The sequence below is a fragment of the Zeugodacus cucurbitae genome, chromosome 4 (genome assembly GCF_028554725.1).
Source record: "Zeugodacus cucurbitae isolate PBARC_wt_2022May chromosome 4, idZeuCucr1.2, whole genome shotgun sequence".
In the NCBI taxonomy this organism is placed as follows: Eukaryota; Metazoa; Arthropoda; class Insecta; order Diptera; family Tephritidae; genus Zeugodacus; species Zeugodacus cucurbitae.
In genome coordinates, this window is record NC_071669.1 from 1,544,757 (window position 1) to 1,833,114 (window position 288,358).

The 288,358-nt window shown below is 36.2% G+C and overlaps 7 protein-coding genes across 17 annotated transcripts; 5 read left to right on the plus strand and 2 right to left on the minus strand.

Annotated features, from left to right (window-relative positions):
- The first annotated feature begins 30,471 nt into the window (after positions 1-30,471).
- LOC105218256 (ecdysone 20-monooxygenase) lies at positions 30,472-49,528 on the plus strand. Its single transcript, XM_011193750.3, has 8 exons — positions 30,472-31,026; positions 47,177-47,510; positions 47,598-47,796; positions 48,005-48,400; positions 48,473-48,647; positions 48,716-48,955; positions 49,029-49,241; positions 49,386-49,528. The coding sequence occupies exons 2-8, from the start codon at positions 47,192-47,194 to the stop codon at positions 49,494-49,496; spliced, it is 1,653 nt and encodes a 550-aa protein (XP_011192052.2). The 5' UTR covers positions 30,472-31,026; positions 47,177-47,191; the 3' UTR covers positions 49,497-49,528.
- A 2,329-nt stretch (positions 49,529-51,857) lies between these two features.
- Positions 51,858-62,271, plus strand: LOC105218516 (uncharacterized). 3 transcript variants are annotated; one of them, XM_011194272.3, is made up of 4 exons: positions 51,858-52,429; positions 61,287-61,393; positions 61,518-61,678; positions 61,774-62,271. In XM_011194272.3, exons 2-4 carry the CDS (start codon positions 61,304-61,306, stop codon positions 62,009-62,011), a joined length of 489 nt encoding a protein of 162 aa, XP_011192574.2. In that variant the 5' UTR covers positions 51,858-52,429; positions 61,287-61,303; the 3' UTR covers positions 62,012-62,271. The 3 variants fall into 3 exon arrangements, with proteins under 3 accessions (XP_011192574.2, XP_054085229.1, XP_054085228.1); XM_054229254.1 differs by lacking the exon at positions 51,858-52,429 and adding an exon at positions 58,500-58,648; XM_054229253.1 differs by lacking the exon at positions 51,858-52,429 and adding an exon at positions 60,974-61,145.
- A 673-nt stretch (positions 62,272-62,944) lies between these two features.
- Positions 62,945-67,566, plus strand: LOC105218439 (FK506-binding protein 5). Its single transcript, XM_011194061.3, has 6 exons — positions 62,945-63,215; positions 63,284-64,356; positions 64,418-64,649; positions 64,707-65,137; positions 65,225-67,109; positions 67,200-67,566. The coding sequence occupies exons 1-6, from the start codon at positions 63,101-63,103 to the stop codon at positions 67,295-67,297; spliced, it is 3,834 nt and encodes a 1,277-aa protein (XP_011192363.2). The 5' UTR covers positions 62,945-63,100; the 3' UTR covers positions 67,298-67,566.
- Positions 67,567-70,337: 2,771 nt separating this feature from the next.
- LOC105218316 (glypican-6) lies at positions 70,338-166,945 on the plus strand. Of its 2 annotated transcripts, none has more exons than XM_011193943.3 (8): positions 70,338-71,948; positions 153,666-153,830; positions 155,372-155,603; positions 158,679-158,835; positions 158,932-159,198; positions 164,029-164,609; positions 164,678-164,847; positions 164,921-166,945. In XM_011193943.3, the coding sequence occupies exons 1-8, from the start codon at positions 71,582-71,584 to the stop codon at positions 165,364-165,366; spliced, it is 2,385 nt and encodes a 794-aa protein (XP_011192245.2). In that variant the 5' UTR covers positions 70,338-71,581; the 3' UTR covers positions 165,367-166,945. The 2 variants fall into 2 exon arrangements, with proteins under 2 accessions (XP_011192245.2, XP_011192168.2); XM_011193866.3 differs by having other exon boundaries at positions 70,340-71,948; positions 164,918-166,945.
- Positions 166,946-168,373: 1,428 nt separating this feature from the next.
- On the minus strand, positions 168,374-169,344 carry LOC114803674 (single-pass membrane and coiled-coil domain-containing protein 4 homolog). 2 transcript variants are annotated; one of them, XM_029038750.2, is made up of 2 exons: positions 169,186-169,344; positions 168,374-169,125 (listed from the first exon to the last, which is right to left on the minus strand). In XM_029038750.2, the coding sequence occupies exon 2, from the start codon at positions 169,081-169,083 to the stop codon at positions 168,907-168,909; it is 177 nt and encodes a 58-aa protein (XP_028894583.1). In that variant the 5' UTR covers positions 169,084-169,125; positions 169,186-169,344; the 3' UTR covers positions 168,374-168,906. The 2 variants fall into 2 exon arrangements, with proteins under 2 accessions (XP_028894583.1, XP_028894589.1); XM_029038756.2 differs by having other exon boundaries at positions 168,374-169,112; positions 169,186-169,318.
- A 152-nt stretch (positions 169,345-169,496) lies between these two features.
- On the minus strand, positions 169,497-170,235 carry Tim14 (mitochondrial import inner membrane translocase subunit TIM14). Its single transcript, XM_011194386.3, has 3 exons — positions 170,108-170,235; positions 169,807-170,046; positions 169,497-169,743 (listed from the first exon to the last, which is right to left on the minus strand). The coding sequence occupies exons 1-3, from the start codon at positions 170,108-170,110 to the stop codon at positions 169,630-169,632; spliced, it is 357 nt and encodes a 118-aa protein (XP_011192688.2). The 5' UTR covers positions 170,111-170,235; the 3' UTR covers positions 169,497-169,629.
- Positions 170,236-179,362: 9,127 nt separating this feature from the next.
- Mob2_0 (MOB kinase activator-like 2) lies at positions 179,363-264,919 on the plus strand. 7 transcript variants are annotated; one of them, XM_011194505.3, is made up of 5 exons: positions 196,412-197,329; positions 224,306-225,817; positions 260,682-260,842; positions 262,658-262,754; positions 262,830-264,919. In XM_011194505.3, the coding sequence occupies exons 2-5, from the start codon at positions 224,772-224,774 to the stop codon at positions 263,944-263,946; spliced, it is 2,421 nt and encodes an 806-aa protein (XP_011192807.2). In that variant the 5' UTR covers positions 196,412-197,329; positions 224,306-224,771; the 3' UTR covers positions 263,947-264,919. The 7 variants fall into 7 exon arrangements, with proteins under 7 accessions (XP_028894568.1, XP_011192807.2, XP_011192976.2 ...); XM_011194674.3 differs by having other exon boundaries at positions 196,412-197,099; XM_054229389.1 differs by lacking the exon at positions 196,412-197,329 and adding an exon at positions 221,117-222,274.
- The last annotated feature ends 23,439 nt before the right edge of the window (positions 264,920-288,358 follow it).

Genomic DNA, 288,358 nt, shown 5'->3' on the forward strand with positions numbered 1-288,358 from the left:
TTTGAGTGCAGCTAATACAATTTGCTACTCATATACTTCGTACTGCTGCTCTTGTTGTTGCTGTTGTTCATTTTATTGTTCATTTTTACTCATGTTGAAGGGTTGTTCGACGTTTATTACGACTTTGGCTTGGTGGAGGCTTTGCCACACTCACTTTTCAATGTAGTTCGAGTAAGTAAATCAGTGGAGAAATCAGTGTTTGAAAATCACTATCAACAGCAGCAACAACAACAGCGACAACAATAAACAGCAAGCGCTTGGCAGTCAAGCAACGAGTTGGCTGGCTGACTGGCTGGTTGGGTTTGGAATTATATGGAATTGGCACAAAACGAATGGGAATTTTATTATGTACGTCATTAAAATACACTATTTCGGATTGGAGGAGCAAGCGAGGCGATTTGACGCAGTCGAGTGGAATATGTATGTGTCGGCAGGGTAAGAGGATGTGAGCGGGTTTAGTTTGAGGTGTTGGACAGTGTGTTTTACATATGGAAAAAGATAAAAATGTTTGATTTAAGAAAAATATGTGATATTTATTCGTTCGAATAAAGATTTTTTATAAAAAATTTTAATTAAAAATATAATTTATTTTATTGAGCACGCCTTGAAGTCGGTTTAAAGTAGCGGAAAACCACAAGACCGCACAAGATCTGTGATTAGCGGAAAAAGTTTTGATATTTTTTGAACTAGAGGAAGTTTTTATGATCTTTACCTAGCTAATCCTCTGTGCGAAGAACACAAAATCTTCATAAACTTCCAAAAAAACATACTAACAAATATTGGAATTGCACCATAGGGCCCTCTTTTTCTCTCTCTTCATTCCCAGTAATATTTTAAACCAAAACTATAGTCTAAAACGTCTTGCCAAACGAGGCGTAAAACTGTCATCCGAAAATATGATGAACGTAGATAGACCTATACACTGTCTATATGATGATCTAGACAGAAACTTTGTAAAGAAGTTCAAAGCGCGCTGGAAGAATATATCGGGATGCAAAACCACAAAAGTTATCTGCAAGGCGGTAGATAAGAAGTACACGAAATTTCTATTGGCGCTCGATAGAAGCAAATGTAGGAATAAGGTCGGCATACTCACTGGCGGCACACGCCTACAAGGCTGATAGATCGTGAATACTGCAGGAAATGTCAAGAGCAAGGCACCAGAGAAACAATGGAGCACCTCTTCTGTGAGTGTCCTGCATTATCAAGATTACGGCTTCAGCATTTGGGGGCTGCACATTACGTTAATCTGGAAGAGATTTCGTTGGTAAAGCCACAAAGCCTTTTGAAATTCGCAACAAGCGCTGGCATCCTAAAGGATGACTACTCCTCATTAACCAAGTGACGGCACTCCATCTGGTTTTACAAAGGACCAAAACTGGTCTATGTGTGGCGTTGTAGCCTGCCAGCGTAACCTAACCTAACCTATAGTCTAAAAACGTGAGTAATAGTTTTATTCAAGGCAGCAGTATTGTGTGTGAACTCTCCAAGTCAACCTCGAGTCCATAGATTACAAACAGGCTAATATTTCACACTAAGGAAACTGGTATTTATGGATCAAGGTACAGGGAGCCTTTAACTATTTGGATTTTATGAGCTCGAGGGTATATGGAGGTTATGTAATGCTTAAACAAAATGTTCAAAAATACGGCTACTTTCTTTTGTTATTCTAGACCGTATTGTTGTTGTTGTTGTTTTGAAGTATATATTATTTAATTAAATGATCCATCTATCTTTTTACTATAATTTATTTTGAAAATTGGGGTTCAACTAAAGTTATTTCCAAATTGCGTCCCACAGTACCAATACCCATATATACCTACTTATGAACCTACAAAGCGCACACACACACTCTACCAACAATCGCCTTCAATGAAGTGCCCCAAATGGTTTGTGGTGTGGAGTAGTAGCATATTACCAAAATAGTTGTTGTGCCGTTGCCTGCTAATGTGGCAACGATGAGCGCAAGCGGCAGATGGGTGTGTGTGTGTGTGCGAGCGAGAGCGAATGTGTGTTTATTTGTTTAAAATGTAATAAATATTAAGTGAATTGTGCAATTTTTTCACAAGGCACACGCAAATGCCAGCAGCGGCGGTGGAAAAAAAGTGGTGAACAAAAAATCAATTTGCTTGGTTTTTAATGAAGTTGATATAAACGAGTTGTATTGTTTGCCCTCGATTTTTTTGCTGTTGTTGTTGTTGTACACGCCATTAGTATTTTATGGCATTGCATTACGAATGATTAACAACTAATGGTGTACAGATAAATATTGATGCAGGTATGCAATATATATTGCGATAAATTATTATTTATTGAATCAAGAGGAATTATGAAACGCTGAAGGGAATGCAAGAAAATATGCTTACAAGGGTTAAGAAAAAATTATACTAAATTTATATACATATATGAGCACATAATACTGAATTTGCTGCTTTGCTTCCTTTTTTCAGTATAAATATATATTTTTCTTATATTTTATATTTCTTTTTGTTTGTATGTATGTACATTAATGTATGCAACTTGTTTATGAGTTCATTATAACTATAATAATTATTACATTATTTTTTCGCATTGCCGCATGCAGCAGACACGAACGTCGCATAATAAAAGCACAAAATAATCGACCAAGCGCTCCTACTCGCCGCTTTCATATTCATGCACAGGCACACACCCACCAATACACACATGTCTACAGCTACACCCTGACCAGCTTCGAAGCTGGCACAGCGCGGCACGACACGGCACGGTATGGTGTGACTCTCCATTTATTAATAAACTACATACAAAAATTTTAATTTACTCAACCAAAAAACATCAACAGGCAACAGCACAGACACACACCAACACACTCACGCCCAGCAACATTGCCTTCTTATTGGATTACTGCGAGCCGTGTGTGCAAGGAAATGGCAATTGAAACACGCTTTGGCCACACCTTTTTCGCTGGCGACGACATCTTGGACGCCATTGTTGAGCGCTGCCGGTTGGCAGAGAGAGAAAGCGTGCGCTCTGTGCAAGCAGTTGGCTGCAAACTCGTTCTTTGTTGGACTCGTTCGTTGTTGATTGAGTGTGGGAAATGAGCTGGAAAGACTACTCAAGCGATTGAGTGCTGTTTTGAGTGTAGTGTGTGGTGAAAGTGGTGACTTTTCGATATGGAGTATATGTTTTGAAGGAAGGCTGTTGGAAATTCATATGAAAGGGTTTTTGGGGATACTTATATACAACCATTAATGGAGTTCTGAGGAACAGAGGTTATAATTCAACATTACTTATACTAACGCTAGATCTCAGCTATCATAATTCGTAGGACAGACTAGTCTAATTCTCTTATGGGTTCTTAATTCTTTCAATTAAAGCTTAAATTTCTAGTATAGATAAGCTTCAATGAACTTATCTAATCGACGTGCGTTAAAAAAAAAACGGAAACATATTTATCTATTCGTCTACATTAAGGCTGTTGCCTTTAAAATAGTCCCCATTCGAAATTAAGCACTTATGCGAGTTCTTCTTCCAATCGTCGAAACACTTCTCTAACTCGTTTTTTAGCTTCTGGCTCTGTCAGCGATTTCATCGACTATTTAAGGTCCTCTTTATTTTTGGAAATAGAAAAAAGACACACGGAGTAATGTTTGGCGAATATGGAGGCTGGGGCATTGTTTTTGATCAAGAATTCACCAAGCTCAACAAAACACGTCTCAAATCTTAGCGGCTGATACAGGCAAAGATAGCAATGAATACTGTTTAAAATTTTACCGTACTTGAGGGGCATATCAACTAAATAAAAAAAATTGAGAATTGGACTTTTCGAAAAATTCCCGTTATTTTTTGAACACACCTCGTATGCTAATTATTGCTGTTCTATTGCCTATTAATTTCCAAATATGGAGTATTTTAGAGTAAGTTGATGATATATAAACATGTTTTCTTACGCATTTTTTGTGATATCAAAAGTTTGTAGAATGACTCACTAAGACAGACAACCAACACCAGTAAACATAAACTAAATGGCTTCCTCCAAAAACTATCTAATATCTTTTATAAACTCTAGCTTTTTGAGAAGACAAGAGAGTGCTGCCACAAAGTAAACCTCCATGTGTAAACAGGAAAACCAGTAGCCAAAAAGTTAATGGACGACCACTTAGCGTCGCGGAGCCACAATCACCAACCACCTGCGATCTTTTGAAATGGCTTCGAAATTTTTTTCAAATATTTAAATATATTCTTAAATTTGGGCAGCACACATCCATGAGTTTTAATTTCCTGTTTCATAAAGACAATGCAAACACATTTTATAAGCGTGCTAATGCGTTCTTGTTAGACGCGGCTTCAGCGTGTTTACTCAAGTCAAATAAGAGACGCTGGCGTTTAAAAGGATTTTTTCGATTTCATTTAACACTTTTACAACGGCAACTTCCGCCATTGAACTTGGGCAGTGCAGCTTGTCTGAAAGGCTTTGATTTCATTGGCGGCACAAAGAAAATGATGGAATCAATATTTGCTTATAAAATTATTATTTTTTTAACTACTAATGAATATGGAGGTAAACTTGAACATAAAAAATATATTTGAAAGGAAATAATGTGAAATTACAATATTTGTTCTGACTAAAGAATAAGCTTTCATTTTAATCTATTTTTTTTTTTTAATTCGTGTTTAAAGCAGAGGAAGCTTGTTTCATTGCATGGCGGCTCGTTTGAAGTATTTCTGCAATCGGCTAAATATCCGCTTACTTGATTATTCGTTAATTTACAATTGCACACAAATGAGCGAAAAACCTATGCGACCCTTCCTCGTGGCCAATAGTCAGCGGTAATTAACCTGATTTTACACGAAAGGCCGCCATCAACAATGGACACAAAGCCACCAGAAGCGCTTGCTGCAAAGCAAACTGAAGAAGCTACCGCAGACAATGAAGTCCCGTACGTTTCTTTTTTCCAGCTTATTGAGTGTGAAATGGGAACACGTAGTCGCATGTTAAAGCCGCGATTTAATGAGGAAATTTTCAGAAATAATTAATGATGGCGGCCAACAAGTGAATGCATATGTATGATCAACTCATATGCGAGGTGAAGAGAAGTTTGAAAATGATATGAGAATGGCGTGTAAAGAGCGTTCTTTTTTTTCGAAATAATTGAAACAGTGGCAATGGCAGGCATTGAAGGCAATTAATGGAATGAATAGAAAATAATAATAAAAAAATAATTAAATAAAAATATTTGTGGTTTCGTGCTGAGAAAAATATTTTTTATATCTCTGGCCCCTAATTAATAATTTATTTTCATATTCAACATGCAGAAATGCAGTATGTAGAATAGACTTAGTATATCGAAATAATGCAATCTCTTAGATCATTTTAATCACAGTAGAAAGAAAGAAATTCATAAGTTTTTGTTATAGAAAAGAGTTCTTCAATAACAAAAAGTGAAATTTAAGACATATTCTTTCCATTATATTGAACTATTTCGAAGATAAAATGACTCTTTATAAAACTTGTCCACTATTTTTTCTCATTAACTAGGACTTAGACCTTCCTTCCTTCCAAGAAAATATTCAAAATGAAATTTTTTTCAAAAATATAATATTAATATTGGTCTACAACTTTGCTTCCGTCGTTTTCCAATAGATGTCTCTAGGGTCAAGCTCTGCTCGATTAAATCGATTAAATCGTTTTATATCGATCTTGTGTCAACATTAACCCAACAAAATATTTGTAGAGATCTGTTTGCATCCCAAACTTATTTTCAACTATCAAAATGTCACTTTTTGAGCTGAATTCTCGACATTTGCGGGAAATTTAGCTTTTCTTTTTTAATTCCAAGAAAAGTGCGGCTGAGGCTCATCGACATTTCTAAATGTTTTTATACAAAAAAAAAATTAAATTTACAAAAAAACGACGGAAGCAAAGTTGTAGACCTAATAATATTTTTTTTTCAATTTTTTAAATTTTAAACTTTTAAAAATCTTCTTTTTTTAATTTTAGGAATCCTTAGATACCTTTATCAATAATGCAGTTCAAAAACTATCACCTTAAATGTCGAATTCCAGCCAAGAAAATTCAAATTCCTCATTTTAATGATGTTTACCTTTCTCTTTGTCTCTCCATATGTCTCGCTCTTTTCGAAGCCACATAATATTGCCCTTTGTTTGCCTAACTTACTAACAAGGCAAATTGTGTATTAATTGCGACTTTATGATTTCGAAGATTCATTTTTTATTTTATACACATTTTTTTTTTGTTGGAATTTTTGTTACTCCAATGCCATTAAGAGTAACTTGTTTTGAGCTGCTAACGATCTTTCACACCCATTCGCTAGACACACATAAAAGGTATTAACTGCTGGCCAAAGGCGACATAAGTCGCTTGGACGGTCGTAAATGCGTTTGATATGGCCAATTGCTTAATATGCGCAGACAACAGAAAGAAAAAAATACAAAATTAGAAAAAAAATAAAAAAAATTAAATCGAAAGAAAGGCTAAAATCATATATATAATATATGAATATATATGTATGTAAGCATGCAGCTGATGAGTGTTATAAAACAACCATCAGCACATCAACCATTTTGTGTTCATCAAATTAAAGATATTTTTTTTTACCTATTTATGCCTACATAATTTACAACATCGTTATTTCCATTACTCTTATGTGTGTGTGTGTATATATTATATGACATGCGGCATTTGCTGCATTTTCCGTAAATTTGTCCATTTCTAATCTAATCTTCACAACTGTTGTCTCAACTGTCAGTTTTTTTCCAATTTCCTCAGCATTGCTGCTGCCATTGTTATTGCTGTTGTTGTCTTGTATGGCATTTATGCTGGCTGAAAATTGCACCAACAAACCATAAATCAAATAATTTCGAGTTTGAATAAATTCACATCCTGTTGTGAAATCGTTCGGGTTTTATATTTTTACTCTCAAAAATTGAGTGATTTAAACGATTTTTGGGAGAAAAATGCGATAAGAATTTATATGAATTACAAGTGTATGCTGCTTTGGTAGGGTGTTCATGTTGAGATGCTTGCAGGTAAGGTTCAATTAAATTAATTGGAAACAAATTTTTTTAACCCTTCACTTAATAAAAAATATTTTAAATAGAAAAATGTCTCTAGTTTTATGAGGCTTATAAAGTGTACTCGCTGAGACTGAAGATCTAAGAAGACTTCAGACAATTTTTAAAAAAGCATTAAGGCTTTAGAAACCGAAAAAAGCGTTTTTTTGGCAATTTTTTTTGAAAGGGAAGGAACTGATTGCGGTAAACGGAATTTTAATTTTAAGACGATAGTGTACTATATTTAAGGCTTAAAAATCAATATTTATTATTAAAAAATATTGCAATTTTTTCAAAGTTGTAAGTATTTTTCTGGAGCGCCTGAAGTCTGCACTTGTAAATCGGTTCCGGTGATGGAGGTCGTGCGATGCATCTGACACAGTCGAACCAAATTTTTTTTAATTTTTATAAGTTTCTTTTCTTTATGAACTAAAAAAATACCCAACAAGTTATAAAATTCCAAATTTTTTCGAAGTTTGAAAAAAAAAATCAACTTTTTAAGAAAAAAACTGACTTTAAGTTGCAAAATAAGTAGTTTAAATAATACTTTTGTCCAACTTTTTTAGTTAAAATAGAAGATAATTTAATACTGAAGATCACTTTGGTTTCTTCGATCGGACATATACATATCTATTCGTATTGCTATCGCCGGCACCGTTTTCTAACACTTGTGAATATGAAAACTCGAGAAAACGCGCTTTAAAGTTTCTGCCTGAGCATTCGCACCTGCTCGACGCTCAGCCACTAAAACTGCTCTAGCTTCGAAAATATGTCGAATTGGTCTCTGGAATTTTAAAGACATATTCTTGGATAGTTTTGGAAAAGATTTAAAACAAAACAAAAAAATCTATTTTTTGAAGCCTGTAAAGCAGACTACTGCCTTAACCTTATTATAAAATATTATAATTTACCCAAATTTAGAAATCTTAAATAACAGGTCATCCGTCCATTTTTCATTTAAACCCAATTCCATATATATTTTCTATAACCACAAGTGGGTCCAAATAACTGGTTATTAAAACTCTGATAACTTGCATTTATAAACAAAAAATTTCACCGTTATTTGAAAAAGATTCCATTTAAGCAATCATCAAAGCTCAATAGTGGCATTCCAAACACGTATAAACAAATCATGGCTGCCATTTTTAACCCAATTCATTTATTTTACAAGCACTTCGGCGAAAATCAACGCCAAAAAAACTGTCAAATCAACAAATTGATTTCTAAGCGCGCAATCAATTAATCAAAAAAGCGCCAGCGATGAAGAATTGGTGAAAAAATTCAGAGCAAACAAAAGCATAAACAATACACACTCACACCTCTATGCAACATCGAGGCAGCTACGTGCCCCACGGATTGCAAATATTCCCTCATTGTTGTTGTTGTTGTTGCGAACGGATTGGCTCCAATTATCAATGCTGGACACGCAGGTACAATCAAACATTTATGACAGCGCGCAGACGGAACGGTGAGCAGCGAGGATGACAGCGACAGCCACAGCGGGTGAAGTGTGGAGCACTTTGGCTAATGCTAAACACACATGTATGATGTGGTGTTGTTGTTGATGTTCCATTTGGCCATAAAACATATTTTATGGCATCAGTTGTTGAATAAAAAAAAAACAAAATGCAACAACAACAAACACACGCACCGACACATAAGCCATGAAAGCAGTACGCCCCGCAAGGACTAAGGGGATATAAAACCCCGAATACGATAGAGCAATAACAAATCATAAGCAAAATAACAAGAAATCGTAAAAAATAACAAAAGCAACAACAACAGCAAAATATGCAGAAAAATATATGATGCCAATAAATGGCAATACTTCACATCACTCGGATAAACAAACAATTTATAACGAGTCAAAAGAATATGGATCAGTTTTGACAGGTCAGCGCACGCCCTGAACGCCCTGAACGCCCTGAAGAGAAGCAAACAACCATTCTGCCTGTCGCTGCAGAGCAAGCAACCCTTTTGCACTACCAATGTGTGTATGTGTGCATTTGACGGAGGTTCTCCCTGCCTTCGAGGTGGGCGTTAGTGGCATCACTGGCGGCGATTTCACACCTTTGTTTATTTGCTTAGTGCGTGACGTGTGTTGTTGGTGTTTTTGTAATATATATGTCTGTTGTTTGTAGTATCTTGCGAGCGAGAGCAGAATGTGGAAATCCAATCAAAACATTTTCGATATGTGTTGGACAGAAAATCCTCAAAAATTGGACATCAAATTTGATTTGATGAGAAAATAAGGCAATTTGCATTTTATTTAAACTTAAATTGTGTGAACTTCAGCTTAGTTTGCTTCTTCTAGCTGATTAGAATGGGCTATACACGAGTTTACAACAGTGATGCAGTTGTAGTGTAAACAAAAATCAACTTAACCTTTCTATTTATTTTAGTTAGGATTTCTTGGAACATTTTCGTATTGATTCCAGATCATCTAACTTGAAATAAACCCCTTTTTATTCAGAGATGCCTTATTATACCAGTTGGTCTATTTACTTATTATTATTATTAGTATTTTTTCAAGGGAAACTAAAACTATACCAGACACAGAACTTATGTTCGAAAAGAAGTAACCCTTAGTTTGCGGAACGTCTTTGAGTTTTTTATGATCTTAACAAGAATCAAAGGAGATAGATCAAGGCTTGCATGTATTTATAAATAGCTTTAGTAGTAAACTAAATCCATCCATTAATGGGGTATTCTGGTCTAGGATTTTGTAAAAATCGATTTTTTTTGCATATTTTGGAAGGATTTTTCAAAATTCGACTTATTTTCGGAGATACAGCCGATTTTGTGACGTGGCGTCCGAGCAGTCTTCTAAACTTTAAACGCGTTTTTCTCGAAACTACTTTTTTTTGAGGTGGTTGACATGATATCTCAAGTTCTACTGAACCGATTCCTTTAAAATTTGGTATATATCTTCTTTATACAATGCTCTATCGTGTCTGCCTTGGATTTCCAAAAATTTTGATTTGAAGTATTTTTAAAAAATTCGAAAAAGTCGAAAAAATCGGGTAAATTTGTTTTTTTTTTTAAGTCGACGCCATTTTCTAATTTTTTTTTAAATGGTTAACCCGATAACGACATCCTTACTAATGAAGAATCTTCTTGTTTTTTTTGGTTTAGATCTCTACAAGAGTTGAAATCACATCAACCAGGACGCACCGTTTTTTTTTTTGAAGCCCCCGCTTTTGGTTTTTATTCTTGCAATTTTTTTATATTATTGAAATCTCAATAAAAAACATAAAAAATGGATAGTAAAATGCTTTTATTATTTTATCTTAGTTTAAAAAATGCCTAAAATTCATGCGTCTAGACCAGAATATCCCCTTAACTATATCTCTTCATAGCTGTTAGTTTTTGTTGGAGCGCCGATTTCGATTTCAATAGCTTCTCTACTATGCCAATATCGATATTTTTATAGCCTCTTTAGACGAATTATACTTGTACAGTCATATATCACATCTACTATTAGTCAGATCGGTCTCCAGCTTTGCCCTTGGAATGCTTCCCATACCAAAAAAAGAGAGTCTCTGAGATAAAACCCATCCCCTTATATTCTATAGGATACGTCATCATATCTATTGAAATCAAATTGTTATTGCTTACACACTACTATATATATATAGGAACCTTTCCCTCTCTTATTCTCCTCATTTTCCTTTCGCTCAATATCATTATTTTTAACAATAAAATCACCTAAACGGTCTACCGAATCGCCCAAATCGAAAGCAAATAATAAACAATTACTTTGCGCTACAAAATCGGAAAGTTATGAGTATTTCAGCATGAACCATTACGGGCAGGGTGTCGAAGAACTTAAACCCCGTTACTAAATTTTGCCAAATGTTACACGAAATTTTATTTATTTTAATGCGATTTCATTTCTATTGATTGTTTTACGTCGAAAAAATGCCAAAAGAGCAAATAAACGGCGCATCAGTTGGGACCGACGGCTGCGGTCAATGGATGGACCCTTGTTATGAAGCCACAAAATGCAAAAATGAAAAAAAAAAAATACAAAAAAGAGTTACGAACCAACGGCAGCCCAACTGTAACCCTTTTGCTGTGAGAATACAAATAAGTATGTTTGAGTGCGTGTGTGCACCCTATAGTTTGCGCAATAAAAATGTGGAAAAGAAATCAAATTTGTAACGCACGTTTCGCACATTTTACAGCAACCAAAATCAAATACGGCCAAATTAAATTCAACGAAAAAAAATAACCTCAAATAAACCAATAAAAGGGTGCAGCAACAACACATTGACCGCAACAACAATAACAACAACAGCACTGAAGTTAGCTAAGTCAAACTGTAATTGAATTCGGTCATTTTGCTCTGGTCTATTGATAAGGTCATTTCGACGATTTAAGCGCTAACCCCTGCTCAAATGATATGATTGAAACTGTGTCGGAGTGCGCAAAAAAAGTGAAATCTTAATGGGGTGCAATGCACAGACGGCGACATTTTTTATGCCACAGACCGTCTTTTGCCTTGCCTTTGTTGCTATTGTTGTGCTACATTGATACCCCATTATGGATTTTATAACCCTTCAGCGGAAAACATATAGCGGAGCTCCATATGTGTATTGTCGACATTGTAAACTTCGGTTTCCATCAAATCGTTAAATCAAATGTTGGATTAACGCCGTTAACTGGGTGTTGACCACAGTGGACATATTGGGATTTGTCAGAAGGTAAGGTTGCAAGATTGTACCTCATTTGTTTTGGATATTTTTGACTAAAAATTGAATGTGATTTTATAGAAGAGATTAGATTTTAAGAAATCTGCCGACATACATATGAGTCTAGATACTAAATTTTGAGCCGAACATACCTGAGGAGATCCCGCGTTAGTATTAAACGGTTGAGAGATGGGTTTCTAGTCCGAACCGAGGTGCTGGAACCCATTTCCACTTAACACTACCATATAAGAAGAATCTATATTCGGGGATAGCGACTTATAGACGTGAGAAGAAGCACTACCCGAAGTTGTTTGGAGGCTAAAAAGCAGTTGAATGGTCAATATGGCTCAATTTGGTTCTCTTGGACATTTTTTTCAAAACTTAGCTCCTGAAACCAAATTTAGACTTCACTGGTCTAGGGGTCTACTATTGAAATTTATCGTAAGTTTAAGTTTCCTCGTTCTTTGACCTTATATTCGAGTATTGGGACACTAGTTTCATCATCTTTGACTGATTTCTCCGTTCAACAGCATGTTGTAGCCTCCACAATTCTCAACTGTCTCATAACTTTCTTTGAAACGGTTTACCTTCCAATAGATTTTTCATAATTTCAAATCGAAAATCACTCTCTCCCCTCCGCAGCATTTTTAATTAACTTAATGAAGTGAAAATCCAAATTCTGCCCCGCACTTTACTCAGACTTTCGAATTAAAAATCGAAAAAAGTAATATGCGACAAATAAGTGCCACCGCATTGCATTAATTAATTAGAAAAGTGCACGGCGCTACGCTTGCGAGAGAGCGAACGAGAGAAAGTGCGCCAATAAATAATGTCAAATAAAATTTTTGTCGAACAGTTGTCAGTGTGTCAGCTGCACGCTGCGGCGAATATAATTTATAAGCGAAAACAAAAATCTAATTAAATTGTATAAATCGAATTAACACCGCCCACACTGAGCAACAATGCCCAACAAAAGCAACAACAACACCACCCACACACAACAACTTTACAATAACAATTAAGACGAGCTGTGTACTGCGCCGGAGAAGCCAATAAAGCTAATAAAGTAGTTAGCGAGACTTTTTCCAGGGGGAAAAAACTCGAAAGTGAAATGCAAAACTGTATTTGGCCGCAAACATTTTAGCGCAAAGGTTTTTAATTTGGATAATAACGGTAATAAATTGCCAGTACACAATCGACCTTCTCAGCTGTATTAGCTTGAACACTTTCGTATGCTACTGCAAGTGAGTTGGCTAATATACAGACATACCCACATACATATTTACACAATACTTGCTAATAATAAAGTTTTCGAATATTCGCCGATTGCCTTTGTTGGTTGGTTGGTTCAATATTGAGTCGATAAAAATTCAATTACCATGGTAGCCTGCGCCGAATTGGTTTTCACATTTATTTCTGGAAAGGAAAATACTTGCAACTATAGCGATTCGGAAGTTTGGAAAGACAACAACAACAACAATAATAGTTCTATTTTAAACTGGACATATTTTCGGTGCTTTACTTCCGCCATTTTGTAGGCATTTTTTGACTAAAACTGGAAAAAAAATTGATATTGGGTTTTCTTAGGCTATGACGAATAACTCTGTCTGGTTAGAACCCATTAATAAGGTATTCATAACCTTCTAACCTAAAACAGTTCTGAGTACGTGTAAATTTGATTTGCTAAACCCACCTTCTGTTATTGATTCGCCTTCTTCTTCTTCTTGACTGGCGTAGAAACCACTTACGCGGTTATAGCCGGGTCCACAACAGCGCGCTACGCATCTCTCCTTTTGGCTGTTTGGCGCCAATTGGTAATACCAAGTGAAGACAGGTCCTTCTCCACTTGGTCTTTCCATCGGAGTGGAGGTCTCCCTCTTCCGCGGCTTCCACCAGCGGGTACCGCATCGAAAACTTTCAGAGTTGGGGCACTTTCGTCCATTCGAACAACATGACCCAGCCAGCGTAGCCGCTGTCTTTTTATTCGCTGGACTATGTCTATGTCGTCGAACAACACATACAGCTCATCATCCCATCTTCTGTGGTATTCGCCGTTGCCAATGTTTAAGGGACCATAAATCTTCCGCAAAACCTTTCTCTCGAAAACTACTAGTGCCGTCTCACCGGATGTTGACACCGTCCACGCTTCTGCACCATAAAGTAGGACGGGAATGATGAGGGACTTGTAGAGTTTAGTTTTTGTTCGCCGAGAGAGGACTTTACTTTTCAATTGCCTACTCAGTCCATAGTAGCACCTGTTGGCAAGAGTGATTGATTCGCCTTAGATACCAATAATTATGAGTGTCACGGGCCTTGTGGATGCCACCCATTACTCTGCATATTTTTATAAGTTCAGAAATGTAAGAGTATGTTCAAAATATAACGGGAATTCGTCGAAACAATTCTCAAAATCGATAGTTGGGTTAGACTTTGCTCTTTGACGGCCCTTTAGGGTTCTCTTTGTTTTTGGAAATAGCAAAAAGTCAAGCGGAGTCATGTCTGGCGAATATGGAAGCTGGGACATCGTTACAGTATTGTTTTTGGCCAGGAATTCACGAACAAGCCATGCTCATAGTAACAAGTCTAACCCTAGCGGGCCTATTTTGACAGTTGGACTCTCCAAACCCGTAAAACTTCCAATTCCCGTAATTTTTTTGAAAACACAAGGTAGATAAATATCATAAATATTAAAAATAATCTTTTCGGAAAAGTTTTCCAGTTTCTCTTCATAAAATAAGGACAGACCATGAGTCCATTAGAAATTCTATCTATGAAAAAAAAACCCAAAAAGAGGTCAAAACATCTGAAGCTTAATAACGAAATCAGCATATAAACTCAGTATATGGGTTCGTTCATGAAATTAATTCAAGCTATTTGCTACACTGTGCCCGGCATTGCCAAATCGAACTCAATCGAAAGTTCAAACACCATATCTACATCAGCACTGCGACAGTTTGAAAACTTCGCACTCGACAAACGACTACTGTGAAAGCTACTGCAGCCAAATACACACAGTCGACATCATTGTATTACCAATTTAACCCCCCGAAACACCCGCCAAGGTCCATATTGAAACCATTGAAAAGCTAGAAATCGCCAATAAAAGCCAGAAAAGGCAGCGCACAAAAATTAAAACATTTATTTTTTTTCTATTTGCAAGCAAAACATAGCGAGCAACTAACGCTAAGCGCAGAAACAACAAAAGCAATTGCAACAATAACGGTAATTACGTGGTGGTGGGGGTGTGGCGTGTAGAGAGTGTCAAAGAAATCGCAATCGATGGAAATAAAGTTTTTAAAAGCAATAAAAGCGAAATGTCGCATATTTTTATGACATTTGCGCGCGCGCCAGACCGAACAATGCCAACAACAAGCAACAACCAGCGTCGCAAACAAATAACCTCACTTTTTTTTGGGAAGCAACTCACCTTCATGGCAGCGCCAAATGTCAGCGATTGGCATGCCAAAGGCGCGCGACGCGAATTACGAATATTTTTTATTGCTGTTGTTGTTGTTGTTGCCATTGTTTTAGCGCAATAGTTGGAGATTTTCGACGCTTCGATTAGATTTTGTGATGTTTTTCGCGTTTTGTTCTGCCATTTGATTGTTCGTTTGCTGCAATTTTCTTCGATTTTATTGTGTTTGTGTATTTGTTGGTGTTGTTGTATGTTTATTTAACTTTTTTCTTTTGCGAGTGCCATTTTTGCCGCCATTTTAAAGTGGTGCTCAATGCCACTCGCGCCGCTGTCGCTTGCACACCTTCCATATTCGTTGTTGTTGTTGCTTCCTTTGTTGTTGTTTTTTATATGTTGTTCTTGTTTGCTTGCTTTGTTGTTGTTAGCAACGTCAATTTGAATTTGTTAGCAATTCGTGCCATGCAATCAAATTAGATTCGTTGCGGCAAATTTCTTTTGAACTCATTGCAACAACAACAGCAGCATCAGTGCTAAATGTAAAATGGCAAAAGTATGAAAAAATGGCAATAAAATAAAATGCAAAATAAGAAATCGGAAATTGGAAAATTACACAAATCGAATGACTAAATGAGCACGTTACAAGTGACTGAATTTGTTTATAAAGGAAATGAAGGTCTGTGTCCAAATGAGCAGACAAAAAATGTGAGAAAAGAGCATGGCCCATCAAAGCTATACGGTAATTTGAGGAATAATGAAGGAAGTGTTTCACTAGCATGAACTCTGGATTACGCCAGTCGAAGCTCAAAGTAATTAGCTCGAAGCTGATTCCTAATCCAACAGTTATGAACAATGGCAGTCAACTATATAGTTCCCTAAATCATACTTTCGTAAAATGAAGATGTGCTCTACAAGAGATCCCGACTTGACTGTGTACCATGTTATCTGTCTCTCTCTCTCTCTCTCGCTTTATAGGGGAGGGGTTTTGGTGTTAAAACACACCCTAAACTTAGAGAAAAATATATGTTTGTTGATATGGGTTTGGAATGAGGTTATGATTAAAAAAATCACATCAAATTATAAGCAATTACTATAAGTTACTAGATTTTTGTTGTTATTCATATAATTCGAACTTTCTTTACATTTGTACAAGCAGTATCGCTGAAGCTCAGTGATTAATTGAGGATTACACGGGATCTCACATTCCATGTTATATTTTCCTTGGCTTTTGAAAGAATTCTTCTGGTAATTAGGGTAAGCCAGATCAAAATCATCAAAAGATCAAGAGTTTCTCAATCTATGCCACATAAAACAAGTATCAATTAAAGCTAAATGGACAATAATGACCCTCTAGCCCTGAAAGCTTCTACTATGCAGCGCCACTACTAGCCAACTTAATGGTGCAATATTTTGGCCCTTTAATGGCAACACTTAATAACATAATTCAAACGCACAACGCTCTTTTTAAGCACACATACAGTTAGAAGCACATATGTACACCGCAGCGACGATGCAAGAAAAGCTTTTACCAAGCAAAAAATATAAAAGAAAATCGAAAAAAACGCGCAACGCATGCAATAGCAACAACTCACACCGCAGCGTCGTAAAATGCGCAACTCGCTCGGGCGTGATAAATGGGAGTGCGACGCAGCGCTTGGCACAAAATGAGCGACGGCATAAATGGCCGAAGCAACTGCTTGAGATTGAAGTACGAGTTGGTGGTTTGGAGTGAGATGGGAGCACTTACAAGCTCATATTTGCTAACAAGCTGCCAAATTATGTTTTACGCCTTGTTGTTGCTGGTTGTTGTTGTTGTGACACCACTTTGCTGCTTTGCGTTGCGTGTATGAGCAATCATAAAACAAAATAAACGCCTTTTAAGCAACAACGACAACAACAATAAATAAATAAAAGCGTAAAAAGTTTAAATGCGTCAAGCGTATGAGCGGAGTAAGGCGAAGAGTTGGCCAGCGCGAACACCAACAAGTAAAGTGGCAAAATGAAGCACAGTGGTTTTAATATAGACACACATACACGATGCCATATGTATACAGTGGCTGCAAAAAGGAAATATTCGTTGTTTTCGTTACAAGGGAAGAGTCTTCAGGTTCATTTACCACCTGAGCTCAGCCTAAAAAATTAAAAAAAAAATATTTAAAAAAAAATTGTTCTGAACATTACCTTAAGCTGCATCTTGTGGAATCAGGGTTTCAAGACCTTTACCTCTTAGAACCACACTCCTATTAATCAGGATCTCTAAACATAGTTTTGGTGTAATTGTAAAAACATGGCATGTCTCACGACCTACTGAACATAGAATGGTGGAAAAGGTGGTTAGAGGTTAGATAATTCTTATATAAATTCTTCAAAACTTATGAAATCATCTGTCCACATATTTTTGAAACACACTGTACACTCAGAAATTGAGATACTCGTACATCATTTAGCAAAAACTTTGGTTCACAGTTAGCAGCGTGTAAGTGTAAGTATATTTGTCTACAACCCTTCCCGTCCGCAATGTCGGTATGCCCGCAATATTATCGTGCATATTAAAAATGTACCCTCGCGGCTGGCGCTCGTCGTTGTAGCCGGTTGATGGCATAGCAAAGTCATTTACAAATATTTTAATTGCTCCCTCGATGAACATTTAAGAATAGCCAAAAATAATGATTCCAAGTAATGTGGGGTTTGGGGTACAGAGTGTTGGATTGGGTTAAAGTTCGAGAAAGATTAATTGAGTGGCACGGAGTGGAAAACAGAAAAACTGATGAATGAAAATCTCAAGTGTCAAATGAATTTTGGTAAATAATTTTATATTAAAACGCTTAGAAGTATATAAAAAAAAAATCAAAAATAATGGAATTTAAGGAAAATCTTATTAGGTCAACTTCTCTAAATTGCTAAAAAAAATTTCATCCTAACCTCCAACAAATATTAACACTCATACGAACTCATAAGTACCCCCCGCTAATAACGAACAATTCCGCATAAATAAACCATTTATTATTAAATATGTAACCTGATGCAGTAAAACCAAAATAAATGAGCATAAAATCCATTAAATAAGTAATATTAATTATTATGAGTGCTGTTACCGTTACACGCTTAAAACATGAATAAATCTACCCCCACCGGGAGAAAACTCAAACCACCTGCGGGCTCGGAAATATGCTCGCAAACAGGTTCATTTAATAATGGCGGAGATGGTGAGAGAAAGAGCGCTGGCATGAGCGACTGCTGGTTGGAATTGAGAAAGGGTTGCACGGCGGCTACACTGGGAGAAATTTTCGTAAGATTTAGAATAAAATTTATTAATTTGTTGCTTTGAAGAGTTGCAGAAGCGTGAGAGAATAGAAATTTGGAAGAAATCTTGAGACATTTAAATTTTTAAAGGTTCAATGGTTCCAAATACATCTAGAAAAATTGTATGCGGAGAAATATTAAAAAAAAAGATTCTTAAATTTAATTTAAAATCTTTATTTTTAATTAATAAATACTTAAAAAATCGTTTAAAGAGAAAAAAATGATTATCGAAAATTTTACTACTAAAAAATGTATTAAAAATTAAAATCCGTTATTTCCCAACAAAAAGAGATTTTTCGCCATGTACGAATTCCGTATCGCCTCATGCCTTTGATAGGACTCTTTATGCCTTGTCTGCCTAACGGCGCCACTTCGGCACACACCGTTACTTCCACCTTGTCGGTGATTATTGCCAGCATTCCAAGTTTTGTTGCTATTATTGTTGTTTTTGTATTGCGATTATAGTATCTTCGGTTCATGCGCTCATTTGGCAGCAATGCCAATCGTATTCAGTTATTGTTGTTGTTATTGCTTTTTATGCTCAATTAAAATGTTTTAATGAAAATAAATGCGCTTAATTAATAAACACACATTTTGCGGTAAATGCGAATTTGTACGAGGCGAGACGAAGCGAGGCGCGACGAAATGACGAAATGCACGGCGGCAACAAGCAGTTAACGGTAATGAAAGTGTTACGCACGCTCACTCTCTCTTCATGTGAGTGTGCCGGTGTCTGTGTGTCGGCTTGTTTTCGATTTTTCCTGCGGCAATCGCGCATTGTTAATGTTATTGTTGTTGTTATTATTATTACAATATACTTTTATTGTTTTGTGTTGCTGTCATTATTGTCATGCTGCCCGTTATTGCCGATTTAAATAAATGTCATTTCGACGAAGGCGGCGGCGGCAGCTGTTTATGTTTGCGGTTTGCAATGATTATACAACAAATGAATTCCCTCCCCGCCCCCAACGAAATTGATTGTTGCCGTGTTTTTTGTTAGTGTTTGGCATAAGTAATTTGTTTTTGTTTTTTTATTTTTATTTTTTTTATATTTTTTTTTTGGTTTTACAGTAATGGAAAAAATATATAAAATTGCTTTAAATTTATTTCATTAAAATGTGGTCCATATTCGCTGCATTTTCGGTAAAAGAAGGCCTTTTGAGGTGTGAAACAGTTTTATACAATTTTGGTGCCTACTTTTAGGAGCAGCCAACACATTTGCTTGATCACAGTGATGGCTGATGTCTAAAGGCGACTGTATAAAATCTTGAATTCTTTTAATCAGCGATAAATGAGATTATAACTGTTTATTAAAATAATAAAAAAAATATTTTTTTAAATTACACCATCCATATGAGTTCCATCAGTATTATGGTACCTCTGAGCCCGATCTTAATGCAACGTCGATCGTTGATTAAATTCAATGAAATTTTGAATTAGGCTTGGTTTCTCTTACATTTCATAATTCACTCTGTTGGACCTTTCAGATATGGTTGGCAGAGGAAGCTCCAAGAAAGAAGACGGGTCTAAAATATCCCAACCCTGACAATAATATTATCATATATACATATATGTACAGTTGTCTTCATAAACAGTGTTGATGTCATAATTGTTTGTGCGAAATAACTAGGTCTCAATCAAAAGGGTGCATGCCAACAAAATTTACAGTTATGAGCAGTAAACAACAATAATATCACAAATAAGAGACTCACACACACATCCGTCAAAATATGCACATTTATCAGCGTCATTTAAGAATCGTCTGGAAAATCGTGACCTAAGCAAAATCAAAAATGCAAATTCCGGCCGTCCGACCAAGCAACGGCCAGCCGAACGCCAATTGCTGACGTCTGTCGCCAGAAGCGCTTCCTGGTTCGAGGCAGCAGCACAGCGCCGCCGAAGGCATTAGAAAATTTTAGATACACTTGTTTCTGACTATCAGCATGCAGCAGGCGTAGACAACAACAACAACAGCAATACACACAACAGCATTTATATGCAAAGCAGTGGAGCGCGTGGTGCAGAGGCCAAGCGGCAGCGAGCGGCGTCCGTTTATTGCAGTCAATTGAATTTGCGGTCAAGCAGTTTGCGAGAATGCAAAAATAGAAAAACAGCAACAAAAAAAAAATTCAAAATAGCAAAAATGCACATAACTATGCGTGCGCCTTGGGATAGGGTGGTACGTGGCGTTTGACGGCGGCAAAGAAATCGACCAGTAGGCCTAGGTTCTGACTTTGGCTTTGAGCGCATTCGACGGCAGTGGAAAATGAGTAAGCAGCGCACTGGTATACGAGTATATGATTCAATATGAATGCTTACAGTGTGCGCAGAAGACCCTGTAGGGAAAATATTATATGAACTTGTGGAACGAAATATGATGAAATCGTTATTTTGTCTTCGTAGAAGTTGTGATGGTGATAAACTTAATTGAAATTATAATTATAAACGCTGTTGTTGTTGTTTTAAGAAATCAAGTCAAGATATTTTGAAGGAGAAAGCGCAAGTTTAATTGTCATCGTGGTCATCTAACGAGAGGCCAAAGAAAATAGTTGTTTAGAAATGGTCGGATCATTGAGCGAGGGGTGTTAGATGAGTCGGGTTCGTTGGGGATGCTAAGAGAGAGATTAGTGTCATAAGGCGACTGATTGCAAAAATAACACGTAAAAGATGTGTTCAAAAAATAACGGGAATTTTAAATTTTTTTTTTTGGTTTTGGAAGTGCAATTGTCAATAATTTTGTTTCATTATGTGGATACGATATATTTATACATACATACATGCCCCTGAAGTACGATAACTTTTCATGAATAAAAAATTTTTAACAAACGAAAATTCCCGTTATTTTTTGAACACACTTTGAATTGGTTAGATTGCGGTTTATTCTCGATAAGTAACTGTTCAAATGGAAGTTTATTAATGCAAATATACTCAAACCCCTCATATTTCCTAGAGGGTCTGCACCACACATTTGCACAAATCACAGCTAAGCAAATTGAAAACCAGCAATTACATAAACTATTTGCACATATTTGAATATACTATTTCCACGAACAAGTGCACTGCATGCCGAACGACGATGGCGAGCGAAATTTCGCAATTTCCTTAATATAACTTTCGATGGCGCTATTGAACTTAGAAGTGATCGCATTACACGACTGCAATGGACACCAAATGTACGATGATAATTGTGCAAAAGTGCAACAACAACAAAAAAGAAAGCATTTTATGTGTGTTCGGCTAAGTAACGGTGTATTGCGTTCAAATTACGCGATTCTTGGTATTTAAAGTTATTGGGCGTACGCCCATTTCTCACCCTACTTTCGAGCGGGCGTCGCGCCTGCGGCTAGACTAGAGACTGGCAATTATATATATGTATATATCGGTAGATATATATGTATATGAAAGTTGATATGTACATTCTTCAAATTTTGTAATTGACTCTGAGTTGAGTGCCGTGTTGTTGTTGTATGTGCTTAAGCAGCGCTTTGTTATATATTGTCATTTGAGTCGCTGCAATAATCGAGTAATCATGATGTGTACATTTGTTTATTTGCTTTTTTCCGATGCCAAATTATTAATAAATCAAAGTTTATTGCGCTCCGCTTGCTATTTTCGTGCGCCGTTTTGTTGTTGTTATACTTTGTACAACTCATTAGTTGGGGCTTATGTATACTGATATATGTACAAATGAACATATAAAATGTGTGTTTGTATGTAAAAGTGTATCAAATTAAATTCAACTGATCACTGCAATCGCTGACGTCAACGTCGGCGCCAACTGCATTGATAAACTGCAACAGTGAGGGCAGCTTGTCTTGTTTTTGCTATTTATTGTTGTTGTAATTATTAGCATGCCAACAGATTACGCTAGATTTTACAAAACTAACCCTGCTCTGCTTATTTTTTATAGATATTTTATTAGGTCATTAAAACGCAATCGCCCGTAGACGCCTTCGACCGTATTTTGTTTGACCCACTGTCTTGAAATCGGATTTTTATAACTATTTACTATATTTTGAAAGCCATAATCATCGAATTTCGTTAATTATTTAGTAACTGATACTTAAATCTCTTATCAACTTATGTAATCACTACCTATTTTAATATATAAAATCTATAAGAAACGTGTATTCAGTTCTCATGTGCGTTAGTTTAAATAAAATGATTAGCTTCAGTATATAAAACTGTAAATATTTTTCATTTACCTTTGTATATGTATTTGTATTTCATATTTCTATTTCAATTGTTTTTATTATTATTTATTATTTTTATTTACCTAACATCGTATCAGAACATTGACAATGGAACTGCACAAAGCATTCTAATCTAATTACTACAAGTTCGACTAATTTATTGCCCTAGGTCCTGGATGCCAAACGAGATAACGAAAAAAGTTGTTGGAAATTTTGTTTTCTCAAGCTTTTAGTGAAGAGGCGGCAACTATTTGAGAGTTCTGATGATGTTAATCGACAACTGAAGCATAAAAGTAGACTTATTGAGTATTTTAAATGATCTCGTGCTCAAATTCGGCACTCCGAAGAACAACGGAATAGAAAATAAGTAAGCTTTACAGGCTTCAAAAAATCGATTTCCTTGTTTTGTTTTAAATCTCTTCCAAAACTATCCAAGAATATGTCTTTAAAATTCCAGAGGCCAATACGACATATTTTTGAAGCTAGAGCAGTGTTAGTGGCCGACCGTCGAGCAGGTGCGAATACTCAGGCAGACTTTAAAGCGCGTTTTCTCGAGTTTTCATTTTCACAAGTGTTAGAAAACGGTGCCGGCGATAGCAAAAATAATACATATATGTCCGATCGAAAAAAACCAAAGTGATCTAGCTTCAGTATTAAATTATCTTATATTTGAACCAAAAAAGTTGGACAAAAGTATTATTTAAACTACATGTTTTGCAACTTAAAGTCAATTTTTTTCCTTAAAAAAGTTAATTTTTTTTCAAACTTCGAAAAAATTTGGAATTTTTTAACTTCTTCGGTATTTTTTTAGTTCATAAAGAAAAGAAACTTATAAAAATTAAAAAAATTAATTAAAAATTGGTTCGACTGTTTCAGATGCATCGCACCGATTTACAAATGCAGACTCCAGGCGCTCCAGAAAAATACTTACAACTTTGAAAAAAGTTCAATATTTTTTTATAATAAATATTATTTTTAAGCCTTAAATATAGTACACTATCGTCTTAAAATTCCGTTTACCGCAATCATTTTCTTCCCTTTCAAAAAAATTGCTAAAAAAACGCCTTTTTTCGGCTTCTAAAGCAGACTACTGCCTTAAGATAAATTCGAAAACGGTTAGGCTTCATAATGTTTATTTAGCTACTGCTTAGTGAATATACCAAACTTCATTATCAGTAAAAAATTAATAGTAAAATTTCGAATACTCCTCTGCTTCAGCATGAAACTCGATTAAAGCGCGAAAGCGCCGGTATTTGCGCATTAAACTATGAAAAGTTTATTTTTATATTATTTTATATAATTTTAATATTTATGTCCAAAAAATGCTGAAAATCATAATTTATTTGCTTGGCGCGTGCAAATGCGACCTTCAATTCTTAAAATAATGATAATGATTATATTTTTTAATCATCTCTAAAATACAAACTGAAATAAATGCAGCCGTGACCAAGGGAAGGGCAAATAATTCCACCATAAAAAAAACTATAAAAAATCTAAGCAATAATTACTAAGCCTAGAGTAATAAAATTTAAATTTTTTAAAACTAAAATATATAGATAATAAAAAAATAATAATAAGAACAAAAGCAAGCTAAAAATAAAATTTAAATAAACTAAAATATATAATAAAAATATAATAGTAATTAAAAAAATATTTGAAATTCTATACTCGATTTAATTATGAACATAAACAAATATTAAAAAGTCAATATAAAGTTATTTTTAAATAAAATAAAATTAAAATAAAATAATAATAATGATTGTCGATTAAATATGTATATACATAAAAAAATTAATAAAAAGCCAACAATTATAGACTTTAAAGAGCATCAACAAAAATATATACGTATATATGTACATATACCACGGAATTCATAAAAGCAAGCAACAACATTTCATTTATTCATATATTTAATTTAATCTCCACTCCATTGAATTTAAAATATTTCATTATTTTTACAAATCGCAGATAATTCGGCTGCGGCTGTCATCATTAGTTCACACCTCTTCGGTTGACATTTCAACCGAGCTGTCAGAGTAGGCAAATTGCGCCGAAACTGACACTGATATGCGTAATAAGTTCAAAAATGATACGAACTACTCCAAAACTTGCTTATCAAGCGCATCATAAAATGTTTGTAAATTATTACAAGTGTAATCACAACACTCACGCACAAATTGTAAACAAATTTTGACTTAATTTCGTTTTATTTTTTTTACTTTTGAGCCCCGTGGATTCATACAATTAACGCCGATAAGCGTGGAAAGTTTGTGTGTTTGCTCTGGCTTTTTTATTGTTGTTTTTGTATGTACTAGTAGCTTAACGGCCAGGCCACACACATGCAGTCAGTGCTTTTCGCTTTTTTATTACCGTTTACCAAGCTGGAAATGCCGTTGTGGCCATATCAGTCGCTGTTGTGTGCGAGCAATGGAAGCATTTTGGAGGTGAAGTTCAAGATCAGCGAGTGATTTTTGTTCATGGTAATTCTTTTTCAAATTTTTGTTTCATGATTTTTGTTGATGATTCTTTTTCAAATTTTTTATTAATGATTTTTGTTGGTAATTCATTTATTTTTTTTAATATTATTAATATATTATTATTATTATTTTTTCAAAACATTTTTCAAAAGATTTTAAATTGGAAAAATATTTGAATTAACGAAAAAAAGTCCAATCGAGGTGCAACTTAGTTCACCAGAGCGACAATAGACGAAGCAAGTCTTTATTTCAATCCAATTTTCAAATGATTCTATTCCAAGACATTGAGTTCACCCACACTCATTGAAGATACTCAAATACTGCATGCTTACATAAGTATTGAAGCCTTCAGAACACTCCCATACATGCCTTGACCCCAGCGAATGCCAGCCTCAACCGACCCCTTTCATTCATCATTTCAATAATGAGCTAATTAAATTATTAAGCCAAACAAATCATTTGCAAATGCACACACATACAGATACACCAACTAAACAGACACACAATACATACCGACACAACATCCATACAGACAGGCATACACACATCCCCACTCTCTGTTGTGGTTCACTTTTCAAATGTGCGTACCACTTTTCGCACTCTCTCACAGCGTACAACAACAACACACACTCTTCGTACGCGCCACATCACTGTGTGGTGTTCGAGTGGCCGAGTTAAACGGCGGCACATTTCCAGCACTGCGCCACTTCGCCACACCTCCTCAAGCAAAGCATCTCCATCAATTATATATAAAGTTTTGCTTTTGTTGTTGTAGCCCATTTTTTGTTTCATCTGCTAATAGAGTGCTCATTCACTATTCACAAACTCAACCCCGTCCACCTCCACCTGTCTTGCAACGCCGCTTCAGCGCCTCTGTCTCTGCAACAAGTTCCTCTGCGCCTTTACAAACGCACTGGAGATCCCTTATAATAAGCAATGAAAAGCTGCTGCACTTGTTTACAAATAACGAGTAAATCAACAAGGAACAACAACAACAAAAACACGCGAAAACAACAAGTGCAACATTTATGTAAGTAGCAGCAGCGACAAGATCAGCAACGTCATCTCAGCAACATTTCGCATAGCCAGCCAGTTGCTGCTGGCAACGTCGGTTTCTTCTTCGGCGGAGAGTCGCGTCAATTAAGTATTGCAAATTATTTTTACGAGCGTAATGCGAGAGGCATTTAACAGATACACATAACTGCTTACATAAAGAGATGTTTATATTATGATCTTTATACCCCATGCACAATTTCGATGGGTTAAAAAGCTTTATGGACTATATATTAAATTTAACCGAGCCCAAATATGTGCTCGATTACAATAAAGATAAAAAATACATATTCTAATCTCATGTCTAATTTTATATGGCCCTTTTTAAAGTTTCCCGGTACTTGCGCCTGAATGTAGGCAACAATGTATCATTAGAAATGTAAGGAGACACTGTGGTTTGATGTTAGGGATAGTCTGATGGTCAGAAACATGCTTTTACGGCTCTACGAATCTCAGTAAAATAGTATTCTCCAAACGATATTGGTCACTTCGCTGTCAAAAGTGTATCTCTCAGTACATATTGCCTACATTTAGGCGCTATTAGAAACATATACTTTTGAAAATTTATCAGAAAACGAAATTTTCGCCTAATATTTCGAGGAACAGTAATATAATTTCGTAAAAATAAATAAAAAAATAGAAAAATAATCACTGGTCATAAAAATCCCATTTCGCCTCAAACTTAGACACCTCCCTACGCATACTTTGTACTTCACTGTTAACTTTCAATTATTATTGTTTTATTACCACGATTTTTTTTTTGCTTTCGCTTGCCGCTGATCACGCTCGGCTTAAAATTACGACGCACCGTCATCGTGTGTTGAGCTGTAAGTGACGCTAATAAAATAAACACCCGCCCGTAAGGAGCATGTGTAATGAAATTATTGAATGTGTGTAAAATAAAGGGGAAGATAATGAAATGTGCAAAAAGCGAAATACAAAACACAAAAACAACGATATTAATTTTAATACGGAATTACTCGAACATGTAATTCTGACCCATTGAACTGAAGTGATGGGAGGCGTTGAAAGTGATTTGTATGAGGGATAGGGTATGATAGGGTAAATTTCTAGAGATTCTTTCGGCTAAAAGCAATTCAAAGAGATCGTTTTGTAATATATTTTTTATGAGAATATAATAAGAGAAGTCTTTGGAAAGCCTTAAGACCTTGCAATATAGACCAAGAGGTCTTAGCAAGTAAGAAACTCAGACTTCCGTACCAAACTTGTGATTTTACCTTGACTTTTACAACAACAATTTTTCGGAACTAACTTAAGATAGCAGAGCTATGTGAAAGAAATTTAAAATCAAGCGAGTTTCGTATTCATTTTTCCACCCCCTCTACCGCGTGTGGCACTGGCAACTGGCAACGGCAGAAGCCATTTAAATTAGGCCACTTCTCATAATTGCCAATTGTTTGGAGCGTCGGAGACGAGAGTGCTGTGTGTGTGTATCGAGCCGATTCGCGTAAATGCGTAGTGCCAATTCCAGAATTTCAAGGTCAACTTACTACGCAACTTATTTACAAGCCTCGACATAGGCAATATGCAAACACAGGAGTATGTATGTGTAGTAAGTATAACAGACCGTAAGACATATTCATATTGAACTTGGAATTGAACTTGAAACAATTACAGGCATGACAATTACCCATGTGACCTTGAGAAAATGGGAGACGCATGAATCTACTTACATACAAACATACAGACAGATTTTTATGTTGCACTTGAAGCAAAAAAATCAGCATAAACACATACATATGTATGTGTTGCAAGTTACACAGACCAGCGTTGCCACCAACACTGCACTGTCTGTCTGTCGGCGTGTTCGTCCGTATGTCTGTCTGTCAACGGAAACCAGTTCACCGGTTCAATTGCTGATCACAACACACAAAATATGTTTCGTTAATTCCTGCTACTGCGCTTGCTGTTGTTGTTGTTCATATTGTTGTTGTTGCTGTTGCAACTGACGCTGACGCTCGATACCTACTGCTCTAATTGATTTTTATTTCTTCTGTCTCACGCGATATGTAATCCCCAAAGAGAAGAGGCGCGCGGCAATCAAACAATAAAAACAAAAGCAACAACAACATCGGCAGCAGCAACAAAGTGTAAGCAACGCGAAGCTCCGCGGCGACGCCGAGTTAATTGTGAGATCCGTGGAAATTTAATTATTTATTCAGCGCGTCGAACGCGCATAATAATCACCCATTAAGTCTTAAGGCGCAAATGATAAGCAGCGCTGCCGCACACAGCCGCACAGCCGTTGATTGAGTCTGAGAAATATATGTATATCGGCGCGGCGGCGCAACATTGTGTAATAATCAATTGGGGCGGCATTGATTGTGTGGCGCGTTGTGTCGACGCTGTGCGCGTGAGCAGCAAGCCTGATTGGCGGCGGCGGTGCGGCGAATGCGAATCAAAACAAAGTAGTTGAAAACGGAAAACAAAAAATGCTTCTCACATACATATTTATTACGGAGCATAGGCGTGCGCACAGGAGGCGCCTGGTGTGTGAAGGAGGAAAAGGAAACATCAGCCAACAGGACCACCATCAGCTACGATATCGAGTGATTGCCGCGCTGACATGACCAATGAATAGTAATTACAGCGCACCAGCATACACAAGTATGTTGTTGCACATAAACACATACAAGCATGTCTGTCTGCTGAGAAGCGTTTGAAAGGAAAGTAGAGCAGTTGAGTTGTGCAATGATCGTGCAACCGATGTTGCCTTCTGCGCGTGAGTGAGTGCCACAGAGACCGCCATCAGCGCAGCGCTACAGTCACAACAACACATCATAACAACAATTATCAACAAGAAAACTGGTACTCAATGATTGCGACCAGCTGATTGAAAGCGCTAACTCACGCTATCAATGAAAATGGATAGTGGCCCGACGAATGGCGATGAGAAAAAGGGTGAGCATAATCCAAGGGGATAACAGTTTAATATTAAAGACAAAAAAATATTGTCGATTAGCAATATCTGAAGGATCTCACAGATTTAAGGGCAATCTTAAAGATCTTAGTATTGATACCTTTCTTACATTATAGCTTAGGTGAACCATAGTAAGCAGTTCTTTGTTCACTAACTCGAAAACTGTGTGTACTTCTCATATGGTTTATATTATTGAGTTTCGTGGAATCGAAGGCAATGGTAGGCAGCTTATTCAATCAATTTCAAAGTGGTTTTTCTATTCAATTTAGCCTCTACTTGATATGAACTATGCCTTTGAAGGCTCGCTCCTTTACCAAATATTATAATTTACTCCAAAAATGATATAAAAGTTTTGTAAATCAGTTTTCAAAGCTTTTCATTGAGCTTTCAGTGAAAGTTCCTACGGAAGACTTAAGTCATATGAATCCGGCAGCTTTGAAATGGGAATTTGTTTATTCTTATAAGAGACTGGAATCCGATAATCTCATTTTTCCCTAACTACATTCTCATTACTAACATTTTCATCGTTACTCTTGTTTATCAGAAAACTCTGAAAAAATCCACCGATTTTAAGTGAAATTGAATTAATTCATACTGTCAAGAACCCCCCATACATAGTCAATCTGAAAACCCAATAAGAACTCTCAAAAGAAACCAGCAATCGGAATTCCTTTCCCCATTCTCATTTTTCGTTTACCTTTTCGGATGCTAATAAGCGAAGTCTTATCACTCGGTTCGGCTTTAAATGTAAACAATCAAAAGCGTACATAATAACCAACATACAACAACAAAAATAAAAAATCAACAACTAATCAATTCAATCTCACTGCACACGCTGCAGCTCAGCTTCGATCCAAGCTTGAGATCTTAGCGATAACACTTTCATCTCAGCATCGCGCGCTCTCATTTCACTCACGCGTTCATATGCTGCTGCTCAGCACTGCACTTGCCGGCAATTGAGGTTGCATCCATAGAAGCAGCAACAACAAAACAAGCAGTGCGCAGTGACTTTGTTATTATTTCGAACTGATTATGATGTTACCGCGCCGCCCCACACTCACACACACTGTCAGCTGCACTTGCTTGTTTGTTTATATGCTTTTTGGGGGCTCCACTGCTCCACTGAGCAAACGGATTCAAACAGCTGTGCGCACGAACCACACAAGAGCGCTCGTCGCTGTTGTTCTTCTTTTTTTTGGGGGGGAGAACAGCGCGCGATGACGACGACGACGACGCCGTTCGCGCTCGGTTCTGATCGGAACAGATCGCTGTTCGCAGTTCTCGTGCGCGTAGTCGCTAGTCGGCGCTGCCGCCGTCGCCACAAAAGTAGACAGCAATACGCCGGCGAGCTGCAGTCTTTGAGAAGCGCGCGCATTTGAAGGTTTAGAAGGCGACTAGCGTCGTAACAAAGCAAGCGAGCGGAGCGATTACCTATAAGAACGGACGGTCCGGTCGGGTGGAGAATTAGAATTAGAATCTAATGTGTATACGGATATCAGTGTTGGAAATAATAATTATATTAAAATTACAAAGAATATCCTCAACGCCTAAGGCGTCTACAGCAAGAAAGTGATAAGAATTTCATTTGAAATTTAAAAGAGTAGTGTTTACTAACAAATATAGTTGGTTTCAAACCACGCAAATGAGGTGTGCAATAAATATATTTACAGTTATGCTTAAAATTGCGTGAGAAAATCTTTTAGTTTGTGTGAGAAAGGCTTTAATGCGCGTCTAACATAAAAGTGATAAGGATCCAAGATCCAGTGTGTGCAAATCGTTATACAGCATTTATGTACTCAGTGTGACAATTGTAGCAGCTGCTCTGTGTTGTTGCTGGTTTTAATGGTGTTACAAAAACAGTTGTAGCAGTAAAAATTCTCACGATCAAATAGTAAATAAGGTAAATAACAGCGAGTGCTGTTCAAACATTCATTCTAACCAAATTGAGAACTCATCAAGTACTGGGAACAACAATATTATAGAAAATAATAAAAAATCATTTTAAAAAATATTAAATTACGAAATAATTACAATTTTCATAAAAGGAGTTAAGTCAAATTTTAAGTTAAATAAAAAATAGTTAAAAAAAATATTTTTTTTTAATTTTAATAATTTAATAATTTAAAAAATAAATAAAAAAAATATTTTTTTTTTAATTTCTAAGGAAAAAATATTTTTTTTTTAATTTCACCAAAATTTCTTTTTCCTCTATTTCCCAAGATTTTATTACCTCCGTGTGAAATAGGACTTAAATTGAAAACATATGCTCTCCAAATTCCCTTTCTTTCTTTCTTTTTCTGCTTTACTTCCTAAAAAAAAATATGAATGTTTCATTAAACCCTAATGTATTCCATTCGAAAAAACACACACAGGATGCTGATAAAAACTCTTTCCCACAAATATTTTTGAGTTACCCGAAGATAAAAAGTGACCCTACACAAGATTTTTATTATTTTTGAGATGATATATGGCGCATTATAATCTAAATATCTTAATTTCCATGGATTTAATGCGCGATGAATGCAACTTCCTGAAATCTACAGAAATCTTCCAAGACATAACTAGTAGAAGATTTAAAAATGCCATGTGATATAAATTAAAGTCAAAAGAGTCGTAGTATCTTCAAATAAAATTACAACAAGTGCGTTAAAAATATTTGTCAAAGATTTAGAAATAATCTAGAGAGATATACAGTTTTCACAGCTGTAACTTTTTGTAGATTAAGTGAATTTATGACACTTTTTCCAACGTCATATTGCCATAAAAATTATCTTAATTCATATTTGCTCCATACTCCATACATACATAATTGAACAGAAGGTAGTAGAAGGAGATTCTCCTGTGCTCTCTGTCAGTGAACAGAAAAATATATCCGACTATAGATATACAGTTGAACATCATTAACTCGAATCACCACAATAACTTTGAGTTAGAGAGATTTCCGAGTCACGGAACGTAATTTGTATGAAATTTGACTTCTAATGCCAATTCAAGAGTTGGAGTTATGAAGAACTTCGAGTTACAGAACTTCGAGTTATGGAAGTTCAACTGTCTGTAGATATATACGATAGTTCTTTATATTAATGACACTGAAACATGATCGAGATCTCGTATTTATGATTTCCAGAAACTAAAGTATGTAAGATACCATGTGAAATTGGGCTTTCATGCCATAAACCTGCTGGTTTCATATTTCACCGTTTATCTCATCGATCGTTGCTGTATATATATTGTAGATTATACAGATCGTTCTAAAAAGTGGACGATTCTTTCTCGAAACTCCTTTATGTGTCAGAAACCTATAGTTAATTCCACCTAATATTGGATTCAAGACAATAACTTCGAAGATGAGTCTATAAATAAAACCTAACTTCCATTAGAAGCACTTTCTGAGCACACAGCTTATGTTTCTAACTTAACAAGCCTTGTAATGCATTAGAATACTTAACGAACCAGAAGTATACCAACCGACTGCTGCTTGATAATAGAATATAATAGAAGAAGCGGCTTAGACAAACAATTCTTCTAATGTCTAGTCTTGATTTTCAAGCGGATGCGCTCAGTGCGCAAATTATGTAAACAAAACTTAGAGAAAAATTAATATTTATTAGTAAAGTAAAATTGTCTATGCCACGCAATGGTTACGCCGATCGAGCGCAATCTCAGTAATCGCAGACTAGAGACTTAATTCTTCTATGTTTAAGTGTATGTGAGTGGTCTGTGTGTCTAACACCTGATGTGGAAAACTGAAGAAGAGTTACATATGGATATATAAGAATGAGAGTATGTGGAAAAAGAAAATGAAAATCACGTGCAGTTCACACACATATTCAACCAATAGATGTGAGTGTCTCTGTGTCTGTGTGTACGTGGAAAACTGCGATTATGAGCAAAATAGAAAAACATGGGTTTATTGCACCAGAAAATCAAATGAATGAATTTATTTATACACATTTTGCACATTTATGCATTTCTATTGTGGAATTTGTGAAATAAAACAACAATAACAAAAAAACAACAAGGCGATAGTGCAAAAAATTACAAAAAATATTAATATTTTTGGTTTGGACTTGAATTTTGCCAACAAAAAATAGAAAGAAGTGTTCTTACTATAACCGCAAACGTCGAAAATTCTGCTCAAAAAGTGACATTTTCAGTTTGAAAATAAGTTGGGGATGCAAACAGATCTCTACATATATTTTTTAGGGTTAATGTTGACACAAATGTCCAAATCGATATAAAACGATTTAATCGATTTAATCGACAGGTGCTTGACCGTAGAGACATCCCCGCAAATGTCAAAAATCCTGCTCAAAAAGTGACATTTTCAGTTGAGAGTAAGATTGGGATGCAAACAGATCTCTACAATTATATTGTTGGGTTAATGTTGACACAAATGTTCAAGATCGATATAAAACAAAATCGATTTCGATTCGAGACATCTATTGGAAAACGGCGGAAGCAGAGTTGTAGACCTAATATTTCAACTATATAATATAAGCAGCAACTTATTGCGCAATATTATATTAAAATGCTTTTACGTCAATAATAAAATGATAAAATTCGCTTTAAAAAGTCCCCAAAAATCTAAGCACTGTGGAACAAATCACATACAATTTATACAAATTATTTTACAGCCCCTAATTTACACACCTCACACACTCTCCAACCTTTATAATCGCAAATTAAATTGATGAAATGCAAATTTTCAGCAAATTCACGTTGGACAAGCTTAATTTCACAAGTATCTAGATTGCTTTGTGATAAGATTAGAATGACACGAGTTCTAGCACCTTCAAAAAACGCAATAAATTCTGCTTGCGATAAGACTTGGCGCATTTTATGCCTACGGAAGGTCTGTAAAGTCTACATACTTCATAATAAAGATATATATATTTAGAAGCAATAAAATGTTGAAAATAAACACGAAAGAAATTTGCAACAAAGTTTTTTTCAAGGTTAAGCGCAAATTTGATGATACTGCATGACTTTTAGAATTTGTCAGCAGTCTGTCAGCTGTCAGTTGTTTATCAAATTTATATCAATATTTGCTTAATGTCGCTAGATTTCACAATGTTTTAGTGTAAATTTACATGCGGTCTGGCTGACTTTAATATGAACATTATTTTCTTAAAAATAATTCTTTGAAAATATTACTTTCCTGCTTTATGCTCCACAGTAGAAATATACCATAGACTCTGTTCCTTCATAACATATGTAAATAATGTGATTACATAATGTTTGCTAATTTATTTATTTGCTTCCATTGCACTTATTCGCCCGAAGAATTGCGAAATACTGACTTTACATATTTTTTTCACAATTTTTCTTTTTTATTTTTAATATTTTTTCGAACTCGAAAGTATTTTTTATCAACAAAACTTGTACACGGATATGCTCAAGCTTTCGCATTTAATTATAGAATTCACGTGTGTTTATTTTTTAACAAAAAAAATTTAATTGTTGTGCATTTTTTCACAGGTACTTGTTGATAATGAAGTAATTCGATCTAAATGGGTCTGCAAATAAATCACTTGAAACAAAAACATCACGGAAATACGCCATTATATTACTTAATATACATATTTACCATAATTATATGTGTGTTTCGAGCATTTAGGCTCACAATTCACGGTGCTCATTAAGCGCCCCATGCGCGATTTATGAAAAAAAGAATATACAAATCTACATGTCAGCGCTTTATTTTGACAATGACTTTGCAAAAGAACTAAACGAAAAAAATGAAATCGAAGCAGTCTAAATAATGTCTGAGGTAATTAGCATTTCTGTTAAGTCATCTGTTAATTTGCGCCTACTGTAATGAGTATATCTAGCGAAGTGGTAATTCTAATTAGATAATATAGCGGCTGGGTGAGCGCTTAGTGACCGCTAGAGGCTCAAATTTTGCTAATTAAAATGATTGAATCGTATGTGATCCTTTGATTCGGCCAGTCTTTGAGTATGGATTGAACGTAAACTCTTACGGATTGAGCAATATTTAATTACAGTATTTGTATACGAAACTGTTACAGTACAATTCTGCCATAAAATCCAGTAGGAGGCCTTTATTCTCTTTCTCAATTTGTGCCCTATGCAGTTTCGATTTTATTTTCAGAAACTCATGAGACAGATTTGGTGTCGATCTTGTGATCCCTCATGAGATCATGGAACATATGAACAAAATATAGAAATAAAAATAAAAAAATATATATTTTAGATAGCATTAAAAAAGAATTCCTCGCCTCTTAAAATTAAAAAAAAAAACATTATTTTTTTCAACAATTTTCATAATTCAATATTCTTCAAAATTTACATAGCAGCACTACCTACCCTTATAAGCAATTTTATCAGAATCTCCGGACACTTCACTTCAAAATATAGTATTTTTTATTAAAAAACAATAAGAACTAAAAAAAAATATTAAAATTCATATACGAGCAGAACTGCGTAGAAGCAGCGCAGAATTCTTAAAATAGAATTTCGGCTTAAATGACGCCGCCGCACTGTAGGTCATAAAATATGGCCGAATATGGAAAGAAAAAACGCTTAAAGAATTATATAATTTCCACGTTAAGTGAAACCGAAGTCAGGTAATTTCGACAACAATAAAAATTGATGTCCAAATGAAGCGAGAGCGAAATGAAAGAAAGAACACGGGCACCGCATGGTTTCGCTGAATGCTTCGACGTTTTTTACTCGACTCCACGATTTTTCATTGCCACTGCAGCTGAGAAATAATGTGATCACCCGAAAGAAAGAATATATATCACAAATAATAAACAAACACGCAGAACCATTAAAAACACGAATAATACGAGAACAAACGCTCGGCGAATACCAAAAAACTGGTGTCCAAAAATGCTATTAATAAAACCGAAAAATGCTTGTTTAAAATTCTTGAGCGCAACGAAAGCTTGCCTCATTATTTATGTAAATGACTTTCTTGTTGCATACCCCCCTCGACTTGCCGACCAAACGATCGATCAGCCGAGCGGTCGACGCATATGCCCGCCCGCCGCACCGAGGCGATTAATCGTTGTTGCGCTGTTGGCCTGGCGGTTTCTTCGGGCTGAATGTAATTTCGTTTTTTATTAACCTTACTTTTTCTTTTCGTTACCCCCTTTTGGGTTGTTATTGTAGTTAATATATTCAAGGTTGTTGTTATTGTTGTTATAGTTTGTTGTTGATGATGTTATTTGTAGTTTGTGTCGCTGACACTGTCGTTGTGTTATAACCGAATTCTTGCTGGTTGTTCGAACGAAAATATGCGCAGGCGCACATGCGCTTTCTTCCTATTGCTACTGTAGTTGTTGTTGCTGTTGACTAAGTCAACAAGTTTGTGCGCTGTGCAAAGATTATGTCACAGCGCCGAGCTAGCGCACTGCCTGCGCCGCCGTCAGCGGTTTTGCAACTCATCGCACGCCAGAGCTCTTCAAACCCCCGGTAGACTGCCATTTCTAACAGCGCAAATCTCTTTTCTAACGCATAGCGAACGGCCCGTGGCTGTGGGAAAGTCTCGAGTCGCCGCTTAACGCTCGCTGGTGGCCATACTGCCACTGCCACTGTCACTGTCATTGCCATGGCCGAAGCTGACGCGCCACCGATCGCAGCGTTGCGACGTCGGCGTAGACACACTTAACCCCGCTTCGTGCCGTTGGAGCCACAGGCGGTTCATTGTCCGTCTACACCAATATCAGCGACGCAGAGTTAACGAGGTGGCAGCGAGCGTGCCCGAAGTCGACGCAGCAAATACAACAACAAAAGCGATTTGCGCAATCGACGTTCGCGTAAGAAGAAGAGGCGCTTCTAATGATTTGTCTATTTCGACTATTGTTTTTGTTGTTGCTGTATGTTTACTTGATTCCTGTTCCACTTCCATGAACAATATAGAAGACAAGCAGCGGCAGCCAGAAGACAAGCACAAACAAGCATATGATGAAGACGAAGAAGCCGTAGCAGCGGCAGCGAAGCATTAGAAATAGTGTGGCTGTAGCCTCAAGCCACTGCCAGCAACAATAACAAGAAGTTTGCTTAAATCGCTAGAACAGGAAGCCGCGACTGTTGGCCAACAACCACTTTCAAAAGTCCAAATAACAGCAACCAACACAGCCAGCAATGGCAACAGCAACAACAAACAACAACAACAGCTCAAGCGCTACCAAAAACCAACAGGAAAGTAGCAACAATTCTAACGTCGCAATAACAAACGACCATAGACAACAAGCTGGCAAATCAACAAGCAAACAAACAACCAGCCCCAACAACAACAATATCAACAGCAACAACAACACTGATAATTATCGCGAGTCGGCTTTCTGAACATTGAAAGTTGCCCATGTTGGCCTCAGCGCGCGGCTCTGCGGTGCGGCGCGGGCTCAGAATAATTCTCGATTTTAGCTGCTCTTGGCTTGGCTTTCTCAGATGCTACGGCTTTTACTTCTAACGCCATTCTAAGCTGCCGCTGCCGGCGCTGACACTGGCACTGGAAGCGCAGAAAAGTGAAAGACGTGGCCGCCGATCGACCGGCGGGTTGGCGAGACGCTGTTGGAGGGAAATCGCTGCTGCGCAAATGGTCATTGGAAGTGAGGAATCTTGATGTGCTGTCGGTGGGCAAGAAACGGCGTTTGCTGTTTGCCTGGAAGTTGTGTGTGAAAAACAAAATCGAATAGCTTTGCTTGTTATGCACACTGAAGCCAGTTGGTAGTTGGTTGCATATTCTTTGAAGAGTAATAAATAAAAAAAATAAAAATAAATAAAATATTGAAGTGAGAATTTTCGCATAAATAATTGAGGGAATTTAGACTTATTCGCAAGATTAATTTTAAATTGGAATAATACGTCAGTAGATTATAATTAGTTCTCATAATTCCGTTAGAGTTCTCACAAACACCGAGTTTACCACATAAAACTGTCAATTTTATTATTATCGATTAATGAATTAATCGATTTAATCGACCAGTACTTGACCCTAGAGACATCTATTGGAAAACGGCCGAAGCAAAGTTGTAGACCTAATACTTTCTCTGAAGAAGATGCAACTCTATTTTGGGTATAAAATCGAAGAATTGACCTTCTTTCGATTAATTTAATATTTCGATAGTTCAACAAAAACAATCAAAAACTGTCAAATCAAACTTAGAATTTCTTTAAACGAGAGCACTTTGCCTCGATGAAGCTTAAACTCGAGTTTATGACTGACTAAGCTAGGTAAACTCTCGTTAGATGAAGGTAAAAAATAATCGAGTAAGTCTCATCACTTATCGCGAAAGACAACGTTTGAGGTTCTTATTAAGCTTACTCCAGTGATTTAAGAAGTTTATTGAATAGGTATTTCACACAGTATCTTAATTTAGTCAAATAGCTAATTATCTGCTTATCTTTGTAGGGATTTTAGTACAATTTTCTAATATAATCGACTAAGGCAGCATGAAACACTTATATCGAGAAGGAGAGAAGGATAAAGGTTAGGTTGGATAAGGTTGTATGACTTTTCGCCAGGCAGAAACACATTTAGAGTATAAGTGCCAGTATTTTATGAAGCCAAGATCAATCTTGATTGGATATTAAGGCTCGACAAAGCGCCCTAAATCTTTACAAAAGTGAGATCCAAGAAGTTTTAGTCTTGATTCGCAAAAGCGGGGCATTGCAGAAGAAAGTATTGAGATGATTCCACTACGTCTTTTTTCAGGCAGGATTTTTAATATAACAAAGTGGATCTCGCTGGGACAATGGCCAGTTGGAACCTTTCCAACTCAGGAAATATGAACTTTACTGCATTGTGAACAAGAACGCGGTAATAACTCGCGGTGATAACCACTCCAAAGAGTAACAATTGTTTCAAAAGTGCTATCAGTTCGGTTATAAGAAAACCTGAATATTTATTCCCTTAAATAAAGTATACGAGTATATAGGTGCGTAATACTGAATGAGGACTATTTTAAAAGGCGGCAAAATCGAAGTAGATGGATGAAAAAATATTTTTAAAAAATCCCGTTATTTTTTGAAAGCCTTTTATGTTTCCTCGTTAGATACAATTGAATAGGTTATAGGTCATAAGACAAAGTACTTCTTCAAAAGTTCAATCTTCATCATTCATCTGTATGCTCTGTATGAATAGTTTTTGTTTAACACTTCACGCACAGGATCCAAATTGAACTTGAACTACTTCGCATTGCGTTAATTATCAGCGACTACTAAATCTCTGTACATACACACATAGACACGCATGTACATATTACTAAGCAAATTTCAATTTCAATGCCAAGTTTATTTGCGACAACAACGATAACAACAGCGAATAGATAATAACACAGAAAAAAATTTGCAAACCAACAAATGTGGCTACTTGATTGCTGCTAACACGTTAATTACACTAAGCGATAACGCGCAGAAAGAGATAAGGTTAGGCTAATAACCAACGGCCGACGAATCATGTGAAAATGGGCTCTCTAAGTAAATGTGTATGTGCTTTGTTAACGATGAAGTGTTTGTTTGACTGGCAAACAAAAAAAGACACAACAACAACAATTGTCAGAGAAGCAAGAAACCTTTTTTTATGAACTTTACTTATTTTTTTATAACCATTTACCGCTTATCAGCCTTCAAACCGGGTTGACCTTGAAATTTTTAAGAATTTTCGCGTGCGATGTTGAGGCTTGCGGCACATGTTTGAGTTGTTGTAGATAGCTATATTGTTGTAGTAACATAGCGTATCATATTATTCGCCACCACTGTACCGTTGCCTGCTGCTCGTGTGATTTGTTACCAATTTCAAATGGGTTTGCCAAAAAAATATGTTGCTAATTTTCGTTTTTGCTGCTGTTGCTATTGTTGTTGTTGCCGGATTTGTGAAAAGCATGTGTGAATGTCTGCCATTAACATAAATTAAATAAAGATTTGTGAGGAAAAAAATTCGCCAGCAAAGTTCGTTGAGCTTCGTCTCGCACGCTTTGCTTTTTAACTCAGCATATTTTATTCAGATTAATATTTATATTTATTGCCTCTTTTTTCAACTAATATCACTTTTGTTTGTTGTTGTTGTTGTTTCTGCGCATTCACACATTCATCTAATGGCAAGCAGCCGGTTTCGCAAATTACCAACTCAGTCAGTCAGTCGGTGAGTTGGACGCGCGGCATGCAGCTTTGGCGTTAATAATGCTTCCTCCCAGCAAACATAACAACAACAACAACAAGCATTAATAAATAAGTTAAGAGCAGCGAAAAAAATACAAAAATAAAATAAAAGAACGCTAATACATAATCAGTTGGCCGCAGTCGGTCGGAGCTTAAGGCACGCACGCCAACAGCAATAACATCAATGGGCATAACAACAACAATGCAACAAACAACGCGAACAGCAATCAATTAGAACAGGCAATAGTCGAGGCAGCGCGCGCAGTACGCAGCCACTGCCAAGCTGTCAATACCGGCTTTTCGGTAAGCGCGCGGAGCCGAAGCTGGAGCTAGGCTAATGCGGCGCGCTTGATGCCTTGCCGACCAACAAGCCGATCCACCGGCCGGTTGATTTGAGTTGAGTTGCGTTGCGTTGAGTCGACGACGGCAGCATCTAATGCGCATGCGCAGCGCTTAGCTGCTTCTAATGGACGCTACGCCGGTGGCTGACTAACCTAAGCTTGCTAATAACTGCCGCTGTTGTTATTGTTGTTGCGCTGGGCTTGATTATATTAATACGGGCAATTAAGAACAGGCTTTAATGCGCGTTGCAAACGGCGGCGTCACACACATCTAATGGCCTGCCGCTACTTGTTGCTGGGGCATAACGCTTCCGAAACTAATTAAAACCAAACCACAGCTGTATGAGTCTGCGAAGCCGCACGTCTTGCAAAGAAAGTGAATTTTGCGTCAACCGGTTGCTGTTTGCGGCCCTAAGGGTTTGGCTTATAAACTGCGCAGCTAATATGTGGCTAAGCAACCTCCACTTCGGCGCACGCGGATTATATAACACACCGAATGTGTGTTAGCCGAACGCACACAACAACGGGGGGGCTGTCGGCCCACTGACGACCAACCAAGCGTTTCTTATGCTGCTTCGTGCTGCTTCACACGCGTGTCTATTGCTTGACATTTCGGGCGGAAGTTCGCGCATTAAGCCGAAGAAGGAAGTGCTCGTCGCATTTATTCAAATGTGAAAATGAATTTTATCGGATAGGCCAATATGAACTTAAGCCAGCCAAGCGAAGTGAGGAAAAACGAGTTTCGCATGAATACTCATTATGATTCTATGGATTTGTCGACCACTTAATTAACGCACGCTTATGTGTTTGAATTGGCGCGAGTGGCGCTTAGAACTAGAGCTAAATTTAGACTCAAGGATAACCAGAAAACGATCAGGTTTGTTAAGCTTTTTATAGGTCTATGCAAATATCAATTTGCTTACGAATTTGCACTAATTTTGTTCTAACTCTGTATACTAAGTGTTAGAATATATTTTTCTATCCATCTTGTGCTATAAATTCGTTGATTTGTGATTTAAATAGTTGTGAAATTCAATATAGGCATATATTCTATATACAGGATGTGTTCAAAAAATAGCGGGAATTTCTTGTTCGTGAGTTCTCGGCGAAAAACAAAAATTTAATAAAGTCTCAGCCTCCATATTCGCCAGACATAGCTGCTTGTGACTTTTTCCTATTTCCAAATAAAAAGAGAACCTTAAAGTGTCGTCGTTTTATAAGCTTAGCAAGTTGAAATCGCTGAAGGATCCAAAACATATCAAAAAAATCGAGTTTGAGAAGCGTTTCGACGATTGGAAGAACCGCTAGCGAATGTGGGCTATTTTGAAGGTTATAACATTCATGTTGACGAATTAATAAATATTTTTTCAAAATACGAAAATTTCCGTTATTTCTTGAACACACCTCGCATATTTGAATAATTAAGAACGATCTTAAGATTGATTGTGATCATCTAAGATCTTCCTTTTCAAGTTCTTTACCTCTTCTTAACCATTTTTTGGTCCTCCTACGAAAATGTGAGGTTAACCAGTTTTTAAACTCTGTGTTGATCTTCTCTTCACTCAAAAACACCTCAGACTCCAAAATCCACCAGTAAAAAAAAACAACAATTTCATATTAAAACTGGGTGTGGCTCTTCAAAGTGATTTGATCGCTGAAATGATCACACGTGAGTTCTAATCTGCCAATATAATTCATTCCTTAGATGATTTTTTGGTGTTTCTAAAATTAGAACAAATCATTCCTATAAATACATACTATACACTTGTATAACATGTGTTCCTGTCACAGTCGGTGCGTCTATGTCTGAGAAACAAAAATAAAATGCGATCAGCATGTGATCTCTAGCCACAAATAGGCCATTCGTTCTATAGAGATTTTTTTCACAAGTACAAAAAGGATTCGCAGGCGGCGGCGCATTTCAGTGCGAGTCACGTGTTTGCGGTAGTCTCTCTTTTTTCCTTTTTTCGTGAGCGCTGATGCCGCCGCAGCGCATTACACAGCAATTTACAAGTAATTCACTAATAAGAATAACTAGATAGTAATATTAGTAAAAACTAAAACGCCAGCAAAAAAGAGAGAGCTTATCAACATAAATTACAATAAATCATACTACGTTTCATTCATTAATCCCGCGCAAGGCATATAATCTTCCCAACCAATCATATATGTATGCGTGTGTATGCAATTGTTTATGTGTGTATGTAGTGGTGTGTGTGTGTAAACATAAAAGCCACGAGATCGCTTTCTTCGCACGCCGAACTACGCCGTCGCTGATAAGCGCCTGACGATTGTCGTCATCGGCGCTAGCTTCCACACAATGCAAGTGGCCCACTGACATTGAAAACGCTGCATAAATACCGAGTGTGTGTGTGTTTGTCGGTGTAAGTGCATGACAGAAATAGATCTACTGAAGTGGAAAAGTGCTGATAAGCTTGTAAATATAAATAGTTTTAAGGAAGTTGTGTTTAAATATGTGCAGTAATAACTAAAAATAAAAGAAAAAAAAGAAATTATAAAATTTTATTAAAAATAAATTGGAAAAAATAAATTAAAATATTTTAAATTTAAAAAATATAATATTTAAAAAATAAATTTTTTTTTTTAGTAAAATCATTGCGAATAATATTAGAAAACATAACAAATTAAAAAAATAATTTTCAAAGGAAGTTTGGTTTAAATACGTGCAATATTGAAACTAATAATATTTGGTTAAAAACTTAATTTGAAAACTTTTAATTTAAATTATTTTCAAATTAAAAAAAATATATATGTTTCAATTTTATTAATACAAATATTCTAATTATAATATAATACTTGAAATAAATTGAAAAAATTTCATTATTTATTTGAAAAAAAAAAATTAATTAAAATACATATTTTTATATTTTCTTAATTTAAATATTGTTAAAACTATTTTTAAAAAATAATAGAAAATTAAAAAAAAATGTAAAAGGAAATTTTGTTTAAATATGTGCAGTAATAACTAAAAAAATATATGTTTTTAATAAATTGAAAAAAAACTCAATTATCTAAAGAAGTCATACAAATTAGTTTAAAATTTTTGTTCTTATTAAAGATAAATTGTGATAAATATAAAAAAAAATTGTTATAAAAAAATTAAAAATTAAAATTTTACAAATAAAATTTTATTTAAATATGTTACTGCACATAATACATTTAAAAAATTATACATTTGAAAAATAAAAATAATATTTTGTTAAAAAATTTTGTTAAAAAATTAATATTTTTTGGGAAAAAATTTACCAAATGACAATTAATGAGATATTAAAAAATAAATAATTAAAAATATATTTTTATTTTTTTTTCATAATACAAATTTTTTGAAAATTATTGTATTAAAAAAAACTAAACATTATAAATTTTTAAAATTAATTAAAAAAAAATTAATTAAATTATTTCCAATGTTAAAAAAATATTTAAAATAATATTTTTATATTTTATTAATTCAAAAATTTGTGAAAAATATTATAAAAAAAAACAATAATAAAATTAAAATATAAAACTTTACAAAAACTACAACGAATATACATTTTTTCAAATTTATGTATTAATTAATATTTTTAATCTGTTTTTCAACATTTCGTTGGGAAAAATTATTTATGCTTTTATTGCAATTTTATACTCCCCTCCCACTCATTCTTCCTTTTCAATCTGACTTGCAATTACATCAGATGCATGAATACACCTGTCACCAAAACCCTCTCCTCCAAACAACAACTATTTAACATTCGATTCTTCATGGAAGATTTATCGAAAATTCAAAGTCAATTCTAAAGGTTAACAACAAACAAATTACGGTAATTTTCCTGCCTAAAATGTCAACAACAGCAACAACAATAGCGAATCGCAATTATTTGCACCAACAAAATTATGCATATTCCCACACTCATTTGCACACACACACTCGCACTGAAAATATGCATAAATCAGCTGCGCTCGGCAGCAGTCTCGTGCCTTGTCGACGGTGGCATGACATCTACTCACTTCCTCTACAAGTGACTGTGTGTTTGCATGTGCCTACCAGCTTTTGATCACGTACAAATTCCTATTGATCACCGCGATCGCACACTGATCGTTCATACAAACACACACACATTGAGTTGCATTTGTATCACGAGTATGAGTGTATGCAAATTTGTACATTGGCCGGTGAAAGGTCTCTTTTAAAGCCCAATTATTGCTTTGGTGTAGATGCTGATGCAAGCAGCGCTCACTATAATTTCGTTCGATGATCGTTCTTTGTTTGTCAATTTGGTTTGGTGTGAAATTAAGTCACACATTTTCACGCAGTGGACACTCTTATTTTGGATGTCATGATATTTTCGCTTTTGCTTTAATTTTTGATACGATACTCATACTCACACAAGTCGCATGTGTATTTCCACCTTTCTTCTTTCTCATTTCGGATATGACCTATTTTAGTTTGTTTTTGTTTACATTTTTGCTTTTTATTGACATTTTTTTGGGTCTTTGACCTAAACATTGATTGGCTTCGCTGATTTAGAGAAAATTCGAGACCTTGAAATTTTCAAATTGGAAAATATTGTTTTGTAAATACCCTCTAATTTAATTTTTTGCAAGTTATTTTCGAATTCTGGCAAATTTATTTTTGAAATGGCTTTTGAAAATCTTGCTGAGCTCATACGACCTTTAGCTTTGAAATTGGAAACCTCTGCAATTAATTTTATGTTCTAATAAAAACTAATGTTTTAATAATGAAATTTTTTAATTTTAGAATTCATGTTATCGATGTCCTTGGGTACTAATTTTAGAGTCGAATATTTCGAAAATATTTGAAAATTATTTTTATTACAGGGCATTCTAAATCATAAGGGAAGATCATACATATTCTACTAGCAAATTGAAAAGAATTTGTAGAAGATTTCTTATTAGAAAAGTCTCTTCTAATCTATAATTTATAATTTGCTGGAATATTCATATTCAACTAAGTCTATATAAGAATTATTCACAAAAATTAAATGTATTTTCAAATTAGAGCTATTACATTAACGAAAAAATTTAATGAAAAAATCTCAAAACGATTAACCGCCCACTCTAATTGAGTCCAGCCCACTAAAGCGACACCTACCGAGTTATTGAGATACTGAAAAATATATTTTTGTATGCAAATTAAAAGCGCCTGTGCTCAGTTGATAGAAAATTAAATAACTTGTCAATTAAATTTTGCAAATTCACATTAGGGTAGTTCAGAAATATTGCGAATATATTTAATGATTTTTTCCAAATTTATCAAAAATTTAAAATTTTATATATGCTTTCAGAAAAACAAGCAATTCTTTAAAATTATTGCGCAATATTAAAAAATTATTGTGCAATATTTATCATGAATATTTATTTTTTGCCAAATAAACCAAAATTTTTAAATCATTGCAAATGCTTTCAGAAAACCCAGCAACATTTACAAATTATTGCGCAATATTTTTCGTGAAGTTTAGGTTTTTTTTTCAAATAACCAAAAATTAAGAATTATTACAAACGCTTTCAAAAAAAACTAGCAAAATTTTCAAAATATTGTGCAATATTTTTCATGATATTTTTGATATTTTTTTTCAAATAACCAAAAATTAAGAATTATTAGAAACGCTTTCAAAAAAACTATCAATATTTACACATTATTGCGCAATATTTTTCATGAATTATATTTTTTTAAATAATGTTGACATTAATTATTTTACTATTTTTTCACTTTCTCTTAATTAATTTTTGATACAAATAATGCAAAATATTCAGTTCTAAAATTTCTAAGGAATTAAATTTTTTATTGAAGCAAACTGTGAACCTCCCTAAAGTCGATATCGCTTTTTTGCGAGATTAGTGAACATTCATTCACACTTAACAGCAACCATTAACCACAACTAAACATCACAACAACAACAATTCCAATTGCAATATTTGCGTGAGATAATAAAATATGCAACAAATACCGGTTAGACGCGACGGCAAGCAATCAAGCAAAATCAGACTAAAACGGAGGCCTGACGACTCAAATACAAACACACAAACATTCGTAATTAAAATATGAATTGTGTGGCTGTAAGACAAGCAAAAGCGGTCGATGCAAATCGGCAATTTGATCGGCTTTGCTTAATTCATGAAATATGTGCTAAATATATTAGGCGAATATGTGCTAAAAATATCGCACTCTGTGGAGGGAGGGTTCAGGCGGGTTCACTAAATGGCTTGCAAATTGCATAAGCTGCGCCACTTTGCAGCCGAATTTGCGCGCTTAAATTGACCACGAGTGAGTTGGCGACTAGAATTAGATGCAAAAATTTGTTAGAGGTGCGGCCGGAGGAAACAAGTCTTAACCTCAACAAGTGCCGACAGCAATTGAGCGCCGAACTTGTACGTCTGCTTGAGCGGTTGGACACATTTTTTAAGTAGAGCACTTGCACAACCGCTCACCTACTGACTGACTTAATAACTGGGACACGCAGACACACATACAACCAAATTTATTTTTAGTATCCGAGTACTGAGATTTGCCTACTTTTATGTATTTCTGACCTATATCTCTTATCTTTCTTCCAGCGTGATCCCGCTCCCATGGTTATGGCCGTGATTCTATTGATCGCAATCGCTATACTTTTGGCTTTCTATTGCAACTTCGATTTGGGTAAATTCGCCAGCGCCCATCTGAAGCCGCTGCTGACGCGCTGTAGCGGACGTAATGGGAAGCTAGCCGCCATCGCCACCAGTTTGATCAATGGCAAGGATGATTTCTATCATGCCGCAGAGATCCCAAGGCCTCGCGGTGTCTGGGACATACCAGGGCCGCTGGCGATACCGTTTCTCGGCACGAAATGGGTATTCTTCGTCTTCTTTCGCAAATATAAAATGTCGCTGATGCACGAGATGTATGCGGGTGAGTATTAAGAGAATTTTCGAACTTACTTTCCTCGTTTAACTTTATTGCTGAAATCCTCTAACTGTGCTTCGTGTGTCCCCCCAGATTGGCATCGCAAATATGGTGAAATCGCTTTGGAAGTGCTGACCTCTGGCATACCGATTGTGCATTTATTCAATCGGAACGATCTGGAGAAGGTGTTGAAGTACCCCAGCCGTTATCCGTTTCGGCCGCCGACAGAAATCGTCGTGATGTATCGGCTATCGCGTCCCGATCGATATTCCAGTTTGGGTATTGTGAATGAGTAAGTATTTTAGGTATGTATTGTATGTATTGTAAGTATATAAGTGAAGAATATAGAATTCCCAATATTAGAAATTTTTTTGGTAATGGCTTGAGATTAGGTATTCTTTAGTTTCAAATTCTATATCAAATTCGAGGACTTTGCAAAATATCTATCTTCCTCTTTCTTATGCCAAATCACCATTGTATAACCTCCAACCACTTTTCAGACAAGGTCCCACCTGGCAGAAGCTACGCGCCTCGCTCACCTCTTACATCACCTCGCCGCGCATACTGTACAACTTCCTGCCCGCATTGAACGTGGTCTGCGATGATTTCATCGAACTCTTGCGCCAACAACGCGATCCCGACACACTCGAGGTGCGCAACTTCGAGGACATCGCCAATCTAATGGGTCTGGAAGCGGTCTGCACGCTTATGCTGGGGCGTCGTATGGGTTTTCTGGACAAAAGCGGTCAGCAACCGGAAAGAATATGCCAGCTGGCGGGTGCCGTGAAGCAACTTTTCATATCACAACGCGACTCCTACTACGGCATGGGACTGTGGAAGTATTTGCCGACGAAGACCTACCGCGAATTCGTGCGCGCCGAGGAGATTATCTATGAGTAAGTGTAAGAGAAAAGTGGCGTAGGTCAGCCGTGACAATGTTGACAGTTAAAGACTTGTACTGATTACAGTGTTATTTCCGAGATGGTCGAAATGGCACTGCAGGAGGACTACCTCACCTCGGCGAGTGATGAGAGTGAGGCGGCGCTGCGCAGTATATTCTTGAATATACTCGAACTAAAGGACCTAGATATACGTGATAAGAAATCGGCGATTGTCGACTTTATAGCGGCGGGCATTGAAACGGTCGGTATGCGCCAACCATAAACCGTAGACTTATTTGTGACATATTCTTTCTTTCTTTGTACTCACAGCTCGCCAACACAGTGCTCTTCGTGCTCAGCTCGGTGACCAATGATGAGCAGGCGATCGCTGGCATATTGGCCGACTTTTGTGAATACCGTAAGACGACTATAACGAAAGAGGCGATCGCCAAGGCGGACTACACCAAAGCTTGCGTACAGGAATCGTATCGCATTAGGCCCACGGCCTTCTGTTTGGCGCGCATACTCGAGGAGAATATGGAGTTGTCGGGCTATCATCTCAAAGCCGGCGTGAGTGACATTAGAGTGATTGTGGCAGTTTCGACATTTGTTTATTGTGTATTTGTTTTGTTTTATCTTTTAGACGGTGGTGCTTTGTCAGAACATGATTGCCTGCAACAATGACGCCAATTTCCCAAATGCCAAAGAATATCGGCCCGAACGTTGGCTCGACGAAGAGCGTCACTTTACGGTAAATGTGCCGAATTCGTGTATTGTCGTGCCGTTTGGCATCGGCAAGCGCACATGCCCGGGCAAGCGATTTGTCGAAATGGAGGTGATGCTGTTGTTGGCCAAGGTAGAGTGGGAATTATTTTATTAATAATAAATTTTTTTTTAATTTTTTTATAAATCTAATAGTTATGATTTTCATTCGAAAACTATTGTCTATGATCGTTATTTAATAATTTCTTTTAATCTCCAATTTTTTTGTCTCTTCTAGCTGCTGCTTGCCTTCGATATCAAATTCAAAGAGCCGTTGCAAACCGAATTTGAATTTTTGCTTGCGCCTAAAACGCCACTCACTTTAATCATGAGTGATCGCGTCTACTGAACGATCGCGCTGCACGAACACGAACACACACATCTTCAAGTGAGCGCCGCTTTGAGCGTCGCTTTTGTGTAATATTTGTAAATTGCGAAAAACTCTTTAAGAAATATTTTAAGTAATTTAATTGAAAAACTCAATGACGAAGGTTGTAAATACTTAAATTTTATTATACACACACATACATACATACATATACCTATATATATACATGAATAGTTACAATTGTGAGCATTTTTGCGTAACGAAAGACTGTCTTAATTTTAAATTGTATTTATAATTTTAACGAGGAAACGTTGCAATATTTACCCAAAAAAAATTAAATGAGAAATAAATAATAAAAGTGTAAATGTGTATATAAACACAAAAAAGGAGATTGTAATTGTAAAAAAGAAAAATTTTAAAAGCAAGCCAGATGAACTTTAAATGTTATAAAATATATTGTAGAATTTAATATAAAAAAATAAAAATATTTAAAAATTGTTAAACATAAATTCTTAAAATAAAAAAATTATATCAAAACATGAAAGTGCGTATTTATTGATTTTAAAATTAATTTTGCATATATACAGAATCCAATAATAATAATAAATAATAATAAAAAATAAAAAATAAATAATAAAAAATAAAAAATAAATAATAAAAAATATGTAATAAAAAATAAGTAGTAAATAATAAATAAAAAAAAAATAAAAAATAAATAATAAAAAATAAATAGTAAATAATAAATAATAAATAATAGATAATAAAAAATAAATAATAAATAATAGATAATAAAAAATAAATAATAAATAATAAAAAAATAAAAAAATAAAAAAATAAATAATAATAAATAATAAATAATAAAAAATAAAAAATAAATAGTAAAAAATTAAAAATAAAAAAGAAAAAATAAATAAAAAATAAATAATAAAAAATAAATAATAAAAATTAAATAATAAATAGTAAATAATAAATAATAAATAGTAAAAAATAAATAATAAGTAGTAAAAAAATAAATAATAAATAATAAAAAATAAACAATAAAAAATAAATAATAAATAATAAAAATATAAATAATATTAAATAATAAATAATAGAAATAAAAAATAAATAATAAAAAAAATAAATAATAAAAAATAAATAGTAAATAATAAAAAATAAAAAATAAATAATAAAAAATAAAAAATAAATAATAAAAAATAAAAAATAAATAATAAACAATAAATAATATATAATATATAATAAAAAATAAGAAATAAATAATAAAAAAATTACAAAAAATAAATAATAAATTGTAAATAATAAAAAATAAATAATTAATAAATAGTAAAAAATAAATAATAAATAATAAAAAAATAAATAATATTAAATAATAAATAATAGAAATAAAAAATAAATAATAAAAAAAATAAATAATAAAAAATAAATAGTAAATAATAAAAAATAAAAAATAAATAATAAAAAATAAAAAATAAATAATAAAAAATAAATAATAAATAGTAAAAAACAAATAATAAAAAATAAATTATATATAATAAAAAAATAAATAATATTAAATAATAAATAATAGAAATAAAAAATAAATAATAAAAAAAATAAATAATAAAAAATAAATAGTAAATAATAAAAAATAAAAAATAAATAATAAAAAATAAAAAATAAATAATAAAAAATAAAAAATAAATAATAAACAATAATTAATATATAATATATAATAAAAAATAAGAAATAAATAATAAAAAAATTACAAAAAATAAATAATAAATTGTAAATAATAAAAAATAAATAATTAAAAGTAAAAAATAAATAATAAATAATAAAAAAATAAATAATAAAAAATAAATAATAAATAGTAAAAAACAAATAATAAAAAATAAATTATATATAATAAAAAAAAGTAATTATAATACTATCTAATTACACCGAAAAGTAATTTGAAGCTTCTTTCCTCAACAACAAATTAATCAAAGCTTATAGTGTTTCTAATAAATCACTCTCCTGAGCTAATAACTGAAGCTCTTAACTGAAACACAGTAGCAAAAGAGCGTTACTACCAACTGAGAGCGCCAGTATAAGACAACTTCGAAAACGAATTCGAACTCATAGCAAAGCGAACGCGGCAACTGTACTACTCAGCATGCAGTCAACAGCGCCAGCGTCAATATAGTCACAAACCTGGTCTAAAAGCTGACACAACTAACACGAAATTGCCAAGTTGACTCAGCCGCCGCCGCCACAGCAAGTCAACAAAGCGAATTCGAACATAGGTGGCATTCGAAAAGGGCGTGTGTGTTCGCTTGGGAGAGCAAGCAACTCTTTACTTTTCGAACTAGCTGCTTACTAAGCGCTCACACTAAAGGCTTTGAGGGCTGACTAGCTACAACTGAGTTGTGGGCTATTCACATTCGGTGTTCGCAGTTCGAATTGTACGGTACGCTAGGCGCACAAGCGTGTTCATAACGGTTATAAAGAGCAGCAATTGTTGAGTGCAGAAAATTTGTAAATAAACAGAAGGCCTGAAGGGTTTTATTTTCGAACGAAAAACAAAAAAGATTCACGCGAGTAAAGCAAAAACAAAACGAAAAACGCTGACGTAGTCAAATTGAAAGTGCGCGCGCGGCGGTGTTTAAGTACTTTTGATAAAAAAATAATAAATAATAGTGAATCTTCGTCAGTGAATTTTGGAAAAAAACAAAAATTTTCAACAAAAAAATTTAAAAAATATCGAATTTTCGAAAATAAACCAAGTTCAGCATTTCAAAGTTTATTGCAAACACTCTGTGTTAATCAGCTAGTACATACTAAAGATTTTGTCGACTAACCAGCAGAACAACTAGCAGTCACGCTAATTATAGCGCACTTGTACAACAATAACAGCAACAACATACAAAAACACACACACACCCATTGTGTCTAAGCCGTTCTCACCACGTAACATTTTGTTGAAAATTTGAAATGTGTGTAAATAATAATGTTAATAATTCGAAAATAAGTAGTATTAGCGCAAAATTCTTAAACAAATATTTACAGTTTTACTATGTAGTTGTGAGTTTACTAATCATTTGCATGCGCTTAACAAGTTGTTAATGCATTATATAAACACTGTTTGAGACGTTGTTGTAAAACCTGTTTAACAACGATTTTCTAGCGACGAGTGTAACGTGAGGATTCCACGATTCAAAGTTTTTTTTATTTATCTATTATCTTATTAAGACAGGGAGACAGTTTAATGTGCTGATGACGAGCTTAATACAACGCTGGGTCTTTAGAAGCGGGGGAGAGGGGGTGTACAAAATTAATTACGTGCGATAAATATGGATTTTTAACGCCATATAAGCGAAATAAAAATATTATTTGTTAGCTGTGAATATTCAAGCTTAGCTTTAATTTGAATTTATATGCATATTTTTTGTTGAAAAAATAAAATTTTTCATAATAAAAATCTTGTCAAAATTTTAATACTGCTACCCGATTTAATTTCAGTAATTCGAAACATGTTTTGAGAAATAAATATTTTCAGTAATATTTTCAATTTTTATTTTTTTTATAAAAATCGTATTTTGAGTTCGTTGTTTCAAGAGATAAAGCTTCATATTTGTGCTTGTTTTAACATTTCTTCCATGTTCTGAAGTAAAAAAGTTCGAAGCACAGCTTCCACCTATTACAAAAACAACATATAACAGCCCCACCCCAAGCTGTACACAAGACACAGCTATGCTTCATCAAATTCGTTGCGTGAATAATCGAACAACTAAATCGTCTGTTAGTTACTTAAGTACAGTGAGTGCTGAAAGTCTATTGGCGAGACAAAAAAAAAATCTCTAAAAAATTTTACATACTTGGTGTGTTCAAAAAATAACGGGAATTTTTAAATTTATTTTTTTTTTAATTTTTAAATAAAAACGGGAATATTTAAATAAAAAAGTCCAGTTTTCATTTTTTTAACACAAGAATTTTACATACTTGGTGTGTTCAAAAAATAACGGGAATTTTTAAATAAAAAAAGTTCAGTTTTCATTTTTTTTTTGAACACAAAAATTTTACTTGGTGTGTTCAAAAATTAACGGGAATTTTTAAATTAATTTTTTTTTTTTTTAATAAAAACGGGAATTTTTAAATAAAAAAAGTCCAGTTTTCATTTTTTTTAACACAAAAATACTACTCAACTAACCAAACAACTCTAGTAACAAAAGCCAACAACAACAATAAATTGATTGTTTAATCAACTCTGCAACGTTGGTTGGCTTCATCTGCATATTGAAGATCGCATAACTCTTTGCTTAGACATATTATATATGTACACCAACAAATAACTTTATTGTTGTTTTTTCAATTCCTCGTATTACCACATCAGTTTGCTTTTTGCTCAGTTCATTGATATTTTTCTTTTTATAGGTTCTGTTATGCTTCTCTGTTCGCCTTAATTGTCTTTGATGATTCATAATGGGTTGAGTTATTTGATAATTGAAAGTGTATTTACTTGAGAAAATACTACGAAATACACATATGAAATAATAGTGGAAATTACGAAGAAAAAGGTGGAGAGCAAAGGTTCTCATACAAAGTTGCACTATCAACTGACTTGCTGCCTACTGGCCGAATACAACCCCCAAGTAATATTACCTACTTATACACACATCTATACCATACAGAATTCGTACTATGTACACACTCGCCTATCACATGACACCATTACTTTTTGCCTCATTTACCCCATTGTAATGTTGATTCACGTGCTTTTTGTCTTGTTTATATTACATGTCCTTGCTGGTCCTCGCCACCTACTCTGCACGGCTGTCACTCACGTTTCCTATCGCTTCGCCAACGCCAATTAGGTTAACCGTAAAATAATGACTTTGACATTGAAGTCCAGCCTTTTGTTTACATATTTTTCATTGCACTGTCTGTCGTTTTTCGCGCTGAATTTCACTTGACAACCCGAAAAGGCTATTACTTCGTGGAAAAGCTTGGCAGTTGATTAACTGAAATGGGTAGTTAATAGGCGAGTTATGTTAGGGTGTGTCGCAGCGCTTTCAAACGTAATTTCTAATTGCAGTTGTGTTTATAAGCGTGCAAGCATTGACTAGCTGGCTAATTTTCCCACACACCCACTTAAGCATTCTACTATTGAAGTTTATCAAGCTCGTGAAAGTTATCGTTATTATTGTTGGCATTGTTCGCTGGAAGTGTGTGGGAATTTGCAATGTGTTAATTTTGCGCTGAGAACTAGGCCTTATGCCAAAGCGGGTCACCACACCCTACATGATCGTATGTGGGTTAAACGTATGTGTGTTCACAGTGCTAGCAGAGGAAATCAACTACTAAATTTATTGACATTATTGCGATACGCTAAAGATATTCACGAAGAGTTCTAGAAAGTTTCATATACACTTATGATTCCAAATTAATAGCTTTAAACTGGGTTAAACTAGTTCGAAACCCTTTAAGACAATAAACCCTCGAGATTTTTAGAATTTTAATTGAAGCTAATTTAGTAATGGAAGTATTGGAAGGATTATGTAAAAATCTAATGGAATCAATACTTAAATATTCATTTTCTTCATGTTCTCTGTAGACTCTTTCCTCAAATAGCAGAAAATTGAGGCAGTTTCTGATATCTGTGTCATATAAATACTCTTAGAAGTGAATGATGAAGAGATCCAGTTCTATACGTCAAAACTTGATATTTTGCCCAGTACCAGAGAAGTACTTGGAAGCCAGAAATGCTTCGTAATTGACAACTTTTATCTTTAATTCTATTTATTATGTATGTTCGAATGCTCTTCTAAGGCTCATACATACAGAACTTTCTACAAAGTCAAGCTCGGAGAATATATATTTTATATAAAAACTTAGATGAATATCTGTTTCTATTGCGTGCCTCAGCATAAACAACAACATATAGGCATATATATAAATATATAGTTTATACTCTTAGTACAACCTCAAAACAATAGCGTTAAATAAGTAGTTGAAATTAATCAGCAATGCTTTGACCTCTTTGCTGATAAACAACACGACGCGGCTGCCGTTTGCGTTGCTTTTAGCGTCTGTTGACCTGCTTTGTTATTTTTTTATTTTCATGCCACTTTTGCGAATTTGTATTTTGCTCGCATTTTTCTACTGAAGGCGTGTTTCCACTTCCTTTCCTTTTCTCTTTTTTTATTTTTTCCTTGTTGTTGCTGTAGTTTTTATTTTTTGCTGTTCGCTGCAGCACGTGAACTGTCCACAATGCGCCTGCATGTGGTGTGGCAGCTTTTTCCATCAGATTTAAGTGTTTTTTTTTTATTTTTACATAAGCAGCGCCGCTGTGGTTTGCTGCATTAGACACGCGAAACTGGTTTATTACAATTGCAGATATTTCTTATTTTACTCTTCACACACGACTTCTTGGTAGCTGCAATATCGGATTATACACTTGTTTGTATGTATATATGTGTGTATTTATGTTGCAACATGTTTTTTTAGCTGTCATTCGTTGCTATTTTTTAATTGTTCGCTGATTTCTTACACATGCACTTGCCTACACACACATTTACTTTCGTATGAGAATAGCTGTGCATTCGTAATGACAGGAAATTGAAGCAATTATTCGCGCGCCTGACATATTAGATGAAATTGCTAATTCGTGTGTTTCAAAGTGATTTCAGAAATTCACAGAAAATAATTCAATTTAAAATAGAAATTAGTAGAAATTTAATTAATTTTTTTTATATTGGTCTGGCTTTCTTATTTGAAGGACCAGACGGATTATTAGTTGCAGTTTATTTATCAGCAATTCTTTATCGGTTTAAAAGAAATCTATATACTCAAAGAACTTTTCAAAATAATCATCAGAAATTTCTCTTGCTTTTATTATTGAAGGAAGTCCTTATCAAGTTCAGAGATATACCTTTTTGAACGAAAAATTATAAATCTTATATGACTAATCCAAATTGTAAGACGCATTACTTTTCTTTAATGAATCAGTGGGAAGTTATCTTCCAATCGCTCACGTGGAACAATAGTTTCAAGCATCATACTATAAGTTATTATTTGACGCCTTTATTACTGAGACCCAAATCCCATCGTATACGATTCAAAACTGATTGGACCCCCCAAAAATCAACACAAATCCTCTAAAACCAACAAGGTTCCCAAAACATATGCCTTTCTCTCTTCAATTATCTGACAGAGAGAATTAGAGATCATATATTCCCCCCTTCCACCATACAACCATTCAAAATTTTTGTAAACAAAAGACTTAAGCAACAAACTCGCACACCCAAAAAATCGAAATACCATAAAAGTCTGGCCAAATAAGGACAAGCTGGTGCTGTCGCACGTTTTTTACCATTAAAGTAATGTAAACAGAGAGACATGAAGAACGCGCAACTGGGCGCACGTTTAAGTAAGCTAGACACGTCTATTCGTTGCTACAGGGGTTAATGAAAAATAGGCTTAGCTTGTCTTAAAAGCAGTGATATTGGCTTTAAATCAAAAACAGAGTTCGTGAGTGCTTCGCCCGCACGTATGCACGAGTTGACCAAATTCATACAAATCACATGGCGCGTCTTAATACGAACGTGCTGAAGTGCGACAAGTCAATGGCCGTTTTATAAGGCTTCTCGACACACTCGTTTTGTAATTGTTTGACTTACAAGAGGTTTCAATTTAAAGGCAGTTGTAATAAAGTATAGCAGGGTGAATGTTTAAAAATATTTATAAAATGTATTTAAAAATTTCTTCAAAAGAATATAAGTTAGCTTGTTTACTTACTGCGCATTTTACACATTCTTTCTCGAGCAGCAGAAACAGGTGTGGCTTGTGGCAGAGATTTTCAAGCTTCGCATTGGAAGCGCTTGGCTGTGCGCAGTACAAGCTGCATTGATTAACATCGAGCTCGAGTAATTCGAATTGTATATCTCACATTTCGAAATCAATTTCGAAAGTCGAACATCGAAAATGAGTCAACTCACTCGTCTTTAACTAGCTAGAGCTTCAGTGTTACGCTCTTTATTTGGCGCTCCGCATTTCCATGCTCACATTTCCTGCACATTCCTTTCACTCTGTCTGCCGTTCGGCACTCTTCGCGCTTTCGAACAGCGTACGCTTTACTGTTTTGTTGTAGGCAAGCCTATAGCTTGGCACTCAGACACTGCCGCTGGTTTGTTTACATTTTTTATTTACCAACAAATTTTCGAACTGGTAACTGGAAACTCGTTTTGGCGCCTTTAGCCACAACACAACAAACAATGCCTCAGCGGCTCGCTTTCGTTTTGGCCTTTTTTCCACCATCTCTTTTTCGTCGTGTATTTTATGACCTGTTTTGTGCGACACGCCAAGCTTTGTCGTCATCACTAAACAACACTCGTTCAATCACCTGGAAATGTGTGGAAAAAATAAAGTTTATTACAGTTACTCAGTTAATTGAAAGGCATGTGAACAAAAATGCGCTCCAAAAGAAAAAAAAAGTAAGAAGTATTTGACTCAAAAGTAGTTTTTTTTGGCTAGCAACACGCGAACGTTGCTTGTGGTCAAGTGCGCCTGCATAATGTGTGGTAGTTTAATTACTTTATGGCTCACGCGATTAATAATTAATATTTTTATTTGTTCCCTTTATTCAATTCCTGGTAATGGACAACGCTTTATAGCACATCATATATATACATATATGTACATACTGCATGTTGGTAAAATCATGGTCAGCAATATTTGTTTACATTGCCTTGTTGCTTGCCTCGGTCGGTCATTGTAATGTTATTACAACAAACATTTAGTTATGCAAACAGGTCAAGCGTAAAGCATTTGCTAGCACGCATACTGAATTGGGCTAGAATTGTGTGGGCGGTCAAATGGTTGGTAACTCAACCAAATAATTATTAACAATTACAAAATTTATTCGGTCGGTATTGAAAGAAATATTTGTTCAGAACTGAATATCACTGAATGGCTATCAAAAATTAGAAATATGCTGATTAGATCTGCTTTTGACATAGGTCTAGCTGATTTAGCAAAGCTCGGAAGATGAGGAGCAGACGATTATCAATCAATCAGTGAACGACGCTGCTGATATGGCCTATCTTATGAGAACGCGGTGTAAATGAACGCTGACCACCGCTTCTACCGTTCATTTCTACCCTACCGTACCACGGATATCGACCCGATACGGATTCTTCTTCTTGATTAAAAAACAAGTAAGGAAGCGCTAAGTTCGGTTGTGACGGAACATTTTATAATCTCGCAATTTATTTATTTAATATTATATAATAAACAATTTGACCCACATATTCGCCATATATATGGTATAAAGTCCATTGAAATTGGAAACTCTAATATTAGGTTAGAAGCACCGAGGTTCTCATGTTCGATATATGGGGCTTAGAAAACCTATTGTCCGATTTCGGCGATTTTTAGAAAGGGCTGCCATACTATAAATGCAGTATTTATGCACAGTTCTGTTCTGTTGGTATTGGTTGAGTTGTTACGGAGATATGGTTTTCGACCCATAAGTGGGCGGAGCCACACCCACTTAAAATTTTGTATACCAATTTGGGTGGAGCCCTTCTGTACCTTCTTTATAATGAAATTTTTCCATTTTTTTGACTATATAAGGAAATGCCTGAAAAACGACTCCTGAGAATTTCGTTGATATAGCTGTAGTAGTTTGCGAGATATGCACAAAAAACTTAGTAGGGGGGAGTACATGCAAATATGCCCCTTCCTAGAACTTCCGGACGGACGGACAGACAGACATCCGGATTTGAACTCGACTCGTCATCCTGATCACTTTGGTATATAACCCTATATCTAACTCGTTTAGTTTGGGGTGTTACAAACAACCGTTATGTGAACAAAACATAATACTCTCTTTAGCAACTTTATTGCTAGCAACATTGTTACGAAAGTATAATAAACTTTAATATATTTGAAATATAAAATCACTGTCCAATACTATTATGTATGAGACCAATATGCAATTCTTTTACTTCGAATGAGAGCATTTGATAATACAGATCTGAGAAAACATTCCCATATTTGTTGTGTAACGTTTATTGAAGAATTTATGAGGATTTCTTATACCTTATCATTGAAAAATATCTCCAAACTTATTAAATAATTTACAACTGAGTAAAGAAAATGAGACCCATCAGCGACTTCTCGACTGATATTAGAAACCACTTAGGTTAACACCGTAATTTTTACCAAACTGATGAAGGAATTTTCAAGCTTTATCAAAGCCTGCAGTATTTGAATATAATGTTCAGACCGAGTCCACGATTTTATTTGTGTAGAATATTGATATTAATATATTGAAGTTGGTTCGAGATTCTCATTTTGTTTATGGAGCTTCTATGATTTTTTCCAACAAATATAAGCAAATGACAGCCCCAGAAAGCTAAACTGCGTCCAAATATGTGATGGAGTTTATCAATAGATTTTATTGATGATACCTGAAAACTGTGTCGAAGTTAGGTTATGGGAATGGAACCTTCCCTTCATTTACTACCTTATCGTTTTCATTTAAGCAGGTTGTTTTAGCTAATTACTTGTATAAAAACATAATTATGTGTGTGTAAAAGTAAATTATTTGTTGTGAACCCTCTCAGGTGTTTTGAACAGTTGTCTGAGGTCAACTTATTGCTGCAAATGCGAAGTTGTCAGGCACTGGGCAGTAATGCACCATATTGCGTCGCGTGCAAAACATGTTTCATACAAGCTTTCATTTACGAGTGCTAGTACAAACTGGGCTCAAGCCAAGTCAGGAGAAAGTGGTTGTCGTTGGGTCTGAAAAAGTCGTCAATTATGTATGACTGAGTATGCGAAAATCTTGTTGTGGTTCATTTTTATACAGGAGTGTATGTTTGGCATATGTTCAATATAAATTTTCCACTTTCCAATATGTTTTCATTAAAAGAGCCAAATATTAATAAATTGTAAAAGATTTTGATTAGAAACAATCAAATAGGGTATTTATCCGAAAAGGAAGAGAATAGTGTGGCTAGGCTGCAACAAATCATTGCAAACACATTAAATATTTTATCAACTTGAACTCAAGCCTCAAAAATGAGGTGCTGGGATCAGACAGTTGTTCAACAAAACTCTATCTGTGGACATACATAAACACCAATCATTATAAACGAGTATTTAGTAACTATGTAACTCGTTAAACGAGTATTTAATAACTATGTATTACAAAACCTCAGCATAAACTATTTGAACTTGACATGTGTACAAAAATTAATGTAAATCACATCACACTCTCATTGTGTCATCGCCTACAAAAGAGGTTGTATACCGGGTAATGTCATCACTCCATGCATGAGTACGTTTTCCAAGTGCTGCCAACACTAGACGACTGAGGGAGTGTGTTACAGTATCATTAAACCATATGATGGCACATAATATCGTTAAATGTTTACGCAATACAAAAGTCTATTCTAATGTACGTTTCTAACCTTATTTGTCACTAAACTTCATTTGTTTTTTATGGGAATTTATTTCTATATATAAAAATGTGTAGATTTTAACTTACAATTACACATATTGAACAATAAATGATCGCTGCTTCAGATAGTTTGGCTCAAGTTCGGTTCATAATAAGAACACTTACACGTCAGTGACACAGAAAAGCATTCATTCGAAAAGAAAACTCTTAAAAAGCTACCAAAATGAGTTATCTACGTTCAATAGGTAATGGGAACTGCAGCCAAATGCTTTTAGAATGTCATAACGTGACCCCATTCAATTTTTTATTATATATGCCCATATTAATAGAATCTATTAATTGTTATTGCCATGTAGTAATCGGTCTTGCACTAATTCACTCCACAGAAATTTCACGAGTAGAGATGACGCCGGCGGAGGACTCCACCTACACGACAAGTAGCGGCTCGAAGCGTGCGAGCTATTCGTTGATGGGCATCAAGTTGCTTGAACTGGTAAGCCACATATATGTATAAGCCACTGTGTGCTTTATCCCCACTCGTTTAATACGCTTAATTGAATTTAAAAATTACTTCACTCATTCGCTTATAATTATGCTTGTTCACTGCTTCATTTCAGGCGCTGGTCATCACTTGCATCGGCCTCATCGATGAGCCATCCACACACTCACATCTCCGCATATTCATAACGCCGCGCGTTGTCGCCCTCTGCTATGTAACCTTTGGCAGTCTCATCATTTATACTTCAATTTACTTAATTATGGCATTGTTCGGTGATGTGTGCGTATACCCTCCTTACTATCACCCCTCTCGTCCACCGCATTGGTTTAATGTACATTTTTTCTTTTTATTTCTTTCATGTTCGGCTTGCTTAGCACATCTTGGCGCACGTCGACACTGTGGTCCATCATTGGCTTCATACTGCTCGTTGCGGTGACGGCGCTACTCTTCCGCGATTGGTCCACCACAAAGGAACGCAATTATTGGCATCCGAATATGCAACGTCTTGACCTAGTGCTGGCCGCCGCTTCAGTCTCGTTGGTAACCACACTCATCTACTTGGTGGATTTGTTGGCCACAATACGTTTTGGCGTCAGTGGTGAACTGGAGTAATCGATTTGGAAACAGCGTCTAAAAGGAGTATACCCACATTGAGACGATTATCGATGTCTTCGGTCTCGAGATCTACATAAATGCTGTAATATTTACAGAGCATCAACGCAAATTTGTTTATAACATGTTTTCTATTAATGATTTTTACGAAAAATAACGGCAATAATATGATTTTCAATGCATAGGTTTAAGCTCAAAGTAATACTTCGTTGGTGTTTATACTTATTTAAATAGAAATATAATGCTAATGCTAAGCGCAATCGAATATTTAATATGCCATGAGAAATTTGCATTTCTTTAAATGTACAAAAACACAGTTATAATTATTAATATTGTATAAGTGCGGAAACGAAACATCATTTTATTCAAAGCGATTTGCTTACAAATTAATTGTAAAAGTTAAATAAATAGTAATTTTTTAATACAACAGTAATTGAATGGTTATAATGATTCAATTAGTTGAAAAAAATTTCCAAAAGACACTCAAGACTTTCTAGATATACTTAAGACTACGATAATTACTTGCAAAAATTTAAAATTAAAAAAAAGTCACCCCTTTGAATATTTGAAATAATCTAACCCTTCTTAATAGATTCATTAAAGAAACGTCTTATAAAGGTAGAGATAGAGAGGAAGATATATTATGCTCTTATTGAGGCTCTAACCAAAAAAATTTGCTTCCAGGCAAAGTTGTCCAATTTCTCTTAATTTTATAATGGAACATTCATTATAAAGAAGATAATAAACATCATCCACAAAGTACCAATCTCTATTAGCTCTTTAGGAGCTTTCCATCTTTTGAAAAATGCCATCAAATTCCTATTGGGTCATCCGCTTCATTTTATTATATTTATCAGCTACACGAATGCAACTCTGCATGCGCCCAAACATATCTGATTTTCTCCGTAAATTCTCCGTAAATGAGAAATGTCAAATGTCAAAATACAAAACAAAGAATAACCGCCGAAAACAGAAACGAGGTGGAGGAAAAATTGTCAGGAAAAGAAGAAAAAAGCACGCATTTCATGAAATTAATTTACCGAAAGTAGAAAAAACGCTACAACAATAGCAGCCACATAGCTGAACACGATGAGTGCAGGTGACAACGCGAATGCGGCGCTCAACGCTGCGCTGGAGCAATACTTCGGCCACAGCAGCTTCAAATCAGACTTGCAACGAAGTGCTATAAAATGTGCTGTGGAAAGTAAGTGTTTGCCAAATATGAGTTTAACCGATAGTGTCTATACTTCTAATGTGTATTATTTAATGTAGAAAAGCGCGACATATTCGTCTCAATGCCCACCGGTTCCGGCAAGTCGCTGTGCTACCAGCTGCCGGGTGTGCTGTGCGAAAATCAAATAACCATAGTCTTTTCGCCATTATTGGCGCTAATCAAAGATCAAATTGATCACTTGGGTAAGCTTAAGATACGCGCCGATTCATTGAATTCCAAGATGTCAAATAAAGAACGTGACGCGGTGATCAGTGATCTGAAAGCCATGCGGCCGAGCATACGCTTTCTATATATCACGCCCGAGCAGGCGGCCACACAGTTCTTTCAAGATCTCTTGCAAACGTTGGTGAAACACAATAAGATCGCCTATTTTGCCGTCGATGAGGCGCATTGTGTCTCGCAATGGGGACACGATTTCCGACCAGACTATCTTAAACTTTGTACGCTGCGCAGGAAATATGACAATATCGTTTGGATGGCGTTGACAGCGACAGCATCAAGACATGTGCGTGAGGATATTTTTAAGCATTTAGCGCTCAAGCACCCGGTTGCCAAGTTTACAACGCCCAGTTTTCGGAAGAATCTCTTCTATGATGTAGTGTTTAAGAACTCTATTGAGGATGATTTCCAACATTTAGCCGCATTTGCATTGCATTGCTTCGGCGATGCGAACGAATTCAAAGCTGTGCCCGCGCCCAAGAGAGGATGTGGCATTGTGTACTGCCGTACGCGTGAACACGTGGAACGTGTCGCATATGGTATTTCGAAGCAAGGTGTGGGCGCTGTGGCATATCATGCGGGCCTTAAAGGCGCAGAGCGCATACAGGTGCAAGAGCAATGGATGAACGGTGAATACCCTGTGATATGTGCAACCAACAGTTTTGGCATGGGTGTGGATAAGCCGTCAGTGCGATTCGTTATACATTGGGATGTGCCACAAAATGTGGCGGCCTACTATCAGGAGTCGGGCCGCGCTGGACGCGACGGGCTACAATCGTACTGTCGGTTGTATTATGGGCGTGAAGATGTGAAATCCATACAATTTCTACTGCAAAGCGATGTGAATAAAACGAAGAATTCCACATGCTCTGGAAAGCAGGAGCTTGCGCAGGTTAGCTTAACAATTAGTCATAGGGAAAGTATTAATAAATTGTCTTATTGTTTGTGTGTAGCGTGCTGTGAAGAATTTCGATGAAATCGTTAGCTTCTGTGAGAGTCTGCGTTGTCGCCATAAACTCTTCTCCGATTACTTTGGTGATCCGCCACCAGACTGCAATGGGCAATGTGACGTGTGTAAGCACCCGAAGAAAATCGAAAAGGCTTTAGAAATGTTTCACAAACTCTGTATGGACGGACGTTTCAAATCTGGTGTCTCATTGGAAGATAGTGCCGATTTGTATGAAGGTAACAGGTCTTGACTCAGGTCCATACAATTGAATTTATTTATAAATAATTTTGCAGGTGGACGCGCGGGTGCCAAAAGATTAAAAGACGACTACGGCGATTCTGACGACGACAGCTCTGTAAGTCACGACCAATTGGCGAAGAAAGCGAAGCGCGACACTGAAAATTTCATACGAAAGCAATTTCAACTGCGCAAACAATTGAATGCGGCGCGTGAAGTGGAGAAGGAGGGCAAATCACAGATAACGCGTGTCAAGCATGCACCATCGTCGGGTGTCAAAGTTTCCGGACTTACGACGGCCATACGTGAGAACTATCTCAGCGCAATTGTCAGTGCGCTGAAGCTAAATGTTGAACAATGCAAGGAAGATGATCCGCGTAGGGATCTGCGCCATCGTGATTTTGAAGCCATTGCCATAGACATAGAATATGAATGCTTTTCGAGGGTGAAGGTGACCAACATGTATCGACATGCCTTGGCAAAGGAGGTAAGCGTACTGAACCGATTGTTGTTGTTGTGTTACAAGTTCTCCTAATCAAATTGCTATTAACTAAAACCGAAAATCCTCCAACAGCTTGCAGCCATTCGCCAGCAAACGAACAAAGAGCTTCTCATGCCGATATTAAGAGCCTATGTAGCACGTCCGGAAACAAGTCAGCAGAGCGTCTGGACGGGCGGTAGTGTTGAGTACTTTGAGCGAAAATTAAAGGAGTTGGAAGATTCGCGACCATCATCGCCCAGTGTAACAGCCAAGAACAACTCAACGAAAGATCTTCCTAAAGCGCTGCGTCACAAAAAGAGTTACAAACAGGACACTGCCAAGCAGACAACCATTGGTAGTTTTTTCGAGAAGAATAAGAGAATTAAAAGCGAAGGCGATAACTGTTCACCGGTAAGCAGCAGTGGAGAGAGCCAAGAGTTGGAAGGTAATGAAAACGGGAATATTAAGCAAGAGCGCGAGGAGAGTATGGATGTGGAAAATACAGAGACCAACGAGGAGAAGCAAGATCAAATTGAAAGAACACCCGTTAAAGAAGAAGATGCTTATGATCCCGACAAAGACGACACCTTAAAAAATGATTCCCCAAACTTACAAATAGATGATGATCTCGAGGACATAAGTGACAAGGATATCAACTCCAATGAATTTAAAATGAGCGAAGATGAGGAGAAGCATGATGCTGACAAAAATGGAAAGAGCCGCTTGGATAAGCGTACTGTCAAACCGGCGGACACGAAAATGGATTCGCTGTTTGGCAACGACGATTGGGATGATCCAGCTGAAGAGATGTTGGAGAACTCAATTAAGTCTACAACTAAGAAAGATGATGGCAAAATAAAGACACTTTTCGGTGATGAATCAGACATTTCAACTACGAACAAATCAGATAGCTCCAGAACAGACACCAGGCACGAAGATGAAGAGTACTACGACGTGCAAGCACATCACAAACGCAAACACAGAACGTCACACTACAGCAAGTCCAAGGAGAAATCGCCAACGCATAGTTATAAAAACGCGGTCAGTTACGAAGCATACTATCAGTCTGCGTCCAGCTCAACATCACACCATCACAAATCATCCATAAGTTCCACATTAACCTCACACCAATACAAATCGGACTCTTCGTCTGCCAGTTCATCTTCGCGTCGCAAACACAAACACAAGCACCACTCCAAGCATAAGCACAAGGACGAAGATTTGGACGAACTGGAAATATACGAGAATTCGTCGGCCACCAAATGCAAATACCAGGACGCCTTTGAGGATTCGGTCAAGTATGAGAAATCGGTGAAAGAGAAGCTCAAAGCACTACGTGCCGAATGGCAAGAGTTTGAAAGCGAATCGGATAAGAAACGTGAGGAGTCGGGAGATTCATTAGATGAGTTGGAACTACTTGCTTTAAGCAAGAAGAAAATAGAAGACGAGCTAAAAGCTTTAGAAGAGATAGAAAGAAAAGCAGCGGCAGATAAAGCTGCTGCACAGAAAAAGGCAATCAAAAATGACGAGGAAACAGCTGCGAACAACGACACAAAACCAACCGAAAAGGAAATACTTTCAAAGAACACAATCGGCGCCACATTAAAGACGGAAGATGCATCTAAACAGTCGGACTGGCATGCAACCAAGCGCAAGAAAGAGTCCGAAAGTGATATGAACGGTAGTAAACCTACATTCGCATTGCCGAAAAACAACAAAAATGCTGAAAATTCCAACACCAATGAAAGTGGCGCTAAAGGCAGCGAATATCGAAAACCAACGCAAAGGCCAGAAACTAATTCGAAACACTCCTCAAATGAAAGACAAGCGCGCCTTAATGCTGCTAAACATAAAACAGATGTGAGTAAATCTGTCGTTGAGCTACTAAATCCCTACTACAAAAAGAAGATCACTTCAAAGGAGCTCTTCAAAACATTGGCCAAAAGAATAACAACTCGTGTTTGTGACGGCAAATTGGGTGAGTTACGTGGCATTTGTGATTTTCAATTTGAAATTATAGCTTTTACATGCTTATGAAATATATTAATTATTTCATTCTTGTTTTCAGAGCCATCACACTGCAAGTCATACATACGAGACACGTTTCTCACCATCAATATGGTCGCAACGGAAGCGGACCTAGACAAATACTTTCCGCTCACTTGAACAAACGGCTGTTACAATGCTAAGCAATAGTAGATTTCGTTGTACTAGTCTCTCGGCTGGCCGAAGTCTCAAACATAACTTTGTTGAAAACTATTTCACGACTTTTCCATATAAAATTTGAACTATTCGCTGGAAGTCAACTAAAATGGTTTACAGTTTTCGATTTACTTGTAATGGCAAATCTGAATTTATTTTGCCATAATTGCCATGAAGTATGGAATTAATTTATAAAGCAAATCCCAAATCTATTACCTACATACATACATATGTATGTATATTTTTCTAATAGGTATACTTACTCTAAGCTTCTTTCTTGCTAAATGCTCAATAAGAAAGTACATTTTAAACTCTTTGTGACCAGTTATGATAAAGAATGAATTATATTTTTAATTTTCCGCTGGCTGTAAGTGGCTTATGTTTCCTATAATTTTGTTTTTGCAAAGACATTACATACATGTATTAGAATGTAAGACAGTATTTAATTAATATATATATATATATATATATATATCGTGCATATCCACACAATGCACTTAATTAACCACATGTAAATATTAAAATGCAGTAACATTATTAATATAAATAAATACGCGAATATGGACAAGTGCTATATTTTAACAACAAATAAAGTGAGTTTACTTTCTGCTGGGGATCAGTAGAAAAAGATGGACTGAGGTTGCCAACACAGTGGTAACCAGAGCGGATGAGAATTATTAAACGGCTAATGATTGTTAACAACAGGCGCAGTGTCTTCTGTTCATACTCAATTTAAAATCTTTTGTTCATACTCAATTTAAAACCAGCGTACCTCGCACTGCAGAGCTGTTTTTGCTTTGGGACTGTCTTCAAATCTAACCTATATGTTAACTTGTTGAGTATAATCGACTCTTCAATATTGCAGCTATTGAAAAGGCAAACACAAGCGATGCTGCACAGTAAATATAATAAATATTAATTAGCATTTCCAACCAAAATTTCGATAACAAATAACTTTTCTACCCTCCTTTCCTTGGGTACAAGCAGACGTGCACTTACCTTACCAACTTTGCTGCTGAGATCACCTGATTCACATATTATATTTTCACACTTACATTTAATTAAAGGAACTTTTGCATATTCAACCACATTATTACATATTTAATAGATATATATAGCTAATATTTTCACATAATTACTTTACACTTACAGCAGCACAAGAACAAACGCACAAATTTCACTTTTAATATAAACACTTCACACCCACGACCGATTTTGCTCTTTAATATGTTGAATACTATTATAATGCACATATTATAAGAACAGATATTTATATATTTGCAAATAAGCCAATTAATTTATAATTTTCACTATTCGTTGAGAAAACTTTGCTCGCGTGAAAAGGAAGCGGTACTAATGGCGGCGGAACTTGACAGACTACAGGGTGTAACCATGTAAAAGAGAAATAATAAAATTTAGATACAAAAAAAATAAATGTTTTATTTATTTATTTTGAAAAATATATTAAAAAACAATACCAAATTCGTAGTAAAATTATTTTATATATTAATTTTAAATATTCTAAATAATTTATTCATTTAATAAACTTATTTTTATGCTTAAATCTTTTTAATAATTTTCAAGTGTACAGCGACATCTGTGTGTGAATTTCGAAGCGAAAAATATATTTGTGGATTTTTTGACTGTATGCCTTTAAAATTAAATGAAATCTATTAATTATAAATAAAACTATGATTAATTAGCCGATTATATTGCTTTTAGACTTTAATAGTATATATAAATTGAACTGAATATATTTATTGTTTGCTTAAAATATTTCGTTGCCAAATGCAGCCATGGGTCTGTCAAATATCCGGCGCCATTATTGTCGCTTCCTAGCTCGCGTCGTCGAAAGTTAATAGCTCTGCTCTGCGGTGAATGAAAAACATTAATTTATTAAAAAATCTTGCCGGAAAATGTGAAAAAGTTGCATAATAAGTTAGCAGAGCACGGTTCGCAGTCGGAATAAATGAAATACAAACGTTGGCGCTGGTGTAAATGTAATATAATAAGCATGTGAATTGCATAGTCGGCATTGAAAGTGCTTGCAGGTTATGAAGCAGATTCTAATTGTGCAGAAATTAAGATAAAGTATTTGGAAATGGTAATGTGGAATGGGAAGCATTAAATTTCAATCGTTGCTTTAAGCAAAAATTGATAAAAATTCAAATTTGTGAAATGGTGCCGCAAATAATCATACTTACAAACATAATCATATTTGCACATATATATACACATATAAGTACCTTCACATATGAGGTTTGGACATACATATGCATGTACATATTGAAATTCCCTCATTTACATTACACTAACAGCGATGTTATTTAGCAGCATGTTTATTAAAAGGGTGTTCAATGAAGTGATTCACATTTTTCACATTTCTGAAAAATAAAGGTAAATGAAATAAATATATTTATTTTAATATAATTTAATTAATAATAATTTAATTTAGACCAAAAAGCCGTGAAATTGCAACAATAATCAGTAAATCACTTAATTCAACAATAAATCAAAACTAATCAAAATGGATTTATGCACATCTTTACTAAAATATACAACTCAGCAGCTTGCATTCAGGTGAAGAAGACGAACAAAAAGCAGAGCAGCAAACAACATCGAACATGTTCGAGCACAACGACATGTTGTTGTAGTTGTGACTGCGTGTATCTGAAAGATACGCACAATGCCGACGATAACAAATGGATAAAACAACAACAAATTAAACACAATTTCCACATGCCAGTGAAATGCAGACATATATGTATAGGTGAGGGAGCACATACATACATAGGTCTGTGTGTGTTTGTGTGCGAGCGAGTTACATTTGTATCTTGTCGTTTGCAACAAAATAACTCCGGTTTTCGCTGTTTGTTTTGCTGCTGCTGCTCGCTGCTGTCGCGCTGCCGCCTGTCTGCCTATAATTGTGTGTGTGTGTGGATTTCATATGGTTTTCGTTTTGGGGGAAAATGAAATTCATTGAGGTCCAGCCGGTTGGTTCGCTCATCGCTCAACGCTCATTCGTTGTTCTCTGGTCGCGCGGTGCGGTTGTGCGATATACTTCGTAGTTGTAGTGGTGCGCCAACAACCAGTCTACCTGCCGAACGCAATTTTCGTCGCTTCAAATTCAATTCAGAGTGTGTTTTTTAGCCATTAATGAATCTACATATATGTATGAAATAGAAATTATACAGTGTGTGTTCGTAAAATATTAAATTTTAACGGATTATCGAAAGCATTGTTGCAATTATATTTGAAAAAAAAAAAAATATCTACGAACGGACGTGTGTGTGTGTTTTTAGCTACGTTTTAAGTTAGTGATTTCCGCAGTTTAAAAAAATTATAAAAATTCCATGCAGTTGTGAAACACTCTCGAAAATTAAACATTCTCGTGTGCTCATAAAAACGTGACATTTTGCATTTATTGTAATATTATTATGCCATAATTTTTTCTTTAAACGCTACACCTCTCACTCCCTCGAAACACAGTTAAAACTCGCTAAGTGTGCCTTTAATCATAACACCAACTCACTAAGTAACCGTGCAATCCAGCCAGCCAGCCAGCCAACAACCGTTGTACACCTCAAAACCTCCCTCTTGCTCAGCACATACGCCCGTAGAAAGCACTGCCTGCAGCCCTCCGCACAGGCCACACGAATTACATGTGTTCATATATGCAGCGGCGACGTCGTTAACCTTGTTGCTGCCATAGCAAACCGGCAAACAGCACGAAAAGTAGCAAATTTCGGAAAAAAATAAAAATTTTTTGTTTACACTGAACCAACCCGCCGGAAAGCCCCGCGGCGCGCTCCCAGTACACATCGTCAACGTTACAGCCGGCATTTCGGTTAGACACTTTTGCGTGCGTTCAATATTTATTTGCAAATAATGATGCAACATTCATATTAACAACAACTACAACAACAACAACCAAGTGTAGTGTCAATACAAAGCAATAACAATTAGCGTATTCGCGAGACTAGGGTGTTGTCGATACAAGTGCGCGTGTATAAGTGTGTTAAAATCATACGCAAACACAGACGAGAAGACACCAAAAAAGCAGTGTAGAAAGATAAAAAACGAAAATCAAAAATAGAAAAAAAATCAGCGTTACGCATACAGTAGCAAGAGCAATAAATAGCAGCTCACAAGTTTTGCTGATAAAAGTGTCGAAGTCAGCCGCGCTAACTCTAACACAATCAGCCACATTTTCAAGAAGTTCGTGAATTTGACGCGTCTCACAGCATTATGCAACGTCTCAGCAGAACTTTAAGTGCTGCTCCCAGCAAAGCGATGATCTCCAAAGCCCAGCAGCGCGCACGGTCTGCAGCCGCTTCTAAAAAATATTTTCATTTCGATTTCTGCACATACGCGTTGTTGTCGTATCTAATTGTATTGCTGTTCTGTGTGGGTGTCCATGCAGAAGGTTTCACCAACGCAAGAGGTTATACCAACGTGACCGATGATTTGCTGGACATCGAAATACCACACCCACACGCCTTGTCTGCAGAATCATCGGTCATCGATCAGTTTATGCCGAACTGCACAAAAGTGGCACCTGTCTTCAAGGCGCGCGGCATCGATCAGGGAGAGTTGCCACTCAAGCCCAATAATGGTGAGTACACACTTTGAATTTACGCAATATTAAGTATGGATTAAGTCATAGTTAGTTAGGAGGGGTCTAAAAAATGGAAAAATTGTTGGTTAACTGTTATTCTACAAATTTGGTCAAATGTCAATAATTTCATTATTACTGCTGAGGAATTCTTTACTGTAGTTCGTTAGTTTACGTCACTATTTCGTGATCTATTCCACCTGAATGACAATTAGTTGATAACAAGACACCTTGAACCAGTTGACAAGCAATGTCACTGCGCAGCGTTGTCTTTAAAGAGTCTTTAAAGCGTAGCGCCAAGCAACTTTTGTATGAAAAATGTGATTTTGAGGAGTTAATGCCCAAACGATGAGACATTTGCGCGGTTAACAGTAAAGAGAACTCGGCAGGGCTTAAATTTATGCGAATCAAAACAGTTTTGACAGCGCTGCGCGAGTTGTTTTCGCATTGATAAGGCGTGTAATAAAAAATTATCAAAGCATTCAATCGGCATTTCTTCATAAATTCATCACTTGCGCTTAGATATTTGGCAACGCGCCAAAAACGCCGAAAAAACAAGTGAATATTTACTACAACAACAATCAGTTAGCGCGCGTCAGTCGCCAATTATTTTGCTTTTAGCAAACAGTAAATGCTTATAATCCACGCTATAAAGTAAAGCGAAAGCAGATTTATAGCCGCTGGCAGCGCAACGCTTTGATCTTAGCGCCGCTGACAAGCGTTTACTCGCTTTTGTTGTTGTTGTTGTTTCAGTTTTCTTCAATTATATCGGCACTTAAAATCAAGTCAATTTATCTATAACATGCCATATCACCTGACCGCACTTAGCACGTCGTATAAAATCGCGATAGCAGTTAAACGCATACATACATATTTACAACGGTATATATGTATAGTTATATTAAGATAATAGCAAAGTGTGCAAAGCGCTGCTGCTGCTGCTGCTGCAAGGCCACTCATGCGCGTAAATACAAAGTCAACGTCAAAAGCATTTTGATTATTATTATTATTATGGCCAACTGTATCGTTGTGTGACTTAAATACATATTTATTGAATATCGCGGATAATGCTAGATTATTGAGATTTGTTGAAAGGCGCAAATTTGAATTTGAAAATTAGATTTTTGTATTTTATTTTTTATTTATTAAACATTTTATTGAATATTTTCTGTATACTCAAAGTAAGTCCATGGATTGGAACTTTTGAAGTTGAGTTGTGGAATGCAGTGTTTAGTTAAGGTTTCTATGAGCCTTAGAAACAGTTATAAGTCGCTGAGTTTGTACTTTATAGACCTAACGTAGTCAGCTAACCTGCAAAAATGACTAAAAGTTCTCTTATATAAAACTTAAGAAGGTTTGGCGCTTCCTTTATGGATACACCTCCAGTTTTTCATATCTCTGACACACTGCGCAAGGACATAGTCAAAAATAAGTATTTCCTTGGCATTTGAAGGTATTGGTATGATTGCAAACTGAATTAAGGCAGGTAGTCTGCTATAGAAGCCAAAAAAAAGCGTTTTTTACCTTTTTTTTTTGAAAGGGAAGGAAATAATTGCGGTAAACAGAATTTTAAGACGATAGTGTACAGTATTTAAACCTTAAAAACCAATATTTATTATTAAAAAATATTGAAATTTTCAATTTCAAAGTTGTAAGTATTTTTCTGGAGCGCCTGGAGTCTGCACTTGTAAATCGCTGCCGGTGATGGAGGTCGTGCGATGCATCTGAAACAGTCCAACCAAATTTATTTTTTAATTTTTATAAGTTTATTTTCTTTATGAACTAAAAAAATACCGAAGAAATTATAAAATTCCAAATTTTTTCAAAAGTTGAAAAAATTCACTATTTTAAGAAAATAAAAAATTGACTTTAAGTTGCAAACAAGTAGTTTAAATAATACTTTTGTCCAACTTTTTTAGTTCAAAGAGATGATAATTTAATACTAAAGCTAGATCACTTTGGTTTTTTTCGATCGGACATACATGTATTCGTTTTGCTATCGTCGGCACCGTTTTCTAACACTTGTGAAAATGAAAACTCGAGAAAACGCGCTTCGCACCTGCTCGACGCTCGGCCACTAAAACTGCTCTAGCTTCGAAAATATGTCGAATTGGCCTCTAGAATTTTAAAGACATATTCTTGGATAGTTTTGGAAGAGATCTAAAACAAAACAAAAAAATCGATTTTTTGAAGCCTGTAAAGCAGATTACTACCTTAATATTTAACGAGTTGAAAGCTTATAGCTAAGGAACAATTACTGACCTGCCCGAAATAACAGGAAAAAATATAAATAAATACATAGCTTAAGCGAATATGTCAAATTTACATGATTTTTGTTGTCGCAACAAGAGCAATTACATACTCAATTGCTTATTTTTCATATTCAGAAAAAAATTAAAAAAAAAAAAATCCCATAAAACTCAACTCCGTTAACAGTGATGTGCCAATGTAAGCAAAAATAAATCAACAACTTTACGAGGTACTAAACGAGATAAACGTAAGCACATGCATATACCTGCCTAATGAAGCCACTATGAGTAAATATAATATATATGTATATATATATATATATCTATGAAAGTATGTTCGTCGTTGTCGGTGCGCAAATGGCTGACTTGAGTTATAAACAAAATATAGGAAATATTGTACATATTTACACAGTGTTGGCTACAACTGGGACACAGCAGTGCATAATATTTACATATATACATAGTATATATGCATGTGTGTGTTAACATGCCTCACTTTGACGTTTGCTAGTTGATAAAAAATATATTTTTCATAAAAAAAAGACTATTGACTAACAATAAAGATAGTTGTAGATAATTATAAAGTAAACAAGAAAATGCGACAAAATTAAATTGCAGTTACAAACAAACAAACAAACATACATACAAACAGTTTATAGTATAATATACTACTTAAGCACTCGTAACAGTTTTCGTTTTTCGCACAGAAATAATCAATAACAAATACAAGTCTATAAGCTGATAAAAAGCTATTGAAACATCATTGTAGTAATCAGCTTTTGGTAGTGCGCTGACATACAATATTATATCGCTGGAGAGCGCGCAGATTTCATTAGCAGCAGCAACAGCGCACATATTTGTATTGCAAAAAGTAAATAATATTGGCAAAAACAACAATTCATTTATTGTTTATTTACAAACGGTGGTCAACTGCAGTGTTTAGGTTAGCGAAAGCAATACAATTTGCTTGAAAGTTTAGATTAGCTTGTACTCATTACACATTGAGTGGTGCAATGCATAAAAATATAGCCAATTCGTGGAATATTGGCATGATTTCAGCTTCTAATAATAATATTGATTTTGATATATATTTTTTTTTATAATTTACAAGAATAATATTACTACATTTCTTCAGTTGGGAACTCATATAAGGCAAAACCCTTGACTCACTGTTTATGAACAGCCAAAGCTCATGTTCACAATTGCTTGCTTCTAAAATACAGTTGAACTTCGCTAATCACTATAATCTACAAAAAAACTACGAGTTAGAGAGATTTCGAGTTATGGTATGTATTTTATATGAAATTTGGCTTCTATTGGCAAATCAAGAGTTCGAGTTATGGAGAAGTCCGAGTTATGGAAGCTCGACTTATGAAAGTTCGACTTATGGAAGTTCAACTGTAATTTATATCTTTGGCCAGCTTATATCAGCTAACAACAATTCGTTCTTCAAATATTTTTTGATTTTTTATCTTTCACTTTCCACTTAAATTAGAAATTCTTCACTTTAATCCTTCATTATATTTACAATGCAATTATTATATGCTGCCTGGCTTTAGCGCGATGTCATTAAGGGATTTCATCAAAAGCCAAAAGTTGTGTCGGCAAAGCTTTGAGTTGTTGGTGGTGAAAAAGTGTCAGCAGGGGAGTTGTTAAGCCATTAAAGAGTTATTAATTAACTATAAAAATTAAAAAGAAATGTTGGGAGAAGTAATGAAATTTGGCGACAATAAAAAACTAGTTACCAACTGGTTATGAACTAGTTATTTTTGGATAAAATTAAAGAAAAAGAAAATTAATTTGGACAAAATTAAAAAAAAAAGAAAATTAATTTGAACAAAGTTTAAGAATTTTTTAAAATAATATTTAGATATATCTTTTTTGTATTATATATCTTTTATTATATATATTTTTTAATATACTGTGCTGTAATCAGTTTTAACTCTTTAAAAAGAGAAGCATTTTTTTTAATATATTTTGCTGAAAAGAGTTTTTTACCCTTTAAAAAAATAAAATATTTTTTTCCTACTCTTGAAAAAATTATCAATTATTACAAGCCTGAAGCTTCTCCATCTATCTATACATCCATTCATCATGATTCTGTTTGTTTATTAATCGCTACTTCGCGTTTTCGTCAAGTCTTCGCGGTACAAAATTTAAAATTTAAAATTCTAATTCTATATTTGCTTTACAAAAACAAAAAAAAAAAAAGCAAATACATCAACTAATTACTAGTAATTAGCATTTTTCAATGGGCATTATGTTTTCATTCAGTTGCTTAATGACTTGTCGAACTACATAATTATATGGACACACTACTGACATGTAAATTTAGACAAGCACATGCTATGAATATATACATATGTATGTACATATATAAATAGAGTTACATGTATGTATTTTACATGAATGAGCAATAAGCCCATAAGTATGTGGGCATATGTGACTTTTTGTTGTAGTTACATTATACACATGCGCGCAAACATTATCTATTTGGTTTGCTTTCAGCATAATTAGCATTTGTGAAATATAAATGTAAACATAACCATAAAAATATTAATAACCAATTCGTATGCAAAATGCTGTTAGGCATGCAAAGGCACGAATTTTGTGCAAATATTGTGGTTTGCTTTCATTTGTTGTTGTTTTTGCATATCTAAGTGTTTGTTGGTGGTTTGTTATCACTTTTTCTAAGTGTTTTTAAAGTTATATGGCATGCTTGAGTGGTCTATTCGGTTGCTTAAAATTTGTAATTTATCACAAATGGCGTGACAAAAAATATGGCTGACATCAAAAATGGTATGACATATCTAAGTTTAAAATACCAAAAATTAAAATTTACATGACATAAAAAAATGGCATGACATAAAATATGGCGTGACATCAAAAATGGTGTGAAAACTTAAATTTTAAAATTTCAAAAATTAAAATTGACTCTATATAAAAATTGGCGTGACATAGAAAGTGGCATGACATAAAAAATGTCAGGACATAAAAAATGACAAACATCAAAAATGGTGCGAAAAATTAATTTCAAATTTCAAAAATTAAAACTATTCTTGCAAGAAATTACAAGACATAAGAAATGGCATGATATAAAAAATGCCATGACATTGAAAATTACGTGAAATCAAAAATGACGTGAAATATTAAATTCTAAATATTTTCATTTAAATTTTCAAAAATTAAATATACGCTAACATAAAAAATGGCATAACATTAAATTGACTGACATAAACAAATTTCATAACATAAGCAAAACAGAAAATTAAAAATATTACATTATATCATACCATTAGACCATCGCTAAAAAATATATACGCTATATAAAACCGCAACGCTCCCCACCTGCCATTAGCAACTTCCTCATAAGTGAATTTACTAAATAAACATGAAGCCACTAGTAGAAGTCTACAACAACTTCATGCAAATTAATGCGAAATATGCAGACATCTCTAGGCACTAAATGGACCTCTGCGAAATGATTAGAGCGATTAGTAGTGACTCGATTGAGCTTGCACTTGTTTACATGCACCCGAGGCTGGGCTAGTACATATTATATACGCTTGAACGCGGCATAATGAGCGTGAATGCCGATTTATATTGACGCATTTGATATTCACCTGCAGGCGCTGCACTCTGCTGAAAAGCAGCTGGGAATTTTGATATTTCAAATGAACGCCATGCCTCGCTTTCGGCTTAAGCTTTCATACGAATTCAAATTCAGATTCAGTGGCGAGTGTGTGAATTATTTTTCGGTGAAATTAATTATGCACACCACTGCCAGCAGCAACCATATATACATACATATTTATGCACATATATTGAATTAAAATTTTGGTAAATACGCGCTAACAAAGCAGCTTTTAATTAATTAACACCTGAGGGCAGCATGTGATTTACGCTCGCTTTGAAGAGCTTACTAAATATAGTTTTCTTTTAGTTGGAATATTTTAATAAATGAAATGGTGAATTTATAATGAATATGCATGGATATTTAGTTGTGTGTGTTTGTATCTAAGCAACAATGCGTGAAAGTGTTGGTGAGCTGTTGTGGCCCAAAATTAAATTAAAATAAAAAAAATTAAATTAAATTAAATTAAATTAAATTAAATTAAATTAAATTAAATAAAATTAAATAAAATAAAAATAAAATAAAATAAAATAAAATTGAAATAAATTAAAATAAAATAAAAATAAAATAAAATAAAATAAAATTAAATTAAATTAAATTAAATTAAAATAAAATTAAATTAAATTAAAATAAATTAAATTAAATTAAATTAAATTAAATTAAATTAAAATAAATTAAAATAAAATAAAATTGAAATAAATTAAAATAAAATAAAAATAAAATAAAATAAAATAAAATTGAAATAAATTAAAATAAAATAAAAATAAAATAAAATAAAATAAAATAAAATAAAATAAAATAAAATAAAATAAAATAAAATAAAATTAAATTAAATTAAATTAAAATAAAATATAATTAAATAAAATTAAATTAATTAAAATAAAATAAAATAAAATAAAGTAAAATAAAATAAAATAAAATAAAATAAAATAAAATAAAATAAAATAAAATAAAATAAAATAAAATAAAATAAAATAACATAAAATAACATAAAATAAAATAAAATAAAATAAAATAAAATAATATAAAATAAAATAAAATAAAAAAATAATATTAAAATTAATCAAATTAAATTAAATAATTAAAATATGAATATTTTTTGCAATAAATTATTATTTTTATATCTCTTTTTAATTTATTTTTATTAATACATTTTTTATATACTTATTTTTTATTTAATTTTTATTAACTTAAGACTTTTGTGGTAATTTTTCATTGCAGTAAAAAATTTATTAAAATATTTTTTCATAAAACTTTAGTATTTTTGCCACCTTAATGCATTGCTATCTATTATTTGCAAAAAAAATTTAAATTCCTCACATTTTTCACACACGTTCCAATCTTCTCCCGCATTCCTTTAATAAACCAATTTTCTTCACATCTTCACATCCGTAAATTAATTTAAGCCCTTAAGCCTGCTAATCGCATTCTGCGTGCGTTCTCCGGGCAACCGGGCCCGTCGCGTGTAGTCGTCGCTAGTGCCATGAATTTCGCTTATAATTTTATTACTCAATTTCGTGCGCATAAAACGCTGAAAATGTTGTATAAAAATTAAAATTTAATAACCGCTAATCTGCATATGAGCTGACACATGCAACACACGCACGCACACACATACACTTGGGTTGATGTGTGTAAAATATGAGAGCAAAGGAATGCAAAAAGCGCACTAAATAGACACTTGCCGCCACGCAGGAGGCAGCGATGAGTCGCAAGCAGCAAGCTGGCTGTTGGCAACAAAGTTGAATTTAAACGCCAACAGCAGGCAATTGCTGGCGATGCACTTCTTTCTACTGCCTCTGCTTCTGCTTCTTCTTTCAGTTCTTTGTTCTGCACTTTTTTATTTTTTTTTTTCGCGTTTAATGAATCACGCACCAAGAGCTATGGATACACTCATTTAAACGCCAACTTCATTACAGCTGCGAAACAACACTCTGCAGAACAGGAATTGCAGGGGACGAACACACACACATACAGGCATGTGATTTGTGTGTGTTTGTGTGCGAAATCCAGGCGAATTCCTTGCAAATCAACTGCTGTGTAGTGAGACGATAACAAAAATCCCTATTCATAGTTCATTGCAAACGAAAGCGGTGCGGCGGAGGGAGGGGAGCGTGGTTGTTGCTGCTGGCTCCACATTGCTGCAGCAACAACAACAACAACAACTTGTTCAACACAAAGCAAACAGAATTTTGTCGCCCAGCAACAAACAAATGCAGTCAGGCATGCATACAAGCAACATGCAACAACACCAACGCCAACTCCGGCCAACTTGCCACTGCAACGTATCCATTAACAAGTTTTTGCATGGCTGGCGAGAAGTCCAAAAACAACAAAAAACAACTATAAAAAATCGAAATTAAAAAACATAAAAGCAGTCCAAATCGACGCCAGCAAATGAAGTTCAACGCGAACTCATTTCGGCTCATTGTGGCATTCCACTTTCAGTTGTTGTTGTTGTTGTGTCCATATTCTTTGTGCGCCACTTGTAGTGCCTTTGTGCCCTTAAATCGTTGCCGCTCACTTTTGCTCGCGACACGCTCTTTGTCTGCCAACGACTTTCCATAAATGCAACGGCGCAAATTATGCGGGTCTTGGAGAGCGCTCCGCAATGCGCTCAGTGGGTTAACACCGAAAGAACAACAAAGAATTTTGTGTTTAAAGGGAGCACTGTAGAATCCACGAAATTCCTTGGGCAGGCTGTGAGGTAGAAAAATGTTGTCACACCACTTCCAGCCACAAGCAGGTTGCTAGCTGCCTCTGCTGGGCGATAAGACGGTGCGCACATTACTAATGAGCGAATCAGTTTCAATTCAAGCATGTCGCAGAGGGAAAGGGTGGTTCTTTTACGGTGCATTAGCTGGTGACACCTGTGATTTTCTAATGAAAATGTGAGGAACGTGAAAGGAGGCGACCACAGCAATGAGGAAATTACAGTGCGTCTCTAGATGAAGTGTGCCCGTAAACCTTCTTATAAAAGTCAGAAAAGCGAGAGTTTTCATATTTCCACTCTATTAACGATTACTGGGTTCTGAACTATCCAGGCTGGTTTCGATAGTCCGATGAGACTTAGACTGAGAACGCTCCAAACTTAAGTCCACTTGTTAGAAATGGTCACCTATTGATGTGGCCGAGGGTGTATCCAGTAAATCGTCCTCAATTGTATATAACCCATATCATATCTAGTCCGGAGGATCCCTTCGATAATAGTACCACCGATCTCCTAAAAAGATCCTTACCAACAACTCTATTAGCAACTTTCAATAATCTACATGAGTCATTTACTTCGTAGCATGTAAGATTTATTCCATCTCAAAAAATCGCGATACGAAAACACCAAGCAAATAATTCAACGAAGCTCTGAGTCTCCCTTAACAGACATCGCCAACAAACAAATGAACTCCTTAAGCTTTTTTATTAGCCAGTCACTGAGACATGATTATCGCAACATAAGTACACGAAACACCTACTTCGGACTCAATCGCGATCATCTGCAGAGAGCAGGAGAGCCAGAGCGCATAAGCAACAATGCGCTCAGCACAATCGCTGCAGTGAGTTCATTAGTTGAGCTCTGCCATGATACCTGTTCTCAAGTCGCCTTATCATCGTCATCATCATTACACGTCGAAGGTACTGTGGCAAGCATTTAAGGCTATACAAGCATGTTGCAACACGTTTTCCTGCTCAGCTCACTTTGGGTATCTCCCAATCTTGGCCACTTGGCCAAGACGATCATATGTTGCCACATGTGTAATGGTACCTGTTCTGCGCTGCACCATTCGCATCATGTGCGCATTATTGCTGTGCTAATCGCTTTTGGCCAACACACTGACTTGCAACATTTCAGCACCTTTGTTGTATACCACGCGATTTGGCTCTTCATGCTCTCTAGTTGCTAGTTTCTGTTGCCTTTCACGGCTACATGCAACATTCTGCTCTTGCCACCATTCCGCTTGCTCGCTCGCTGCCTAAGCGTGTGCTAATACTCACACAACTCATTCCTTGAAGCCACTCTGCACTGTTGATTTCCCGTTTTATTGCCAAAGTCTGTTGTTGCTGCGGCGTGTCGCAACCTTGACGCTGTTATCTGCTTGCTACATTTGCTGGGCGCCTGTTAACTGGCCTCTGTTATTTGTGCTAATGCTGATTTAGTTGGACGTTGGCCAAGTTGGCTGGTGCATGTGTCCACGGGATTCGTGTTGGGTCTGTGTCTGCTTGCAACACAGCAGTCCTCCAGCAAACGTTGTAATGTGTTGTTGTAATTTTAATTGTATTTTTATTTGTTTTCGTATTTGTCTTTGATAGCACTTTGGTCCGAGTTGAGCACATTTTTTATCATTTCGCCTTCACAATCGTGCTTGTCGCTGCTTATCTGCTCTGCTCGCTCGACACGGCTCATCCATTGTCGAGCGTCCACCATCGTCCACAGTTAGTCGGTGTGCTGTGACCGTCCTTTTTTGGTTTATTTGCACTTCATTTTCTCTCCTTAAACAATTTTCTTGTTATTTCTAAATATTCTTTTCGTGTTCTTTTGCTTGGCTCTTCAGCAAACTACAAACTAGTTTACCTGTCCGAAGCATGTGCATCCGCATGGTTTACCTGTGGTCCGATTCTTCGCTCAGCCAACAGCATAACATTCGTCACTTCATTCGCCCCTTCGTCGGTTCGTCGGCTTGTCGCTTCGTCCGTCTTTCTGCTTGCATATATATTTATGTCTGCAATCAAGATTCTTGCTTATCTCCCACCATTCAGCATGTACTTGTTGTCTACGGCAACTGCTTTTCATGGCTTAACGTCCGCCCGTATCGTCAGTCTCACATGGAAATGAGAAATTCTTGTACTTTTCCTTAACTCATTCGCATCTTCATGGCGTTCACAGGCCGAGCGTCAAACGCCTAAACTTCCACAGTTAACTCACATTCGGTATGCATTTATGGGCTCCACACATACACCCAAACCCCAATGTCCGTCCATATGCAGTTCGTCTCTCTTTGGACTCGCCAGCTCGCAGTCTGCGCTGTCGGCATATCTTCCCATGTATCTACAGCTGTGTAAGTGGATTTGGTGTTGTCTGCATTCCACGCTACCTCGACGTCCTACTACCTGTAGATAGCTCGGGCTGTGTGTAGCCCTTTAATGCCTACTTCGTTGGATTTATGTTTGCCGTTGATATTAATCATGGTGTCATTGAAATCGTTTAAATTATTCAGGCACTCCACAAGACTCAAACACACACACACAGCCAGCCAGCTAGGCGATGAAGCGCGCAACCCAAGGGCCGACCTGCCAGCGAGCCAGCGAGCCAACAAGTCAGCTCGATCGAGTCGCGCACGGTCCGATAGTGTAGTTAGATTATGGTATTGGATTTGGTGCGATTGGAAGATACTTAGCTGCATACTCACCTTTCATGTGGATGTGTGCGCGGTCGCAATGAATGGCGATTCAAGTTGCTAAACGAGTAATTGTCCGTCCAATGAGAAAAAAGTGGTTCGGTAGAGTCTGCAGCAGGCCAAGCGGTCGGTTGGAGTGAGTCATAAATATGGTATGAATGATTTAAGATTTGGTAAACTCTGGCGCTTTTTATGTACTTCCCTGTGTTATTGTTGTTGTGTGTTAGGGTTGGCGGCGGTTTCGTGGATTAATAATAGATTAAACGAACTATTTTGTTACGGTGTTCATTCATTTGTAGGTATTTTTATAGTTTAATTGTGGACTCGAAGTAATTTATGAATAGCAAATTGAGTCTGATTGCCTTTGAAGTGTGTTTGACTCTATTTTTATTAGCTGATGGGAAGGTATTTGTGGATAAGTGAGGAATGTGGGTAAAGCGAAATCGATGAAAAGGCGATCTAGCAACTGATTTTGTTTAAGCAAGCTTGTTAGATCTGTTCAGATTAAGGTGACTCAATTAGAAAGTCTTTGGAAAGCACTGAGCACTAAACTCCGCTGGATGAGTGTCCGGTAGCGCTATGAATCTCTTAAGAAATATATAACATCTTCGACTCAGAGAAACTGAAGTGTAGGGTTCGTGGATCCTATCAAAGTCCGAGACCCGTTCTCTTGATTGTGATGTCTTTGAAAAGCTCTGAGCTCTGAACTCCGCTTGAAATATTTCCTGAAGCGCAATGAGTCTATTAAGAAATCTTAACCGTTCCGATTCAGAAACCCAGAGCTCAAGTGTTCCCTCCGTGAGATCTTAGTCCAAGAGCCATTCTCTCCTTGCTGGTTCTGGCTCTCTTGAAGTTTGCAGATACTTCTTAATCCATTCCCCTTCTTACACATTCGCAATAGAAGCTTCCTTTGCGCTAAACCATAGCGGTTTATCCGTCTCCTTGATAAAACTCATTAATTCAAAGTTGCCACAATCAGCAAAGCTGCGAATATTTCATTGCAACACAGTGAGCAAGCATCCAGCGAACTGCTGGCAAAGTGTTTTCATGAGTTTTGCAGCGTTTGCCAATTTCAGTGTGACCCTCAGTGGTTATAATACCCCGCGCCACAATTTCCTTACGCCAACTGCAATTGCCCGCAACCAAAAATAACAAAGCGACACAATTATGGGCTGCGAATCCCATTGCGAATGGAATTTCATTGTACTGTAAACACAAAGAAACATTTTGCTGACGCCGCTATCTTTCACACTTGCCACAAGCAGCACACGACGAGGCGGCTGATGATGGGAAACAGTATGGTACAGCGAAGCTGTGGCGGACAGTGGTTGGTCAGTGAGCGCGACGTCGCGTCGACCGAACGTGGAGAGCTCCCCTGAGGTAAGGCGACTTTGCAAATACTGTTGAGTATAAAAGTAGCGAACGGCCAAAGTACAATATGCGGAATTGTTGGACTTAAACCAAAACTCTTTCGTCCTCGTCGTCTCAGCTGACCAGTCTCTCCAGCTCAGTGCTTTGGCGTTGGCACTACCGCACATACTGTTGCTGGAGACGGTGTTGTTGGCGGCGGTGTTGGCTGCAGTGGTGTTGCTGGCGGCCCATTAATCATTTTCACGACGTTGCTTCGTTTAGGCGGCAGCAGCAGAAGAGTTAACAGCCTGGCCGACATTGCCGGTTGCCCTTGTGGCCACCGGTCGTGCCCTGTGTGCCGTGATTTTGGTCTTCATGCGCCGCTATTATTATTCCAGTGGCGTGCCTGGTAAGTAGTGTCGGGCTCTTGGCGCTTGACGCGGCTTCCACTCTTCGTGCATACAAATGTGTTTGTGTCTGTGCAGCTCCATTAAAGAAATTTTCATTCTTCGACTTTCTTACCGACTACGCTCTACACACTCTGCATATTTGTGCTTTATTTTTTCTTCTAATATTTGTTTTGCCTCACTTTTGTTGTTGTCGCCACTTCAAATGCCACCCTCACGTGAAGTACAAAACAAGCGATAAACTGAATGAACAAGCCGCCTTCCTTAGTTGCAGCTCCTTTTTTGTGCTCTCTTCTTTTACGCGCCCTTCCAAGTTGACTTACTTTGCGCCCAGCCGCATTTTGTGCTCAATATATGCTGACGCTCGGGCATTTGCTCCGTTACCACAGTGGGCGCTTTGGTTTAGACGAGTTTATGTATGTATTTGTAAGTTATTCAGCTATGTTGTGGTAGCGAAAACGGTATAGAAGATGAGAAGAAATTGGTAAACAAAGTAAGAAATCATGAAATTCCTCAGTAACATTCACTGTGGTTTGAGATTTCTTTCTGCTCCCCACTACTTTCTTTTTCGAAAGCGTTGCGTCTTCGTCCTTCTCAAATACATATATAATGAAGATAAAGTGAACGCGGCTTGGCGCTTTGCGTCGACGGTTGGCTTCTACTTCCTCTGACACCTGAAGACCGGGCACCTTTTCATCTAGTATGAATCCGGTGTGTAGTCGTTATGTAAATATTTGTAAGCTTCTGCTACTGCAATAACGTCTGAATTCCGTGTCTTCTGTTGGTACCCCTCTGGTCGCGAGGTGCTCGTATGCGTTAGTTGGGTCATGACTATTTCTTGGTTGTTGTGTCTATCGCAGAAGCTCCTACTTATGCTTAATGACTTAGTTGTTGTTGTCATTAACTTTACTGTTATTTTGGGTTTTTGTTGTTTTTTTATATTGAGCTTGGCAGCTATTAGTTGGTCAGTCAATTTAAAACTACTTAGTTTTGGTTGCTAATTTAAAATCCGATCACGTGCAACAATTATAACTGTTGTTTGTAACGGTTTTAAGATGATTAATTGATTTTCGTATGTTTTTGTCTATTGAGAAATTTATGAACTTATCCGATTGTTGGAAATTTAAATTGGATTGTAATTACTGTTGAATTAGTATTTCCCACGATATGAGAGGAGAAATATCGCTCTAAGGGGTCGGGTTACGAAAATTGAAAGTATGGTACTCTCTCTTTCAGTTTCAAAACTCATTTTTTTTTCGAAATTTGACTTAACCTTAGATTTGAAATATACTATTTAATGACGATAGTATCATAGTGAGCTTAAGGATTACTCCAATATCTTAATGACTGCTTTATAGATAGAGATCTTAGTTCATAGTTGACATAATTCAAGCATAGTTATTGAAAATGTGGTGCTTCTAAGGGAGATATTGAAAATATTTCTGGCAGATCTTTCTCATTATATTCAAGATCGAGTTCAAAACGTAAAATATCCTACTAAGATGGTCTCAATATAACTCATTTCGAAAAGACACTTGAGAATAAGTAGGGGTAGTAGTCGAATTCGGGATCTTGAGACTATAAAATTTACTGATCAATCTAGACAAAGAAGAGTGAAGAAAAGAGGGTAAATATAGACAAAAGAGAGTGAAGAAAGGAGCGCGGTGCCTGATCTAGCTTTAAACATAATCCATGAAATAAGATAATTGATACATTGAAGACTTCTTCAACTTCAAAACAAAGATGAAAGTCTTCTCACGAAACGGGAAATGCGTGTTCATCATCCACGCAATTATCGCGTGCGAAATATCACAGCAAATAATTTTTGGCATTTGGCGACTTATGAAAAAATAATGAAGTACACACCTACAACTGGCAACACCTTAAAAAAATTCAAAGAAAAACAAAGCCAAACAGTTCACCAAAAACACACAGGCAAAACAAACGGCAAAACCGATGTTGACCAGCGTCCAAAATAAACGAAAATGTGACCTGCTGTTCGGACAGACGAACTAAAATAACAAACCAGTTAGTCAAACAAATAAACAACAAAAACAAAAAAGTGACAATTTCTTTCATGTTCATTGAAGACACAAGAGAGGGAGAGATAGAGAGAGAGCTAGTAGAAGGAACCTTGTGAACAAAGACGACTACTAAGAATGAATCACGCTGTGCGAAGACGCCGCCACCCCGTCATTACCACCAACACAGCGAGTCGCAGCGACGAACGAACGGACACACAATAAAAACAATAAGAAACAATCAAAAAATATTGAGAGCATAAAGAACCGAAACAATCTAATTGCCGACGTCGTTTGGGGGTACAAAGGGCATGGCAGGCTGCGGACTGCGGTGTGTAGCTTGAGTACCCGAGAAGAAATGGCTGGAATTTAGTAGAGTGCATTGAGGCTGAGTTGCAGCGATTACAGCGTAGTCATTTCATATGCAACAGATGACCTATTATTGCATCGCATTTCAATGCTGAAGTGGTCATAAAAAACAACAAAGAAAAGGGGGAAAATATTAAACATCACTGTGGTGTAGGCAATAGCCGAAGTGTCAGTGGCTAGAAGCTCGAAAAAGGTCAAACAGCGGCCACTTAAAACTAAATATGGCTGGATAGTTGAATAAACAACAACTTGAGCGACGCTGTACTTGTTGCAACAACACCGAGTAGAGGTGGCACTGGCGTTGCGTTGTTGAGTGCAATAAGCACGAATAATGACAATTAGATAGTTGCGTCTGCGGAGTTAATACTACGACCAACAGCAACGACAGACGACTGACAACGCGTCAGCGGCTCTGCGCGCTAATGCGGACATGGTCAGGGACCACTTCAGACTACTTGTGTGGTCCCGCGTCGCGCGTACTCATTTCTAAAAATGGATAAGCAAAATGCCGATTTCGCTTCTTTCTCGTTTCTTTTTTTTCGAACTGCCGAAGAGCCACGTCCAAGCAAGGCAAGTGGATGCCAAAGCGAGTAGTCGCGCCTCGGAGAATGCAGTCCGCGTGCAAAGAAATATGAAAAAGAGTTGAACATAGTCATTGCTAGTTGAATTGTCTTGCTGATCTTTATGACTTCGCTCTGCGCAGCCTTGGTTCAGTAAAGGCAAAACTTTGCTTATGGTTGCTCCTGCACGGCTCGCCTGACATTCCTAGGTAGACATCACGCATTGTCTAAGGCGGTTTGGGGTGAGGTGACTGGCGGCGCGCTTAAATGCCTCCACAAGTGTCACTGGCGTCGACGGCAGCAATTGCAACACTGCACTTTGACGTCTTACATGTTCTCAGGCAGTCTGCAACTGCACCTTCTTCTTCTTTCTGCTTTCTGCCTCATCATGTTAACTGCAAATGTTTGGTGCGACTGACACGAGTTTCCATTTTGTACGCTTTAACACCTTGACATGCCCAGCCACCAATTGAAGCAGCAGTCTTTCGGTTGACTGTTGTGGCTGTCTGGCTTTCCAAAGCGGTTTGTCATTGCGGTCGTGCTGTATTTGTCCTTCGGTTGCCTTATTTGTGGGTTGTTAGAAGTTGGCTGTCTGGAGTGGTTAGCAGGCACATTGGGTTCTTCAATCGATTATTAAGGTAATTTGTGGAGCTCTCAGTGCGATTTGGTCTTTCTTCTAATTTGGTACTTTTGTTTTTCTGGACAGTTCTGGTAGTCTGCTTGGCAAATCGAGGCAGTTCAAGTCTACACTTGGAATTTATGTCTGCTTAGATTTGCTAGGCTAATAAAAGGCTAAGCAGCGTTAAGTTAGTTGCGCTTGAAATATTTTAGGTTATGTTGAGGACTAAGTAGTGTTAACTTAGCTGCGGTTGAAGCATTTTAGTTTAGGTTGAGGTTTGCGGTAAATTAGTAACAAAAAATCGTAAAAATAAAGAAATTAATGTTTTAACTCTTTTTAAGTAAGGCAGTACAATTATTAAAAAAAAAAATATTAATAAAAATGTTAGTGTCTTCAACATCTTGATGAATTCAGTTTTCACTTTTTACAATAAAATCCATGCGCTTAAGCCCCGACTAATGCGCTCATCATGCATTTTATTCAATTTCTCATGCGATAAACACTTAAATATTTACTACTCAATTTCGTGCTATCGCCGCTTAAGCCGCTTTAAGTGACTAAACAAAGCGCGATAACAACAGAAAGCAATCAGCGTTTATCGAATACGGTTTTCTCCAGCAGACCTAGCTGTTAATTTATTTTATGGCCAATATAAAGAGTAAATTGGGAAAATGCAGCAGGTAGAGTAGACAAACAACAAACAACTAATGGGCGAGTGTCATCAATTAACGTGCACACAAAAGCAACAACAACAACACAAACTACCAATTACAAAAAAAGTGGAAAACTAATCAAGGCCTTAGACAAAATGTGAAGTTGAAAAAAAAATCATAGAAAATCTCAACAACTTTTGGTGTGTCTCAGCTGCGCCTGCGCCACTTGATAGGCGCGACAAATCTAAAATATTGCCAGCGCATAAATTTCAATAACTTCTAAGCGCACCTTTGTTGCTGTAAATGGTAAATGGTGAATAGATATTGTAAGTTGTCGGCCAAGATTGACAGGTTGGTCCAAACTGTCGGCTACCGGAAATTTGAGCTGATGCGCGAACACATCACTTATGTGCCCACTCACTTACGCGAACGTCAAGCTGAAGCACATAAATATCAGTTGCAAGCAAGTGTATACTGGCTGCTGTGCGCCGATGAGTAGTGGCGATTGTGTAGGCCGCGGAAAAGGCGGTAATTAATACGCCTATCAAAAAATAAATAAAAAAAACTGTAAAAAAAAACAACAACAAATAGATGAAGTGTGTACATAGAAAAAAGTCAATCAAATTAAAAATGACGCGCCTCATGTTGGCAAATGGAAATATATGTAGACAAGCGGTAGCAGAGGTCGCAGAGCTACATAAGCTTATATGTAAATATGTATGTCTAGCAGAGATGCCAACACTGTGCCATTGTGGCGCTCCAAACGCGCCTTAGACATGCGTGCGTGCGCCAGCGAAACAACCCACACGTGACGCCTGCGCGCCGCTGCTGATGAGGTGGCAGCGAACTCATAAAATCTATTTAAAAGTTATAAAATTACAACAACAAAAGGCGTAGCTATAAATGAATAAAAAACGACGTGACAAGCGCCGTTGACTGACTGTCTAGTGTGTATATTATATATTTGGTGGAATCAACGACTTTTGGCGCAGCGTAAAATCGAAATAAGCGTTTAAAATGCTTATACTCGTAAGTGGCGGTTGTAGCGTCTTGTAGCCAGCCGCTTTATGGCAGAGGCGTTATGCAGGCATTAGCTTGGATTAGTGACTGCCTACGCACGCCAGTTTTATTTTTGGTGATGTCTCTTACGAATTTGTCAAAGGAAATTACACGGTTTAACAGCATGAAATGGTTTTGGGGGGAAACAAAAGACTTAAGCAACGAACTTCACAGTGTTTTATTGAAATTATTTAAAAATTGAAGCAGATTTTGCTTTAATTTGAGAATATTATTGGTTTGTAATTTACCGTTATTTTAGAATTAAAAAAAAAAATTTATAGAAAAATTTTAGAATTTTTTATAGATTTTTTTATAGAAAAAAATATAAAATGATAAAAAATATTAAATTAGAAAAATTAAAAAATAAATAAATAAAAAAGTCAAATATTCAAAATTTAAAAAAATATATTTTTCTCTACTATTTTAACACAATTTTTGAAACATTTTAAAATATTTTCTAATTAATTTTTTCCTTGTTTTTTGCAGGTATGTATTTTATATATGGAAAATTGTACTCTGAAGGTTATCAAATATGTGTTTGGCAATAATTTTACAATCGATAAGTATATATATTTTCATTAATAATCTATAATTTTATAATTTTGGTATTCCAAATCTCATTGAAAGGAATAATTATGTATAGTGAAGGTCTAAGTTACTGAATTCAGCCGGCTTTGAGTGCTAAATTTGATAGATTTGTCAATTTTTAAAGGAATTCTGTAGCCAAGTGGTCAAGATTTAGTATCTAAAAATGCTCTACATTATAAAGTGCCTCTCAATAAAGTGAATTTTCATGAAACAACAACAATTTTAGTACAAGATAAAGTTAAAAAATAATAATTTTTCATCATTTATACTACCAAAATAGCCCACTGTGCCATTTATCGCCTCATTTTATGTTACTTCGCTTGCTTATTACAAGCATATTATTTTGTAAAAGCGCACGTTGCATGTATTTTCCACTTGATCGAATTCGATATGCGGCGCATATTGTGTTTCCTGCCTCAAAGCGATTTGGACCGTACACCCACACACGAACAAACAAACAAAGCCGTAATAAAACTGAAATTGGCAAATAATGCAAAAACCAAATTGCGAAACGGACGCAAGCAGACATGTTAAATACTAAAGAGTATATTTTTAGAAACATATGTACATGTATGAATGTGCCACAGCTGTTGCAAAAAATATCAGTTTTTCCGGAGTGAGAGAGATCCACAACACAGATATAGCCAAAATGCAGTTGTTCGCAGTTAGCTAAGCGCAAAATTGCTTTGCTTTGACTATTGTGTTGCACGACAACAGCATGTTGCACGTGCAACATAACGCAAAAATAGCGCACTCAAAACACATGTGAACGCCTTGTTGCAGATGACAATCATATCTATGAAATCTACATTTTCACTACCCATATTAGCTTCGAGTGTTAGGCGCAGCGAGACAATTGCCGAAGATTTGCAATGCATTTTCGGTAGGTCCAACGCTTAAGCAGCCACCAATAAGTAGGGTCGAGAACGAGCACAAATACTTAAATAAACACATGTGAGTCCAGGTAAAGGCCGGCATTAGAGATGTTTTGTCGAACTCTTCAGCTGCTGCCACAATAGCGCACACATATGGGATTAGCAAACTGACATGCGCGCCGTGATTGAGTTAGAGATTAGGCTTAAGCGCACTTAACTGCACCCTCGGCACGCATTTAGTGGTAAGCAATTTGCAATTTGCGAAAAATGTCCTTTCGTGCAATAATAGAGCAGTGTGTGGACGCCCAGTTGACACAAATGAGTGGTGATTTAAAGAGGTTCTCCGCTGTTGTCTAAATGCATTTTGATGTCCTTCATCATCGGCCTATTTTGTGGCACTTAATTGCTTTCTTTCTTACTTTCTGTTGAAGTAATTTTAAGCCTAATTGTCTGCTGCTTGAAGTGGGTTTAAGAAGAGGAGGGCCTAACGGTGTTGGCATCTCATTTGAGATCTACAGCTATTCTCTGGATATTTTTTTTTTTGTTTTTGAGGCCATTATACTGCCTATTTCTTCTCTTCTTCTTTTAATAAAGTCGATTTCTTAAATAAATTTGTTGTAATTAAGTACCTCGCTCGCACAGTTATTTAAGTTATTTAACGCCCGTGGCTTTATAATAAGCCACCCATGCTGTTATCTGCCGTCAGCAATCTAAATCACACGCTTCGGCATGCCAACACCTCCAATCAAGCCGAGCTCGGGCTGAAGATAGCACTCATACATTGGAACCTCTAAAAAACTTTGCTATCTTCATTCAGGCATCTGACGGAAGGCGGCACTCTTTAGTGCCAGCGCGTCATGTGACCTAATTAATTCACAATCAAGAGAGAAATAAAAGTTATTAAAATAATTTCGGTACGGCCCCACTGTGAACGGTCATCAACCAAAACACACGCACACCTTAACCTTTCAGCAAGGCGTGGAGGTCAGCGCAACAGGCACGTAGTTTGGGCAGAGGCTAAATGCTGTGCTGAATTCCAAGCAGCCTCTTGCACCTTCAAAACGATTTTTGAAATTTACCTTTGCGGTCAAACAGCTGGTGTTCGCGCTCTTCTTCTTCTTCTTCTGCTTTCTGCGCTTACCAACGCGCATCGATGCATTTAAGCGTATTTAATTCATTTTCCGCTGCTAATTTCCCATTTGCCATGGCAACGCCGCCACTGCGACGAGTTGTCGAAATGTGAGCAACAAAAGTACTGTTATATATTGCATGAAAGCACAACAAAATCATGAAACAAGCGAAAGCAGAAGAGCATTAATGAAAATAACAAAAGCAACAACAAGCGTAAATATCGAAAACAACAAAAATGCAGCCACTGATTACTCATAAATGCTGGCACTTAAAACACTTCAGTGTTGTTGTTGTTGTTATTGTTGCTTTTTACTGATTTATTATACTATATGCGTTTGTGCGTACATTTGTTGTTGTAACACTGTAGTGCTCAACGCACGTGTGCACCACATTCCACAACAAACACACACACACAGACAGACACTCACCTTCCTCTGCACTGCAACAACAACAACAACTTTGAGAAAAATTAAAAAGAATACAACAATGAAAGCCAGTCAGCAAAGAATTACGCAGAAAAAAGTTCAAAAAGTGCCAAGAAAAAAGTGTTTAAAGTTAAAAGTCAAAACCATCGAAGCGTGAGAACATTTAAGCGTCCAACTCGTAAGTGGCAACAATAACAAAACAACAAAAAACTAGAACTTTAAGCACCTCGGTACACAACAAGCGGCGCAAGAGCGGTTAATGGCGCTGTGTGAATATGGCGCTTTGAAGAATTTCCAAGCATGACCACACTTTGGACTTTGGTGTTCTGAGAAATTGGCAACACTTAAAAAGAAAACGCATTTCATTGAATGAAAATAAACAGAACAGCGATTTTTCTAGTTCGTAATAAGTTAGGTTAGGTTACAAGTTTCGATATAAAAAGTGAGGAAATTCTTGGAGCTTCTGTAGAAAAACAAAATTGATAGAATAGTGGAAAATCGTATGTCAATAGCCTGCTAAGAAATCAGTCCCGAGGATTGTCTAGTTTGAGATCTTAAGTTATGAGTTGAACTTCTATTATAAAGATATTTTATGACTTCGGAGCGGTGATTCTGAAATGATAATCACAATTAAAGAGAAAGGGTTCCTAATTATTATCATTTAAGTGACTTTTTGTCGAGCTCCGAGCTCTGAATTGTATTGAAGAAATCCATAATCATGTTTATAAGAGATAAGATACAATTAACACAGTCTGTATCATCCTATAATGATATCAATCCTATTTTATGCCTTCAATCTTTCATTAACCCAAAAAAATACCAAAACCAACACTTGACTTCTGCGTAATTAAGGATATCCGATTTTCATAAATTTACTCAAAATTCAAGTTAGGGACAATGGTACTATCCCAGAATTCTCACCAACTTCCCAAAAGAGGCGACGCCAGGCAAAGCAAACAATCATGAAAGACAAATAAATTGTCACTAAACGAGTCTGAATGAGCTTCAGCAAAGATTCGAGAGATGAACGCAGAAGATAAGCGCACAGAAAGGACTAAGTCAATGACCAAGCGATATGCCGTTTTGCGGATACACAAATTGTACACAAAGGAAGCGAGACAAATCAAGAAAGAGACACAAGGACAAAATGACACAGAATTCGCAGCGGCGCGGGATGCACAAATGGTTAGACGTTTCCGGTTCGATGTTTTAGTGAAGCGAGAGCCTCGATAAATTGCCTAAAAAGTGCTGAACTAGCGTAACGGTAAATGACAACACGAAAAGTATGAACATAAGGTCAGCGTGTGCTGGACAAAGGCGCTAACAAACGGTTTACAATTACAAAGATAACAACAACAACGAAAAAAGCGATAAATGAACGCCAAGCTGGGAATCACAAGCACAGGAAGTGAGAAAAAAGCAGAAAAAAATTTAACGAAAATGAATGAGAAAGTAAAATCAATTGAAGAAGAGGACACTTTGCGACGAGCAACAACAACAATACAACAAAGTAAGGTTGAAAAAAACTAATTTACAACAAAAAAATTAGTACGATAAAACCGTACAAAAACTAATCAAACAAGGGTTAACAACTGCAGCGAGGCAAAGCATGGCTTCAATGGCAAACAAATAGACACCGACGGGTGTGTGTCTACTGTTGTAGTAGAGACATTGCGGGTGGCGGCTCAAATATGAAATCGAAAACCCATACGCAAATATTAAACAATGTGACGAAGCAGAAATTACAAAATAAACAAAAACAAACAACTGGCGACGATAATAAAAGTCAAACAAAAGACAAAGTGAATGAGTGGGGAACAGAGTGTTGGAAATGTGAATGAAATGACGACCGAGCGGGTAGCTGTTGACTAAAAAGGAAGAGTCAAAGTTTCAGTTAAATTGAATTTTAAGGCAAACAAAGCACATTTATACATGTGAGGATATATAAATGATTATAGATAAGTTGAATATGTAGAGAAAAATATACGAATATCGAACTTCGAAATTTCGATCTCCTACATACAGCTGTAAACTTCGAATTTTCGATCTTCGAATTTTATGACTTTCACAACAAAATAATATATTATTTATTTTATATACATGGGGGGAAAAATATGTAGGGAAAAATATTCGAATATCGAACTACGAAATTTCGATCTCCTACATACAGCTATGAATATATTTAGGATTATAAATAAGTTGAATATGAAGGGAAAAATATTTAAATCTCGATCTTCGAATTTTCGAACTTTAAATTTTCGAAATTAAATTTTTCGAACTTCGAATTTTAAAACTTTCCCAATAAAATAATATAGATTTATTTTGCCAATTTTTCTAGATGCCAATTTATAAATAGTTGCAATCACGTTATCTCAAAGTTAAGTCGATGATTCACGAAAGTTGTTAAGAAACAGAAGGGATTGGAAGTAAATAGTTATTAACTTGGTTTGTCGAAAATATACTTTTTTCTTACTGGGTTCTCTCAAAGCTTTTTTGAGTACGCTGTTGTTTGTAACAACAACTGACAAAGAAAAGTTCGTCTGCGTGCATCAATTGAAGTTGGCTGTGAAACTTTGTCAACATTGCTGTCGCGCCATTTGGCATTTGTTTCATTCGCAAAGCAAATAGCAACATGAAAATGCAAACAAAAGTGCACACATATATTCATACATACATATATGTATGAAATCGACCAAAGAGATATGAAATGCATGCGCGCTGTTTGCTTATCTTCTTTTTTGTTAGATCCATAGAAGGATATGTTGCAAGAACAGACTTCCATATGAGCGTGTATCAACATATCTCATGCGATATGTATGGGTGTGTGCCTGTTCTTGCAACGCAATGAGCCATTGAGTGATTTTGAACTTTGCCGACAGGTAGAAATCAAAGAAAAAACATTTCCACCTCACTGCATTTCATTTATTAATGACACACCATAATAATAACAACAAAAACAAAAACAACGAGTAAGGCAAACACTCACATCCTTTGTAAGCAGCAAAGGATGAGCGGAATGTTATACAAATGTAACTGAAAAATGGAAATTAATTTGGGAAAAAACGTCGAAAAATCTGTGCAACAAATAAATAAATAGAAAACAAGTTATAAGTGAGTTGAAAACAAAGCGAAAATGCCGCCACGTGATTGCAGCGCTTGATCATGCATAGCATAGAAGAGAAGGATACGCCAAGCAACGAGAGAGTGGATGGTGGGGAGAACTTCTAGAAGAGGCAGCGAAACTCAGGTTGTTGCAAGCTACAAAGTATGCGTGTGGCAACTTGAATAGCAATGATGAACCTTGTTGTTGTTGTATTATTGACAATTCATCAAATAAATGTTATACAATTTGTATTGATAGACATTTTTGAAGTGCTTTATGGATGATGGAAGACGAGGAGATCTGCGTAATCAAAGCAAATTGTATTAAATTGAATTGCTTTGCGTCCACACGCAAGCATAGCGACTCAGTTAAACGCATATTTGCAGAAATCTATAAAATCTCTTTATCTTCCGTGCACTTGCAACAGTTCAACAGTTATTGCAACAGTCTGTAGCAGCTTATAGTACATGCCACAACGCCAACAACAAACACATGCGCGTTCAAGTGTCCTTTGTTTCCACACAAGCATATATATATATATGTACATTTATTTTATTTAAGCCTCTGCAACGGCACATACACTCGTGTCCTCCAGACTGTCTAACGCTATTATATTTCCACCACATCTACCTGTCGCACACTTGAATGCATATCAAGCACTGCTCAGCTTGGCAATGATCAACGCACCAGCACTTACTCATTTCACTTTTGCCATTCTTTTGTAGCTCGTAGCCTGTAGCTGCCACAACTGCCTGCAACAACAACGCACATATCATGGAGAGAACGCTTTGCATTTGTTGGATTTATGCTTCTTATCCGCCGCTCATCCTCATAATTTACAGTTTCGCCTTTATCTGCTTTAAGTACTACTACTAGTACAGCCTCCAACTACCTACCTTGCTCTGCACATAACCTCACATTCGCCAGGGATTGTCTGTTCGTCGCTTTGTTGTGTTGCCAAGTGTTAAGTCGTTTTGCTTTTTATTACCTTTTATTGCATTCCGTCGGTGTCGGTCGCCGCCCTGTCCCCTGCCGTATTATGTTACCTTATCTTGCTTCTGAAACGACAATTGCTTTGCCATATTTTTGTCCTGTTTTTTGCCTCGATCGTCTTACCTGTAGTGCCTGCAACAGTCTTGCCTTTCCATTTCATTGCACTTGGCAATTGTTTTCTTTTTATTTCATTTCATTTTCATTGAGAAAATATTTTCATCTTCATTGTTTGGGAATTTTGCGTAATCCCTCTTCGGTTTTTTTTTCTATTTTTGTTTGGCTATAATATTTCATATATTTATTTCCTTTATCCCATATTATTTACTCTCCCCTCAAATGCATTGCCCCAGCTGCTTGTCATTTGTCTAGTCTATTTTCTTAAGAATTGTAAGTGTATGCAATTTCGCAATGTGTAGTCAAGTGTCACTGAGTCTTAAGAAAATATCAATTCAGGCTATTTTCGTTACTTTCCCTTCACAATGATTGTGATTTGTTTCCGTTTCTTTGTCAAAATATTTTGCCATTTATTGGCGATATTATATTGGTTTCAAAAGGGATTTCAAATGCACAAAAGTAATCTTAGACGGGCAATTAAAATTACTTTAGGTGAGTCTCTTTTCGAAAACTCACTTTGTGGGACTGAATTTGAGTTGGTTTTAGTTTCCAATGATGGGAAAATAAAGGAGCTCTCTTTATGTAATTACCTATATTTTTTGTAGAATCTTCTTCAGAAGCAAATATGATTATATATGTATAGCTATAGCTTCTTTAGTTTATTCCCTCAGCTTTCGATCTTATGTTATATTGTCTCATATTCTTTTAATAATGTTCTGTCTCTCTCAGTTTCAAGCTCTATATACTCTCTGTAAACTATCAAAAGCTTGTCTGAATCAATGGTATCTCAAAAACAAGCTTTTTTCAGTTGTTTTAACCTCGAACATCAGGTGTTGCACCATACTTAAATCAATTACTTTGGCACCAACAATAAAAAGTATTGAAACTGCATTTTAATAACACCCAAAAGGAACCCTCAAAACCAATCACCGAAAAAGTGGACGAACTTGGAATTAATGCGAGCAATAAATGGGGCCCTGAGGCTTACAATCTAAATAATCATTGCTCCAGTTAAAGCAATATATGTATGTTCGATTCCACTCAAAAAGCGCTTTGGCGCACTGCCTGCCAGCGAGTCGAGCGCCCATTCAATTATTTGTCCGGCTACCACTTCCCTGTCGCGGCTTTCGAAAAATGCCAAAAAGCACAGCAGCATTCCAACTCGGTTTCATTACCGTTATAAAACGCATGTTTCGCGCTCGTGTTTCGGCGATTTTTCGCGATTATTTTATTGCGCCTTCATTTGTTTCATTCATATTCGCCTTTTTGAGCCGATTTCCAGCCAAACTGCCGATTTGCGGGCGCATTCAAAATCACTTTAACTTAAAAAACTGCACGTATGCGCAGAACACACAAAGAGTAAAAAGTACGCGGAATGTACGCGCAAAAGTGGCTATTAAATGCGCCATCAGCGCGCACGTCATTCCCACAAAGCTAAAGCCAGCCAATCAAGCATGTCAGCGGCCGGCCGCCTGAACAGCAGCGCGCTCTGCCTTGCAGTTGCAACAGCTGCGGCGCGTAGCAAGTGCGCACACCGAAAACATTACCGCGTTGATTAAAGGCGTTAGCGCGCACTGCCGACGCGCATGCGCCACAAGCAGCGCCGCGCGTCGCTCTCAGGCTGACTTTAAGAAATGTCCAATGAGCGCGCGCGCGGTGTTTCTGCGCACTTTTGCGGCCTTTCATCATTTTTCGCATATTTATTTTGCTGCTTTTGTTGTTGTTCACTTGTTTTTGTGGAATGACTTTTTACTTAGCTTCAGTTTGAGTGCTTTTTTGTGTGCAACTTATGCGCGTGACATCCAATTTGGCCGCTCGCTATTCGCTGTCGGCTTTCACATGACCATGTGCGCTGCAGAAAGTGCCCTACTTTTGCCTTTCAACTGCATTCTTTAAAAGTACTGCTCTGCAACTGTGATTTTTTTCTGCGCGCATGCAGGCAGCGAGGAGAGCTCAACTGTACATCAGAGGAATTCCAGCAATTCTAAATACCATCAAGCGGCTTCACAAGTACGCGGTAGAGCTGCTACTCCTCAGCGCCATGCCACATGAGGCACACAAAAATACTTATTTCTTTCTTTATCAAGCAGCGGCAATTCATTGAAATACATTTCGAGTTGGATTTTGTCACTTTGGACTCAACTTTGCCACTCAGCTTCCGCTTGCCGCATTTTCCCTTACCCTCACCGCTTTATTTGTGGCAAGCGCATTTTTTACGGTTTCCCACATTCCTACCTTATCGGCGCAAACGGCGTCCTTATCTTTATTAAATCTTCATACATGCAACACTGCGGCGCGCTCCCATTTGTTTCGGCAAACATTTGAAGAGTGAAGAACTTTCCGTTTGCCGACAAGTTGGCAGTCGGCTGCCGGCATTTGTCTTTAATTTCTGTTGATTTTCCACAGTTCGACGTTGAACGCTGTTTAGTTTATGTTTTCCAGATACCAGTTAATTTTTTCAGTTTGCCACTTGGTTGGCCAATTGGTCTCAACGACGTTGCCTCGGCTTGTTTGCCAAGCGCATATAGCGCGGCCTTGTTGTTGCTTGTGTTTGTGGCATGCCGCATTTTTCATGGCACTTTGTGTTTTTTTCCCTTTCCCTAATATTTATGTACCTCTATTTGTGGCAGCAACTCCGGGGGCATTTGCGGCCGCGGCGGCACTTCACTTTATGGCTGTGTCAATATCCGTTTTTTAGTGCGCCTTTAAAATTTTGGCGTTTGCAGTTGAGTATTAAACAGTTAGTTAAGTAGTTAGCTTGGTCCACGTTAGAGAGATTATCTTTGCGTGAGATATTTTTCAGATTTTTACTGTCATACAAGGTTTCTTAGACTATCAGCATTAAAAAGTAATGCTTAAGACAGACCTAGTGAGAGACTATTAAAGCATAATATACTAGAGAACGTAAGTGAGTAAGTGGGTACTTCTCCACTTTTTCGAACCCACGTATGCAAGATTGCGACCTTGTCCTTAGTTTTTTCTAACGCAACCTGTCGAAAATCTTCAGATTTCATACTCGAAAGTTCTCAGATTGTAAATAAATATTTGAAAAGCTTTAAAGCTCAAAACATCTCAAATTTTATATGAAAAGCTCTTAAGTTCAATTCCAGCTTATAAAACCGGTTACTCATGCTGTCCATTAACACTTCTTTGTAATCTTCAACGTGTGAACGCAGTTTTATTGCTGATATACAAGTGTTCTTTCATTCTAAAAAGTTCCATCGAAGTTCCTGGAGCAATAAAAATTTCGTAGCCACTCCGAAACAAAAGTAATGAATGGCTCTGTGAGCCCATAAAAGATTTACGCTTAATTATTAACCATTATTTTGTGAATGAAAACCAAAAAAAAAAAAACAGATTGAAATCAACAACAAAAATCTAAGACAAAACAAACGAAAGGCCATAAACAGCAAACAAACCATTAAAAGTGGCGTAAAAGGTAGAAGCCGAAAAGGCAAAATTACCGATATTTCTACGAGCTCCTCTGGACTAGTAGCGAGCGGGTTGCTCGCGTTCTTGGCGGCTATTAAAATTTGATGTTTGATTAAAAGTTCTGCAAGAACAACAAACTGCCGACGTTGGCGCAAGCGCTGACGAGTGTCATAAAACAAAGCGGCTCAAAATACACACGCATTGTTGTTGTAGCTAATTGATAGTGTTGTTGAAATGAATTGTGCGCATGCACGCGAGGCAGCGGTACTACGCTGAGGGTACAAGACGAAATCAGCGCCGCCAAGTTCAGTTAAATTATGTTTGGACACACTACAAGACAGATTTGGAGCACCCAAATGAGGACCGAACTTATGTCGAGCGGAAGACATTTGTACGAAATCTTACCGCTGCATGTCTAACGGCAATTAACCGGCAAAAGAGCGTGCAATTATGCGGTTAAAGGCACAAATAAATATATAAATAATACAAATTAGAAGTCTATAAATTTGAGTTATGCGCCCACGTTGGAATTTCGGCCGGCCTCGGGAGGTCACAGTTGCGCGGAGCAAATGAAGACAAAGCGGCAATTGTTTTCTTGAGCGCCTAACATTAGTGGAAAATAATGTAAATAAATGAAAGCTAATGTGAGGTTAAAAGTAAATAAGAGTGAAAACCAACAACAACAACAATAATAATGTAAAACAAACGTGAAATCGTCAGGTGCTTTGAGAAGTTGCCGTACACGGCATTCTACAAATATTATTCTAAGCAGTTGTTGTTGTTGTTACTAGTGTTGTTTAGCTTGTTCTTTGACGCTGCATTTGTTTTTCCAACCGTCTAACGGATGCTGTGTTACCGCAGTTAATTTGTTTGTTTAGCATCTCCACTGGTAGTGTTTGCCAGTTGGCGGCACTTCATATTTGCTTGGACTTCGGCCGCAAGTTGCTGCGGTTTGTTTGCGTGTGCCACGCAAACCTGTGGCACTGTGGCATGCCGCAAATGTCTGTTCGTGTGTACTCGTACAAGTGTGCCAAAAACCTAAAACAACACGCCGAGATTTATTTTTTTGTAAATTTAAACAAATTTGGTATGCGTCGCGATGACAAGGCGGTCAGGAGTCCCAAGGGACCCACAGAGAAACTTTCAATTTACTGTGTAAGGCCACACAGGTGACCTCCAGACAACTGGTTTTACAAGGCGGTTGAGTAAAAGGAGTACTTTTGAATTGGAGAAACCTACACTTCGATGTGAGCAGTCACAACAGAGTTGCCACACTTCTGAAAAAAAAACTTTTAAAGAAACTGGAGTCTTAAATGAGGATGTCAGGTTGTCCAAATTAGACACTACTAATGAGGTTAGGCATAAAATGAGGTTAGGTCAAAATGGTGAATCTATAACGGTACAGATATATTGTTTATATACAAAACTGTCGTTTTTCCTGCAGAAACATTGGATATCTAAGCTGCCCTCGAGAGCTTATAAGCTCAAAATTTTGAGCTTTAAAGCTTTAAAGACTTCAGAAGATAGTGAGGTCAAAATGATTGATCTATTCCCGTTCTTTCTATAGAAATTTACGTTATCTGAGCGCCGCCGGAATCTTATAAGTTAAACAGTTTGAGCTTTAAAGCTTTAAAGACTTCATATTCCACAACATTCTACTTCTAATATTGAAGATCTCTCTGTATGATATGACACATCAGTATGCACGCTCAGCTAAGTAAAAGTGTCAAGTGTGTACTCTTGCCGTTTGCTGCTCACTTCTGGTTGCACTTTCAATTAGTGGCAAACAGTCAGTTCGTTGCACGGCAGTGTTGCAAGTGAGGCAACAACCATTTCTGGGAAGCTGTGAATCAAAATAATCTCAAAACATACTCGAAAATCTAAACGGAAGATATCTCTTGCACCAATAGCAGCTATAAGTGCACTTGTGGGTTCAGATATGCTTTTCAACTCAAAAATGTTACGCAGAAAATCAGTTGAGCGATGTGGTTGATATTTTGCTGGCTCTATGCGTTCAACTGAAGGATTTTATAGTATTTTTACTGCTTCCAAGCATCGAGTTGCCATAACACCATCCTTCCAAAGCAAATTTCAGATTTTTTTTTCGACGAAGTAGTTCCGAACTAGTTACTTTAGGAGTAGTTTGAGAATTTTAAAATTTTAGCCCCAAAAATCAATTTCAGAATTTGGTCTTCAGGAAAGTAGTTTCGAACTAGTTACTTTAGGTGTAGTTGCCTACTATTACACTAAAAAAAGTTAAAAAGTTCCTCCGCGTTTCATGCACTTTTTTAACTTGTGTACTTATGTACTTTTGTAATTACACGCGTGTACTTTGTACTTTGTGCCTTGCCAACATTTATAAATAATTATGCGCGCATGACACTAACGAGGCGTCTAATGGCGTCTGCTAAGCAATGTTAATAGTAGTCTTACCAACATCTCCAACTGCAATTGCAGCGATGTACGGCATGCCATGGCGTCGGTTGGCGCGCATTGTTCGTCGGCTTTGTCTCGCGCAGATCGTTTGTCGTTTGTCACGCATGAAAATGTCACTCAATTAACGTCACAAATTTTTTGTGAATTGATTGTGATTGCCTACAGCAACACCAGCAACAACAACAACAAGCGAACTGTAAGCAATTGCACGCTCGTTGGAACGCAATTTGGATGCTTTACAGGCGTTTGCGCTGGGGAATGGCAATCAGCCTTAAGGTATTGCACGCCCTGATGCGCTAACTGTAGAAGAAAACAACAAGTAATTGGTGAAGAAAACAACAAATAAATAAAGAAGAACGCTTTGCTTTCCTCTTTGTAAGTCACACACTCTCAGTTTGTGTTGCAAGCAATATTTTGTTGAGTTTATGTTGCCTCTAAACGGTTTTTTAATAAATTCAAATCGATTTGCTGTATGTTTTTGTTGTGTAAACAAATGTTCATTTGTAATATTATACATTCTTCCTCATTTGCTTCACGCTCTTCCCGCAGCGCTGTTGTGGCAGGTTCCCATGCATTGTCGCAACACACAACAACATTAAATGTCAGTCAGTCAGTTTGCTCCTTTTGAAATGTCAATCATCGTTTGCCTCGCCGTCGCCCATTCGTATGTTAATGTTAATTGCCGCTTTGGCATTATTAGCGCTCATTTTGGTGCAAAGGTGCTATAAAACTGACACGATTTGGCCCTATTAAATGTTTATGGACACTTTTTATTTGTTAATTTTTCAATTGTCCACCAGTTGCACGTCGCATTAGTGTGCTCAGGCGTGTAAATATTTATGCTCTGTGTCAATTTCTTTTGTTACTTACTGAGTCATAATTGAGGAGCTGACATTGAGTGCAAGAAATTGTATCGAATTTCATGGAAAATTAGGCTTTGAGTTGTTGGAATTTATGGAATGCTGTGCTTTTGTGTTCAAATCACGATCAGAAGATAGAAGATAGATAAAAAAATTTATTTTTTTTTTACTTTTTTAGTATTAGTAGTGGACTATAGGTCTATATGTGGCCGTGAGAGACTAGATTTTTACTCAAAAATAATGAAATAATTTATAAAATATAATTAAAAATGTCATAAGCCAAGTCATAAGCCGCGATCCATTTTGATCGGAAATTGCGTTATTATATAAGAGATCAGTGCAAAAGTGTCTATAAAATATGTTCTGGAAACACAAATTCCTTAATAGATCAAAAGTAAAGGTCGGATAGTACCAAAAATCTATAAAGTCCAAAATAAATTGCTGACATCTTTCAATAATCGATCGTATGTGATCGATGCCTGTCACAAAGAAGTCTACAATGTGGACCTTGTACAAATATGATTCGAAAATTGGAATATTAGGTCTGCAACTTTGCCAAAATCCTATGACTCTACGGTCAAGGACTGATCGATTTAATCATTTTATATGGATCTTGGACATTTTTTGTCAACAATAACTCAATAAAATGTTTGTAGAGATCTGTTTGCATTCTAAACTTATTCTCAACTGAAAATGTCACTTTTTGAGCCGAATTCTCGACATTTGCGAGAAATTTTGCTTTTATTTTTTAATTCCACGAAAAGTGCGGCTGAGGCTCATCGAATACTTTCGGATACGTACGGTGAGGCTGTCCTAAGTAAAATAAAAAGCCTTAAAATTTCATAAAAAACCGTGGAAGCAAAGTTGTGGACCTAATACGATCAAAGATTTGACTCAAATCTAAGCGCAAAAAATAATAAATATTTTTAAAAATTTATATTTTTTGTTAAAAATGATCAGAAATGATCTTCCAAAACCCAAAACAACAAAAAAAAATTCAATACAAAAATATCACTTGAACATCTCTGCCTCATTAGCAGCAATTCGTACTAGGAATGCAGTGATTTCCTCCCATTGCCTGCAAATATTTGCAGACGATCAATGAAACGCCACAGAAATCAAGTCACCTTGAGCGCGCGCGCACTCACTTGGCATGAATGCTATCCTAGGAAATAGCTGCAATCGCGCTTCATGCTTTTTGCACTGGTACTTCATGCGACTTGTAACTGCTGCATTGTGGAATGCGCCAACATCCGTTCGGCCGCCTACTGGCCGCCCAACGAAGCTCGAACTCTCGTTTGGACCCACTCGTCGTGTGATAAGTAAATATACACAGATCGTACGAGTGTAGTGCGCATGCGTAGAGCTGTGACTTTTTCAGTTGTTGTTGTTGTTGCTATGGCGCTGGAATGTGAAGTTGCAACAATTCGCACAACGAACGCCAACCGCCAACGATGCGTGGCCGACGCGTTGCGCTGTGCGCGAATGCCCGGAGGGCTGGTTACGCATACGCGAACACACACGAGCGCGAAATCGATGCGCTGAAGAGCAGCAGAAGGTAATAAAATCGGAATGAGAACGAATGCGAAGGTATGAAGCGGCGTGGAGTTGATAGTCACTATGCTGGTGAGGTGGTTATTGGTGTTTTAGTAGTTGTTGTTGTTGGTAGTGAAACATATTCAACAACTGCACGAGGAATTTAAAGTTCGCATATTTTTATCGCATCGCACAATCAAATATTTTGCTTTCTCACGCTATGCGCGACGACCCAACGCTGTGGCGGCAGCAGCGGCAGCAATCGCAGTAACAACAACAACAGTAACAAGAGCAGTGTGAAAGGCAGTTGGTTGTTGCTAGGGCCAATGTTGCCGTGTGAGCAAAAAAGAGTGCATTGTTAAAGGTGGAAATGGATATGACATGCCTTTGTTGTTGTTGTTGTTTTGGTTGTTGTAGTGATGCCTACTTCTTATCTCTGCGTTTCTCATTTGTGCCCATTTGCTAAATCGGTACAAGGTCTCACTGCCTTGCTTGCGACTCCACTCTCCCTCTTTTACGCGCACATGATGTGAAACCAATAACAACAACAACAACAATGAGTAAGAAATACAATCAGTGGCAACAATAAGCGTCGTGCAACATATCGTGGCAACAAACGTAGTGGCTGTTTGCGCGACAAAATCAGACCAACTTTGTCATGATTTCTCTACCACCGTTGTTTTTTTTTGTTGTTGTTGCATGCCACAAATGTGTGCACCAGCATTTAAACAAGATTCACAAATTTGCACTTTGCGAAAAGGAGTAAAATAATGAAAAATTGCTGCACAGCACTGATGAGAGGAGATCGGTAAGCGAGAGAGAGGGAGAAGGCAGCTGAAGTGTTTGGCGCTTCATATTCATTCACATACAACAACAACCAACAACAAAGCAGCTGAAATATGCAATACTTCGAGTGTGTGTGTGTGTGTTGCAAGTTGCCTCAAGTGCAACCAACGCGTATTTTATGCAAAGGCATGTGCCACACGCAAATACACACCCTTGAATCCTTGTTTCGTATGCGAAGAGGGGGGCATGCGCGACATTTCAAGTGCGCGAAAATGGATTAAAAATTACAGCTGCGCGCCGCACAGCTGGTTGTTGAATGCCAATATTTCATGCCACATGTCATTAGTAAACGAAGCTTTGCTGGTATGCCGCTGTATTGAAGTAGCTGCCACACGCACACTCAGAAAGAGTAAATATGTATGTGTAAGTGCGCTTTTTTGTTGCTGCATCAATTTAAGCGCGCCACATATGCAATTGACAATTTGCGCTGTTGCAACAATACATGTGCCACTTGTGCCACACATACTGCCACCGCTCTTGTTATTCTCAATGTGTATGTATGCGTGCTGCCACACCTATTTAAGCACACGCCACACGCGCACACTTATATGAAAATGTCATGCCACCAAATGTTGCAAGCACTTGCATGTATACAAAAAATGTGTATATAAGCACTTCAATGTCACAGTTCAGCGCTGTTGTATGCCGCGAATTGGGGACAGGTGGTTGCAACATGCATTTTTCTTTTCTTTTCATTGCTTCGCATTACTTCATATTTATTGTTGTTTATGTCACTGGCATCTTTACAAATCTGTGTACTTGTTATTTGTAAAGCCATAAAATTGTTTTTTTTTGTTATTCTTTTCTTTGTTGTTGTTGCATGGTTGCATATTGTTGCTGCTGCTCCTTGTTGCCACCATACGCGCTCACATGCGTGCCACAGCACATTTTATAAATTACAAATACCCACATCCGACTTGCCACCAGCCAGTGCCATCAATCCGTTAGCATGCTGCACCCATCAGTCATCAGTCATTCTTCATACGTTGCAAGCTTCGCAATGACAAAAGACAATGCCGCAGAGGAGTAAGCAGAAATTGTAATCCTGCCATTGCTGAGCACTCTTCAAGCAGCTCGTATCTCCACCTCTCGCGCTCTTTCTCCAGCTTGTTGCAAGTTTAACGCCGCCTCACATGTACTTAGCAAGCAGCAATTCACCTGCCGGCAGCAGCATGTAAATTAGTTACAAAATACAAAAAGCTGAGTGCTTTCACGGCGGCTCACAAACAAGCTGCCTCCGCGCTGCCTTGACACGCCCTCACCAGCGCCTTTGTCTTCGCAATTTCGCATCAGCTGCGACTGCGACTGCGTCGGCAGGATATGCATCCTTTAACGACTTACAGCTGTGCAAGATGATGTATTTAGTGCTTTTAAGTGCGTAGCGCGCAAACAGATGCCAGCAATCAAAGGCGAAAAGCCGCTGCACAGCGCACCATGCATTGCAAATGCCAACACACAATGGCAAAGGGCGACACATCCGCATCGTTTGATGCACACCTTCCTACGTCCGCGCGCCGTTCGTGTGTTGACTGTGATTTGCAAATGCCCCAACACCCGCCCTCATCGTCTTTATGCATGCTTTATAGGCTTTCTCCTGCATTTCGTTTCTTTTCTTTTTTGCTTTTATTTACGCTTTGAAAACGCACTCTTCACGCAATCTTAGTCATTCGCTTGCGTAATTACTTTTGCATTCGTGCATCCTCGCTTTTAAGCAAATTGAAATGATCTCATTAAGGTGCAACTAAGCAGCGCGTTTTTCTAAATAAAAAGCGTGTAAAATCACATGACGAAAATTACGGAGCTCGGCTATAGAAATGTAGAAAAAAAAATTGAAGAAGTAGAAGAAAGGTCTTCTTACTACCACTTTGTATGCGTCGCTGTTGCATAAAAGCTCGAGGCACTTAACATTTTAATATCAAAGTCATTAACGTGCTGGAATTTGACGCTGAAGATGCTTTCTTAAAGTGAATGCTGTAATATCATATGACGGTATTTAAAATTATCTGAGTATAAAAGATAGGGAATTATGCTCGCTAGAAGACAGCTTTAATGTACTTTACTAAAATGCAACACTGTTGTCAAGACTTTGAGCACTATTCTCTCAGTCAACTCTTTAGTTTCCCAACTAGCACTGAAGTGATCTATCATAATAGCAACTGAAGGCATATATCCTCTCATTACAAAGCCTATCTTCATTTAATCTACAGATTATCCAATGTTTTTATATAAGAACCTTTTATATTATTGAGTAAAGTCTTTATAGATCACCTTGATATTAATGTGAAAGTTAGCTGAGTTCTCAAATCGTTCATTGATTCGACATAAGATAAAAACAGTCTGATCAATCCCTAAAGCTTCACTGATTCATGACTTTAAGATCTCATTTCTTGCTTAGATGACGGTTTAAGAAAGTTCGTTTCTTGCTTAGATGCGTTTAAGAGAGTTTTTAGAGAGTTTTAGATTGCGTTTATTGCTCATATAAGGTGCTGAACATTTTGCCAGACACATCAGAGCCCTCGATCGTCTCGATCGATACATTGAATGAGTTTCGCGAATAAAGTGGATGAGTTTCATGACTTACAATTTAAGAAAGTTCGTTTCTTGCTTAGATGAGTTTAGAGAGAGCCTAACACTACAGGTATTGCTCATATATATGAGGTTTGTTGCGGAACATTTTTAAGACCGATCAGATCGCTTGATCTTCTCGAGCTTGAGTCTTTTGACTTTCGGTTTAAGAATTTCGTTTCTTGCTTAGATGAGTTTAGAGAGCATTTTTCCAGACCTATCAGATCGCTCGATCGTCTCGATCAATAAAGTGGATAAGTTTCATGACTTACGGTTTAAGAAAGTTCGTTTCTTGCTTCGTGAGTTTTAGAGAGCGCTGAGATTGCGTGTATTGCTCATTTATAAGTAGCTTTGTTGAGCACTTTTCCAGACCCAGCAGATCGCTCGATCGTCACGATCAATAAATTGGATGAGTTTCATGACTTACGGTCATCGTTTCTGGCTTAGATGAGTTTTAGAGAGCGTTGTTTTTTTATTGAGCATTTTTTGAGATCGTTCAGATCACTCGATCGTCTCGATCAATAAATGATGATCGTTTCATTCAATAAATTGGTTGAATCTTATGACTTCCGCTTTAAGTCAAACCGGAAACTTTTGTTTAATTTATGCTTAACAGTGTTTATTTCCCTTTCCACTGACATGCTTTGATACACAATCCGCAAATTAAAACATACAGTAAACTAATAAGAATTAAAGATTTGGAGAGAAATTCAATTATATTCTCGTACTAAGTATTTTCATATTGTATACACTAAGTAGCTGACATTCAAAGCATTATCACAAATCGCCAGAAAATACTGTCATTTAATCACAAAACAAATCTATGCGCTGTGAAGACACTTGAAATCAAGCCTACGAGCTGCATGTAAACACGCATTTCCTGTAAGCCCACTCGATGGGTCATATACCATTCTTACTCACTTTGTGGCATTATTTACACGCTATCAACTAATTCACACACTTTCATATATATGCATGTCTGCATATATGTATGTATGTCTGTATTTCAGTTGTCATTTTTATTCAATATTTACATAGCATTTGATTTATTAGCCTCAGCATTTCCGTAACAACCATTTATTTATCAATACAGCGTTTATTGATTTTGTACTCACCAGCAGAGAAAAAGAAAAAATTGGAAATTTCTAATCTTATCTATCTACTACAGTGGCTGATAGCTGAATGGGAAGCTCAATGAGTAATGCATGGAAATACAATTTCTGTTATTATAAAGTTTATAAAAATAGTGTGCAGTGTTCTGAAATGCTTTCATTTTCGATTTTTTTTATTTGCTTTACACTCGTTATTTAGTTATTTTATAGACTGGCAGCGCACAGATTAGATTTCACTGGAAAATCGTGCAACAATCGGTCCAATCTAAGTCACATTGTTGCCGTCGGAGTATCATACTATTAGTGAACCATTCATGATTTCGTCATATCGGCTGAAGTGTAATTAATACAATTAACTGTAATAATGGCATTACTACCGTCCACTCCAGCTTGTCTGACTATATACTATATCTTTATATACTTTTTTGTTTTTATACCCCTAACAGTGTTATTAAGTTTGTCACGAAGTTTGTAACACCCAGAAGGAAGCGTCGGAGGCCCTATAAAGTATATATATAAATGATCAGTATGTTGAACTGAGTCGATTTCACCATGTCCGTCTGTCTGTCCGTCCGTCTGTATATATACGAATTAGTCCTTCAGCTTTTAAGATATCGTTTTGAAATTTTGCAGATGTTATTTTCTCTTCAAGAAGCTGCTCATTTGTCGGAACTGCCGATATCGGACCACTATATCATATAGCTGCCATACAAACTGAACTTGTACTAGGGCTTGTATGGAAAAGTTCCGCATTTTACTACATATCTTCACGAAATTTGGTGTGAGTTATTGCTCATAGAAATAATTTAATCTCCGAAAAAATTGTTCAGATCGGTTCACTATAGCATATAGCTGCCATACAAACCGAACGATCGGAATCAATGGCTTGTATGGAAAATTTTCGCATTTGACGTGGTATCTTCACGAAATTTGACATGGATTACTGCTTAAGGTAATAATATAATCTCCGAAGAAATTGTTCAGATCGGTTAACTATATAACCTTAATGTTTCTAGCAAGCAACACGGCTAAAAAGAATTAGTAAAATATTTTCTTTGCTTTTTACTTACTTTTTCTTACGTCTTTAGATTTGCTTAAACACATAGTTACTAAAAGAAATGCACCTGTGAAGGGTATATTAGCTTCGGTACAGCCGAAGTTGACGTTTTTTCTTGTTATTATCACATTTTAGTCTTTAGTTATCAAGATCATTCTACGCTGCTCTGCGATCATTTCACGTTTATCGTGTGTGTCATTCGTTGCGCTTCGTAAACAATGCAACCCTGCTTTGTGTATGTATATTGACTTCATTTAGCCCCATTTGAGCTTATTCGTCACAGTGCTTAGCTCACCTAGCAGCTGGCACTCGCTTCAATACTCACACAGGCATTCCAAATATGTTGCATGCAACTCACAATTTGTTGGCCTTAATGCTGCAGCGTGTGTGGCACATATAATTAGCGCGTTTTACTAAATATGAAACGCAGTGTTCGCCCACTCACTACAAGCAGTCATTATCATATTTGCCATTGTTTGAGTAAGAAAAAATTAAAGCAGCTCTGCTTCTGCCACAATTTGCTCGAGTTCTCTGCATTGTTGTTTATAGTTTCCCAGATTTATTTCAAATTTTTTTCTTCTTCTTTTCCTTGTTTGTTCTTCGGCAATGCTAGTAACGCCTTTTCCTGGTATTCAAATGCACAAACGTTTTCCTTTCATTGTTTCACCTTTAATTCTTTGCTGCTGCTGCTTCTTCTTCTACTTTTTTGTATTTTTTTCATTTTTTTCCTTGCCAAGTCCGCCCTGGCATCCGTTGCTCTCATTGTCATTGTGTTGTTACAGATTTGAAGTGCTTGGCATTGTTTCAACGAGTCGGCGGCACCTTTTGCTGTAGCGCACACATATTGAATCACACATACATAAATATATATGAACACCTAACCTCGCTGTGCTACTATTTTTTCCTTGTATTAGACTGCATGTGAATTGTAGATTTTCCATTTGCTCCACGCACAATCCAATCCAGCCACGATTGCTTTGATATCCCTACACTCACACATACATACTCACACTCTAACTGAGACAGCGTTGTCTACATTCTTCAGAGCGTTCGCATCCTGTGATTGCATGTAATTTCTCAATACAATGTGATTCGCTTCATTGACTTGCCTATTTATTACGTCAGTTATAGGACATACATACATATACAGATGTTAGCTAGAATTTTTATTGTTTAGTATTTGTTGCATGCCACAATGTGTTTTACTCCTGCGGAAATAGATTTTTATAGCTGGTGATATATCAATAGCTACGCATACTTCATTAGCAGGCGTTGTTGTTGGCGTTTTTATTTTGTTGTTGTTTATTGCTTTGTTGTGCGCTCCAGTAGGTGGCGTCCATTTGGCATTTAATCGCCCAGCCGTCACCCATCATTATTTCGTATTAGTAATGCGTGTACGAGGTAATTGTATATGCAACCCGATTCGCTCCTTGAACTCACACCTTTCAGGTTATGCTTGAATTATAAACACGGTGAGCTCATAAATTTACTGAGGTATTGTGTAGTAAACTGAATAAATATGTATGAAAGGATATGAAAGGATATTATTGACGCTATAATAGTCGCCATTAGCAGATGATTAGTCTCTAAAGGGTGACTCTCACCTTTACACGAGGACTCTATTATAATTTTAGGGGCGGGTTTTATAAAATATTCTCACAGAAGATTTCAATATATAATTTGAGAGCATAGTTTTTGGGAAGACTCCGTATTTGGACCGAAGAATATGTACGACATGAATTTGAACGAATGCATAAATATTGCTTTTTTCAAAAAACTGAAATTCCCGTTATTTTTTGAACACATCTCGAAATGTGTTATATAGACAAATTTTTCTGGTTCACTATATATTAAATGCATATATTTCCAACAAAGAATCATCATCATTCTATTAATCGCTAGGGTGTAGAACATCATACCTATTAACTTCTAATACAATTCTAAAAACAGTAATCAGCTGACTGTCAAATATTCACCACAGCTAAGTTCAAGCAACACAGCTGATTTGTCAGTCTATCAGCCATACTAACAGTTACTATTGGATATATTGAAGGGTAGTGAAAAAAGAATGTTATCTGAGTACAACGAGGTCCAGAGTCTTTGAGAATCTCTTTATAGAGAGAATACTAGACAGGTGAGTGTCATCTGAGAACCCCGAGGTCTAGAGTCTTTGAGAATCTCATTATAGAGATAATACTAGATAGGTGACAACCTCGAATTCCAGAATAATTCCTAACAAATCCTGCATAAAATAGACTCGACTCTTAGATAAAGCAATTTCCTGCCAACTGCCAACTAGAGACATATAAATGGATAATAGATACTTGCAACACACAGGCGCGCAGGCTAAATTACTATGATAAACGTAATTACGAAAATAAATTACAAAACCGAGCAAGTTATTGACATTCCGATGTCTGTTGAATTTTCGTGGGCAAAAAGCGCCAGGTGGCAACGGCTGCAACACGCAAAATAAGCGAAATAAACGAGCTCGAGTTCTGGTTTATGCAAATTTATTGCTTGTGTTGCCAGCGGCGAACGGCGTAGCAACTAAGCTGCCGAACTGTGTGTGTGAGAAGGCTTGTGCATTAGTGTGACAAGCGAAATGTCGTCTTCGTGATGCTGATGGAGAAGCACCAGTGCCATGCCTACAAGCCTGCAGGCTACAAGACGACATGGTGGACACATGCCACACGCATCATTTATGTAAATACGTACGAGTACATGTGAGCTAACAACCTGCCGCATGCAACATGCTGCAAGTTCCTGTTTAAATGACAGCACACCAAGGTTGCGTGCAGGAAGATGTGTGTGTGGGGGAGAGTGGGGGACAAATAAAGAAATAGCAAAGAGGAGAACAGAAAGCGCACTTGGTGACAACGCGCTGCGCATGTTGGTGAGCTCCGCCGAGCAATTGCAGCAGTGGAGTTGGTGGCGGTGTCGCACAGCAGGCACAGGAAATGGCATAGAGCCGCTGCTGTGCTATGTGGCATGCAAATTTATGCAACACAAGCGCTAGGAATGCGCACGCAACACGGCAAAGAAGTGGAAAAATCGCAGAACACGCTGAAAGAATGGTAAGAATGGCGCAGCGAATCGACAAAAAGAGACATCAAAGTGAATACGATTAACGCTCGTAACCGTGATTATTTATGAACCGCCGTCGTCGCCGAACTGCCTGCCACCAGCGCCAACGATGGCGCACAGTCGAGCCAACCAACCAGCGAGTTGGCCAGTCAGCCGTGCTGAAGACCAAGTTTGCCCGTCGGCAGCTGTCGGCATTGCGACCCACCAAGTTTATGCGGTTGAACGCAGCGACCTCTACACTACGCTACCGCGTTACCTGTTCCAGGTCGCCGTTTTTTGTTTTTCATTCCACAGCGGCGCATGGACATATGCAAATTTTTGTCATTTACAACATTCTGCTGTCAGCGCCAGCGCTGCCGCGTCGCCGAAGCATCCATCTAATAATTAATATGTGAAAAATACTGGTAACTTGTAGTTGTTGTTGGTCGGAGCAAGCAAAGCAATTTAGAGATTTGAATAAAAGCGGAGTCATATTTAAAAGGTTGCGGAACTAATTCAGGGACGTTGGCTTTCGGGTGCGCGGGGGAAGAAAGGAGGGATATATGCAGTCCAAAGAATTGTAGCTCAAAAGCTTGCATGCATATTACAGGCGATATTATTCATACCACCGAGGTCCATGCACTGAGCCAGATTTATAGAGCGATTACAGCGCGTTGAATAATAATAATATATGTACAGATGCCTGCTTTATAGTTGGCAAGCCGTTTAGCTACACTTGTCTATCTTCATTAAAGTCCGTCCATCCAACTGTCTGTCTGTCTGTCCGCCTGACTGTGTGCTGCATGTTGCTGCTGAATACTGCGCCGACAGTTAGCACAGTTAGAGATTAGAAATGTTGGAGATTCATTGAGATTACACTTGTATTTTTAAGCGCTTAGAAAAGCTTATTTCAAAAGCTGTGATATATGAGTGCCGTGCATGTCAGCAGTTGGCGGCGGCGGAGTTGAAAAGTAAGCGCTCTCTTTTCAATTAAAACTTTAGCCATGCATTTGGGTTGGGTTGGTCGGGGTTAAGCGCCGTGTTGTGCATCGTAAAAAATTAAAGCATGACGATTGTGCAATTGTAGCGGAATTTCCATAGAATTGCTTAATATCAGCAATAAAAAGAGAATATTTAAGCGATATACTCGTATGTGCCGGAGATTAGATAGTGGCTGGGTTGCGAAAGCGTTGGAAATAGCAGGGTTTGCTCATGGAAGTGAGTTATATGGAATTTGTTTAAGTACTACTGGTTATAAATCAGTGTTGAAAGTTGTGAAAAGACTGTATATTATCTACTAAGACACTTTATCACGCAATCTACTTAAGCTGAGCTAATCCTTAACTTATTCACACTCATTTTATAGAGAAAATGATCTTGTGTAATCTAAGGGGTCTTGTCTGTGGAATTCTTGAATCATAGCTATTCTAAAAGTCATATGTGGTTTGACAGCTGTCAAAACCATTCTGAAAACACTGATTACTGATTCCGTCTAACTTTTTCTCAATATCTATCATTACTAGGCCTTTCTTCACCAAAATAAAACGATCATCACTTTAAAAATTAATTAAATTTTCTAATTTTTTGCTTTCTTCTCTCTTTCCAGGTATGTACAATGTAACTTAGTGGACTTAACCTCAATATTTCAGTAGTGAAAATTTCTTTTGACACTTGGTGAGTTATATTGTGAGAACATATGGGTTAGGTGAAGGGCTTGAAAGCTTAAAGACTTGCTATAAACGAAAATTAATTGCATTTTAAAGAGTCTATAAAGGCAGGGAAGCATAAATTATACAACGTTTGTTGACTAAAGAAGATTTATTTAGAGAAAAGTAAATATACAAATCGGCTGCAATTCATATTAAGCAAGCATAAAACTAAATAAACAAAGGTTTACATAAAAATATACTAAAATTCCCGAAGATTCCGCGCCACTTGCTATTAACCCAAACTCAGGCATTCCTGAAGTGCAGCACGAAAAGTCAACACTTGAGCATTTTTGATAGCCCTGCATAGCTATAGATTAAGTTGCATGTTGATTTTCTTAATTTGTGAATTTTCTTGAATGTGCCCCCGTGGTTGCTGCTGTCTTCGAAGAGGCTTCCATATTGTTAACAAATCCATTGGGGCGTTAATTAATTAACTACCAAATAATGAGTGTTCAAATGTGGAAGGCGAAGAAACGCTTGAGCGCAAATACAACAATTTACATATAAACATGTTGTTGTTGTTGTTGCAATGCCAATGTATATTTATACAAGACAATAAAGAAATGAAAAAAATGTAGAATTTCACAAAAATAAATATCTTCAACATTTCAACACGAAAATTGTGTGCACACACAAATGATAAATAAAAAAGCAACAACAATCAAAGCTAAAAACACAACAACAACAATAATAAAACGAGTCAGTAAAACAAACATTACTTCACGTTGTTTGTTGTACGTTTTGTTGTTGGCACTGTTTACATACCGCACATCATCATCATTGCTGGCAATAAAACTAACAACAGCAGCAACAACAACAACAACAACTTAAATGCGTCAACAGCAAAACTATGAGCAAACGGATATGAGCGCCTCATAGCAACAACAAATTTAAATTTAAGCGTATTTGCTTTTTTATTGTTATTGTAGTTGTTGTTGTTGTTTGCATGTCTACCTGCCTCCAGCTATAAATGAAGATCGTATATGCTGTTGCTATTTATAAATTGCCCACATTGCAGCTAAACTGTGCGCCTACCCAATCGCTATGGCTTCATCGCCCAACAACCGCCAACACTCTTCGCGCCTCTCCGCAGCCTATAGCTGCATATGCCACAACAGCAACAACAATGTGCCAGCAACAGCATTGCCAACGTTTGTGCACACTGTGTGCGCTCCAAAAAGTGTTAATGGTTTTAATCGGATTTTAAATCTTTCATTAACAAAAGCAAAAAAAAGCCAACAAGAACAACAATCGAACTGTGTGTGTTGAGAAGAAAATTATAAAAATATTTTCGTTACTAACAGCAGCTATTGAGCCGAAACTGGCTGGCTGACCAACTCCATAGCTTCCCAGCACAGCGGCAGGTGAAGCCAATCGGCAGCTCAGATCACCGCCGCCGTCGCCGCTGCTCGTTGTAATACACCAATAATGCGGCACAAATTTGCCATGTCATATCCTACAGCAATATTCGGCTTATTAAGCTTATCATGCTTATACAAAAACAACAAAAATAACAAATAAAACATGAACACCGAGACAGGCAGCCAGGTAAGTCAGGCTTGGTTGCTTGGTCTCACACGGTCTCATCGCTACAACCAGCCTGCCGTAGTGGCAACATGCCTCCGACAACTTAATTTTCTCTCATTCACCTTTTTTCATTGGCTCACATACAATACCAACAAACACAGCCGAGCGATATCTAAATCTTCTCAATTTCATTAGCGCTATTATTGGCGTTGTTGTTGTTGCTATTTGGTTATTATTGCCACATAATTCGTATTGTTGTCGATATTATGCTGTTCCTCTGCACTTACATTCACTTTTTCTCCATTTTTGTTGTTGTTGTTGTAATTTCATAAATGAATAGCCCATTAATTGCCGACATTTTAATACACCGAAATGCCTGTATGAGAAGTTTGAGAAAAAATTCAATATCACGTCCGGCGCATTCTTCACTGTCGCCACTCTCCTCTACTCTTTCCCAACTCTCCGTGGCTTGGCATATTTTCTTTTTGCCTTCATCGTAATTATTATTACTTATCTTCATTTTTATTATGCCCCGTACTCTTTGGTATGCGCTAATAGCGAAATTATTTACGCTTTAATGAGATTTCGAGTGCGACTGCGAGTTAGTTAGTTGACCTGAATCCGCTGAGTGCCACTCACTTAGCTGGCTAAATGACAAATTACGGCTGAGAAAGTTGAAAGAATAATGAATTTCGAAAATAATTACGATATTTAATGAGTCAGATGGTGACTGGGAATATATAACACTCTTTGATATATAAGAAGCTTGAAACTCTCGAAAAATTTGTGGGAACACCTACCTGGTCCAAAGTCGCCCAGCAGTCTTTCGAGTTTATGCATAGAATTTTAGAAATAACTAGAGATTAATTGTACAACTCTTACTCGAGGTCTCTTAGAACAACTATAGACTGTTTTGGAGGCTCAGTGTTCCATGATTTTGCTAGGTTTTTAAGTAAAAACTGTGGAACTTTATATAGATCGCACTCGTAACCATTTGCGATTATATGAAGCTCTGAGCTCCTTCCTTTAGATCCAACTAGTAAGCTCTAGAATCATGAAATCATCATTTAATGGCGTTTAGAAACCAGAAGCTTCTCCAAAGTGTTCGAAACGTAACCTCGAATCTTTTTGATTGAATATCTGAATACCTCCGAAAAATCAAATGGCTACAGACGAAGCGTCCTCAATTCAGATACATACGCCTTTAGTTTGACGAAAGTATCTCAAATCGCCGCATAATCTTCCCACTCAGTATCGCCCAGTTCATCAACACTTTAGATTATCGCAGTACTCTCGGAGCGCCTCGCCAAAGCTGACAATTAACAAGTCATCCATTTACGCGCTGCTTATTCGTGGCTGAAAAAAGTGGTTTGAGTAGTGGCTCAGCTGATATGGCGATAAGCCAAGCGGGTATACGCTGTCTATTGACTTGGCTGCTTGCCGCGACGCAACAGGATACGCGAGCCCACTCGCTCTCCGCGCGCGGTATTTGGATTGCTATGCGAGCCCGCAAACAACTAATTCAGCCGGTATGTCGGCACGCTCCAACCTCCAGCTGCTTCATGACTCCACCTATTGTTGACCACACCAACAGTAGGAGGCTTTCAGCGCAGCAGATGCTCGGCATTATTTCGCAACGCGCCATTCAAGCGATCGCCAATTGTGTGTGCGGCGATTGATTGCTGGTTACAAAGTCCGCCTGGGCAGCTGCGACTCTTCTCTTCTTTCTAACTCCTGCCGTTTACGCTGCACTCCTTTATTATTGTAAATTTATTGTCGTTTGTGTTTGCTAAGCCACCAATTGATTGGGCAATTTGGTGCGAATTGCCGCTCGCGTCTGTGGGTTTATTAAATGAGAGTGCCGGCGAAATATTTGTCTTCATTGAATAATTGTTATTGACTAATTGACTGAAATTCTGCTGATGAGTGCTGTTGAAGCTGGTGATTTGACTTTGTGTTGGCTTCAGCGGATGAAAGTCAAATTTATTTAAATGGAAGTGAGCGCAAATTGGCACTGATACTTTTGAATTAAATCAGGAAAATATTGGCTGTCGATTTAATAAATTTTTTAAATAAACAAAAAATTTATAAGAAAAATTAGTTTATTGAAAATACCGTTATTCAATTTTTGGCATCACTCACCATTATAGCCACCATTTTATCACTTGCAATCCGCTTTAAAAGTGTCACCGCTAATCCTAGCTAACCGCAAACTACTGCCGCATAGCAACCTGCCACATGTCACAACAACAGCAGTACAAAAAAGTGAGTTACCGCTTTTGCTGCGTCAACTCACCACATTCCAGTGGACGATAATGCGGTGCAACGCAAGCTCTTGGTGGCTTACTGCAGTCTTTGTGGTAAGCTGCAGTGGTCAGCATAAGCTACATGCAACTCTGTGTATGTATGCTTACACAAATTATGCTTTGCGCGCTCATTCTTTCCCAGCGTCAAGTGGCCGAGTGGCTTGCGCTGCCCGGTTATTGTGCTGAGTTGCTGCATACTTTAATGAAATTTCGCATTTTTTTCATTACAAAGCTGCCACAATGAGCTGCCAGGAATATTTCATACGCGCCGGCGACAATTTGTGGCTGCCACACACAGCTCGCCTGCCTTACGCTGTCAACACCTTGCCGGCTTGCCGAGTTTTAATGAGTCAGCGGCGAGTCTGTAATTTTGTTGTAATTTTAATTTGCTGCTGCCGCTTCGCCAGTCACTTAGCTCGGCGTGTTGCAAGCTGTGGAAAATCTGTAAATTTTTAATTTTTGCTAAATATTTCTTGTGCTCATGTTTTATTGTTGTCACTAACGGTATGTCTGCCTTTTACTACCACTTGCTGGCTTGCCTCATGCCACATATTACTTGCCAAATTATACAACTTTACCAACGCGCTTCTACTTTCTCTAAGTGCAACAATGTGGCAAGTTGACAGCCAAGTTGCACACTGTACGCGCTTCCACGCCACACCACCCACGCGCTGCGCATTAGTACGCTTTTAATTAGTTGTTTATCGCGTTGGCAACGCGCTAATTAGCTGTGTCGTCTGCCACAGCGTGTGTCAGCGACAATCTCAAGCTGTGCGCAACACCTTCGCCGACCGCCGCCGCTGTGCATCCGCTCGCTGAAGCGCTTTTGATTTGTAAGATTTATTAAATAAATTCGCATATTGAATCCACTTGCGCGCGCCAATTCAGACATTTCCTGCTACGCACATATATCTTGCTATATATTTACAACACCAATCTGTATTTCTATAAGTACTTTCAACGCTTGCGTTCATTCACACATGCTTTCAAGCGCTCAATTATTCATGCATTCATACATATTTGTGGCACTTGTGCGCCACTTGTGCCATAAACATTAACGGCTCTCAATTAAAAATTTAAGTGCACAAACGCGGTCCGCATGAATGCCGAGCTTAAAAATAAAATAAAATAAAATTATGAATTTAATTTAAATAGCTAAAAGGCAATAAATAATAAAAATTATTGAGTGAGTTGTGGAAATCTTGTAGTTGTTATGAATCAGTGACAGCAGCACTTGAGCGCCATAAATGCGAGCAGTCACTTGAGTATAGGGTATATACTTATATACTATAATATTGCAGACGACATTCAATATCAGCAAATCTGCTAAAGGAGTTCATATATAGACACAGAAATTTATACAGCCGGACTTACATAAAGGTATAAATTATCTGAGGATCCAAATAAGAGACTCTTTTTGATCATGATCAATTCGATTTATTGATTTCTGTCGAACGATTGCAGTGTAGTCTGAATTTATAAGGAAACATATATATTATATACAAAGTAAATGAAATCTTGGACCTAAATTTGGTAACAATGGATCCTTCTACAAAAATTGTTGAGCTCCAAATGAAAATTTTCGGGTTCCCGATTTTTAATTATCTACAGAAAAATTGAAAAAAATTATTTTAATATTCAGCTCTGAGTAGAGAAATTGACAGAAAGTGAAGGAGAGTATATTTAAAGAAACTTTTCGCTATGATGACGTCACAATAGCATACTTTTTTGACAGATGTTGTCAAGATGGTGATATGGAGAAACAGCGGCTATTGCAAAACAGATTTGATTGTTAAAGATGCTTAAAAAGATCTCATGGGAGGATAAGAACACGAAATAGAAGATAGAATTTGAGCAAAGAAAAGAGATTTCGAAAATTCCACAACAGTTAGCTCGAGGAGAAGGTTACTCAAATAGCATTCCTAATTTGTCATGCCTCACGACAGATTATTTTAGCAGAATATTGCTCAAAGGTCATAAATGTTTCGAGGTCTCAACTGGTGGCCTCTTCAACACTACAGTAGTGCCTAATGTCTGCTCCACCTTCAGTCAAATTTCCTTTCTGGCATCACCTCTTCATACACCAGCCATCTCCATACGCCTGCTGTGACACTCCGCTGCATGCTGTCATAAATTAAATACACATAATTGTTTTTGTTGTTGTAATCTAAATTTTCATTAGTCCAAAAATAGCATGCCATGTTGACATACGCTTTAAATTCAAATCGCCTAAATCCCTCGGAAGCAATGAAAGATCAGCGCTGTGATGCCAACAATTTGTAGCGTAATCGATGTGCAACAACCTAATGCCACCGCATAAATAAAGCTTTCGACACAGTATTATGTGTGGCCGAGTGTGTATGTGTGCATAATTTTGTATATTTAACCCAGTCATATTGGGTCCATAAAGAGTTTAGCGACCAAAAGTCAGACAGGCGAGGCGCGATGGCCGTCAGTGAAGCGTTGCTTTATGCGCTGATGAGAGCCGCAAAACATACAGACATACAAACTATGTTTGTTAGCATGTATTTGAACTGATGTGCACTCATCTGGGCCGCCATCAAAAGGCAGAGTTTGCACATTTCAACTACAGCTGTCTGCGGCACCGCTGCTCGCTTGTCCATTTCAGCGAGTATTTTTAGTTTTTTACATATATTTGTATATATATGTGAGTGTTATCGAAATTAAAATCAGCAAAGCCACACAATATGATGAGCGCAATAACGAGTCTTTATATGGACAGCAACCAATTTTTGCCACCGCGGCAACAACAGTAGCAACATATGTGTTTATTTCAATCAACTTTTGTTGTAACAGTATTTGTTGTTGTTGTTACAAAATTTACATTTAACAGTTTTAATTCGCGTTGAGCGCCACTGACAGCGCCGCTGCTTGGAGGGACTTGCGAATAACGGTATATCATTTATATCATGTTAAGACATCCCCAGATATTTAGCGCAAACTCTTTCGAAATTCCCTGCACAGCTCTTTAGAAGACCGTCGAAGCAGTTGTCCCACTAATTGTACCGTTAGCGGATACTCCATATATTGCTCGGCGCATAACTTTATTAACCATTTTTTTTTGTCAATTTATTATCTGTCTGCCAACACCTTTATCCACCACTTGTGGCCAGCATAGTTCGCGCTGAGTGTTGTTCTACTCACACTTGAGCGCTTTGTTATTTTTCAATTGTCACCGCCGTCACATTAAAATCTTTTCAGATTTCATTAAAATGCGCATAACAATTCATTGCTGCTCTTATTATTGTTGTGCGCGCTCATTTTTTCGGCGTTTTGTTGTTGTTAGCACTTTTTTTTACTTTTTTACCTCCAAACGGCGCGGCGCGGCGCGTTGACAATTTTGATGTTTTTGCGCGCAATCCATAAATCTCAGCGACGCGCCGCGCACTTTGCTGTGACCAAATGGTCGGCGCTCCTTAAGAATCGAGGCAGCAGCGAACGCCACTTGCATGTCTGTCCATCTGTCTGTGCGCGCCGCCAGCATTCACAGCTACGCGCGCGCGGCGCACACCGCACACTTTCGCATTCGCGGCGCAACGTTTAGTCCCCCCCAAAAAAAGCAAATGTCATGCGCATAAACAGATTTAAATGAGATAAACTCAGCGCGGAGGTACCGTGCGCCCGCATCAGTCGCAGCGCCACCGCGCGCGCTCACATTTCGCAATTGTATTATTTATCCAAAGCACGTACCGCTCTCGAACGGCGGCTGGCAAATGACTAACAGCCGCAGCAATCAGTCTGTCAGTCATCGCTGACTGTCACAAAACTTCATTTGTGGTGTTGTTGTTGTGCAGCTGCTGATTGCTGACTGCTGATATATTTGCCTTGTTGTTGGGATTTTGTCAGACTCAGTCGCGTTGTTGCTGCAGCTTTTTATAGTCCTGCTATTTATAGTCGGATATGTGGCGGTATGAGTGTTCCAACTGCTTGACATTTGATTGCTGACTGTGTTTGCTTTGCCACCGTCAATTAAGTGTGTCAGAAATTGAAATTCTAGATTTTCGTAAGAGATTTTTAGATTAGCGCGTTCTGCAGCGCTTTACGCCAGCGCGCGCTATGCCGCGCATACTTAATGAGCTAAGCGCGCGTTGGGGGCGAAGACGCAAGGGTGTGATGACAAGTGCGTGTCTTCAATTAGTGTGGAAGTGGGCTCTTTTTCTTGTGTTTAACTTAAGCAGCTTGCGCTTAAGTGTGTTCTACAATGAATAATTTTTGCTGAAGAACGCCGGATCTGGATATCTAAATATGTGGGCGTGTGTTTGTAGAACGCATTAAAGTTTCTTAAAAACTTATTGACTTAAACTATTTAAGTTTTTTATATAGTTTTAGACACTTGTTGTGGAGGAAGCAAGCACTGTTGCCAACTAAAATCATTTTTATTCGATTTTAATTTTTTTTTTGTTTTTTTTTTTTTTTTGTAATTTTTGCATTTCATGAATATCAAAATTTGTTAATAAAAAATTAAAAAAAATCTTTCAGTCAATTTTGTACGCATTCTGCTCAATAACCTATAAAAATCACTTTTCAATCAGCGCGCAACATCAATAAAAATTCATAATTTCTACAATCAATTTTCAATTCGCCCGCCGAATGTTTACAATAAAAGCAAAAAACGCTTGATGGACTACATTTGAAGCTGTATGTTTGTAGGTATTTTGAGCAAAATTTGATGGAGAAACGCTCAAAGAAAGATCACTAACAGCAGCATTGCCGAAAAAAGCTTTAATGAAAGAGATTTGGTTGAGATATTGAAGAAAGCATTGCGTCATGCAAATTTTTGGTGATTTTAAGGCAGAAATATTTAAGACTTCATGAATTTCTGTTCTTTGAGAGAATTTCTGCTTACGAGGTGTGTTCAAAAAATAACGGGAATTTTGAAATTTTCAATTATTCTCCTTGACAAGATTACTGTAGATGAGTGAGTAACTATTTCTAAAAATAAACGAAAATTCCCGTTATTTTTTGAACCGCAGAGTTGCATTTATTTCGAGGTTAGGTTCCCCAAACTTAATTTTTTGCTGTTATTGTAAGTTGAGCGCATAAAAATTATATTTTATGAGCAAAATAATAACTTCGACGTGACAATTAGTAAATTTCTGTAGCAAAGGCGGTTCTACAATTGCACATAAGCCACTAATTCCTCAAGTGTCTGCAGCTTCAAGACAACTTAATTTAAATACACACTTGAAAGTCACATAAATTCTACAAGAGTGTCTACTTTACGAAATATTTGCGTAAATTTTCTTTAACTAACACAAATGAGCATGCCACACAGACAATCACACGCACACAAATACAACTGGGAAGCGAAACATTTCCTAATTAACTTTTGTGGCGACACTTGTAACAATGAAGAATAACTGCAACAATTTCACAGTTTATTGACACAGCCAACACACATAAGTGGCATAAAGGCACATACTCATACATACATACATATCTACTTATATATGAGCCGAAGTGTGGTGGCTCAAGAAAATTCTGAGCAGCCTTTTGCTGTGCGCTTACGATTATTTTGCGTAGGCTTCAGGCTTTTGTATGCAACAGCAATTTGTTGCTGCAACAACGGTATTTACCAGACACACACACGGCTGCATGTATGTTGCATGTGCAACACTTTGGTCGCAAACTTGACACTTGTGCGCACAATTAATTTGCATTTCACTCGCCATTTATTGCAAATGTGTGTGTGTGCTTTTACACACACAGAGAAATATACAAACAGACATAGTGGCAATGTGGTTGTTGCAACAACTTATGCATACATGCAACATGTATAAATAAAAATTTTGCTTGTCTGCAGACAACGTGTGGCGTGTGTTGCTCCATTACAGGCAGCCAGTTCATACTCGTATGTGGGCAGCAAGTTCATGTTGTTGTTGTTGTTACTGCGGGCAACGGATGCAGAACTCGTGCAATAATTTAGAGTATTGCTTTTTGGTGTGACACAGAGGAGATGGAGGGGGAGAAGCAAGCACTCCTCTCATGCTAGAACTTAGCACGCAGCAGCACTTGAAGTTAGCAAGTAGAAACCGTAACTCAAGCAGTCGGTTGCTGCCACTTCCAGGCAATGCGTGCAAATTAATTTATAATTTGCATTGACGTTGCAAGTAAAGTTGCACAAACACACACACACACACATGAACGCATGTAACGGTAGTGTAGAAAAGCCAGAAGAAATGCAGTTGACAATTGAACTGGTTAGCCACTGGCAGTGGGCAGCCGATATATCTTCATTAAAGCGTTTGTGGACACGCGGCACAGCGCTACTGCTGCTGTGATATATAAATGCCGTTACAATGTGTCTGGAGATGGCTTGAAGTTGCGCACGCTATTGCATAAATGCGCTTATCCGATGACTTTGAGTCGCTTAATGGGCCATAATTGCCAGTTGGTCGCCAATAATTGACGCTGAGTGAGTGAAATTGAAAGGAAATAGAAAGAAAACGACAGGCGAAATGAGAGAGGCTTGTGAGTAGAGATAAGAGGAAGTGTCTACTATATGCTAGTTGATTAATTATTTGGTGTAAAGTGAAAGCCAATGCAATGAAATATGTATTGAGTCTAATTGTGGACATAGTTTATAAACTCTTGAAAGCTCTAAGGAGCAGTAAAAAGCTTTGAAGCTTTCGCATAACTTCTTAGGTATACTTTATAGGTTCAGTTCAAATGAAAGCACAGTGAAGTGAAATATGTATTGAGTCTAATTGTGGACATAGTTTATAAACTATTGAAAGCTCTAAGGAGCAGTAAAAAGCTTTGAAGCTTTCGCATAACTTCTTAGGTATACTTTATAGGTTCAGTTCAAGGTCTTAGTGATCAACAATGACGTCGAAAACTATTGTTAAGCCTATCAAATCACTTCTGTTGATAAAAGCTCCATTTTTAAAGCTTTTGTAGCAACCCAAGCTTTTTTCAAATAACCTCATTTTGTATGCTAAATGACTTGACAATTCATGCCTTATTGATATTTAATTCACACGCTCTTTAGGCGCACACTGTTGTGCTTTTTTATTGTTGTTGTTGTTTTATTGTCTTTGTTGCCGCTAATTTGGTGCTTTAATATTTTCGTCACCGACAAGGAAGTAAACTTGAGCATTTAATTGGCCATAAAAGCCGTAAAAGTAAGTTGCGTTGACACAAAATAAAAAATCACTAAATGTAAACACAACAACAACAACAAAGAATACAAAGCAATAAAGGAATCGAAAATAGCTTTACACAAAATTATATATAAAACAACAACAACAAAGTGCTTTAGTGTTTACTTGGCATATATTTTGGCTTTAACTACTCGGCCGTCTTCTGCCCAAAGTCATAAAAACCAACTGTCACCAATGTGGCATGAGAGCGCAAGGCAACTCTTAATTCCAACAACAAATCCAACCAACAGAAATCACTCAAGTGTAATACATCAGACGATAAATGGCACATTATGAACAAAATACTTGGAAAAATCTGTCATAAAATCAATTCAGTCCCAATCGCAGTGAGTGTTGCCACCCGCAGTCAGAGTTCCGGCGCAAGTACACGCTTCCTCATTTCGCCGCATTTTCAGCAAATTAATTTTTTACGACTTTTTAAGTAACTGCGACGAGTGTTTACTGTATGTCTTTGCACTAAGGAATTTTTGGTGTTGCCATATGATAATGATTACAAATGCTAGTGAGCGCGTGAGTGCATTTTATTTGCCGCTTGAAGACTCTTCTTCTGGACTGAGCGTGTGGCATGCGACATTTGACATGCCAAACTGACATAAAACTACAATTCTGCACTCCTTTAATAGCGTCCTCCTCACACCCCTCTGGCGAGTCGCAGCACTTCAATGTCGCCAAGTGAAAACAAGTGTCACATTTCCGGCGCACGCCTTATGTGAGAGGGGACTCCTGCCTCATCAATCGACGGCTACTGCTGCTGCCTCTGCCACTGATGTTTGGTGTCATAAAATATTTACGACCGATGTGTTCGTACAGATGTAAGCACATAATTGTTTTGAAGTGTTCACACAATGGCGCACATGAATAATAAAAATTATATGTGTTTGATATGTATGTGTGTATCTATGTGTGTTTGCAGTGCTTAATGCGTGTGACAAATTGGTTTATAAAATTTATGTCTACTCTTAACCCGCCAGCGTAGATTTATAGCCGTCCACCCACTGTTGCTATCACTTTTTAAACGATCTGAGTGCCTCACAGTGAGCTACTATCCATCTCTCCGCCTCACACATGCACACAAACACATTTATTTGTGTGTATTTCATGTTTATTTTTATTTCCTTTTAATTTTATTATAACCTCTGTCATAAAAATTCCCAACCGAATTCCCTTCAAGTTCTTGACTTCCGAAATTCTCTTCATTAATTGTGCATAATTAATTAATTAGTTCCATGCGCTGCACACAAATTGGCCGTTAATATGTACGAGTATATATTTTGAGGTTAGGTCGCGAGTGGGTCATAAATACGCCCTAAATATGTCATTTGGTGAATAGGTTAATTTCGAAATATTCATAATAGGGGTGAGTCACTTGGCTAAAGAAGTATGCAACAACAATAAGTTTACAACAACTTACTCGCATATTAATGCTTCTAAGATATACTAGAGATATTTCCCCTCTCTCCTCGACAACAAAATGTTTATCTAAAACTCAAATTTTAACCACTATTGATTTATTAGGGACTTAAAAATATTTTATAGTTTAAGCGCTCATTAAATTATCATAAATTATTTCTAAAAGAGTCTCTACTCTGCTATAGATAACTAACTCAATTTCTTTTTCTCTCTCCCTCTCTCTCTCTCTTTCTCTCTCATTGCAGGTATGTTCCCTCATATGCGTAGATATAGCATCTCTTTGATGGAGCTTGTCCAGGGTCCAGCACTTTAGGCAGCCAGTTTTATAGGAACTTAATTCAAGAGTTCTTACGCATATCATAATAGCGCTAGCTTGAGCATTAGTCTCATTAGTTTCATAACAAATTTTGTACTTTTTTTGTAGATTTTTTTTCACATTCTTTCTCATCACATTTATTAATAAACCAAACTGACTGACTATAAAAAGGCCTGAATCTTTTTTGGTAGTAGTCACTGGTAGTAGTAGTGACTGGGGGTAGAAAGCGCCGGGCGCAAACTGACTTAGGTTAAGCGCATAGTGAAACAAAGAGAAAAACGACAAAATTTTTTATTAATTTTTTGTAACGGTACCACTCTTTTTCCTTTATTTGCATGACTGAATAGCTCTTAGCTTTCACTATGTGCCTAACCTAAGCTAAGTAGTTAGTTCAAGTAGTAGTTAGCCAATTCTAGGTACTTTTAATAGCGGCAGCCTCTAAGATACGGACTATGTAGCAGATTAGCCCTCCCTTCGGAGACTTACTACCCGTTCAATGCAGTTACTACGTTGAGGATCTGAACTCTAACATCTCTTTGTCTAAACGGACTGAATTGACTGTGAGAAACTTTGATGAAGATCTTTCATTTACAGATTTATAGTGTTTACATACTCGAAATTCCAATAGAAACCACTTCAGCTCTTCGGATTGTTATAAATAGTGAAATTTTAACCCTTCAAAGGAATAATGGGTCTCGATCGTTGGTAAGATTTATTCAAAAGTTTTTCAAATCTGGTGTGGACTTTACTCGGTTATTTTCATTAATCTCCCTTTTTGTTTTCTCAATTAAATAAAGCATACTCAATCATGACACACGAATGAGCTTAATCTTGTTACGAGAGAGAGACGTCACTCTAGCTCAAGTGACGTCACTCTAGCTCATGTTATATTAAATTCTGTAACCTGGGAACAAATTTATCCAACTATTATAATATTCTCTCCATCTTAACCTCCCTATTATTTTCTTCTCACATTTTGTACTCAATAAGAAAGAAGTTACTTATGAATAAGTAGTTTCTAATTGTTGGCCATAATCCGTGTCATGCTCCGCAATACACTTCTACCCCTCGAAGTCTAAATAGCAAATCATTAAGTCATCCCTTTCGTGAAAGAAAAAATAAATAAAAATTCCTTAAGCCTGCTAAGCATCTTACGAAACTTAACTACACACAAAATGTACAATGACTTTGAGACACTGAGGCTCCATGGCACTGAGTCACAAAAAATGTTGCCACAACTAATGATTAATGGGTGCTCTGTGCACAAAAGCAAAGAAATTGTAACGAAAATTATGTTGTCACATGAAAAAGCATATTTTGCGCTCAACAAAAACAGCAACAACAACAATAAATAGTAATAATAAATGCTGTCACGCTAAAATTTGATCCTTACACACACACACACTCTGGCATATAAATGAATATACAATATTTGAGTGTTGTAATACCGGGTAAACAATGCCAGCGACTTCCGTAAGCCGAAAATGTTATGAAAAGAAAATTGCCTTTATAAATTAAAATGTCTGGCAGACTACCTTCACCATCACCTGCACACATGCGCTTTATACTCGGCGGAAATATATCTGTTTGTATGTAATTACTGAAAAACCTCACACATGACAAGCTACTTTCGCGCTGCGCAACAACAATTTCTCTATTATTAATATTAATAATGCTGTTAATGTGACACGTTTGTTGTTGTTGTTGTTGTATGCTAGTAGGCAAATAGGTCATGACGCCTAAAAAATTCACATATTCTGCCACATTTCTAAAGGTATTGCTACATAATGAGCATTTTGAGTTTGTGGCCATGGTTGACAGGATTATATGCCCCACGTAAAGTTGCTCATAAGTCAGTGCGCCGGCAGCAGGTAATGGTAGTTGAGGTGGATAAATATATATATACACGCTCATATATGTATATATGTGCGCTGGTGTGTGAGGGAGTTGAAAAATGAGGCTTGAAAATCGTAAAGAAAAGTCATCGGCTTAACTGGAGTTTAATTATGAAGGCTCCTTAGTTTCTTTAGTTGGTCGTTTTGGTCTGTAGGTGTACTTCAACTTAGTTCAGTTGCTCACTGGTTCATTGCTTTCATGTTTTTTGGATTTTTTGTGCGAAAATATAATAATTTTCCAATAATTCAGCAACAACGGATATGACAGGCACATATGTGGCTTAAATAGATATACATACATATAGGTATATGGTATATGGATCTGTGTGTACCTGTCGAACAGCATGACACTGACTCGCTTATACTTTCTCCAGGCTAACATAAGGACATATTTATATGTAACCTTTGTCTTCAAGAGCTAGCCTATTTATGTTTGTTGCTTATACCAGCTGCCTTTTTACGGTTATTTGGTTGAAAATGAGCGGTTAAATATTTTCCTTTTGCATGCTTAAATACACTTAAACTCTACCATAACTACTTAACATAGAATAAAAGCATAATGGCAATCTTAGGATATATATAATATATCAGAATATATATATCAGAACATATATACAAATATCTAGATATGCATATATATTTGTTCGTGTGTGAGTTCACCGACTTCAGCGAAGAGTCATTGTTTTAGTCACTCTTTTGGTATTTATTGATTTCTACTGCCAAAGTCGCAACATAACTGTTGTGCATAAATATGTATGTATATGTGAATACATAAATATGTATGTATATGTGAATACATAAATATTTATGTATATTGTAATTAAGGGGATGAATATCTAATTTATATACATTCTTACCGCTGCGTGTAGCCACTTTTCTGAAAGTGAATTTGTTGATGGAATTATTAGTCAGCAAATTTTGGGTGAATAATGGATGCAGATTGGAACAAACTACAGGCGAAACTGGATAATTTGTACTAAGGAAATAAAATCAAGAAAAATTTAGTTTTAAAAGCACTCGTTGGGTATTTTTCTACAATTCTATTAGGTCTATAACTTTGCTTCCGCCGTTTTCCAATAGATGTCTCTAGGGTTAAGCACTGGTCGATTAAATCGTTTTATATCGATCTTGGACATTTGTGTCAACATTAACCCAACAAAATATTTGAAGAGATTTCTTTGCATTCCAAACTTATTCTCAACTGAAAATGTCACCTTTTGAGCCGAATTCTCAACATTTGCGCGGAATACGCATGCTGCCAGAAAGACGGTCAAAAGTAGTAGCTAGCGACGGCCAATATTTTGAATAACATTTATGTAACAGTTTTTATACAAAAAAAATCATTAAATTTACAAAAAAATGCCGGAAGCAAAATTGTAGCAAAATTTCTTAGCATAGTTTTAGGCGAAAAACCTATTTTGATGCTTCGCAAGATTCTCAAAGTAGGACACAGAGGCAATAAATGTATAAAATATGAATATAACAACAAAAAACCTCAAATATATCCGCTTGATGTGATTAAAAAATGCAAAAATAGTTGTCTGTCTCACTTATCTAACGACTCTCTGGAACAAAATATACTCTGTTTGGTTAATCACTCTACATAAACTTACTTTTCAACTAAATATCTCACTCATTGCAATTGCTGTTCCTCAACTTTGACTAAAATTAGTTTCTTTCAGACACTATTTTCCTTACTTACTTCTTTCTAAATTCTTTGTTTCTTGTTTGGAAGAGCCAAACTTTGTCTCCCCTGCATTGTTAATTGAATTTAACACACGATTAACTTCTATCCAGTAATAATTCTTACCGCTTTGTTAGTATTATATTGTTTACCATTGTTGCTTTTGTTGTTGTTGTTGTTGTACGCCTGAAAAGCAACTTTAATGAATTAACTCAGCATGTGTCGCGGCGACAATATCGAGTGCTTTATTATGCCATAAGGGAGCACATATGTATGTACATATATACTCACACAGCGGAGTTGAAGCAGCATTTTTGCATGTCTATATGAAGAAACAACAACAAAAAATACAACAAAAAGAGACATAAAAGCACACACATGACCACAATCCCTTGACTCATAACACTTATCTCTTCTTGCCGCTCGCTTTGTTCAGCTGCGGTCCGCACCATCTCCTTCACCCTGCGTCTCCTGCCGTGTGTGCTCTGTGACCACTTAATTCATATGTATATTCATTCATTTATCTTCGCCGAGCCGAAAAGATTAAAATAATGATCCAATCAGGGGCCGAGCACAAAAAAAAAATTGTAAAATAATAAAATTTCGCAAACAAGCTAACAACCGCAAAAGTAGCTTAATTTCTCTCTGCCGTGTTCACCACGACATTGGCTGTTTCAGAATTTTTGCAAACACACCGACCTGTGTGTAGTAAGCTTGTGGTTTTTCGGGTTTTCGAAGTCATGTTTTATTAATTTTTGCTATTTACCACGCTATTTAAAGCGCTTCGCTCGCTTTTTCTCTGCAAGCGCGCTTTGTCTTTGTTTTTTAATTTTTTTTTGTTCTGTGCGGTTGTGGTCTATATTGTGTGCTGTGTGTCGAAGAGGCAAGTTGATTTTTGCATTTTTTTTTTTAATATTTATTTGCGCTTTAAACGCTTTGGATTGGGTCAGTGGTCATTGTGGTCCGTTTTGTTTTTTTTTTTCTGCGCACTTTTCGTCGCTTAATTGTTCCCATTTGTATGCGTTCACTTTGCTCTTTGGCTCTTTCGCGCCGTTTTAGCTGGAAATTTGATGTTCTCACGTTTTGTTAAGCGCATGAGCAATGCGATTTGGTTGGCGCTGCTGTAGGTATGGCGTAATTCTTTGTGTTCAGCTTATTTTTATGTTAATAAAAGACAATATTGAACGGAAAACAAAAATTCAGCGCGAGATCAAATGTCACCGAAGCAATTAAAATGAGTTGGAGAAAAAATAAATAAAAAAATAGAAATAGAAGAAAATGAAAAAAAATAGAAATTATTATTTTCGCTTCCGCTAAGACGCTGAGAAAGCATTTTCTAGCGCTTTTGTAGAAACACCTCTTCTATGGACTTTCCTGCATTTGTCCACCACACCTTTCACCGTCAGACTGGTTTTCTCCATTGCATTCCTTTTATTAGCATTTCACAACACATTCTTCCGCTGGTGTAATTGGCTCTTCGTGAATATGATTTATTATGCTCGTAAGGCTGGTATTCGGCCACTCCGTTATTTTGCCGCGACCCACTGACTGTGCCAAAGCGCGGAGTTTACATTCATCAAGGCCTGCCGTACGCCTTTTGCTTGTTTTGGCGACATCCGCGCGTCCATTATTCGACTGCTTGTCGCCTCGCGTCAGCTGCTCGTAAATTTATTGAAATTCCATTGGGTATGACATGGCGCCGTCCAACTCTGTGCCAGCTGTGCCAGATTTCGCATTAATCGAATTAATTTGAGCGCTACTTCGCTGGATTTTTATTTTTCTTTTGTAGACAAAATAACTGTATTTGAATTGATGATGACTGCGTTAAAGAATGCTAATAAATCAGCTGTCACATATGGAGTTAATAGAGACTTGGATAAAACCTTGAAAAAACACTAGAAAAATGTAATGTTTTTATGGCTCTTATTGAACCTCTCTCTGGCTCTAGGCACTGCCTCCTCAGCAAGTTTATTATCGATTCGTTCGATTCTTTAGTTTCTAGCGTTCCAGCTGAGATATATTCTTCTCTGAGGCACGTTTCCTTCTTTCCTTTTTCTCAAGACTTCAACTTTTGTCGTCCCTGTTCCTAGCTGAGATCACCGCCCTTTTCTTTCAACTTTTCTCCACTATTGCCTTATATTTATCGGAACTTTTCCAGTTTTCTATAGAATCTAACCTAACTTTTACTTAGAAATACTTGCAATTATCGCTCGAGGAGAATTTTTTTTGCACAAAATTATTTCTCGCTGCGCAATTCAAACTGTATTACCCAAACTGCCATAAAAACTTCGTTTCAAATTTTTATGCGCCATTAAAATCACCAATTCCACGCTTTCAATCTTGAACTATTTCAATAAAAAAATGAAAAAAAAACCTGTCACAGCTCCAGTTGACTCGCTTGGCTCTATGTAAATACACATTTTATTATTCTAATGGCTTGTCATTAATCACAGCTTATTGCTTAATTAATGAAACCAGAGTTCATGGCGATTGGGGGCGCAGTTATCGAGTTTACGAAAAGCATGAAGAAACAAACAAAAAAACGAGTTTACAAATATAACAGTATGACATCAAGCGGTAAAAAATAGTTCAATGAGGCAATTTGATACACATACATATACAGATATGTTTGTACATTTGTATTTCCTATAAGCGACAAGCTGTGTTCTGGGTGAGGTCCAAAGCATGTGGACAAATTTAAATTGAGTTGGACAAAATTTTAAAATTTTTTTTACAACCTACAAACGTTAAAATGATTTTCCACGCTCAGATTGATCGCTCGCTTTATACAAAAATCTTGTAGCATAATTAATTTGAGTCGGTTTTTTGAGATTTTTTTTTGTTTTTTATCTTATTTTTTTCATATATTTTTTTTCATTTTTTATATTTTTTTCAATTTTTTTATATTTTTTTCAATTTTTTATATTTTTTTCAATTTTTTATATTTTTTCAATTTTTTTATATTTTTTTCATTTTTTTTTTAATTTTTTATATATTTTTTTTTGACATTTTTGGTATTTTTGTGTATCATTTCATATTTTTTTCATTTTTTAATATTTTTTTTTTAATTTTTTATTTTTTTAATATTTTTCTTTATCACCAATTTCTAGTTTCATTTATTCAAATTTGAACCGTAAAAATTCGCTTATTTATTGTTATTATTTGTCAACTCCTCGTTGGCTGCTGGCATGATTTCACCAATCTTCATTTGTCTCTTCAAGCTATTTTGTGTTACTAATGCTTTTGCTTTAAATTTTTATTCGTTTTTGCTGCTTATTCGTTTGCTTTTTATCAGCCCTCCATGAGTTTGTGGTATCATTAGTAAATTGATTTAAATTACTTTGTATTTTATTGGGTATTTTCTGTATCTAATTAAATATTTGGAAGCAACAAAACGGGTTCTGAAGTGACATTTGAAGTAGAAGACAACAAGAATCTTGAAATATTAGAAATAAAAAAGCATTAAAAATTGCGCTGCTGCGGTAGTCTACAGTAATTAGCTTGTTAGGCAAGCAGAAAGCAGTTAAATGGCTTAGAAAAGAAGTTAATAGCAACAAAAATGATATTTATACGAAAAAATCATAAAAAATATTTTTTATATTTAAGTCTGTATTTTCTGCAAAAATTCTCGACATTTTTCCTTTTTTCACTTTTTCGCTTTCAACTTCATATTTATGCTAAAATTTATTTATAATTCTCTACATTTAATCTCATCAAAAGCCGCCATTACGTTTTCATTTGCCACAAAAAATGGCGACTGCAGTGCAAAATATCACTCATACGCCCCCCACTTCCACTACCACATTACTAATTACTAGTAAATACACACACTAACAAATAAACAGTTTGCAAGTCAAATAGTTTAACATTTCCACTAGTAATAGTTAAGTAAATATGTGCGTAAGCAAATGAAAAGGCAGTTGTTAAGCAAGCCGACGAGTGCACTTCCAAGAGCCAGTGCTAGAGTCAGAGCCAACAGATAAAAGGCCAATTAACTTGTGGATATGCGTTTCCGCAAGCAAAGCAATGCACTTGCTGAAGAGCGCAAAGAAAAGATACTTGCCGCAGTGTGTTGCACAAATGTAGGCAAATACGCACGCCACCAGTTGAAGTTGCAACTCCATACGAGTGCTTGTCGGCAACTGCAACTGCGCGCTCCAAGCGACGCTTCAAGTGCAACTTGTGTCTGGCTGGTCGGTGCGTACGGTTGTATGAAGATTTGCAACGCTTCATTAAGCGCGCATAAACTGGCAAATATTTATGAGCGTTCACAGACACACACACACAGTGAGTCAGAGACACCAGCTGTGTTGTAGTTGTAGATAAACATTCTTATGAGGGTCGTAAAAAGCCCACATTCCTAGCCGCCGGTGCCTTAGCCATTCGCCAAGGAAATAAACTTGTTGCTGCTGCTGTTAGCGACGCCAACTGCAACTTGCCACATGTGGCAACAATCGCCTTAAACAGCTGCTACACAGTAATATATAACTAAGCAGTCTAAAATGCTGCTGTCCGTCTGTCGTGCAACTGCAGTCCAACTTCCAATTCTCGCCTGCACAATTCTTCCATGGTTTATACTACCTCAATTCCAGCAACAACAGTCGGCTGTTTGTGTTGTTATTTCTTCGTCTTCCACTTCTTCTGCTTCTACTTCTTCGTCTCCGTGGCATTAACAAACAAATGAGGTTAATGTATACAATTTGAAATGTATTAGCACCGCATTTCAGCAGCTCGTGCAACGCCTTCTTGTAGTTGCCACTGCTCACTGGCGGTATTTGCCGCAATATCTGCGCGAGTAGATTTGTGGGCTTGTGGATTTGTTTAAGCCGTTTTTATCGATTCGCATCGGTGTTAGGCAGTTTGGTAGCACATTTTTGTTGCTCTCCCAAATCTGTATATGTGTACAATAGAACACAAAATCGCAAGAGTATTGTGTTAAAAGACCGGTTGGAGGTGCAGAAAAAACGCTCAGAAATTTATTAGTGGACGGATGTGGCATTGTGGAAATATGTTTTGAGATATGATTGAGATAGTGGGATAAGAAAAAGCAGGTTTCGCGGTAGAGTTTCTTAGAAAAAGACTTGGCTTTAATTAAATATGGCAATATATGTGTCTTTAGAGATCGGCAGGAAGTCTAAAATAGATTGTGTAGTGATTGAAAATCATGATACTCTATTTTTAGCTCAATAAAATAAATATTAGGAAAATGGGCGTAAATTTGATGGTTCCATACCTTCATAGAAACAACAAATCCCATCAAAATTTTTAATTTTTGTTTCCAATTTGAAAGTTTAATTTTGAGGGATTTAAAGGTATACGAAAAAAGGTCTCGAATCATCTGATATATTTAATATTAATAAAATCTTATTAATGTTGGACTCATTATCTTTACTAATTTCGTAAATATGCTAATATTTCTCTCCGCGCCGAAATGTAGGCAACGGATATTTAACAACTTACTGGTATATAGAACTTGTTAATCAAAATGATTTGTATAGTCTCTCAAACACTTAATGGAATGGCATTGAATCACTTTTTGGCAAAGAGACGCCTTCTGAAGCACTTCTATAATATGGACTGCTTGAAATAGGGTTATTAAAAGTATTGTCTAACATTTTACATGAGGATTAGCACTATGAGGCTATTAAAGCTTGAGAATTTTTTTACACCTCATTATCTCTAAATCTTTTTCCACTACTTCTATTCTATTTTCCATTCCTTTTGTTAGAATTCTTCAGAGATATCAAATGATAGCATGTCGTTTAGCAAAGAATTACAAGAATTTTCGTTTGTATTAAATTCCTGGGTATTAATTAACTGTCAATAATAGCCGATCAACGCTCTTTTACTGCGAGTAATTTCAACAAACACTTGCCGATTGAGTAATTGCAGTGTCATTAACAAATGTCAGACACTTCCTACAATTCTTGCGGAGACTGCATTTAAGCCACACAATGCAACACAGCCGCAATGCCACATGCTGGGGCAGGCATATGTAATATGTAGCAAGCGACAAACCACAATGCGAAATTGAAATATTCAGCACAGACACACACATACACATATATATATTAAACATTTATAGGCAATTTTATTGTATTGCTGCCACTATGTGTGTGTGAAAGTGTGAGTGCAGGCAATCAACGAAAAATTGAAGAAATAATCGCTGTCTGCCACATGACACACAATGAACTAACATTTGTCAGTAAATGCACCGATTACACATACACAAGCATTTATTGATTGTTTATATGTATGTGTGTGTGTTTGTGTTGGCATGAACTTCGCACATTTGCCGCCTATCAGTCAATTGATCATTTAGTCCAGCATTCAGTCAATCGACCATTGTTTGTTGCAACTGTGTGGAAATGATTTCGTTATGTGTGTTGTTGTTGTAGCTTCAACTTTGCCGACCATGCCATGCATGCAGCAATCACTCACAATGTAGACAACGGTTGACAGTTGAAATAAATGGGGTGAGTGAGAACAACGAAACAGTTTGAACGACAGACCGAAAGGAAACCACATGGCCAAAAGCAAACAACAACAATAACAGCAACCAAAATGAGAACGTTTTAATATAAATCGCAATGTTGCAGAAACATACATACAAAGATATGAATATGTAAATTAGTGCATACTAAGGCTGAGAATACCGAATGAATATTTGAATCCCGAATGTGACTGCGTAAAACCCGAAATTGAAAAACTCAAATTTTTTCGAAAATTTTATTGATTTTATCGCAATAATAATGAATTTTGGACTTTCGTGCTTCGGGATCCCGAAATCCAAACTTGATTTTACGAGATCCCGAAACTAAATATTACTTTAAATCTTCAGCTACTTTAATTTATCGCAATAATAATTAATTTAGGACTTTCGTGCTTCGGGATCCCGAAATGCAAACTTGATTTTACGGGATCCCGAAACCAAATATTGTCTATACTAATTACTTTAAATCACTAGCTGATTTTTTGGTATGCTTGTGGCAAATTATACAATACATATACAACAACAACAACAAAAAGCTCAGATTTATACTTCGTATAAGACCTAAGAACCCGCTTCATTCGCCAATTCCCGGCCAATTTGCTTAGAACTGAATCAACAAGTCAGTCGTCAGTCTGTCAGTTACTAACCGCTGTATTCTTTAGCTAGAAACGAAACAGATGTTGCAACCACTTAAAAGTGCATTTGTTGCATGCAGGAAGGAGCAAAAGCAACAACAACAATAAACTTTTTAGGCAAACTGTGGACTCTCGTCGCAACTGAAGGAAGTCTACCAAGCCAAAGACAGCAAGTTTTCGCACAGATGTTGCAAATACTGCTTGCCACAGCTCCTGCTCAGCTGTTGTTGCTCTTGTTGTTGTGAATTTAATTTAAATTTGCTCATCGATGACGGTATTTTGCCGATTCTGTTTTTTAATGACGCATGCAATTTAAGTGTTCACAGCTCAGCATATTTAATGCGAGTTGCAAATGCAAATTATAGGGTGCATGCAACATGCATGTGGCATGTATAGCCAACTAGCTTGCAAAGGGGCTAATTACCGTTGACAGCGCGAAGGTGAGAAGGAAGGTGTGGTTAGGGTCAGAGAAATAGTGGCTTTGGACTTTAGAACATAATTATATAGACTCACAGTAGGGTGGTTCGAAAGGCAGTACTTATAATTTAAAAGAAAATCACACTCTTTGGAATTTAAAGCACACACAGACGTCTATTTTTCTACCAAACTTTTTCTCCCGATTCACCTTTGAAGATTTCGAGCTTCCACCTCTAATTAGCCTAACAAGTAGGCCAAGCACTTGAAGCTTTCAACGCTGTGGCCACCACTGCTGTTTGACTATTATTATTGTATTTTCTCCAATTTACCAAATTTCCATAACAATGGCCAATAGCAGCGAATTAACTTTTGCCTTCGCGTTGTTGGCCCAAACACACAAGCAGCAATCGAGCCACCCGCTGACCTACGCATTCAAGATTATAATAATCATATCAAGAAATTAAGTGAAGACGATGAAGAAGATGAGTGTGTTGTTGTTATTATTAGAAATACTTGCCTGCTTACGGCATCGATTCACCGCCGCCGCCGCCAGTTTTGCATGCCTCACAGCTTACGTGCCGCAATGCGTGCGGCAAGGCACCAACAGCGACGCAGCGGTGGCTTCTACTCGCACTGTTCGCCGGCCGTAGACTATTTGCGCACAGCAGACACGCTAGCAGAATGCTCTCAATTAATTTTATGAAGCTTTTGCACAACTCTTGTACACGCTGGGCACAAGCCGAGCCGAGCCGGGCAGGGCGAGTAACAAAGGCGTATGGGCGAATCGGTCGTAAATTTCATGCCAATAAAATTAGTGTGTGTTAATTCGCAGCGCAATCGATGGAATTAAAGAATAAAAATTAATTGTTGTTCTGCTTTGATGGCACACTGTGTGGCTGCTGGTTGAGGCAAGTAGAGGAGAGAGTGAGGTGAAAGGGTGAATCTAAATATTTGTGGTATGTTTGCCAATGTGTTAGCCACCGACCACCTACATGCCAACGCATTTTACTCACAGTTTGCACTTGGCATGGCTCGTCTCGACTGTCTGAAGACACAGGAAGCCTGAAGTGGCACACAGGAAACGTTGAAGCAGTGCTGGAGTCCATAACAGACACATATCGGCGTAGATGCAGTCGGTTGTGTATGAAAACAACGGAGCGCAAACACAGACAGCACCTTAAACACACACATACATATATATATATATATATATATATGCAACTAACAGCAGTTGTTTTGTGGCATAGTTGCAGCAATAGTTGTGCCAGAAGAACTTGTGAGGCAACCAAATGAGCTGCAATTGAAATGAAAAGTAGAAAAACAAAACACTCGATGCAACAACAACAAAAAAAAACAACAAATGCAAACGTATAACAACAACAACAACAACAAACAACATGGCAACATTATTTAAACAAGCAACAGCAACACAAGTGAGAGCAGCGGGAGCAACACACTTCTTAAACCAACACATGTAAATAACAACAATACCAACAACAACAACACTGCCAGCCAAGCAGTTAGAGTTCAGTGTAAACAATCTCCAACATATCGACAAGGCGAATGACGAGTCTTAGATGGCTATATAGTATCTATGCAGTTGGTGGATAAGCAATCGGAGACAGCCCCAGACAAAGCGCATGAACGGCATTCAATTAGACAAATGCATATGCGGAGACATTTAGCACCACATTTCCCGTGCGCAGCGGCAAGACAGCCAGCCATCTGTGTTTCGGATGTGGCAAGTTGTTTACATACATCAGTATACGCAGGTGATATGCCTTTCTGGCTGAGGTCTTTAACTCGCCTGAATTCGCACGGGTTCAGCAGAAAAATTGCAGTCACAAAGACTTGTGTGGCAAGTATTTACATATCTGGTTTGTTTCAAGCCTTTTAAAGCAGCGTGTATTTGTTTATACATAATTTTTCTGCTTAAAAAAGGCAACAACATATTTATCAACTGAACTGATATAACCTTACGAACTCCTATCTTCTTCTTCTTCTTCTTGACTGGCGTATACAACGCTTACGCGGTTATAGCCGAGTCCACAACAGCGCGCGCCACGTATCCCTCCTTCTGGCAGTTTGGCACCAATTGGTAATACCAAGTGAAGACAGGTCCTTCTCCACCTGGTCCTTCCATCGGAGTGAAGATCTCCCTCTTCCTTGGTAATACCAAGTGAAGACAGTTCCTTCTCCACATGGTCCTTCTATCGGAGTGGAGGTCTCCCTTTTCCTTGGTAATACCAAGTGAAGACAGGTCCTTCTCCACCTGGTCCTTCCATCGGAATGGAGGTATCTCTCTTCCTTGGTAATACCAAGTGAAGACAGGTCCTTCTCCACCTGCTCCTTCCATCGGAATGAAGGTATCCCTCTTCCTTGGTAATACCAAGTGAAGACAGGTCCTTCTCCACCTGGTTCTTCCATCGGAGTGGAGGTCTCCCTCTTCCTTGGTAATACCAAGTGAAGACAGGTCCTTCTCCACCTGGTCCTTCCATCGGAATGGAGGTCTCCCTCTTCCTCGGCTTCCACCAGCGGGAACTGCATCGAGCACTTTCAGAGCTGGGGCACTTTCGTCCATTCGAACAACATGACTGTCTTTTTATTCGCTGGACTATGTCTATGTCGTCGAACAACACATAAAGCTCAGCATTCCATCTTTTGCGGTATTCGCCGTTGCCAATGTTTAAGGGACCATAAATCTTCCGCAATACCTTTCTCTCGAAAACTCCTAGTGCCGTCTCATCTGTTGTCCACGTCCACGCTTCTGCACCATAAAGTTGGACGGGAATGATGAGGGACTTGTAGAGTTTAGTTTTTGTTCGTCGAGAGCGGACATTACTTTTCAATTGTCTACTCAGTCCATAATAGCACCTGTTGGCAAGAGTGATTCTGCGTTGGATTTCAAAGCTGACATTATTGTCGGTGTTGATGCTGGTGCCAAAGGTATACGAAATTATCTACAACTTCAAAGTTAGTCATAGACTAGTCAACAATGACGTGGGAGCCAAGATGCGAATGCGCTGACTGTTTGTTTGATGACAGGAGATATTTCGTCTTGTCCTCATTCACCACCAGACCCATTCGCTTCGCTTCCTTATCCAGGCGGAAAAAAACAGAACTAACGGCGCGGGTGTTGTTTCCAATGATATCGATATCATCGGCGTACGCCAGTAGCTGTACACTCTTATAGAAGATTGTACCTTCTCTTTTAGCTCTGCGGCTCGAGCTATTTTTTCCAGCATCAGGTTAAATAAGTCACACGATAGCGAGTCACCTTGTCTACGAACTCCTATACGGATCATTTAAACTGTTTCCTCACTTTACTGGGATATTATGGATTCTCAAAGTATAGAGAGTCTATATGGAAACGTAAATATCCACTTTTCCACTATACTGATGGTGCACTCACTATGAAAATAATTAAATCTTTCAAAAATTCGCTGGAAAATTGTCGGTTCTGCCTCAATACCCAATTCCCCTGCCTAAGCGAGATATAATTTATGTAAAATGCCTGTCTCAGATGAATGTAAATATTTTACTGTCGCTCTCTGGGGAGTACAATCCAAAATATAACTGATTAATTAGTCTACATATAAGTATACAAGTGCATTGCTAATAAGCTGTAATGCTACTCCAGCTCACTTCACTTATTGCAGCCACTAGACAACGATGACCTTCAACCAAGCGCGAAATGCAAGCTCATTGAATCAGTTATCTACACATAGCAACCAAATATTTCACATTTAATTGATTTCTGTATTGATTCCACTGCCACCACACATAAAACAATGACAACAAAAACAATCACAATAACAACAATTACATTCTTGAAGCAAATGCGACGAGCAAAGGGAGGACATAAAAGCAGGAGGGAATATTTAATATAAATGCATGTATGTCGAAACAATGCGTGCAACATGCAACAACAATTACACCTACTTGTGTAAATGAGTGCAGCAAAAGCAATGCAAAGACGCTGCTTTAATGAGCAACAGCAGCAACGCCGGCAGCTTCCAGCGATTCCGCGTAATGTCAAGGCGTCAGTGGAGCAGAACCGAACACCGGCAGCTGCTGCAGCGGCAACGGAATTATGGCATGCAGGCGGATACGCTTCATTGCGGTAACAATCGACATATGCAACACACGCCGAAGCATGTGTGGCGAGTGTTCTAGTGCTACATAGTAAAGGCCGGTTGTAATAGTGGGTGCTGTAACAACAAACATTTCTTTTTAGAACAATGCCAAATGCGCCAAAGAAATCTAGGTGCACCCAGATGGCGAGTGAGTAGGAGTATAATGGTGGGGTATGTAGTATAGGGAGGTGAGGAATGCAAAAAATAAAATAGAAATTGTAGTTGTTAGTGTTAGTGAGGAAAAAAGGAAGTAAAGTAGAGTTGCCACATCGACAAAAAATTTAATTTTTTTCTGTTATTGAATGAAAGAGGGAAATAGGGTTGCCACCATATGCTAAAAATGCCTGTTTTCGCCTAATTGCCAAGTTCAATAATAATTTCTTGGAAAGGCATATTTAAAAAAAATAAAAAAAAATTGGTAAAAAAATATTTTAAGTACAAAAAAAATACTTCTTTATTCTACATCAACATTTCTAGAGTAGAGTTGCCATATCGACAAAAATTATAATTTTTTTTCACTCATAATTTTTCCCCATATTTTTTATGTACCTGCTTTCGTTTAATTGTCTTCAAGTTCGTTAATAATTTCTTGGAAAGGAATATTTTTAGAAAAAAAATATTTTTAGTAAAACAATAATTCTAAAATAATATAATTAAATGCAGACTCCATTTCCTCAATATGCCTCTTCAACATTTCCACTTTTAATTGCATTGAAATTGAATTAAGCGCTAAAGAATCTCCCTTCTCAGCACTTCATTGCGCTCTTGTAACAAATTTATAGTATTTCCTATGGCTGAAAGCGAAAGCTAGACACTTGAGGAACTCAACAAACCATATTGAATAGACCTTTCCTTTAGCCCAGCAATTTTCGCAGCGCGGAAATGTGAATTCAAATGACGGTTCATTGTGAATCTACATATTTACGGCTGCGAATTTATAGAAAGCAAATTAAATTAATATTTTTGTTGAGAAGTTGAAACTTTTGCACACACACACACACACGACGAAATACAGGAAGAAAGCAAGTGTAGAGCAAGAAATTGCAGTTGAGAACTAATAAAGCAGGCAGAGCGGTAGTTGCGTCAGCCGACAGCGAAATGAAGACATAAGTTTAAAGACAAAGACGAAGTGAAGAGCAATAAAAACACGCAAACTGCAGTTGTCGAAGAGTTAAAAGGCAAGACTTTCGCAGCGGCAAATGATATGCGCCCTCAAGCAACACTTAACCTCTTCCTGCCACATCCTGGCTGCCGACAGACAGCCAGGCAGACAAACAAAGTGTCTATAGCCGCCAAAAGAGGAGCGTACCAAGTGAGGAAGGAAGCGCTTGAAAAGTTGTAGACTTGAGAAACCACGCGACGCTTGCCGCAGCGCACAGACGAAACAGGCACACAGCCGAGCGAGGCAGGATAGCGCGCTATTAATGTAATTTCCGCGCGAGACACCAAAAAACGAGCAAAAGCAAAATGAAAAGTCGCTTTCCTTAATTGCCAAACAAAAAGCAAAAAAAAAAAGAAATAACGAAAAAATGGCAGCCAGCTGATGCCCGCGCGCATTTTTCATAATTTTCACATATTTTTTGCCTCCGCCGACTTTAAGCACCTTTCAGCAAAAAAGCTGTGCAGCAAAATAAATGAGAGCGAAAATAAATGACGAAAATAAACTAACCTCACTTCCTACCGCGCAAGTACTCGTACAGCGCTCGCAGGGTTGTGAAAATCGAAAACTGCCTAAATGAAATTTGCTTGCGAGCGAAAACTGCGTTGCTGCCCACTCCTCATCAGCAACACTTTCCTCCACCACTTCCTGTGTGTAGTCATGCATTGAAAGTGAAATTGAAAACGTACAACGACCCCATTCTGCCTTGCTTTTCTTCTATTTTCCCTCGTTTTTCTCGCTTCTTTTTTTTCATTCACCGGCGCGCACTGACGTACCTTGCGCTCACATTCAGCCACATGCGTACGTTTACATTGCCATTTTCCATCATTCAACAGCTTTCAGCTTCTTTTTCACTTCCGCTTTTCCCACTTTCCTCATCCGCTGCTCGCCCGTTGTCCTTTTCTATACACACAAACGCTCGTGTCTACTTCCATTTTCGCTTTTCGTAGCCAGACAATTTTTGTTCTCAGATAAAAAGGGAACAAAAAGAAAGAAAAGACGACACACAAACATGTGTGTCTGCCTCTATCGACCGTTACCAAGTGTAGTTCGTAGCTGCTGGCTGCCGGCTGCCGGAGCTGTGCGCCTGTTACTTCGGCGACGTAACATTTTTGTGTGTCTTCGCGTATACGTCGCGTAATTTGTAGCTGAGGCAAGATCGATTCGCAGACGTTCGGTTGCCATTTTAATGATATGTGAAGTATTCGGTTAGTCGGCGAACAGTTTCCACAACAGTTATTTTTTTTGATTCCGTCTCAATGAGAGTCTACACGGGGGATTCTTGACACAGCTTTACGGTATGGATCAGTAAAGAATTCTTAGATCCTTGAGATATATGGACCATATTAGGCATATTCGTAGTCAGATCAGGACCAATAAGTTATAGAATTACTCAATTATGTGTTTTTTAAAAATTTGGAGCTTCGAAACTTCGTAGAAACCCTTAATATAGTTTTCTTTACCTTATGATCTCAGGTCTTCAGGTCCTTGGAACCCTCAGTATAATGCTTTTCTGCCTTATAAACTCTTGATTCCTCACTTTTTTCTCACATTTAGGGCTTGTTTCTTCTACTGCCTTCTTCTATTTCTCTACTTCGGTGTCTTAAGCCAACATACCGTTTACCCCAGGGACAAGATTTAGTCCAATCTCACAACCAGACCATAAGCTAGGCAATCAAATGGCTACACTTGCAACTACAACAACTTTTGCCGACTAACAGCAACACCACCTTCAACAAACACACACTGCGAAGCGAGAGAAGGGATACAGAACGCTAAAAAGAGGAGTCGGGCTGTTGCCCTAAATAGTAGAGTCCCCAACTCGGCATCAATACGCGGCAAGTGCTTGAATGGTACTCGGTGGTTGGTAAAATCAAGCTGGAGCTGGTACTAACACGCGCACATACATATGTATATGTTTTTGTAACGGTGGAAATACGTATAACGGTAGTCTGTTTTAGTACCTTAGTTGTCGGAGGGTTGCGCTTGTTTGTTTGCTTGGCTCAGTTCCGCACTATCACCACAGGCTGCATATTGGATGCGGTCGAGCTGTTTGCCAGTTTGGGCGCGGCAGCGCCCCCTGCTCTTCAGGGCACGGCATTCTAATGCTAACGCTCGAGTCCTCTTTGCGCACATTTGTTTACTTTAGGTCGTTACAGTAAATCATTTTAAATGGATTTCTTAGTCGGCATGGCGCAAACGACACACTCGCCAGCCGGCCTAGTTGGGCTCAATGAATTTGCTTTGCTTTGGCTCGTAGTTAGTTAATGCCTCTACAGCCGGTTGTAGTGCTAGCCATAGCTGTCAATACTCAACAGCTTGTTTCATTACATTTTGTGTGAACTGTTAACGGTGCTTTCACTCTACTGAAGTTGTTGTTGTTGTTGTTGGCTAATGCCGCATGAATTATTTTGCATGTTACTGCCAGTTGTTAATGTTGTACGCCGCCATTGTTGTTGGCCATTCAACTTCGTTACGCACACAGCGGCGGCCCGTTTTGCTCATTTGCATGTATGTGGAGCCGACGGTACTGTAGTCCTCCGGTCCATTCATTCATTTTTCAACATTCTCTCTATCATTTGCTCATTCCCACGTCGCTGCGTGCTTCAAGTGAACTCCTGCGGGCTTTAACGCCTGTGATTTTTTCTTCCCTCTACTTTTTGTTGCAAGTATTCCTTTTCCAGCTTGAGAACTTAAAGCTTTTACGCTTGTACCGTTGTGTTTATTAAATCGTTTTTTTTTTTTTTTTGAAATTCTTCTTGTAATCTGAAAATGCGTTCGGCATCATTTCCTGCCCAGCTCGGCACCCAGTCCACCGTATTTTCCGTTTCCTCTATGGAGTTTTTCCTGAAACCCACTACATAACTGTGCTTGTGAGCTACCCTTACTCTCCTTGACTAGCATATTTCCATTCTACTTTTAACCCACTCGTTGTTGCTAGAGACCAGGGTTGTTTTTTTTACTTTACATATCTACTCAGTTACTATCCACATGTCAAGCAAACCGTTAAAGTTGTACTACTTTTGCAACAAAGCTAAATCGATTTTCATACACAAAGCCTTTTGTCATACATATCCACACACACACACACTCTTTGAAGCTTTTCTATATGTTTGTAGAGTTTATTTTTATTCAACTGAGTTTTCATTTACAAAAAAAAACAAAAAATGTGGAAAATGAGCACTATGTTTAATTTCAGCTGTCTGGTCTGGCGCCCCAAAGCAAGCAACCACAGTGGCAACACACGCTTAGCAACACACACATACATACATATATATACTGTTATATGTATGTATATACCGTTAACTCCAGAGTTTGTTCGCCCTAGAGTTTTGAACTTTTTCATGAACAGCACTTCAGCTTTAACTCCCACAAAACACCCTCAACCAGCCACTTACACATAGACACACATACTTATACAAACACAGAGTACAAACATAACGGTAAGTGTGCAGTGTTGCCATTTTGGTAAAGGTCATTTATTATACTGGCTTGACACCTTCTTTGTGTGCCTTGTGTGCGCGCTGACTGATTACACATTCTTAGTGTTGTTGTTGTTCGCAACCCTGAAATCCTGCTGAATGGCTAGACAATTGCTACTTGCCGGCATAACCACCGTTCGCACTTCGTGCATTAAAAGCTCTTTAGTTTGTTTTTCTTTATTGTTGTTGTTGTTGCTGTTGTTCGCTTCCTTGTCTATCCAAATCTCTATGCTGCACTTTAATGTGTTTTTGTATTGTGCCTTTCTTCGCTAATGGCTTACTTTTATTTAAAGTTTCTTCTCCCTCGTTGCCTCCTTCGTGTTTTAAGTTTCACTGCTCAATTGCTTGTGTTGTTTTTGTTGTTTTTGTATCCCGAGCATCTCGTACAACTCTCCGATATTTAACCAAAGTCAATAATATTGATTTTTTTCTGCGCTTTCTTCCCTTCTTCCATTCATTCTTCTGATTCTGTTTGCTTCAATGTTTTGGCTTCAATTGCGCTTCGTTTACTTTAAACTGCATTTTTATGGCATTCAACAAATTTGTTTATGTAAACAATCGGATTTTTATTAAGTTTATTGCTTTTGTGTCTTGTGTTTTGTAAATTTGTCGTGTTTGTTTTCATTGTTGACGGTATCCGTTGTCTGTCTGCTGGTTGTGGCAATCTCAAGTGACTTCCTACTGGAGAACACACTTCGTTTGTGCGAGTTAATTTTGTAGAATTCAGCGTTTTATGGTGAATTAATTGGATGAAGGCGACTAAAGGAAGACATATCCATTGGTTTTTAAAGAGATTTTGGAGAGACAGACATGGATAAATTTACTCTACTCTTAGAAGCACCGAAGTAGTTATAAAACTTGAGCTGAATTGAACAAGTTTATCAAAACCACAGGATTATTCAGAGAGAATATGCTAGTATAAGGGGACTACAGTTCCGCAGGAGTCACAATGGACTTCCTATAGGCCTAAGTGCGTCGTGAGACATCCACTTTACCTACCAACCTACCTACCTAGCAGCTCCGAGTAATAGTTTATAGCAACAGACATATTTCTTACTGCCAGCGTGAAGGAAAATACTACAGAGAAGTCAGGGCGTGTTTTAAAGATGTAAGGTTTCTGTAAGATCGTGCACAATTCTGCCTTATTTTGAGGTCCGATTCTAATAGCTCATAATTTACTAACTTAGCGAAGGAAATACTATTGAAGCGAGTTTAATGCTTTATCTCTAGATCTTCTGACTTCTTTCCGACATTAAAAACATTTTCTCGGTATTTTTCGACGCTTTTAATCACTTTTTTGATTCAAAATTCCATTAGTCGAGTTCCAGCGCCGTTCTTAGTGAAGTTAAAGCTCTTCAATGGGATCAAAAATTGCTAAAATTTAAATTTGTTTCTCTCAGAGTCTTTTTAAATCATAAATTTCAGTTTTGAAACTCCCTAAAGCAATAAATGTGCTCCCGCGCCTAAAATTATGCTTCATATTCAGTAACTAAAATGATACAGCGCTACTTTAGTTCAAAGAAAGTTGTAAAAATACACAAAACATAGCTTCCTTCAACATTAAATAACTAAAATCGACCCAAAAACTAATACTTCACATATTAAAACTACGAAAATTCACTATTTCCTGCAGCTTCTAACTGCCACTCACTTCATTCACTTTGGTTTACTGCCACTCACTTTCATCTCGCATTTCTCATTTTCAGTTACACTAACTCACTTAAATTCGTCGCGTTAGCATAAATTGTTATAATTATGGTCCAAGCAATTTAGATAAGGTCGATATGGTTATGCCAAGTGCCCACAAACATGTACAACACACATGCTTATAGCACCCATTACATACACTCATATATATATATATATATATATATATATATATATATGCACATGGTTGTGTGTTGTTGTTGTTGTTGGCTGTGTGCTCGCATAAAAACATTTGACATTTCGCCGTCATAACAATTACACCAAATTGTTGGCAATAAAAGTGTGCGACGACAACAAACAAAATACGAATAATGCCACAAGCCACCACAGAAATATATACATATGTGTATGTATGAGAATGGAGATGTATGCTTGTATGTGTTTAATATAGTGTTTAATATATGTATATAGTAGTATGTACTACAAGCAACATACATGCATGTGTCGTCAGCGTCATGTCCCCTTGTGGAGAAGGCCACAGCAGCAGAACGAACGCCAGTTAGCGCCGATAAGGAGTTGTTCTTGTTCTAGTAAAATATATAGATACATATAGTGTGAATGCAGGGAAAGATGTTTAGGAAATAATATGCACGTGACTATATTATAAACTTAAGGGGTTAGGGGTAGTAAGAGACACGAAAAAATTAGAATTTTCAGTAATTTTTTTTGCTATTAAATCATGTTATTTTAATGTTTTGACTGAAAGTATCGAAAATTTGAAAAAAAAATTATAACTTCCAAAGTTATAGCTATCTGTGTTGACTCAGTTTCAAAAAAAGGTCCTTGCGGTGACAATCATAAGTCCTTGGAGATTCATCTAAAATCAATCGGATAAAAAAATTAGTTTTATAAATAGATAATCCTGGACCTGGTCGAAGCTTTTTTTTCAAAAATTAACAAAATGGCGGCCTCAGGAATTTTTTTATTTTTCTGGATTTTCGGGAAAAATCAACAGGTCTTAAAAAATCGAAATTTTTGAAAAAAAACCTTCTAATCAGGCCTGAATTTATTATGTATTCTAAAAGCTGTAATGTGTTGGAGTGCCTGAGCGCTCTTTGTTATTTGTCGAATAACTTGAAAAGTAATTATCGGATCAACTTCAAATTTTCAGAGGATATTTTTAAGATTGTACTCTTAACGAAAATGCAAATGCATTGAAACTACTGACTACCCCTCACCCCTTAAGAAGGCTTCAACATTTGTGGTTTAGATAAGGGTCCGCTCTTTCTATTTAAAAAATTCTGATTAAAAACTATTTTGAATAATTCTTTCAACAAATAAAATAATTTGAATTATTTCGAAAATCCATTTATCACACTCGTAATGTGGCAACGCTTTGGAATTCGAAAAATTCGTGCAGTTAATAAGAATAATATTTGATTTTCATTAATTAGGTACATATATATTTTGAAATCTTTAGCAATAACTTAAGCAATCAAAGCAACACAATCATTTGCCAACAACAAATTCTCCATCCTTGAATTGTGCCACCCAAAAACAGCAGGTGCTTCACGCTGAGCGCCAACAAAGTAGTTTGCCAAGGCAATTAAAAGCGGCCTAATAGGCAGCGATTTCTTGCTTCAAATAATTAATTGCTTTTCAACACAAACAATGCGCTGCGCCGTGTTGCATGTGGCAAGGCAGCCATGCCACTTCATACGTCATTCAGAGGTGCAAATACACACATATGATTTCAGTGCGCGTGTGTGGGTGTATGAGTAAGCGCTTGAACTCACAACCTGCATTGAGGCATATGTCGAAATTTATTTATTGAAAGAAAAAAAAAAACAAAAATAACAACAACAGCAAATTGCAATACACCGTGCAGCATCTGTAGGTGGTGGCAATAAAACGCCGAGAAAGCGTAAAAATAGCGCTAATGTGGAAAGCACAAACTGCTGAGCCAACTCATGCCACACAGTGATGCCTGCTCCACTGCAGTTTTCTGCGCTCTTTGCCTCAAAATTTGTTGCTGTGTTTATTTTTTATTTTTTACACAACTGAGGCGCATTTCCAACACACATGATTCATTAAAAACTGCTGCTCCCCCATTTTATTTGCTTTTCGGTGTTTATTTTACGAGATATGCCTGTTGCAAACAGGAACACAGTCACTCACATATGAGCATTTACGAAAGCCACAAACGCAGGTCGCGGCGTGCCATGCAGTTCAAGCGTTCCAAAACACCTCATAATTCGATGTAATTGCGCGCAATCGAACGGACTGACGAAAGCCGGCGAAGTGGTGTTGGTGTGGTGTATATATGAGTATAAGTTTGTGTGTGGCAAGCAACTACATGCTTCATACCGGCGAAAGGTGCACATACCTCAGCCGTTCGTGGCATGCAACAGTGCGCTTATTGATTTTGGGATTCTTTACACTTCATTTCCGAATACTTCAGCCGCGGCGAATAACGCGGCTATGGTATAAAGCAACTGCAGCAAAAACGCGAGAGAGAGGTCGCACGGCGGTGGTTTAAGTTGAAGGTAGCGGTGTTGAACTCGCGTCTTAACTGGCTCCACTTGCAGTGAGGTACAAAGAACGCACACACACACACAATGATATAATGAAGTAGACTCTGCTAATGACTCAGGTAAATAAGCTGTGCCGGCCAAAAGAGCTGTGTGCAATCGGTGGCAGTCAGCGGTTTACAAGGCAACCTTTAAGTATGTGTCTCACGGCATACAAGTGGAAGTACATGGGTCTGCATGTTCAAACATTTACATATGTATGTACACTTAGCTTCCACTGTGTCCACTCTATTTGCATGCCCATTGCATTGTGTTTCTCTTGAAGCGCTTGTAAGGCATTCGCTGGAAATGCTGCAGCGCATCCCGTGTACAGTGGCATTTCGGGGAAGCGTGTCCAAACACATAAATAAATATTATTATCAAGATTACAAAGCTATAAGACATTCTAGCGGATCATTAGATACTTAAATACATACAAATGAAAATCCAAAGAATTTAACTGCTCACAGCGAAGCTGCTTTGCTCTCTGTTGCATCAAGTCTTCTATTATTGCTGGGTCTGCAGTCTAATTTCCGTGGAATTTGAAAAAAATCTCTCAAATATTTACACTTCAATTAGCAGCGTTGCATTTTCAGAATTTCATAATAAAAATTTTATTTATTTTTTATTTAATTATTTTCATTTCTAATTTACTTTACACACAAATATTTACTATTTCTCATCTATTTTTTTCCAGAAATGGGTCTGCGCTACTGTGAAACACCCTCAGTTGGCACTTGTTGCACCTTCAATATGGAAACGCGTCTGGCGCTGCAATCGCGCATGCATCTGGAGAAGCAATCCAAGGAGCAGATTACGAAGCTGTCGAATGCTTTGGCGGCGAAAGCGCAGAAATATAATTGTAAGTACAGGAATTTATACCAATTAAGAAGAAACGAATATCTTTTAACAGAAATATGATAAAGTCACACCTTGAGTCCACTAGAAATATGAATAAGTAATCACTCTTAGAATGCGGCGAATCGAACACGCAACTGGTACAATGACGATAAACTGGTATAATCGCTAAAAATATGGCATAGCAAGCGATTGTATGAGTTCAAGGAGCAAGCTCTTACGCTTTCTTACAAATTATTCGAGCCCCTTAATGTCTGAATAATTTTTAGAGAGTGGCGAATCGAACAAGCAACTGGTATAAATACATAATATAAACTGGTATAATGGCTAAGAGATGGCATAACTAGCGATTATATGAGTTCAAGGAGCAAGCTCTTCACACTCTCAAAAATTGTTCAAGCCTCATACTATACTAGGTAAGCTTTAGAGAGTGGCGAATCGAACAAGCAACTGGTATAATGCGGAAAAACTGGCATAGTCGCTAAGAGATGGCATAGCAAGCTTTCTTACAAATTATTCGATTCCCTTAATGTCTGAATAATCTTTATAATAAAAATAAAGGCGAATCGAACAAGCAACTGGTATAAATACAATCAACTGGTATAATCGCTTAGACATGACATAACAAACGGTTATATTCGTTCAAGCAGCCATAACATTTCCCCAGAGAGGCGTGTCACATTTTAATTTGTGGTTAAATGGGTGTCTGAAATTATATAATTTTCACTAATTCAACTTCAAGTGCTTCGTTTAGTAAGCCGAAACCGATTTCATGTTGCTCAAATAACAGTCGAGCATCATTTTTCAATTACACGAAATTTAAATTTAAAAACCGCACACAAGAGTCAAGAGGTCGAGGGTCGCTACTTGAGAAATTAAACCATTTCACTGTACGCGCCTGACTAATGTTCTCCGACACAATTAACTTGACACCCACTTGAACCGGAAAAAAGATGGATGAGCGGTGGAGCGCAAAGAGTGCAGGGTTGTATGCTCGCGTAACGGCTACACAAATCTGTGGCATGTCAGATGACACGCTGTCAATATACAGTGGCTTTGCTGCTGTTTAGGCGGCGTCCCTCCCCTACATAAGTGGCTGCGCAATGAACCGTTCACCCAAGCGACGTGTTGCGCATGCGCAGCGCTGCTACAAATTGTTGCATCCACATACTTAAGCGATTTGTTGCTGTTTATTTAATGTATGTTATTGTTATTGCTGCCGTCGCTTGTTAGTGTCAACAACAAACTGTGGCACTGCCGGATGTGGAGTTTTCCAATTATGTTCGATTAATGCTGAAACAAGGCAAATCTAATTTGGTGCGCCCAAATATAGTAATAAACAAATATAATCGCTTAATAAGCGGCAACAAACGTTGGCGGATGTCTCGCGCGCATGCGCCGATTGAAGTGGCACAGGGCACCATGACGAAGTGGATTTTTTGATTTATTCTAAATATTTAGTTTTTGTTTTTCATTTCTTTAATTAACATAATTTCCGTTCTGTGCTTTATTCAATTTATTAAAATCTCTTTTCTTTCTTTGCAGCCATCTTCCGTAAGCTCTTGGGCGAATCGAAAGAGGAGTTCCACAAAATGTTCACACGCACCTACGGCGTCATCTATCAGCAAAATTCCTATGTGTTCTCCGATTTATTCAATGAATTGGAAAATTATTACACGCGCGGACGCATCGATCTGCTGGAAGTGATGGACAAATTCTTCAACACGCTCTACCAGAAGATGTTCCAAGTGCTCAACGGACAAACGTTCGAAGAGAAGTAAGTTTCAATGAAATTTTTTTAATTGAATTTTGTAAGCAACAACAAAAAGTTGGTGCTGGAGTGAGGATCTAAGGTTTTAAGTGTCTGGAGGCTTTTTTTTATTAAAGAAGTGAATTCAGCGCAGTGTTGAAGGAAATTTTTTGATTGAATTTTGTAAGCAACAACAAAAACTTGGTGCTGGAGTGAGGATCTAAGGTTTTAACTGTCTGGAGGCTTTGATTTTGTTAAAGAAGTGAATTCAGCGCAGTGTTGAAGGAAATTTTTTGATTGAATTTTGTAAGCAACAACAAAAAGTTGGTGATGGAGTGCATATCTGAGGTTTTAAGTGTTTGGAGGCTTTGATTTTGTTAAAGAAGTGCTTTCAGCGCAATGTTGAAGGAACATTTTTGTTTGAATTTTGTAAGCAACAACAAAAAGTTGGTGATGGAGTGCATATCTGAGGTTTTAAGTGTGTGGAGGCTTTGATTTTGCTAAAGAAGTGAATTCAGCGCAGTGTTGAAGGAACATTTTTGTTTGAATTTTGTAAGCAACAACAAAAACTTGGTGGTGGAATGAGGATCTAAGGTTTTAAGTATCTGTAGGCTTTGATTTTGTTAAAGAAGTGAATTCAGCGAAGTGTTGAAGGAAATTTTTTGATTGAATATTGTAAGCAACAACAAAAAGTTGGTGCTGGAGTGAGGATCTAAGGTTTTAAGTGTCTGGAGGCATTGATTTTGTTAAAGAAGTGAATTCAGCGCAGTGTTGAAGGAAATTTTTTGATTGAATTTTGTAAGCAACAACGAAAACTTGGTGCTGGAGTGAGGATCTAAGGTTTTAACTGTCTGGAGGCTTTGATTTTGTTAAAGAAGTGAATTCAGCGCAGTGTTGAAGAAATATGTGTAATTTAAGCATATTATTTTTCAGTCAATATTTTATATGAAGTAAGCACAAGTAAGCCATTGACCTCCACTAAATATCTTAAATATATTGCGGTTAAAATAATTAGAGAATAATTTTTGTAAGTCTAAAGGCATAACAAGAGGTTTTACAAACCACAAAGTAACTGATACGAATTTTCTTTCCGACTCGCTGTCAACGGCCCGTTTTGAACAAAGCCATTGCCACGCACCAAAAATGCACACAATTGGCTTAAATTTCCGAAACTCTCACAAATACATATACATACATATATATATATATATATTTGCATGATATTTTCATTGCTCTTTGTTGACTTTGAGCAACGAAAGTGTGTGCGCGAGGGAAGTAGTGTTGACCAAGCTTGTCACCGAAAGTCAAGTACCATGACAAACAGCTTAAATTACCGCTTTGATTAGCAAACTGAGTGCTTAAAAGTTATGTATTTATGTACAGAGTGTAGATATGTACTCAAAAGCAGGCATGAGCTTGTAATTCTTCAGGAAAAAAACAGAAAAAGAGTAGTGAAAGAGTAAACGTACATGAAGGGGTCAAGTTCTTGCGGAAACAGCACTTGTTAACACACACATTTGCATGTCAGCATTTGATGGTCAGCGAATGGCTTCGAGGAAGAGTGGCCGAACCGCAACAGCTCGTGTTACCCACGCGTGCATTTCGGTTGACCAAAGCGTTTAAAAATGTTGCAAATAAAGCGAAGAGGAATATTTTTGCGGACTATAAAGGAAAATAACGGTTGAAGAAATGGCTGAGAATAAGAAAAAATGTGAAGAAAGGCAGAATTCATGAATATAAATGTATGAATGAGTATATAGAATTATGTATGTATATAAGTATATATATGTGCTAGAGTTCAACTGTTTAACTCCGCTTATAGACATTTATAGATCCACTGATAGTAGAATATGTACAAAAGGAAAGGCAAAATCGCCAAAAGTCATTTACAACAAATTTGTGAAAAGGCGAGTTGACACTTCGGCGCATACAACAGCGTTAACAACAACACAAAAGCATATAATAACACACACAAGTTGATGCTATCATATATTCACGCTCATTTACTTAGCTAACGCACACACAAACACAAATACGAAAAGGCATAAAGCACAAGCACACCTCATTCACAAGCAAATAAAAGCGAAAAATGGCCGGAAGCGCAGTGACTGGGCCAACAAGCCGTGTTCAAATGATCTTAAGTGCATGGAGCATGCATGTAAACACTCAAACACATACAGACAGACATAAAAAACAATATTTTCTTCTACATTTAATGCCTCTTGCTTTTTTGCCGCGCCACCACACTGCACCTCCTCTCCCTCTCTTCTCCGTTCATCTCCTCTATCTCTACTTCACTCCCTCTAAGCATACGCTGCAAAAGTTTTATAGCTTTGGGGGCGTCGGTGTAAATATGCGCGCTGTAACAATAATAAAATCAACAACAACAATAATATCACAACAACATTAACAAAGCAGTACAGTGCAGACCTACAAGTGCCACAGGCATTTCGCACAGACAGACACACTCATGCGCTAATAGTTAACATCACGTGTCTATGTATAAGCTAAATGCTGCACTTTTTCACACCTCCTGGAAATTATTCTATACATATTTACAGGCAGCAAAACAAATGTAACAAGACTTCGCTGAAGTTAGAAATTCTCTACAATTTTATTTAAACTTTGTTTTTCTTTCCACAATCAGCGCTCCATTGTCAGCGTTTAGGATTTAAGTTTCTTGTTTTTGTTTACTTTTCCTTATTTTATTATTATTTGTCCTTCTCAAAGGGTTAAGTGCAAACTTGAAGCACTTAGCTTTCTTTGTTTTCATTGCTGCTTTCGCTCTTTCTTTGTTGAAACATGAACTTTGATGAAATTGTAGCATCCTTCTGGTTAAAAGGCTCTGTAAAGCATGGGGATTTATTCAAATTTAAATATTTATTTAAAATAAATCAACTTGGAAAAGGTTCTGGGAGCCTAAGAAATGACTAATGAAATAAAATCTGGAGATTAAAAAGGTATTGTATCAAAAGGCAAATGGTTTGATCAGCCGAGCTCAAAAATATGATCCCGAAAGACGTTCTTCATCTTATAATCATTGAGATCATGAAAAATTATTTTCCCAATTTGATTAATAATTTTCTAATTTCTACCTTACAGATTCCTGAAATGCGTCAGCGAACATATGAAAGAACTGAAACCCTTCGGTGATGTGCCCGATAAGCTGGCTGTACAAATCAAACGTTCCTTTGTGGCGACGCGCACCTACTGGCAAGCGCTGCATACAGCCGCCGAAGTGTCGAAGAAGATGATGAATGTGAGTATCGTTACAACAACAACAAAACATTTTTTTATTTAATTATATTATTCAAAATTCAAATAAATATACTTATAATCTCCTCTCTCACCTTAGGTGCGCCTCAATGCCGACTGCACGGCCGCGCTCACGAAAATGCAACACTGTGGCGCCTGCAAGGGCTATGCGGAAAAGCCCTGCACGAACTACTGCGTGAATGTGATCAAAGGCTGTTTGCATTATGTGCACGAATTCGACACGGAATGGGAGAATTTCGCCATCGCCATGGACAAGGTCGCCGAACGGCTGCTGGGCTCATTCAATATTGTCATGGTTGTCGAGCCGATTAATATCAAAATCTCCGAGGCGATTATGAATTTCCAGGTGAGTTGAATGAACTGTGTTTTACACATATAGTTAAGCGTTAGTTGAGCGAAATACTGTTAAACGAAATTCATTCAGAAGTGTCGTAAAATTTAAATCATATACGAAAACACATAAAAGTCGTTCTTCGAAGCGTGTTACATAAAATTTGGTGAAAACTAAATACATTTTTGGTCCTCAAGCCGGTTTATGGTTTTAAGTGTGGGTCATAAAAATCATAGCATAAACGAACTGAAACTGTAGAAGTTGACAAATTTTAAGCTTTGATTTTTATGACGCTCTATTAATGTAACTAGTTTAACTGTTTTTCTTAATTAATTTTTATTGGCCATTAAATGTGCTAATTTTATTTTCGAAAATTATAATGAGACGTTTAAAGGGCTTTTCATAGATTTTTGTTTTATGAAAAGAGTTCCCAGTCTACTCTAAGTAACGAATTTGATCAAATATTTAGTAAATTGTCCCACTGTGCCTATAAAATTTAGTATTTAAAGTGGAATTTTTGTAAGTTTACGATTATTTGGCTCCTTCTAAATAATGAATTTGCCATCTATTATGAAACAAGAAAAAACGTTACAAGCCCTTGATTCCGATCGTTCAGTTTGTATGGCAGCTATATAATATAGTGGTACGATATCGGCAGTTCCGACAAATGAGCAGCTTCTTAAAGAGAAAATAACATCTGCAAAATTTCAAAACGATATCTAAGAAACTGAAGGACTAGTTCGTATATATACAGACAGACAGATAGACGGACGGACGGACGGACGGACAGACAGGCAGACGGACATGGCTAAATCGACTCAGTTCAACATACTGATCATTTATATATACACTTTATAGCGGCTCCGACGCTTCCTTCTGGGTGTTACAAGCTTCGTGACAAACTTAAAATACCCTGTTCAGGGTATAATTAGACTATTTAATTCTGCTCCTCCGCCTCCTATTGCTCCATAATAAAGCTAGTTTGATTGCTTTCCAAAAAGAGTTTCAAATTCTTGTATTTGAGTTTTTCTCACTTTTTTTTTAAATATCCGCTGCGCATGCGCATACCAACTACCACTCAAAAACCTCTAGCTACGCCTGTCAAATTAAATCTGACAACCGTTAGCGTAAGCAGGGCGTGCTAGTTTAATGCCTTCGCGGTGCCGCACACCCATTCGGTCAATGCTACCAACAAATCAAAGCTTTTAACACAGCGGATGCTGTTGCTTGCTAATGACGAGGCTTTGAACTATGCCTTGGCTGGCTTTGCTTGTTTGAGGCGGAAATTAGTATAAATAAAATTTATATATTTTCGATTTTCGCTTAATTAACATTTAAATTTATTGCTGCTTGGCTATTAGAGAGCGGCATCATCTGCCAAATTTAGACGCGCGTTATAACCAATTTTCTTTTCTTTTTTCCTTTTATTTCTTCATTTCTTGAAGTTTTCAACCGACATTCGAGTCGCTATGTAGGCATTGTGTTTACACTTCATTTGCTAATTAAAATTCTAGCACCGAGCTTTCAAGTTTCGCAAATTTATTACACCGCCTCTGTTTACAAACACGCCGCACGAACGTGTGTCAGCTGCTCTCGCGTTGCCACATGGACTCCACTGGCTGGCTGCCTGGCTGAGTCAGCGCAGAATTAAATTGCTCAGTTTTTGCTTTTTCTTTTATTTTACTTCAATTTATTTTGGCTTGTTTCTCAGTTTTATTGAATGTTTGCGTTGTTTACTTTTATTGCGATTTCGTTTCGGATTTTATTATTATGTTTAGCCTCAGCGCTTTAATAATTTGTTTATTTGTTGTAATTAAATTTACATTCCATTCTGCCAGTTCGCCAGTGAAATTTATAACCCGCGGCGATGCGATTTTCCTTCAATTTCTGTTTATTTCCTTTTTGCCTCACCTTCGCTTTGATCAGCTAATTTTCGGCTTTTCTTTTGATTACTTTGTGATTTGTGTGAAATTTCGAACAAAAAAGAAATAAATAAAATAAAAATAGTTCACCGTTTGGCCCAGATGTGAGTGCCTGACGTGATCTCAACGCCCCCGACGTAAGGTGTTTTCCGCAATTTGACAGCTCAGCTGTTTTCAATAACTGCCTTTACGTATCGCTCGGCATAATTTATTTCCCTCAATTTTGGGTATTTATTTATCCTCGTTCATTTGTGTATTTTCTCATGGCGCGAAAATGGATTATCTGCAAATATTATCCGCACAGTTTTCGCAAGTCTTCTACGAAATTCAAAGAAACTTTGCTAATTTATTGCTAGTAAACCAGACACCCACTAGCATTTGGTTTGTTCTATATTAGATTAACGGTATATTTTGGTTCAGACCTTGAAATTTTGCTGTTGTGTATTCAAATAAATCAGTACTTCAAAGAAAACGACGGGTGTTGCACCAATAAACACACCCATTATGTAAATTAATCGCCATTTTAATTTTAATTCTAATTTTGGGGGTTATTGAGATTACGTAGGTTGAAAGGTGGGTGTCTAATGGTAGAGAATCGTAAGTGGATTTGATGATATAGAAAATTTTTGAACTTTTCGTATTTGTATAGGTGTAATGGTATTGCTACTGGGGTGTGCTGAGATTGGAATTGATATTGGTATTGGTATTAGTATTGATATTGATATTTGTATTGGTATTATTTATCATTAGTATCTTGAATTTGCTATTGGTACTGGTACTGGTATTGGTACAGGTACTGGGACTGGTACTGATATTGATACTGGTATTGGTACTGGTACTGGTACGGGTGATGGTACTGGTACTGGTACTGGTATTGGTATTAGTATTAGTATTGGTATTGGTATTAGTATTGGTATTGGTACTTATATTGGTATTGGTATTGATACTAGTATTGGTTATGGTACTGGTAATGGTAATGGTACTTGTACTGGTACTGGTAGTGGTACTGGTGCTGGTACTGGAACTGGTACTGGCATTGGTACTGGTACTGATACTGGTACTGGTACTGGCACTGGTACTGTTACTGCTAATTACTGTAATGGTACTGGTATTGGTATTGGTATTAGTATTTGTATTGGTATTGGTATTAGTATTGGTATTGGTATTGGTATTGGTATTGGTATTGGTATTGGTACTGGTACTGGTACTGGTACTGGTAATGGTAATGTTATTGGTACTGCTACTGGTAATGGTACTGGTATTAATATTTGAGATTGGAATTGATATTGGTACTGTTACTGGTATTGGTATTGGTATTGGTATTGGTATTGGTATTGGTATTGGTATTGGTATTGTTATTGGTATTGGTATTGATACTAGTATTGGTACTGGTATTATTGGTGTTATTACTGGTACTTATTCGCATAATGATTAATTTCAGTACTGATTTCGTTAAAAATAGTAATTGTATTGGCAAATTAAAAATATTTTTTTTAATTTTTTAAATTTTACGTTCAATCTAATTCAGCTAATATATAACAATTTCAATAATTCATACGATACCTCTAGTTAAATGAGTGTAATATAAGCAAGTAAATCTGTGACCGCATTCAATGGCTCCTATTCTTTTTTATTTATAATCACATAGGCTTGCATACTTTGTGTGAATTGTTATGAATGTATGTATGTGGCATTTATGGTTAGCTAGTAGACTGGTGTTAATATATAGTATATTCCCGTATATATGCGTTTTTATCTGATTTCCTGTAATTGATAGCATTAAGTTGTCAGACATTTCACTTTCACGAGTGCAACAACACAACACAACAATGTGGACCCACAATAATCGATTATTGGTAGCTGAAAGCTAAACAAAGTGTTGAGTTATCACACAATCAACCACTTAGCTGTGGGGGGACTACCTGGAAGGTGTCAACACACACGGCGAATGGGAAAATGTGATATCTGAGCGCAAACATACATAACTCAGCTATTGAAAACCACTTCTGCGGTTAACTTGCTGCAATCGGCTGATGGTGCATACATACATACATATATGTAGTTGTAATTCACATTCAGTGTATTGAGTATGAGTATGCGTGTCAACGTGAGATATGAGCGCATCGAGTGCCAACAACTTGCAGTGTGTGAGGTGTCAATGCGGCGCTGATAGTGATTAGATATGCGCTTGTAAATATACATTTGTATGTAGTGGGTATATTCATAGCTACGTGGGCTTGGAAGTGGGTTCAAGCGTTCATCTAGCCATCCATATTTGCCCAGTACTTGACTGGTTATGGCACTTCATCAACGGAGATATGCTTGAGAAACTCTTGTGCGTGCGTGTGTGTGTGTGTATTCCTGCCTATTTTTGCTCCATTTTTTGTAGTTGTGTTTGTTGGCTCTCAAGTGGTAATTCATCATATTTCTCCGTTCGCTTATCATTTTCAATTATTCAGTTGAGTAAATCTCTTGCCATTGCAGCTCATTTGCGCTGAAAGTAGGTGAATTGTGGTAGACAATATTAAACAGATGTGAAGCTAAATATATATATTTATAGATATGTATACATATGTACTTTACTGTAAACATTTGAGCTCACATGACTATTTCATAGCCCAACAGCCTTTCCAGCACTGCCACATGTGTCTGCAGTGAAACCAATGACGCGGCTGTGGTTTGGCTGCTGTTATACAGCCACTTTGTTGTTGTTGTTAATTTTGTATTTTTTCAATGAAAATATGAAATTTATTTAAATTTTTTCTAAAGACATGGCGGTGTGTATATAGAGCGTTTCGTTATATTTAAAATTAATATTTGAGATCATAGCCTACTTTTAGGCGCTAGCCACAATAAAAAAAATATTTTATATTTCTACAATTTCATATTATATTTAACACATATTCCATCTCCTCTCTTACAGGAATCCAGTCAGTCAATCACCTCGCGCGTCTTCGAGGGCTGCGGACGCCCTAGCATCGGTCGCACGCGTCGCTCGGTCAGTCCCAAATTCAGTCAACCCATCGCCGTCCCACACCAACAGCCATCATCTGTGATTTTGACCAGCTCCGATTCGAAAGTGATACGCAAACGCGCCACGCTCGAGGTGCCCGCGGAGCAAATCGAGTCGGACATCTTGGACATTGACGCGGACGTCGATGATGCGATTGTGTTGCGTGAACGACGCGCTGCTGAGCCCATCTCGGAGGAGCAGAGCGCGGATGGCGATAAGGCAAATGAGGATGTGGGCACCAGCGTTGGTGCGGCGGGCAATGGTGGCGGACGCGGTGGTGGCAAGCGACGCAAGAATCAGCAGAACCGCAAGAACGACGATGACAATGGACACGATCCGAATCTGGATAAGTTGGTGCGCGAGATTAGACAGCGTGTGAAGGAGTCGAAGAAGTTCTGGTCCAATCTGCCGCATCAGATTTGCAGCAACGATGAGATCTCCACGTCTTCCGATGTCGATGGCATGTGCTGGAATGGACACACGATCGATAGGTGAGTAACGCGTGCACACAGCATTTATATAGGAACCCATTTAAAACTTTTACTTGCTTTCTCTACAGGTATATGCATCCTGTGACCACCGAGCAGACCCGCAACCCCGAATTCCCCGGCAATCCAGCAACCACGAGTCAAACATCGCAAGTGGCCACACAACTCTTCTACCTGAAGAATGTCATCAATCATCTGCGCAATGCGTACAATGGTCAGGATGTAGATTGGAGCGATCAAGGTAAGTCCAAAAACGAAGCATACTTTTGTGCGCGACAGCCGTACTTACGTTTGTTGTTGTTCCGTTTCAGAAGATGCTCTCTATGGCAGCGGCGCTGGCTCTGGTGCAGGCAGCGACGACGAGGATGACGATGAGGGCTCTGGACTGAGCGGCGGTCCATTTACACCACCACACCTGAAACCCACCGACCGTCCGGGCTCCATGCCGGCGAACAATATCGACGACGAGGACGAAGAAGACGTGGAGGAGCGTCGCATTACGGACTCCTCGCATACAACACGTCCCAAGTATACCGGCAGCGCTGGTACAGCTGATGGTGCGGCTGCTGGCGGTGACACGAACTCTATCGACGAGGACGAGGATGATGTCGACGATAATGATTTGAACGAGCAGAAGGGCGGCAGTGAGAATGCGGGCGCGAAGACTGCACCTAAAATGTCTTTGCGGCGCGCGTTGTTGTTGTATCTGCTGCCGCTCTATATGGCGTGGTTTGGCGGTGTTGTTGCCGATATGCTGTGATTCGTTGTTGTTGCTAGTGCTTAAGTGCGGTCGATTTAAGGACACGGGCAAATGGTGTGGCGTGGTAGGAGTGCGTCGAATTTTTATGAATTTTAATTTGTATTTTGTGAGGTTAAGTGCAGTCGAGTGTCAGGGGAGTGGAAAATGTGTGCGCAGAGTGTGGTATAAAAATAGCGTAGCATGCTTTTAGGCGTCAAAAGTGATTTCGGCGTTTATTTCAAGGAATTTTCAAAATATTTTGTCAAAATGCAACTAAAATATGTTACGTAAGCTTCCTTTTAGCAATTCAATTTTGATAGACGCTTTAATTTTTTTTAATTTAAATTTTAGTATAAAAATTTATAATTTTGGTTTATTGCTTTTTTATGCCATACTCAAGCCGCTTGAATTTCAACACAAAATTCCATCGCTCAAGCACTTAGCAAGTTATTACCTAGAAGATTTCCGTAAATTTCGACCAATGTTTGGCATGCTGCAATTTTGTGTATTTTCAATGTTTCATTGTAACATACTTTTAGGCGCTTTAGTAATTTAAAATGAAGAAAACTCGAACAAAAGCCTAGCAATGAAGTTCAAAAACTGTCAAAGACCTTCCAACACTACTCGAATGTTAGTGGAAGCTATGTGAAGGTCTACTTTTAGGCGCATTTCTATGTAAACTTGTATTATAATTACTTATTTTTTTGCGAATTTTATGCACAACACCAACAACAAGAACAAACATGTTTTAGCATAAGAATGAAGAGAAAATTATGAATTGAACTTGAAGCGAAGCAAATCATTTATATACGTAAACAAGAAAACAGTTATAAAAAGTTCAATAGCTGATAAGAGCATAAAATTAATAATGAATTAACTTAAATTAAAATTAAAATTAAAATTAATACTTATGTACCAGCAATTATCCTTAAAAGTACATGCAAAATGGCGTTGAGTGTGTGTGGGTGTGTGTATGAGGCGAGTACGAGTATATGCATTTGTGTGTGTGTGTGTAAACTGTGTGATTGCCGGAGTGTGTGTGTGTGCGTGTTAATTTTGTAGAACTTTTTTTAGAAATTTCTTTCTTTCATACTAAATTTTTGTTGTAAACGCATGTCCGTTAAGTGCATATTTCTGTATTATATTTAAACCACTATAAACTGCAAAAAAAAAAAACAAAAAAAAAATTGTGTGAAAAATAATGATATATAAGTGTGTTGAAAAGTGTAGTAGCATTTTAGGCGCTTTAATGAATAATGAAGTATTTAACATATAAGCATATAATAATTTATATATTATATAAATACATTTTCTAATAAAAACAAACTGATATAATTATGTATTAAAATAACTGTAAATTGATTTTTTTTTTAATTTTTGCAATTGTGTGCGTTTTGAAATGGGTAAAAATGGTATAAAACTGAAAAAATAAATACTGTAAGCTAGGCATAACTGTAAATTGATTTTTTTTTAATTTTTGCAATTGTGTGCATTTGAAATGGGTAAAAATTTAATAAAACTGAAAATAAAAATACTGTAAGATAGGCATAACGGCACTTTAGGGAAGTCTTAGAATACGAAAATGTTTCAAAATATATTTTTCCAAATACGTAATTGCATGGAGACTAAATAAAATATTTTGAAAAAAATATTTAAATGTTTTCGGTTTTCAAAATATATTTGATTTAATTTTTATTATATTGAACTTCCATAAAAACGTTGTTTACTGGCTCTGAAATAAGTTGTTTTCTTTTATTTTTAAAATTTCAATGAAAGTTGATAAAAGATATTAAAAATGTTACTTTTTTGAAAATTTTTTGAAAAATATTTGCTTTTAATTTTTGAAGCTTAGTATTATTGAACTTCCACAAAAAAAAAAATATTTCTGACGTTCAAACTAGATTTTTTTTCTATTTTTAAAATTTTAATGAAATTTTAAGAATAAAAATTCAAAATATTAATTTTTGAAATATCTGCAAAATAAGAAATGTCAACAACTCAAGCAAACATACTTTTATACCTGTTAAAACCACGAAGTATACGTAAAATCTGTATAGGATTAGACCAATATGGTAATGAAACAATCAAGTTTTTAAATTTTCAAAATATAAGAAAATTTTGACTTTGTAAAGAGTACCGTTATTCTTTCGATTAATTTCAATGTGTCGATTTTTGTTGTTGTTTGTTTTTCGAAAAACTGTTTTTGAACTAATGTTTCGAATATTATGCCTTTTAAAAACTGTACCGAATATTAAAGCATACATTTAGGCTGACCTAAGCATTTACCGTGAATATAGAGCATAATTGATATTTTTTGTTTCAAAATTCGAATATTTTTTAATATTTTTGTTTTCAATTAACTGAAAAACCAATAGTTTTATGAATGCATTTAAACTGTAAGCGTAAGTTAGTGTTAGCCATAGTAGTTATGACCTCTTACTGAAATTAGAAATTATGTGCTGCATAGTATATACATATTTTTATGCAATTAGATACAGCCATTAATGCAAACTTCTTTAATTTATAAATTATAATTATATATTATAGTTATACATACAAACATACATATATTTAGTATATATAGCATATGTAACTGAAACTTGTGAGTTGTAGCAGAAGAGAATGTGATGATTATGAAAATTTAAAATATAACAAATAACAAATAAATGTATACAAAATTAATAAAAATGAGTTTTTATGCAAATTATTGCATTTCTTGATTCAGAAGTGGTAAGTATTCAAAAATACCGAATCTACTAACACTTCTTGGCGAGACTTTACCTATGCATGTGTATTTGAATATGCTTTCTAAACACTTAAATCGCTTTAAAATACAATAATAAGCAGATAATCAGCTTATCAATAGGTTAACACGCTGACAAATGGCTACTAAATGATCAGCGGTTTGATATTTACTCATACATACATAGAACTTTACATGCGTGGCGCGTGCAGAGGCTCTTCATTAACTCTAAAGTCCAACTATTTACATCACAATGTCACCTCTTATGACTGAAACCAATCTCTGTTATATAAAATATAATATTTTATTATTTTCTCTCAACATACATATACATATATATTAAAATATACAGCTATGTATAAACACATATATTTTAGGAAATATATAGATATATAGACTTAATAAATATTATGTATGCACATATGTTTGCATATATTAATTACTGGGAGAAGCACTGACGTCAACTGCTCTAATATTTGTACAAGTGTTTTTTTTTTTAAACTCTTGGTTCTATGATATTCTAGAAAAGCGGTAGACACGCAACACCATATAGTACATTGATTTCTTAGAGACTCACAAATAAATTTAAAATTTTCACTGAAATATGATATTACAAACTAATTATGCGCATCAGCCTTAAAATATATTCGCAACAATTAGAAAAGTAGTTGAGAGTGCATAGCACTGTGTGTCATTGAGCACTACTCCATTAGTAACTTTAAAATTTCACACTGCCTATTGCTGGTCAGTACATTTAGGCTAGTTTTCGTTTTGGCCATTGAAGGCGCACATTACTGGACCGTATATAAACACTAACTCTACACCTCCACCGCCGGTCGCGTTTTGAAATAGACGAAGACAACAATGAGTAGCGCGAAGACGCAAACTGCTGGTATTACAATGGTTTTCAATTGGTTTTGTATCTCCAGATTCTCGAGTTTACGCTCCTTCTTCTGCTTGCGTGTTTCTTTCACTTTACCACGAAGTTGGCGCATTTTGCTATAGTTTAGCTACTTGCTGCACGCTTGTAAGGGAAACTGTAGATAAAATATATAATTAATATGCCGCTACTTTAAGTCATAATTTTGAAAACTCACTTGTAAAACTGTTGGTTAATACAAAACGAAAAGCACTTGCTGCGGATCTGTTGCTCCAACCACTTGTCGAGTGATTTTTGACATTTGACTACGTCAACACATATTTTGGCTACGGAGAAAGTTGGGGCCAACAATGTTGCCAACGCTAAAGAAAGTGGCCGCCAAAAATTTAATGGGGAAATTCATTTTAAACATTTAAGGGGCAGTTTTGGATGCTTTAGTTATATTATAAACAAATATATACAATATATTAAAATTAAATCTCTTACACACTGTTAAGTTAAAAAAGCCAGTTATTAACAAATAACTAATTTATAGGATATTGGTGACTTTATTTTCCATAAAAATAGTGTTTTGCACCAAATTATAAATTTAAAATTATTTCTTTCTCTACTATTGCTAATTTTAATTGCTACTTTAGTTTACACTTGAAATTTACAACGCTCATTTGCCGTTATCCATGAAGTCTTTGGCTTCGTTTATCTTCGCCGCCAAATAAGGTGAGCCACCACGATCAGGATGATTGAGTAACATGATCTTTTTGTGCGCATCCTTTATCTATTTAAAATAAAGGCAATTAATATAAATTATAAATAATTAAGACATAATAAGAAGACTAACCTTCAATTTTGACGCACTAGGACTCACACCCAATATTAAAGACGCCTCACGTTTATTCATTTTAGGATCGAAACCACCTTTGTAGTACTTGGAGTTTGCCAAACTTTCCGCATCAAATTTTGGTAGATTCTTCAAGGTTTCATTCAGTTTGGTGGCCATAGCAGGCATGCGGCGCATGAGGTGTTTTCCAGCGAAGCCAACAGCGGCTAGACCAATGCCGGCGACAATAATAGAACTTGCCTGTTAAACAAATAAAGTTGATTAATAAATAATATCATCAAAGGTAATACAGGGAACTTACCATTTTATATAAGAGCCTTTAAATCCTCCTGGTGTATGATTCTAGTGGTTTCACAAATTACGATGTTGTTTTCACATACTTCTTATACAATCCAAAATGTCAAAGTCAGCTGTAGAAGATGAACCGAAAAAAAATTTAACAAAATGTAGTGCTGCCATATTATAATGTGTACTCAAAATTGCTTTAATTTTCTTAATTGCATTTTAGATGATGTTTTTCATATAAAATATCACAATAAGTTGTATAAAGCTCACTACCACACACAGTCCATTTTCAATTGATATTTTCGATACGAAGACTATTAAAATTTTTCGTGAATAATTTCGGTTCAAGTGTTGCTTCGATCACCCTGTGTCGTATTCTTGTACATACGGCAGCACTTTGTTACTTTATCGCGCTTTTTCTCTTTATCTTATCGTATGTTGTTTTGCAAATTCTGCAAAGGAAGTTTGAAAGCTTTTCCAGCGTCGCCGATAAGCTTGCAATTGTAAAATAGTTAATGGAAATTGTGTATTAAAATATAGGAAGTATTCCTAAAGATTTGCAAACCAATTGCTTAAATGATTGATTGGATATTCGACATAATTTAATATTTATATTCTTGCGAGAAAGAGCACAAAAATAATGCGCAATAATTCATGATAACCAGTGCAAATATGAACAAAGGATAAGGATAAATTTGTGAAGGACAAACAAAAACGCTTCTAGAAACTATCGGCCATTCCCATAGGCAGAAAATAAAGACTTGTCTGATTGGAAAGCAGGCAAAGCAACTGTCTTTTTCTTAACGATTTTAAAAATAGTGGACAGCTCGCAATTTTTTTTGTTAAATCGTTAATATTTAGGTAAGCAGCAGATTGTGCTGACGTCGTGTTTTCAAGTTATAAATAGAAACAATGGTATTTGTGGTCAGTGTATAGCAGTCTAAAGTTAAATAAAAGGCAAATGTAAAAAACTCGTTAATTTGATGCATTCATATGTATTCGGTGTATCTTGTTCAAAATTAAGTGGATGAATAATTTTCAAGCGATCAGCTGTTTGGCGTTTACATCTGACCTCGCTGTAGTGCTATTGGAGGGACTGAAATGTGCACATCAAATAAATTCGAATTGGATAAACAATAGTGCTCTCTCTGTCTCGCTAGTACGTATTGTGTGACGTATTCGTTGATTGTTTTTGTTAGTTCTGCTTGGCAGTGCAATAAAGTTTACATTTATCTGCTTACGTATCGTTACGTCTTTTATGGTCATCTCATTCGTTTTCATGGTTTCCGCTTTGGCATCTTCTGCATACGAATTTCGAATTTCCACTGCGTCGAAGAAATATTGTCAAAAAGTGTCGAAAAAAGCTGCAAAGCAAACGTAGAGATAACAGAGCGAATAAGAAAAAAGTGGCGAGTGACACAAACAGGAAAGTGGTTGCAGTAACAGTGAGAAAAGTGTTTCACAATTTATTTTCTTTGGGTTATTCAATATTATTTATGTTTGGAAAACAAGTGGAATAATAAGTATTTTAGCAATTAAGCGAAAGATAAAATCGAAATAAGTGTGCGTGTGAATGTTCTCTTTGTATTTGGACCAGCTAACTGTGGCTCAGGTCATAGCTCTGCTGCCTAGTGCTCGTGGTATTGGTGGTAGTTTTAGCATATATTGTGTGCTCCCACCCCTTTAATAAATCACTCGCTGCAGCTGGTCCAGCACACTACCAAAAAGTGTTTTTAACGTCATTAAGCACAAGTGCAACCGCGAAAGCCCTTAATTAGGAGCACCTCCAATTCGAACAAACCTAGCTCACCAGCAAATTCAACAACATTTTTTTTCTAACTTAAACGCATTGCACAGCCGTCAAACTGGAGCGTATACCGGAGTACTTGCGCGACACCGTCGACTGGCTTATGGGGTAAGTGTTACTGAATCTATATAATAACTATTTTCGACAATTACGCTGCGAAACATGTTAATATTTAGTTTATTAAATTTTATGTTTTAGCAACATATACATATTTGACCATTCCGTAGCAGTTGACCAAAATAATCAAGTTTCACCGAGTTCTGCAACACAGCTTAGACTGTCACAAAATCCTCTCCAAAACTGTCGTCCCCATGTCAGCAAGGCCCAACACCAGGCACTCACGTCAGCCGTCACATCGTTGTTTGCTGTGGGTGCACCTGCTGTGGGACACATACGTAGATTCTGTTATATGTACAAAATATTGTACATGTCATAGTCATAGTATCATAGAATACTTTGTACATTTTCGTTTTGTTTTTTTTTTGGCTGCTGTGTGTACAAAGTACTTATGCACATATTGTGTATAAAAATACTGGCTATGACTGCCTGCCACTTTTTGCCGATTGCTTCGTCGCTTAGTTGGCCGCTTGCCAATTGCCCTCATTTCAACAAATTTTGCCACTAATTCAGCCACCACAAGCAAGTAATCTTGCTGCCGCTGCTGTTTTTGCGTGCGCTGTCCTGCTGTTGCCCACTACCACTTGGCACAATAATCTATTCTCCTTGCCGCTGTTTTATGCATTTTCTATACATGCGCTTGCTTATGTTCCAAGTTAAAGCCACACTATGTCATTTTTCATTTCATTTACATTTGCCATCTATCCTATCATATCACCCACTTATCCACGTACAGCACAACAGCAACACACACACACACACAAAATACACTTTCATATCAAAAAATCTAAGCCATTTCGTTTTCTGAATCACTCAAGAAAATGTTAAGTGTAGACTTTTGTTGTTGTACTCCTGCTTTAGTTCTAAAATAGCTTGCCACTCTCATGTTTGTTTGTATGTTTGTATATTCGTATATTTGTGAAAATTTTGTGCTTGTTTGTTTTGTTATGTATTTTGGGATTTTTCACACGCTTTTCACATTCATAGTTCGGCCAAATCGATGTTACTTATTGATTTCTCAATTCGTTGTGCTTTCTTTAGCTTTGCTGAAGTATCGTCTGCAAATTTCTATATTTTGTGTTTGCCATTTATTATGCCTTTTGTTGTAACACAAATGCTTACGTATTGTTTTTGTTTTGTGCACAAACAGTTTCTTGTTACGCATTGTCGTCGTCTGTCAGACATACCCTTGTGTGTGGGGTCACTTAACAATCTGAGTGGTTGGGTTCTGTGGCGGAAAATGCGAGGTATTTCGCATTGCTAGCGAAAAGGATCAGTTGTGTGTGCTTTTGTGATTTATAACTTTATTAATTAGAAATGTAGTGATTTGGGTTACGCAGGCTTTGTGGTTCTCGATTGTTTTATACAGATTTATAGTTCTAGATAGTCTAATGAAGCTGAAAATTGAATAGTTATGAAGTGAAGTTTATGTCTCACTTTAGAATATCTTATTTTTGAAGCAAAACCTTTTTCTTATTTGTAGGATATGCCTTAAAAGCCTTCAAAGAAGACAGTTGACCCAACAACACCGAAGGAAAACTTTTAATTTTGAACAAATCTAATTTAAAATCTAAATATCTTTTACATATATATTTTTTATTGTAGAAAATCCATTGCCGGACTCAATTGTTTCACACGTTAAACCGACTACCTACAATCAGCTGTGATATAGATCGGTACTGACATTTCTTAAATGTATTTGCCATTGAGGTCACCCATTATGCTATTGCTGTGCAATAAAAGTATATTTGCGGAAATTGCTTATCTCAAGTGACTTTCTATTGAAACATGCAATTGTGTACTATTTCTAGCAGCTAATTAACTGTTTATTGTCTAAACGTCATACGTCAAATGCAGTTGTAGTTGTAGCAAGCAACTAGCTGCTGCCGCCCACCTATAACTCTATGTATAGGCAACAACAATCGCAAATATACTAACCGCTCATACATTTACAATTCACATTTTATTTTTGCTCGCTCAAATATTTATTATTTGTTTATATATTTTCAAGATAATACGCAATGCCAACAAAAGTCTCGGATCAGAACAGTAACAGCAATAGCAAGACCACAAGTCGTACGGCTTTACTTTTATCAGTTCATTGACTTGCTGGTAAACAGACGAAAGATTGTTACTGCTGCATTGTTGTTGTTGTTATTATTTCATTTCTGTTAATTTTACATTAACTTATTGTTGTTGATTATTTGCCCGTTTATGTTTGTATTTAACTTGTCGATAATCGCAATTATGTCAGACAATTTTTTTTTTTTGATTGCTTGAGTGTTATGAAATTTTGAAAATTGCATTGTTTAAATAAATTATATTTAATGCTAATTAATATTTCCATTTATCCGGGCACGACTCGAGCGGGCGGTAGCCGCTGTGTCTAGCAGCCGCTGTAGCGCGGCACGTAGACAGGCGTTTGATGTACGCTCAGTCTCCAGACAGCCGGGTTGATTATTTTGCACGCCGTTATCTGGTTCATCTTAATTACATACTGAATTATCGCGTTTGCGTTGAATTTTGAAAAGCTTAATTGTTATTGTAGGTACATACATGTCAAGCTATAGTCATTGCTTTCGAGTTTTAATAATTTCAATTAAACAATTGTTTCGTCTACACACACACACATGCATACATAAATGTATGTGAACACCGAGAATTATAGATAAAATCAATCAGAACTAAACTACATGTGTCCGTCGCTTTTTACAGCGAGTTTGAATTGTTTACCAACCAAGCACCGATTAAACCTGATTTTACGCTATCGAATGGATGACTAATGCGTTGCCAACTATCTCTTATGATTCATGCAATATATTAATTATCTATGTTTGTAAATAAATTTATTTTAAAATTAATCTTTTAATTAGAATAAATAAATAATTGACAGCTGTCAAGGTTTTACCACCAAGCATAATGTTGCCATATGAAAATAATTATTTTGCTGTCAATTCACCAACGCTTTTCGAAATGCTTTCATTTAAATATGAAAGTAAAAATTTCACGCCCGTTTATCCAGCTCAGTCCCCCAAATACAAACATAAATAGATATTTCTTAAAGCCTCCAATCATCGTACGCTTTTTGCTTGACTTTTAAGGCAATATTAATTCCCCTTTTACAGCGCGTCTGTTGGCTAACCCAGCAACTGTTCCGTTCACCTTGTCATTTCACTTGTCTGAAGGTCATTTCGGCATTCAGTAAATCCTCTAATATGTCGTCTTAGCTTATCGTTCGGCTCTTAAGCGTTTCGAATGCGTTGACCTCGTGCTCATATCTGTCGCTAATCTGCTGGCAATAAATCTGTGCTTTTTTATGATTTTTCTTTTCCTTCCATTTTTTTATTTAGTTGGCTGATTTTGCACTCAACCTTCTATTGAACTTTCACTGCGTGAGATTTGTGTCTCTGTGCCAGAAATGTGTAACGTTTTTACTGCAGTGTTGTTGTTGTAATATTATGTAAATAATGTATTCAATTTGTTTCTGTTTTAACTGTGTCATTCCTTGGTCAATTTGATATATGGGTAAGATAGTCTTGTAAAGGTTGATGAGGGAGTTTATCACGTTGTAGTCGAGTGTGTGACTTGTTGTTGTAACGATTATCTATCCCTGCCGGAACGGAATGTTGTTGTAGTAGCGGCATAAAACATTCCGCAAATAATTTTGAGGAATGCTGCCGATTTGACAGTCCTTGGCCGGATAAAATTCCGGGCCCGTTCCGGTTGCGTAGAACCGACTGTCGTGATACTTATCTGGTGTAGAGGTTATCCGTTGTCGTTGAAGTCATCAAACGGGAGGCCCAGAAACATGCTGTTTCGATGGGGTCGGACCAAACGGAAAGGGGTGTTAGATGAGTAGGGTTCGTTGGGTATGCAAAAAGGTGGTTAGTCTCATGCGGGGAATCATTGTATTTTGTATGTCGGGGTTTAGTCTGGATAAGTAGGAGTTTAACCTGCTACAATATCCAGATCGAAGTTGCGTAAGGGTCACTCTGGTTTCACGCTGTGGCTGTTTTTAGTGTGTGGCTGTCTTTGGGTGCTACCGGGGCTAAAATTCTGGTCGTTAAAAATTCTAAAATTCTAGAAAAAACATACAAATAATAGACTCCTCTCTATAGACAGTGTATGGCCCCGACCTGTAAACTATTTTCGGACTTTAAAATGTTCCTCATGAAGAACCATCGTAGACGGCAACCGATTCCACTGATAACCTCCAATCTTCTCTGTTATTTCCGCCTCAATTTCGATTTAGCTTAGAAGTTCAAGGTGCGTTGCTCTTATCTCTGATGTTTCATGTCGTTGGTCAAGGCTTCATTGTCATCATGAATATTACATCTTATAGTTAACATATATTCCTGCAATTTCACTTAATTCCACGCCACTCTGCCTTGCTTAAGTCAAATGGTCCCCCAAGAGATGCAAATAATATTTGTTAAAAGCCTTTTCACATTTAAAATTTTAATTTGGAGAGAAATATCTGTTTTTGATATCCCACAGCGGCGCCATTACTCACCTCTCTAGATGCTGCCTTAAACACTTTAGCCTTTTTGCTACTATCTTTCAAATATTTATGCAAATAAATGTTAAGTAAGAAGCGTACAACAACAAGAACAACAACAACATGTTCATACACTAGTGATGCTGAGAGTAAGCACAACTAAAGTGTCCTTTGCCTCTTAAAAAATTCATTAACTTAGCAAAAGTGAAATGAAAATTCTGAGCACGGCAACAACAACAACAAAAAATTACATGAAAATATAATATATTTATATAAGTATGTATGTATATAAAAGTATATGTATGTTTGTATATGTATTTAGGTGCTCTCTATGTCATATGCCACGTACGTATCTACCATAAATGTGGCAACGCTGGCATATCTATTTATTTATAATCTGCATAATTGGAAACGGAATTGGCAAAAAGAGGCCAACCAACAACGGTGGCACAGAAAATCCTTTGCGGCAGCAACAACAAAAACAACAAAAACAACAAAAAAAGAAAAATAAATAATAATAAAAGAAATTGCAATAATGTGGAAAAGGCAAGATGAAAAGTGGTCCATATTACATGGACACAGCTGACTTACATATGCATTTGTACGTGTGTATGTATGTGTGAGTTAATGCAAGTTTTGCATTTTTAAGCGTGTCTCTGTGTGTGTGACTGTTCAGAATTATGCCACATGTCACATATGTCTGCTGCTGCTACTGCTGTCACTGTGGCACATCTTCAAACCCAGGCTCAGCCATCGTTCATCATTGGCATCAACGAGCTGCTGCCTAAAGAGGTGCAGGCATTTGTAGGTGTGTTTTTTTTTGTAGATGTGTGTGTCTGTGCTGTCGCCGTGAGTGTCGGATATCAGTCTGCTGGCAGCAGGCAGCAGTGCAAATTGTGTACTATTGATTTTCAACACTTTAGCGCCAACTGTCATAAAAAAAGAACCCACAACAACAACAACAATAGTAAACATAACATCATATATCACACAGTCAGTCAGTCAGTTCAGTGACTAAGTTTGCACACTCAAGTGTTGTATTCACGCATACAAACATACAAACATACTTGCAACAAACAGCTGCTCTTGCATTCTCAACAGCCTCCTCCTCCGTATAGCACAAATAACTTTATGACACTGCAACTGTAGCCACAACCACAACAACAACAATTGTCATAAAAAGCGCCAGTGTGGGCTGACAGCGCATGCTATGAGCTGAAAAGTCATCACTGCTGTGGCAAAATGGGAGCTTGTAAATTGAAAATGAAATGGCATGGAAGCGCGCTGTGAGAGGTGTATAAAAACCTTGAGAAAACATTAAACAAACTTTAATTAAATTAGAAGGCGGCAGTGCGACAACTACAAAGCAAACACACATACACACGGTCACAGAGAGATAGACACAGCCATTGAGCGCTGGCAAGTGTCTAGGAAATCACTTTCGCTTGCGTACGTGATTGATTTTTGCACTGCAACAACACATTGGTACCGCAACAACAACAACAACACCATAACAATAGCCAAGCACTAAAGCAGTCGGCTTCGGAATTTAATTTATTTTCATTTTTAACTGTGCGTTCTCGCTGCCTGGCGAGCGACCACCCACGCCGCCAAGCCGCGAACACTACTTCTCCACTTGCATGCGTGCAACACTGCCACAATTGGCGTTGGTTTGGGGTAGTTATTGTTTGCAGTTGCTTTTGTTGTTGTTATTGTTGCTGCTACTTTGGTTTGGTCATTAAATCGCGCTTTTGTCTGATTTCCGACCACGGTCAACGGTGATTGCAACGAAAGATCGTCGGAGAAGTCAAGCGCGAGTACGGTGTAGTGCTACTGTTGAATTTTTGCTTGTAGAAACAATTATTTATTGACTTTTTTAATTTTGTAAAAGGAAAATATTAATAAAAAAAGGAATAAATAAAATTAATTACTACTTACTTGCTATAAACATAATTATACTTTCAATTATTTAATTTTTTCCTATTTAATTTAATTTAAATTTTTTTATTAATTTTGTTTAATTTTTTTTATTATTTTTTTACATTAAATTTTGTTTAATTTTTTTAAATTTAAATTTTTTTAATTTTTATAATTTGTTTTGATTTTTTTTAATTTAATTTTTTCTTAATTTTTATTAATTCTTTTTTTAATTTTTATTTTATTTTTTAATTTTTTTTTAATATATTTTTTTTTTATTTTTATAAATTTAATTTTTTTTATTTTTTTTCAATTCTTATCATTTTTTTTTGTAATTTAATTTTATGAATTTTTTTTAATTATTATTAATTTTTCTAAATTTATTTTTTGTTTTTTTTTCAATTTTTATTATTTTTTTTTTAATTTAATTTTTATTAATTTTTTTTAATTTTTTTTAATATATTTTTAATTTTTATTATTTTTTTAATTATATTTTCTAATATTTCTTTCATTTTTATTTTTTTTTTTTCAACTACAACCATCAATTTTACAATAAATTTTCCGAAAAAAATATTTTTTTACCTTGAAATTACTTTCAAAAACATAATTTTGCATTCATTTCCTGCTTCCACATTATGTTATTATTCCATCAAAATATCACTGTGCCTTTCGCTTTTCCTATGTGCGCCGCATTTTCCTTCCGGTTTTTCTGCTTTATTTTTTCTCCAATAAGTTTCGTTGTTGTTGTTGTTCCAACATTTATGTCAGGCGTCATTTTCGCCACCATCGGCGCTTCAAGAGTCGTGCCACCAATATTTTTGTTGTTTTTTTTTGCACTTTCCACACGACTGCCAGCTGGTTTTGTGTGCGCGCCAGCGATTTTTAGGCTTCAGTCGCATTCGGCAATTTCGTGCGGTTTGTTGCTTCCACTCGAGCCGCCACACACTATTTGCATTCGCATTTGCATTGTGTGCAGTGAATCCGTGCGTTCGCATTTCATACGCATTCGGTGCATACGCGTCGCATCCTTGCTCCTGTCTGACGCACCACAATGAATTGGGCCATTTCGAACTTAACGGGCGGCAATCGTGTCAGTCGCGCCATACTCGTGCGCTACTCCGCCGTGCCTTTGGCCTCCGATGCGGCGGATTCGGTGCCGCAGACACCATCCGCTTCCGGTGCATCGAGCGCGAACGCGTCGACCACAACATTTCCGGGTGCCTCGTTCCTGCATGCGTCGTCGTCCTCGACGTCGCGTCACAATATTCCTGGACGCGCTGTGCGCGGTGGTGCCGCCGCCACACAGCTAGCACTGCCACTGGATGTGGAGGAGACGGTCACCTGTTTTTGTAGGTAAATTGCCAAAGCGCGCCTTGTCAGCGTTCAGCCTTAAGTAATTTTACTGCAGCTACTTAAATTTTCGTTTTACCCTTGACCAAAATTTTGTTACAAAGTTGCACAAATTACTTTTCTCTAAGCCTTTCTAAAAATAACACCTGTCTAGCTCGTTCCACCGCGCGGGTAGTCTAATTTGTGTGCATTGTTGTTGTTGTAATTTTTGTCTTCTTATTTAGAACCCCTTGTTTGTCTTAGCTAACGGTATATTCGACTTGCGTCGCTAAGGTGTGAAACTACAGCAAACTTATAGGTCTTCGCCTCCCTGCTTAAGTCTCTACAATTTGTAGTGCAATCGATATTTGTTTGCAAATTTTTACTGTTGTTGTTGTATTTAGTCACCATCTCCCACACCACAAATGTTGTCTAAATATAGTAAAAATAAAACACTCAAGTCGCTGGCCGGCGCTTATGTATCTTTTTGTAAACGAAATTGTTTATTATTTGCTGTAGACGTCTACGAACCAATATGTATTGGTTGGCGTCTGTAATAGTCCATTTTTTCCACAGCCACTTCTGTCTCCGGCACTCAGCCCCCTCTAGGTCATTCAAATATAACATATTCGCTTTTCTTATAAATCAGCCCAAGTCTCCTTAGTCCCTCTTCCTCTCTCTCCGTCGAACATAACCTCACTGCTATCAGTGAGGCCCACTTCATTCAGCTGAAATTTTGGTAATTGATCTAAGAGCCTGCAATTAGTGGAGCCAGCGTCTCGCAGTCTTGCGATCTAGCAGAAAATCACAGATTCACTTACTTATAGACTCAACTTCCAAATAAATGCGTCTATAATTATGAAAATATACGGCGTAAATAATATCTACTACTGCCTCTATGTTTCACTGCTTCATTATGTCTGCTCATAATTGTTTCGTCTCTTGGAAAATTTGTATAAAAAATGGGTAAAATGAGTGACCTTACAATGCTTTATTATTTATGATTATTCCGCATTTGTTTTTATTATTTTTGTTTTTGTTTTTACATATTATTATTTGTTTTTTTTTTTGGCATGGCGTACGCTATGGTCCATGAGCATTCATTCGCCTTCACTAACACAACCGACTCACTGACTGACTGCCTGACTGCCTAACTGACTGCCTGAGTGGTCGACCTGTTTGCTCGGCGTCCGACCCAACGCCCTAATTGCCGCTTTGCATGTCAGTTTGTTTCCACATCGTTGCGTTTTTTTCGCGCTCACTGTACATTAAACCGTTATAAGCAAATACACAATCGCATCAAATATATATTTTGTGCATTTCCATATTTATTTGTCTGCTTATGAGGCGCTCACCATAATTCCCATAAACCGTAATTTGAGCAAAAGTATAATACACATCACGATAAGTCATAAAACATTAAAAAAGAACGCTCGCATATAAAGTGAGTCGTTCGAGATTTGATGTGCGATTGTGCTGGATTTCGCTTTGATTTGAAAATGAATTTTGTAGGTCAGAAATATTGAAATTTGGTTCTTGAAAACCGACATGCGAGGCAAAGTTTCTAATGTAGGACATGCAAATTATTTGAGTGGGGGAAGGTCATTCTACTTTTGGTAGAATGGTCACCGGTTGGAGAAGACGCCTTCTTCTTTTAACAGAACTCTCAAACTTTTAGAAACCTGAAAAACATTCTACAAACCTTTTGTGGCATCTTGCTGAGTTTACAGAGCTTAGGCGGTTATAGATCCATGTCCCCTTGAATTCAACACAAAAGAGTTTGTGTATCCTTCATTAAAGTGGTATAACTGCTTGATATTTTTGCCTTATTGGTCGCTTATATATTTAGAAGTTGTCTTTCGTTTCGCTACTCTCCAATATTAGCTGTATTGAATTATCGGTAGGTTGTCCTTCAGCCATTATAGTTCTCGTTGTTCCAGATGCATAAAATATTTCCTAAATAGATTTGGGTTAAGTTGGTATGGTGACAGAACTTGGCTGGATATAAATTAGGGTCCCATTTCGTTTTAACTAACATGGAAACATGTCCTCCGACAATATAGTTAATAGTTCCATAAATGACTCGCTTCGGTATGGAGTATGGCATATGAGATGTGTTCAAAAAATAACGGGCATACATCTTCAAAATATTTTCCATTCGATATTATGCGCTTCCTCTAATCGTCAAAACATTACTTGATTTTTGGGATAGCCTTTGGCTCTTTCAGCGATTCCAGCTAGAAGTATGCTTGTAAAATGACGGACCTTTAAAGTTCTCCTTATTTTTGGAAAAATGAAAGGGGTCACATGGGGTCATGTCTTTCGAACATGAAGTCCGGGGCATCGTTACAGTATTGTTTTTGGTCAAGAATTTACGAACAAGCTACGAAGTGTGAGCTTTTAACAAATGGAAACATATCTCACCTTAGCATCTGCCACAGACAAAGCCAGCCAATTGACAATTGGACTCTTCAAGCCCCTGAAATATTCATTTTTTAAATCCCCGTTATTTTTTGAACACACCACATATAAATTTAATTAAGTCTCAAGTGATATATAAATTAATCTTTAGGTATTCCTTAGAATAAGTGTTGATTTGCACAGCTTCTTGAGGTATCTTCTTCAAGGTCAAAAGCAGGTAAAACTCATTTGCTCTCAGAAATGTTTCTTCAATACCATCAGGATCTCTCAAGCTTTTGACTGCTCTATGGGAAATCTCCAAATCTTTCACACCGGTGACCTTCAACATAATTTTTTTTCGAAACACGGCTATACATAGAATATATAGGAAAAAAACTGAATACTTGCTATTTTAGAGTGCTCGGGTAGTCTGCTAGAACTCATAATTCATAGTATAAGTTAATAAAAAATTAACACTTTCATAAAAAATATCATAAATTTCCAAAAATAACAACACTGTCAGCAGAGCTCTTTCTCAAATAGTGTCTCAGCAGCTGTTCGCGCTCTCCGACTGCTCTCTTTGCCGCGTTGAAAACTCGCTTCGCTGCCTCGCTGAGGTGATAATGATGTTAGTGCGCCGGCTCCGACTGCGCTGCCAGTGGCACTGACAACTGCGCTGCTGCTGTTACTGACGTGTGTGTGTTTGTGGGTTTCCAGCTGTAGTGTAGTCTACTTCGGTGTTTGCCTCCTTTTTCTCTCGATTTGTTATGCACAGCACGTTCTCATAGAAACGTTTGTTTTCAGGTTGTGCGCGCCTCTGACGTTTCCAAATGTGGATAGCTAGCTAGCTGGTGGTTGAACCGTTGCCGTTGCCTACACTTTTTCTTATAAGTATTTCCAACGCTCGGTTGTTCGTTTGTTTATTCGATTTTTTTCATCTCATTCTCATTTGTATTTGTATGTGTGTGTGTCTTTGAAGTCAGGTCACAACAGCATGTGTTGGCGCTCTCTCTCTAGAGCTCCACAGTAATTGCTGACTGCCATTTGCGTCAGCTGTGACTGCGTGCGGCGACAGCACAGAACAGCTGATTTTCGATTTTGCGCAGAGCCATTTGCTCTACACACACACACACACGTAAGTGGCTTTGTGTGGGTTGTTGTGTGTATGTGTCTTTCGATTGCTGCTGAACATCTGTTTCAATGTGCCTCTTCTCCGCCTCCTTGCATGCTCAACCAGCAACAGCAACCCTTCACCGCAGCAACAACCACTTCATGACCTGTTTGTTGGTTGGTTCTTTAGCAACAGAGGTGCGTATGTGCGTGTGCGTTTGTTGTTGTTGCGCACTCATTGGGGGTATTTCCTTGTTTCTCATTCAAATTGTTGTTTGTTGTTTTCGCTAAACGGTGTCGTTGTTGTAGCATAGAACCTTGCGAATTTCTCACCTTCAGGAATTTTCCATTTCGAAAATAGCGGGGGAGCGCGCGCCGCCAACGACGTCTTATTTTGTTACAATCTGCGGGGGCAAACTGAATAACAACAATTAACACAACTTAACACACCAGAAACTGTAAACAATATGTAAATTACTATTTTGCAAAAAGTTTATAAATAAATCGATACATGCAAATGCGCGCGTGTGTGAGCATGCAGTAACCCACTTCGCCATTTCATTGTGCGCCCCCCACTTATGAGCTCGACTGCCTCACCACATTCTGATTGGTTCATTTACTACTCCCGGCGCTTGCGGAACAGATGTGGGATTGCACAAACCATTTAGTGCGCTACGCAATTACAGTGGCCCCCTAATAGCTTGGGGGATTCGCCAACATGGCGAGGGCGACGAGCTTTTCTGCATATGTTCGGCTGTTCAATTACGCGGCACACGTGTCGTTGTGTTCTTGGATCCCCTTAGTGGACTTCCGGAATTGTTTATCATTTGCTTTTTTTTCACTTTTGCATTTGGCATTGCATTAAATCCATTAAACGATTATTTTTTATTCTTATTGGATTTGCTTGCTTCTGGAAAAAAACTATTTTGAGGTTAGATTTCATGTGATCTCATAGTGGCCTAGAAATAATGATTTCTTCTGGAGAAATGCTATGTACTTATAGGTTAGATTTCATGTGATCTCATAGTGGCCTAGGAAGAATGATTTCTTCTGGGGAAAAGCTATTTATAGGTTAGATTTCATGTGACCCCTGAGTGGCCTAGGAAGAAGGTCAGGTTCTATAAACAACAGAGTCGGGTAGAGCATTTAGCGGAAATATTTGAATATCTAGGTCTATAATTTGTTAGGAGAGGTAATTTAAGACTACTCTAAAAGTAGTTTTGAGTTCCTGAACCCGATCAAAAGTCCATTAGAAAATTATTTGATGCGGAAAATCGATTTCAGACACCACTTGTTCACATATTAAGACAGCTTTTTCTCCTTTCCGTGCGGAAATAAATATTTTATCCCATTGGAATCTTCTATCTATGAACTTTTAACGTTTTATTTGGAAGTCGGAATACCACTTGAACCTGATTTTCTCAACTATAGGGACTGAATAACCCGGCGGAATTTATAACCAGCCTTCTTTCTATGGTTCTGTTAGATATATTTTGTGATAGACTCGGTGGAACCCTCCAAATTGGGGCAGCCTTTTCTCCTCTCCGAGCGGAAATAAATATTTTATCCCACTGGAATCTTCAATCTACGAGCTTTTAACGTTTTATTTTGAAGTCGGAATACCACTTGAACCAGATTTTCTTAAATATAGGGACTGAATAACGCGGTAGAAGTTATAACCAGCCTTCCTTCTATGGGTCTGCTAGATATATTTTGTGATAGACTTGGTGGAACCCTCCAAATTAAGGTCAAATCCTAAAATGTTTTAGATATCAGCAGTTCCTGTTATTTTAAAATCGACCTGTCTCGTATCTCAGCCTTCGGAGAGTATTTGAAGTTTCTCTTTAACCTCTTTCACTGATCAGTTTAGATGGATCATCTCTAGAAATTTGTTTAAGAGCCGATTTCTGACTCATTACAAAATTATCGATATAATTTCTTCGAAAAGCTCTTAGTTATTAGCTTACAAATTTGTTATTAGCTTAGAAAGAACAGTATTTACGAACAAAGCGAGATCTTTGATATCTAATAGGTCTTGATATCATTAATTTCAAACCATATTTGTTTAATTTCTATTAATTATGAAATCTCCGCTTCTCTTCTTTGATTCTTCTCCATTTATAATGCCACTTTAATTAGTTCCCACAAGTCTTTAGATTTCATTTTGCACCACCAGCGACTATCCACCGCCATGCCGAGTCTGCGGCATGACGCTGTCCCTTTCATGCCATGCCTTAGCGCTGTCACCGGCGACTTTTTATCTTTCAGCTTCACTTTCATTATTTTTTCGCTAACTTTTTTATTGTTTTTTTATTTCTTTTTTTTCTACATTATGCATATTGTTTTCCATTACGATATGTTGGTGTGTGCGTGCTGTTGCCATTCTGCGTTAGTTTCTTTTTCGTATATGCAAAGCATATATTTATGTGTATAAGCACCTATAACAGCTTTAATTTCCATATGCGACCATACAGTCTTTAAAGAAACCAGCTAACCATAGACGCACACACGGCACCCTTTCCAAAGGTCTCACTCGCTTGTAGCTTCTTTTATAGTTCGCTGCGATTACCCATTACCCATTCATTCATTCATACGCTTTCGCATTTCTTTCGATTTGCTCATTCTGATGCGCTGCTCCCATTCAGCGCTTTGGTGGATTAGCGTCGCAAATGGCGAAAACGCATAAATCACGGGCACTCAACTGTTTTTGTTGTTGGTTTCTTTTTTTTATTTTTAATTTTTTTTTTTACTTTACTTTAAATCGCATTTGACTTTATTTCAATTAAGTTTTTTTATTCTCCATTTTCGCTGAAGTGGATTTCGATTTCGATTTCATTTCGCCATTTTTGGTGCGCTCTTGTCTTTTGCCTCCGCCATGGCACTTTTGATTTATTTCGCTTTTCTCCCTCGGCGCTAGTTCTGTCAAGTTCCTGTTTATTGTGTCTGCTTGTTGCCCACAATTTTATGCGTTTCAAGTGTTTTCTTTTTATCGCGCTTGCTTGCTCCACACAATCTGTGGACTCAAGTCCACTGCCTGCTGCCCATGCAGCGCAGCGCAGCGAGTTTTTCTGTGCTTGTTTTTATTACCTAGATTTCGTATTTCGTATTTCGCTTCGTTTTATGCGCTTTTTGCGTATTTTCATTTCATTTCCATTTCCATTTCATTTCATATCCACCTTTTATGGATACAACTCCTGCCGGTTGGGTGCACTAAAGTACATACAAACATACAAGTACATGAGCTCAGGTGTGTGTTTGTGTGTTCGTTTCGGCAAATTTCGCCAGATAAGCAAATACACGGCAGTAAGTGCAACATTAAAAACAAAAACAACAAACGAGTCTAGTAATAATGCGAAGTAATTGTGACGTCATTGCCGCTCATACACGCGCAAACGCATTTTATTGTTGCGCCGTTCACTACCGCATGCATGTACTTAGTTCCCATCGGTCGGTCTACTATTGTGTTGCCCCCCTCTCTCATGTGGCTTGCAGCCAACCCACTGCGTGCTAGCTGCACGACCGTGCTCCACTATTCCCAAACAGTTATATACTATATGTCAAACTAGTTCTGTGTGCGAATTTATGCAACCCTGTAGGGAGTAATTGCAGAATAGAATATAAAATATGCATATTCGAGGTGTGTTCAAAAAATAACGGGAATTTCAAAATATAATTTTTTTTATTATGTTCATATTTGCAGCTATATTCATCTCATACTTTGTCTGTAGCAGCCGCTAAATTTGGACTTGTTTTCATTTATTAAAAGCTCACACTTCGTTGTTTGTTCGTGAGTTATTAGTCAAAAACAACACTGTAACGATGTTTCAGCCTCGTCATGTCGCCGTGTGACTTTTTCCTATTTTCCAAAAATAAAGAGGGCCTTCGTTTTACAAGGATACGAGAAATCGCCAAACAAAAGGATATTACAAAAATCGAGATTGAGCAGTGTTTCGACAATTGAAAGAATCGCTGGCATAAGTGTAGAATATCGAATGAGGACTACTCTGAGGTGACAAAATTCAATTCAAGACGAATGAATATTTTTTGTTTTTCAAAAACCAAAATTCCCGTTATTTTTTGAACACACCTCATATCTACATCTAAGGTTTTTTATTGAGTTTTTGAGGTTAAGAAATGTATTCATTAATAATTGTGGTATTTGTTGTTCTATATTTATATCCTACTCCTAAAGAATACTACTCTTCCAAACAATCTTGACATGTTGGAACAGTTTTCTTGACAATTCTTTGCGCAATTATGCCGATCCGGGTGTCTCTGGTATAGGATATCTACCTAACCTGCTAAATAGTTTGTTTTATTAGGTCTACAACTTTGCTTCCGCCGTTTTTTTGTAAATTTAAGTTTTTTTTGTATAAAAACTGTTACAAATGTCGATGAGCCTCAGCCGTACTTTTCTTGGAATTAAAAAAGAAAAGCAAAATTTCCCGCAAAATTCGAGAATTCGGCTCGAAAATTGGCATTTTCAGTTGAGAATAAGTTTGGGATGCAAACAGATCTCTACAAATATTTTGTTGATTTAATGTTGACACAAATGTCCAAGATGGATATAAATCGATTTAATCGACCAGTGCTTGACCCTAGAGACATCTATTGGAAAACGGCGGAACCAAAGTTGTAGACCTAATAATTTTAATTTTCATCAAAAATACAAATGCTTGATTTCCTACAGGGCATCTTCGTATGCTCTTTTTGCTTTTTTTGTGTTGCTGTTTTACATTATTTTGCACTGTTATTGCGAACTAAGGTAGCAATAAATTACAAATACAACAACAACATCAACAAGAATAATAATCAAAACAGCAATCAGACACCACTGCCCTCGTCGATGGTGGTGTGACCAACTGACGCGAGGCCATCGATAAATAAAAACATCAGCAACAACACACACACTTATATACACCTGTAAATAAATTCATTTGCAATATGTACATATGTAAAAAACAGAAACAACAACGTCACAACAATAGTAGAATAGAGTCAGAAGTGCCGGAAAAAATATGAAATATGTAGTAACAACAACACATTGGCTTTGTGTCGTGCAATTTTTTTTTATTTTTGTTGTTTTCAGCGTTTTTTGCTGCAGTACTTATTGCCACTTTAGTTGTTGTTTGTTGCTAATTTTTGCATTATTCTATTGTTGTTGTTATTATTATTCTTGTTGTTTTTATGTTGTCTATTGTCACATGCATTGTTGTGCGGTCGTTTGACGTCGCATTCTAACGAAGTTGCACGCAGTCATTTACAAATACATACATACATACATACAGACATATATATATATATATATATATATTTACGCTGGGTTATTAGCATAGCTGCAACTGTGTATATATGTATGTTTGTATGTATATAAATTTATTTGCTCACCTATAAAGTTGACATTCATTCAGTTTCACAGTAACCTGCAATCGATACACATGTAACAACAACACAATCACATTCATACACACATTTGTACTGATGTCTCTTTATATGTATTACTATTTGCCTTAAATTGTGTTGTTTTTTTCTGTCATATTTATTTGAGTGTTTGCAACAATTGCTGCAAATTGCGCATACAAGCGGTTAGCTGACACACAGACACTTGTATAAATGTATGTTTCTATATAATATCTGTAGTGTCAGCCAGCAGCACCTCTGTTCCGCAATCGGTCGTTACTGTAAGTACGCTTGCCTGTGAATATATTCCTCGCCAATGCAGCTACATGCCGCATTAACTGCTGCCACATACAACAATACATATATACATACATACAGAAATGCAGAAGTGTGTGCTTGTGTCAGTATTTATGCATGCGGTGTTGCCTGTAGTGACATGCAAACTTGGAAATAACCAATTTAAATGCAACACGAATTTGTATGGCTGCACTGTGGTGTCGCCAAAAAGTTTTAAACAATTAATTGAAAATGGTTTTATTCGCTTTTCAAATGCCACTAAGGGGCAGATAGATTAATTACGTGGCTCTAAGAGGAACAAATGAATTTTGAATATAAATTGCCAAAAATATTGCTGCTTTAAATTCAAAATTTAAATTTCAGTAAACATTATAAGCTTTTTTTATAGGAAAAAATCAGTTTATATGAATTGAAAATTTCACTTGATACTCCTTAGGCATTTATAGAAAACTGCTTGAATTTTGTTACAAATCTTCCTTAAGTTTCGCTGAGGTCTACTTAAGGGGATATACCAGTGTGACATTTTCAAAAAATCGATTTTTTATTTTTTGTTTAATCGATAGTTTAAACTTTCAAAAATATCCTATCACCTCCAAAGACAGCATATAACTCTGTTATTTTTGTAATATATGTACCTTTTTATGCGCAAAAAACTTCGAAACAATCGATCGAATAATTTCATTTATAACAAGTAAGGAAGGGCTAAGTTCGGGTGTAACCGAACATTTTATACTCTCGCAATTTATTTATTTAACTTTATTTTATTATATAATACCCAATTTGACCCACATATTCACATTCAGTCATATATGTTATATAAAGTTCATTGAAAGTTGGAAACCATAATATTAGGTTAGAAGCACCGAGGTCCTCGTGTTCGATATATGGGGTCTTAAAAACCTATGGTCCGATTTCGGCGATTTTTAGAATGAGGCTGCCACACTATTAACATAATATTTGTGCAAAGTTCTGCACCGATATCTTCACTAGTGTTTACTTTATAGCAACATTTGTTGCGAGAGTATAAAAATTCACGAAAATCGCCTAATTATTCATGGGTTACACTGGTAGGGCCCCTTAATCGTCTCATATCCCACCTAAACCAATAACATGTAGCACTATATCGTCAATCCCAATCGTATCGCTCTCCTCTTTTATATTTTAGAAGAAGAGGTATCATTATTCAAAGAACTCTGTCTCTTGAAGTGTTCTGGCTGTGGTAAATTGTAAGCTTTCTTTTAACAACCATTTCAAGCCTTCCTTGTTGAAATTCGCTTTAATTTTTGTACCCAAGAACCCGAACGAACTTTCACATTCAACTATTCCGACTGAATTGATTTTCATAATCCCATTATTCCATTTAAACGTTCACCGAGCCAGCCCCTAGAAGGAGTAAACCAAAGTAGATGTTCTTCATCGTAAATTTTGAAGTAATTTTAGATCTTATAGAAGGTCCATCACTTCAAAAACTTAGAAATCTTAGACCAGACAAATTCGAGCTTAAGCTGACCCAGGTTCAAATTTCTAATGCTGATATTCAACCAGTATTTCTTAATGAAGTTATATAAGCATTTGTATAAATTACAAAAAAGCGCACAATCCGATTTACTGATCGACTTCCATCACATGACTAAAGATTTTCTTCATTGTGTACCTTCTGCTTTTCAGCTGTTACAACAACGAATGTACAGATTCATTAAATAGATCAAATATTTATTATTTATGACAATCAGGTGAGAGAGCTATACAAGCCACACAATCACATGAGCCACATCTTGAGTGTGTGTACGTGATCAACTTAGCAGAGACGGAAGCGGATAGATAATAGCTAATAATAATAGGGATAGGTAACGAAATCAAGAACAGTCTTCTGTGTCAATGCCATAACAACAACAAATTCATTCATACATTCAGCTCAATAATGAAAATATTTCCACTGAAAAGTGCGGCGTAGCGAAATGAAAAATTGAAAACAATCTTGTGATTCCAGAATTTTGACCAGCTAACCAAAAAAAGCAATCCATAATAAAACAGAGATGAGTTGTAAATGAATGGCTTTCTGCTGTTTGGTTGCACAATTCGCCGCGCTGGTCGGGTGAGATGAAAACGGATATCCCAGAGCGCAAAAGGCCGGCGGCACGCTATTGTTGAACTCCTCGACTGGTTCTTACTTATGTTGGTGGTCATAAAAAATGTTGGAAGAGCAGTGCAGTTAAGGGAAGGCAGTAAAATAGTGAAAGGAAATGTAAAAAAGGGTTAAAGATCGCACTGCAGTGCTGCTAGCCATTAGTAAAGGGAAGTATTGTCATGTGACCGCGATCTCGTGAAAGTCAAAGCACATGCAGGAATACGAACCGAGCAGTGAAGAAACTCTACAACGTGAAACTGTTAAGTGCATAGTAGTGTGAGGCCTGAGACAGCGAGCCGACAGCAATTAATGAAAACAGCTGTTTGGGGACCCGAAATTACCGCGCATTGTTGCAACACCCGCTGAGGCTTTCTTCCACAAGCGCGTGCATGTATCTCTATGGGCATGAACAATGCTCTCTGTCTGTTGTTGTTATTTTTTTAAATATATACAGGCATTGGAACCTATTTTTGGCATTTTAGCCTTGCTGGCCTGGCCGGCAACAACATTACGCCACACTGTGCGCTGATGCTCTTGTTAATTGTTGATGTTCGGGCCGTTTGCTTGTCATTGAACATTTGTCAACAGCAAAAGTTCTAATTTTGTTACATGCTCTTTTACACATGTACTGTATATATGGACTATATAGTCTATTTAGTCTCTATACAACAACTACGTTTGCCGTCACTTTCTTCCGCTCTGACGAGTTGCTGGCGTGGCAGTTGCCATAATTATTGTAATTTTGTTGTTGTTGTTGTTGTCATTAAATCGGTTCCTGTGGCTGTTGGTGCTGCTGCTGGCCGGTTTCCACTAGCTCACAGTTTCTACGCGCCTATAATCTGCATGTTACCATTATTTTTTAGATACATATATACATATAGAGTAGTTATTGTTATTGTTGTTGGTTGTGCCGCATAGATTTTCTCAGTATTCCCATTAAATAAAATTAAGGTGAAAGAAAATGTGTTTGTGTTTTTCCTACAAATAGTTCCTGTTGTTGTCCCCATTGTTTGTTTGTCTGTATGTATGTCACAGTGCTGGTGCCGCAGTATATTCGTGCGTATTTGTACCCACATTGACATCATTACAGTTGACAACAACACCAATAATAATAATAGCAGTAATAATACAAAATATTAACATTAAAACAATAACTAAAGCAACAACAACAACGAGCGTGTGCTAGTTTGCATCGTTCCCCCCGATCCACACACACAAAAGCCTATATACTGCAGCGCAGTAGGGTTCTCATCTGCCATTTGTTTGCCCTTCCATAAAACAGTTAAGCTGCCCTAAACTAAACAATATCTTTTCACAGCAGTTTTCCATCTTCTTTCCCCTTTTTAGCTATTTTCTTTGTACTCGCTCTGTACTGGGCTCGCGTAGTTGTTGGGGAAGCGTCATAAAGTGAAAATGAGGCGAGAATCTTTTTTAGTTTTCATTTTCAATTTAACACCTTACTTACTATTACACCTCATTTCGAAGAATTTTGTCACTAAACTCGTTTCTTGGCAATTCATGACAACAAAGTAAGGTACAGTGTGTCTCACAAAGTAAGGTGGCAGTGTACTTAGATAAAGCTTAGAGGTTATATATTTTGAAAATCAAAAAGTATATACAGTTGAACTTTCCTAACTCCAATCACCATAATCCACAAAAAAAATCGAGTTATAGAGACTTCGAGTTATGGAAGGTAATTTGTATGAAATTTGACTTCTATTGCCAATTCGAGAGTTCGAGTTATGGAGAACTTCGGTTTATGGAAGTTCAACTGTAATTGTTTCAATAGTTCAGCTGAGGAGCGGAATCAAGTCTATACCATTAGTGACCCAGTCTAAACATTTCGGAACATAGTCCAAATTCAATTTTCTCTCCACCTCCTGTTGAATTAGACAGTAATTTGTATAGTAACTCATTTACTATAACAGTCAAGGATTCTAGTTTTAAACACGCAGTCGAAAGTTTCTGAGTGCGTCAGACTTCTAACTAAAAGTCTTAAGCTGTTTCCGACAAATGTTGAAACCGTTTATTGAATTCTATCATCTTGAGGAACAGCTAATTCATCAAACATGACCTTAGAAACTAATCTCAAGGCGATTGATAGAATATCAAGTTGTTTTATCAGAAGTTTTTGACAAATTATCGAACCTAAGGACGTTCTAAATCCGTTCTACATAACCAAAACTACGACTAAAAATCTAGAATCAACCTTCTTCTCAGAACCATTTTATATAATAAAAAATATAACATATTCCGGATATGTGAGCGCATTGAAAAAAAAGATTTAACTCTTCTCATGACCCAAACTTTTCACCTCTGCACTTCCATCATTACTACTTTGGTTCTCCATTCATCCCAGCCTCTTTCTTTTTTTCATTCGAAATTTTCAGTCATTACAACAACCATGGTCCATGGCTATTTGTGCTCGTATGTCTTCGGTTTAAGCATTGTGGGCCAGCAAGTGTCAGCTGTCAGCCGCTGTCATTAATGTGTCTGCCCTTTTCTGTCATTTACAGCTTTTACAACCATTATGCCACTACTCATACTTGTAAATCTGTAAGTTAACAACACTTTTTTACATACAAATTTAGACCAGTCATATTGTCAGATTGTCATATTGTCATTGAAGTCTATACGTGTGTGTGTATTTATGGTAATCTTTACTCTTTGGCTCGTTTTGCCGTTAATCTCTTTCTTCCACTGCGCTGTCTTTTCTTATTTAATTTTATTTTAACTCTTTTTTGTTGTTGATTTGTAAGCATTTATCGCATCATTTTATGGACGTTTTGTAAACGTTACTTTGATGATAATCGTAAAATGTGTGTTATTCAGTTGTGTCGTTGTAGCTAATAGAAGAAAGGCCTCAAGGAAAGAGCGAAAGATGAGAACCGATGATGCAAGATGTGTAACAGTTATTTATATTTACATAAAAGTTATCACGTCCCTGTGTCTGTGTGTATATACAGCTGTTTCTTTGTTGGATTAGTTGTGTGTGGGTTCTGAGTTATGACTGGGAAGAATCTCGCGCTCGCTTTTAGCCAAGTCAAGCTTAATGACTGTCAGTGTTGCTAGGCATATTGTGAAGCTGTTCTCTTAATTGGAAGTATGATATCATAAAGATCACACTTTGTATGATTTTTGATCTCGCTTCTTCTAAGATTTGTCTTAAGTGTCTAGAGCTTACTTTATAATTTCTCAGTATTTTCAAACCATCTGCCATTTTCTTTTTTCATTTAAACTCAGTTCTAATAAGAAACACAGAAATTTTTAACTCTGCTTTGCCAAAAAGAACAACACTGTCTTAAACTTACTAGGCAATCACGTGCTCCATCGAGTGTCGACCCGCGCTTTGTATTCATAAATCTCTCTTCAGAAATCATTGCTATTCCACATGAGTGTTTCAACAATGTTTCCAGCACACAGCTGACATTACTAGCGCTGGCAAATGAGAGACCACCATATCCGAGCACTGCAGTAAACGGTAAAATCATACACACCACACTAAAGTTAAGTAAAGTAACAATGGCTGTATAAATACAACAACAAAGTCACAATGCTGCAGTGAAACCATATGACGACTAGGCCATTTGGTTAAGCCAAAGCTATAAAAAACAGCATTAAACAAGTGGTCGCCAGCATTCACTGCCTCACGTCCCAAAACACACGCTCTCTCTCGCGCTGCCACTCTTCCACTTTTGTCACAAGCTGCTCCACCACAGTTACTTTCAATACAATACAACGCTCTCTGCATCTTTGACTCTCTCTCTGTAAGAAACCGAATGCAGTCAGTGCAGTTAATGGAGCTTGTGGTATAGATTTCTACTTGTATGCAAAGTTTCTCTGCGCTTTCCGTTCTTTATTCGCTTGTGTTGTTGTTGCTTAGTGTGCGCTTTGTTCATTTTATTGCTTTATGGCTTGCATTTAGTATTCCAGTGGCGTTGTTTCTATAGTTGCACTGCCCATGACTCGGTTCTCGGTCGCACAGTGGCACCACTTTTCTGCTTCTCTATTTATTTATTCATCACAACAACAGCACACGGCACTCGGCAGTCAGCATGTCCATTTCCCTTTGTTTTCATTTTTTTTTTTTAATTTTTTGATTGTCTCTTCTTCGGTCTTTGTCAAGTTTTAGTGTTCAATTGTTGGCTTGTTAGTGCCATTAAGCGTTTGTTGTTGCATTGCTTTTGCTTTGGCCAAGCGTGGCTTTATTGGCATTAGTATGCTAAGCGCGTTGCATTTTGATGGCTAAGTAGCTGATAGCGACTGACAGGTAGGAAAGTAGTGAAGACTCCATTGGCAGGTTGCTCCCAAGCTGCCTCTGCGCAGAACCACGGTGCGACTGTGATTTGGATTGACAATTGAGCCGGCTGTGGAAGAGATTCAAAGCATTATGACTTGGCTGGTTTGTACTAAAGTTCTTGGGAAACTATTGAGGTTGCCTTGAGTCTTCCATCAATTTTTATTGAAAAAATTAGGTTTGAAGGACACTTACTTCAATCCCCTTTAATAACAACCACAGCTTTTGTCATAAGATTCGTTCCTATTTAATTCAGTCTTAGATCGGATTTAGTCGACTTTTATTTCTCCTGTGGATAGTTCCTTGTTAAAGTAATGGATCCACCTTCGTAAATTTTAGTAGAACTTTAACTGGATCTTCAATATTTATCATGTGACATTGAAAAAGAAAAGGAATCGGTTACAGATGATAAAGAAGCATCTACCCCCGCATAGAACCACCTCAATTTTGTCCCTAAACATGCTGCGAAAATTGTGGAGCTATCTAAAACTATCTTTAGTAGAATTTGAACTGGATCTCCAACATTTATTAAGATCATGAAATATTTATAAAGAAAATGATTGAAAGTTCTATTCAGTCATTGGAACATCTCAATCCCAAGACACAAGTCTTCAAGCATCCTTTCAAAGTATGGAGCTATCTAAACATCTCTTGGGTTCTCATTTGATACCAAGGAACAGCTTTTTTTAATTATATTGCTATTATTGACTATTTTAACTGCTGTCTTCATACATCATACTAATAATCCCTTTCTCTATTTTCAGGTATGTACAAATTTGAAAATTTTTAACTAAACTCGGTAAGATTCTTTAATTATTTTGTGAAATTTTTGACCTAGGAACTTTAAGGTCATACCAATAAGTACTTTTGAGTCTACTATGGTCTATACACCGAAGATCTAGTTCCCCTTATGAAATTTGAGTTCCACAAAATACTATTTTCTCCAATATTATGACTCTTTGTTCTAAAATTTAAATATATTATTTATCGATTGTAAAGAAATATTTATGCTTGAACACATGCTCTCTGAAATCAACGAAACTATAATTACTGCCAATGTTTAGCGTTTCACGCCACCGTACATCATCATCGCAACGTCATTAGCGGCGCGCTGCCAATGAAGACGCTGCCATAAACGGCGACGTCAGCGCAGCGTCGTCGTCTCAGTCGCAGGTCGCGCTGCCTTTTGTACTTGTATTTTTTTTTTAGCACATGACAGCCACACTGATGCCAACACCAACACAGACGCAACGCAATACGTACTACGACGACTCCGACTGCTCCGACGTACCCGAATGGTTGGCTCGGCTGGTTTTTCGGTGGCTGACTAGCGGCTGATTGTGATGATTGCCATAATGGTAGTCGTCGTCGTCGGCGTCCGCAGCGTCGTTAATACAATTCAGTTCAGTTCAGCTCAAGTTGTTCAGAGCCGGAGCGGTTTTCAGTTGCTTCAGTATGAAAATTTCTTTTGGACAGACTGGATGAATCCGGTAGTCGTAGAGCGCACGCTTATTCAGCTTAGTCGTTCGATCGGTCACACGGTCGGTCGGTAGTTTAAACGGACGGTCGCACATTACAGGCCTGACCTGTTTCACTGTTGTGGCTTTCGAACACGCACCAATTGGACGCTTTGAACACTTTGAAAGGCCCACTGTCTGTCGTGCGAAACGTCTGCGTTGACAAAACAACAGTGTGACAACAACGAACGGTACGCTCGCCATTCGCCAGTTGAATGCAATTTTTATTTTTCTATGCTTCATTTTCGATTTCGCGAAACGTTCTTCGCGTGTGTGTGAAAAGTGCAAAACAGATGTTGAGTGTGCAAAAATTTGCTGAATCTGAAGAAAATCGTCGTCAAACAGTTGCGAAACTTGTGAAATTCGACGACTTTTTGTTGGAATAAATACGAAAAAAAAAATATTTGAAAATTAAAATAAAGTGAGTGAGCCAAACAGTGAAGTTTGTGTGATTTTTAGAAGCTGTATGCTGTGTATGTCTGTGCGCCTTTGGGCAAATAATAATCCTCATAATCACAAATCATCAGCAGTGTTGTCATTATGAGCGTACTCATCAACGAAGTCATTTGAGAACTTGACTGGATCCGCTGCCTCCTTCTATGGACAAATATTTAGATTCAAACTTGCTTGCTTTAAAATATTTTTCTTATTTTTGTTTTTGTTTTCGCTTTAACATATATGTCATTGTGACCGCCATGAGATCTCGAATTTCGAGCTTACTTCTCCATACATAGTTACCATATAAATTTTGTACAGTGTATGTGTGTGTGTGTGTTGGCGTAACTGTGTCAGCCACAGGCGTTCAAGTGCTAGCTGGATAGAGCAGCTGGCTGTCAACAAGCGACCAGTCAGGGAACCAGGAGCTAGCGAGCCAGCGCAAGAAACACACTTGAAACTTGTCCAAACAAACACAAATACACTCGAGCAACTTAGCTGAATGCGAGCGTGCGAGCGCCACTCTCGCAGTGGGCACTGGCAATTAAATCCAGTCTGGACTGGCGTCGATTGCTGGCGTTTGTAAGGCACTCGGTCACCAACTTCACTGCAGCAGCAGCGGCAGCAACAACCCATTGTTGTTAGCGACGTTTAGCCATAACCATAATTATCGCTGTCAAGCATAGAAGAAGAAGAAGCAGTTGCTCTGCGGTTGCGGTAGCCTTCAGGAAATTAGATATTCACCAGCCGATAGGAAATGAAAGATTTTGTAGGATGCGCCTGGCCACCTGCCATGTGGGTGGTTCGCATGCAGTGCACCACTGCTTAGAATTTCTATAAAGCTGTCAGTGGGGCGGTTGCATTTAACGGCAAATAATCTCCTCTTGCTTTGCTTTAAATCATATCCTCTTGCTGTGGCGTTAGTAGGAAGCACGAAATAAATATTCGCCGGAAATGAAATGAATTTTAACTCGGCAACAGCGCTGACTTCCCTTCCACTCTCACATGCTTCCTGCGAACCCTCGAATCAAGCTCACTAGCGTCGTTCGTTGTGTGGGTCTACGCTTACTCTTACCTTCGAAACGGTCTTACCACTTAAAAATTGATTGAATTGCATAGATATTAAATAACGTCGCCTTTTGACGTGATTGCTTCGAATCGTATACAAATCTACAAGCCATACAAGCCCCCGTACATCACGGCAAGTTTATCGTGCTGCCGCCTGTCAGTCAGTTGTGCCAGCTGGTAGCTGAGCTGAGCTCTGCGGCGGTGTCTGTGTGTGTCTGCGCCGTTTGGCTTGTCAAGGAAACGGCTTGGCCATTCCTCCAATGCAAATGGATTTTCCATTCAAATAAGAATTGTGTTCTGTGCGGGCGGATGTATTGGTTGGCTGCGCTTAGGCGCTTAGGCTTGTGGGAGCGAACGAATCGAATGGATGTCAATGGTGTGTCATAAACTGTGATTGAAGTGTGTGCTTGAAGGATGAGAAAATTGTGTAATGAAAAGTGATGAAGGCATGTGCTGCGAAATTAAGTGATTGGATAAGCGTTCAATGATTTTCATTTGCTTCAATTCGAACCATTCGAATAGGGAGCTCTGTGCCTTCCATTGCGCAAAAGCCAGCGCTGTTTCATGCAATTTTTACGCAAATTATTTGTGTCGCAGTTTGAGCAGATGATTGATTTGAAAATTAATTAACTGATAAAAAGGAAGTTGCCGTTTGTGTTGTTGCGTTATTTTTGGCAGTAATGTGTCGGTTTTTTTTATTGTTTCTGCATTGCACAGATATTTTAACAAGACCTCCTTCGATAAGTTAAGGTTTCTTTTTAAAAAAGTTAAATGGAAAGTCATCGAAGTAATCAGAAATTTGCAATCAGTAGCTACATTTCATTGTTGTGTTTCGAGAACATGTGATTGAAATACGAAATTATGACTTTTGTCGTGAACGAGGCTTAATGACGCTACTATTTGAGCCAACAGTGCTTCCGGTGATCTGAAAAATATCTCTTAAAAAGTCAAAGAATCTAAAAACATGATTTTCGGATGAATAAATCTTTGGTCTCAACAACTTCGTTGCTTTTCAGCTTATTACCTTGAAGTTTCTCTCAGTAAATGCCTCCATTATAAACGTAACCACGTAGGCACTGATATCTTTGCAACATCTCTTATGGATTATCTTAGTGTTTCGGTGACGAACCGGTGCTAAGAAGGCGATTACTATCTGTACTATCTTTGGTAATTCAATGATTTTACTTTTCTTCAACTGTTCCATGATCTCAAGACCTTCAAGAGGTTTTCGGTAACTATATGTTCCATGTAAAATATGTTCTAGGGCTTCTCTGTCAAAGATCTCCAGTATTAGCCTCAGAGAGCTTATTTTTGCTTCGCTTCAGCCAATGAATCGATTCCTGCCAGTCATTTTATTTAAGAATATATTCCCAAAATTGGTTTAAATCAAGATCTGAGCGATTTTTAATCACCTTTTATATAATATATAATGAGCTTTTCTTATACTTCGTGAAAAAATAATGCTAAAATTCCAACGCGCTACTAAAACGCTTTCCAAAAGCGTAGCAAAGCAAAGAATATCCCATAAAAAAAGGCAAAACACGCTGAAAAACTCTCGACTTCTGCTGTCATTACACCTTTCGAGCGCGTAAATGAGTTTGAAATTAAAAGTAGGTGACCCCAAAAGCCAATCGAACAGAAAAACGTGCTGTGAATTGAAACGTCTTGACAGTTGTATTTAGTTTATTGCTGCAGATAAACAGTTTTTTTTCGGTTAAACGATTCTAAAAAGAGTGGCAATACGAACACACACACACACTATAATGAAGTACTTACTTATTTTCAGTTTTAATTTATGCATTACATTTTAACGGTGCGGAATGCTTTAGTTTAATTGAGTGCTTAAAATGCAGTTTCCCATTGGAAAAGTAAATAAAGCGAAATAATTTATTAGTTTGGATTCAATAAAGACTAAAAAAGGATTATAAAGGAGAGTGAATGGAATTTGACTAAAATGTAATTGAAATTAAAGAAAAAGAGAAATTATAAATAAATAATATTAAATATAATAATTTTACATAAAAAAATACTTTAAATTTTGATGTGTGTTCAAAAAATAACGGGATTTTCAAATATTATAAGTTTTCAAATTTTTTTTGCACTTTAAGCATAAAAAAATATTTAAGCAAAAAAATAAAAATATTTTAAATTTTGGCGTGTGTTCAAAAAATAACGGGAATTTGAAAAATTTAAGTTTTCAAAATTTTGTGTACTTTAAGCATAAAATAATATAAAAAAAATAACGGGAATTTCAATATTATAGGTTTTAAATTTTTTTTTTGTACTTTAAGCATAAAAAATATTTAAGTAAAAAAATAAAAATACATAGTATAAATTTCGATGTGTGTTCAAAAAATAACGAGAATTTCAAAAATTTAAGTTTTCAAAATTTTTTTGTACTTTAAGCATAAAATATATTATTTTATTTTTATTTTTATTCAATAAAAAAATTAAAAAAAAAAGTTTAAATTTCGATATGTGTTCAAAAAATAACAGGAATTTTAAAATTTCAAATTTTCAAAATTTTTTTTTTTACTTTTAGCATAAAAGTGAAAAGAGCAGTATTCAGAGATTTGATTTTTTCTGATTTTTATTTTTTACCTCATCTGCTTTATTCTTCTCTCGCACAAAATGGAAAGTCAAATAAACCCTATAATTTCGGTGTACGGTTATAGACTTTCTTCCGATACGCATTGATATTCGCAAATAATATACTGTAAATACCATAAATAGAAGGCACCACAATAATATTTACCTACACATGTAGTGAATTCAGATCACTGATCGCCAGTTATTGGCACAAAAATGCTCAATAACATTACCTCTATTTACTCTTCGTACACACACGAGCATTACATAGCCTAGTAAACGGCTGCTTTTTAACTGCAATTCGCTAATTTCTTTAATACATAGATATTTATTTTCATAATTCGCTAACTGATTCATCGCTTGGTTAGCTGCTTGGCCGACTCGCTGGCTTGCTTCACTAACTCAGTGACTGACTGGCAGGGCTGAGCCGCCCGCCGCTCACGTTGCACTTTTTGCCTCGTCTCTTCGCATACCCTTTCAACATTTTCCACGTTTTCCACACATTTTCCACATTCTCAAGTGTTACAGCGTTGCATTATGAGTTTGTGAGTTTCGGTTGCCAAGCGCCTAGACTTAGCGCAGTTAGTTAACATCGATTGAGTTTGTTGTTGTTGTTTGCACTGCTCCGTAATTTGTGTTGTTTCCAGTCACTAATATATCTCGTATTACTGTGATTATTACTGTTGTTGTGTTGTATTGTTGTTGTTGTGGATACTGCGCTGCGCTTGGTTAGCGTTAGCTAGCGCTTGACTGTTGTGCTTACGAGCGTCCAAGCGAAACCGCGCCGCAGCGCGTCAGCAAAAGCGAGCAAGTCGTGCAAAGAGCGCAGCAGCAACCAAGCGCCTGTCTAACTAACTGATTGACTGAGCTGTGCTTTGACGGACGGACGGATGGACTGTTTGACTCACTAACTCATTCACTCACTAGCTTACTCTAGCTTGGCTGTCTGTTTGCCTTACTGACACTTAGAATTGGAATAATGGCACAAGCGTTGCTGTAACGGCTAAGCTAACTGCGAGCGACGTGATAATAACTAAAGCAACAACAATAACAACGAAGTAAGTAGTTGTAGTTAGCAGCAGCGTCAGCAACATCGGTAATGCGAGCAACTGTATCAACACTTCATCAACAACAACAACAACAACAACAACAACATCAGCAAACATGATTGTTTATTTGCTCATTTTCAGTTCGTGATTTGCCAGCGCAATCGTTGCTGCTGTTATTGTTGTTGCTGTTTTGGTGTGTGTGTGGGTGCTACACAAGTTTAGTTTAGTTGCAGTTGCACGCTCAGTGCTTTGCAATCATTTACACTTCAAAAGCGAACTAATAGAAGCTGTCGCTCGTTCCTTGCTGATGTGGGAGTACGATGTGCGCGCTTGAGCTGCAGCAGCTGGCGCCAAGTCACACGAAAAGGGCAAAATTGGCCGGTCTTCATACACTTCGATTAGCCTAAAGCGGCGGTGTTAATTTAATCCACTCACTTGCCATTTACTCGTTTATAGAGTGTCACTGTGTCAGTTGCCAGTCTGCCATCGCTTTACATTCACTCAACTCGCGCGGCACAAATATTTAATCGCCCACTTTTCTTATTTGTTTATTTGCTTGTTTGCTCGTTTGTCAGCGTGTTGATTCTCGCGCGCCTATTTGCCAGTCAGTCACTCACCCGCCACACGAAGCGCTCCAACTCTGCAGCGCGCAGTCTCCACTGCCACTCCACTCCCCTCTCTTCCGATTAGCGTTGTTCACCGCTCATTTGTTTACTATTCACGCGCAGCACGTTCATCTGTGATCCATGATCCATTACCCCTCCCCGACTCACATTCGCTACGCGTGCACTCTCATATACGATTATTGAGTAACTGTATGCGGTTCGCTGCTTACCACCTGCCATGTTGCAAGTTTATTCGCTATGCATCGTCGTATCACTTCAGTGTATGTGTATCTAACCGTTTGCATTGCTCTTGTGTGTTATTCTTCTACGCTGCAGCCCCGGCTGCGGCTCCGCTTCCCTCTCTGATTCTGTAGCGCCGCGCTTTTTTCTTTTGATCTTCCTGTCGGCTCTTTTATTCAGTGTTTTTTGCTTGCGCTCTTTTCATTGCTGTTTCCTTGTTTCTGTTACTAGCGGCACTGTTGTGTCATTAGCGTGATATCTTTCGTATTTTATCTTTCCGCTACCGGGCACACAATAACTAAATTAAATGTTTATATTTTTGTAATTGTTTGCTGGCAGCATATAACCCTCAGTGATGCATGTTATCTGCTGTGATCGAAGTGTTTGAGTTGTTTGATGTTTCAGAAGTTCAAGGCTTTCTGAGTACAATTTTTTGGAAGCGCCGCAGAGCAGTTGGTGCTATAAAAGCTTTTAGGAGAACTTAACTTCCGGAAAAAGGTGCTTCAAATTCGAAAAAATCAGCTGATGCTTACTGTTCTACGAAAAGTATAGTTGGTAGTTCCAGTTCGTCGATCTCCGGCGCGCATTTCGTCTTTTTCATATATGAAGTCTACCAACATTGACATCATCTTGAAATGATCTCACCGCGCAGTCAAAGCTTAGTCATTGACTATAGAAAAAAGGTTGAAAAAAATCCGCAGACAAGCATTAATTTATCGATTAACCAAGCGCATGATCACTTGTTTGTCCAAACAATGAGAAAGAACCCCTTCATCGTGCGCAAACTGCATTGATTTGGCCTGCAACAGCTTGGACTTCATACGCTCGAAACAAAAACTTATTCATTTGTTAATTATTGTATTTTTTTTTAAAGCAACCAACCAACGATCGTCAAAACCGCCAGCTGTTTGAACGCAGTCCGGGTTATACTCGTACATGGTGTCTTATAAACCTACTCCGGTTCTAAGCGCTGTTGGTGGTTTTTTGTTTTTCATTATTATTTTTGTTGTTGTAGTTTTCTTGCTTTGACGTAGCTAAGATTATATTGTGTGAACTAAACAGACCGGCCCACGGGCGCCTTGCCAGCAAGTCGGACCTGATCGTGTGATCGCCAGCACATACTCTCTCATTAAACTATATGTATGTGGCTTTGTAGCATGAAAAAGTGGTGTGAAGAAACGTCAGTTCGTAGCGCAGCAATTTACTGTTTGTTGTTGTTGTCTATATGTGTCTCTCTGTGTATTAGATACTTGCTCCGCCGCTCCTATAGATTTGCTGTCTGACCTTTAACGGCCAATAGCAACAAAAACTAGTTTCAAATCTACAGCTGTATGTATCTATGTGTGTGTTGATCGTGCGGGAAGTTGTTAGCTGGTTCCTTCTTTCTTTGTTTTGTTTTTTATTATTTTGTTGTTGTTGTTTTCTTTCAACTCTTATTAGTTATACATTGGCTTATTCTTATTAATATTTCATTAGCGCGCAAATGACTAACTAACTGCTTAGTTGACGACTTATTCGCTACATTTTATAATAATATTTGTTGTTGTAGTTGTTTTTATTGCTGTTGTTTGACGTAAGCGTAATCGGTTGCAGTCGTAATTTATGCTGTGAGTTTGTATTGGCGATAGAAGTGGCGCGATCGCATTGTGTTAGGTCTACGCGCGTCGCTGCTGCTCTATATTCATACAAATACAGGGTGTTTGTATTATGTGAGAACTATTTTTTGCACAAAAAAATTTTAAATATTAATCAAAAGCAACCAAAAATATTTTAAAATAATCAGTTCACTTTATCGCAAGCTTCAAATGAAAGCCTTCAGCTGATTTCCCACGCTGAATTATAAGCATTCGCTTGCAAAGCTCAACAACAATATGGAAACATAATAATCAGTGAATAACAATTTCGAATTGATAAACAAAAAGCAAACTAAAACGCTTACAATTAAAGTGAATTAAAATTGGAATGCCAGAGCTTTACTTTTGGTGTTTAAAATACGCGGCCGTTGGCCGGCGTTTGGCGCGCAGAGTGATCGACCTCCGCCTTAAATCGCGTTTAACGCGCTCCTTTCATTATTGCAAAGACGATTAGTTCAAATATTTTCGTTTTTTTCTGTTTCTTTGATTACATTTTGCTCACATTTTCAACACTTTCCGGCGTCAACGGGTGCTATTGAACTTGCTGAAGGTTGTCGCTTTGGCGCTGTGAACTACTGCTAAACGCCACGCTTGATACGTCAATCCAACGCGCATATTGTGTCGCACTGCGCGCGCCAACTTCCTCAGTTGAAAAAAAAATTATAAAAAATAACAAAATAGTTAAAATGCAAAAATTATAATTTTAAATTTTACTCATCTATATTCACCATATGCAATAAACAGCAATAAACAAATGACGAACTTTGTTGAAAATTCACCGTTGATTGCAATTATTGCTTTTGCTGCGCGCTCGTAAAATCAATTGAAGTCAAATGAATTTAATCAAATGCCATTTTTACTTGCTCACTCTCCACAGAGTGGTTCGCTCGTATTTTGTAAATTAAAATCATCGCTCGCCAAAAACTTAAACGCCATACGCGACCTCATACAAAATGTGCGTGTTTAATTGGCGATTATTGCTGCGCACAAATAAAAGCAAATTAAGTTAGTGGCACGCACAAATTTAAAAAACACAGCGAAAATTGCTTTTTTTTGCACTTTTTACCGCTTAATTTCGGCGTTATTGCGCGTTACACGTGTAGTACAGGGTGCCAAATATGCAAATTATTCTTTTTGATTGCTCTGGCAATCATGCACACTTGAGTACAACAATTTTACTGCGCTTGTGTGTAGTGTTTGATGGCTCATATGGCAATAAAATGTGAATTTGGCAAATTAAAAATAATTAAAATTTTATTTAATATGGTTTGTGTGGAGTACTAAAAAGTGAACTAAAACTAATTTTGGTGTTAATTAAAGAGCGGTCTAACGTTCATGGAAATTTGTTGTTGAAGTTTGTCTGTAGTTAAGCTCAAAAGAAAAGAGAAATTTTAATAATCTAAATTTTAGGAAAATCATTAAAAGATAAAAACAAATAAAAATTAAAATAAAAAAAAAAATTAAAATAGAATAGTAACAAAAAATAAAAAAATAATAATTATAAGAAAATAAAGATAAAAAAAATTTAAAATTAAAAAAATTAAAAAAAATAAAATAAAATTAAAAAAGAATAATAATAAAAAATAAAAAAATAACAATTTAAAAATTAAATAAAAATTAAATAAAAATTAAAAAAATGGTAAAATAAAAATTAAAAAAATTAAAAAAAAAGTAATTAAAAAGAACAGAAAAATATAACGTTGTTGCGGGAAAACTGTTTCAGAGAATATGAGGGTCTGTTCCGATTACATACATAGATCGAACTGTCGTGGGAACCAATAATAACTTTTCGATATTTCATTGAAAACCTTTAGCAATAGTACTCACAACAGAGATACTTCCAGACTTCAGTCAGATTTTAATTCCGCTATTTTGTGGTTATGGTTCCAGGATTGGTATACTTTAGTCTTCCTCTTTAATTCCTCAATTTAATAGTATGTTCTGAAATTACTTATAACGAGACACATTCGTTCCTTTTCACATCCATTCCGAATCTTAGACCAGTTGACCCGACTATAATGATCGATTGGATTACATAGAAAGGTTTTGAAAGCATTAGATCGGCTGGTTCTCTTTTGACCCATATATAAATACCGTTGTTTCAAGTCTTCCATCGACCTGGAATAAAGATGTTTAAGATCAATAAAAATTGGTTGAGGGTTGGGTAGCAAACAAGGGTCCTTGAGTGTGTCTCTAGTACAGGTTTAGGAATTAGGTTTTCTTGTCATCTTACTTATAGTGTAGTTAACGTTTTAAGACCCCTCTTAAATATTGAAAATGAAAAATTTTCCTATATCAAAAATAAATTAGTCAGCAAATTCCTACTGCTCTCCTTGTAACATACACACACAAACTCTCCAACAAAGCCCACAGTGCGTGCGGCCTAAGCCTTAACATTTAACATACACCGAAATAAATGCTCTTGAGCACTTTTTTGTGGACTCAATATGAGTACTAATGTGTCAAAGAAAAAAACACGAACGAAAAAGCAGCAAAAGTTCACAAAATTTGTCGCATGTTTTTCGAAATGATTTGTTGCTGTTGTTGTTGTTTAGCATTATATTTTGTTCGGTGAGTAATTTGTGTAGCTCAGCTGTTCAGCTGCCACAGCATAAACGCTTTATGTACACTTGTCACATATTTTAGCAGCGTTTCAAAGCCATTCTGTATTTACGAGTGCGAGGTCTAAGTGTTTGGTGTTTGGTATGTCGAGCATTTTTATGGTTCTTGAATACTTTGGCCAACGTACAATTTTTTTTTTTTTTTTGGTTATTTTTGCTTGGACATATTGTTCACCTCAGCTATATTTGTAGAAATGTATTTGTGTGTGTTTGCTAGGTGCTAAAAGCCATAAGCACTAATGTTCAACAAATGCAAACACTTAAATATTCGACGAGAAAAAAATTCGAAAAAAAACGAACGCAAAAATCTAATTCATTAAATAGAATGAAAACGAAACTTGAAACAATAAAAGCCAAAAACAAATAAAAAACGTCTAAAATAAACAGAATAAATAAGCAGCACAGCGCGAACACGAAAAGTGAAGCGAAAGTGTTTCTTTGGTGTCACCTGCTCGACTTGTTTTTTTTCGTTCATTTTTTCGATTTTTTTTTTTTTGGTTTTTTTCTACGTGTGACTAAAGCAAAAACAGCAACAATGCTAATGGCACGACACGGCAATGGTAACAGCACGGTAATGCCAACAACAACAACAGCGAAACCAGCACTAAATAAATAGCGCGACGGCAACAGCAGCAAAGACGACAGCTCATACGTCCGTCTGTCGGTCAGACTATACATCCAGCTGTCTGTCAGCGCTGACACTCGCTATGAAGACAAGAATACAAGTACAAAGCTGCAGAAAATCGCTTGTATGTTGCTTTATGTCGGCAGGTTGGTTTGCTGCAGTTGTTGTTGCTGTTGCGATTTCGCTGCCGTCATCGGAGGTTCCAATATTGAAAATTATTTGATGTGCTGCTGCTCGGGCTGTTCGCGCTGCCTGTCTCTTGGCAAGGAACTCGATAGCGATGAGTGGCGAAAAAATACCAAAACAACAGCAACAACAAACACTTACTTTTGTATGTATGTATGTAGAGTATCTGCTGACGATGATGCTGACGTTGACGCTAATGACAGTGGCGGTGTCAGCAACAGCAACAGCCCGGACTCGCGGAATGTCAGGAACGTAAATAATAATAACGGAAAAAAAGACGAGTGCGCCCGTGAGCGAGGCGAACTCTATCAACTGGCAGAGTGACAAACAAATATGCACAGTAAACGGACACTCGCACAGCGCGACAGATGACTGGGCAAACAAACATGCGGGCACAAACAGTAGGCGGAAGCGAGGGACCGCGAACCGTGGCGCGGAGGCTCGGCATGGCGTGTGAAGAGCCTGCCTGCTTGGGAAGTGCAAATAAACCGCTACATATGCAGAGGCATATGTGCTACCGTTGCTGACGCATATTGCATTATATTGCAAATTGCTGCTAGCGAAGTACATACATGCAACACATACATGCCACATACACAGTTGCGTGCGACAGGCAGCCGAGCCATGCCAAGTTGAACCACTTGCCAACTAACTAAACAATCGACAATAGCGGCAATATTTTGTTGCTGGCCACACACATGCGACGTCGGGGCACGCAAAAAGTGGCATGCAACGTGGTGGCAAGTGGCAGTGCCAAGAGAGAGTAGCGCGCTGTTGCACTGGGGTGAGTGAGCGCACATTGACACACTCAAACCCACTCTGGTGTGTGGGCTTTTAGTTGGCACAAGGAAGTGCGATTGCGCGTGAGTAGATGAAGGGTGACAGCAGCCTAAAATCCTTATATGCCACCGTTGAAAATTGTTCGATGTGGAAAAATCGATTTGTGAATGAAAAGGGTTTGGAAGGCGTAGAAATGAAAGAATCTGTTTCTAAAACAATTTTAAGAAGAACTTCAGGTTATTAGAGATGTCTCTAGTTTCGTAGATTACTGGAAAACTCTGAGTTCAGAGATGATGAAATTGGATAGCAAAAGAGATGCAACGAGGAGCTTCGGTAGCACTGCGAAAGAAATAAAATGGAAGAGCACGATCAGTTCGCGATATTAATAACTGTTTCTGTTCTCACAGCTACGAAACTGATCACTTTCCCAAATGTTGCCTTTAGGTGCTATAAATTGGCGGCCATTTAAAGAACTTTGATTCCAATCTTGAAGGTAGTAGTCAACGTTTTCGTTTTTGATACGGTTTCTCGGATTTGGAAATAAAAACATAATGCTTGGCGTAAAAATACGAATTTTCAATGACAGGAAGTTGATATGTCCTTCATCCTCGCTTCATCTTGCATCCTTTCTCTCTAACGAATCAGTTCAAAACGATTCGTTTTGGTTAGCTTAAGACAGTTTTATTGCCTCAGCATCCCGGACTGTCTTCTACATGCGGAGGCTACAGTGGCAAGAGTTTCATGTAGTTTTATGGCAACACATCCTTTCTGAGATTTCTAAGGACACATAATATAACGGCAAATGTGTATAAATAGTTTGTGGCAGTTTTATTGCGCTAACATCCTGGAAATCCGATAAAATGTGTTTCCTTTGAAGCCGCCTCTTACACAAATCTGCGTAGGCCAAAGGTCAATACATAACTGTTAGCAATAGATTTGAGATTTTGGCATTTTCACAGCACAACTCTTGACCTATAGCCCGTCTAGAAGAGCCGTCAACGAGTGCACAAATCGGCTTTGATGCAACGCAATGCTGCCGCATGCGGTCCCATGCGGAATGGGCACAGGAAGGCAATAAAATACAGAAAGGAAGTGTGTAATGCATGTGTCTCTGTGTGTGTGTACTATATGTGAGCAGGCTAAATGTCCAAAAGCAGTCCAACGCATCAGCAACGACTTGCTTGGCAAACTGACAAAAACCCAAACGATTTTGATCGTTTCTTTTTTTCTTTTCTTCTCTTAATTTATAGTGTTGTTGTTTCTTTTTTTCACTGCTGTCCGCCTCCAGTTTTGGCTGGCTGACAGGAGCTGAGTGTTGGTTGCAAGGAAGGTCAATGCAGGAAGTGCTGTGAGCGCACACGCCGCAGGAAGTTGCCACTTGCCACTTGCAACAGCTAAGCGCAACAGCAAGCAACAACAACAAAACAAAAGCAACAAAAAATTAAATTTAATAAGTAAAAAATCAATGAGCTTATAAAACTGCAAATTTTATGCTTGTCGTTGCTGCCACCTCTGTTTTATTGCATTTATTATTATCTTCCTGTTTGGTAACGGTGCCAAAAGGACACTTGCACACGTGTTTGCTTGCCTCGGCTTGTGTGCTGCTTATTTCATCACTTTTTTATTCGATCATCCTGCTTTCATCATCGATTAGCGGTGCTTGTGTGCCAAAGACAGGCCGGAACTCGGCGGATTACATCCGCACTATTTCGGCCGACTCGTTTACTCGCAAATTGGAGACGACGCCTCTGCGCGGCGCGTTGCAAGTGTCTTCAAGCGCCGGAATTCGTCTTCCGCTGCTTTGTTCTTTTGTCTTTTTTTCACACATTCTTTATTTTTTCTTCTCTTAAAAATGACAAGGCAAATAACGTGTTAACACTGAAAGGCCGCCTTTAATGACACGCGCAGTAATTAAGAAAAAATGTGTCAATACTAATGTAATTACTCGCGCATTTGAGTTGGCAGGACGACGTTGAGATGAAAGGTCTCTACGAAAAAGGATACGCCTTTGAGTGTGTTTGTATGTGTGTGTGCCTCTATATGCTCGGAGTGTGTCAGCAAAGTCGCAATTTCGATGATGAAATTGTAGAAGCGCACAGTGAGATAATCCGCCATAAGCGTTCGGGCGCTGGAGATGAGTTGAAGGTTGATTTTGGCTGATTCATCTTTCTTTGTTCGGAGAAAGTTGTGAAATTTGTAGAAAGAGTAGAAGTAAGAGATTAGTAAAGCCTTCAGAAGAGTTAGTCATACTTAAGTGTGGAATGGTGGTGTAGCAAAGATTTATTTTACTCTTGCGCCTTACATTCTGTGCTTCTTATACAAGGAACGCTGTTGTACAGTTATTCCTAAAGCTATATTTGTTTCATTTGTGACTCATACTGTTGCTGCTATTGTCGGCGGCTAACAAACTGAGTTTCATAAGTTTACTCACAGTTTTTTGTGAATTGTGGATCCTCAAGTTCATGCTTGTTGTAAGCGTTGCTTTCTACGCAAGGATTTCAAAGTGTCTAACCAGTATATTCAAGTTTTTTGGTTTTCCGCACTTATTCAGCGTATTCAGCTTAAGTGTAGGCTAGCTAAATAACGTGCTGAATACAAAAAGTGAAATTAAAGTAGCCTGTTACAGTCCGATAGTTGTTTGTAATTGTTTCTAATTCCCTAACAATAAACAATTTAACGGGAATTTTCATAATTTTACGCTTTATAGCAGAAATATTTCAATTTAGCAATAAATAGCATGTTAAACATTTGCGCAAAGCTATTTGTGAACATATTTTTTATGTGACGCATACACCCTGACCTATTTACATGCAAATTGGTAGCCAAACACCCACATTTTGTGAAACAAGCAACCAGTTGTTGTTTGGGGGCTTCAACAACATCATCACCTTCAAGCATCGTCAGTTTTTCGCAACATTAAAATATTCGCACCCTCCTGCCGGCAACCACCACCACCGTTTCTCATACGACATTTGCACTTCAATTAGCGCCTCGGCGGAGATTTCTTTTCTCCACACAGCTGTACATTGTTGTTTTTGCAATCGCCTCATTACATTGAGCACTTTGACTAACCTGAAGGCAAAAATTACTGCAAATTAGTAGCAGCCGAAGACAAAAAGTGCGCGAGAAAATGTTGTTGCACAAAGCAAGCTTAGTGTGTGGCAGTAAAGGTGCTGTCTTACAAGGAAACTAACTGATGAACAAATTTTTTCATTAGCAACAAAAACAAAAACAAAAAAAAACTAGCACAACATTTTTCTTACAAAATCCCATTCGAAAGAGTGTTTGTGTGTTTGTTGGTGTGTGGCAATGTGTAGCGGCGTGTGAAAATTTCGCAAAAGTTTCACCAGCAACCGCCAACCACATACCGCCTACCCACATAACACAAACGCACACACAGATACTTCCATAAAAAGCTGGCTACCGCTTTTGCTACTGCACTGTTGTATAATTCATCTCCGCTGGCTGTGAAGCCACTACTAATTTCCAACGCTCCAAGCCACAAGCCACCTCTCCCCTACGAGTAGCAAATCTATTTTTGCTACAATTGAGTTTTATGCCGCCACTATTGTCTATTGTTTTATTAATTATTTTTCATGTTTTTTTTGTCTTCATAATTCCGCAACGCAAAAATTTTCCCATTTTGGCTTTTAGCGAATTTTCATTTAATTTACGCAGTTTTCGCTGTCGGTTCTCGCTGCGACGAAGAAATTGCATGCGCACGCACACAGTGAAATCGCTGCCACCGCTTTTTGTAGCTGTGAACTGGCTGTGGGCGGCGGCGGGCGTTGAAGCTCTCGGGCAGCTCTTTCTTGCATCTTGTGTCTGCCTGTCTTCATTTCACGCCACTTTGCTTGCGGTCCGTCGTCGTTTTGTGCGCTTTTCCGCTCGCTTTTCACATTTTTAATTTTAAATACACTTCGTGATCCGCTCAACCGACATTTATTCGCATTTGTCTAATTTTGCTTGCTGCCAAGCGCTGAGGGGGGGGCGCTGAGCAGTTTGCTTTACATTTTTGAAAATCTTTGATTTTTATTTTCATTTAATTTAAATTTTGTATTTTTTCTTTGTCTTCGCGATTGCTTGGTTGCCATTGTTTTCGCCCTCACGCCCCACCCACCGCCTACACGCATACTATAATGTATTGCTACAAATCAGCGCTGGCTCTTCTGCGAATTGTGCAAATATGCAATCTAATATTTTCCGCTATTCATGTCGTCGTTGCTATTGTTGTTGTTCGTATATTTTATTTTTCTCGTGATTTTTTTTTTTGCTATTTACAGCACCACACAATTTGTCGTCTTTTAATTCAGTTTGTTTTGCTGTTGTTGTTGGCTGACTTTTGTAATTCCGCACCACGAACGATTTTCTCTTAGTTTGTTGCTTAATCGTCGGTGTCTCGGTTGTTGGTTGGTTGACGCTTGATGGTTAGGTCGTTTGATTTCTCGGTTTTCCACCGGAAAGTCATTGTCACAGTGTGACAAATGTGGCAAGAATTTTGTGATTTATTTTTTCTAAATTAAATACATTAAAAAATCGAGGCTTATGAAGTCGTTCAAAAACTCACTTGATAGCAAAAGTAATATAAAAGCTATTTGATAAAAAATTAGTTTTCCAGAGTAAAAAAATTCACATTTGTCTTAAGCTAATTAAGAAAATATTATTTTTCTATATTAAGTATCAAAGAAATATGCATTAAATGTCTGATTTAAAAAAGAAAAAAAATTAAAAAAAGTTAAAAAATATTTTAATTAGAAAAAAATTAAAAAAAAAAATAATTAGAAAAAAATAAAAAAAAAATATAAAAAAAATTTTATTAGAAAAAAAATTTAATGTTCAAAACAAAAAATTAAAAAAAAAATCTCAAAAATAAAATTTTAAATAAGTTTTCACAAAATAAAATTAAAACAGAAATATTTTTTTTTTTAGGATTTATGTTAAAATTATGAAAGAATCTTCTGTAAATTTACTAAAACCTATACTAAACCAACGATGCTTTTTTTAAATTATTAAAATAAAAAAAAGTAACTCCCATTCATGCGCAACTAAAAAAGGAATAAAAAAATTTAAATAAAAAATTAAAAAAATATTCAAAAACAAATTTAATTAGAAAAAATTAAATAAAAAATTGAATTAGAAAAAAATAAAAAAAAATTAATTAGAATAAATTGTAAAAAAAAATGTGATTAGAAAAAATTGAAAAAATAATAAAAAAAATTTTAATTAGAAAAAATTGGAAAAATAATAAAAAAAAATTTTTAATTTTAATTTTCAAAACAAAAAGTTTAAAAAAAGATTCTCAAAAAAAGGTTTAAATAAGATTTCAAAAAATAAAATTTAAAAAGGAGATATTTTTTTGAATATTTATGTTAAAATTATGAAAGAATCTGCTGTAAATTTACTAAAGTCAATACTAACCTAACGGTACTTTTTTTAAATAAAAAAATAAATGTAACCCTCATCCATGCGCAACTAAAAATGAAATAAAAAAATTTTAATAAAAAATTAAAAAAAGGTAAAAAATTTAATTAGAAAAAATTAAAAAAAAATTTGTGATTAGAAAAAATTAAAAAAAAATTTAATTACAATAAATTGAAAAAAAAAAATTTTAATTAGAAAAAAAAAAATTAAAAAGTAATAAAAAAAAATTAAAAAAACATAAAAAAAGAATTTTTAATTTTAATTTTCAAAACAAAAAGATTCTCAAAAAAAATTTAAATAAGATTTCAAAAATAAAATTTAAAAAGGAAATATTTTTTTTTTAATATTTATGTTAAAATTATGAAAAAAACTTGTATAAATTTACTAAATCCAAAGTACTTTCTTAAAAAAAAAAGAATAAATGTAACTCTCACTCATGCGCAATTGCGCCACTGTGCCTGCGCTGCACACCGCATGACTTCATATTGTTTTTTCTTTTTTTTTTACTTTTCAAAGTTTCTTTTTCACTGCAATGAGTTCCATTGTTGTGTGTGTGTTTGTTTTCGCTGAATTACTGTTTCCCTGTAATTGGTGTAATTTGTGGGAAATTTAATAGGTCAATCTTTTGTCATTGCGCGCGTCGAGGTTAGTCATTGAAGTCATGAAGCGTCGGCGCCGTCATGAAGCTGAAGACTAACTGCCTTCAATGATTGTCTTCTACTTTCTTGCATTGCTATTGTTAGTTTTCCACCTTCATTTGTCATTCTTCGCGTAGCGTCTTCGTGCTCTATATTTATGTAAGTGTCTTCAGCTGTTTGTGTGTACCAGACCAGAGCGCGCTTGTCGTCGCATTGCCGCCGCCGCCGCCACGCTAATTTGCTTAATAAATTCGTGGTTATTTCGCTGTTGTCGCTGTTGTACTTCCTTGCTGGCTAGCAATTATCATTTTCGCGCTTGCGACACCAACTTCAGCCAAGCGCTAGGGGGTCACTTACATAGCTTTCGGCGCTTAAACGCTTGAGAACTCTACAAAAACTTTCTAGTCAACGTGTCGTTGGCTTGGTTCTCAGTCAATTTGCTGCAACTGTTGCACACGTTTTACCGTTTGACATGTTTATTTGCCCTTCATACACCCGCTACAACAATCAAACAACAACAACAAAAACACATCACTTTCAGTTCCACAAAGTTAATGCAGAGAACTTTTAATGTGTGTTGAAAAAGAAACTGTTATCATTTCAGTGTCAGCTCACCAGGTTGCGCAGCTGTCACCACAAAAAAGTTGTTGCTGTTGTTGTTACCTGCTGTTTTGATTTCCATTTTGTGTCATTACAAAATTCTCTGCTTTTTTTTTGCTTTATTTTAATTGCACTTTACATACATACATAGTTGCTATTTGTTGTTGTTGTTGCTGTTGCAGTAGTTGCTGCTGCAGCGCGTCCTTGCGTCCAATGGCAGTCATAAATCTGAAATGAAATTGCATGCGGACCAACTGTGACCAACCGAAACTGAATGAGCTACAAAATGACTGCAGCGAAAGGGTGATTTACTCGCTCAACGCTTCGGTCCGCAGTGCCTGAGTGTGTGTGGCTGGTTGATGCTTTAATTTACTTTGTCTTACCTTTGCAGCAAAGTTCCACTTATTAGCTGACACACACACATCCCTTTAACGGGAATTGTACCGCATTATTCACACTGCAGCATACTTGGCTCAAATAGCTGCAGAAGAAGAAGAAGAGCAATAAGAATGCAAAAAGACCCAAACTGCTGTTCTACTTACCAGAAACATGCCAGCAGAACAGCACTCTACACCCAATCTTTGTCATTCTCCAGCGTCGCTCCACCGTACCATGTGTCTGTGGCGCTCTTGTCCAATAAAGGACTTTATGACTCATCACTGCTGCTGGCCCGGCACTGGCTGTGGCAACTATAAACTGCAGATTAATTAAAGCAATAAATTCCCGTTGACGACGACAAACTCAGCACCGCCGCTGAGTTCTTTATAACACAATCACTTTGTTGTTGTTGCAAACTCAACTCAAAGTATAGTGTTGCAAAGGAAGTGTCGCAATTTAAGGATTGTAGCGCCGGAGCGAGCACAATGTTTGCTGGCGCCTCGTCTAGCGTTCGCTCGCTGGGCGTGGGTTGCTTGGTGACCCGACTGCCTGCCGCATAGATTGTTTGAGCTGTTGGCGTATTTAATTAACATTGTGGTAGTTGCTTGGTTTATGGATTTGCGGTATGTCCAGCGCAAATGGGTCAACAAAAGGGATAAATTGTAGCGCGTACGTCGTCTCCCGCTGTTTTAATGGTCGTACATTTGGTCGTAAAAAATGTTTTTGGGGCGTCAAATGGCTGAGGAGTTGAAATTATTTATTGGAACAGTAAAGAAATGTGTTACACTGTGGCCAGCAAATCAATCTCTCTTATATTGATGTGGGAGTTAAAAGCTCAAAAAGCTCTTTGGAATTTTTATTATTGCATAATTATAAAAAGCTGTCACTTTTTTTAAGAATTGTAACTCCTAAATTGCAGCTCACTAGCTTGAAGACGTATAAAAGCTCGCCCGCGTCAAGTTTATATAAGAACTCTTTATGACGAGTTTTGAAAGCTCGAAAGAATGTTAAAAATATTATATTTAAACTCTTTTAACTCTTAACAAAAATTTTTGCTAAATTTTAAAGCTCCAAAAAGTTCAAATGTTCGAAGAAAGTTCGAAAGCTCGAAAAAAGCTGGAGAGCTTTAATAAAGTATGTTGTTTTGGCGCTATTTCTGATTCTTATATTTCATACTTTACTTATTTCCTTCAATTTGAGCTAAATCCAACACTTCAATGAGCTTAAGTAGTATCTGTCGTAAGCTTTCAAGCTTTGTCTCGGCAGTAAGTACTTTTTTGATCAACAAGAAAACGAATTTCGTTGCCATCAATAGTTTCTCTGCCTTTCCATTGACCTCTGCTCACAAAGTGTCCCTAAACTTGGCTGCACGTGTTGGACATTTGCACAGCTGTTGTCTGCACAACTCAATTGCCTGACTAAATACGCCTCCGAAACTGCATTAATTTGAATTTATCACATGTCCACGAAAACATTTAAACTTTTCTGTTTTTTTGTTTGTTGTTAACTGCGCCACATGCCGGCATGCCGACTTTTATATAAGCCATTTTGGAAGAAGAATTTACCGTGCATTGCCCTACTTCAATCGATTTTCTTTTCATTATGGATGTCTCATCAAATTATGTTTGTGTTAAATTCATTAGCCCGGCCGGCGAGTAACTTAACCTCAACAAACTTCTAGTTATTAAGTGACAATAACAGCTCTTCACAGTTGCCTGCCTGCCTGTCGATGGCTTGGCACACAAACCATGTAGACAAATTCTTTCACCGTTAACCCTTCGGCAGTTAACACTTGATTTGTTTAAATAGCTGTTGCTGCTGAGGTTCGGTTGTTTGTGGCACAACGACGACATGGAAATTACTTTCGAGCTTCATTATGCGCCTCAACCTCCAGTCACATGCACATTAGCATTAATCGGCCGAAGACAGGCTAGTAGGTAGCTCCAGCAGATGGATAAACACACAACGCGCGCTCAACGGGTAATCAGTCAGTTGACTGCCTAGCTACTTACCTACCTACCTACCGAGTAGCTAACGAACACAACGTCGCTTCGTCAACAGTCGAGCGATTAAGCAGTCAGCCGGTGCAGTAATTTAATGACTGAGCTGGTGAGTGAGGAGGTGAGGTGGGGAGAGCGAGCGCCGCGCTGTGCCGTTGGTTGGGCGGGGCAGACAACATTAACGTCAACAGCAAATTTACTTGTCGCCACCTCAGTACGCCGAGCTTTGCTTCGTAGCTACGCTCATAAGCTCACGTGAGACCAAGTCGTTTGGGAACTGAGACGCAGGCGTAGCGCAGTCTTCTTAATTTCATATGCAACAACGCGTCTCTTTGACATTTAAAAATTATATGCAAACAATACGAAGAATACCGTTGGCAACAACAATAACTCAAGCTTAAGCATTTAACTGTGCGCTAAGTATTAATTTAGATTCATTTTTAGAATATAAAAAAAGAAACAGAAACAGTTTCATATTAAGCGCTAGTGAATGAGTGTTCTATTGGCTGTTTAGTGGAATTTGTTGAAATAATGAGTGGAAAATGATAAAATATTTGTGGTTTTGGTCTTCTAGTCTTATCGCAATTATTATGAAGAATGATTTCCTATATTTCTGCTGTATATTTCCAAGAAAAAATGTTCACCACACAAATCACGAGCTAAGCGTCTTAATATTCGCACTCGAAGCGCAACGAAAGCAAAGCACGCTTCAAGAATTCTTAACGCGTTGTTGCAGCGCGCTCATACACATATAACGCTAAATAGCGGATTGAAATAATGAAAGTTCATGCGCGTTGTAAGCGCTTTACCAGCTATATTTGCTTCACGCTTCAGGTAACTTGCGGCGATTTCAAAATTTCGCTTGCCATCTTGACTGACTAATGGTTATTCCCCACTTTTTTACTTACATATATGTAAGAGTTGCATAAATAATTTGTTGGAAGGTTTTTATTGCTACTACAATTGTGTGATTTGCTGTCATTTTTGCTTTAATTTTTTTTTTTTTGTTTAATTTTTTTTTTGTGCGCGCGCCGCACAGCTTTTTAGATATTTATCACTTAAAAGCGCAAGCGTATCGCTTAAGAATGCACAAAGCGTAATTAGACAAAGACGCGCCTGGCTTAGATTTATCGGGATTTGCAGAGTCATCGCGCGGCAACAACGCGACGCTTTGTGCGCGGCGCACTGGCATAGCGCACAGTACATTTGTCACAGCTAATTAAACCTGCGCGGCAACGCGCCGCGATATTCATCTCGAAAGCATCTGTATGTTATGCGCATATGGTTTGGCTTTGCATACGCCTTCTGGTTCTTCTTCTTCTCGCGCTTCCTGCTTTTATTTTTATGCGAAGTAAAGTGTTTGTCTTTCTTTTCAAAGAAATTTTCGAAAAAGTCTCTTTGTTCCACACACACAAAGGGTGTAGCGCGTTGTGCGCGCGGGGCATTCCGCGTCCGCATATGATTGTACTTAGCAGCGTTTAGCCTGCGTAGTACTATTTATAAACATATGTGAGCCATTTAAGCCATTACTCAATTGTTTCTCTTTCATATGGCGTTAGAACGCAGTAGAATAAAGCAAATAAATACTAGAGAAAAAAATTGTGAAATTTTAAAAATAAATTTGCAACATTTAAATAATATTTGCGCGCCGCGTTAAAAGCATCCACAGTTAAATCAATAAATAAATATTTGTTTATTCTTAGCTGCACAATTAGTACAAAAACAGCAATTGAAGACCCAGTCTACAACTCAGGTGTGTTGTTGTACTTGCGCGTGCGGTTGCTAGCGGTATAAGCAAAACAGACGCTATAATTAAGCGAGGCGCGGTACAAACTAACATTAAATATTAAATAAAAGCAACAAATGCAATTAAAAATTTTTAATATGTAAGTAGCTGCAGTGTTGCAAGCGTTCTCTGCTGTTTCTTAGCAATTTCAATTGCAACGCGAACATTTTTATTCGCATTAAAAGCACGCGTCAGCGGAGAACGCGGCACTTTTAGCAACTGCCAAGCGTTTCCCTATATACTACTTATATATATCTATGAATCTACCTCTTCAGTATATAATGCGCATGCCATTGGTTTACATTCTAGCCAAATTATACAGCTGCTGTGGCGCAACACTTTCATGCTTTATTTCATTATTATTATTTTTTCGCTGTATTTCCTTCGATTATATTTTCTTTCAATTTTTTCTTGAATCGTTGCCAAAAACGATTCTACTAACCATGGAAACTGAAATGTCTACTAATAGAAAATTCCACTTGCACTTGAACTTTGCTGCAAATATCCACCGTATATATAGATGTGCCCTCCCCGCTGCCGGCACAAATACTTTCGCTCCGCACCCAAAATTCGACCTCCATTCTTCTATGCTATTGCATTTTATATGATTACTTCGCTGCACACTTTGTTGCTAAGATGCTTTGAAGGTTGCGCAAGTTTTCAATTCAAATTAATCTAAAATGCCTGGCAGTTTGAAACGTGCGGCTTAGCTCCGTTTCCCTCAGTTGTTTTGTAGCCACGTGGCTTGATAGGGTTCCTACTCGCGCTCCCTTATGTAACGTTTGATGCGCTTTTGTTCGTGACTGCCTTTGGAGCAATGAAAGAGCACGGCTCATGCGATTCATCGCTCGTAATCGCTGCTGCTTTTTTTTGTTGTTGTACGACACATTTGTATAATGCAATAATTATTATGTGCCATTATTTATTTCAGAGCATTCCCGATTGAGTCATAGCTGCAGGCGAAATGGTGTGAGTTGCATCATGTGATTTTCTGTGATTTTTATGGGTTTATCAAAGTGAGAAAAGGCAAATTAATGAGGCTGCAAATGCTTAGGCGAAATCACGAAATGTGTACACTTACTCAGTGAGTGCGCTGGAACATAAATTTAAAAAATATTCTGTGAATTTAAAAATTCTTTCTCTTTGGTTTTACCCAATTTCTTTGGAATTATTTGTATAAAATTTGACTCACACTTGTTGCAAAAGAACATAAACCTGAATGATGTGAACTAGATATGACAAAGCGCTTTGGCTTTTGAGGGTCTATGGCATCTATGACAAAGAACTGCCGACTTTAGCTTTTCATAAGTGGGATCTCTTGTGGTTTGTGGCGTCACAAAGTACGGACAATTTTGCTGTCCATGTGAGATCTCTTGTTGTTTGAGATCAGTACTGTAATCTAATCTAACTAATCTAGTTATATATGAAACATTTAAAACATAAACCTGTTGAGAATTGCAACAAATTCTTCAAAACGAGCAAAATTTGAAGCATACTTTTTGGCGAATTTTTTATGATACTTATATTTGGTAGCAAAAGAGTGTTGAAAGGTTAAACAGAAGCGGAATAGTGTTAATATTTTGAACGATTACAATTAGTGTCCACATTAATATCAAGTCCATTTCAATGTAAATAATTATCTGCATTAATTTACCACCAAATCATTGACCCTAAAAGCCCTATACATATCTATATTTTGCCTACTTAAAGCGTATACGATGTAGTGTATCAAATTAGTAGCTGACCATTTAGTTAGTTGTACGTGTTGCCACTGATTGTTCTAATTTCGAGGCTTAATTTTTCCAAAGTCACTAATAATCAAGTGACCTCTAAGTAAACACTGCATACTCAGTACATTGTAATAAATAAGTAAGTAAGTAGTCTATTTTACTGCTAACTTCGCCTTGAAAGTTCAGCTTACGTTATCTATGGCTCTACGCATTCGTACTCACTCGCATGTGTGTGTGTGTTGGTTGTTGTTGTTGCTACGGTAGTGGCTCATTTGTTTTTGGCTGTCGTGGCGACTTCAAGGCCCTTTATCAGCTGTCCGCGACCGTGCCGCTCGACATGTTTCAGCGTCGGCGCCACCGCTTGACTTTAGTGTCTACAGTTTCGCACGCAAAGTTGATGCGTCAGACGGCATGTATGGACGGACGGTCGCACGTATGTAAGCGCTTACACATGTAGCCACCATGTAATCTTACACTTATTTACTCGTATCACTCGTAGCACAAAAACAAAAGCAAAGCCAGCAAATCAGGCGAGTATTATTGAGTTTAAAGATTACACGAGGAAAATACACCGATAATACACACATACAGTTGTCATATGTGTGACAGCTAGATACATACATTTGTGTGTACTCGGTTTGTAAGCGTACACACTCGTTCTTATCAGCAGCTCAAGCCGACCGACCGCAAGTATTTGTGTGACGCTGACGGCGAGGTCGTTAAATCGCCGCTGCCAGCGCTGTTGATACCGCGATGTTGGTCAGAGATCGAGCAACAGCTGTTCCATAAATGTGTTTTTGCTTTAGTTTGCTTCGCATTTTACTGTTTGTTGGTCGCTCTGCGGTTTTCACATCATTTGTTGTTGTTTATTTATTGTATTCGTTTCGTTGTTGTAATACGCGAAATTTTCCATCATAACGACCAAGTGTCCAGCCCATTAAAGGGGAGCGATCGTCAGCGCTGTGAGAAATCATCCATTTTGTATGTGAAATCATAATCAATTCCGTCAATATGGTGCGATTTAATGTGACGTTAATTTCGTGCTAGTGAGTGTGTGTGCTGTGTGACTGCATTCGAGTGTTCACACGTAAATCAAAGTGGTTCGATCGAACGTGTGTTCTCTACGGTTTAGTCATGAAAAAAAGAACCGTGACTGTTACTGAGTCGGCAAGCGGCAAATGTTGTGGGTTAGTCATAAAATCCCTATGATTTTATGTTAGTTCCGTCTGTCGTTAATCGCCAAAAATAAAAAAGTAAGCGAAAAAAAAATCAAATCAAAACGGAACTTGTGGTTGGCAAACAACAAAACATAGAACGAAAGTAATAATAAAAGCTTATTATTCTACATAATTCAGCAACTAATAAATCTCAAAGTAAAAAGCGGATTTATTTGAGTGACGCGATCGGATGTGGTTTTGCTACTATTGCGATTTTGAATTTTTTTTCTGCGCAACTGTTTTTGGTTCGTTTTATGAAAGAAAAAAAAATAAACAAAAAAATTGTTTAAAAAATAATTAATAAATATTATTTTCTTTATTAAAAATAAAATAATACACTACATTTTTTTCTATCAAAAATATATTTTTTTTTATTTTCCGAATTTTTTTTTATATTATTTTATATTCAAGTACTACACTTTTACTCTTCTCAGTTCCATAACCTAACTTAAATATCAAATATTAAAATACCGACTATTTTACGCTCAGTTAATTGAAATAAAAGCTTTGCCGAAAGCAAAAACTTCACTTCCCTTTCCAACAGCTTTTATTTCCTCATATTAAGAAATTCTAAGCTATAATTATCGATTACCAAACAAAAATTGAAATTGGCACTAAAATATGCGGCAAAAGCCATTTCAAGTCACAAAAAGCTTCGAAAGCTTTAAATAGTGCTTTCGAGCACTTTTTTATCAAAATTGCTGCTAAAATAAAATACGAGACACTTGCTATATAAAGTTGGAAAAAATCGTACCAAAGCTTGGAAAGCTTGAGCTTTCATTCGAACACAATCAGAATTTTTTTGTTAGAATTGACACTAAAATACGCAGAAATTGAACTAGGCCCTAAAATACGCGACCAAAGCCATTTCAAGTCAGAAAAAGCTTCGAAGCTTTAAATTGAGCTTTCGATCGAGCACTTTTTTTATCAAAAATTATGCTAAAATACGATAGACAAGCTATACCAAGTTAGAAAAAAATCGTTCGAAAGCTTCGAAAGCTTGAGCTTTCATTCGAACACAATAAGAATTTTTTTGTTAGAATTGACAGGAAAATACGCACTAAAAGCCATTCCAAATTCGAAAAAAAATATGTCGAAAGCTTTAAATTGAGCTTTCGGTCAATCACAAACAAATCTGATTACTCAACATATTTGAATATACCGATTTCCAATATTTTCATGCTGTTGTTCATGAATTTTTCTCACAAAGCTCAGCTTTCATGTGTTCTCAGCTTTCTTGAGTTCTCAGCTAAGTTTGGGTTTTGTTGTGAATTTTTCCAAATTTATTTCATTTATTATTACTGTTTTGCGTGTGATTTCGCTATGTGTGGGTTGTAAGCAGTTGTTTTTGAGTGTGGTTAACAGAAATTAACCACAGTTTTGTGCTAATGATATGCGTAAATACGATATTAAAACAAATGCGCGGTACTTAGTGTGCCACAAAAAAGCATAAAGAATCACACGCTTTGGACCATAAAAAAGCGCGAGGCTATGCGGGTCACAATGGCTCAAACAAAAAAAAATTAAAATACAAAAAATAAATAATAAATAATAAAATTAGTATAATTGTTAGCTAGCTGTTCTGTTGACCTCCAGTATTGCGCTCGTGGTCAATGGCCGGTCTGCGGAAGGAAGTGGTGAGGTCATTGCATTAATGAATGTTTCGACTGTTTGAGTGACTGACTGATGGTTTGCATGACCTAGCAAACGCTTGGCTCAAGAATTCAACACGAACTGTTGAATTGTTGACCCAGACGTCGCACAAACTAATTTTCCGTATACTTTTCCACTTTAGCGCTTTATTTTGTTTTGGAAATTTCCGAAAGATTTCTGAGAAACATACGCCGAGAATTATAACAATTCAGTGGGAGAAACGCCAATTATGCTGTGAAATAAACTAACAACAAGAACAAAGTATGTAAACAAAACAACGATAAAGACCACACAAAAAAATTAATAACAAAGGCAAAGAAAAAAGAAAAAAAATCTGAGATGTGAAAAGAAAAATGCGCAACAAAGTAAACATTCGTCAGAAAATCAAACAAAAATAATGCGTAAAGTGAAATAATAACAATAACAACGAAACACATCGTAAAAGCGAAAAGCAACAATTATTGAACGAGCGTGCGATTACCTGCGCACCAGCTTCACAAACCTTGTGATCCTCTTACCGTCTACAAACTCTCTACAAGCCAACCAAGCAATCTTGAACCAACTTGATACACCACCTCTTGGCGAGGTGCTACAAAACCTTCGAAATTATGTTGAGAACGCCCACACACATCGTGGAACTGAGTACGAATACGACGAGTCCATTGCTACAGAAGTTCCACGTCGGCGCGGGTCCCAACGGCGCTGTCACTGCGAACGGCTCCCCAGCCGTCGGAGTGAAGGCGAGCAGCTGTGCGGCAGCAGCAGCAGCGGCGGCGGCAACTGCGGTGCAATATCAACAACAACAACAACAGCAAAAGCAAACATCTAACAAATTCTTTAATGATCGCCAGCAGCATCAAGAGCAACAGCAAAAACAAACCACTGGCTATCGATTTCAAACGAAGGGCATGAAAATCACCACATCATCATCATCATCCTCGGCTGCGAAAGAGCACTTAGCGAGCGCAACAACAACAACCACAGTGGTGGCACATACACCGATTTCGGCCGCACGCAGCCTCTTGTCATCGACACCGTTTATTTCGTTTAAGCGTATCAAAAAATCGAAAACAACAACTACAACAACGACCAATTCAACGAGTTCACGCTCGAAAACGAACGGTGTGATCGCCACTGCTGTGGTGGAACACGTTTATGCGCCCGCAACGGTCGCTGCAGCCACAGTGAACGGCCAACAGCAGTTCGAGCAGTCAGCTGACAGTAACAACTATCATTTCTGCTGCGGCAGTAATCACAATAACAACAACAATAATAATAACTATTTGAAGACGGAATTCGCTGCGTTGTCGAGCAACAGCAACAACACAGGCACATCGCTGGTGAAATCCTCATCGTCATCATCGACCGCCTCCTCGACGGCTTCGTCGAATCACTCGGCCTTCTCTGCACCGCCGCTGTCCGCTTCGGCCTCGGCGGCTAGTGTTGGCAACGCGAGCAATATCAGCTGCAGCACACAGAGCACCGCGATCTCCAGCACCAACTCGAACGCCTCCAGCGCTGCGTCCGTCACTTCGGTCGTTGCGATGTCGCCAACCACACAGGCACCGACGCGCACATCACTGTTCGATTCGTGTCATCGGAAGATACGCCTCATCGGCGGCGGTCCGGTCGCCTTTCTGGGCGGACTTGTAGCGTAAGTTTTTCCACACTTGATTTTTATTTATTTCTATTTAGTTTTAGTTTTAAGTATTTGTTGGGTTTAAAAAGTTTGGAGTTCCAATCTGCAAACGATAACTCTTCCATCATGAACAAGAATTGAGTTCGTACCGAAGAACTAACGATGTTGGTATGACCTTTGCTTAAAGAGGTGTCTTAGTACTAAAACGCACCAACACCTATGCTTAAAGACACCTCTTTAGTACTAAAACGCACCAAGAAATCCCCATTAAGTCCTCTTTATCAATATTTCGGTTTGATGCCGATAGAAGCGTTGTGGCTACAGGGTATCCCTACTCATTTGGGATCTATGAGTATTATCTCTTGTGATCTGAGTTCCCTTTATATGTGTTCTGTCGACTCAGTGTTCTGAAAGGGAGTTGGTATGAGGTGAGAACACTGTGATATCACATGCCGCGAATGTAAATTAGCTAGAAGATTCCTTTATTTAGCTGAACAGCATTCCCAAGCACTACAGCGTCTCTGGCTTCAAATTTTTGTAAATTCGCCAACACCTGAAATTGCTACGATCTCAAATCGTAGTCTCGCCTTACAAAAATTCCAAAACTTCGCTTGAATTGACGAAATAACCGACGTCATTGCCTCCACTGTACGTGCTCGAAAGCATTTCAAGTGTATTGCATCATATTTCAGCTGAGCTCATCCATCAACCAGTGTCTCCAGTTTTCTTGACCTGCACTCGACGCCGTTTGTTTCGCTCGCCTTGTTGTTTTTTCGACAGTTATGAGTGTTGTTAAATGAATTGTCAAACGGTTGTGTTGCAGCATCATTTGTTGTCCACCTCAATGGCAGACACCGTAATATGTACTCGTGGGTTAGTTGTAATGTGAGAGTTCATTCATTCATTCATTCGCTCACTCACTTAACGTTGCTTTGAACTTTTAACTGCGCTTAAATTGCAAAGTCAAGGCATTGAACCACATACTTACAATGTGGCAACTGCGCGCATTTAAAGCGGTCAATGCGGCAATGCGTGTGTGTGGCAACCGCACCTCGCGGCCTGGTAATTCAATTAAAGTTGACTGCCCCCAAAGTGCTGCCGCGCTGCCGTGCTAATGGCGCTCGAGCTGATGCTGCTGATTATTATTGCTGCAGCTAGCATCTCGGCTGGTTGTGCAGGCGTCTATTCGAGTAGCAAAAATAACAATGAAAGCCAAAAAAAAATGAGTGAATAAATACAAGTACTACGAGTTGCTCATATTCAAGTGTCCACTTTTTGTTTATTTCTTTGCTTATTTATTATTGTTGTTTGTGCGGGTTTTTTGCCTTTTCTTTGTTTGTGCTTCATTTAGTTTTGGTGGCTCTAATTACAAGCGGCGCAATGTTGCTCTGCGTACTTCTTGTGTGAAACAGGGTGCTTGAACTGCGTCAAGGCCTACAAGCAGGTGTGTGTGTGTGCCACAGTAATTTATTTAGTACGATTCTTTTCTGCTAGAATTGAAAATTTTTGAATGGTAGTATTAATATTATTTTTTTTAAATATTTTTTTTAAATTAATTTTTTTTTAATTTTTTTTTGTAGTTGAAATATTTTTTGAGTATGTTTTTTTTAATTAATTTTTTTATTTTATTTATTTTTTTTTTAATTTTATTTATTTTTTTTATTTTCTTTTAATTTAAAATTTTTTAAATTATATTAATATATTTTTTCAATTTTTTTTTATTTTAATTTTTATTTTTTTTCAATTAATTTTTTAAAAATATTTTTTAAATATGTTTTTTTTTAATTAATTAATTTTTTTATTTTTATTTTTTTTATTTTTATTTTTTGAGTATGTTTTTTTCAATTAATTTTTTTTATTTTATTTATATAAATAAGAAATTATTTTCTTTTAATTTAAAATTTATTTTAATTTTTATTTTTTTTTTATATTTTTTTTTTGTAGTTAAAATATTTTAAAAATATTTTTTAAATATGTTTTTTTTTAAATTAATTATTATTTTTATTTTTGTTTTTTTTTTCTATTTCAATTTCTATTTTTATTTTTATTCTTTTATTTTATTTTTTTTATAATTTCACCAAATATTTGCCGATATATTTCTGCAAATGTATACCAGTCAGCTGTCAGTGTTGTTGGCATTCTTTAGCAGTTTCTTAATTTTGCTTATTACTCACTCACTGTTTCTTAAAGACACATCAAGTCTTATGACTTGTGTTGCTTTGTGCCGTTTTTTTGCCTTCGAAATTATTTTCAATATTTTTTTTTTTAATTTTTTCTGCTAAAACTCACCATTGTTGTTGCTCTCGAGGCTATATGCGCCGCTTTGTTGTTATTGGGTTATTGTTTTTGTACTTCCTGCGGTCACCGCTGCCATTTGCTGCTGCTGCTGCTCAGTCACATCTTTTGTGGTTGGTTACTCATTTGTTAGCAATTGTTTGGTGTTTGCCTTGCCAGCGACTTGTGTGTATTGTTGTTGTCCAACCCTTTTTAGCGCTTCTTTTATCTCACAAATATTTTACTACTTGGAAATTGTTGTGCTCACCTCGGCAATGGTACTTGACTTGCGTGTTTTTTGCTGCGTTGCTGCTAGTGCTGCCACCAACAAGTCTGCGCAAGAGTCAATTGTCAAGTGCAGTTGGTCAGCGGTGTGGATACTCACCTAGTCACCCATTAAGCCAAATAGTTATTTAGCGATTTTATGTTGCTGTCAGACAGGTCATTTGCTTACGTTTAGTTGCTAATTTTAATTGTAATCGTAATTGCCTACTTTTATGGCCGACACTTGGCGGCTGACGACAGCTGCCAGCTAGCCAGTAGCCGTGCAGCTGCTGCTGTAGTCCGTTTTATGATGCTTTGTTGATTTAGCAATTTTCGTTTGCTAATTTATTATTATTATTTGCTCTTCTTTTGTTAACTGTTCTTTTGGTGTGTTTTTTAGACAAAAAAAAATTGTTAAAAAAATCACTTGAAATTCCAGTTAGACTAGTAGACCTTTTGGTAGTGGCTTAAATCGCAGCCAGTGTCGTTCGAACCTGTTTTGTTGCCAATTAACGTTGAACAGTAGCAAGATATTACTGCATTGGCGTTGTTGTTGTAGTTGTTTTTTCTTTATTTCTATGCTCATTTTGTGTCCAATGCTAATTTTTTATACAATTCTCGCCAACTTCAGTTTGTCTATATTGTGTGTGAACTCGTATTTTGTTCTGTGTGTCATTAGCAAATGAGTTGTATTTGTATTACTCTACAACAAACATCATAACAGTTCAAAGAGTTTGTCAAAAAAACTAAACAAAATCGCTAACTAGCTTCCTTCCTACCTCTTGATAGACATAACCTCAAATTATGGCTCATTTCGGCGTTTCGAGTAAACGACCAAAAATTATAATTTATGTTTAACTACCAAGCTCATTTTAACGGTTATAACTTCCTCATTTTTTGTTGTATTTCCATAAAATTTTTAGCAGAGTCAGCTCAACGCTTGCTAAACTAAAAATAGCGTTATTCGCTATAGGGTGACATTGAAAAATGATTAGTCAAATGTGAATATCAGAAATTTGTGCTAAATGGTTGTTAGCATAGATATGTTCATCATCGCTTAATATTCGAGATTCTGTTGAGATATGTCCAAAACTTCCATACTCGAAAGAAATCCAATTTGGAAAACCGTTAAATATTCGAAATTTTCATCAAGTTGCGATGAAGATCTCACAACCTTAGTAAGAATGTTCTTGTAGCACTTTACTAAGCTCCTTTTTCATTGACAGAAGTTCTGTAAAAAAAATTCAGTCAAACTGTTTCTGGAGGATGCTGATCTTGACAATGATCCCCAATATAAAAAGTTCAAACTCTATATCTCACTAAAATTTGTTTTCAGTAACAATCTCTGAAAATTCTGTTGGATCATATCATAGTCAAGAGAGGACTATTCAGTAAACTATCAAGAAATGACATAAAATATATATGAATCTTCATATGATAGAAAAGATATTACTTCTAAGTTATTTATGCTTTGGAATCGCTTATAGGAACTCAGTTTAGGGATGTGTTATTTAAGGTAGTTGAGACTATGTCGCAATTGAACTCAAGATCCAAGTTGTTCTAGTTGTTTCAAGTTAAAAGCCTTTCTAATGTGAGTACTTTTAGTCATTCTACTCATTCCAGTCAACAATTTCATTCGTACCACTGACTGTTCAAATACTTCTCAACCGATTAATGGTATTATGAGATAACTCTATGATACCTTGGAATAAGATCTTTTTTTTTATTGTTGTTGTTATTTTTTCTTTTCTGTTTAAGGACTCACATCCGCATATATTTCTAAAAACCAATACAAAACAGTTGTATTCATAATAAGTCACATTTTCGAAACCGGCGATTTGCTGAGTTCGTGACCTTATGAAATCCACTATGACTTAATAGCTTTGCTGCAACAATAACAATAATTCAAAAACGCAATAGACCATCGTACATAAATCTGTACATAATGACTCGGCTGTTATGGTTTATATATGCAACAACCCGCTCACACACACCCATATATCTGTATATACTTAAGTATACACGCGCCGTTCGAATCAATTCAATTGCTGGCATTGTACCATTTATGGCCTTTTCCTGTCTCAGTCAGCACTGCCACAACACATTTTAACGCGACCACTGCTGCTGCTGCGACTGCCGACAACACTTCCTCTTTTGTTGTTAGCGTTGGTAGCCTGCCACACAGCGTCGACAGTCGAAGGTTGTTGCCCAAACACGGGGCTAATGGTGGCAGCGCGAAGGCGCTTAAGTACGAACTTTGTGCATTTATTTGCGGTTATTAAATAAGTTAAGTTTTGCCACACACACACACAAACGCACACACAACACGATGAACAATAAACAGTAAACAGCAGCAGCAACAACAACAACATTGTAGTAGTAATAGTAATGCGAAACAATTGTTAACAGCAAGAGTAACAACAACATGGCAAAAAAACATTGCTCATAACAATAGAAATAACGGCCTGCTTTCGCAAAACGCTGCCATAGTTTAGGGCGCATCCATGCAACAGCGACATGCAACAGCAACAGCAGCTTCACTCATTGCACACAACAACAACAATAACAACTGGCAGCAGGAAGTATAACCAGCAGCCCAAGCCAACCAATAGCGAAATCAAAGCTAGACATATGCATTGTTGTTGCATGCTAAATTGTTGCTGCCGCTATTATTATTATTGCTCTATTGCCGCACTTTCCATTCATGCCACATGCGAGCATATGCATACACACACCAGCAGCGTCCATATGAGCATGCAGCGTTGTTGTTGTTGTTGTTACTCTTGTTGCAACAATTCATATTATTATTGCTGCTGCTGTAGTTCGCCATTGCATCAGCTGTAGTAGAGCAACAAGGCAGCAGCCTTAACTCGCTGATTTTCTTGACTTGTTGTTGTTGCATTTGTTGTGATTTTTTCCGATTTTTTTGCTCCTCAATGCCTCACCCTTTGCTTCACAGTCGCACTGTGCAATCATGGCTACTAGTTGGCTGACTGCCTCAGCGCTTTCTTGTAGCTGCCTCCAACTGCTCCAACAACTGCAGTCAGCAACTAACAACTTGTGCTGCCTCTTGGCTGTGGCAATACGCCAATAACGTGACTTATTACTTTCGTAACTCATTTTGCCGGCTTTGTTGTGCTGCTTACTTACGGGCTATTGTTATTGCAATTTATTTTATTTTTTTTTTTCAACTTTTTGTTGTTGTTGCATGCGATTGTTGCTCGAGTTTTGGTTTGTTGCACAGTTGCAGTTTTATGCCGTTTCTATTATGTTTTTGTTTTTGCTTTCGCATTTATTGCCGTTGTTGCCACATAGTACAGTTAGCAATAGTTGGTAATTAGTTTTACTCTTCGGCAGCATTGCTCCCTTTGCAACCAACAGCAGTAGCAACGACAACAACAATAACTGACGACTTTTTGTTTTGATTCATACACGATTGCCTCGCATTGTTGTAGTTGTAGTTGCTGTTGTTTTTGTTTTAGTTTTCTTTCATTTTCTTATAAAGTTTCCTTTGCCACTCAAAGTTTTTCCTTACCGAGTTTAAGTTGCGTGTTGCCAATAGTTTTTCTATATTACACTTTTAGTTAACTGTTGTTTGTTGTTATAATTGTTGTTTCCTTGGTTGCTGGCAGTTAGTAGAATGTTATCGCTTTTATTTGCTTTCTACACTTGAAGTTTTTACTTAATTTTTGTTTTTTGTTCTTGTTTTTGTTTCACCAAAACTTTGCTAAACTTTCGTACACTTGTGTTTCCTCGTTATGAAATCTGTGCAGCCCTGCTTGCTACCGTTAGGTGTTAATAATTGTGCAATCAATATATCTTTGCCACATCTTAGGTGTTGAATGGCTGCGATTAAATAATCGTTTATTGTTGTTGTTTCTCTGATTTTCTCTTCTTGTTTCAAGTGGTGTTCTTGGAAATTTCTTTCGTTGAGTGGTTGGTTTTATTGAATTTTAAAGGTGAAAGGGCGGAGAATTCTTCGGAAGAATGTGCAGTTTTACATATATAGATTTTGTTAGGCTGCTAGAAGGTACTTGAAGCATAGACAACTACTATGGCTTAATGCTTTATAGATTAAGAAAAAAATCTGACTAGTTACGAAAAATTAATGAAGATTTGAACGCTTTTAGAGGAGCTTCTGAGCTCAATGTACCAATTGTCAATCTTAAATTAACAAACTGATTGGACCTTATCAGTGTGGCTTTAGACCTGGAAAATTCACAACTGACCAGATATTTACCATGCGCCAAATCTTGGAGAAGATCCGTAAAAAGAGGATTGACACACATCCTCTCTTTGTCGATTTTAAAGCTGTTTTCGACAGCACGATGCCGCGATGTCTCAGTTTGGTATCCCTGCAAAACTAAAACGGCTGTGTAAGCTGACGTTAAGCAACACCAAAAGCTCCGTCAGGATCTGGAAGAACCTCTCCGAGCCGTTTGATACCAAACGAGGTTTCAGACAGTGTGACTCACTATCGTGCGACTTCTTTAACCTGATACTGGAAAAAAATAATTCGAGCTGCAGAGCTGAACAGAGAAGGTACAATCTTTTATAAGAGTGTACAGCTACTGGTGTACGCCGATGATATTGATTCTGCTCTGCGGAAGATTTATGGTCCCTTAAACATTGGCAACTGCGAATACCGCAGACGATGGAACGATGAGCTGTACGATATATACGACGACATTGACATAGTTCAGCGAATAAAAAGACAGCGGCTACACTGGCTAGGTCATGTTGTTCGAATGGACGAAAGTGCGCCAGCTCTGAAAGTGTTCGATGCAGTACCCGCTGGTGGAAGCCGAGGAAGACCTCCACACCGTTGGAAGGACCAGCTGGAGAAGGACCTGGCTTCGCTTGGTATAACCAATTGGCGTTACCAACTGTCAAAAGAAGAAACGAATGGCGCGCTGTTATAGACTCGGCTATAACCGCGTAAGCGGTGTCTACGCCTGTCGAGAAGAAGAAGAAGAAGGAATTAAACCAATACTTTTAGTCTTTTGATTTCTGGTAAATCGTTCGACTTTTAATACTTCGGAGGAATTGGGAACTGAGATCCGGATAATGATCTGGAGAATGTAGTGGAAGCTTTTCATAGATTTTCACCTTTTCAAGAACCGGAAAAGGAGGTTATATTCTATTTCAAGAAGATAATGGCAACAAAAAGCTTCATTACAACAACAAAATAACTATCTGGATTGGCTATAGTTCTTTGAATATGTAAATAGTAAGTCACTAAGCGTTTTGTCAGCATGCGCTGAAGCAGCTGGTCATTGGTTACGCTTCCATTGATTTGAAATTTATGCTTTCAGCGTCACGCTTTACAAGCAAAGTTATAACTTTTGTCAATTGTGGTTTTTGTTCAACAAATCGATCGATCCACCGTTTTACTGATGCTTAATCACTGAACTGTTGCGAATAAGCGTTGCGCTGATGACAATCGCACACACAAGCCCAACTCTTAGCGCCATTGATCGATTTTTCAATGGTCTGCAATTGGAAATGTACGTTCTAACATGGCACGGGCGGGGGGCAGCTGGCGGTTGGTTAATCAGCAGCAATTTTGTGGTACATCCTCGTTTGATTTCTTTCATTTTTTGCGTCTGTGTCTGCTGCCGCTTGGCGCTTGGCTACTCTTGCGTGTTAAAGCTTTGAGGGCGGTGCTGCCACCGTTTTTTTCGTTTTTGTTCTGTTTCTCTGTGTATGTGTGTGTGTTGATTGACGTTTGCTGCGCCGGTAAATGCTACAAAATCGGTAAATGGTCAATTATAACAAGTACTAAATTACCGATGAACCATTCGATTTGAGTTCGTGCTGGGTAATTATTTATTCATTAGCACAAGCTATCCAATTTGGCAGCGCGCATTCAACGCAACCTTGCCTCAAATTGGATGCGGCTGCGGTGATTATCTATTAGATCGAAATTATTTTATCTTTTTAATAATCATACGCCCGATTTTTTAAGCGCTTTTGTAATCCAAATTGCATCCGAAGTGGGGAACAAAGTGGAGCACTAGTTGCACACATTGGTTGCAAGACTCCACTGCAACACACATCTGGAGATTACAAAAAATGAAAATTAAATCCGTCTCGTCTTATGGCACTACTTAATTCTTTAGCGTTTTTTCATTAAATTTCTTAGTGGTTCTTGCTTTCTCTATTGGTCGGCGCTTGGTTCCACTTAAAAGCACGAAAGTCATTGGCGCTGGCTGTCTCCACCGAATTCTTTTATTTTTGTTCTGCTAAATCGTTCTCTACGCTTGTTTCTCCATTTGTCACGCCGGGAGTTTCAAGAAGTTGTAGAGCAACAACAACATCTCCAACCGATTACAGCCTCTAAAATAACAACAATTACAACTCGCCAATTACCTTCATTAGCAGCACCGTTGGAACGTGTTGTTTTTTGTCAACAACAACATACAACAACAACAACAATCTCAGTCAGTGTCAGCTTGTTGATGTTTTTGGGTCCAGCTTTGCTGCTGGGCTTAACCACTTGGTGTACCTTAAGCCAGGCGGATATAATTGCAAAGGCTAAACACTTTGACACACATTTCAATTTCGACTTTTTGATATTTTCTTTAACTTTAACTCTCTCACTTTGTTGTAGTTACATGTGGCGTCTGCGACAGCGCAAAGTGGCGCAGCGCAAATTGAATTCTAGCTTGTGGAGTTGACCGATTGCCCTAGTGTATACTGCTTGAGCGTTTAATTTCCTGTGCAAATTTTAGCGTTACCTTAAATGCCTGACTCCGGCGGCGATTTTAGTGCTTGCGCTACTTTTGGTCTTGTCTCAGAGCCTTTAGCGCCAGTGAAAATGTAGTCAATGTGGTTTCACACTGAGTCGGGCTTAATAAAAAGTATTACATTTTGTGATAATTCGGCTTGTAGCTGGTTAAAAGCTCTATTTTACTTTTGGTTTAAGAATTATTTCATTATTTTTGCTAAATTTGAATGAAAGCTCATTTTTTATAATGAAAGCTCGTGTAATGAAGCTTTTTATAATGAAAGCATTGTAGAGCTTTTATAATTTTCAATATTAAAGATAAGTTGAAGGGTTTAGGTGAGCAAATGAGCTTTGTATAATGAAAGCTTTAAGAGCTTTCATAATAAGCTTTGTAAAACTTTTGAAATTTTCAATATTAAAGAAGTTGAAGGTTTTAGGAGAGCAATTGAAGCTTTTTATAATGAAAGCTTTAAGAGCTTTCATAATAAGCTTTGTAAAACTTTTGAAATTTTCAATATTAAAGAAGTTGAAGGTTTTAGGAGAGCAAATGATGCTTTGTATAATGAAAGCTTTAAGAGCTTTCATAATTTTCAATATGAAAACTGATTTTAAATTATAGAAGAACAATACAGTTGAATTTTGGAATATAAGTCGGTTCGCAAGAACAATTATGAGCAGCGGATTGAGTCAAAGCTTTTCGAGGGCTGGTTTCAGAGCTCATAAAAACGGAAATCTTGATATGAGTTTATTAAAAACCGTTTTTTCGCAATTAAAAAAAAAATGTACTAAATAAACCCCAATTTTGTATTTTTACATTTGGAAATTTTATAAATGTACTTTTAATTGCCATTAAGCTCAGCTGGATGAGCTAATTGTAGCTTTTCGATTTATTTTTGGTGTGCTCACATGCAATATTCGCAACTTGTTTGGCTGCTTAAGTGTTTTATTAAATTTACAAACACACACTTACACTTAAATATAAGTTTATCTTTGTATTAAAATACAATAAAAAAATATTAAAGCGCTCGCTTGCGGAATCACACATGTCTGAGCGCCTTGTCTCCGGCACTTAAGCGCTGCTGACTCATTGGCGCAGCGACACACACGAAGGCGCGTTTCAAAAACACGTTTAAAGTCATGTGTCTTCGTCTGTTTTTTTTTTTTTTTGCTGTTTTTGTACTTTTGGTACGTGCCACCCTGTGCATATATATCTATGTATGTATTTAAATTTATTTATGTATATTTATGAATTTTCTCTTTTTATATTTTTGTTGTTGTTGTCGTTTTTGTTTTGCTATATTGTCGCAACGGGATTTTTAACGATTTATTGTTTGATCGCTTGGCCAATTCACAGAAATTAAATTTTTATTATTTGTTGTTTTTGTTTTTATTACACATTTGCCTGCGTTTTATCGCCAATATGATTCATGTAAGCAGCAATCAACCTTTGTTGTAATTCAGATTGTAAAAAAAAAATATTGGACACTTTGCATACATTTGTGCGCGCATTGTTGTTGCTTTAGTTGTTGCTGTGTATCTGCGAATCAAATATTAATTGGTTGCAAGCTTTATGCACAATTCCAGCGAATATCAACAGAATCACATAGAATTCTTGCGACTTTGACGTCTTATGCAACAATCGCAATTACAAAATCAAGATTTTTTGTAATTCTAAGAAACATTACCCCCCTCTCTTAAACCCCCTCTCGACTCGGATGTGCTCGGGTATCATTTTCCTTCACTGAATTTTGTATTTATTTGCCGCTAAATGATTTTCGCCAAAATAAAATTCGCTACAACAACTACAAAAAGTTCTAAATTCTATGAACTGCAATGCTTCTTTCAACGCCAAATTTGTTTGTTATGTCTTGGAATGATTTCTCAATTTATTTAATTTCCCAGAACCCGTTTGCTTTGCGTTGCTTGTTTATTTTTCGCGCATGTACCAAGCGAATTTCATTGCGCTAAATTTATACTTTTAAATTTGTACGTGGTTTTTGTTGTTTTGTTTTTGTATTTTTTTTTGCAAATTTTTTCTGCTTCTTCTTGCATCTTTGCTGGTTGTGAAGACATCACGGCAAGAAATTAAAAATGATCCGTAGCATCTCGACTCGCTTGTCCGGGTCTTGATGGTGCATGAAAAAAATAAAAATATAAATGAAATAAAATATAACAACAACAACAACAATTTAACTGGCAACTGGAATTGTAGCAGCGGTAATTGCCAGAAATTAAATTGGGTCAGCTTGGACAATTGGCTGACAATTTACTTTGGATTTCCATTAAAAGTGCGGTGGCACGGTGTGGGACGTCCGGGTAGAGATGCATTTGTTTCGTGGAATAAAAGCTTAGCTGCTGCGCTTCCTTGAAGTGTTTAGCTTGTGTTCTTAATGACTATAATTGACAGAAATCCTATTTAGTAATTCACTAAATTCAAAAGTAGGAATTATTTGGTAATACTCGAACTAGCTGGCAACACAGTTTAAAATATTTTTTTTTATTTATATTTATATTTATAATTTTATTCCTTTTTTAACATTTGTATTTTTTTTTTTTTTTTGTAATATATCTTCCAAATTTTTTTTATTATATTTACTTATATTTTTTTTTAATATATTTATTTCTTATTTTTTTTTTTAATATTTTATTTTTATTGTTTTAATATTCATTTTTCTTAGTTTTTTATAGTTTTTAATAATTTGTAATACTTTTTTATTTTGATTTATTTTTATAATTTTATTCTATTTTAACATTTGTATTTTTTTATTTTTTTTTTTGTAATTTATCTTCCAAATTTGTTTAATATAGTTTTTAATAATTTTTAATTGTTTTTATTTTTTTTTTGTAATTCTTGTTTTTTAATATATTTATTTTTTTTATATGTTTTTAATATTCTTTTTTTTCTTCGTTTTTTATTTTTTTTTTTGTATTTTTTATATTGTTTAAAATATTTTTTTTTTATTTATTTATTTTTTTTTTTGAATATATTTTTAAATATTTTTTCAAATACCATAATCACGAGTTTTTACTAAAATTTATTAATTTTAATTTCACGCCTCAATTCGTTGAAGCTGTCACACTAATCACTTTTGAGCATGGTGAATTCTTTATATCCAGATGTTTTATTTTATTTACTTTTTCTTCAAAACCTCAATCGCCTGACACTCATTATTGGCCCGCCTCCAACTATTTTTATATGTGCACATTTAGCGTTTCATAATTATAGTCAATTTTCTAATTGTACTACAAGGAAGCCACACCAGCGCACACACACACACCAACGCACACACATACTCGCACTCACCTTTGTCAACTTGTTGTTCTTAATCCATTTAATGGCCCGCAGCCCACAGGCCGCGCAGAAAGAAAGCGCTAAAAATGAATTGCTACTGTGTGGAATGGTCAAGTCGTAAATCAAACAATTAATAGCGCGCTGGCATCCTTGACCCACACACACCCACACTCATACACTCACACATTTGCTCAGCAATAAAATATGGCGAACAAATGATTGAACAGCGGCGACGTGTTGAGCATCGTAATAGCTTAAAATAATGGAAAAGCTGAAAGAAAAATATGCGTTTATTTGTTGTACAACAACAAGAGTACTAAGAAAAATTCAACACACTCAACAGAAAAACAATGAAATTATGCAGCGCTTCCTCTCTAGTCAAACACACACACCCACATGCCATGGCATCGCGCACGTGTGTGTTTCTTCAGAAATTGCTATGCAAAGTCGCATTTAAACAGGATATGCCAAGCAGCGATAGTCGCTAAAAGCATCGAATGCCAAAGCGCCTCTTATACTTGAAACGCTGGTGTGTTGGTGGAAGCTTAAGGAGTGGTTTTAAACAGCATATAAACCATAATTCGTAATAAAAAGCGAAAACAACAACAAAACCAACTTAAGGTCATACGGGTTATAGTGCCACATAGCAATGAAATGACATGCAAACTGAAGCATGTTGCCCTCTCTACTCCTCTCTTGATCCTCTTGCTCCTGCTCCTGCTGCCTTTGTTTGTCGCCATAAAACGACAACACGTAACACAGTCGGGCAGGTTCAGTCAAATTGGATTACTGTCAGCTATCCGCAGCTAGTAGCTACCGTGCTGTCAGTCGCTCCATTGGCATTAAAAATATTGATGGAATTTTTTATGTCTTTGCGTCGCAAAAAATATGAAGGTCAGCTGAAATTGCGAAGTTGTTGCGATAATGCGTTATGAAAATATTTATGATACTCGTGCATGTCCTGTGGTGAAATGAAATAGTTTGAGGCTGCTATGGAACTAATATTAAGCAGAGCTGATGGCTTGCGAGACTTCAATGGTTAGATCTCGGTCAGAAATATACCGGACCCTTAGTAGTGCAATGCAAATAACAAAATAAAAAAAAGCGGCTGACCCATCTCATGATTCTCTGCCAGGCAAGTTAACAAAGTCGATTTAAAAAAGGACATATTTATACCCTGAACAGGGTATATTAAGTTTGTCACGAAGTTTGTAACACCCAGAAGGAAGCGTCGGATAAATAATCAGTATGTTGCACTAAGTCGATTTAGCCATGTCCGTCCGTCTGTCTGTCTGTATATATACGAACCAGTCCTTCAGTTTTTCAGATATCGTTTTGAAATTTTGCAGATGTTATTTGCTCTTCAAGAAGCTGCTCATTTGTCGGAACTGCCGATATCGGACCACTATATCATATAGCTGCCATACAAACTGAACGATCGGAATCAAGGACTTGTATGGAAAACTTCCGCATTTTACTACTTCACGAATTTTCGTGTGAGTTATTGCTCATAGAAATAATTTAATCTCCGAAAAAATTGTTCAGATCGGTTCACTATAGCAAATAGCTGTCATACAACCTGAACGATCGGAATCAAGGGCTTGTTTTTACTTACTTTTTCTTACGTCTTTAGATTTGCTTAAACACATAGTTACTAAAAGAAATGCACCTGTGAAGGGTATATTAGCTTCGGTACAGCCGAAGTTAACGTTTTTTCTTGTTTTTGGCTCAATTCGAGGTTCGATATAGCGTTTGTAGGGGACTTCCCGCTTCTGGATATCATTTTAGTTGTAAGATTTGTCTCCTGCTTTAAAATAGGTTTCATTTTCGGGGATCATGTATTGACTTCTTTCTCTGAGAACAGGGAAAAAGTCGCTGGAGCCCGGATCCCGGGAGTACACTGCAAAACAAAGCAGTTTGAAGTCCAATTCAAGCGAGTGTGAGATCGCGTGGATCCTAATATGCACAGCGCTGTCACGTTCCCCACATTTTTATGAATATTGATCTAACACGTTCCTGTCCTTTCATCCTTTGATGTAGAGTCTCAGCTAGCCCAATCAACCGATATTATTGTTGATATTTGGTTTCGTAACCCCATCTTCGTCCAAAAGCATCATCGTTACTTTCTTATATATAATTTTGCCACTAAGTCTCCAATTCGTTTGTTTCAAACCCATTGTTTAACCCTTAATTTCACGTGAGGATTTAATGTGTGAGAATCGAGTTAATAATTTCCTAGGAAACTGCCTATTTCGATTGCATATGCATAATCTTATATAACTGTTGTTTACATTTTGCAACAGCGAGGGTGTGAAGCAACTCTAAGGCACTCGACTTAATTACAGTAAACAATAATTAAAAAAATAATAGTATGCATATAGCCTGCATAAATAACAATAAATAAATACGTTAATTGTGAGACTTTCGAAAATTTAGTGCAGCGCCATAATTAATATAATGGATTCACTAAAAATTACTTATTAGCAGGCGACACGTTAATAATTCAGCTACTAAAGCGTCAGTAATAATAAGGTTGAGCACGTAGTGAGGCGTGAGTTGTAAGGGAAAAAAATAAACCCTTGCACTGTGAACTCGTGGTGTTTTAATCAGTTTTTTGTTTGCTCTGCCGCTCGCTCCACTCTGTGCGACCTTTAGACGACTGCTGTAAACAAATAAATAATACATAACCTCATAAGAGTGAAAAACATAAATCTTAATAAATTTTCACATTAATATTCCTAAATATCAGATTCGTTTACGCTCGTTTACGCTCGATTTCATCTGCTGCCTCCAACAACACGCTTCCATACCTCTGGTTCTCGCTGGAGGAGGTGCGTTTTGCTTTTCAACAGCTCGAATTTATGATTCGCAATTATTACTGACAATCAACGTCGTGAAAAGTAGTGGCAATTACTGTGGAATCAGCGAAAATATAGACAATGAAAAATAGTAGAAATAACACAAACAACGTGATCATTAATTGATGCCACTCAGCAGCGGAAATTTGAAGCGTTCTATAGCTAATAGATAGATGGCTTTAATATTCTAGTTTTTTTTTGCTGTGTTTGCTTTCACCGCTAGCTTGCTTCCCCGACCACTGTCGCGCTGGGTTAATTAAATAAATGGCACACACGCTCGTTCGTTCCTCATATGGCTTGCTGTTGTTGTGGCAACGATCAGCTGGTCAATCGCACACGAACAAATCACATAACGTGACACAATGACGGGGCAAAAATTAAATTTTACAACAGCACAAAAGGCACAAATGCAAAAGTGCAAATCTAAAATTAATTGTTTTAACAAATTTGAACTTGGCTTGTCAGCAGCGCGGCGGATCGTATGTTTGCCGCGATCGCTGGCAAACTCGTTCGGTGACGGCGCTGTTGCAGCGTTGCAATTCGTGCGCTTGGCCAGTTATGGCGCGCTGTGCGCCGTGACATTGCTGGCGTCGAATTCGTGCGCATATCGAACGATATTTGTCGCAATTACTGTTGCGACGACGATCACCGAACGCTGAAATTATCAATCTTCGCAGTGACGTCATTTTCATAAGTTCACTTTTGTGTATCTAAGTGATCGTGCTTATCACAGGCGCTCATAAGACGGGCGCTAGCTGCGCTAACGAAGGCAAATAAACGAAAGTTGTTGATTCGGCGTTGCTTTATCGATTCGATATGTAGCACAACGAAACAAAAAACAGCTGATTTTTGTTGGTTGTATTGTAGAGCTTACGATCCAAAAACCTGCCCAAAAGCGACGCAATTAAACATGTGTAACAGTATTTCGTTTCATAGTAGCAAACGCAAGAAATGGCGTGAGGTGCAAAAGGTTTTATAAAGCTCGCTGCTAGAGTGTAGACAAATGTATGCGTGTACTTCCGTGAGCTGTCCGCCAAGATAACATATCAATTGCAGCGCCGAAGCAGCCATCGATCGTGGGTCGGCCTGCCAACCTGCCTGTCTAGCTAATACAAAGCGTTGACGCTCAAAGAACTATGTATTTCTTGGGTACGGCGCGACGCTCAGCGTTGAATTATGGTTATCGTCGTCGGCGTTTACACTCATTAAGTTTGCTATAGCATATCGATCGTGAGCAGCGCGATCGCAATCGCAATCGCTAGTCTAGCGGATGACGCGCGCCCTCTCAGCTGACGTAGCACTCGCTAGCATATGCAATGAGCTTATGAGAACCCAAGGTGAGGCGCGTGAGGAGGGCGGCTTGCAAAAACTGTACACAATTGCTCGCGCCGGGGCTGCGCTGACAGTTGTCCGTGCTGGCGCTGCTAGTGCTAGTTAGTTGGTCGGTCGGTCGAGCGGTTAGTTGTTTGTTTGGTGCACATGACCATGTAATTGCTACGGCGATCGCGACAAAATTGACGTGAGAATAAACAACTAAACGAGAAAAAATAACTGAAAAATAAGCAAAAGTATTAAATAGACGCAATAAAATAAAACTAACCTAATAACTCGTTAGTAATAACCGTAGCTATGATCATTGATCGTGTGTGTAACGTGCCGTGCTACCTGTGTCACTGTGGTTTCTTTTTTTTTGTTGTATTTCATAATTTTGCAAATTTTTACAAAGCTTCTAAAGGCAAGAAGCCGCGTAGTAAACGTGTTTTGGTTGGTTATGTGCTTGTATGGCTTGTCGAGTGTGAATTGGAGCAGCACAACTCAAGCATTTGATTGATCGCGTTGCCCTTGCTTGAAGCAATAATAAAATGAATCACTTGCGCTGGCATAAATTGACCTGCTGACACTTTAAAATATACGGAAATTGTGTAACAATAAGCGTATTTGCTTTCAATTAAAAATCATTTGACTGAAAATAGCAGAAATTAGCTCTGCTTATGCGAAAATAGCGTGAGCCAATACCTACTTGCATAAATATATACCCAGGAAATTGATATTCGTACTCTGATAATGCGTTCTAAAGTAAAATACGAAAATACGCAGCAATGAAGTGAAGTACATAAGTGCGAAATTATGGCATGCTTTGGGAAAATAACAGAATTACAGGGAAAATAAAACATTTTATAGCTAATATGTTGCCTTTCCTCTAATCTGAGCTCGAAGACTCTTTGAAGATCACTGTTCTTTCACGCCGAAAGCCGTATTTAATGTGTGAAATATCAGTAAATAAGTATCAGATGATAAAGATCACTGATCGTTATATAGGAGACTTAGAGTTTCTTCGATAAATATTATTTCAATACCCCTGTAATCAGAAATGATTAATAAGAAATCCAAAAGTTTCCAATAACAACAACATAATAAACCAAATTTTACTTATCACAGCTGACCAAACACCACCCTGTGTAGATCACTGATCGCTGCTGTAGTACTAAAGTATAAGATAAGCCCGTGTATTGCTTATGAGTGCCTCTGCCTCCAATTCACCAAAAAATCAAATTATAAATTATTTATGTTGCAAAAATTATATCAATAATTAGCAGCTGTCTAGACCTGTCCGGATCACGTGACTCAATAAGTGCGAATTCACGCTAGTAATGACAACAATAATGCAGCCACTTGTTATACGATTTCATGGGTCAGCATAAAAATTCCAGTTCTGAAAGTTTCAAAGAATTAGTGAATGAAATCGCTTTGAAGTGTACAGTGTAAAAGTGATCTACACACCTGGCGATCAAGTGAAGTGCGTTCAAGTGATTTAAGACGAGAGAACAAGAGATGTGTTTTCAATGCAATAAAATTTAGTGAAAAATGTGGAATGCTTTAATAAAAAAGTGACATGAGCTTTATGGAAAGAACCTAAAAGTGATCTTGATAATCTGAAATTATGTTGTGTTCAAGATGGACAATAATATGGGATTTAAAATGAAAGTGGGATACACCTTTTCGTATCACGAGAGTGTATCATCTATAAAGCTGAGCTCAAAGTGCAATATACACAAGTGATCTTCATTAAGAAAAATATGAAAAAGTGATCGATTGTTCGTCGTATTAGTGCACGAATGTGATCTTCAACACCAACATTCGTACAAATGGACTCGGAACTTTATTAAATATTTGGATCACTTATGTGATCTTAAAAAGTGATCTTCGTTTTGAATTGTGTTGAATAAAGCAACAAAAGTGATAATAATTTTAGACTTGACTATGAGTGATTTAATGTCTTCAATTAAAGCAGTTTAAAGCTGTGTTTTAATAAATAAAAATGATTTTTGAAAACAAGAAACTGATCACTGATCATTCAGCGGAAATTTTGCACTCCAAGAATGTTTGCCTAGTACCATGCACAAGTGCCAACCATAAATATTTTAACCTAATAAAAGTCACACGCAATTTTTATTGCCAATATCCGTGTTGAAACAAACTCATTTGGCCGCTGCATATTTTGTGTGTATTTCGCACTCATCAAATCATTTTTTTTGTTTAATCCCCTTCCTCACACACTATGTAGCTAATAAATTATGAAACTTAACGTGTCTCTTCCGCATTGGCCGCATGGACGTCATTGCGGTCGACGAATTCGGGACGGATTTTGTAAGGTTCCCCCCAAAAATGTGTGGCATTCGTCAGGCGCGTCGAGTAGTGAGTGGCATTGCAAAGTGCAAATGCGAATATGGCGGCATGTGACATTACTCATTTCATGTTTGTTTGTTGTTATGCGCAGTTAATATTTATTTTTCTTTTCCTTAATATTATTAATATTATTTTCTCTTGGCCTTTGGCCGACTGACGCATAATTGTTTGACAATAATTCGTTGGTCACAATTTGTTGGTCGCGTAGTACATTTCAACTTGTTGTTTGTGTTGTTGTTGTTGTACGTTTCGTTTGTTTTGGCCCGTCTTCGGCTAAATTGGCTAAATTTGTAAAGCCTTAAAAATAACTATCAACACGTTATAAACGCTGAGCTTTACAATGCGCTTTGTGGGCTTCTTTTCAACGTGAAGAGCGTTTATTGTTTGCTTTGTCTGTTAGAGTGTTGTTGTTGTTGTGCTTTCTTCGCTCTTTTCTTCATTTAGTTTTTTTTTTTTTTTGTTTCATTATGCGTTACTAATGTAATTGTCTTCCTTGTTCTTCGCTTTGTTGTTTTTCTTGTTGTTGTTGGTTTGTGTCGCATTTAAACGCCAGCAATTGTCGTTTTAATTAAACTTTCAACTGTCTGATTAGCTGAATTCGATTCGCTTAATTTACAATTTACTTGAACGCTTGTGCGCCGAGCGCTCTGTGGCGATCTTCGTGGCGCTTGCATTGCATTCGACTATTCTCTCTGCTGGCGCTCTTCGGTTCTTCCACCTTTGCTGCAGCACGCAATTGCGATTTGTCGAAGCTTTTGCGAACGTCATGCGAACGTCCAACACCACCTCTGCCACTCATTCGTCCACACTACCACCACACACGATGGCACTCAGCTGTTTTGCAATTGAAATGTCAACAATTTTCTATTAAAATTTATTCTTCCCCTGCTCACTCGCCCACCATCCGGCGTTGGCTCGGCGCTGTGTTTGGCCTTACCTGTGTGATATTCTTCCTCGTTTGCTGTTGTTGCCATCTCATAAACTCTATTGTCGTCGTCGTCGCGCATTTTCATGTTCGTGTCAATCGAAAGAATTGAAATTCTTATTTCTCAACTTTTTTTTTCTCACCCATTAATATATTGGTCTCTAGGTGTTCGCTCATATTTATTGTTGCATGCAAATGTTTACCTACGTCAATCGCAGACGTCTGTTGTTTGAGGAAAAAGCAGCCATTTAATTTTATTGTGAACCTGTTTGCGAAACTAAACATATGATGTATGAATAAGCTGCGCGAGTTCGCCACATTTGCAGCTGCAGTCTTCAGCAAGCAGAAGAAGCTAGCTTAAAGTGGGAAGCTTCTAATGTTCATATTGTTGTTGCTCGTGCAAAAAATGATGTCAAGGGCAGTCACTCAATGGGGGCTAGTTCCTGTATTCTATAATGACTTTGTTATATTTGAAGAATTATAAGTAATTTTTTATATATACATTCATCGAGTCTTTACCACGGACTGTTCTCAACAACATTCACATAAAAATCGATATAACTTCTGAATGGTCAATGTTCAGAAAATACTGAAATACAGTTAACTTGAATGTACTACCGCATGCTTCTTAATCACTCTTTTAGTACTATAGCGTGACTCTTGAAAATTGCTTCATTAATAAAAGTCAGTAATGATGGGGACTCATATTAAAAATTCTATATTGCTTTATTATATTGCACTTATAGCACGCTTGCAAGGTGTATAAGTATAAAAAGCAAATTGTAACGAAAATTATCGAATTAATCGATAAATATCGAAGTTTTATAATCGATAAATATCTAATGCTTTAATGGTCTACATCTTTGGTTCCGCCGTTTTTTTTTTTTTGTAAATTTAAGGCTCTTTTGTATAAAATCGGTTACAAAAATGTTATTCAAAATATTTGCCGTCGCTAGCTACTACTTTTGACCATCTTTCTGGCAGCATGCGTATTCCGTGACGAAAGAACTCCTCAACTTTCGGGTCTATCCAAGTATCAATCCAATTTTTGACTTCTTCATAAGAACTGAAGTGCTCGTTGGCAAGACCGTGTGCCATCGATCGGCACAAGTGGTAGTCAGATGGAGCAACGTCTGGAGAATACGGCGGATGGGGTAAGATTTCCCATTTTAGCGTCTCCAAATATAGTTTGACCACCTTTGCGACGTGAGGCCGAACATTGTCATGCTGTAGAATGACTTTATCGTGTCTTTCCTCGTACTGTGGCCGTTTTTCTTTCAGTGCTCGGCTCAAACGCATAAATTGCGTTCGGTATCGATCTCCTGTGATGGTTTCACTTGGCTTTAACAACCAATTCAACATCTTCGAAAATCTTCTCCCTTCCACCGACTTGCCGGTCTTCGACTTCATAATCACCATTCTTAAAACGTTGAAACCATTTGCGACATGTTCTTTCACTTAGCACATCCTCACCGTACGTATCCGAAAGCATTCGATGAGCCTCAGCCGCACTTTTCTTGGAATTCAAAAATAAAAGCAAAACTTCCCGCAAATGTCTACAATTCGGCTCAAAAAGTGACATTTTGACAGTTGAGAATATGTTTGGGATGCAAAAAGATCTCTATAAATATTTTGTTGGGTTAATGTTGACACAAATGTCCAAGATCGATATAAAACGATTTAATCGACCAGTGCTTGACCCTAGAGACATCTATTGGAAAACGGCGGAAGCAAAGTTGTAGACCTAATATATTCAATAAATTTGAGAAACTGTTTTTGTGGCCTGTCTGTGCTCTGTATTACTGCTAATATATTTTTGGATTATTTGATTGATCTGTTTTTCACTCTCTCTCTCTCTCTCTCTCTCTCTCTACACAAAACAATGATCTTCCTCTACTTTTGTATTAAACATAATAATAATCGATATATTTTTTAAAGTAATCGATAGTTAAAAATCGTAATTTTAATGAAGTTATCGTTTATTTAAAATCACTGCTTTCCAAATTCGACAAATTATCGAAAAATCATCCAAAGTTGTTGTTGTTTTAACGCCGAAAAACATTCATGAAAATATTTTGAGAAATATTAATCTTCTATATTTTTTTAAATTTCTTTTTTTCAATATTTTTTAAAATTTTTTTTTTTTAATTTTTTTTTTAATTTTTTGTATTTTTTTTACAGTTTTGTAATTTCTCACATTAAACACACCTTCAAATACATTTGTATACATATTTTACCTAGAATTGCCCACCATTTTACACATTAAATCTATTAATTTTGATTAAAAGGCATATTTTGCGTTGTAAGTCATGTTCTTTGTTCTTTACTTGTCGCCTGTGCCCCCTTTTGGCATAGACATTCAAAACACCCAAGCAGTGAGATATCTTATCACTTCGAGTATAAGGTATGCCTATTTGTACATAAGTATGTATGTTTGTTATTTTCAAATCGGAAACATGTGATTATTTTGCGCCGATATATCAAAGCAATATTTATAAATGTTTTTTTTTTTTTGTTTTTGCCATTGAAAAATTTGTTTGTTCGCTACCGTGCTCACTACTCACATGTTTGTCTCGCTTGCTGTTTTTCCACAAAAAAAGAGTCATTCCTTTGCTATTTGTCATTGTCACAGTGACTTGCCACTGCTGTTTGTGCTTAGCAATTTGCTAATATTACTTAGTTACTTACTTTGTTGTATGTAAACACACGACAATTTTGCGGAAAGTATTCTCAATAATTGCTATTTTACAGCGCGTGCTGAAAAACATTTTCCCCCAATGAATTACTAATTCCTTTACAATTCCCAGCGTTATTGCTAACATGTGTGGAGCTGTGCAGCTGGGTTTGGTTGTCGTCATTATTTATGATTCTATTTGGAATTACTGTCTTTATTGCCACTCATTTTCTCGATAAAGCAATTTGTCAGCGATTTTATAGCAACATTTGGTGCGATTAGTTGCTGAAGCGTGATATATATTTTTGGAGAAGCAAATGAGTAGAGCAGATCGCAAGTTTAGGTAACTAATTACGCATTAGGTAGTATATCTTGGAGGAGAAACTTGAAGATCTGAATGAAGGAAAGTTAATTTGTGGTTTTTGAAAACTGTTACCCTCTATTTTTATTATCTATAATATTATATTGAGCAGCGACTGTCAACAAATTTATTCGAAAATATTGAATGTTGTGATTTCCGTTCAGAACACTCGTTCTTTGGGCTAGTACTCACACCCTCAACTCTTCCAACTACTTCAGCTACCTTTCATGTGTCATACGCGTTCAGAACCCTCCTTCTTTTGGACCAGTACTCACACCCTCAACTCTTACAACTACGTCATTAACCTTTCATATGTCATACTCGCATCCTTATCACAACTTTTTTTGTATTTTTTGCATTTCAACTTATTTAACGCCGTGTACTACGCAATTAACCCAAATGACGTCACTCATACGCACTGTTGATCCGCGCCTGCGATACCAGTTGCCATTTCCCTATATTACCTCATCCATCGCGAAATCAACAAAAATCGGCAGAGTCATTAACACAAATAAGTGATTTTATTGCTTTTGCATATTTGCATGCGTCAATTGACGGTGGTGGAAACAACAACAACAACAACCACAGAATAAACGAATTTCAGGCGATTATCTTTAGTGCGGCCAACTCGTTATCCAGTGCATGGCATTAAAGTAGAGGTGTGCTGAGTTAATTTTTAATTTCTGTATTTACTTTAATTCCACCGCGTCGCATCGCATTGAGCGTCAGGCAACAGGTTTTCGCATGCAATTTTAATAATATTGATGAAGAAGCAACCTTAATTTCACTAATTTCCACGTGACGCAACTGAAAGCCTTGCACTTAATGCAATTTCACTTGTATTTAGTGTGGCAGGAGCGTGTGTGCTTTCATGCATGAGTAGCACTGACACTTGGTTTCGAGTAAGAAAATGCATTTTCCAGCCTTTTTTTTCTGTGTTAGTATGTATCAGTGGCATGCAACGCTTATCAAACGCAGCATATGGACTAACTAGCTGTACGGTAGAGCCTTCACTATGAATTTTCATACAAATTACTTTACTCACACATACCTAAATGCTGTACATGTGTAACTGTAATCACAATTCATATTTGTGACATGCAATGCATATGTAACGGGACCTTGAAATGCCAATCAATGCGCTGTCAAGCTGTTGCGTCTCCATAGTGAAACTCATGTACTGCCCTCCTCAGCGCCACCCACTCATACATGTAGTTCTTCACTTGCATGTTGCATGCGTGCAGCGATAAGAATGGTCTGTAGTCTCGCACTACATATCGCATGCTCTATGTAAACACAAACACACACACACACGCTCACACGCTTGCGTTTGTACTCATTTGTGTAATGTGAATTATTTACCTATTTAGTGTGTCACGATAGTGCGATGTGGCAATACCAGCTGTATTGCGTTGCCATATGTTCGCTGATAAGCCATGCTGTCACACTACAGCATAGCAAGCAAGCAAGCTAGCGAGCGAGTGAAAATGGCGGCGTGCGAAAGCCTGCAGAGAGGGGTAGTGTAGTTGCTGGCGAAAAGGGGTTAACTGGCATATCTTGTTACCAGCTGGAAATAATTAATTTTCCTATACGTAATCAGCATTAAATGGCTTTTGTTGCTCTTGTTGTTGTTGTTGTCGCTGTTGCTTTCATTTTATGACAAATGTGCTTATGTGGTGAGAGTGGGGAGTGGGAAGTGAAGGCGAGTTGGTAATTATTTTTGCGCTTAAATGTTACTTAATACTCGTAGCTGGCTCGAGCTTATAATTAAAGCTTTTTTGTGACGGGTTTGTAGAAAGGATTAAAATGTGCAAAATCACTTAGGAAAATATATGGCAATGGTTTATCTCAAATGCTATGTTATATAAGTAAAAAATATTGCTATGAGACGTAGACTTTTCATATTGAATAATATGCTCAAGCTGCCTCTCTTTGAGGTTAGGTTAGGTTAGGTTGTAAGGCTGTTTCCCAAAGGGAAAACACACGTAGACTTTAAAATATAGTCCTTTGTGAAGCCTGGATCCCCCCCTATATTAACAAATTAGGAGTCGACAAAGCGCCCTGAACCTACTACAAATCTGCAGAGATTTTTAACCTCTATATTCGCTATTTCGCGAGCCTGTTCTAAAAATTGAGATCCAAGAAATCTCTTTCTTGATCACGCAAAGGCGAGAGACGATTCCATCTCATCCTTCTCCATGCAGCTTCTACAGCTAGCATCCGGTAAGATTTTTAACCTTACAGCATGGATCCCAATGGGGCAATGGCCAGTAAGAACCCCTACGAGTAAGGAGAGGTAAGGTTTACTTTGGGCGAAAAGTTCAGTAGACCTTCCGCGGTTAACCTTAGGCCAGAAGTATCTTGCAACTAAGCATGTGTTGGTAACTGACCAGCGCCTACCCAGCTCAGCTGAAGCCCATCTGTCCAATAGCAGACCGCAGTAGGACAATGGTGCCCCTACATGCTTCCATGCTTCTAATAGTGAGTCCGTCGTTCCTGACCTTGCAAGCTCATCAGCCTTACAATTCCCCGCGATTCCGCAGTGGCCAGAACCCAGACTAGTCTAATTGAAAAGTATAACGATGCCACCGACAGTGAGCATAGGCATTCCTTAACCAACCCTGAACGCATGGTCAATGAACTCAGAGCTAGTATCGCAGCTCTACTATCCGAGTGGATCTCTCTCTTTTGCTATCAACAAATATTGGCTCAGATTATGGAAAATTTCTATGAAGAGAGTTTAAGGAGAGATTATTGCTAATGTGACGTCATCTTAGCTGTGAATGGAGAGTGCAACAGCAATAGTCGCTATTTTAAAACAAATAGACTAGCAAAGAAGTCTACGTGCTATTGTGGCGTCAGTTAGAGACATCTTGAGATAATTGCCAATGATTTAATTCTCAATAAAATATAGAAGCTTGAAAAGTGCTCTTTAGCTACGCGCAAATATCAACTAGTTTCTTTTATTAACACAGGAAATGTTATCTTTACAAATTATTTCTTTCAGGCATTCGGCTAAGTTTCTTCTTATTTGCGCTCCAGCCATTGTAGCTCACCAAAAATTTTCCACTTGCACCGAATTCATATTTTCCTAGACACCCGTGTAGATTGGCTTAAGTTTATGTACACTCATTACATATTGACTGATTAACTGTATATTTACATGCATATTTACATATACCCTTCCTCCCACAAGAGCATTCGTGTCTACAAATGCCCGTTCCACCGTTCGCGCTTCCAACAGCCGTCTGCCTGAATTTCAACAATTATTCCATATTGTATTGTGATAATTGCGCTGGTCTGCTGTGACCGCTGCAATTAAAGGTTCTAGCGCCACAACAACACGGCAAGAGACGCACCTCCACCGAAAAATGACTTTGCGCAGCCGACTGCTTGACTTCGTACTTCTTTACTGTTGTTGTTTGTTTTTTTTTTTTTTGTTGTAACGTGTATTGTTGCAACTGTTGTTTGTGTTTTCTCTCCTCCTCCTCTTCTTCTTCTTCTCGTTGTTGCTTGTGCGACACCATTGTATTTACCGCTATTAATATTGCTGCCTACAACCGTTAAGGGAATACAACTCGTAAATAACAACAAATGCTTAATAAATATTCATGGCCCAATTGGGCGAAAGAAAGATTAAATACAAATACAGTTGTATATCTGTGTATGTATGTGTGTGTGTGTCAATATTGTTGAAAAAAAAACTGTTGTACCAACTTGGGTATTTATTATTGTTTCTCTTGTTGTTGTTGCTGTTACTGTGTATTACCACTGCGCTCAGCGCGTAGGCGTGTGTTGTTAATAATGTCATCATCATCAGCGTTGTAATACGCAAAAGTAGAGCAGGCGGCAGTAGTGCTCAGTTAACGCAGATTATCTACCTTGTATTTAACTATCTGCGTCTTGTCTGATTGCAATAACTGTTGCTCTTGCTGTTTGTTTTGTTTGTTCGTCGGTAGTGGTGTGGTTTTGTGTTGCATTGCGTTGTTGTGGGAGTTGTTGGCGCTGATGCAAGTGAGATGACTTGCAAAATTGTTAGCTTTATTTATTGACTTCTTTTTAATTTTTTTTGGACTTCATTTATTGTTTTTTCATTTCATGTTTTTTATTTTTATTTTTTATTAATGGACTTCATAAATAAATTATTAGAAGATTTATTGAATTTTTCATAAATTTTGCTTTTTATTATTTTTATGATAAATATTCACTATTCTTTCGCGCAGTTTTTTATTTTTAAATTATTTTTGTTCCGTATAATTTTTTGTTGTTTTTGTTTTTATATTTTTTTTATATTTTTTTCTGCATTTGCCCTTAATTGCCCTTGTTGATTGCATAAACAGGCATATTTAAATAAAATTTCACACACACACACACTCATTATTTACTTTCCATTTTCTATTATTTGCCTGCGAAAATGAATAAATTCAGCATTTCAACTCGGTAATTTGCATGCATGAATAAAGAAATAATATTACTTCTTGATTCCATTTCATTTCATAGATACAGTCTGTGCGAAAAATTTGCAAAATTTAAGAAAAAATATTCTAAAAATAAAAAAAATTCTAAAAATAAAAAAAATCTAAAACAAAAAAAATCCTAAAAATAAAAAAAAATCTAAAAATAATAATTTTAGAAATCAAAAAAATTGAAATAATATTACTTCTTGATTCCATTTCATTTCATAGATACAGTGTGTGCGAAAAATATGCAAAATTTAAGAAAAACAAAATTTTAAAACTAAAAAAATTCTAAAAATAAAAAAAATTCTAAAAATAAAGAAAATCTAAAACAAAAAAAATCCTAAAAATAAAAAAAATCTAAAAATAATAATTTTAGAAATTACAAAAATGGAAATGATATTACTTCATGATTCCATTTCATTTCATAGATACAGTGTGTGCGAAAAATATGCAAAATTAAAAAAAATAATTTAAGAAATTAAAAAAAAAATTAAATAATATTACTTCATGATTCCATTTCATTTTCTAAATGTAGAATATGCAAAATTTAAGAAAAAAAATTCTAAAAATAAAAAAATTCCAAAAATAAAAATAAAAATCCAAAAATAAAAAAAAATCTAAAAATAAAAGTAAAAATAATTTTAAAAATAAAAAAAATCCTAAAAAAAATAAATTAAAAAAATCACAATCCAATAATCAAAAATATTTTATTAACTCGTTGCCTAAACAATAACTATTGTGGTTTTAGGGAGGTTTATAAAATTTTTTCATTTAAATTTTTTGTTATATTGAAAAAAAATTATAAAAATTAATTGAAAATAAAAAAAAAATAAGTTTTGAAAATTTTTGAAATTTATTACTGCTTCTCTATAACCATATGTTGGATGAAATGTGAAATTAGTTCACAGTATTTAATGTTTTAAATGAAAAAAAGAAGTCTTTATTAATAAATGCATACATTTCCTTATATACACAACTGCAAATTATTTGGCCATTTAGCGCAGCACTGTGAATTGACATCTTGCCATTTGCAAATACACATACACATCTATAATCACACATATATATATAGACAATCCCACAGGCAAAAGTAAATATAAACATTTATTCTTAAAATCGCTTTTGATTTCGCCATTTTTTTGCGGTCAATAAAGATCTGCAAGCTCTGCATTTGTTTACTCTCATTTTTTATTGTTTTTGTTGTTGCCACTCGTTGTTTATTTACATTTTCGCTGACAGCTGGTTTTTATTATTATTTTTGATTGAAACAATAATTTCTGTTGCAACACGACGGCTGCTGGATTGTTAATTGAAAATCAAATGCTTTTAAATGGATGCACACATACACACAGGCGCAAACCCACATTAACTGAGTGCAAATGGAATTATGTAGTAAATGTCTGTGTTTTAATGTTTATTTTATGTACCATATTATTTGCTGAGCTGAAGAAAAATACAATGAAACAGTAAAAATATTTATTGTTGAGCTGATTTTTGTAGCGAAAAAAAATGAAAAATGAAAAATAAAATTAACACAGTTTGCTAACCTAAATTAATTATATGAAATAACAACAACAACAAGTATGAAAAAAAATTATTATTATTATTTCACAATCGTGATAACAATTTGAGCTATAAACCTCTATTTTAATATGCTAAAATGCATTTAGTCAGCTATTGGTACCAAAAATCTTTAAATTGTTGCAAAATAATCAAATTTTGTATATAAATTTCAATCTGGGATTTAAATGTTATCCCTTTAGTGAGCTTTAAGACAGTAGGCTGCTTTACAGACTTCAAAAAATCGATTTTTTTATTTTCTTTTAAATCTCTTCCAAAACTATCCAAGAATATGTCTTCAAAATTCCAGAGGCCAATTCGGCATATTTTCGAAGCTAGAGCAGTTTTAGTGGCCGTTCGTCGAGCAGGTGCGAATGCTCAGGCAGAAACTTTAAAGCGTGTTTTCTCGAATTTTCATCTTCACAAGTGTTAGAAGACGGTGCCGGCGATAGCAAAAAGAATATATGTCCGATCGAAAAAAACCAAAGTGATCTAGCTTCAGTATTAAATTATCTTCCCTTTGAACTAAAAAAGTTGGACAAAAGTATTATTAAACTACTTGTTTTGCAACTTAAAGTCAATTTTTTCATAAAACAGTGAATTTTTTTTTCGAAAAAATTTAGAATTTTATAACTTCTTCAGTATTTATTTAGTTCATAATGAAAAGAAACTTATAAGAATTAAAAAAAAATGTGGTTCGACTGTTTCAGATGCATCGCACGACCTCCATCAGAGGCACCGATTTACAAGTGCAGACTCCAGGCGCGCCAGAAAAATATTTACAACTTTGAAAAAATTGCAATATTTTTTCATAATAAATATTGTTTTTTAAGCCTTAAATATAGTACACTATCGTCTTAAAATTCCGTTTGCCGCAATCAATTCCTGCCCTTTCAAAAAAAATTGCTAAAAAACGATTTTTTTAGGCTTCTAAAGCAGACTACTGCCTAACTTTCTTACAAAAGTTCTCTTTCAATATCTTTTTCCCCTCACTCTATCAGCTAATTATTTCCATTATTCGACATTTTTTTGGTTAAACATGCGTTATTTGTTGTTTTTGTGTCCGTAGTACTTAGTACCGAAAATTGATTGCAAGTAAGTGACAGGCGATTTATATCGTTCGTTTATCTAGAAAAAAAATGCCGAAATTAACAACAACACACATGAAAAAAATTGAAAAAAATAAAAGAATAGCAAAAGCAAAAAAAAGTCAGCCAAAAGCAAATAACGGCAATTGTTGTGGCTGATATGATAAACAAGCAGCAAAAATTATAATAATAATAATAATAATAGTAGTAATAACAACGATAGAGCCGAAACAATGCCTACATGATGATGATTGCTTTTTAGCTTTGCTTTGCTTTGCTTTGGCTGAGACACCAAAAGACATCCACACATACACACACACTGAGACATAAAGTAGTCTGTTTATGTATGTGTTAGTGAGTTTAAATGGCACTATAGGCACTCTTCGTTTGTCTTTTCCGTCTTTTTTCTGTTTAATTGTAGCACTTGTGTCGCTCTAATGTACATATATACTTCTCTAGGTGTATATGTGTGCTAATGTTCTTGTTGTTGTTGTTGCAGTTGTGTCAATAGCACATCTAACAGTCGGAAGAGTAGAAGGAAGCTCTGTAACCCTTCGAAGTTCCACTGTGACTGACCATGCTGGAACACAGCGTAACCACAAGTCAATAGAGCGGCGAGTGGGGGCTGTCATTTGCAAAAAGATTACACATACGCCGTGTAGCACCTACTAACTGCATGTTTACATATGTCTGTCTGTCTGCCTGTATGTATGTAGGCAGCGCTATGTATCTAAATGACTTGCTAGAAACTGCGAGTATGTATGCCGAAATGTGCGCTATTCCCACAAGCGCCTGCGACCCGCACCCCACCTTGTCATATCAGCTATTGAAAGCTGCCATTCTCTGTGTATCTCTGTGAGTTTGTGCGATTTCTGTCTGTATGTGTGTGTGTGTTTCTACTCAATCTACTGCCGCTGACTGCGACGCAGGGCTAACTGGCTGGCTGCCTGCCTGGCAAATAGTAGAGCAGCGTGCGCTCTTTGATTGCTGTTACGTTTGACACTCAATACACAACAACCGACTGCCTGTCAACCGACCTGTGTGCGGAGTTAGTGTGAAACAAGCGGCCCCTAAGGAAACAATAACGGCCCTCAACCCGTGACGCTCGTCACTCTACACACTTTGGCAACGACAGCGACAACACGCGGCGGAGCTTTTTTTTCATTTTATGGCACTGTGATTGAGATAAGAAACTGTGTGGTTTTTACTTGTTGTTTATTGTCATTGTTTTTTTGTTTTACTTTACTACTCGGCTGGCTGAATCATATGAGCGGCGGTTTAGTTAATAGCGTAAGTGCAAAGCGACATGATTAAGTAGATTTGCGCTGGAACTGCAATGAAATACAACAAAAAAGAAGAAGTCGAAAAAAGCGAAAAATAAATAACAAAAATCAGCAACGAAAATTTAATCTTTCATTTAGATATGTGCAGCGCGCTTAGAGTAAACGTGCGTTAAGCTTTTTGAATGACTGCAAAAGCAGGTGTGCTTAAGCAAAGAATTCTAGAATTCTGGTGTGTGTGTCTTGATTTTGCAGAAAAAATTATATTTTATTCAAGAAAATTTCATTGCAACACAGCTGGACTGTAGAAACGCAAGAAATACCAAAGATTTACAAAAATTCGTGAAATTGTGAAATCAAAAAAAAAATTTAAGAAATTATAAAGAAAAATATTTTTTAATTAAACAAGCGTCGCAAATGCCAAAAGTTTGCTGAAATTCGTTTGATGTGTGAAAACCATACAGTATTATACCACAAAAAAATACCAAAAAATAAATAATTTAAAACAATCAACAAGCGCTACAAAGCAAAGCTCAAGAATTCACAAAAAAAAAATACAAAAGTGCCAAATAAAACCAAAGCAAGCAACGCAAAACAACTGAATCCCGATGAGTTTCGCCTCGGCCAACAGTAAAATCACCGATGAAAGCGCCACAACGCTCCAGAACGCCGCTGACACTGCAACAACACGCTCTATACCCGCCAATTCCAACAACAATACAACGACACCAGCGCTATCATACACAACAACAACAGCAACACCAGAAGCGTCACAACACCGCTCACCCACACATTCACACAACGTTTCAGCGCCCGCCAACCACAGCGCTACAACCTCAACAACGGTAACATTCAATCCCGAGGTCATCACATTCACCGCGCATTGGACGCACAATTCCAGCAGCGAGAGCAGCGGCAGTAGCGCCAAGTCCTCATTCTCCTCCTCAACCTACTCGTCGGCCATTTCGGAGACATCTGCAGCAGTAGCAGCAGCAGCAGCAGCGGCGGCGGCGCCCACAGCATCAAGCACACCAACAGTCACCACAACAACACACGCATTTAGTTCAAATTCGAGTTCAACTTCAGCGTCAGCAGCACCGACTCCTTCACCAACGCGCAAAGGTGTTGCATCGCAAAAGAGTCCCGCCAACGGTGCCGGCACGTTTGTGGTTAAATGTCTGTTGAAAACGGTGCGTTTTATGTGGCAGGTTACGGAGATACCGACGAAAATCGGTGAGACACTCGGCACCATTTACAGATATGCGCAGGACTCGGTCGAGACGATACTCTGCGTAGCCGGGTGAGTGCCGCCTATGGGGGGGTCAGTAGGGTGTTGAGCGCCCAAAATAGACATTTAGCTAACTTATATATATTTATGGCGATTGATAAAAGGCCTGTTTTTGTAGGTTTATGGGTTTACTGGAAGTTGTAAATATAAAATTTATTGCATTTCTCGTTTTATAGTTTTCTTGTTTTCAGAACACGCGTTGTGAATGAATGAGCGATAAATTCGTGAACTTTGATAAACTATCATTTCCCATTTGAATATCATACGATTTGTGTGTTGCCCAAGCATTATCGCGAAATCGCCAACTATCGAACTTGTGGAAAGTACATTTGTACTTGCATCACCTGATTGACTTGCTCAACTATTTGCCTGAACATTTTTAATGATACCATAAAGAATGTAATCTTATCGTGAAATGAGCCATTGCTCTCTATTACAGCTGTCTCACATGTTTGGACTTGCTTCTGACAGTTTTTTGGGACGCTTCTTGTTTCGCATCTACTGAGTGGTTAGAATGTGGTGGAAGTTAGTTTCCAACCCTTAATCTTCCATGTGGCTTTGTGCTTCTAGAAAATTGTTTCTTTTTAAATAATTTATATCATCCCTATGTGTTTTAAATTTATCCGCAATCCGAGCGGTTGTCGTCAACTGAATCATAGTATATTTATTACTAGTTTACTAAGTTATAAGTATACGCTTTTCTTAGCGATTCCAAGCAAGTTCTTAACCAATATTATTAATAAAACCGACGATTGTTGATACTCAGAGTTTCGTTGTCAAAACCGCAAAGGCTATTTAAGAACAACTAGCTTGTAAGTGGAGCTCTTTTATGCCACAAATTTAGGCTAAGTTCAAAGTGAGGTACAAACAGTTATGAAACATTGTTTCCTGGAACGAAATGACGCAAAGAATGACAGATACTTTAAGAATGGTTTCTATAGAGTTGTTGCCACTGTATATATACTAAGCCTTTATTGGAAGAACTTTTGCATAGAAGTTCTTCGCTTTTATTTTTAGTATAATAACCTTCCTTATATTGCCTTCAAGAATATTGCTGTCAAGAAAATGTTTACAAAACATTTATCTTTTGCCAATAGTCATCATTATTCGCAATTTAACCAAATCGTTGACAAGACAGACAATTCATTATAACAAATATTTGCACAATTAGAGCGCTTAGCTTCCTGTTGGTACAACATATAAACACTTGTTTCGGATTTGCCAGAAAAAAAAGAACACCACTTATCAGCCTTCAAACAGCGGTAATTGATAAGATCAATTGTTTGTTTACTCATCTGAAGAGAGAACAAACTGTGAGAGCGTATTTATGTGTATGAGAGAGAGGGAGACACAGTCGATGAATGGCTTTCGTTGACCACTTGTGTTGTTGTGATAAAAAATAATTTAAATTAAAACAAAATATTCCTCAAGCAATCTAAAGTGGCAACACCTGCGCCTGTAGGCGTGGCAGCTGGGCATAAATTCACCGTAGCGCAGACGTAATGAGCGTTAAAATCAATTCGCGAAAATTAAAAAAATTACAACTGTGTAAATATAACACTTGTCGTGTGTGTTCGGCGCTGGAAAGCTAACAGGTGTGCCTGAGTGACACTGAGTTCTACGTGGCTTCACGAAGTAGGCGTTGTACTTTCGCCTATACTGGCTGACGCTCAATAATTAATGCATTCTTGGTAAATCAATAAAATTGCGCAATGCATTTATATTTTAATATTTTATCAGTCCCAAGTTGTTTTTTTATTGTTGTAATTTTTTAAATTTTTTTATGCGGCTTTGCGCAGCTAATAAAAGTGTCGAAAAGAATTTATGCCTATTAACCAACTAAGGGTCGTAAACAGTGAAGTTCTTTGTTTTCCAGCGTCAACTTATCAATATTAGCTTACAAATGTATATCTGTATGTATGTATTGTTGTATGTGAGTGCAGGTGTTCCAGCATTACGCAAAAGTGTTGGCGCAGTAGCCGATAGTTAACGCTTTCATAATCACAACTCTCTGATTTTACCTTATGTATAACAATTTTTATATTTCTTTCAATATTTTTTTAATAACTTTATTACTCACGTAACGGCATTTGTACTAATTAAATGTTTCCTTTTTTTGCCTGCTTGTTTAATTACAGAAAAGCGCGTCGTAAAGAGCGCGATGGCGATCAAAATTCAACAGATACCAAATTATATTTGGAGGAGAGCGTTTTAGAACGTAAGCTACCTGAAGCCGATCTCAAAGCCTTAGTGGATCTTCCAGCTGGCTTGGACTATAATGAATGGCTGGCGTCACACAGTAAGTTTTAATGCAAGTTATTTAAAATTATTTACTAAAAACAACATAAAAATATTAAACGAAAATCACAACAAGAAATAATATAAAACAAAAACAGCAAATAGTATAAATAAAAGTTGAAAAAGTGAAAAAATATAAAAATAACCAAAAAAATAATAAAATAAGGAAAAGTATTAAAAAAATAATAAAATAAAGAAAAATATTAAAAAAATAAAAAAATGTTAAAAATTAAAAAAATGCAAATTAACAAGTGGAGAAAGATAACCTAACAAATTTTGTATAAAAAAATTCCACACTTAATCAAACACTTGAAAAATGTATTTGTAGCAAGCGCAGATTTCGAAGATTAGTTGTTTTATGGCAAATATTTATCAATGGACGTTTTTTTGGGTTCATTTCTGAGTCACAACAAATCAAGATTAGTCAAATTAAATTCCATTGATTGAAAATATAGATTATTATTATTAAAATATATGAAAAAATCCATGAAAATGAACTGCTTTCTAATATTCTTATATTTATGGACGCAATGCATTAAGATTACATGGTATGGTGAGTTTGTAAATTCACCACGACTAAGATATTTTAAGTAATTCGTGAATATCTTCGGAAGACTTTTATTTATTAACTCAAAGCATTAAGAAAATATAGTGTGGTGAGTTTAGAAATTCACCACGACCAAGATATTTTCAGTAATTCGTTAATATTTTCGGAAGAAATATATTGATGGACGCATTGCAATAATAATACATAGAGTGGTGAGTTTAGAAATTCACCACGACCAAGATATTTTCAGTAATTCGTTAATATTTTCGGAAGACATATATATGGGCTCATTGCATTAAGAATATATTGAGTGGTGAGTTTGGAAATTCACCACGAATAAGATATATTCAGTAATTCGTGAATATCTTCGGAAGACTTTTATTTATGGACTCATTGCTTTAACAATATATATGGTGGATGACTTTAATTCACCATGAGGATGTGTCTTTCGGGAATATCTTCGGAATTTAGCCTCTAGCGAAGTCGGTCTTACATTGAAACGATCGAAGATGTGATGAAAGATAGTTATTATAGAGATGGAGACCCTTTCGGTATTGAACTGATACCACATAATTGAGTTCTAAAGCTTTAGAGCTCCTTTCTATCAATTGTGTCGTATATTTTCATTGATTTCTCACTCCCCATTCCTTGGAATGCCACTTAGATGACTTTCGAAATAAACTTTCTTGTCATCAGAAAAACTTTTGCGATACTTCACCCTCTGTTTTTTTTTTTGTCAGTGAGCTCATATAGATGTTTAATTCTTAATCAGTTACAAACACTAATTTCCTCAATTTGTCATGAGTATTTAAAGTTAATTTAACATTTGTTCTGTCACCAAAAAGCGAGTTAAAAATACATAATCTTTCAGCGAATTATATCAGCGCTGTAAGCATTAGGCAGCAACGCCTCACTTTGTGGTTACATCACCGCATATTAAGAATCACTTTTTGTATATATTTTTAACAAACGCTCATTATCGACGCTTTAAATCTCACATGTGCCCACTTACATACATACATATCTACGGTATGCGTGCCGTTGATGATGGCCCATTATTAAATATTTATCATAAGCTCTTAGGGGAAATGTGTTTTTAAACAGCAAATAATCAGCAAGTGTTTAATACACTCGGTATGATGTCATAATCGTGTCGAGATCTGCTATAGTTGGCTCAAAAGCTGGCTAAAAATAGTTATTTATCTATTCTCTATGTATATTTGTATGTGAGTACTACAACAAACACTTGTTTACTGTTTATCTTTGCAGCACTGGCTCTATTCGAGCACGTGAACCTGGTTTATGGAACTATTAGTGAATTTTGTACGCCCTCTGGTTGTCCCGATATGACTGGACCCGGCAACAGGTATGCAGCAATCAATTACACCTCACTATAAAGTATATTCATACCTTCGTTTTTTTTCTCCCTCCCCACCCGCAGAACGTACTTATGGTTCGATGAGAAAGGCAAGAAGACGCGCGTCGCCGCTCCACAATACATCGACTATGTGATGACCTTCACGCAGAAGACAGTCAGCGACGAGTCGATATTCCCAACCAAATATGCCAACGAATTTCCGAGTTCGTTCGAATCGATTGCCCGCAAAATACTACGCTTGCAATTTCATGTGATAGCTCATCTCTATGCGTCGCATTTCCGAGAAATCGCGCTACTGGGATTGCACACCCACTTAAATTTGACCTTTGCGCACTTGACCGCACTGCATCGACGCTTCACACTGATCGACGAAAAGGAGACGGACGTGCTGCGCGACCTGGAGGTGGCGCTACGCCTCACCGACGACGGCCAAAGTTCGCTCGCCTCGTCCACGATCACAGCCACAACGGACGGTGGCAGCAGTAGCGGCGGTGGCGGCGGTGGAGGTGGCAGCAGCTGCACTACAACCGACAGCGGCATAGCGAATAGCAGCAGTAGCTGCAGCAGCGGTGGCGGCGGCGCGGCAGCACACGCTCACGCGCAGCAGCAGCAACATGCGGGAGGAGCAGACGACGTCAATTTACTGCAACAGCAGCAGTCAGCGGGCACAACGCTCATCGATGGCGACGCGGCAGCGCCGCCCATTTGCACGCAGCCCGAGGCGCAGACGAAGCAGGCGAATAATGCGCACGCGTCCGCAGCAGCGGCGGTCTTTGGCGGCGGTGGTGGCCTTATTGGTGGCATACTGGGCGATTTGAGTAGCGGTGAGTTCGGCGAGACGGCGACGCGCTATTGCACCTCGGCCCTGCCGCAACACCAGCAACAACAGCAACAGCCGAACGCCGAGGTGGCGGTGAATTGCAACAATGGCGGCGCGGGCGCTTTGCACTTGAACTTCAACAATAATCACCATCATCATCACCACCATCACCATCACCAGCATGCGCATGCGCACCAGCCGGCGGCGCACCATCATTTCACGCAGCAGCAGCAGCAACACCAGCAGCACAGCGGCCTCATACAGTGCAATGCGAGCAATGCGCCGAATGCGAACACCGTCAACGCCTCCGCCACGACAGCAACGAATGCCAGCGCAACAGCAACAACAACAACAGCATAGTTGGCAACACCGAACGCACGAAGTAGACAGTCGAATTCGAAAGCTTGTTTTGATGAGAACGTTGTTGTTGCCGCTTTAGATGGAGGAGGAGGAGAAGGAGGAGGCGTTGCTGCAAGTGTTGATTTGTATGTTGTTAGTAGATATCCTAGTGTTGCTCGGACAGCCGTTAGTGCTAACGCAAGTGCTATTGTTAATGCCGCCGCTGGCGTCGCTGCCAACGCCAACACCACCATCACCACCACCGCCGCCGTTGTTGCCGCACCCATTGCCACAGCTGTTGCCCTTAGCGTAGGAGCCGACGTTGCCAGCGATCGCCGGCATGTTGTTGACGATGCAGTTGGAGTAGTCGGTGTTGCAGTTGAAGTTGAAGTTGACATAGAAGACAAAGCTAAATATAAAAACAAAGATGATAACGATAACGATGTTAGGTGAAGTGTTGCCGTTGCGGCCGCAAAGGATGTATGACGCTTATTGCTTTATATTTACAATATATAGAGTAGTGTTAACTAAAAAGTAAGAATACAAAAAACAAAAACAAAAACAAACAAATATGAATAATTTAAACAAAAAGAGTAAAGATGAGAATATTAAACAAATAAACAAAATATAAATATATATAACATATGAAAAGAGAAAAAGAAAAAACAAAAAGAAATGCAAAATAGAAGAGAGAAGAAGAGAAGAGAACTATATTGATTGATTGTAATTGTGTCTGTATCTGGTGTTACACCAACAAACAAAATACAAATAAAACTTAATTTAGCAAAAACAAAAACAGTTATAAAACACTTAAATGCAACTCACAAACATATTAGCAAACAAACAAAGAAACAGAAAGAAACAAAAGAAACCCAAGTAATTAAAGTGTTATAGCATAAAGTGCTAAGAAATAAGCTAGCATTATGACGCACTGTGCAAGCGATAATTGAAATAAAAAAAATTAATAAATAAAATCTAACTAATTGACAAAATACCAATTCAAGCATATTGAAAATAAAAAGAAATGTTAAATTATACAATAAAATTCTCACCAGCCAGTCACCCACACACACATCACGCCCCGCACATTTTAACTAGCCACACAAACGCCTTGATGTTTTGAAAGACTTCACAAAATTCTCTTGAGTGTTAACTGTCATTATTTGTACTTTAAAGTTACCGATTTTCCAAGGTGAGTCGATTTTTTTCTTATTTTCAAATTTTCGAAATCACTTAAAGCAGTTGAATTCTTCGTTTTTAAGACGATGTTTAGAAATTTTACAGCTTTGATTTTGTTGATATGCTCTTTTTGGTCTATCAGAAAGCGAAAATATTTTAATAAAAATGAAAGAAATAGGCAACCACAAACAAAATGAAAACTCAAATTCAGGCGGATTCTGCAAACCGAGTGAATGTGAATCCGTGTGAATTGTGAAAATTAAAAAAAAAATGTGGAAATTGAAAAGTCAAATCGAAATTCAGTCCACCAAATATCGGATTGAAAGTGAATTTGCTTGAATTTCACTCGGAAGTGTATTACAGAACCTGTCTGATTGTTTATAAAGTTGAAAATGGTTTCGAAATTCCGTTTTTTAAATATTCGAAAACATTTTTTTTTTTTAACTTTTTTCCAAAGAATTAATTTAATGCCTGATTGTTTATAAAGTCGAAAATAGTTTCGAAATTCGGTTTTTTAAATATTCAAAAACTTTTTATTTTTTTTTACTTTTTTTTCAAATAATTAATTTAATGCCTGATTGTTTATAAAGTCGAAAATGATTTCGAAATTCGGTTTTTTTAATTATTCGAAATCTTTTTATTTTTTTTTTAAACTTTTTTTCAAATAATTAATTTAACTATTGTGTGGTTTTAACTGCAATTTCTGTTATTAAATTAGCATCTGCCTGTTTTAGTAATGTATAGTGGCAAATAAGATAGTATTAGGCTCCACTAGACAGCATGCTACCAAGCCCACTCAACCATGTTGGCTGTGCTATGAGTTTAAGTTTTATTTTCTATAATGGTTTATAGCTTCTACTTTTCCAAAAAAATTATAAAAAATAGAAATTCTTCAAATAGGCTTCTGACATCAATTCTACTACTGGCTCTATTTATTTTATTTTCTAAAAAAGCTTTTAGCTTCTACTCTTCATTAAGTCATAAAAAAAAAAAACAGAAATTAATAGGTTTTCGACATCAATTCTACTACTGGCTCTACTAAGCCCAACGTACCAATCAAAGCAAAGAAACAAGCCACAAATGTGTGTGTTTGGTCTGTCTGCAGCTTTCACTAGTTAATCTTCAAAATTTTAGACACGAATTTCTACAGCTTTCTATATATAGCATAAGGAGCTGGCAACACTCAACTGCGTTGGCGTGATTAATTTCTCAAAAACACATTTTTCCAAACAAAAATTGACGCGTCTTCACAAATCATTCGCAGCTTGTGAGCTATATGTTATATAAGCTGATTTTCATGCAAAAAAAAATTAAAATTGAAATACTTTCTAGACGAAATGGCGCTGTGAGTTGTTTAATAATTTATTACTCTATTTTATTTGTAATTTATTGGCAAATAGATTGTTGTATGTCACTTTCGGCATATAATAATGAATATATACCCAAAATTCTATAATGAAATACAATTTTCAAATTATCCTTTTGTTTTTGTCACATCACAAGACGCTTCTACTTGCTCTTTTCAACTGCGCACCTTCAACTCCACACTGTATTTAAAAAAATATATATATATTTAAAATAGTAATTGTTGTTGTTGTTCACGAGCACTTTCTCTGCGCTGTACGTTGCATCGGACTCAGGTTTCACATGTATAATTATATATATATATATATAGAAATAAGCGCAGTTACACATATGTGTATATGTTTGTGTATGTGCATGTAGCTTCGACGTGTTCAGCTCACTTAAAGTAGCCGCCAGCGGAACACCACACCTAGACGTTATTAGTTCTAAAAAAGAATTCTTATATTTAAAAATAATAAAAAATATATGTAATAATTTAATTGCTCAGACAAGCATGCTTTAAACTTTCAAAGTAAAAATAAAAAACATTTACAATTTCACCTGCTCTCACAAATTATGCTATTAAATACATATTTAAACTTATTTAGTTATGCTCTATACTCTTACACTATTGCATTAGTTTAGCTTTAAAGCGTAAAAAAAGAAGGAGAAAAAGTTCCTTATTTGTTCAGATTTTGTGACTTCTTCATTTGATTATTATTATTTTTTATTTAATTTTTTTTATATTTTTTTTATTAATTTTTTTTTTTATTTTTAATATTTTATTTTTAATAATTTTTTTTTTTAATTTTTTTCCTGCAATTTGCTTTATTAGAAAATTAAATTAATAGTAATTGAGAAAAGTTGTTTCTTACACTGTGCTACACGAAAAAAAAATATTTTTTAATTTATAATTGAAAAAAAAAAACAAAAAATTATAAATCATGATAAAAAAAAATTGCAGAAAATCGCAAAAAGATTATGTTCTACTGTTATTTTGGTGGCAAATCTGTATGTATGTATCTACGCAATTATAGCAAATATAGGCAACCTTAAATCCATTTACTACGTGCATACACAACTGGCACATTGATTATGTTCTTTTATTATTATTATTAATTATTAATTTAATTTTATGAAATTTATTGCATTAGTTATTATATAGTAGTGTTAGTGATGCAAGCAAATGCGCTAATATATATATATATATATATTTATGTATGTATGTATGTATATACAAGCATACATACGAGTATATGCAGTTTTTATTAGTATTAAAACGAAAAGTGAAAAGTTGATTTAATTTAGTGGAAAATTTAAAAATAAAAAACAAAAATAAAAATATAAAAAGCGTGTAAGAGATTAGTTTTGTGTGTAAATAAATTCTAATGTTTCACTATATTTCCTTCAATGAGAAAATAAAAAAAAAATTAAATTGTGTTTTACTTACTTTTCTTTTGCGCTTTTTGGTTAGGTGGACACACTCGAGGGGATGAGTTGATGTTTTAGGACACTTCAACTTAATAATTTAAAAACCGTTAGGTCTCATAATGTGGGAAAGATAACTGTCGAGGTCTCATAAAGCGGGAAAAATAGCTGTCGCGGTAGCCAAACCACTTACACAAAGTGTTTCCAATTTTATAACAATTTCTAAAACCTCTGAGTTTCGGTTTATGACGTTCTGTAATATAAAGTTTCGAAAATCAGCTTTGAAAGCCTTTGTTTTATTTGAAAAATATACATTTTAACTTTTTATCCTCTCAAATTCCAGCATGCGCCTAAAAGTATGCAAATATATTCTCAGAATTTGTAATGTATGTAAAAGTAGGCTATATTTGAAAATTTTTGAATATTTCTTAATTTTTTAAAGTTATACTGAAATTTTTGATCCTAAAAACGCAAAAGAGACCTTATATTATATTTTTATGCTGAAATGTAACACTGATAAACAAGTCTTCTTGACCTAGGCAACAGACATACAGGATAAAAGCCTTTGAATGACAAGATTCAATACACTGTGTTTAGAGAGAAATTAAATTTATAGACTTTGAAACAATTTTGATGAGCTCCAGCGAGTCCAAAGCTATAAAACTACTAAAAATACGCCTGAAAGTAGGCTATGTGTTTTGAAAAATGTACAAGTGTTATTCTAAAGCGTTTAACTTGCTTCCAGACACAAACTACTAATCTTAATTTGAAGGTAAACGATATTTTTTCTTAACATTTTAAGCATCGCTTTCTTTTCCCGTTAGTTTTGATTTTCAATGTTCAATTTTGTATATCGAAATTCACTTAGCTGTCAACACACATCCACTAGCACCCTTCAGCACACGTCTAAACGGCATAACTCTCCACACCAAACACCATTAGCACTAGGCAAAGACACAACTCAAAAAATATAAAATAATAAATATAAACAAAAATATTATTTAATAAGTGAAATTTATGTAGCAAAAAGTTGAATGAAAAAAATATTTTTCTAAAAAACCAAAGAAACGAAATTAAAAAAAAAAAATAATTAGAAATAAACAAAAAATGTTCTTAGACCTGTTCTAGTCTAGCAAACAAACTTGCAAAAAATGAAAACAGAAATCGAATACAATAAGTAGCGAAAGCATACATTTAAATTTAAATTAAAAAAAAGTAAAATATGCGTTTTAAGGTTTTATGCTACGGCCTCTAAATTCAAAAAATCACCCAATAACTTTAGCTACTTGAAATTTACAACAAAAAAAAAAAAAACGAAAACAAGAAAGAAAAGAGTATAATAATATTTTAACTTATTACATACATACTATGTACTTACTAAAAATGTTGACGAGTAGTAAAATTGATAAATTAACAGCTATGTAATAATAACGGTAACTGAACTAAAAAAACTTCACTAATACCCACTACTAACTATAATGTCATAAACAGTAAAGAAATCAACCTAATAGATGCTCAAATTTTACTTACTTCTAACCACAATGAGCTAAAATGCACCGAATAGTCACGCCAAATAATCCATAAAATGAAATTCTAACCTTAAAATTATATTTAAAACTAAATTGAACGAAAATTACATCACTCACACTTGTATTTATCGATTCTCCTTCAAGTTTGATTGTATCTCCTGCCTGGAGTGAGTTTTATTGTTCAAGGGAAATAGTCATTTTGACAGTTTCTCCCTCTCAACCACGCTATTATGACGTCACCACATATACGCTCTCTTAATACCAGCGTATTATACTCCATTTCATACTCATTAACATTAAACGTGAATCTTCTAAGAATATGGTGAACATCTCATGTACTTGTTCCACAAAAACTACCATTACCATTCAGCCTTCATTGCACAAACTCTGACTTCAAATACTCAAGATTACTTCAAATAATAGTTGGAAATTAATAAAAAAAAAATATACAAATTAAATTGAAAACCAGGGTCTTTGATCCACAGTGGGTTTTACTGGTAACATAATGGACAGTGCTAAGTTGTCTAAGTGAGATCTTCTGTTTTTGCAGAGATCTGCCTACAAACCTAACCTAACCTAATGTGAAAACCCATTATTTTAAGAACTTTAATTGTAAGTGTACCAAATTAGTTTCAAAATGTCAGCAGAAAAATTACAGTCAAGAGTAGTGAAAATCGCTGAGAAATAAAAATAAAAATATTTAAAAATTAAAAAAAAATTAAATGTTTATTTTCGAGTTGTTTCATAGAAAAACCCAACCAAAACTAAACGCCCTACAAACAATAAAAAATATAAAAAAATAGAAAATAATAATTTCGAAATTTAATTGCATACTTTTAGGCTGAAATTACCGAATTTCTTTACTTAAAAAGAAAAAAAAAACATTATAAGAATGTCTGAAATATTTAATTAAAGGTTAATTGAAATGTTAAAATAAAAAATAAAATTAAATGAGTTTAGTTTAAACAACTACAGCAAAAGCGAAGATCGAAATAACTAAGTCGTTATCAATTAAACAAAAAAAAAAACAATATTAAATAATGAAAATTAAAATAAACTATACATTTTAACTTAAACTAATTAATAATAATTATTATTGACTATCAAATGTATCGTTAACACAGTAATACAACAACTCATCCGTAAACTGTTAAAACTCCCTAATTAATTTAAAGTAGAGCTACCAGGTCAGTTAAATATAAAAAAAAACAATAAAATATAAACCAAATAATTGCTGAAATTATAAAAATTAAGTAATAAATAAGCTTATAAAAGAAAAAAGTTAAAAAATAATAATAAAATGAAACTTAACAGAAGAGAAGTCAAGGAGAGAATCCATATAAAGTAAAAATATATAAATCACTTATATATAAACGAAAGCGCTTGTTTGTGTAATATATATATACATATTACACATACTCACACACATTTTAGAATGGTATTAAATACGAGTACACTAAAATAGAGAAAGATATAAACTAAAGAAAATACTAATTAAAAGAAACACTAAAATAAAAAACAAAATAAATATGATTATAAAACAGAAAAACACAAATAAAATGTAAACACACACAATTATAAGTTAAATAATGTGAAGAAATGTTATTATTCCGAAAATTCGATGAATTATTAAAACACAATGGCATAAAAAAACAAAGAGTTGCATTTTCAATACGTTCGCTCCAGTCAATTAAGTGGTTACATGGGTTTCGTGGGTTCAAAAAATCTTTTTTTTATATATATTTTGCTTATTACTTTCGACAACTTCTCAAGAATATTATCCTAAATTTTCGGAATATAGCCTTTGGAAGATGTGCGCCCCAAAGTCAGGTGTTATTGTTACTCAAAACTTCAAACGCGTTTTTCTCGGAACCGTGCTTTCAAAGTCTGTAGTCAAATGTTCTCGAAAACTACTCAACCGATCTTGATGAAATTTTGCTTAGGTGTTCGAGATACAATTAACACGAGCTTGAACGAAAGATTTTTTTCTTTTTTCAATTAAACTATTAAAAAAAATGGTAAGCAAATTTGTCCGAAATTTTAATTTTTTTGGAAAAATGTCTGCCAAAATTCCAATTTTTATTTTTTTGTCTTTCCTTTGTTCAAGCACGAGTTTATGGTCGTACCTAAAACACTTATTATTATTTTTTTTTTTTTTGGATGATTTTGTCGGGAGTTATGCCGACAGCGCGAACGCACCTTTTTCCCGAGCGGTCACCGGAAATGACGTCACAATGGGGAAGTTTCAATTTTTTTTGGAAAATTTCAGAAATTATTCTTTAAATATGTATCTATAAGATAAAAAAAAGTTTGAATTAAATAAATAATTTTTTTTTATATAAAAAAAAAATATTGAAAATAGGCTTTTTTTCACCCCCTTAAGGAAATTAAATGTGAATATGAGGCATAGTTTTAGTCGCAAAAACGTTGATGAGGTTCACTTATGCTTAAGAACATAGGGCGCTGTTGATGCGTATTGATTTTTGATTTTATCGAATATTTCGCGGTTAGGCTATTTACAATTGATTTGTGTGCTGTTATAGCATAAATTTAAATAGTTTTAGCACGAGTTGTTCGATCTAGTTCATTCACTGATAAGTGATTTAAGCCGCCTCTATATGGATAATGGATTTTTGCGTTGACTATTTATTGACTTGCTTTAATTTTCCAGACGACATGTTTCTAAATTTTTGTCTAATTTAATAACACGCAATTTAAATCAATTCAACTTTCAGTTAATCAACAAGTGATTCACCACCAGCTTCGTCGGGTTATCTTAAATCAAAATCCAAAAATAGAGAAACCAGTTTTCTTGAATTGTGAGCTGTTGACAGACTTTGGGAATTCCCCAAACAAAAATAGTACAGAGCAGAGACTAACAAATTATTTAGCGGCAGTATCCGGTTAATTTAGTAAAGACCAAATGTGGAAACAAAAGTTTTTTGTCTCAGTTTTTAGTAAAAAATCTTTGTTTTGTAGTAAATTAATTATTCGAATGAGCAATGTATAACTTTTACAGTTACTTTTTGCCATTTAAAGAATTCTTAATTTTGTAATAGAATCTCTGCACCTCTCTTTCCTTAGAAATATGTTAAAAAGTTATCTCCTTTGCTAGATTGTTTGAGGATGACGTAAGGAACTTTTATTGGTAATGGCATATCAGAGAAGGGTATAAAATACGTTATGTGAAATGAAAATCTATTGATTCTTATATCTTCTTTCAATATTTAAACGAATTATCAATATTATAATACCACTTTTCACAAGTCTCTTTTGAGTTCAACTTTACACCACCAAGGGCGTTCGCCATGGACAGGTACAGGTGGTAATCACTTGGCGCTATGTCCGGGCTATACGGTGGATGCGATAAAACCTCCCATCCAAACCCCCGTAGCTTCTGATGAGTCATCAACGGAGTGTGTGGTCTGTCGTTGCCTTGGTGGAACACTACACCCTTCCTGTTGGTCAATTCTGGACACTTCTGTTCGATCGTCTGCTTCAAGCGGTCCAGTTGTTCGCAGTAGATGGTAGAATTAAGCGTTTGCCGTATGGGAGCAGCTCATAGTGGATGATCCCCTTCCAATCCCACCAAACACACAGCAAAACCTTATTGGCCGTCAATCCCTGCTTGGCCACTGTTTGTGACGATTCACGATGGCCCTCGGCCACGAACGTTTCCGCTTGATATTGTCGTATGTGATCCATTTTTCGTCGCCAGTCACCATCCGCTTCACAAATGGGTCGACTTCCTTCCCTTTCATTTCAGCAGCATATCGCATTCGTCGATTCGGTCCAGAAGGTTTTTTTGCGTCAAATCATGCGGCACCCAAACATCAAGCTTTTTGGTGTATCCAGCCTTCTGCAGATGGTTTAAAATGGTTTGGTGACTAACTTCCCAACTCCTGGGTGATGTCACGAGATGCCACATGTCGGTCTAACTCGATGTTTTCCATGATTTGATCGGTATTCGTCGTCACAGGTCTTCCGCCTTATCCATGGTGTCAATGAAGCATCAATCTTGGATAACCACTTCTCAAACTTAACTAATGAGGTATTAACGATATTCACAAGAGCTTCCTAATCTCAAAAATGGGTAAAGTTACTCTGCTAAGGAAAAGGCATGCCAGATTTTCGTGGTATTTATCTCAAAGGTACGTATACTTACCTCACCAAACCTACCATCTATGCTAAATTAAAAATCATTTCATTTTTTGCTTCCATTAAATTTTTATTTTTACTTGATTTTTTGGTAATTTACTTTTATCAGTGTGTGTGTGTGTGTTTTAAGTATAGATATAACTAGTTATACTTCGTTCAGACATGCTTTTCGAGTTTAATTTTTCATTATATTTTTGTTTACTCTTTCATTACATTTAATTCTTCATTATTGTTATTTCAAATCTTCGCCACTTACTGCTTCAAGTCAGTTCTGCATGCGTTCTTATTATTATTTTTATTTCATGCATCGTCCGTTTATTTTTTATCTCACATATAAATAATCATCTTCAAATATTTTGTTTATAGCTAAACAACATGAATTTTGATTTTGCTTGATTTTGCATGATTTTTTACTGCATTTCTTCTTCTTGCTTTTCATTTCTTATTGTTCTGTCTTCATTTTGGGTTCTTCAGTTTGTATATTTATGATTTCTTTATAATTGTTGCTTCTTCTTTTTCACAAATAACATAAATCCTTCTACTTATTAAATCTTATTTAGTGCTGCCTTGTTAAGACTTATTGAATTCAAAGTTTTTAGGTTAGGTGTTGTTAGTATTCAATATATTATATTGTTGATGTTTTATAAGACCGTTATTTTTGGTTTCAACAATTTGTAGGTTCAGTAGTTAACCAAACATTTTTGGTTCTTTGGTAGGTTTTAATTTTGTTTTGTGTGGAAAAAAAAAATATTTTGAAAAAATTTTTCTAAAATTGGTTTTTGAAATTTTTTTGTTCTTTGGTAGATATTATTTTATTTTTTGTGAAAAAACAACACATTTTGAAAAAATTTTTCTAAAATTGGTTTTTGAAATTTTTTTGGTTTTTTGGTAGATTTTAATTGTAAAAAAAAAAAAAACATTTTGAAAAAAATTTCTAAAATTGGGTTTTTGAAATTTTTTTGTGCTTTGGTAGATTTTATTTTTTTTTTTGCGAAAAAAAAAACATTTTGAAAAAAATGTCTAAAATTGGTTTTTGAAATTTTTTTGGTTTTTTGGTAGGTTTGAATTTTTTTTGTGAAAAAACAACACATTTTGAAAGAAAATTTCTAAAATTGTTTTTTGAAATTTTTTTTGGTTTTTTGAAAAAAAAAATATAAAATCGGTTTTTGAAATTTTTTTGGTTTTTTGGTAGATTTTAATTTTTTTTGTGAAAAAAAAAACATTTTGAAAAAAATTTCTAAAATTGGGTTTTTGAATTTTTTTTGGTTTTTTGGTAGGTTTGAATTTTTTTTGTGAAAAAACAACACATTTTGAAAGAAAATTTCTAAAATTGTTTTTTGAAATTTTTTTTGGTTTTTTGAAAAAAAAAATATAAAATCGGTTTTTGAAATTTTTTTGGTTTTTTGGTAGATTTTAATTTTTTTTGTGAAAAAAAAAAACATTTTGAAAAAAATTTCTAAAATTGGGTTTTTGAAATTTTTTTGTGCTTTGGTAGATTTTATTTTTTTTTTTGCGAAAAAAAAAAACATTTTGAAAAAAATGTCTAAAATTGGTTTTTGAAATTTTTTTGGTTTTTTGGTAGGTTTGAATTTTTTTTGTGAAAAAACAACACATTTTGAAAAAAATTTCTACATTTGGTTTTTGAATTTTTTTTTTAGTTTTCCATAATTCATGTTTTTCAGTTCCAATTTTGTTAAGTCTCAAGTAATTAATTAGCACAGGATTTGTTCAATTATCGAAATTTTATTCGTTGTTGTTTCACTTTAACAGTCTGGCTTTCGTTTTTTTACTACAGCTCTAGGGAAACATTTGAAAACTTGGTGCTAGAAACACATAAGTCCAAATTATATATTTTATTCCATCAATTCAGTGCTTAAACTTTTATTTGTCTTTTAAATTGTTTAATTTCTTTAATGATGCTTTTCAATTGCATACAATTTATGCAAGTAGTACGGATTTTTATAAATTGAGTGTATATATATTTTTGTAATTTTGTTGTCTTTGAATTTTCGAAACAATTAAGTTTCATATCTTGTTAATTTTCTTTTATTTTATTTTTTAATTAATCATATTTTTTACCAAGAGTTTTTTTGTATTTCTTTGTTTGTTTGTTCCTCTCAGTTTTTGTTTGGTTTTGTTTAGTTTATTTTTTCTATTTTGTTCACAGTACAGTTCTTTGCTTCCCTTATTGTTGTTTAATTTTTTATTATTATCCATTTAGCACTACTTATATATTAATTTATTTAAGTATGTATGTATACGCATAACTACGGTTTTTAGTATATTTTTAATAGCCTTCTTTTACTAATTTGTTTGAGTTTTAGTAATATTTTTGATTTGAGTTGTGTGATTTGAGATGTTTTTGGTGGTAATATGACAATTATATCTTGTTTTATACTATTTGTTATTGTTCATTAAGGGAGAGTGTGTTAATTGAGTGTTAATTAAGTGTAAATTAAGGGTTTCACAGTATATTTATTTTTCTATAATAAGGACTTTATAGAACAGTTATAGAAAAAACGTAAGTGGAAGTGTTGAAAATATTGTAAGTAGAAGTTGGTCTCAATAAACATTTCAAACAGCCACTTAATTGAGTCAATTAGTGAATTGTCGACATTAATATGATAGCGTGCTTGCTAATTGCCTCATTTCAGTGACTGTCTATAACGCCTTCATTAAAGTTATAAAAGAAATAATAATTTTGACGCAAAAATATTGTTGAAATTTGTTTTTGTTTCCGAGTATTATTTCATATTTAGAAAAAATTAAACTTTTTATTTTTCTTCTAACAGTTTCTCCTAAACTCCTTCTACAAGTGCCAGACAATTGACTTTTTTCATTTGTTTTGTATAAACACCCTTTTTTCTTAATTATTTTTTCTGCATTTCTTGCTCATTGTTGTTTTTATACACTCTTTTTCTTCAAAATTTTATTATTCAGTTTTTTTATTTTTTTTTTTAATTTTGCCTCACTGTAATGCGTATAACATTTACTACATTAATTTAGTAAATATATATAATTTATTACAATTACTCATTTATTTATAATTTTTAGATTTTGATATGGACGAGATTGTGCATTTCAGTATGACAGTTTGTTTTTTTTCCAAATTTTTACTGTAGTTTAATTATATGATTTAAATATTAAAAAAAAAAGACACGCGAAGCTCATGAAAGCTTTGAAGTTTTAAAATCATTTATTCCAAATAAAGTAAAGAGAAAGATAAACAAATTATGACAGCTTCAAATGTGAAGGAAGCAAGCTTTCGGCGCTAAAACTGCTAAGCGAGCTTAATTGTTAGTGAAAGCTGCTAGAGGCAGCTTTAAATGTAACGGCAGCAAGATTTCAGCGCTGCAACTGCTAAGTGAGCTTAATTGTTAGTGAAAGCTCGCAGTGAAAGCTGCTTGAAGTTCACGTTTTGAAGCAAACTTGAAAAACTATTAAATGTAAATAAAACTTTTCAAAAATTAAACGCAATATTACATTTATTTAATTTACTGCCATCACTTGATTTGCCTTAAGAGTTTTCGTTGATTAGCCTTTCATAATTTTTGTTTTCATAATTTTTCATTTTTGTGTTTTTTCCATTTGGTTTTCAGTTTGTTCTTTAATTTTAATTTTAATTTTGTTTTATACGCATGTATAGTAAATATGAATATATGTATATATATATATATATTTATATTTATATGTATATTGCAATAAATATTTATTATTAATATACTTATGTATGACATCTACTGCATGCTACGGACACTGAGAGAGTGAGAAATTTGTTAATTTGTTTTGTTTTTTTTTTGTTTGTTTGTTGCCATTTATTGTTGCTTAAAAAGTTAAAAATGTTCATTCATTTATTGGTTTTAGCTTTCGTTTTGCTTCACAAAACTACCTACATTTTTACGCATGTATAGTTATAATATTTGTTCGTGTTTTCTTCCTTGTTTCTTTGCCTTGCTCTAACGCTAACTTTGTCTGCCTTAACACACCACTCTCTTACTTTTTATTACAATTAAATTTTGTATTACCCATATAATAAGTAAGTATGTATATATATTTTATTTGTGTTCTATTTTATTTATCATTAATATTATTATTTGTAGTTTGCATTTTTGCTGAGTATTTGTTTTTGGTTTTTTTTAGAAAAGGCAAAAATTTGCATGAGCTTTCGCACACGCTTGAAATTATTTACATAAATACATTTAATAAACCAGATTTCATACATACATATCTACACTTAGTAATAATTTTTCATATATAATTTGCATGCTTTACGTTTAATACGTTTAGTCTTTTTTGTTTGTAAGTGTTACCAGAGTAATTTGTTTTTGTTTTTTTTTGCGATTAAAATATATTTTCTGAATTATTAATATCAATATTGTTTTTGCAATTTCGTTGAGTCGCGACGGTTGCATTTTTTTAGTGTAGAGCTTTCACTAACAAAGCTCGCACTTGCATTTCTTGTGCACAGAATTTATTAAGTACTAATATAGAATTGGTGAAATTTTAGTAGAAAGTAAAATGAGTGAAAGCTTTAAACAATTTGTGATAGCATACACAATATTTTCCGTCTGTTGAAATGAAAGTTTTGTATTGAAATGTGAAAGTGTAATTGTGAAAGCTTAAATAAAATGTGAAAGCTTGCCGAAAGTAGCAAATTTGAGCTTTTTATAAGTTTAGAATATAAAAAATGATTTTGAAAGCTCAAATAAGATGTGAAAGCTTTCCGAAAGTAGAAAATTTGAGCTTTTTATAAGTTTAGAACATAAAAAATAATATTGAAAGCTTAAATAAGATGTGAAAGCTTGCCGAAAGTAGAAAAATTTAAGCTTTTCATAAGCTTAGAATATAAAAAATGATATTGAAAGCTTAAATAAGTTGTGAAAGCTTTTTGTGAGCTTAAAATTTTAAAAATATTTTTGAAAGCTCAAATAAGATGTGAAAGCTTGCCGAAAGTAGAAAAATTTAAGCTTTTCATAAGCTTAAAATATAAAAAATAACACGCAAGCAAATATTTCAGTTCGAAGTCTGTAAGCTTGCTCACTAAAGCAAGCTGGCATCTAAATAAATAAGAAATGAGTTAAAGCTTAGCGTGGTTTTCCTAAAATTGTACGCCCAAACACTAGCCGTTTATTAGAACTATTTTTTGTTTCTGATTATTTATAATGGCACAACTTTTTTTTATTTTCTCTTACTAAAATTATGCTCTCTTATTTCTAATTTGTTTTATTTGTCTGTTTATCTATACCTTCTACTGCTCTTGCCTTTATACTTAAATACTAAACACTTGCTTTAATTATTATCAGTTAATATTTTCAATGTACACACAGATTAAATTTAAAATTCTAAAGACACACCGAGAAATGTTTGTTGAACTTGTTGGTTATTATCTTATTTATATATCTATATTTGAAATTTTAATAATATATTACTTACGACTAGTATGTGCATTATCTTCCAATAACTAACAAAATCCTACCTAACTGGGAAATTTTATAAGATGCCTATACATATGTGTCTATTTGCAGGTGTTTGTATTTATGAGTGTTGACTTAATACTAAGTAGAGCTTTTCGAAAATAATAAATAATGAATATCAATACTTAAATTAGTCTTCAAAAGTTTAAAAATGTGAAAATAGAATAGTATATGAAAAATAAATAAAATATTTTTTTATAAAAATATTATATGAGCGTATTGGTGGAAAAGCTTTTTGGGTTTAGAAAAAAGCTTCAATATTACATTTTATAAAGTTTTTGGTAATATTAATATTAGAAAGAACTTCGTAATCATCATACAATTGCAGTTATAACAGTTGAGCTTTCGAAAGCTCCTAAGCATGTTCATAATAGTCAGAGATCCAAAACTACTGTAATGAATATCGCTCAAAAAAATATCAAACAGAACACTTCTGGAATATTGACACTTGTCAATTTCTTGTTGACAGTTGCTAAATGGCCGTGATTTTGTATTTATTACAGCTTGCTTGCTATAATGGCAGCTTTTCGAGCGCTTTTGGCTAGCTTAGCGAATTTGCATGTACGCACGTATTTGATCGTTGATAGTTGGCAGCATTCACTTGGCCGTGGTGATATTTTCTATTGAAAGCTTTTTGTTAAAAAAGCTTCAGTGGCGGTGTTATAGAGCTCAATTGGCTTCGAAATGTCATCAAAATTTTTTCGAAAATATTATTTTTAGTGAAATTTTGATTTTGGTTTGGTGTATTCACTTTAATGTTAGTGCTAAGAAGACATAAGACATTTATGCTTTTAGTTTTTATTATCAAGCTGTGAATGTCTTAGTGGGTTCATGAAATTTGGCTAATATTTATTGGATGAGCATATGTATATCTTAAAAGAGAAAAACTATTATGTGTACTATCAAAATATTAAATACCAAAAAATTCGATACCAATGATTTCGAGTACTAGTTAGTAAAATAAAACACTGTTTGCTGGTTTAGCGCCTAAAAGTATGCACTTAAAAATGTTGTAACCCCTTACCATGGAGCTTTCACTTTCGTATTGTAGCATATTTTATGAAAGCTTCACACTTTTTTGTTCAAAATTGGTTCCTGACAATATTTTAGCATACTTTTAGGCGCGCAGTAGAAAATTTTCCATATTCATTATTACTGAACATTGAAAGCTTAAAATTTGGTTAACATAATTTCGAGTTTTTTATGAAAATTTTCATATTTCGGTTTCCAAATGCAATTATTTATTTTCTAGCATTCTAGCATAGCTTTTAACAGCTGTTCCAATTTTGTACCGATTTTTTTGAAAATTTTTTAAAAAATTTTTAATTTTTCAAAAATGAAAGCCGTTGTTGTAGCGAAATAAAAGCACAACAAAACAATGTAAGTTATGTACGAGTATGAGACGAAAGATGAGCGCTGAAAGGAAAACACATAAGTCGAATATAGCTAATCGAAAATCATAAATAAAAAACACAAAGTGATTTTTTTTGCAACATAATATGTTTTTTTTTGTTTTATTTAATTTTTTTTGTGTTGTAATTTGGTTTTTTTTTTTTGTAATTTTTGTTTATATATGATTTTTATATATTTTTTTTGCTGTAGTTTCACAATTTATGTTTTTTGTTTTTGTTGTATTTTATAATGGTAATGAAAATTAGTTGTTGAAGCCTAGTTTTGTGTTGTTGTGTGCTGCTGCCGCTGATTTGTTGTTGCTATTATTGTTTGTATATATTGAATATTTGTATGTTTGTTTGGCTTACGCACACAACAACAATGAAAAATTTGAAAATTTGTTATTAATACATAATAATGATAATATTTGTTTGTAATACAATAACTAAGTTAAATTTGTTAATAGTAATTAATTGAATAAATTGGAAAAATGCCTACATAATCACGCGCACGCGCACTCACATACAAATACAAATTGTTTGATACTCTACATAACTTCATAACTTCATAACTTCATATACATATATATATATATACCTACTAAATTACAATATACATACATAACTCTTTAATCATCATCATTATTAATACAATATATTTTTATAAAACAAACAACTAATACATACAGTACACATTAGAATTACTGTTACTATTACTAACCGCATGTAGTAAAGTGAAAATTTGTTAAACGCTAAGTGAGAGAAACATTTGTGTTTTTTTTTATTTGTTAAATATATATATAAATATATATTATATATATATATATATGCATGTATTAGAGTTTAATATTTGTTTTTTTAATGTTTAATTTTTACTTTTTGCTCTGTTCATATATATATATATCGCTAGTGTATATATATATTTTTTTTTAATTACATATAGTATATTTGTTTGTGTTGTTTATATGTGTGTGTAATAGTTGCATGCGTGTAAGCATTTGGGGCGTGTTTGGAAGTGCTGATGCAGCTGCGCTGTAGCTGTTTTATGCATAACAATGACGCTAAGTACACTGTGTGGCATAGGTATGATGACTGGCAAAAATGTTTGAATTTCTTTTTAATTATTTAGAAAAAAAATTAAAAATAATTTTATTTATTTTTATTGCAAATTAAGTGGAAAATTTCATAAAAAAATTTCATAATTTTATTTTCAAAAAATTTGAATCTAAAAAATTTTTTAATAAAATATAATTAAAATTAAAAAATAAAAACAATAGTTTAAAAAATCCTTTTAATTTTAAAAAATTTGGACTTAATAAAATTTTTAAATTAATTAATTCAAATTAAAAAAAATTTATTTAAAATTTTAATATAAAATTTTTTAATAAATTAAAAAAAAATTTAATATTAAAACAAAATTTAAGCAGCTTATAGCATTTTTGGTGCAATTTAAATTTTTGATAGAAATTTTTTAATACATTTTTTTATAATTAATTATTTAGAAAAAAATTAAAAATAATTTTATTTATTTTTAATGCAAATTAAGTGGAAAATTTCATAAAAAAATTTAATAATTTTATTTTTAAAAAATTTGAATCTAAAAATTTTTTTAATAAAATATAATGAAAATTAAAAAAAAAATAAATTAATTAAAAAAAAATTATTTTTGACATAAAAAAAATTTGACCTTAAACAATTTTTTAATTAAATATAATTAAAATTAAAAAAAAAATATATATAAAAAAAAAATTTTTTTATATAAATTGTAATTGTAATTAATATATAAAAATAATTTAATTTATTTTTATTGCAAATTAAGTGGAAAATTTCATAAAAAAATTTAATAATTTAATTTTTCAAAAATTTGAATCTAAAAAATTTTTTAATAATTAATTAAAATTAAAAAAAAAAATAAATTAAAAATAACTTTTAAACTAAAAATATTTTTTCAAATTAGACAATTTTTTAATTAGCTATAATTAAAATTAAATTATTAAAAAAAAAATTAATTAAAAAAAAAAATTAATGTAAAAACAAAATTTAAACAGCTTATAGCACTTTTGTTGTAATTTAAATTTTTGATAGAAATTTTTAAATATTTTTTTTTTATAATTAATTATTTAGAAAAAAATGAAAAATAATTTTAATTTATTTTTATTGCAAATTAAGTGGAAAATTTCATAAAAAATTGTAATAATGTTATTTTTCAAAAATTTAGACTTAAAAATTTTTTTAATTAAATATAATTAAAATTAAAAAAAAAATTAATGTAAAAAATTAATTTAAACATTTATTTTAATATAAATTTTTTAATTTAAAAAAATTAATATAGAAACAAAATTTAAGCAGCTAATAGTACTTTTGTTGTAATTTGAATTTTTAAATAATTTTTTTTTTAATATACATTTTAAATAAATATTTTAATAAAAAAAAAAATTAATCTAAAAATAAAATTTAAGCACGCTTATAGCACATTTGTTGTAATTTTCACTTACAAACTGCTTTACTTTATGCCTTAAACAAGCAGACTTCCATTTTCCACACAGCGCCTGCGCATATGCTACACTGCACTGCGCACCTCAAAACACCAACAACGCTTAGACAGCGCACGCTTCCTACTAAAGTGCTAGATGTTTTTTGTTTTGAGTTTTTTGTATTTTCAAGTTTAGTTCATTTGCTGCACTAACAAATCTATGCAAGTAGTTTAATTAATTATTATTTTTTTTTTGTTTTCTTCTTTACAGTTATGTATTTATATATAAATATTTAGGTGTGTATGTATGCATTTAATTTGTTGTAATTTCATATTCTAAGCTTTAATAAATTAATTTGAATAATTGTTATTCAATCACATGGTGGGATAATCGTTAAATATTATTTTAACAATTGTTTTTGTTGTTGTTTACTTTACTTTAATTAATAATTTAATTGCTACATTTTTACATTTACATTTAAATACATTTACAGTTATATTTATATATATATTTGTTAGCTGTTAGCTAAATATGTGAAAATTTGTTGTTTGTTGTTGTTGTCTATAGGCTTTTATTACAACAAAGTATAGAATTCTTACATTTTTTTCTTATTGTTGCTGCTGTCTGCGGTTTCTGTTTGTTGTTGTGGTAGTGATTATTATTTATTTTAAATTTTTTTTTATTGTTGTATTGCATACATATTTACTACACTGTTAAGCATAATTAAATTTTTGATTTTCGTTTATTTTTGCTTTGCTTTGTTATGCTGTGTTGAGTAAGTTCTACATTGTAACGGTAATTTAATAATATTTTTTTTTTTTGTAATGCTATTAGGCTATTGTTTTTTGTAGTTGCCGGCGTATATGTATGTATTGATATAGAAATATTTTTTGCTACTAGTTGTTGCTGTCGTTAGTTTATTGTTTTGTTTTGTTGTATTAGTTTTTTTGAATTTTGCATTTATTTTAACGGTAAAAGCGAGCGTGTACATTTAAAATTATATTTTTTCTGCATTTTGCTGGCTATTTTCGGCATATTTTTGTTGACAAATATTTTCTGTTTCGGTTTCTGTTTTTGTTTCTGTTTCTGTTTCTGTTTCTGTTTCTGTTTGTGTTGTAACGATTTTATTTTTTCTTCAACTAGCTTAAATTGCGCTTAATAAACATTTTTCGTTCGTATTCGAAACTTTAAAAACACATATACTATTTATTATTATTACATAGACATAGATAAGTTCGGAATATTGTAAAATACTACTAATTTTAGTTTTGCAGCCATTTATTGTGTTTTTTTTTTTAATTTTTTGTTAAATACATTATTTTTGTTTTGTAATTTTTTTACAGTTATTTTCTTCTTCTGCTACTGCCTGCTATAACACACTTGCTTAATATTTTCCTTAACTTCATTGCACATTTCATGCTTGATTTGTTGTTGTTCTCTTATTGTTTTACAAAATACTTTGAGGAGCACTGGACGTGATAGTTTTTTTTTTGTTTTTTGTTTAAGCCTATTTTGTTTGCTAAAAAAATTTTATATGTTAAAAATGCGTAATATGAGAATTTAATTGTGTTTTGCTTTTCTATTTAAAAGATATGGAGAATGTTGTTGCTTACAAAATACATTTTTAATAATATTATTTTTTTTATAAATTATTTATTTTTATTACAATTATGTAATACGGCAAATTAGTGGATATTTTAATTAAAGCAAATATTCAAAGCAACAAAAACACACTGAAAGCGCATTTTTGTATTTTTTTTTTTTAATTCAAACTCTAATTATTAATGAACTATTTATTGCAACACATAAAGCTTTAATAAATTGCAATTATTAATTAATATTAAAAAATATTTTACTTTTATTTTTTAAATTATTTTTTTTATAATAATTTTAATAAAAATAAGTTTGCTTTTTTATATAAAAAATATTGTATTAAGTGCGTTTTCGTGAATTTATTAATTTACATTTAACAGTTTATACAGCGAAAGCACAAAATTCGGAAATTAATTATAATTTAGTGTAATCTTGAACTTTAATCAATTTATTTAATTTTCAAATTATTTCAAATAATAAAAATTTAAATTTGTTACATTTATAAACTGAAGCTTTCACTTAAAAAGGCGCATGAAAGCTGCCAAGCATGCCAAAACGTCGCAGCTTTGCAGTGCTTTCGTCCAATTGTAGCATGAAAGCTTTATTGACAACGCTTTCGCATGCTCTTTGCAGCTTTCACTTTAAAATTTTGAAAGCTTCAAATGAAGTTTGCAAATTATCAGTTAAAAGCTTTTTTGTTTTTACTTTTATTTTTTGTTTAATTTATACCACAATCACTAGGCCTAATTATTTTACTTTAACTTTTTGTTTTTTTTTCTTCAATTATTAAATAGATCACATTCATGGTTCTATTTTTCGCATTTCTTTACTTAATTCACATAAAATTTTTAATTTTTTTCTCAGTTATTACGTAATTATGTATGTCTGTATGCGTGCTGTTGTATTGTAATTGTTTGTTGTTGTGTTTTGGTCTGTATGTATGATTCATATGTATGATCTATATTTGTATGTATGAAAGTATGTTTATTTTTGTTGCTGACCCAAGTGCGTGCTTTCATAAAAAATGGAAAATAATTTCAAATGCCTAACGTCTAAATAATTTTATAATTGGTATGCTATAAACTAAGATTTGAAATACCATCAATACTTAGAGACATTTCAAATTGGAGATCTTTTGCAAAATGTTGGGTTAGTATAAAAAAATATGAATTAAAAATGTTTTAGAGTATATACATAATATTTTTTTTTTTTTGGAATTTTAAGTGAATTTTGAAGGGGGTGACGTATATTTTATACGCAAGTTAGAGCTTTAATGAAGTTAAAGTAAGCTTTCACTAGATTTCAAAAGCTTCAAATTTCATAGCAAGCTTTCACTTAAATTTCAAAAGCTTCATATTTCATATAGAAAAAGTTTGGTGAAAGCTTTATTTTTTTAATTTTGAGTGCGTTTTGAAGGCTTAATGAACTTAAAGTAAGCTTTCACCTTATTTCAAAAGCTTCAAATTTCATTTAACTTACATTCAAAAGCTTCAAATTTCATAGCAAGCTTACATTTACATTCAAAAGCTTCAAATTTCATAGCAAGCTTTCACTTAAATTTCAAAAGCTTCAAATTTCATTTAGAAAAAGTTTGGTGAAAGCTTTATTTTTTTAATTTTGAGTGCGTTTTGAAGGTTTAATGAAGTTAAAGTAAGCTTTCACCTTATTTCAAAAGCTTCAAATTTCACCTGGAGAAAGTTTCGTGAAAGTTTTTGTAAGCATTAAAATGAGTTTGAAGAAAAAAATTTCGAGTGTATTTCTCTTGTATATTTTTACTTTAAAACATTTATGAGATCAATACTGCTAATGGTAGAAGTAAAAAAAGTGGTAAGTTACTTTAGAAATTTAAAAATTATCAAAAAATTACTGGTTGGTATGTAAAAATTTTACAAAACAATTTAATTAAATTTGAAGAGTTATAAGCGAATTGAAGATTATTGTTAGCTTAAAAATTTAATTTAATTTTAGTTTAGTTGCAAAAAAAATGTTTTCGCTATATTTGACATTAGAAAAAAGTATGGAATTTTTAATAAATCATCATAAACTAATATAATATTATTAAAATATTAAAATTTAACAAATAAAAAATTGCCTTGAGTACATTAATTATACTAAAATACCGAAAAGTAATTGCCCCCTTACCCCCTTCGCTTAAACTAAGTCAAAATCAAATGCCTGCTTTTTGCCGTCAGTGTGTCTGTTAGATGCATGTATGTATGTTCTTGTGTGTTATTGTTGTTGTTATTATTATACCTTAACTAATTTACTTACAATTAACTGTTTGTTTTGCATTACGAACTAATTTATTTCTCTTTACACTAACTAATATTATATCATATATGTAGCTGTAGGTGTTTATTTGTGTGTGTGTATGTATGTATGTGTTTATTTATGTATGTTTGTATGTATTTATGTGTTGTGTATTTTCCCTTACATAACTATAACCATTAATTACTAATACATTACTATATAACACAGATGACTTTATCTTTTGCTTTCATTTCTTACACGCCTTGCCTGCTCGCGAATTTCCTTCCCATATGTATTTTTTTTTGTTTTTGTTTTTGTTAAACATATTATTTATATATTTGTTTTTTTACATTTCCCCCCTCTGCTCAATAAATAAATACACACCCCTCCTGTACCAGTTTAACAACCTATGCCTTCGTTTTGCACTCCTTATTGATTTTCAGTTTTCGGACCTGCACACAGACTACCTTACTAATTGTAATTTGTTTGGTTTTTGTCCTGTGCTGCTACGTTTGTTTTCACTTCATTTTGACGATTTGTTTGCTGCTGCTTCAGCCGTTTTTGTTTTTGGTGCTTACAATATAATTTTTAGTTTTTAAATTTTTGTTTTTGTCTTTGTTTGCGGCTTATAAAAAAGTTTGATTCTCTTCTCATTTGCTTACATTTATGCTTGTGTGTGATTATATTGGATTATACTGTTGCTATTGGAAATCTATAGTTTTGCTAGTAGAGTAGTTCAGAGTTGATTTTTTATTTTTTATTTTTGTTATTGTTGTATAGTGAAAATTATTATTTATTGTTGCTGTAGCTATTGTTGTTGTAATTTTGATTTTTCAAACTGTCTATTGTTTTTTGTAATATTTAGTTTGCTGTCTATTTGAACTGCTGATTTGCAGCAGTCTTTGAATTTATGCTGCCTACCCTTCTCATCTCCCCTTCACATTCTACTTCCTTGTTTACATATACATAATTGCTTAACTAGACTAAGAGCTACGCTACACTACTTGCGCTATACTACTACATACACGCATTTATATTGATTGGGTTTATTGTTTTTCTCATATATTTGTGTATGATTGTTGGTATGTGGTGTGTGAAAAAATTGTTAATGTGAAATTAATTTTTTTTGTTGTAATGTGTATGCAAACTAACGGTAATTTGTTTAATGAATGCCTAAAAAAATTAAAATAAATTAATAAATAAATATTTTGAAACTGTTTTTGACACGTTGAGATTTAATAGAAAAAAAATAAATTAATTAAAAAATGTTGAAATTCAGAATTTTACTTTTTAGCTTATAAATGAGTAATAAGAATAAAAAAAAAAATATTTTTTTAATGATCTAAAATGATTTTTGTGTGTCAAATGTTAAAATGATTAATATTTCGCATGTTAAGTAGCCTAAAAACTGTTTTATGGATCTTCACTTTTGCTTTTAATTATCAAATATATAACAAAGAATTACAAAAAACATTTTCCGAAATCTATAATACACTTCAGTCTTGCCATAAAATATGCCGAAATATAATTTATGATTAATATTTGTCAAATTATAAGTAAAGTTTTCAGTGATTTTTTGCGTTGTTGTTTGAATTTAGAATTTATTTTATTTT

Excerpts from the sequence above, each read along its gene's own strand:
- Tim14 (XM_011194386.3), bottom strand. Across the intron at positions 169,744-169,806 it reads CTAGTGCGTCAAAATTGAAG|ATAAAGGATGCGCACAAAAA; the intron begins GTTAGTCTTCTT and ends TATTTTAAATAG.
- LOC105218516 (XM_054229253.1), top strand. The coding sequence starts at position 61,124 with ATGAGTTATCTACGTTCAATAG. Across the intron at positions 61,146-61,286 it reads GAGTTATCTACGTTCAATAG|AAATTTCACGAGTAGAGATG; the intron begins GTAATGGGAACT and ends TTCACTCCACAG. Across the intron at positions 61,679-61,773 it reads ATGGCATTGTTCGGTGATGT|CACATCTTGGCGCACGTCGA; the intron begins GTGCGTATACCC and ends CGGCTTGCTTAG.
- LOC105218316 (XM_011193866.3), top strand. The coding sequence starts at position 71,582 with ATGCAACGTCTCAGCAGAACTTTAAGTGCTGCTCCCAGCAAAGCGATG. Across the intron at positions 71,949-153,665 it reads GCCACTCAAGCCCAATAATG|AAATGGGTCTGCGCTACTGT; the intron begins GTGAGTACACAC and ends ATTTTTTTCCAG. Across the intron at positions 153,831-155,371 it reads GAAAGCGCAGAAATATAATT|CCATCTTCCGTAAGCTCTTG; the intron begins GTAAGTACAGGA and ends CTTTCTTTGCAG.
- LOC105218256 (XM_011193750.3), top strand. The coding sequence starts at position 47,192 with ATGGTTATGGCCGTGATTCTATTGATCGCAATCGCTATACTTTTGGCT. Across the intron at positions 47,797-48,004 it reads AGTTTGGGTATTGTGAATGA|ACAAGGTCCCACCTGGCAGA; the intron begins GTAAGTATTTTA and ends ACCACTTTTCAG. Across the intron at positions 48,648-48,715 it reads TAGCGGCGGGCATTGAAACG|CTCGCCAACACAGTGCTCTT; the intron begins GTCGGTATGCGC and ends TTGTACTCACAG.
- LOC114803674 (XM_029038750.2), bottom strand. The coding sequence starts at position 169,083 with ATGCGCCAACTTCGTGGTAAAGTGAAAGAAACACGCAAGCAGAAGAAG.
- Mob2_0 (XM_011194505.3), top strand. The coding sequence starts at position 224,772 with ATGTTGAGAACGCCCACACACATCGTGGAACTGAGTACGAATACGACG. Across the intron at positions 225,818-260,681 it reads TTTCTGGGCGGACTTGTAGC|AAAAGCGCGTCGTAAAGAGC; the intron begins GTAAGTTTTTCC and ends GTTTAATTACAG. Across the intron at positions 262,755-262,829 it reads ATGACTGGACCCGGCAACAG|AACGTACTTATGGTTCGATG; the intron begins GTATGCAGCAAT and ends CCCCACCCGCAG.
- LOC105218439 (XM_011194061.3), top strand. The coding sequence starts at position 63,101 with ATGAGTGCAGGTGACAACGCGAATGCGGCGCTCAACGCTGCGCTGGAG. Across the intron at positions 63,216-63,283 it reads TATAAAATGTGCTGTGGAAA|AAAAGCGCGACATATTCGTC; the intron begins GTAAGTGTTTGC and ends TATTTAATGTAG. Across the intron at positions 67,110-67,199 it reads TGTTTGTGACGGCAAATTGG|AGCCATCACACTGCAAGTCA; the intron begins GTGAGTTACGTG and ends TCTTGTTTTCAG.